General features: G+C 39.0%; 1 protein-coding gene across 8 annotated transcripts; it reads right to left on the reverse strand.

The window, feature by feature from the left end:
* Window positions 1–24,190: 24,190 nt before the first annotated feature.
* On the reverse strand, window positions 24,191–237,491 carry LDB2 (LIM domain binding 2). 8 transcript variants are annotated; one of them, XM_058024607.1, is made up of 9 exons: window positions 237,199–237,491; window positions 165,847–165,949; window positions 77,497–77,669; window positions 72,287–72,409; window positions 70,649–70,732; window positions 36,113–36,236; window positions 34,884–35,032; window positions 28,532–28,674; window positions 25,389–25,470 (listed from the first exon to the last, which is right to left on the reverse strand). In XM_058024607.1, the coding sequence occupies exons 1-8, from the start codon at window positions 237,328–237,330 to the stop codon at window positions 28,570–28,572; spliced, it is 993 nt and encodes a 330-aa protein (XP_057880590.1). In that variant the 5' UTR covers window positions 237,331–237,491; the 3' UTR covers window positions 25,389–25,470; window positions 28,532–28,569. The 8 variants fall into 8 exon arrangements, with proteins under 8 accessions (XP_057880588.1, XP_057880586.1, XP_057880587.1 ...); XM_058024608.1 differs by having other exon boundaries at window positions 34,890–35,035; XM_058024606.1 differs by having other exon boundaries at window positions 34,884–35,035.
* Between the last annotated feature and the right edge of the window lie 50,867 nt (window positions 237,492–288,358).

Below are 288,358 nucleotides of genomic sequence, written 5' to 3' on the forward strand. Positions count from 1 at the left end.
CACTGGAGATGGGGGTGGTTCAATGGGAGGGAGCAAGAGAAATGTGTTATCAAGTGTTTGAAGGTGACATGGGGCAAATTAAAGTTTGGTTTTCTGACTGCTCAGTGCTTGGCTTGGCACCCGTGAGCTCTCCAGGCCTCTCTCTGTCCTCATCAGTGATTTGCTTGGCCCCTCCTATTGTGAGTTTTTATGGTTTTGTCAAGTCTACAGCAGCTGCTCTGAAATGTTCTGTGCCATGTGATACTTTTTGGAGAGCTTGGGAATCAGTATTCAGATGGCTTTTCCAGAATTAGGACAGATTTCCAGCTTTTCCAGAGGTAGAACTCCCTTTCTAGAGTTGAAACACTACTTTTTAAGGAAGTCTCTAACATGCTCATAATTATTGCGGAGTTTGAAATCTGGCCAAGGGTGTTGGTTTGGTGTTAGTGGCACCCCTTTTTTTCAAGCTCATGAAAAATTCATGTGTTTGCTTCTTGCCCTGTTGTGACACATCAGAGTTTTGACCAGTTGTCAGTAGATTTCACCTACATTGTGCAGACTCTGTTCTTGAAGCTCCTGTTTGCCAGTTTAAACTGTCCTGTCCCTGAGCCATCCCCCAGCCTGACCAAAATATGGGCTATGGGCTGCTCAGACTTCCCAGCAAGGCTGCAGCTCTGTGGAAAGCATTTGCCAAGTGATCATTCTGGCACTGTCCGTACCAGCAAGGGGCTGCCTCTCAAAGACCCTTTTACAGCAATTGTGCATCTTCCTGTAGATGGATGAGTACTGTCAACTCTGAATCTCTTGAATTTATGGTTACTTTGGGGTTTGTTTACCTGCTGCTTCAGCTCTGGACAGACACTTTTAAGATACCCAAGCTCTTCATATTAATGTCTGCCCTTCTCCAAACAACACAGTCCATCTGGAAAGATGTCACAGGCCCCATAAGCATAGTGGAGGATATTTTTCCTTTTTCCATCACTTATGTAGTATTTAGTGATGGCTAAACACCATTAGTTGAATGTCAATCTTGTAGAAGCAGAAGCATATTTAAATATGGAATTTGAGCATTTTAATAAATTGCACACATCTCAAAATAGGACATTCCTATTTTACTGTAAAAATAAAAAAAGGCTTTGTGAGTTAAGGTGAGAATTCATGGAAACGAACTGTGCTTTGTAAGCATCTTATCAGTGAATAATCTCTTATTTCAGGAGTCTTGTAAGAACATAAAGAGTTAAACCTGTTTGGAAATGTATTCTTTACTAAGTGCATGCTGCAAACACATCCATCTGTAAAGCTGAACTTTAGCATTCAGGTAGTAACTGTGCTGTCAGTTTGGCATCTATCTTATGGTCAATACCTTGGCAGTAAAATAATTAAGAAATATTAAGTGTCTTAAGATCCTCCATTTGAAATACTACATTAGAAACTGTTTTCCTAAATTTTTTTTCAGTGTTGGCAGATAAGTTTCTTTTCCTTTAAGGCTCCTGGAGTTTGGTGAAGTCCCTAAATTCTGTGCATTCCTGTGGGTTTTGAATTCCATTTAATGGGTGAACATATGAATACGCAAAAATGCTTTACCCCCTGCCATAAATTATTCATACCAATAGGCCACTCCTGCTGCTTCTGCACAGCCTGTGGAAGTTGGACACATGGACAGACAGATATTTCTAAGAGCTTTAGCATTAATCATGTTGGAGAGGTGTTAAGACAGCCAGCAATTCCCTAAAGATGGAGTGTATGTGCTTTCTTCTTGGAGCATGTGCTCATAAGAAACTGTTGACTTATTCCCCAAGTAGAATGCATAAAAAAAAAAAAATCCTTCTGTGTACATTAAGTAAAACACTTCAGCCTTCATTACCAGGTCTAAAAGATAGCAAGAGCATTAAAGGTAATACTCACAAACAAGTTGGATATGATCCTGAGCCTGCAACAAGCAGCTTTCAGGAGACATTAAAGCAGGATGGAGACTACAGCCTGTGAAACACAAAATTCATCTGACAAAGAAAAAGAGGGAGAGGGTAAATGAAAATGTGGAGCAAAGGCAGGAAGGTTCATTGGTGGGAGGATACTGCATGCCCATAGCAGCTAAAGCAGGCTGGCTGGGACAGTATCCTGGAAAATGCAAGCTGAGGTCTACATGCACAGCTGGTAGGTTTCTGGCTATATATGAAAGCCTTGACCATAGGGTTTTTTCCACATTTAATTTGTGATGTCAGCAGATCCCCATTTAGCAGAGAGCAACCCTCTCTGGGTGGGATTTGTACATATACACAAGTACTTTTCTGAATTAGGGCCAATGGCACTGATGATATCAGAATGTGAAACCAGAGAGTAGGAGTGTAATTGAGTCATGAAACAAAACTCAGAAATCTGGTATTAAAAACTGCACAATTATTTAGCATTTTGTCTTGGCCCCACAAGCAGTGAAAGGCAGATATGAGATTTTAAGCAAGAACTCAAAAGAGGTTTTTAATTGCTTTATTTTTTTAAACTTTTATATTTTATGTCCTTGATTCTTTTCTACTAATGTTTTATACTAATAATTGTGTTATTTAAAATAATTTTCACTTACACCAGAAGATATGAAATACTATGACATAAACCCAAAATAATTATTTCTCCCATTAGGAATTACTCCTTGATGAAAAAACACAATATGTTAAAAGAAAAAAGATAGAGTTCTTCAAATCTTCAGTCAGAATCAGAGGAAAAAGCCTCAGAAGTGAATATCCATTACACAGACAAAGTATAACTCATTGTATTTGTGCAGAATTTAAGGATTACTGTAGGATTCAGGATGTTTCCTTTTCTTAGTTTCATGATTGCTCATCTTAAAATAAAACAGATTATAATTGATTGAATTTCTTTACATTTATGTAATTAATATATCCTCATTAGAAATCACTTAGCTCTGATAATTCCCGTTGGTGCCATGGCTGATAAACTAAATGCCAATCAGTGTAATAAAAACAGTGAAATATAATTTCTTGTTGTTCCAAGTGATGATCAACTAATCAGCAGTAAATTTAATCAGAACACATTAACATCAATCAGTCATATTAGTGCTTGCACACTGTTATAACCAGCTATGTCTGACAAGTTATGGAAGTTTTTCTATGAACAATTGTAGGCCATGTGCACATTTAAGTATCTGGGATTTTATATATATATGTGCAAGCAGTTTAAATATATAAGAATATAAAACTTCCATGAATTAAGTACTTGGCTCTGTTGTAAATGCCTGTTACTTGAACAGCCTACAGTTTTAAAATCTATACTGAACTTTACTGTTAATGGATCCAAGACACTCTTATAATCAATGCCAGCGTTTCTGCATGTTCTGTAAATGTGTCCATACTGCTTGTTCAGACAGAAGCTTTAGTCTGTCCCCCCTTGCTGGTGAGCAGTAGGCAGGGAGAAAAATGGACCTACCTGATGCATTTCCCTGGACTTCCTTTCCTTAATTAAACAGTGAGGAGGAGATAAAGTGTGGATCCCCAGCTTTATGGGACCTGCCCATCAGTGGGGACTCAAGCTACAACTGAAATGGCTTTTAGGGCCTTCCTACATTTTTATTGGGTTGTTTCCATCCCAGCCACCAAAATTCAATGCATTTAATGAAGAACTTGATGTCAGGCATGTAGATATGTGGGAATTTATTAATTTCTACATTGTAAATACAGACACCACCATTCAAATCCTGACCATCAAGCTGCACATATTTGCAGTGTTTGATTCTGCACCACACATGGTCATGGTAATGACTGAAGATCTGAAGAAGCATTTTGAAGGGGATTTATTTGATATTAAGAGAAGCATTTTGATTTGTGTTTAAATAGACCACAAGTGTACATCAAAGGAGTGTGCATCTGTTTGGGGTTAGTTTCCATGGCTGAATGATTATTTTGTAGTAAATAACCTAATTAATTGTTTTAACCTTTCTCTGTTTGCATATGTTCTGAGGATGATTTATAATTTTCTTAAATTAGTGGAAATTACTCTTTCAATAGGTTCTCTTAATATCACCTGTAGATTGTTTATGTTTGAAAGATTTACTATTCAAAATTTGAAACGCAAGATAATTTTGAACTTCACTTGCTGCACATCATTATTTCTATTTGCAAATTAGGAGAGATTTCTGATGAAACTGCTCTGAACTACAAGTTTAAATTCACTTGGTGAATAGTGTCATTATTCTCAAATATTCTTCAACACTCCTGCCTGGGAACTCATCTGCAGGAATAGTCACAGAAAGTAAATGGAAAGAAGACAAACAGCCAAGACACATTCACTGTTTTCCTTGAGTGAATGTTCTTAGAAAATATTTAGAAATATTGGCTCTGTTATTAGTTATATAAATATTCATACAAATCTGTCTATCAGATTGCCTCCCTGAAATTACTCAGGCCTTTTTAGGAACTTGGAGAGAAAAGTTGCTTAAAAATATATTTCTGCACATTTTCCAGACATATAATGGTCTGGATATGGCCTTATAAATTACAGGCTTTCCCATACTCATCCAGTCATGGGGCCAAATCTCAAAGTTAACTTTAATGGGATTTTGGCTTAGCAAGGTTGGAGGAAGGGCAGGAAAATTTAGCCTATGATTTATACTGCTTTCAAAAATTGCTCAGTGAAAAAAAAATACAGCAGTGGTACTTAGGTAGTACAGTTGCATGTAATTTATTTTCTACATAACCCACATGAAATTTAATAAGATATAAAAAAAGTCACATTTTTGACTGAAGTCTTAAAAATTCTAGCTTCAGTGAAAATAGCTGGCTTCTCAAATGAGTTGATCAAGTAAGGCAAAAAGTGAAAAACATCTATTCATTCAAAAGTGTTTGATTATTTTTATTAAAAAAAAAAAGGAACTGCACTTCACAAAATGCAGTAACATATGATAGAAATTAGGAAATGTGCTGTAGCTGTGTTCTCAGCAGGGATGAAAAATGAGAATGCTCTGGCAGTGTAGGGAGATATGGTTCAAACTCCAGGGCCAGGAGCTTTATTAGCCTCTGGGATAAAAAGACTGATTTTCATTAAAGACAGTGGTACCCACTGCCTTAAAAAATAAAATAATAATAATAATAAAATGTTTTGTATATGTAGGAGCTTCCTTTGTAGACTATCATGGATTGGAACAATTACCATTAAGAAACTTCAATAAGCTGTCATCTTTGGTAACTTTTCCATGGATTTTTTTATTCACCTGGGTGTGTCTGATGACCAGATACCAAGGTACGATGGCAGTGATCCTTCATGTAGTCAATTTAAACAGATTTGTGGCAAATAAATGGAATTTGGTGAATAATATTGTTTATTGACTTCCAGAGGGAGACCTTAAAGGAAAGGAAACAAGAAAGCAAAGCAGAGAGCTGCCTGCAGCCAGCCTGGCACCCAAAGAGCAGCTGCAGCCACAGAGGCTTTGCTGTGCACCTAAGCAACTGAGCATCCTCTGCAGAAGAAAATGCTACAAAATGTGCCATTATTTATATACTTAGGCACAGTATTAATACTTTTTATGGAACAGAAATATTGATTACAGACCCAGGGACTATAAAAGAGGCCAAATCACACCCAACACAAAAATGCCCCAGATTTTAATTGCTAGCAGTTCAGTAAAACTTGTGCCCTGTAGTCACAGGGCTGATATGTGCCTGTTGTTCTCTGCATCTGAGAGACCCTGGGCTTACCTTTGGAGCAAGGAGGACTCAGATTAGACACTGAAACAGGTTTCTGGGGCATCTTCAGTGCAGGAGATCTCTAAGAAGCAATTAGATTAATACTTGTCAGAAAGGTGATGGATATGGCTAATCCTGCCTTGGTGCAGGGGGCTACCCCCGTTGGCTTCCCAGACTTTGGGTTTAAAAGACAATGTTATGTATATAAAGCTGCACTTTAGGTGAAAGCTATATCTTCAATGAACAATAATTAGAATGTGCTCATTGTTATATTTTTTTGACATGTAAAATTAGTCTTAAATTTGACCTAAAAATTTATTTCTCTAGAGGTCAATACAAGAATAATCACAGATCCTTTTGTTGTTGCTGTAACAGGAATGCTGTTGCTTTATGCTCAGAGGTCTACACTAAACATTTAGAATTCCACTAAGGGCAAAATCTCTCCCTCTCATGCAGTGTTCTCAGGAATGAGGTCAGGCATTTCTCAATCCCTGGCAAGAAAACTTTCTGACTCATTACTCTACCACAATGCATCCATAATTTCCCCTTGGGTCCCAGTCAAATTGTTCAAATGCTTTGGAAAAATTTATCTTTGACATCCCAAGAAAGGGAATATAGAAAAGATGTCCTCCTAGCATGAAAGGATTAGAGTCCTCTTAGATTTGAGGCAGAATTTCTTGCAGTTTCCAAGATACTATTATTTATTAATTCATGCAATGGGCTTCACAAGCACTGAGGTACTTTACAGAATTAGAAATTCTGTTGCAAACACACAGATGTGAAAGTCCTGTTGTTACAGACACTCCTGAACCGTGACCAGATCTCTTGTAGGACCCACATACCATCAGAAATCCCCAATAATCTGGCAATGAAATAGCTGAGCTTCTCAGTCTGCTGCTGAGGAATTCCAAATTCCCCAGAGCTGCCTGCCCTGAGTTTAAGACATCAGGTGCTCACTCCAAGCACTTTGAAGGCCTCCTGTATTTCCCTTAAAGATTGAGCCTTTGCGCTTATGTCCTGAAACGAAAGCAACTCATCCAAGCCTACCCAGCAGTACACAGATTTCTGGGAGGTCTGGGATCCATTTTGAGTCATGAAGCCTCACGTTCCTTTTCTTATGACTGTCCAAGATCTGAACTGGGCACATCCATTGCAAAAACCTGTTGATGTATTTCCACTCCACCCCTCCATCCACACCCAGACTCCAGCAGCTTTGAAGGGAGCTCTGAAGGTCTTCTGGTCCAGTTCCTGCTCAGGGTAGATCCAACTGTAACTCCTGTCTTCTGTTTTTCCAGGGAGCCTGGCTTCAATACTAGCTTGGTTCCTTTTGCCTATTTCCATTTTTTGTTACCAATAAATTGTTTGCATAAAACTCCTGAAAGAATTCTTGTGGGCTGAGATGGACTTGTGTCTGCCATGGTCACAACCACGCAAGTAGCTCAGGTACCTGGCACTGCTACCCAGCTTTGTCTTTAGAGAGCCTAAATACCCTGAGAATGGTTGCACAGGAGGTGTCACTGTGAGGGCTCAGGGTTACCAGGGAGGAAAACACTGAGCTGATGAGGAATTCATATTCCTGCATGTATCCCTTTTAAGGAGAGGGGGAAAATGGAGTAAGCAAGAGCCACTCTCACTGTGTTAGATTTGAGAAAAATTAAAAACCCACCTCTCAATAAAATGGCAATACTGAACAACATCAATAAATGTGCAACGTTGCAGTTTGTGAGAAAGCAGGTGAGATGTCCTGCCCTGTTAGGGGCTACAAAGCAGCTGCAAGTCAAGTAGCAAGAAGCAGCTTTCCTGGGAAGGGAAGCCCTTGTATGTGCTCAGGGCTGACTACCACTTCTCTTCTTCTGTCTCTTCTGAACTGCTCCTATAAACTGTAACACTGCCTTTGGTACTGGAAGAACAAGGATAAAATGTTTGTAGGATGCCCAGGTGGTCCCAGACACCACACAAGCCTCTTCAAACACATTTGTACACCTACATGGTGGAGGTTTCTCTTTAAGCTTGAAGTAAGCAAACATATATAAAAAATGAGTTAGAATCAGATCAGTTTGTGCTGTCAGAAATGCAGAATTATCCTTCCACAATTAGCTGTTTCTGAATTTAACAAGGCATAAAGCAGAAGAAAGCAGCACTGCTTCACTGCTTGCATAGGACTTGTCCCGGGGCTGGAACCCGAGGGCTGGAGGGCTTCAGGCTGCCTTAACACCATTTCACAGCCTGTCCTCATCCACTGCAAAGGCCAAGTGTCACACGTGGACCCCACTGCTGCCACTTCCAGTAGCCACACCGTGCAGTCCTGTCTGGAAATTCCTCTCTGACAAAACAATACCTTTTCCACCCCACTGATTTCTCACTGGAAAGCAGTAACAGAAAATCACTCATTTAGCACATGATTTTGCACCAAGGGCAAGTGGCAACACACAGCTTTAGAGAGGGTGAAGTGTCATGCTAACATTTTATATTCTAATATTAATAATTTGATTTAATATTTAATATGGCTTTTTGGTGTTTAAATAAGAATTCAGCAAGCTTTCTCAGCCATCTCCCACGCTCCAGTTTCTGGAATATGGATGTCCTGTATGCCCTGTCCCTCAAGCACTTATTCACACATTAGGAAAATTCTGTCATGGTGTTATCTTATTTGTGCAAAGGTCTCGTCTGCTGCTGGTGCTTTGTTCCTTCAATCAGCCATGAGAGCACCCATGTGTCACACAATCTCTGTCAGACATTTGCAAACTCAGTCCAGTTGCTCTTCAGCATGCACAGATCCCATTGACTGAAGTGGGACTTTTATATGTGTAAGGGCAGTAGGATTGGAGCAGCTCCAGCAAATGATCCCTGCCTGCATTCACGAGGACAAAAATGAAAACTCTTGACTTTCAAACATTATCACTGGGGCTCCCTACACCACATTTTTCATCCCTTTTTGGTTTTATGTAGCCAATAATTATCCCCATCAAGAAGGGCTCAACTTTTTTTCACTCAAGGTGTCACAAAACTTTTTTTTTTTCCCTTCAGTCTACTACACAGGGATTACTGGGGATTCAGCTCCCCCAAGGTTTCCAGGATGAAGCCCCAGTTGATATTATTTCAGGAACCCTCAAGAGAAGAAAAACTGGCTTTCTACCAGAAAAAATTGTATGCATAGATTTTGTGCTTATACCAAAAAGATTCGGCCTACTGTCCAGAGCTTCCTGGTTAGTTAAAGATGTGCCTCTTCAAGGCACCTTTATCCCAAGGTTTAATATTAATATTTCCCCCCTTTTTTACTGCTCTGGTTTTGTCATTAAAAAACCTGGCACGTATTTGCTTTCTCTTTGTGAAAGAGCTTTTTTCCTTGTTTAAAAAGTTTAAAAGTGTGTCCATTATCCCTCCCTGACAGAGCTGCAGCCCAGCAGTGTAACCCAGCCAGGAGCTCCTCACAGACAGGCTGGATAAAGCTCTCCCTGTGAGCTGCACTGCTGATGCTTCCAGGAGCCAGGCTTGTGGGGAAAGCCACAAAACCAGCAGCACTGAGCTCTTACACATCCCAGCTGCTTCCCTGCTCTTGTTGTAATCCTGGACACTGCAGAGGACACTAGTGATAGTTTGCTGGGCTCACAGCGGTTTTATAGCTATTGAGACTTTTCAGAAATTTGTATGGAAATGAAATTTCACTAATTACTATTCTGGTTTTGCTGCCTCATGATAAATTCATGAGCCATATCACAAGACAGGCATGTTACATGTTGTGTTAAAATGGCAGGGCTATTCCTCCCACCTTAGGCAATAAAGTCAGGTGCTGAAGTTAAAAGCCTCATTTTGTATTTCTTACCTGAGCAATGGATTCAGGGAGATGTCTCTGGGGCACTCAATGGATTTTTGGGTGGGCTGAATCAGCTAATAGAAAAACTTATTTTCCCTATCAAAGACATTATCACCTCCTAACTTATTTTTGATGAAAGACTGAATACTAAAAGCTCTTTCCTCATATCCAGACTGAGTTCAGAAGTTTTGAAAGACTGAAGAAAACTAAGGGAAAAGACAGGGCAGATAACAATGCAGGAGTGGCAAATAACAGCCTTGTGTATACCATTCTGAACAAGGATTTTCTGGAGGCTGTATTTTGTTTTTATGGCGGGTGTGTGTGTGCAATTTAGACTTGGTTTAGCTTTTAAACTGCCAGCGAAAGAACAAAACAGGGAGAAACTTAAAAGACACATTAACTTGGGCTCATCTTTCCTTCAGCACTCTTTTGGTGCTGTGCTGCCACATTTTAAGAAGAAAAACTACCATAAGGGCATAAAGCTTTGATGTGGAATTGAAATTTCTCAAAGTGTTCTTCCAAGCCGGTCAAATGTAGACATCAGTTCTCCTCACATCCTGGCATAGCCAGGGATCTGGGTTTGCATTTAACCCTCTACACATCTCTTCAGCTTCTCTCTTCTCTCCTGGGGATGCAAGGAATGGAAGGGTCGAGGGGGAGAGGAGCTTATTTCATTAACAACCAGAGAGATTTCATTACATCTTTCTGAAGCGTCACAAAATTAGGAAATGAATGGAAGGAGCAGCCGCTCTGACATCTTGTCATTCCAGCTCTGCCCTCTCTGCAGCTCCCACAGGCTGCCCTGAGCCTGCTGCTATCTGCAGATCTGTAGGGGATGAATCATCTCACACATCGGAGGTGAAACCTGGCAACTCTTTAACAGCACCGCTGCAACGCTGTGGAACATTTCAAGGCAGGAAATTAAGAATACCTGAGCCAACTAAAACCACAGGGGGAAGTTTAGATGGACAGAATTTAATTGCACGTTTTGGAATTTGGCCAGGACACCTAAACTCACACCCCAACCCTCCTGTAAAATGCCATCGGATCTTTCATACTAACAACTGTTCAAAACATCAGCTTTTGATCTGCTCCAAATGAGAACAGCACTAGAAGCCATCCCAGACCTGTTAAGGTGTTCATTTACTGCTGACTGACAGGAAGGCTCCAACATACTGATGCACACAAACAAGCTAAATAGAGCACAGCAAGCAAAATATCTCTCATCCAGCACTGGAGGCTTAATGCTTTTAGAAGAATTTTCAGTGTATTTTCAGAAATGCATCCAGTAAAAAAACAAACATATTTTATTATCTCAGCAGTCAAAACATCCTTGTGCCCCTCTTGCACAAGCCCCAGATACACCTCAGTGCTCAGCCTCTTGTTTGTTGCCATTTGTAGCATGGAAAAGGGACTCACTGTAGTGAATAACAGCAGTGTTGACTTTAAAGGGAAGATTAAAGCCTGAAAGTCCATACATTTTCACTTCTCACATTATTTTTCTAAAGCAAGCTGTATACTATTTAATGTTTATTTGTGGCAAAGATGAAAAATCGTCTCTGTGGGTTATCTTTTCAAGACGAGTAGGATTTCTACAAATCATGGTTCTTGAAATTCCTTAGGCTGAGGAATTATGTCAGCCCTGAAAAGCATGGGTTCATTATTCACATCGTGTTACTCTGTTGACATAATTCCCTAACAGACTGGGACATGAGGTGTCCCATTTTGATACTTCAACCTACAGCCACTGCTTTTGCCTCCTCTAAATAATAAACACTTCTGTCACTGAGTTCCTGTTTTAAAAAAATCTTTTGAGCAGCACATCTATATAAAAAAAAGAAAATCTGGGTTAGTTGTGGTCCACCAGCAATTTATCAAGCAGTATTAGTTATGTCTGTGGGATATTTTTCATTATCTGAGGATTATTAATAGAGACACTATATACATAGTGATTATTCCTGGACTAATAATTGAGATAATATCAATATGAAGCCTAGTTTCATTAACACCTTAGTAAAGAGACTATGATGTGAGGTTGTTTTTTTTTTTTTTTTCTTTGCTTTTTGGGTTTTTTATTCCCCCCAATTTGTAATCAAAAGTTATTTAATAGTAGAATCAGTCTTTACTTATAAGTGAGGTTGTGGACTTTGGGAGTTGGCAGAGCCAGCTACTGGGCTGCTGGGAGCCAGACTCTTTTTGATCTTCATATTGAATGGTTTCCTTTGATCACCTAGACAATAGATCATAAAAGAACAGAGCTTTTACCCATATCTCCCTAAATTTGCAGGTAAATAATGAGATGGTCTGAACTCAGGCTGGAGTGTAAGATTTTTAACAAACAATTCTCCCCTTTGAAGTAGACTTAGCAAAATTAGCATATAAATGAGCAATGCTGCTACATAAGGACGTGTGGCTGGAGAAGAGGGATAATTGGGCTGAGGGGGGAGGTTTCTAAATGAGGGGGTTCGCTGAATGGCCGGCAGTCAGGCTGCAGATGTGCTGGCTCGTGAGTCGGGGGTGAGGCCGAAGGTGGGCTCTGCTCGAGGTGGGCGCCGTGGCTGGTGTTGGAGAGGGCTGGAGCTTTGCAGCTGGGCTGCAGTGCCAGGTGAGGTGAGGCAGGGCAGAGACAGAGCTGCCTGTGCAGGAGAGGCATTCTGCTCAGTGCTGTGGAGTTCTGGCTGTGGTCCATCACACTGACATTCACCTCTGTCACCTTCAGCTCTCTGTGATGGCATCCTCCATAAATCCCTTCAGCTTTGCTGTGCCCATGAAGAAGGAACATTGTGCTGAAATAGCTGCACCGGTTGTGGCTGACAAGAGCTGCATGAGCTGAATTCACCGACCTCAAAAAGCCGGAATAAGGATTTAGTGTGGTGGTAGCAGGTTAACATCAGGAGTTTGAGCTTCTGAGCTTTTTATTTTACCAAAATCAGTGGAAGTGCCTGCCCCTGTGGGAAACTGCCACCTTGTTACATGGTACCTTGGACTCCCTCCTCTGCATGAACAAGGCAGCTCCCCTGGGACCAAAACACCCTTGTCCTTCCATGGCAGGGACACATGGCTGGAGATCTCTCAGTAGCAGTGCTAAATGAAAAAAAAGTTAAATTCAGTATGGATGTTTTGAATCAGCTTTCAACAAAAATTTCTCTGTGTGCTTGAAAGAATCATGCTCACTTCCCTTGGTCCTTTATGTTATGAGTAGAAAAGTTGTCCATTTTTTTAAAGGTTGCAGAGTTCACAAGTTAAACCAATTGCTGCCAAGTTGGAGTTCTAACTATTTGTTGTAAATAATTTCATGTTGAAATCCCCTGTTGTTAATAGTTTTCCTTTAATTACCTGTTCTTGATGGTTGGAAATCCCCCTTTGTTGAGCATCACCCTGCTGCTTCCTGGAAGATGGCACCCAGGACTGTGAGGAGGAGGTGACATCGGGGTTGGCATGCAAATGAGGAAGCCCCTCACCAAATCTAGCAGGAAAAACCCCTAAAACAATGAGCCACCATGAAATTTAGAGATTGAAGTGATGTCTAGAGGCGAGGAACAGAACCCAGTATCCGCTAAGACCCTTTTTACCTCTCACCCTAACCAAAGATGTCAGCTAGAAAGAAGATCTCAAATGTCAAACTGAAAAACTGGGAATCTCCTGGTTCTCTTATGAGGGTGGAAGCCCCTGCTCTGCCCACAGACCAGTGGACAAAGCTGCACTTTTCTTCCTCCTCCTCCAAGCCAATCCTGGGAGCAGTGGCGGCGTGAGCGCAACCCATCAGTTCTCCCCACCCAAGCGGATTTTTAATAAAGGCATTAAAAAAGAGAAAGATCTCCTGCCCTATTTATTTCACTTTATGCAATTAAAGAAAAATGAAACTTGAGATTTATAGATGACAATAAGGTTATGATCACAGTGGCACCTGAATAGCAAACAGGATAGTGTATTCTGTGAGGTACAAAAGCCAAGCTCACATTCCCTGGAACTTGCTTTGGGGATAGATATAGATACAGACTGAGTTTCTGCAGAAAGCATTGGCACATTCTGGAGGCACTCACTGTCCTCTGGCCCAGATACCACTGAGATCCCCTTCACCCTTCCGCAGGAGATGAGATTGGCCCCTCTTCAGTGTAACCCTCAGGTAACATGGGAGGCTGAATCCAGCTCTTCTACATCTTAAGGGAGTGTTAAGGGCAATATTTTTAAATATATAGGTGACATTTCACTCTGTTGTGAACATATCCTGAAAAAAGAATTTCTGTACATCTGATATTCCCTCATCACAATTCTCTTTTCCAATACTCCTGGGAGACCTGTTAGGATTGGACTTTGTGTTGCTAGTGAGCACAGCACCCCTCTGGAATCCTTGGCTTGCTGCTGGAGCTCTGGCTGAGGCTTTTTCAGGAGGCAAGGGGGGCACAGGGAGCTGCAGCAGCCAGTGGTGCTGGGGAGAGCCAAGTGCCTGCTCTGACACCGAGCAGTGAACCAGGAAGGGGCATTGGGGAGGGTTTCTGGAGGTGCTTCATTGTGGGGAACTCTTGGTGGGTTTGGACAAGGGGAATTTAATGCAGAGCTTTGGAAATATATGGGGATGGATGGCAGGGGCTGGGGGCTCTCCAGCTGGCACCAGGGCATGTCCATGGAAAGGACCAAGGGATGTGGAAGGTCGAAATGGATAGGTTCAGAAACAGGAGATTTGTCACTGGAGAGGGGGAGACCTGGGGCAAGGGTTGGGGAGGGAGGGTGATGGGCGCCAAAGGAAATGGCTTCGTTAAAAACCCCTGACTTAGATGTTGTGTCTGGGGCAATCTCCTGCCCTGTTTTCCTTCTCCTCCCTCCCTGTTTTTGTTTTGTTTTGTTTTTTGGTGGGAGTTTTTTGTGTTTTGTTTTTGTTTGTTTGGTTGGTTTTTTCCTGCTGGCAACAGGAGTAGCCTAGCCCAACTAAACAGAGCTGATTGGTTCCAGCAAAATTGATATGAGCTTTTCTTGCACTTCTGAAATCTTTCTGTCCTCACCTCTGATATTTATTAGCTCTAAGTTATTCACCAAAAGTTGACCTGAATTTTCAAACTAGTTTTCTTCTGGCAAATAAACTCTTCACTAAAAACATATGTGCCCGTCACCCCCCTAAATGCAGGCAGTCTATTTACTTGCTGTTTGGCTGATAGCTGGCCCCTTCCCAGCAGCACAGAGGAGATGGAAGGCATTAAGAAAAGCTCTGAATATTGCTGGCTGAATAGTTTGCAAAAAAAGGATAAGGATGACAGGAATGAAATCCTAGCACTGTTAAGAGGCACTTGAAAGATTTTGCTGCAGTTTCTATTAAAAAAAAAATTAAAAAATCAATGGAAGTTACACAAATAAAAACCATGCACAGCAGTTGAAACCACACCAGTGTGACACCATAAATGCATGGGAATTAAACAAAAATAATATAAAAGGACCTTAGTTGTAGGCAATGCACTTTAATGGCTCTGCTCAGTATGGAATAACCTCAAAAATACATTCCAGAGCTGGTTTCTCCATCACTTGGAAGAAAGGGGCATGTGGAACTGCAGATAGAGAGGCACAGCATCTGCTAAGACTTCACTGCCTGGCCACTGCTCTAGCACACTTGCCATCCCTGCTGAGCATTTTCATGGTGGGGCAGAGCCCAGCCTCGGGCTGATGGGTTGCTCTGGAAGCTGCAGGCAGAAAAGCTGGGAAATTTGGTCACCTTTGTGAAAGCAGGGGGTGGCAGAGAAGCTGAATGTGGAGCTGGTGTTCAGCAGCCCTGTTGGTACAAGATGCCCTCAGTGATGTTACTGTGTCAGTCAAAATATTTTCAGTAGTAAACAAGGGATGAAGAGAGAGAGCTACAACAGCCTCCAACAGGAACTGAACCATTGTCCTGGTTTTGCTGGGACAGAGTTAATTTTTTTCATATGGTACAGTGCTGTGGTTTGGATTCAGTGTGGGAATCATGTTGATAACATGCTGATGTTCTGGCTTCTGCTCAGTGGTGCTTACTCTAAATCCAGGATGTTTCAGTGACCTGTGCTCTGCCAGCCAGCAGGTGCACAGGAATCCAGGGGGGACCATGGCCAGGAGAGCTGACCCAGCTGACCAAAGGGCTGCTCCTTTCCACGGGACAGGCTGATTATATAAACTGGGGGAGTGGCTGTGGGGCACCAATTGCTGCTCAGGGATGGACAGGGTAGGGGGCAGTGAGTGCTGAGCAATTGTAGTGGGCATCACTTGCTTATCTTGGATTTTATTCCTTTCCCCCTCTCATTTCCATTACAATTGTTATCATTGTTATTATTATCATTAATATGAAAAAATTTTACTTTTAATTATTAAACCGTTCTTATCTCAGTCCAGGAGTTTTATATTTCTTTTCCTTGATTCCCCTCCCCATCTCGCCAGAGAGGAAGGGTGAGTGGAAGGGTAGGTGAGGTGTGAGCAGGGAGATTGGTGGCACTCAGTTTCCTGCTGGGGTTAAGCCACAACAGCTGTGCTGTGCCAACAGCTGGATTTGGAGACACCAGCAAGAATTGTGTAAAGGTCTCCTTGTCTTTAGGGCAATGGAGTAGCATTTAAAAAATGCTCCTCTATATCCTCTAAATAGATTTCCCAGGAGAGAGACCACACTCAGGCAGGTGACACAGAAGAGGGAGTTTCCATTCAGGAGGACATGAGGCAGCTGACACCTGCTCTTTGGGCCTCCACAGAATTGAAAACACATCTTGAGTGTTGATGAAGAGTGGAACAGAAAAAGAGCTTTTTTTCCCATACAGGGGGATCCATTTGATGGCATTGGGAGGGAAATACTTCACTAGGAAATAGGAATAGTCATCAAGGAAACATATAGGAAACAGAAAAATCACAGGATGAAGTAGGCTTAGTAGCAAAAGAACTAGGGGAGTTGACAAATTACCAGAAAAGTGATACTCTCAAAAGTACAAGCAATAGCACAGGCTCCACTGAAAATAAGGTTAGTTTTGGAAATTAACATCACATCTGTCTAGTTCCAATAATCCTTGTCCATTTTAAAATAGAGCTCATGACACAAGATATCTACTATAAATAATCAAATCCATTATAACCTGCACATATCCTCTACATCAAATAATCCTGCTATAAAAACTGAGAATAAAGGAATTTGCTGGATGACTAGCACTCAAGAAATTGTTCCCTGGTGGGTTATTTGCAGCCTTTTCTCTACTTCAGTAGTTTATGTTGAATAACACAGCTGTGGAAATACCTGCACAATGGAATTTAATACTGCTAATAAAGGGATCCAAACTGGCCCAGCTCCACTCAAGACTCACAAATGTTAAGACACACAAATATCTTGGGTTGTGTAAAAGGCTGAGTGGCCTCAGTGCAGGACTGTGGATGCTCAGGCAGAGGGACTGTGCCTGCTGCCAGGGCTGGGATGGGGTTGGGAATGAACTGGGCACTGTGCTCCTCATCAGGGACCAAGGATGTGCCACAGGGCCAGGTAAGCTCTGAAGCCTTTTGTTTTTGTACAGAAAGTGCAGATTTTTTGTGGTAATTATAGGAAATTGTGTTTTTTAGGAGCTGCTTGCTGTGCTGTATGCACAGAAAGGGCCCCAAAGCCACACGTGTACACGGTGACCACAGTCCAGTCAGGGTTGTCCAGTTCTGGTGATGTAAAGCACCAGCTGACACAACAGCATCCTGAGACCAGCCCTTGTAACTGGAAAGCCAGAGCTGACAAGTCTTTACCATTTTTTAAAAATTTTTTTTAATTGCAAGTCTTCTGGATTAATCTATTTTCAAATACTGAAGGGGACTGGGGAAGGAAGAGGAGCAGAAAGATGGAATAACTGATACTCTGGGTGATCTCCATCATTCTACATCATTCATATGTCCTTCAAGCTATCTCTCTGCAACATTTACAAGCATATTTCTGCAGAGAGCTGGGCAGGACACAATCTGTCACTTAACATTGTTAAATGTTGTGGCTTAGTCAGGAGCCTTGAGAAGGGAACCTCATCAGCTCACCCCTGGCTAGTTCAGAGCTATTTGTATTTGATATTTTACTTCCAGCCCCAGAAAATTTTAACTGTTTGTTTTAAACTGAAAACAATTTTTTGGTGCTTGTAATTTCATGACAATGACATCTGGAAAGAAAATTATCAAAGTACAACTTAAAATTTCAATACTCAGAAGGAACCAAAAGGAAAAACGCATTCCAAACAGATGAAAAGGTTTTGGTTGAACAAAAACCCAACCAACCAAGCAAACAAACAAAAAAACCCAAAACAACAAAACAAAATATTAAAGAATCATGATTTTGAGAAATCATTATTTCTGTTCATCTACTCTGAATGTTTCACTACAGCCTGCAGCAATTTAGGCAGACATTTTTAAGTGATAGCCAAATTGCCACAAACCTTCTCCGAAGTAAGGCACTGGTGTGGAGGAGATTGTAGGGTACTTGGCTGAAAGATTAGGTGCAGGTAAATGAGTATAACAGTCCCATAAAAGCTGTGTCTGCAGCCAGGCTTTTAGTGTGACACAATGATCCTACTGGTTTTAAGGTAGACTGTCCCTGTGTTTGCTTTCTTCTACCCCAAAGGATATTTCAAATTAATCTGCCTGGTAATCAGTTAAAGGAGGTTGTTGTGGCTAAGAAATCAGAAGTTTTGGCACTGAACAGCATGGTCACAGATTATTAAAAAATAAAACAAATGAATAAAATTAGAAACATATTAAATAAGATCAGTTTTCCATTTTCCCCTTTGAGTCCTGACCTTGCAGCTGTGTGCCCATCCTGGTACGTGGCAGTGCCTGCATGAGGCCCACTGCTGGAAGGTTTCCTTGCTTACTGATTGCAGTTTTCTCCCCCTGTATATGGCCTTTCCTTGGAAACTGCTGTCTGGTAGATTGCCATTTTCAGAAGCCTCAGACTGTTTGAAGGCAATTATTATCCAGACCACTCCTTCCTCCCCCAGCAGTTCCCTTCCCCACTTGAGGACTGGCCATGCTGTGGGCCTCACAGAAAAATCATAGGACTCGACAACTCTCTTTCCATTTTAAAAGCCCATATCCTACTATTACATGGTCTTGAGCTCAAAAATGTTGCCTCCCTGTGGAGTGCCAATGTTCAGCCCCTCATTATAACCTGGCCATTAGTATTTTTTCCTCCCTCTCAGGAATGCAACCGGCATCTACAGTAAAGCCAAATCCTGCTGCGTGAAATTTGAGTTAGGCCCTTCACAAGGAAGTCCTGACTTCTTTGATAAAAGGGTTATATTTAAAAATAATACATGTTCTGGAAGAAAGAAGGCTGATACAGGTTATATTTTTTTAGCTTTTAGGCTGAAATAGCAGCAAAACAAAGCCAACTTGAAGCTCCCCATCCCTGTTGAACAAAGGGCAGCAGAGGAGATTTCTGCGATATGCAAAAATGAAATTGCATTGCTGCTGCAGAGCTCAGGAACCACAATAAAGGTTCCTGATTGCTGTCCAGGGACACCTTAGCAATAAGCCCAGCTCCTGCAGCACTTCCCACCTGATTCACGTTGGAGGAGCTGATGGTCTAAGCACAGACACAGACGCAGAGCTGCTGACAAACTCACATGAAAAGAAAGCTGTCTCAGTAGCTCACCCTTTGTTATCACCCTTTGGAACATGAGTTCAACCTGGAGGGGAGATTTCAAAGAAAACTGCTGAAAATTCCCTTTCAGAATGGAGTTTGCAGTCAAAGACAGACACAAGCCCCAGTATCGATCACAGTTCCTAAATTTCACACCTTCTGTCTGCTGAATTTGATCTCTCTTGGCAAGGCAGGAGCAACCCACCTTGGTTTTGATGGGTTTGTCTGTGTGGAGCACATGCGAGTCCTCAGTTCTGTTTTGCACATGGCCAGAAGAAGATGGAAAGTTAAAAAACTTTGTGCAAAATGACAAACAAATATTCATAAGCTATCAAAGAGAGATGGAAAAAAATAGAATGGGAAAAAAAATCCCCAGCATCTGAAAGCACCAAACACCAGCTCTTAAAAGCTTTTTCAGTACTTAGACCCCACAAGAGATTACTCAGGGAGGATGAAACTTCATGTGATGAAATGAGAGTCGCAGTTGAATGCGATAAGGAAGTGTTAAATGCCTGCTTTATATCAAGCATTTGCTAAAATGTCTCCTAATGCATTACAAAGGAGATGCTAACCTTATACATTACAGCTGTTCAATAGAAAATTATGCATAGCAACTTAGATGAATTCAGAGTTGTTGAGACAGAGCTATTAATTAAACTGGGGTGATACACAACTTGAGGATCTCCAGAGATCATACAGAGTTTCTTTTAACATAATATAAAATACTGCTACACACACACTAACAAGTGCTGTGCTTGTCACCTTCCAACTGATATGGTCTTGGACATCGGAGAAGTACTTACAGGGCACTGAACAGATAAAAGAAAAAAAAAAGACCCCAAATATTCCCAAATTAAAAATGCCACGCTCATAAAATCCCCACAACCATACACAGAAAAAAAAAAAAAAGAAGGAACCTGAAGAAATTTGGACTCCAGTCATGAGCACTGACCTAAAGGATCCTAAATTTGGTTGTCCAACCAAATTGGACATTGCATAGAGGTACACTTGGCATTTATCTGGTTTGGCAGAAGCACATTCCCTTGCTAATGTGCAGTAACCTGTAATATTAATTATCAGGGATGGATTCAGGATTTTATTCAAACTAAAGCTGATCAATCTCACCTTGGTCCCTGTAAAATTGCTGGAAGCAGAATTGGGAATTTCTTGGGCAGCTGGAGTGTTTGTGTTCTGTTGTAGATGGATGCTTTTTATAAAGTTTTTGATTCTGTATGCATAAGTGAATTATTTCCTGATGTCATCTTTAGTGCATAATGGTGTTTTAAAATGTGCTTATGAATTAAGACTGCCCACAGACCCATTAAAAATTATTTCTTGATGTGAAGGATAAAGTTCTTTTATTTCAGAAGTGATTCCCAGGGTCATGGAAGAAATGCTTTTACAGTTAGATTGCTCCATCACTGTTCCCAATAAAACCTCTCCCCTTTAAAGAATTGATACTAGTTGCTGTCAAAATAACATGGTAAATTAGAACAGATTTTAATACAGAGAGCATTCAGTGGAAATACATATTTTCTCAAGAAATGTATGAGTATGGTCCATAAATTTAGAGACTTGCATAAGTGACTCTCTATCTAAAGGTGCCATCTGCCATTCTGCAGTGGGGCACCACCAGGCTTCCTAATAGAGCATAATGACATGCTGGAGTAACATCAGTTCTATGGGATGTTAAATATTCAGTAGCTCCTCTTACATAGTAGAAGATTCAGGCCTTAGCCTTGTATAAAAATACGCTGTCAAAAAGCTAGAAAAAACATACAAATCACCTAGTCCTGCACAGTAAAACCAGCTGCTGGGGTTCTGTGTGCCCCAGGGCAGCTTTAATTTGGACATGCAATATATCACCATAGGGCTACTTGATCAGAGTTGCAGTCTCAGGAAATATTTTCAGGACTATTCAATTTCCATTAGCAGTTTCTCCAGGATATATTAGACACAAACTGGGTTTCCTTCAATATCAATCATTCATGTTTTCTCTTTCATCCTGTCTTTGCTAAAATGGGATTTTCATGGAGGCTGTGAAATTGCAAAATTTAGTCTGTTCTATCATTTAGACTCCTTTAATGGTGTTTTGCAGCCATGGCTGGGTAGGGAGCCTCTCTCCACCCCAGTGTTAGAGAACACCCAGTGGTGTTCAGTATTTTGCCTTTTCCTTTGGAAGTTTCCTCCCCCTCTAACCCCTCTGTCTTCCTGCACACTCTGACTGACCACCCTTGGCTCTCTGGCACGGGGTGCTATTGCTCTGTTCCCCAAGGACACAAGTTGGTTACTTCCCAAATCTCTGAGAGCAGTAACCCCTCCAGGACCAAGGCTAAAAATTAGTCATGATTTTCACAGTGCTGTGATGCTGAGAGAAGGCAAATGTTAGTTATACCCTATAACAAGTTATAGTTATACCCTATAATAAGTTATACCCTATATACAAGGTTCCTTCCAAATTCAATTATCCTACCACATCATTAGACCCATACATATCAATGCAATGATGATGAAACCTGAGAAAGGCTGCTTTCTGAAGAGATTGCAAATTTGCAAATACTGCTTCTTTTTGCTTGTTGTGGAAAGAGAGAAAGAAGGAGCTTTAGGAACTGAAATGTTCTCACAAGGGGCAGCTGGTGAGACCAGCTGGTGATTCACAGAGTTGAAAGTTCTCTAAAAAATGGGCTTTGCTCAACAAAGACCCCCCAAAAACTAAAACAATTCCCAAAAAAAGCAATTCAAAGAACCATCAAAACCCACCAGTGTTTGTGACTCTTCCATGATTTAAGTTCTTTATAACAGCAACCAGCTTTGTTATTAGTGTTTGTATTTGGTCACTTTACTAATTATGTGATTCAGCTTTTCCAAGTAAACTCCTGGAATTTCCTCCCTCTGATTTGTGCAGGCACTTCTCAGGGCCAGTATTTCCCTCCATTTAGCTAAAACAAACAAGAGCTTTCTTTTTGAAAGTAGTTCAACATCATGAGATAAGTTTCCTTCCTCCTTTTAATAGCTTCAGAGTTCCCCAGGGGGAAGTACCAAAAACATTATTTCCTTCCAAATTCTGAGAGATACAATGTTCTGGTAGGTGGTGAGATTAGATTACAGTAAAATTAACTATTGGTTTCCAGCTTTCATTCTTCAGGCTGCAACCTCAGCCCTTACAAGTCTGTTGCTTCAACTCACCTGTGGTGTTTATTCACCTTTCCCACTGCTCTGTGCCAGACAGTCATGGAGCACATGGAATCCCCAGTGTCATTTATTGACAACCCACAAACAAAAGCCATAAAACCCATAAGTTCATGTGGTCACTGCTCTTTAATCCTCAGCCTGTGGGGAGCATTCCTGAGGACAGGGCATAAGCTCTTAGGACCAGAAATGGGATCACAGGCTCTACCCTGTCATTTCAAACATGAAATGAAAAGCCCATGCAGCAGCCCAGGCACAGGGCTGGAGGAGGTAGCAGTGAGGAGACTGAGTCCAGCTGCTGGCCATCTCAACCACTTCCTCCAGCTGGTCTGTTTTGGACATTTCTTTTATGAATAAATAAGTGAATAAATAAAATCAGCTAGCTGTATCTGTTGCTCACCCTAACCACAATAGGGTGGATTGATAGCTTGTAGATGAGGGTTTTGAAGAGATATGGAGAAAGTGTCCTTGGAGATTAATTCAAGGACAGCACTCTAAGGACTCGGTTGCCCATTTTTCAAGTGTTCCTGTGTTTATTTACTGAAACAACAGGAGTAATATGACATCATAAATCTTTTAAAAATGGAAATACTAGTGCCAGTCTTGAAAGATTAATAATAAGGAGCGCCTTTTAGAGTGTGCTCATGGAGATGTAATATGAATGATTAGTGTTCTTGAACATTAGAATTACATTGTATAATTGTAATGTTATAGTGGTTATATAGAAGCCAGAGATCCCCTAACGGAACACATTGTGAATTTAATTATTTACATGGAGAAATCAGGGCTGATGTAAACACTGAATGATAAAACTACAGTTTCCTACAATCTGAAAGTGTTACGAAGGAGCAGCATGGCTATCCATGTTTATTATTTAGCTAGTTTTAAATTCTATAGTTGATATGCTTTGTGCTCTAGCGTTGGAATGTCTTTTAGGCTATCTTCCTGCAAGGAGCACCATAGGTACCAAAATTCATTGAACAAGGATTTTGCTTGCAGGAGCGTGACCCCACGCTCATGGGCCAAGGCTGGTTCCTGGGGCTGGGAGGGAGCTGTGTCTCACCAAGAACCAAGTGGCCACACAGGGTGCTTTGCCTTGTACTCCTTCTGCAGCGGTGGCTTCAAACCTGTTTGGTGGAATCACATCCAGCAAAAGCATGAATAAAAAAATATGTATATATGCTAAGGAGACACATTTGCCTAGGCTGGCTGCTGGGTATACATACAGCCACTCTGAAAAACCCAGGAGTTCTTCAGCTGCTCTTACAGTGTCAGCAATATTGAAAGTAGAGTTTCAGGGAAGAACAAAACACCACTCCCCTGCACAAAAGGTAGGATTGTGTGGATTCAGCATCTCTGTGCTGACAGTTCTTCCTGTGTTTGCCACTCTCAGGGCACCTTGCAGGGTGCCTGGCTATGTGTGTCTCAGTCCTGCAGCTCAGCCCAGGGCTTTGCAGGCTGGGCTGTGCTCGGGGCACCTGCACAACTCCAGGGGTTTCACTGGTGCCTGTGAACAATTGATATGATAGCAAAGCAAAGAAAGGAGGATTTTTAAAATCCTCTCATCATAAAACTATCAGACAGTATCCAGCAGAGTGGAAATCCCTGCTCTGATAAGCACTGGCCCTGGAAGGCAAGGGATGCAAAGTTGAGGATGGAGCTTCTCTGGCTGGATGCCCTGCAGTCCCTCACACTTGGCTCTCAGTGCTGTAACTCACCTGTGGTGCTGCACATCCTTGTTAGGAAAAGAGCATCAAACCAAATTGAGCTGCAAGTGATTCACATCTACCCATAGGCTTTCCCTTTAGCTGGAAAATGACTGCAGTTCAGTGAAACACTAATTCCAGAAACCCCTGGTGCATGATCCTGAACACGGGTGTGTTGTTGTGCATACAAGAACAGTAAATGCTGTATAAGAGCACATTTGTTAACACAGTTTATTGGCACACTTATTGGCAAAGCATACATAAAATACAGTTGTATTATATAACACACTGACTCACTGTGTCTTTACATGATGAGTTGAACATATTAATATGTAAATGAAAAAAAATTAGTTTCTTTTATAAAGTTTCACATAAATACACCAGAATAAAAAACAAAACAAAATGAAAAAGTAAAACAAAAAAATGAGGGCTTTACAAAAATATTATACAAGAAATATACTATGAAAAGAAATAACAACAAAGCCAACTCAGATACAATAATAAAAACAAAAAAGTTTTAGATTTATTAAGCTGCCCACAAAGTTAATGGATTACATGGCTTTAAAATATCTGGATCGACAGCAATTTTACAAAGCATAAACTCTCATAGGACTGGGTGTCTTTTTCCACATAAAAATATTTTTCATGTCTTTGATGAAAAAAAGACATTTCTTGTTTCAGTATTTTTTATTAAATGATGGATAGAATATCTACTGGCATCAGCTAAATGTAAATTAAAAATGCTGGATCCTTTAAATGATTAACTGATGAAAGAAAATTTAAAGAATGAACAAAAGTTACTTTACTTTTCCTTAAAAGCTGATCTTTTTCTGAAACAAGAAATTTCAGGTACAAGTTGAAAAGCAGAAAATATATTACAATTGTAAAAAGTTTTACATAGTTATGTTAATGAGATCCTGAGCACTGATGACTTGTTAAAATATGGCCATTGTTTGATGAGGAAAAAAACAACCCCTTCCAATAAAATGCACTGTCAGAAATTTGCCATGAGATGCTGTTTAATTTTCAATTATTTTAATTGAGGTCAGTGCCAGTATCTAGTTGTATGACAATACTTCCAAGGAATGTATATGGAAGCTTATACAAGAGTTTTCCCTAACGAAAAAAGTTGGATAGCTTTAGTTTAGAAATAGATACTGTATCATTTGAAAGGTGTTTCTTTTAAATTTTATTTTGAAGAATGCTGTGAAACAGTAATTAATAACCCACTGAGGTACATTGCAGTGGGCACTGCTGCAGAATGACCTATTGGGAAGCTTGTGGTGTGGGGTTTTCAGATTTAGTCTCCTGGTTAGCAGCAGGTTTGCTGTTCCATGGGCTGTTATTTCCCAGTGCAGGTGAATTGTTGAAATCTTCTTCATCATCCATGCCATTTGCTGCATCATACTGTGTATTCTCTAATCTAGTGATAAGCCTTTCGTCTTCATCCCCGAATTCGCCTCCCATCAGAGTTGGTTCTCCTACCACCATCACATCCTGTGAACAGCACCCAATATTTGTTATATGGAAACCTTGAGAGAGAAAAAATCAACTTAAAAAAGTTATGTTAGAGAATTCGCATCTCTTTTACTTTGTGACATTTGAACAACAGAGTTAAAAGTTCCCATTCAGTAGGAACAAGGAGAGAGGCTTACACTTTATTTCTAATTTAATTAAAAATTATAACACATCTCTATAGCCGCATGCTCATGGCTCTGGATCTCAGATACCCCAGAACTGAAAAGCAGGTAGGCTGAAAAGTATGCCTGATTTTAGCAAACAAACAGGCTGTGAAACTGCCTTTAAACTTCTCCTTAAAATATTTAGCCTTTATCCAGTAAATCCTTCCTGAGCCATTTTCTTTGGAGAGGCACCAGGGTGTATCTCAGTAGGAACTTGGTGATATGCGTATTTTAAAAGTAGTTTAAAAGAAACCACATTTCTTATCCTCAGACTTCTCAAACGTGGAGCACAGCACTCTAATAAAGATGGTAACTCTCTTATCCATAGCCAGCCAAGCCCTTTTACGCATCCAATATACTTGACATTCTGCTACTTAATTATGGTAATTAATTTAGGTAAAGTTTTCGATAAAAACAATGTTCACACTGATTTGACAATTTGCATAGCTAATTAAGTCATTAGCAAAAACCTGCTGATTGCCAACAAGCCCTGAATTTACCATCTGTTATTTCATGGTGCCTGTCACCTAACTCCATGTAGGCAACCCTGCCGCCAATCTGTGCAGTAAGAGGACCAATCTGTCCAGCTGGTACCGTAAAAGCAAGATGAAGAGTGCTAATTATAATTACACTGATGAAGCTAGTACTCATCAAAAACTAAAGCATGCAAGAAAGAAAGAATTCATCTAATCACTGCTTTAAGTACAAATTGTCCTTCCATGAAAACAAGTAAACCGCCTACTGTACTCCAGTGCATCACAGATTTGTTGCAAAAAAACCTAAGCAGCATGGGATAGAAAGGTGCAAACTTGAGATTGGAAAGCAAAGGTGCAAAGCCAGAGAGCTCTCTTGTTCTCTCTGTTCAAGGGAGAATCAGGCTGCTGTGCTAACAGCTAAAGAAATATGTGGGATGCATCTTTTCATGCAGCTCAGGTGTCAGGGCATCAGGTAGTGCTTGGTAGAAGTGCAGTAATTCCAGATGTATAGCTTTGTTCCTGCTGATTTAACAAGCCCTTCCAAGAATTCTGGTGAACAATGGATTCACTTTTTAAAGGATCTGTTCCTCCTTATGAATGTTAATAGCAAACAGAAGACAAATGTTTGCATTTAATAAGGTTTTTTTTTAATCAGATATCTACTTCCTTCACCACAAAACAATACAAATTATTGCCTGCAAGTGTTTACACTATTTCTTGATATCCCTCAGCAAAGGCTGGCATGTTACAAAAGAATGTTTGTATCACATTTTCAGCCTGTGCTATGTAAAAAAAAAAGTGAATATATGAAAATTGTTACATTATTTCCTGTCCACTTTGTCTGTTTTGTTACTCCATATATCCATAAAATATTTGGTTAAAAATACCTCACCCACAGCTTTGTGACATAGAAGTTTAAAAGACGAAGGCGTTCATAAGCAAAAGTTTATTCTAATTCATCCCATCCCTCTAAACAACAGGCAATGTGCAGTGTGCCCTGCTGGACCAGACCTAATGCGTGGCGAGAGCATTAATGACCAAGGAGCCCTGGCAGAGGACAGCGAGCTGGGTGTGAGTGTGCAGGGTCACAGGGCAGGCAAAAAGGACCACAGGGGCTGGAACACAGGGTCACACACCGAGGTGGCAACAGCTCCTTTGACTTTGGCATTCTCAAGGACAGGTGTAGCCATGATATTTTCTGAAAAATCCTTTCCTTGGGATTTTTTCTCCTGAGAAGCCTCAGGAACAAAATATAAACAATAATAATCTGCTGCTGTGGAATGCAACAGGTGCATCTGTGATTGGCCCATGTTGGTTGTTTCTAATTAATGGCCAATCACAGTCAGCTGGCTCAGACTCTCTGTCTGAGACACAAGCTTTTATTATCATTCTTTCTTTTCTATTCTTAGCTAGCCTTCTGATGAAATCCTTTCTTCTATTCTTTTAGTATAGTAATAATATAATATATATCACAAAATAATAAATCAAGACTTCTGAAACATGGAGTCAGATCCTCATCTCTTCCCTCATCCTCAGACCCCTGTGAACACGGTCACAGACAGGCCTGAAGCTCTCTCTGTTGCCAGACCAGCAAGAGGTCAGCACCTGGGATGGGACTCAGACAAGCACGTCCAGAGTCACTGTGGGGCTGCAGCAGCTGGCTGGGGAGGCAGTGAGAGAGTTAAATATGTGTTACATCCACCAAATGATGGCAGGGGGAAATGTGCTCAACAGCTGCAAATGCTGAAAGGAAGACAATCACTCCAGGCCAATCTGAGGAGATGTAGACTAGGGTACTAAGATGGCATTAAGTAAACAAAAGTGTAATCCCCACTCCTAAAACAATATTCCTGTTCCTGATAATGGCAGGCTGAGGATTCACCATCCCATGGGAACAGTGCTAGTTTTAGTGCTCAGGTCCCCAAACACTAGGCTGGGAAAAAATCTCAGTCTGTGGAAGGTAACATTTGTGCATCAGTGGGGAGATGTTCAATGACCTTGTGAGTATTTCCACCTCTGATTCCTCAGGTTCATTTCAAATATTATTCCTTTCATATAATGACTCCCACTGAGAGAACAGTTTGCACTTGTATTTCCCTCTATGCTATTGAGTCCCTCTCTCTCTCTCTGGGAATTGAACTACAATTATATTGAGGTTAGTGGGGCTTTCCCTCACTCTATTTAAAAGATAGATATTACAGCATTCGTTACAGGACATCTGGAAAAAAATTCTTGACAATCTTGCCACTTACAGTTACATCAGGCAAAAATAGTGTCTCAGGAAGCGCACATGCTCTTTCCTCCCCAGAGGATTCTGCTCCTCAGACTGAAAGCTGAAGACCCCACCAAGTGCACCCCATTGAACCTCCACTCACTAGATCCCGTGCAATGACCACCAACCTCTGAGGAGGACTGGAAGTGACTCCTTTTAGAGCCCCTCAATGCTTCTCCTTAAATTGGCCAGTGGGGGTCACTGCTGTTGAATGACACAAGGCTCCATCCCTCCCAGGGTTGAGGCTGCAGCTCTGGAGTGCTCCTAGCTCCTGCTCATGGAGTGAGAAGCAGAATCCAAGAATTAAACCCTAGTCTCTTGCATGGCAGCACACACTGCTATGGCCTAGTTATGGTAGCACATATTTGACTAAATTAGTTTAAAAAAGATTTAGACTGAAGTCACTCAATCTTAATGATTTACTCTGTGATTAGAAACAACATTTTTGGTCAAGGAATGTCTCATGATAGTAAAATATGGCTGTAGTGAAGCACTGTAAATAAAGCAGTGGTTGTTTTACATTATGTGATAGAAATGTAGTATTTTATAATATAACCACAAAAGCAGCTTTCATGTATATCATACCTTTCATCCTGTAATAACCCTAGTTGCCATCCAAGCTTAAATTGATGCATATAAGCTATATAAACAGAGATCACTTCACACAACACTCAAATGCAAGCACTTCTATTTAACAGACTGGTCGTTTCTAGGTTTTATCTTTTTTTTTTTTTTTTTATACCAAGCCTCAAAATTTTAGCTCTGCCCTGCCCAGTTAAGTGACTAAACTTTTTAACTTGGGGTCATCCTATGTCTAAACAATGTCCTGGTGAAGTTTGGAGGTAAAAATATCTGTTGTAAATGTAAAATTCCCCATGTAAAATTCCCCATCCCCTTGCCTTCCCTCTTTGCTGCTGTTAATACATAGCCTCACTCAGTGTGTTACAGGGGTCAGTTTGTAGTTCTGTTGCAGAGGTCAGATTGTAGCTCTGTTACAGGGGTCAGTTTGTAGCTCTGTTACAGTGGTCAGTTTGTAGCTCTGCTGTCACAGCCCCCAGAAGAAGACAAACAGCGCTTCACAAGCCCAAGGTAATTAAAAATGCCTGGCACTCTAAAGTGTATCATTCAAGCACATCTCATCCTCCAAGGACTGAAAGTTGCACTAGTTTTAGCAGCTGGAGCACCTCTAAGTGCTAAGTCAAAGGAAGAAGGGTTCCTCCTCCTGCTTTCCTTCTTATGGAATTGTGTTGTGGTAACTATTTTAATAATTGACTTTTTAGCTTCCTGGCACAAAAATTATTAATGACTGCTGCCCACAGCCTAATGGTCACTGCTTCCATGAGAAAAACATCAGACTGACTGGTATTGAAATGATCTTTAGAAACAGAACTGACTTTTTAATTAGGTTTCAGAGTAAACACTTTCTAGAGAAAAATCTTTCACATCTCATCATAATTCTCACTGTTAACTTGACATTCTGTTCTTGTTTGGAATGTTTTTCCTAAAGCACAAAAACTGAAAACAAAGTTATTCTCTCTCATCTCTTTACCACTAAATCTTAGACTGATTTGCATGGTTTTGAGACATGAGATAATTTCTGACACTAATCTCTGGCCCTGGCACTGTAGCTCTGGTTCTACAACATCCATTACAAACCTCCTAAACCTACCCTGTTTCTCAAACACGTAAGAGACTGCATTGCTCCCTTCCACACTAGCAGGTTTATTTATGGGTTTGGTTTCTGAGCTTACAGAAGCTACAAAGAGAAAGAGAGTTTACTGAAGTATGTAACTTGCTTAAAGAGTGCAAGGAGGTTCTACTTTAGACTCTGGATGTAACAAAGAATGTTTCATTTACTCAGTGGCATGTAGTGATGCTTTATTCTTTCCAACACATGATATTTCACTGGGTTTATGGTTACAGCGCTGCACTCAATGTGATCTTCATTAGTAAATGAAAGCAAAATCCACCTATTAATTTCTGTGGTCATGACTGGGAGGAGCATAGAGCAATGGTTCTTAGAGTTTGTGAGAGTTGTGGATTGCTATCAAGTTTCAAATATATGAAAATGGATCAATGTGCCCTTTTAAAATTAAACTTAACAGAGAGTGATATTTAAGTGAAAATAGCTGGATGGACCCCTTCTGATGACCTTGCTCATAACTGTAATCCACAGATCACAGTATACTGCTCTACAATACAAGGGTTTGGGCTTTCAGGAAAGTTGTATTTGAAACAGAAGAATATGAAAAATTCTAAGGAATACAATTTTAGTCAGTGAGAAGGCTTGAAAACTGAGCAAAGATTTGGGAAAATATTGCAGCCAGCTTCAAATACTAGAGGAAATTATTAGTACTGTGTAAATGGTAAGGCAATGACATACCCAAATTAAGTAACTAATTTCTTTAAAATGATAGGAAGGCCAACATCAGAAAGACAGGTTTACCATGAACCTTGCAGAATCTTGCCCATCTTTGCTCTTTGTCTAGAGGAAATTGGTAACTCCATTTTCTGCCCAATGAGCCTTCCAAAGATCACATATGACTGAGAATATGAACAGATCCAAGTTTAAGTTACTGGCATCTGCTGAGACTAAGGCAGCTTAGCAGACTACAGATTCTGGGTCCCTGTCCTGTCTGTCCCCTTTATGCCCTAAAATCAGGCAATGCACCTGTGGGGAGCACTGGCAGTACTGGGCCTGCACCCAGGAGAGCCTGAGAACAGGAAGCTTCTGGTGAGAGAAACGTTTTTGTATTTGTGCTGACTTTAGCAGCACTCAGCTCTACTTCCACCACACTACACTGTGTTTCCTCAGCACCTACAGGATTTGGGTCAAAAGCATCACTGGACAAGCAGTGGGCCAAGCTAAGAATGAGTTGTGTGGTGCAGTCATGTGGCACACTGGCTAACTGCGTTTGTATTGAGAATGTAGGAAATATGTAGGAAATATCTAGTACATAGAAAAGGTATTAAACAAGGGACTTGGGCCAGAAGAGTCATGTTGACAAGAGATCCTGAAGGGATCCTGAAGGTCTGCAATCAGTAGCCTGAGAATGAACAGAATCACAGAAACCACTGTTCATCCCACCATCATAAGAGAAATTTGATACAATAGAGTGCAAGTGACTGTCAAAAGGACAAAAATTTGTATTTTATTTACCACAGTTGAGAAAGTATAAACATAGTTAGAAATAAGAGGATGGACTGAGAATGAACATTTTCAAATACCTGATGAAAGGGAAGATGCCCACCCACTAGCAGACACCCTTCAGATGCTACTATGGATTGTCATTGGAGATGTACCAGAATGTGTCAGCACTGTGGAAATGCTAATAAATTTAGGGCAATGCAAGAAGCACAAATGATACTGATTGATTAGGCTTCAATAACTTCAGGATGCAGTGCCAACCTGACCCATGCATGGAAACACAATCACATCATTTCACTTTCTGAGCTTGGCTCTGTATTGTCTGCACTGTCCTTGCCTGGACAACTGATCAGAAAATAATGCAGGTGGAGGAAATGGCACAACCTTCTCCTTCTACTAGTAGAAGAACATCTATCTGGCAAGTAACATTCCCTCATTAATCAAGGTTTTCCCAATGTGTTGATCTGAAGAGCTGAAAGGGGCTGTGGAGAAAATGACAAAACTCTGGAGCTTCAAGATTTTCCATAGCTGATGGTGCTTCTGTTATCTGGACACTATCCTGAACATGGGACATTTGCCTCTCTAGGCATGAAGACCTCATTAAAGAAACAGAAGTTAATGGTGTGAGTGAGAAATGGGGATGAGGTGTGTGGTAAGTTCACATCTTTGCCAGACTCCATGCAGCGTTAATGTAGGAGCAAAATGGAATAATTACTAATGTCCTAAACCAAGAACATCACATAGAATAGAGGCCAAGAAAATATTCTTTAATCAGTTAAACAACACAGAAAAGTTAAAACAACACAGAAGCATAAAAGAGACAGGAAATTAGATGTGATTATGATGGAGAGACTGACTTTGCTGGCAGGAGAGAAATCATTGGAGAAAAAGAGAAATTTGGAATACAGGACTTCATATTAATCCAGGGTTGATATAGATTTGAGCTCATTGTGGGGCTCTCCAGAGAGGAGGATGAGAAAAATGGAACTGAAACTAGCTCTGGTTATTTGAGTCATCTGGATAGAAGATGCAGTGATTTCATTCCTCTTCTCTAATAAAGAGAGGGGAAATGCTTTTTACACAGCAAGTGAATGATTTCAGTAGGGTGGGTTTTTTTTCTACTGAGCAGGAAAGTCCCATTCACAGAAAGCTGTACAGCCAAATGAATATTTCAGTGAATTGAAAATTGCCAAATTGTGTTCAAGGATCTCTTTTCTTCTATTGCATGTAAGGGAAACCAAATGATACACTTTAAGGTACAGTTATGGGGGAGAAACAGAAAGCAAGTTGCTGCTACCTGCAGCTATCTTCAGAAAGCAATGGCAACAAGGTCCACTTCAAAGAATGCATAATTTTGAAGAAGCGTGGGATAACATCTCTTTATTAAACTGAAAAGCGTTGAATAGTTTTACACCAAAATATCCTCCTGCTAAAATTATTTTGAGTTGTCTACTCTACAGGGTGGCCAAACCATCAATTCCATCTGGTTTGCTATCTTTGCTGTGGGGAAGATGGGAAGAGCTGTTAGTATGTCAAATTGAACAGCTAAGCATTTTCCCCTTTGCAGATGGAAAGGAAAAGTGTCCTAAAAATGGAACCTGATCCTCCATACAAAAGAGTTTGGACCATTTTGTTACTCTGGTACAGAAAGCAAAGAATGTTGAAAACTATTGAGTATGCAACATCCTGAAAGCAAAAGAAGGGTAAAAATCCGTTCCTCATACCATAATAAACTTCACCAATAGTTCTCAGATGCTCAACTATCATCTCCATCACAAGAGCAGCCTTGACTGCTTCATGTGTCAGGAGCAGCCTTCAGCACCTGAAGTCACTTTCACTATCAGTGGGAGTGTCAGGTAAAACTATCAGAGGGCTCAACCACATTCAAACAGTCAAGTACACACAGCTACCACTGAATGCCACAAAATCCTCTCTCCAGGGAGGAGCAGGCTGAAGAGAGCCAGGGGGTCAGATTCTGGTCCTGCTGAACTCTGAGCAGGGTGCAGCTGACAGAAAATGACTACTGTCTTTAAAGTTGGAGACAGCAGGGAACTAGCTGGTTGCTTGGTTTTGCACTTCCTTGCAGTTTTTCCTTAAATATGGTTGAATATTGATCCAAAGGTTTTCCTGGCAGATACCATCAGTGGGGCAGAGTGGTGCCTGCCACCAGGAGATCAGGTACTCAGCCTTCTGACTGCTCTGTGCTGCCAGAAAAACACAGAGATGCCTATATTAGGGAAAGAATCTGACTCTGGGGATGCAAGCCAATTTTAATATGACAAGGAGGAAATATGAGTTTAATGTACTGAAGCCCAAAGCTGTAAACTAGTGGGTTGCTAAATCAGTTGCTAAACAAAAATCTTCATTTCATTTCACTGGTGTTAGTCTACTCCTCTTTTTTAAATCTGGATATTCAAGCTTCCTAGGAAGTGTCTGCTTTGTGCTAGCAAAATGCCTATATTCTTTGTTAAGTTTCAGAGGAGACATACCCCTTCCTATCTGGTGATCAAAAATCCAGTAAAAAATACCTGCATGTTATTTCCAGGATATGACTTTATGGTTCCTACAATATAAAATTAATATCCCAAGCCTTTAAATGCATAAGCTATCTCCTTATTGACTAAGGCAAACTTTGTCACAATTTGGGGTCTGAATACCCCTGTACAGTGACTAAGGCAGTAAATGTGACATTATTGAAGAGCTGATACAGGTGTTACTCTGGAAATGACTTGGTGTGTCCCTATACAATTAGGATGTCAAGAGTTACAGCTAGTAGGGTGGATAAGCTGAGTACCACATTCCAGGGTATCTACTCTGCAAGTGGAGTGATTGGACAAAGAGATAAAATTTGCAGAGAAGTTAAATCATAACCTGTTCCTGTTCAGCATCTGAACCTGGCACCAATTAGAGGTAAGGTACTAACACAGACAGACCAGCAGCTTCCTCAGGTGCAGCTCTCCTGCACCACTGGGACACATCCTTGCTTGGCACCTGGCAGGTGAAGTCTGCAAAGTTCATGCTATGTCTAAAAACACCAGCCCTAATCTGAGTCCCACCACTACTGAAGGGACTCCCCCTGACAAAAAGGGGAACTGGCCCAGGCCTTTAAAAAATCACATCTGATCCTCAGGACACTTCTGTTTGAGTGCATTAAAGCTGCACTGCAGAACAGCTTCTTCCCACCTCTCCACTAATTCCCACTTCCACAGCACTCTGTGCAAGATTGCCTTTTGCATGTGATAGTTTGGCTCAAGAATGCACCTTCTTTACAATGTATGGAAAGAATTAAAGCACCATAAGTGATTCAGGCCTAAAAGGAAAGTGAGACTTACAGGTACCTGACTTGATAGACTCAGGTTTGCAGCAGCCGACTTTTTCTTGCTGTTGGTACTGTTTGCGTTGTTCCCAGCACTGCTGTTGGAAGTGCTGCTGGTAGAGTTTTTCCTTTTCCTCCGTTTGGTTGTTGGTTGTCTTGTGGGTTCTGCTGCAATAAAATGATAAGAAGGAAAGCAAATAGCAGATACTGTTAAGCAAGAACTAAAATGATCCATAAGAAGTGGTGCTGAAATACTTTTTCAATTAGTTTTGAATTGCTAAGTTTAATAGCAGCAGTTGTGTTAGATTTAACACAAAAACCATAGAATGATATTTGTACTCAAACCAATGGAATCTGCTTTCAATTTTTTCTGATGGATTAGCAAAGTTTATTTTCCCTGCATTGTCAATACAGGTATTCAAAAGCCTTTTACTGATGGGAGTATCATGACAATGATCATGATGGTCAGAGTTACTGTGGGACTTGCTGAAGGTCACACAGCAAGAAACTGCTAAATGAAAAGGCAGGTCCTGCTGTGATGGAGGGTGCAGCCTCAAGCTCTACCCTACTGCTGCCATCCGTGCAGCAAGCAACAAGCAACCACCCACCCTCTGAGCTCCTTCTACATCTGTGTGGGCTTCACATTAAAACTGCTGCTCCCAGGAGAACCCATGAATGTGCCAAATGGCACTGCCCTGCAAGCCTGCAAGCCTCAGACTGAATCAGGACAATCACACAGCTTTGCTTAAACTGGCAAAGCACAGAGGGACAATTGTTCTTCTCAAAATTTGGCCTGGGCACCCATGTGAACACTCTAAGATATAAAAATCTTTATAATCTGAAAAAAGAGAGAATTATTATTTGGAAGTGTAAGAGGAATGAGATTAGGTCTAGGCCTGTAAATAACTTAATATAAGTCTCAAAGATAATTAATTATGAATTGTAGCTGTAATTTCAGAGTCACAGCAGGAAGCAGGATTACACAAACAATGAATTCTAATGGAGCCAGTAGGCATTTTGCATTCCATCTACACATATTTTTGTACTAAATTATATCCTAGTCATAGTGAAGCCATCTCAGTGTGCACATCTATAAATCAGTTGTGCCAGACTGAAATCATAAAATATCAGGCTTGCTTTGGGAACATTGTTAATTTTTATTACTTTCCTTTATAAGTAAGCTTTCCCATTGCTTCTGTATTAATTTTACTATAAAATAAGTAGAATTTTGGAAGGGAAACATACCTGGTGGGGCCACCATTCTCTGCCATTTTTGAAATAAGCAAGTCTTCAAGCAGTCTCGAGGACTTAGATTGTAAGTTTTATGTCTTGACATCAGTTCCTGCATTGGCTCCAGTATAACACACAACTAGAAGAAAAAAACAGAATAGAACAATTTCATCCAAGCAAAGCCTCCATTGATCAGTATTTACATAGCTGGAAATTATATTTTTGGATTTTTTTTACTCTTGCTAATGGAGCATGCCTTATACAGTTCAGTTTAATCTGCACTTGGATTGCAAAATAAAAACTCTGAATTGGGAAAACTTCTTGCTATTTATTATCCTAGGTAATTTATGGATATATCTGATAAACTTCAACTCTAATCTTCCAGGCTACAGAGATTTCAGAAGAGTAGAAAATGTTCATGCTTCATTGCCAAAGCTGCAAAGATTGATAAATAATAAAATGCCCATCATTGTTTAGCATTCACATACAGCAAAACATGTTCTTCTGACCTACTGCACATCACAATGAGAACTTATAAATGATCTTTTATTTTGATGTTTCATGCAAAATAATCCAGGTAATTTTGGGCTTTTTTTGTTATATTGAGGACTATACACTCTCTTCTTATCATATGCATGACCCATATGAGAAAAAAAGAGAAGCACTTTATTTTTCTTGTCTGCTTGAATGCTGAATATATAGGATACAGATTTCTGAAAGTATGGAATTTCAAACCTCTTTTTTAAAACAGAGTCATATATTTTCTACCTCTTCACTTCATAATTAAATATTGTTCACTGCTTTCTACTCCTGTTAGCACAGCAGATCCAGCAGAAAGAGCACCACGCTGCTTTCTAGTCTCTCCTGTTTATACCCACAGAATCATTTCCAGTCATTTAAACCTCACTCAAAGCCATAGAAGGCTACAAAATTGCACACCTGTGACTGAGGGTTTACTCTTGTTTGCCAGAGCCTTGGTTTTTAGGCATCCTATACGAGGAGAAAAACTCCAGGCTGACCTACAGGTGCTGCCTGAAATTTGCAGGGCCGGCACATGGGAGGAAATGGTTCCTTACTTGCAAATGCTTCCTTACTGAGCACATATGATAAGGAAGTAGCTGGCACAGAATAAGCATGGAGCCTGCATGCCATTTTTAGTCACTTTTCAAAGCAGAACTGCATTTAGAAGCAGGGGCAGGTTTGGCTTTTTTTTCCAACAGAAGTAGGGCAACAAGTTGATCAAATTATTGGAAGTTGGAATGGCAACTGAAGAAAGGTGTAACTTAAACCAAATCTTGTTTTGAATTATTTACTTAATTTTAGGAAGTTTTGCTGAAGGAGTGTCCTGGATTTCTTCAGCAGGAGATGTTTTCCCTTTGTTCTTTGACAAATATATAAGACAGGAGACAAATTCCTCTCTCTGGGCCGCAGAGCTGAGCAACGCTTGCTCCATTCTCTCTAAGTGCACCCTTCTCTCATTCCTATCAATGGAGATCCAAAGTATGCAGGGAAAATAGTTGAAAGGGTGAGGACTGCCATGAGAACTGAGTCTAATTCAGCGTTTAAATATTACTGTGTATTGGCACTGCTGTTTGATGAGCCTTCCATTAATAGCAGTTAAAACAGAGATAACATAAAGCAGCAGGGAGAATGAAGAGCTTGACTATGAGAAATTATTTTTTTCCAACTGCAGAAATCGAATCTGCAGTTGCCTCATTGATGTTTTTCTTACATAGTTTTTACATATTTTTGTAAATAAATATTTGCAAGAAAATCTAATAGACAGAAAGCTACTATCACATAGTGCACTCTGGGTTTGAATTTTCATCTAGTTCAGTATTCAACAAAAATTAAGATCATCAGGTCCTAAAGTATATGCAGGATCCAGTTTATACTGTGAAAAAGGTGTTGTATTTTGAGTTGATATTCAATTTATTCTGAAACCCGCAGGTGCTTGCTCAGGTTTTGTGTGTGTGTCTATGTGAGTGAGAAAGAGATTTGTGATCATAATGGACACCATTGTTTTGACTCTCTAAATCTGGGTTTCTGGCATGGCTGGCTAAATTTTTCTCACTATGAACTTACAGCAGCAAGCAAGAAAAAATACTTGTGATATATCTGAGCAAACTAGTTACCCTGAGCAGAGCACTAGACTCACACAGCTCTACAGCTGCTGGGACTAAAAATACAGAAATATATATGTAGGTTCTTCCAACATTTCCTTAAGGACACTTTATTCATTATATACTTACTCTTCCCTAGATATTTATTATTGGCAACAAAGAGAAAGTTTCTTCTTTATCATCTTGGCAAAGATGTTTGCTATTGCGCTCTAACCGTAATCTGCACTGAGAACTGTGCTGTCCCTGCTGCCTGTGGATATCTTGACTGCTAATCCTGTGTATAACCTCTTTCACTTCACACACAAGATTAAAATGGAATACAGACCCAATGTGTAGAAATGCTTGACTGATCTCACTTGCATAGAGAAAAATATATGGGCATTGAGGGCCCTACTCCAGGGCATGGGAAAATCTCATCTTCTGAGTACTTGGGAGCTGTACCCACTCACATGAATTCTTCTTCTGGTTTTTGGGGAATTCACAACCATTTATTTCCTCTAAAATGATAATTCAGTTTTGGGTACTTGAGTAATAGTGGGGCCTTGAACTCTATAGTTTTGGCATAAGTGTTAAATGAACTGGATTATAAATGATTGATGTCAAATCTCACAGTCTTTTTTGGTGACCTTTGAGACCTACTTGAAATCTAAAGTAACTCAAACTCAAATCCTTGAAAGAGGAAATGATTGTGCTCCAATTATCTTAAGTCCAAAGAACTTGTCATTGACAATCAGTAACTTGTTTTTTTTTTTTTTTTGTTTTTTTTTTTTTTTTTCCAAAAGAGCCAGTTTAAAAATGTGGGGACAAGATGCCTTTAAAAGCTTGATTGGCCAAAACCACCTGCTGTCTTTAAACAATGGTGAGCAGGTAACTGGCAGGCTGGGTTGACAGAGTGAGTTCTTAAAACAAAGCTAATGGAATGTTTTATTCTCCTGCATTCATTGGCTTATAGAAGCCTGAGGCCTAAACTGTCTATTCCTCACAGATCATCTAGTCTCCCTCTGTGAGATTTTTTCACAACATCCATTTTAACGTTTTTTCAAGCACTGGATAATACCAAAATGTACAAGTTTTTACTTCAGTACTATATTAATAATATTTGGGACGCCAACAAAACCAATCTCTTCTACAAGCAGTTTCTTCACAGCTTGAAATCAGTCACCCAAGAAAATAGCCTAAAGACTTCAAGAATTTAGTGCAGTGACAATGTACGATTGCAGAAATAATTTCTACATTCCTAGGAATACAGAACCTTTAATGGCAATGCTTGACAAGAGAGATATTTCTGAGTTCCACACTTAGGCAGCACGAGAGGTGGGATCCATATGCCTGTGCACAGGTGTCTAGTGCCAGCTGAAATGCCCAAGATGATGCTGGATCCGATCCACCAGATCGCTCTTGCTGTCCCAGAAGGACACAAAACTCCTTGTGGATGTCACAGGCACTAGAATGTGTCTTAATTGTGTGTGCAGTTGAACAAAGCCTAAAGTTCAAAGAAAAAACTTATATTTGTTTTAGCTTTTAAAATGTATTTGGAAAAATGTGTATCATAATAGATTATGTACTTTCCCTCTGCAGTACTAAAACCCACTGAAAGAACTCCACATCATGCCTAGTAACCCAATATTATTAAAATTAGTTTCGAGTTATCTGAGCTTGTTGTGTTGATGTCTGACCATTGCTCAGAGCCATTGCTGTTTCACTGTCAGAGCTGTGAGGTGGAGGCAGCTCTAGGGATGAGCACAGTGCTTCACTCTGAGGGATCACTGGCATGAGCAGCCTGCATTTGTGGGTGTCCAGGGCACACCCATGCACATGGTTTGGTACTATATACACTGGCAGGGACTTTCCTGGACTTCCATATGGATCCTATGGACAATTCATCAGCTAGAGGGCTTGGGTCCAACTTGACAAAGTGGTAATGCTATACCCTTGGGGCTGAGGGAAATGAAAATAGGGAACATAATAATGTTTGCTTTTTTTTTTTTTTTTTTTTTTTTGGTTTGTTTTTGGTTGGTTTTTTTTTTTTTTTGTGTTAGTAAAACACATCTGAAAGATTTGGATTTATTTTTAATGATTTTTTTTTTGGAGGAGAAAACTAGCATTTACAGGTTTCAAAACCCAGTGTTTTTCAAGAAGGGAGTTATATGAGGAGATAGTGGTGGCACTGCAGACAGAGTTAAAGGGTTCTGAGAATATGGATCCACACATAATTTCCTGTAATACCTCAGATATCAGCAGAGCCCAAACTGGCCTTCATCAGTAAGGGGTCACATTCAGCTCTGAGATCAGTCCAGTCACACCAAGAATAGTTTTAGCCTTGTGATCCTTATGATTTTTGTTCTAATGCCGGGTTTTTATACCATTCGGAGAACAGATGCTCTTTCTGGAAGCAGCGAATATAGCAAGAAGCACCGATGTGAAAGCTCTCTTTTACCTTTCGCATACCATGGGCTCAGGCATTCTATTCCCAGTGTCAGCAGCGATTCCCTGCTCCTGCAGCCCTTGCTCGGGAGCGTTTTGGGCCGGGGCTGCGGCGCTGCCGGCGCTGAGCTGCAGGTGGCAGAGCCGCCCCAGCCAACGCGCTCCGCCGCACAAGGGAGCGGCAGCCCCTCGCTTCCCAGCGCTTTTTGCGTTTTAAAGAGAAATCGGTGAGCCTCCAGCCTTGCCGTATTTAGCTGGTGACACTACACAATCACCCAGGCAGCTTCTTTAAATCAGGAAACATATCTGGTCAGTAAGCCAGGTGGCCAACAAGTCCCACGGTCTACCAAAACAAGCAAGTTTTAACTCTCTTCCTATGGCTGCCTATTTTGTCTGAATACATAAAAGTTTCACTAACTACAATTTAAAAAATGGAAATAGCTAAAATTTTTCATGTAGATGACACTTAAGAATGTAAATGTATAATGTAACATTAGTTTTTCTGAATGAGCCAGCAAGGAACCAGGCAGCAATGAGAGTGTTCCCTGAACTTCTACTGAAATGTAGTTTTAACTCTTTGATGCTTGAAACTTCTCCTGGTCAAATGCCTGTATTAATCACTTGAAAATTATAGGAACTGTTGCATATTCAGAGCTCATGTTGATTTACAGCCCCTCCTAAAAGTGAGAAAACCCCCATTTGAATGGGAGTATTAATCATTGGCTAATATTCAGGTAGGATGTTGACAGTGAAGGTATACCTGGAATACAATGTGCAGCCTTGAAGAGGTTCAGTGTTCTTTTAGAGCTCATTTTTTTATCCTCCACAAAGGCTCTGAGTTATCAACCAACAAATCTAAACAAAACAACATTTTATTTGTACACTGAAATGCAGTTTTCCCTCTGCACACCCTCTCTGTGCTCTAGAGAAAACAACTCCCGTTCATGCTGCTAGAGAAATTCTGGCCCCAGGGCATTTCCCTGGGAAAGGTCCCATTTCTTCAGAGGGGCAGGATTTCTGAAAAGAACGGAAATGTCTCCGCACATCCACATCCACTGTTTTATGTCCATCCACACGTACACATGTCCACAATATGTTACTGACACACCTGCAGTGAGGAAGGCGACACACTAGGGATGCTTTTTCTTGTAAAAGAGCTATACCTGGAAGTTTGTCTTCCTTGAATGGTTTCAAAACCCTCTATGAGTTCCCTGTACCCCTAGCAGCATGGCACTGAAACAGGAAAGCATCGCTGCAGTCCTCAATACAGTTCATTTCTGGAGTTAGAAACAGAGAAAGCTGATGGCTGATTTTAAATTTCTCTGCTCATGCTTGTTTTTCAGAATTAATGTAAGTTTCATTCCCCTGCAGAACAGAGGGAGGAATGAAAATTTCCTAGGAACATATTGCTGCTTCTTTCACTGGCCGGCTTGCAATTCACTGCTCAAAATAGCATGTGTTTTTTAAGGATCACATGTGAATACAGAACATTTTCATCTTAAAAACCATCTTTGTTTTCCACTAAAAACATGAAGATATAAATGAGAAATGTTTTGGGGTTTTTATGAACTGAAAGAAATTAGGTGGTTTTTTACATACTTGTATTCTAAGGGGGGGGAATGCTTTGGCTTTGTTTTAACCTCTTGCCCCAGTAAAATACAAGTCTCTTCCATCAATGCATTTCAGTGGATCAGCTATATCCATGGTCCTTCCCTGCAAGGTAAACTTTAAGCCAAAAGAAGAAGTTTTGAGATTGCCATCACTCAACCTTACTATTCTTGCTGCCTGCTTTCCCTTTTTGAAGAGCCACTGTGCACTCCTGCTGAGATGTGGAACTAATAAATGTTCATTGTACACCCCATGTAATGACATACATGGAATAAATAAATGTTCAATTTTGACAGTAGTTAGTGTAGCAAGCAGCAAATACATTAAATGCTTCAACTTAAATTATAAACCCAGTCATTTTAACCTGTATATTCAAAATCCAGTCTGCACGGGGTCATTTATTTTAGTGAAACCTTAGATGATCTTTGGGACAGAATGAAAAGCCAGCTCTTAACCTCAATAGCTTAAGTAGTCCAATACCACAGAGTAATCCCTAGCTTGTTTACTGTGACTACTGTTCTCTCTATATTTCCAATTCCTTCTGTGCCAAAGATTTTTTAAATTGGCTGTGTATAAACAGACTGAAGTCCTTGGGTTTGCTACATAGGTAGGAAACAATAGGAGTTTTGAAATCTACAAGGAGGTGGGAAACTGCTTGGAATTATGGTGTAGGCATGTTTACTGTATTTACTCCTAAATTAAAGACATTTTATTTAAACAGATAGTAATGAAAAGGTTTCAAAGCTGTTACTAAAAATACTTTCTTTAGGCTTTGAATTAAAATCTCATTGACATGAATGGGATCACACCTCTGAAAGAAATTGCTTTAGACTAGCTCAGGGCTCAGCAAGACAGCACTGCATCAGGTTGAACTTGGCTCATATTTTAAGTACATCTCCAAAACCATATGGAATGGATATTTTGTGTTAGCTTTAAAAAATACAGGATGAATTTCTGCAGCACAATACCATTGCAAAAGCAGATTCTGGGACGAATTCCATAACCTGAGATTTACAGGGTCTAGGATATACTTAATAACCCCCACTCAGCATGGGAGAAGGTTCCATGTTTTGTGACACCATGCTGAGTCAAGAAACTTGCAATCACCTAAGAAGCTAGGGATTAGAATTCCTAGCTCACAATATTAGTGATCATTTGCATCTACAGCTTATTATTTGTACAATGACAGATATATATATATATTTTACAAAATACTGAGCACCTTGTTCTAAAGAGATTCCTATCTTAACTAGATAGGAGGTAAAATACTATGCCAGGAATAATTTGGCAATATACAGGTATGCACATAAAAATAACAGTTTCATGCACCTATCTACAAGTCCCTTGAGGACTACTGATATATATTTAAATGGTTCTCACACACTGACACTTGAAAATATGGCTGTTTTGCCTGCTGCACACGATATAAAATGTTTCATTAATTTCATTGATAACTTGGTTTTTTAGGAAACAATCCTGCCACAAGGCTCCTGGCATTCACTGTTCCTTTTGTGTGTGTTGCCAGCCCTGGAGGAAGCAGTGGGATGACACACACAACTGCTGAAGCTCCATGCTGGATTCACTAGCAAATACTCAGCACTCAGCAATGTTTATTCATCCTATGCTATGCCCTGAATGCCAGTCTAGGACTCTCCAGTTTCTCACTAACACCCAGAGGTAGCGAATGATTTCTCAATAATGCAGTATTCAGCTGCTCAATTGCTCCCAAGCTACATAGCTCATCATGTTTTTACACTGTTCTGTATCTGCAGCCATTTCAATTCCCAGCAACAGTGATAATGGAAAGAAGCAGCATTCATTTCAGGTAAGACTAAGCTTGAAAAACATGCTTTTTTTCAGGCAAATAACTATGAGTGGATATGAAACAGATCTTAACACAGCACAGCCATCACCAGCACTGCAGCTAATTCCAGTTAGAGTGTTGCACCCCAATTTAATCTCTTCCTCCCCTCCATTTTCTTTTCTTTTCTTTTCTTTTCTTTTCTTTTCTTTTCTTTTCTTTTCTTTTCTTTTCTTTTCTTTTCTTTTCTTTTCTTTTCTTTTCTTTTCTTTTCTTTTCTTTTCTTTTCTTTTCTTTTCTTTTCTTTTCTTTTCTTTTCTTTTCTTTTCTTTTCTTTTCTTTTCTTTTCTTTTCTTTTCTTTTCTCTTTTCTTTTCTTTTCCTCTCCTCTCCTCTCCTCTCCTCTCCTCTCCTCTCCTCTCCTCTCCTCTCCTCTCCTCTCCTCTCCTCTCCTCTCCTCTCCTCTCCTCTCCTCTCCTCTCCTCTCCTCTCCTCTCCTCTCCTCTCCTCTCCTCTCCTCTCCTCTCCTCTCCTCTCCTCTCCTCTCCTCTCCTCTCCTCTCCTCTCCTCTCCTCTCCTCTCCTCTCCTCTCCTCTCCTCTCCTCTCCTCTCCTCTCCTCTCCTCTCCTCTCCTCTCCTCTCCTCTCCTCTCCTCTCCTCTCCTCTCCTCTCCTCTCCTCTCCTCTCCTCTCCTCTCCTCTCCTCTCCTCTCCTCTCCTCTCCTCTCCTCTCCTCTCCATATCAGCTAGATAACAACTTCCACCACTGTCCTCTCCTCCATGCACTCTGGAGCAATTCAGGTGGCGATGGAAACTTTGTTAGATCTTTCAGGATATTAATTCTGCCTTTCCTTGTGGTGGCACCATCAGAACTGTGCACCTGGTCAGCAGGGAACCCATCCTCCTTTACAGCAGAGAAAGTTCCTGCCTCCCTCCTTGCATCCCCGCAAGGACTGCAGGTTCCTCACTCCCTGCAGCGTGCCCAGGCTGGCAGAAGGGCTCTGCCTTCAGCAGTCCCAGAACCATTCCTGTCCACGTCCCTGCTCCTGCAGAGCTGCTGCTGAGCTGCAGGTAGCTGAGCCCATTCTTCCCTGAAAAGAACCAAATTTGAGGGCCTACTTAGCATCACATCATATTGAACGAAGCATTTCTTACAGTGGAGATGATCAGTTTTAGTGACATCTTCAGTTTGTAAGTAATGAGCGGTGTGAATCACCTTCAAGATGCCACATAATGAATGTTGAACTGGACAGATGTGCTCTCCTTTCCTTGTCCAAGGGGAAGCTGAGTGCATTTGTGGAGATGACTTTGACATACACCTGATTTAGTTATCCCTTTAGTCAGTATGCTCATCATTACAGCATGTGCTGGAAGGAATTCTGCTTCAGAATACTCTTAAGCATTAAAAAATTATTTTAGGGATCTCAGTCATTACTGCAACTATTTGATAACCCTCTTCTCTCAAACTCTGAAAGGTTTTTCCTTGTGATTTTACTAAATCTTTGTATTTAAGATCCATTGTTTAGAAAGGGCTTAGAAAGGAGGTCCACTGTTTGTAGTTTTGCTTCTCTTTGAAGTTTTTAAAAATTATTTCTATTATTTCTATTTTTTTTGATTCTGTGCAAGAACTTTGCAATTTTAAACTCTTCCTGTTGTTACCCAGACATTAAAAGAATGTCCTCTCAGCAAATGCTCTTTTCCCTATTCACCTCCTGTACAATGGGGAGGTGTTTTGAAAATCCCTTCCTTCAACAGCATCACACAAGTCTTATGGACATTTAATTTTGTTTCCACCAGCTGGGCTCACAGTTCTTCCTACACCAAAGTGAATAGTGAAGGTTATCTGCCTCCTTTCCCTTCCCTTGATGACAAATGAAAGTAAGGGCACTTGGTTTTAATAACATAAGTAGATATTCCTGGAATCCCAGCGGCAGGGGCAAACTGCATCCAGTTGCTGTATGTATTTTCAGCTAATGAAAATTAGGATGAGTCTCATCTTCCTCCTGATGGGCTTAGTTCTGAGGACTGTGAAAATCTACAATCTGAATCTTCCAAATCTAGTTTAACATTGTCTAAATCTTCTTTATTATGCAATTTGGCCTCATCCAAACTGTACAGATCAGTGTTTTCTTCAATGAGGACAACCTGGTTGAGCCTTTTCCTTCAGCAGAGGTCCTAGTTGCAATAAAGGACTAACACATCAAATAACAAGTCTGTATCATAAAGAAAAGCCTTGGACAGCCCATCATATTTTGTGATTATTCTCTCACAATTATCTGTATAGTCAGTGATCAATAGGAAAGATTTGTGCCTTACACATCTCAGATAAGAATTAAGCTCTTAAATGATTTTAAGAGAGACCATAAAATTTATCTTTGTAATTTAATTTAACATTAGTGTTAAATTACATTGCAAAGTGCATCATGTTGACTGCATGATATGATCTTTTATACTGCACTCTATTGCAGTGAGTATCAATTTCAGAGAGCTTGTCAGGACAAAATTAAATTTTAATGTAAATTGGAGCAGATTCATTAATTTCAGTCTATACTAGATTTGGATGGAGTTCCACTGTTAGGTAAGGTTTAAGGCTGGTCTGTAGTAATTAAGAGGAGGAACTAAGCACTTTGCTTAGTTTTTTTACTTAAGCCTTGTCCTGTGAACTAATATGTCCTTTTTTAAGTCCAATTATAGGTTATGAATTGACAGAGAAACGCAGTAGCTATTGCTTTATCTCACTATGTTTCAGTGGCCTGGTGAAAAGCACATGGCATTTGAAAACTTTCTTAATTTCATTTTCTCTAGATAGTTCAAAAATCACACAGCTTACAATTTGTTCTCATTTCAATATTATTGCCTCTGCTTCTAACACGATCACCAATTTTATTTCTTACACAGAACCAAGAAAAGAACAAAACAAGGGTGACTTTGGAGACTGTCATGCACTTAAGAGAGGTTTATTGCTCTCTTATTCTTTGCCAAGCACAGATATTTAATAATCAGAATTCCTTAATGATGCACCATCCCAGCCAGCCCAAGCAGTATCTGTCGGAAGCAGCATGGGAAAGGTCTATTTCCTTGTTTGCCATCTCCCACCACTACCACGTGTCAGGTTGCTGCATGACATTTCCTTCCTTTCTATTTCTCCAAAGGCAAACAAGCTCCTATTCAGCAGTTCTGAGTCAAATCCTAACACCTGATATTTCTGATATGCAAACTGTTAGCTTTTTCTGTTTGTGCAACAATGAGACCTTATCAGTTTTGCCACTTTTCATTTTGACTATGAAATGCATCCACTATCACTCTTCACCTGTGTCCCTGGCAGCTGCCTTAGGTTCAGATGGAATCTGGGATGTTGTTTGTCTTGTTCAAACTACTGTTGATTCAAAACAAATCACAGCATTATAAAAAAGATCAAGAGTGTAAGGACTGCATTTGAATGCTGACAATTTTTAGTGTGCAGCTGTATTACAGCTTGGAAATAAGTTTGGAAATGTTTTTGTGTAGACAGCAAATGCTGACTAAAAGTTACTGAAAGCAGAACAATAGGAGAAGCTATGCCTGGCCAAAATGCAAGTCCAAACATTTAGTGGCGAGGTTGAAGTTTTTCATTTGCATATAATTTTTTTGGCTACTTCAAAACACGTGCCACAGACGAAGACAGTCTCTATACTGAAAAACAAAACATCACATTCACCTTTGATTTTACAAATTCTCTTCCATACATTTCTCTATTTTCAGGTTTCCATGTACAAGAAATCATCTCCCTTTCATACAAAAGATACACATAAAGATTCATACGGACTGAGGCAATACAACAACTGTGATTCATCCCTCAGACTAACGTGTACATAGCAACTCTAATTTTATTTACAACCATGAAAAAAGAAAGCTTTTTCCAGAATATAACCAGCTAGCTCTTCTGTGTCATGAATCTCTTCCCCCATCCATATAAAATCCTCTTGTTTCTATACTGCAGCTCAAGCACAAATGCAGTGTTTTTCACATAACCAGTTCTATTTTTAGCATGAATTGTAGGAAGTCTGCAGCATTAATAAATGGAAGAGAAGTACAGAAGTACACTGCATGGTAATGTGCCACTGCAAAAGCTACCTTGGCCTTTAGCCAGTGAACTGTGGTTAGATGTTAGAGCAATGAAAGTAAAAACACCACTTGTAATGGAATGTTTAATAAGCTGACAAACTTCCATGCATTTATTTCATACTTTTTGAATGCCAACCTTATTAATGCCAACATATTTTCTTTTTATTAGTGATATCTCTCAGTCTGAAGCATAGAGAAGATAGATATATCTCTATATGTATCTATAGATAGATAGATATAGATATAGATATAGATATAGATATAGATATAGATATAGATATAGATATAGATATAGATATAGATATAGATATAGATATAGATATAGATATACATATACATATACATATATATGTGTATTTTTATGCATGCAATTGAGGTTTGCTTAATTCTGCCTTCAACTGGAAAGGAGGACACTTTGCAGTGCAAACCTTGACAGAGAAAAGAAAAAGGAATAAGGAAGGAGCTTTTTTATAAACTAATATTGCAACTCCAGTAGGCATAAACCCATTGTTTCATGATTTTCTCTGCTATTGAGTCTGCAGTTCCTTGTTTGGCACCAAAATTCTGAAAGCAAAAATGCTCCAAAGCTGTTACACAGAGGACAAAAGTTCACAGTTCTTACAGGGACACAGAGTCTTCTGTAATCTCTTCACTTCTCACCCAATCCACAAAACTTGTCCCAGCACTGCTATGCTGTGGACAGATGGATGTTTATATAAAAGACCTTGTGCCTAAATAAAATTCCATTTTGGGGTTATATAAAAACAGCAATTACTGGGAAATGGAACTTTTTAATTAAATGTATTCGAAGAAAGTAGGGATTAATGACTTTAAAGTAGGGAGTATTTAATGCTTGCAGTCATAGATCATCCACTAGTGAAGCTGTATTATCACCATCAGGCAATGATGCTTTTAAGTATTGATGGTGTGTGCATTAATAAGGCTTCAAATGTTTTCATGACAATATAATTAGCAACACAACTAATGTATACTATACCTACTATTAAAATAATGCCTTAATAACCTTGATTCACAGCAACATCTTCAAAACAAATAAGGATACACTTCAGATCAGGCTAGTTGTCCTTTGACTCAGTGAAGTGCAAATAAACTACACATTTTAAGTTTTAGGCAATGCTGGTGTGGAAGGGTATGGTTCTTCATAATTACACCAGAAAAATGTAATAGCTGTCTATCTGATTCGCTGATTTGTCGGTGAGAAGGAAATTATTGCTTTGCACTTCAGTTAAATACAGGCAATAAAACATAGGCAAAATTATTTACTGGCTCTGAAATTGTGCCTGCACAGATCAGAGCCTGGGTCGTGCACATCTTAAAAATCAGGGTCTGACTGTGCACCTTGCATGGATCAAATGCTATATGGTGAGGACAGAAACCCACGCACAGAAGTCAAAAGAGAGGAACACTGAAACACCAACATTAGCTTTGTTTTTCTGTTAAGAATTTTATTCAGGTACAGCAAAATCAATACTTGTCCTCTGACTGTACACAGTGTACTTGATCTGTTCTGTCAGGATCTATATAGAAAACAGAGATGGAATTTTAGGTGGGTGGATGTGATGATCAGGTGGAGGTAAAACACAATGGCACGTGTGGCCTCTGCTTGCCAGAAGGGCTGCTTCTTGCAGTGCTGTGGGGACATTGTGGGGGACATTGTGGGGGACATTGTGTGGGGATGCTGGCACTGCCTTACACCACCTGCTCAGGGTGCTTGTGGTCTGAGTGTCTGTGCTGGGAAAATCAGCCCCAGGGAAACACATCCCCAGGGAAAGTGGCAGGACATGGCAGCTGAATCTAATGGGGAGAGTCCAGCCTCTTCCCACCCACCCCACCCTGCAGCACAGCATAAACAGAAAGTACTAACAGTAGCAACAAACTGAGTTCCTACACATATAGAAAAATCAGGATGTCCAATCTGCTGGTCACTTAATAAATTAGATACCAGATCCTTCTGCTGTGTTATAATACATGATGCTGTACCTCAATCTGACCTCCCTGCACTAATCTTCCCCGACATGAAATAACTAAAATCTGTGCTCCCTCTTTGTCTGTGTCCAGAGAGATTTATGCCAAGAACTGAGCTAATAAGCAAATAGGAAAAAACAACATTCTTAACCCTTTCCCTGTTTCTGGTTTTCCCTCCCTGATTTGTGAACCCATTTATGGGCTCTGTACTGGCTACCAGAACCATCACAGATGACTTGGGGTGGCTGCTGGCTGGTCCTGGCGTGTGCCTGAAATATCTGTGTTGAATTTCTGGTTTAGTTGTACACGTGAGATGGAAAAAGGAGAGAGCAATAACACACAATTGTTTCACAAAAGAAATGTGTCAAATTACTTAATCCACAGACTACTTAGATGAATAACTGAGCTGCCAGCTGAAAAGGAAATGTATTTTCTGGGAAGCCTTTCAAATGCATCCATTCATTTGAAGTTCTCAGTAACAGCAATATTGAGAAAGGTCTTCTGTGTGTGTATCAGTGCTACCAATTGCACTGCAGCACTGCTCTCAAAGCTGTTAAAGTGTGTGACTAAGGTTGTGCTTCAGCAGCACAGCAGCCCTGGTGTTAAACTCCTGGGTATCAGTGATGCAGAGGGATGTGCTTGCAGAAATTAATTTGACCAGTTCAATATTTTTCAAGAAAATTTGACAATTACTTTTGTATCAGCATGTTTCATGGCATACAAGGGATCATCTGCCAGCTCCATTCCAGCATGAGATCAGGTATTGCCCAACACAGACAACAAAGTCAGCCTCAGTTCCACAATGGATGCTTTGTTAATATAACAGAAATATAATTTTGCTCTACTCTGAGCCATTCTAAATTTATATGGCTTGATGATCCAATGCACAAGGATACATTGCTAATGGCTATGAAACCTTATGGATACATTACAAAGTGCAATATTCCCAAATGGAGCAGGTGAGGCCCATTCTCCAGCCCCAGGGAGGGTGCCAGTGCAGCACTTGTGGGCACACAGCTCAGCCCTGACTCTCCCAGCTGAGGGTGGCCCCAGTCACACTTACCAAAAACCACCCTCACCAGATTGCTCTGCCAAGACAGTTTGGGAGACAGTGAGGTGGGATGGGATGAATTGGGAAAATGTGCCGACTGGTCATTTATGGGCAGACACTTACATGCCAGCTCTCAGTGCCATAGATCCATCTCATTTGTCAGTGGAAATGCAGGGAGGGCACATCATCTACCCAGTGACAGCCACAGCTCTGGTGACTGGAATGTCCTGCTTGTTTTCCATAATGAAGAGGAACTGGACTAATTGGACAGACTGGATGAGGAAGCCAATATCTGTGGTCTCTTGCAAATAGCACTGTCCATGTATTACTGATGCATGTAGAGAGTGTGCAGTGGTCCCACTGCTGCTGGGGTCAGTGCAACTCATTTCAGAGTGGTCACACTGTCTTCAGAATCTCACAAGACATGGTGCCTGTCACTGGAAACTCTGACCACAAAAACAACTACAATTTGGCTTTTTAAACTTTATTAATATGAAAAAATACAATTTACACTTTCTTACGTGAGCAAGGCAATGTGAATTTCAATTCTGGCACTAGGTTTGGATAATTTTGCCTGTGCTAACACATCTATTTTCTTCAGGCAGTTCAGTGCTTTTAGAGACCAAGGAGAGATTTTGAACATTTTTTGCTAGTGTGATCACAGTAATGTATCCTCTGTCTTCAAAACAGCTTTTTAATGTGTTCAGCCAGGAACAAAAATATCTCACAAGTCACAGAACAATCGTCAAATTCTCATTATCACCCTTAGCGTCAGGAGAAGTCAGTTTTATGGAGAAGGAGTTAGTGAGACCTCAAGATTCCTGTGGTGTTTTGGTTTTTTTTTCCATGAGAAAATAGCCTCTTGGTAGAGCATATAGCATCCAGAAAGACCTTTCAATGGTTCCCCAAACTACTCTGTGTCCCATCTATATAATAAGGAAACTAATAATTCCATAATTTGAAATGGGTACTGTGAGGATACTTTCTGCTCTTGCCAAACACCAGTTATGTCTCAGTGAAATTGAAGCCACTAGGCTCAGTTTGGCCGTAATTCAGTGAGGTATAACGGCCTGTGATATACATAAAGTCAGACTGAACTCTATTCTGATGCCTTATGACCTTTAACATCATCTCTATGAATCAATGATGCTTTCATGAGTATTTTTGGGGTGTTCTGACACTATAAGAGCTGAAATTTAAAATAAACAATTACTTTTTACTGCATTTTAAAGGAACCTTTCTAATTTTTACAATCATCTTCCAGAACACTGTCCTATTCAACACCAAAAGAAGAGACACAGAATTTTTTTTTTCTTGCAGTTAAACTAGAATTTTTCAAGTCTTTAAAGATTGGACTGTATTTGCAGCTCTTATGTGTCATCGCACAAAAGGAAGCCATTCATTACCAAGTTAAAGTTCCGTGCAAATGCCTTTTGACTTTTATAGCCATTACCTTTTGCAGCACAGATTATTAAGTGTAATTATTATCAATTAAATAAGTAACAATTAATTTACATTTCTTGTAGCAATTTATATTACAAGGCAAAAACTGTAACTTCCAATATTTAAGCAGTCTTGATGAAGAGAAATAAACACATATTTTCAGGGTTTGCAATGGGTTGGTTTATGCTAATACACCATATGACACTTCAGAGAGATCCACCAGCACTTCCCAGACTTCTGGAATAATGGGATCTTTTTCCCTTTTTTAGTGTTCCTGTGTTTGGCAATGCCGAAATCCAATATCATCTTTTGACTAATACACATATTTTACAACAGTAACTGAACAAAGTAATTTCTCAGCTTTTGATCACATTTTCTAGGACAGCATTCTCAGTAATATTATTGATCTGAGGATCAGCTAAAAGGTTCCAAATGTCTCTCACATGCTCTGGTGAACACAGAAGATTCTTAGCAAGGGGCTGCAATGTCCAAACCATCTAAACACAGTCTGGGGCTGTATCCTGGGGGCTCTGTCCAAGCCCCAGCTTTGCACGTACTCACTCATAGCATCCATGTACATTTGCAAAAGTTGTGCTTCATGTTCTCTGCATAATAGGAATGATGCTTGTGATTCCTACAGTTCCTACAGTTAAATAGCAATTCCTGTCTGAACTGGGCTCCAGAGTAGATTATATCAAGCTCCACAACCTTCCTCACTTCTAAAAATGGTAAGCAACAAAAAGCAAATCTCTGAGGTCTGCAAAGTGACATCATTCTTTCTTCCCTCTCCTGGCCGCAGATTTGTAAGCGCCCAGATTTTTGTTTTCATAGCTTTCTGAAACAATTTTCTTTTTCCAAATCTATTTCAACCACAGCCCCATGTGTCTATTATCCTTTCACCTTCTGATATGTGGTTCAGCAGATGGTGCAAATGAACTGTCATATAGAGTATTTGGTTAATCCTATGCTCCTCTGAATTGCTGCTTTGAGACTAATGCAGATACTTTGTTATTGTGAATTTTCTGCATTATGTCCTTGCCTATATTCCTTGATTTGTCTTGTTCTTCCTGAGCGAGTTCACTCTGGGAGGTGCTGCTGAAGAATCATACAACTTGAAGTGCCCCTTAGTTAGCTCCAATGAAAGGTGGAAACTCTTGCTAAGAAATTTCCTGAAATCTATAAAATGGCACAGGGTATAAAGCACAGCCGGAGACAGAGATTTCCAATCATAAAAACATTCTGAGTTTGAATGGGAAAAGGAGGAGATCATTATGGTATGAGTGAATTGATCAAGAAGTGAGGATAAATTACTCTGCAGACATCACTGACCAGTAAAGGTTTAGCAGGAATATGCTCTTTCAGACCACTTGTTTTTAAGCTTTTAATTGGTTTTGCAGACTGCAAAAGAACCCTAGACTGGGTATTCTGGAAAGCAATATGGATTGTGCACCATGAAGTGAACATTTATGGTGTGGAGAACATAAAAAATTATGGCAATATTTTTATGTTCTCTAAGTATGCCCCAGTGTCCCCAGCCCTTCATTAATCTGGGGCTTAGTGGAGAAATGAGTTAAACTTTTATTCTAAAAAGAGTGCAAGTACTTGCATCCAGCCTGTGATTGAATGGTCCATCATATGTTGAATAAACTGCTACTTAGAAAAAACCTTAATTCAGAGATGTTAGTACTCATAGACTGTTTTCTCCTCCTTCTCTCTCTCTCCTGGAAAGCAAGGCCAGAAAATATCCTGTGGAAGGTTTGGGAAGGGACAGGATCCAAAGCACACTGCACTAAGGCTGGTGTTTCTTAGGTGGCAATGCCAGCTAAAGCAGCACCATGCTGTCCCACTGCTGTGCAAACACTGCTATTTGTGTGGCTGTACAGCAAAACAGCTGGGGCAAGAGATCTGTCCAAGAAATAACTAAGGAGATAGGCAGCATGTGGGCAGAAATGTGTGGCTGAAACCGGGACCAATGCTGCTTGAGAAACGGTACAGACGGACAATCCGTATGTGGTTTCTGAGAGCAACTGGAGACAGTTTTCTGCTTGCTGATAGACAAAGGCATCTTCAGGATTGTGTTCTGAGCCAGATTCTTGCTGGCTTCTCTAAGGAAAGCTATCTTGTTTTAGCTGTTATTACTGCTGATTGTCACAGCTCTCCAGAAAGGGTCATCCTGGCACAGAGGATGATGTTGCTGTGGAGGCTTGTGGCTCTCAGGTCCAGACGTGGATGAGCTCTTGGGGATCACCCTTACACATCCATGAGCAAGATGACATAACAGCTGGGTACCACATCTCTTTGGCCAGTAGTCAAGAGAGATGACAATAGAAAGAACTACATTTAGTTCTATATTACATTTAAATTACTTTTGATCTGTGTATGACTCTTCTGGTTTTCCCAGCAGCCAAGTATGGTGAAGAGAAGAAAGTGTATTTTGGAAGAACCCTTTTCCTGATGGAAATACAAAGAATGGTCATTTAACTGCCAGGCTGAGCCAAAGCAGTTTTTCTGCCTACTGTTATAGAAGTTGTGCTCTGATCCTGGCAGAGTAGCAACACTGGGTATTCACCATCTAGGGCTGGGTACTAGAGTACCATGTAAAGTATGGGGGACATGCAAAAATGCCATGGTTGTTCAGCCATTTAAGATTCAAGAGAGTCTATCAGACTATTCCCTGAGCTTTGATACTCTACAAGCTCATATTTTGTATTCAGAATTTAACACACCACTGGGTTCATGCTAGGCTAAAAAGAGGCTGCACCTGGGCACAGATGAAGTTAAATACTTACTTTTCATGGCTTTACTTTTTGTGCTGAAAGTTTTTAACCTCAGGTTTCACCCGTACTTCTTTAGTACCAAGAAGGCAAATTAAAACAGGCTGGCCATGTGTGCAGCATGGGCATATCTGAGGACACACAGGCTTCTCTCCCAGTCACTGGATTTTACTGCGAGCACAACTCTGCATCCAGTGCAGAGAGGATCAATCCCTGTGCCAATACCACTGACCAGTGGAGTAACAGGTTTGCATAGACCCTTATGTCTGGTAAAGTCCATCTCCTGGGAATGACCATGCCCAAAGATCCCTGGGGGAATTCCTGGAACCCTTCCCAAGGAAAAAAGGTCAGGTTGTGTCCCAGGCAGCAACATCCAGTTGATTTCCAGTCCTACTGAGCATTGGGTCAGCAGGCAGGGTCACAGTGCTGCCTCTCTCCCCTGCACAGCAGGGCCCTTAAACTGGAAGGCCACTGTGTGCTTGTTACAAGATGTGTAAGAGGTCTAATTCAAACATTCAGAGAAGAACCTAAATTACAAATTTTATTTGGGAAGATCAAGAACACTCTCTGCTGCTCACAAAAAAAAAAAAAAAATATATATAGAAACATTGCACAGTCTCTAGGCAAGAGTTTGAGCCATCTAACAGCCTAGCTGTAATGAGAAGCCCTATTTTTCCCCCTCTTATTGACTACAAAATAGCCCAAGGTCACCAATAAGCAAAATGAAGGCTCAAAATACCAACTCCATGTGCAGGTTTGCAACAAAAGTTAAAATTATATCAAATCAACAATTACTCATTCTCATGGTGTTCCACCTGCCCTCATTAGGTTATAAAGAACAAATGTCAGAGATAACATTCAGGAAAAAGGTGTTCTTCTGATAAGGAAAATAGCTTTGTAGCAGTTCCTCTGGGGGGAAATAAATAGTCTTCCTTCCCTCCTTTTAAAAACAGACTAGCTGATCTGTTACCAGATTTGTACAAAGTTTCACACAACAGTGTCCTTACACTGCTGTGTCTTGGTAAAGGAAACGTCACAAGGTCCCAAGATTATTAACTCAGTGATTTCCAGATAAGACTTGCAGTTTACATGTACAAATATCTTTTTCCTAAGTGCTAGTACTGCAAGCTCTTGCTTGGAGTTTGAAAGTCAAGCTGTGTTCCTTCTGTTTCATGCATCAACCCTGCACTTGGCCCTTACCTGTTCTGCTGTAAAATGTGACTCAGAAAGGAAGAGCCCCTCTAATCTGTGCCAGCTGCCTGACTTTGCAGCACGAACTGAAGACATCAAAAGGTAAATTCTTACGCCACTCAGACAGAAATGCAAAGACCAGAGGTATTCAAGAAAGAGCTGCTATTTTTTTTTCTTTCAATTTTTAGCCCCATTTTGTGTACCAGATACACATTTCCAAGGGTTGTAGGTTCTCCATGGCATTCAGGACTTGTCCTCACATCCTGGACTGTGTTCTGTTGAACACATTCTCACCAGCTGGCCGCTCTGCTTGGCTGCTACATGCCTGCCTTCAGTCTAGGCAGCAGGCCTCTTCCAGTGAGACAAGTTTCTTTCACTTCTAGAAGTGTATATGGGAATGGAGTAAAAAGAGAATGCCATTTCTCCTGCTAGCTGACAGGGAAAATTGTTATTACCTACTGTGATCCCAGTACACAGGAGAACAATAGTAGCATTTTCCAGTGGCAGAAATAAAAGATACACACAGGCATGTGTTTCTGTTAATACAGAAGAAATAGCTGAATGAAATGGTGATGAAGATATCAGAAAAAAAATTAGGAGAGCTGATCTTAAAACTCATTCTTGGTCTGTGACCTCAGTTGTAGCACTAAATCAAATATCAGAAAAAAGGGATCCCAAAGTACCTACATTTAAGCATTTGACTCCAAGAGTATGAGCCACAAAACTCCTGTGTTTCACCTGCTTTGGTGGAGGTGAGCCTGGTACATCCTCAAACAATTCAGAATTCAAAAACCATCATATTTAAGACTGTTAAGACAGCAACTCTAGTAAATGAAATGTGCCAGCACTGTTCTCTGGCAGTGAGGCCAACTGGCAGAGACTGTCCTACCTTCACAAAGTTAAGCCTTCTTATGACCAAGACAGGAGCCTACATACAAATTCCCCTCCAGCAGGGGACTGACTGTCATGCCAACTCCTGAACTGTGCCCAGGAACTCTTTGGGAGCGAGCAAAGTAGGCAGCTCTAAAAGGTATAGACAGTGCAGTCAGGTACTCAAGAACACCACTAGATGCTGTTTAATATACAAAGACGGACAAAACCTGAGGGTCTTGAAAAGTCAAATGAGCTTTAAGTCTGACAGACGTGGAAGGCCTAAGCACACAGAAGTACAAGTCGTGCACATGTAGAGAAGAGCAACCACTAGCACATTCACTCCTACCCGTTGTTCAATTTCAATTGTACCTTTCAATTAAAAAAAATGAATCCTCAGAGCAGACTGGAGAAGATAACTCCTTATTTTTAGTCAGCTATACTCTCCAGCAGCTGAATCAGCCTGGCTCCTTTTTTGACCCATGGAGTCCTGCCCTCCTGGTTGCATCATGGCCCTGCTTTAATAAGTTGCTCACAGCACCCAATATATTTTTTTAGTTCCTGGTGTGTATGCACATGAGGCTTTTGTCTCCCTCGGGTTAAGCAAAATGTTGACCCATATGTCAAGACTTTGGGGCAAGGGCTCTGGAATACCAGAAAAAGCCAGGCATCTCCTCCCACCACTCATGTTTTGCTGTAAAAATAAACACAGTGAATGGCTGAAACTAGGGTGGCACAGATGTCTGTAGTGTCCCAAGTAATGAAATCCAAAAAGATAAGCCTCTAGCTGAAGGCTGCAGTGAAGCCACTATGTCAGAGTGTGGCTTTATGTCCTTTTAAGCATCCTCAGCTCCTCAGCTGTGCAATGGATATAATAGCTTTTACAACAATATTGATAAAATAAAATAAAAATGCAAACCCATGAGATACTATGATGATGGGAGTCCAGGTAGATCTAGATTTTCAGAGTCCACAGAAAATGAGAAGGCATAACAAAATTCATTATATGAAATGGCTTTACTATGCTAGAACTTTCAGGCACATTTTAAATGATGACACGGACATATGCTTTAGTAAATGTACACGGCTGAACTTTTTCCCCCTCTCCATAATTATTTCTATTTTATAATAGTTGCAAGAGGCTGCAGGCGATGCATTTTCTTGTATTTTTGGATGGCTGAAGTCATCTGGTTTTCCTGATGCTATGCTATTTATTCAAGGTGTTTAAGACTGATAACCAAGCAGAGATGCACTCTCTAGACTTTCCCATTGCTGCAGTAACACACTGCCTAAAATGGCCAACAAATATAGGGGTGGTTTTTTTCAACTAAATTGAGGGAAACACAATATTTTATATTCATATAAAAATATCTATGTGATAAGCAAAAACCCAAAAATGTCATGACAGATTAACCCCTTCGGGGTTTTGTTTAAGTTTTTGAGCACTCCCAAGTGGGAAGTTGAATTGTTCATCACCAAAAGTGTTTTCTGCATAATCACAATTCCTATGTTATTCTAGATTCATAACACACTATTTATTAAAGTGCAGAAAGTTGAATGTCATTAAATGGATGATTCTAACAGCCCTTGCAGATAGGAATAAAGTGGCTAATGACATCTGTCCATATTGCCTTATTCCTAAGGCACAGACCATCTTTATGCTAGATGCAATGCAAAATGGTTGTTTCCACCTTTCTATACCTCACCTTCCATGATCACACATATAGATGAATAAATCACCTTTTGGACTGCATCTATAACTAACCTCAGACGCTGTTTCAAGAACTGGATTCCAGCCTTACCAGTATGAAGCTGAGCAAAGATGAACTGTACTAATTGTTTGGAAAAGCATCCATTTACGAACCTAAAAGAAATGAGGGTGAGCAAAATGCAAGCAGATCACCTTTCAAAAGCTTTGTCAAAGCAAGCTTGAAGAATATTAAATGCATATACTTCTGTAAGTTTTTTCCCTGTTTTGACCTGATTTTTTTATAACCTGGTATAATTCCACTGAAATCAACAAGCCTCTTGCAGCTGATATCCTTTGAAGTTCTTTCTAATCTAATTTTTGTTCAGAAAGAAACTAAGAAAAAAAAGAATAAAACTTTGAACAATGAAATCAAACACTGGAAGTTAAAAATGTAAGCTCCCTTTAGGTTTGCTTGAGAATATAAATTAAGAATAAAAGCAGTATGATACATCCATTTTGAGAAGTACTAAGCAATCACAACTTCTACTTACACAAAGGCATTATCAATGGCCAGTAACAGCCTTCGTAGCAGGTATCAAAAAAGCTGTTTTCGTCTTTAATTTCACTTAAAGGAAAAGGCAAGAAAAAAGCCTAAAATATCTTCCCAAACCACTCAGCATTTGAGGAGTATGCTTTATATTATGACCCTTTCAATGATTTCTCTGGTATCCTTTGCTCTTTAAGGAAGTGGTCTTCAGCAGAATTTGATGCAAGAAATGATGGAGGACAGTGAAAGCAGAAAGTGAGAGCACCTCCATAGACAGCATCCTTCTCAGTTCCCCTGGGGGGCTGCAGAGCTTTGGTTTATGTGGGTAGATTTTGTTTCTGCTGTTTCCCCTTGCTTCATATATTTCTAATCTCTGCTCTAGCAGTCAATGAAAAAGACAGTTCTTGAAGCCTCTGTGGTGGGTTTTTTGGTCTATATGGAAGGCAGCCTTTTCCCTTTAAACAGGGTTTGTACTCAGAAGAGCCTTGAGCAATGCTCAGCTGGGCCCTGTGTCCTCAGCAGAAGTGGGCTGATAGCAAAGACTTTGGAGCAAGCCTTGGAGGTCAGACCATGACAGTGTCCATGTGTCCTTCACTGCTGTGATTAATCTAACGGTCTTCATACCTTGTATTTCTACAGGTAATTAAACATGTAACTATGACAGGAGATGCTTTGCACCCACTGATGTCACTCTGGAGAAAGGTCACTGCTTTCCAAGATGTTGTTCCAGTTTGTATATGTGTGTGATCAAAAGTAGAAGCTTTCCTTATCATTTACTACAGCAACAGAAAGGTTACTTAGGTAGTAAAGTGGCCCATAGTAGGAATCTAAATATTAGAATAAGACTATAGGAATCAACCTATCCTTATACTAAACTAGAAAAAACTCAAAGAAACTGAGAAAGAAAGATACCAGATTAGCCTTCAAAATAGAATTAGACTCTAAGAAGGTGCGTAAAAGAAACAAAAAGTATCATGAATATGGTATTTGGTGATACTATTGAAAGACTTCAAGAATATAAGTTTTGTTCTGAATAATTTGTCATTCTTACACAGTTAACTATCATCAAGAGCAAGCTATATTTCATGTTCTGGTTTTTACTGCAATAATTTTAGTAAAATTAACTCATTTTTTAAATTACATTGTTCAAGAGCACTTAGCAATAGAATATATGATATACTGTCCTTTGTATGGCTGAAAATCTCATCTCACACACTGCTAAAGAAAATCAGTAAGGTACCCAAAATACACTAGAATACCACCATGATGTTGGGATAGTTATAAAATACAGACTTGCTATTAAATAGACCAAAATACTTCAAATGATACCATAGCTCTAATATACCACATCAAAAGTTAATCAGTGAAAAGGTCTGGTGTAGTGTTTAGAAGATGGAAATTTACTTCCTTCCTTTGCATATCACTATTAAAAAATTATTTCCTTTTCTATTTCCTTACTTGGATTGGAAAGTCTCTAGAAAGAAACCTCTGCCATCTTGTAGATATTCCATTGTGGAATGCAGCAGTATTACTGAACAGCTGGACTAGCAAAGTACCAGAATGAGACAAGGTCTGCTCCAGAGTACTGTGATCTCTGCCTAATCACCTTTTGTTTAGACAAAATGGTACTGCTTGTGTTTTCTTTGAAGGTTTTGATCCAGCATGACTGAGTCCAATTCTGCTCTATAAAAGAAATGCTGTGAAATCTTAGCTAGGGAATACAGCTGTGGAGTTTTTTTTCATGTGACTCATACTCACTTTATGGAAAACTATCTTATCATGGATAGAAATGGTGCACAGGCCTTTAATTAAATCAGGTCTAAGTTTTGCCTGAATGATTAATAAAATGAGAAGATTCTCTGTCTTGCTATGAAAGCTCTAATTTTCTGTATTCCTCCATTCTTTTCTATGCTTAAAATCTTTCTTCAAATCAGATCCCCAAGCTGATGTTTGTTCCTTTGGGCTCACCTCAGAACTATAATCTGTGGTTAATAAAGATAATTTTTTTTGTCACAAAATTTGAAAAGAAAAGAAAAACAAAAAAGCAATAAAAATAACCATTTGTTGTGGCTGTTCACAAAGCATGACATTTTCATGGCTAAAACCGCCTAAAGGAATAGAGAAATTAATTTCAATAAATTGGATTTTATGTGCATAAAATACCTCCAAACAAATGAAAAACCATGAGATGACATTTGGATCAAAGGAGATATACCCATTGACTCTAATAGATGTTGAACTGGATCCTTGATTAACAAACTTCCTTATGAGAAATCGTGAGGCAGCAACACCAAGCAGAAAAGGTAACAAGGCACAAGGCTGGGGAAGCAACTCAGAGTAGGAGGAATATTTACCACAGCACAGCTTTCTGGCCATGCAGAACACAGCACTAGAAATGACACAGCTCTTGTGTCAAGTCTCAATGTCCTCTGGCCCCTGTGCTCACAAGCCTTATGTGGGCATCAGTACAGGTGTGGTTCAGCACTTTTTCTCATTAGTGCTGCCTGTAAATCCTCCATATTACATCCCATGGATCTGCCTGAAGCAGGGTAAACACAAAATCATGGACTTCCATTTATGAATTTGATACACCTGTTGATATTTCCTTTAATATCACGAAAAGGTATGCTTAGAGATCAAAAGGAATGCACAGATCTACACATTCATGGTGGACACTAATAATCATGCATGTGTGCATACAGGAAGGAAAAATTTAACTGAAGGTTTCCAGTAGGAGAATAGTGACAATTAATTGCAAAGATAGTGAACAGTATGGTTCACAGCATAACTACAGAAATGGGTGTTCCATTTATATAGATACATGTGTGTATACAGATAGAATTTTGCTTTTCATTCAGAAGTAGTGCAAAAAAATCAACCTTTTCTCTTTATGCTTATTTTGTTTTCAATTCAAATTTTGTAAATTATGGTAATCTGTTCTGAGCAAGTGCCTGCTCTAAAATCTATGGCTGAAAGTCAGTGGTCACTCTAATGAAATGAACATATTTAAAACAGTTATACATGAGACACCAGCAGTATAATGTTCCAGATCCAGAAGAATAAAAGAGAAATTTACACCTCTATGGAATCCTTCTTAATCTGTAGAATTCCCTGGCTCTTTCTTGTAATCTTCTATCAGTGTTGGCACATTTGGAGATGAGGTCCAGCTTTGTCAGGAGCCAGCTGATATGAATCCATCCTGCTTCTCTGTTCTCTGCCCAGCCCAAGTAGCACTTGGGGAGCTATTAAGGGTGGTCATAATTTAGGTGAAAAGGATTCAATTAGCTCTTTCATCAGATCAGTCACCTGACCTGACTCCAACAGTGCTTGCACCAGCACAAGGGTGCACAAGACAAATTTACCTTTCTGTGTGCCAGCATCTAACCCAGACTAATAGTCCCTAAAGTACTTAACTGCTTAGAGTCAGATTTTGGTATTTAGGGGTTCTGTTGTGAATATAAAATGGAGAGATTACAGAGAGAGATTTAAATAGATTATAAAATGGAAGTATACAGACAGAATCAAGTGACAAAGTGGGTAGGTATCCTCCATAAGCACAAGGATCAGGACATCACACAAGAAAGGCAAAGGCTTTTCAGAAATTTCCTAGAAGTAGGATCAAACTCAATAGGCCAAGGAAAACCTTCTATTGAACAGTCAAATTTTAGCTTGAGCTGCATGAAAGATCTCTCCAGCAGAGATGAGTAAACAGTAATGCTGTTTTTCCCATCCAAAGAGTGGCAGGGGAAGGGAAGGGGCTAAGCAGCCTAACCAGTAACTATGTATAGAAAACTACTTTACAAGGTTATATGAGCTAGTTGCTTGTCATATCACAATGGACAGACAAGAAATTATCTTCATGAAGATAAAACATAACTGGGTAGGCTACAGGATTCCCTTTCCAGATGAATATCAGACCTTAGGGTGGCCATAAGCTTTCCATAATAAATATTTTAAGTTCTAAAACAACTCCTTCCAAGAACAAAGGTTTAAACCACCAGCTTTGCATTAAAGCCCATTTCTTGACCGCTTTGGAGCATTCACTCCTCCCTGCATACCAATTCATACCAAATACTGATGGATATTCAATATTAAAGAACTAATTAAATTTTTTTGCTGTTTTCATTGCTTTGAACAAGAAGCTGGTTTGGGCATTTTCAGGTCTTCATACAAATTGTACCTCTGCAGGTCTCATTCCTAAACTTAATTAATAGTTATTATTATTTATGACTGTACTGCATACTAGTCCAAATTGGTCTTCTAAAAAGAGAGCCTGTGGCTGTGTTCTTGGATTTTTTTTCATCGTTTTTCTTTTGTGAAATAACATTATTAGTTCAAATCTTGTAGCTTGTTTTTATATGACTAGTGCTTTGTCTTTCTTTTTCTCCCTTTTACCCTTCTGACATTTTTAATTTTAAACTGCTCCAACCTGACTTCATTCTGATTTCTTACTCATGGATGCTTCAAGGACTCACATTGCTGATTATCATCCTTCCATTAGCCCAGACCTTAATTTTATTTCAAAGGTCATATGGTCTGTATGTCCAGGGAGCACAATAACTGGCTTGTGCTCATACACACACATCTTTCTCCTTAACTGATACTCATGAGCCTGTTAGTGCTCTTTGTGTGAAAACTTGCCATTACCATCTCCAGAACACTGATAAAATCTGCCATTTCTGCTGAAATCCCAATTTGTATTCTGCTGTCTGTTGTCTCTTGTTCTTTGTTCCCATTGCCCACTTTTCACTGAATTCTGAAATTTCTGATACTCAGACACTAAAATCTGTTTCTAAGTCATAAGGAGCAGAAGAGGACACTACTACACCAGCTCACTGTACTCTCCAGTCTGGTTTAAAACTGTCATCTGACTTTTTTAAATGCTATTGGGCTTGCTCCATCATTTTTTGTTTCTCATATGCTGCAATTTTCCCATTTGTTTTAGCAAAATACTTAGAAATCAAGGGATGAAAAGCACACCAGTATTATTTCTAACAATATGAATATTATCTTTCCAATCCATGTCCTATCCAGTGATTGCTTCAGATTCCATTTTTGCTTTAGAAAATTCTAAGTTGGTGCTTAATTCTCTACCTGCCCCATCTTCTGCAACTATCCCATCCATGTTCTCTCTGATATTCCATGCTTATGATGAATTAACTCCTGATATACAGATTCTGTGGTGTTCTGTCTTTATTAAAAGTGAAAAGCTAACATTTGACTGTATGAGCAAATACATTCCTTCTCAATTATTATTCTGAAAGTAACATATAACACTATCCCTAAAGCATTAGATGCATGAAAGAGAGGAACAGAAACCACTGTGATCATTACTAAAATAAATGCTAAGAAATTACATTACCAGAAAACCTTGGCAGAATCAGCTAATTATAGTTGGCACAGATAGATTATGGATAGCCAGCTACAGTAATCTGAATCCTTCTGTGAGAATCCTCTGGGTTTGCCTGTATTTTACTGCGGAGAGCTACCCCAAGATCAATTGGTTTAGATTGGAAAATTCCATTTTTTACAGGAATTAAGACTACAAAATATTGTAGTCTGCTTTCACCATCTACAGCACATATTATTCTTTAAAATTTTGGCAGCTTTCATATGAAAGTCACCAAGAGGATTAAATGATCTAAAACCCCTCCTTTGCGTGCTTGAGAGCCCTTAATAGAAGTTGTCATTCACATTCAGTAGGGTACAGCACCTGAACCCATCCTCTGTTTTCCTAGCACACCCCATTCAGTGCACAGCACAAACAAATGAAGTTCCTTTGTGTAGAGCTTCACTTGTATTTCCATGAAGACATGGAAATATGGCAGAAACAGGGACTGCACAGCACAAACAAATGAAGTTCCTTTGTGTAGGGCCTCACTTGTAGCTTCACTTGTATTTCCATGAAGACATGGAAATATGGCAGAAGCAGGGACTGCAGAACAAGAAAGGGTAGGCTTTAGAGTAGCCCAGAGCTTCTTTAACAAACTGCCCTTGTTCCCAAGTTTCACTGTGATACTCAGTTATGGAAAAAGAATTTACACTAGTGTGTTTCCAGAAATGTCATCTACTTTTTCAAATACATAGCCAGCCTTAGACAATAGACTGCATCCAACAGCAATGGTTTTATTGTTAGTATATGGGGCAAGATGAAATCCCAAGTGTTGTGCAAAATCAAGCCCTTGCTTTCTCAGAAAGGGCACTTCCCTTCAGTTGTCCCCTCAGACTGCCCCAGTGCCCATCCATGTGCCCCAATGCCACATGTGCACACTGGAATGCAGACAATGCCTGCTTAGCTGGCAGAAGCCATGCAGCCATTAAGGTTTGCAGCTCAGATGAAATCAGAGAGTTGTTTAGGTTGGGAAACACTTCTAAGACCATTGAGTCCAGCCACTAACCCAGCACTGCAAGGCCACCACTAAGCCATGTCCCTAAGTGCCACCTCCACAAGTCTTTTAAATACCTCCAGGAATTGTGACCCCACACTTCCCTGGGCAGCAGAATGATACTGGGGCAGACCCTACAAGAAAATGAGTAGCACAGGAGCACTTGCTATTGAGTGAGGGCTGGTTAGCCCATGCACTGCCTGCACTGCCTGATGATGCCATTTGATGATGACACAACATAACTCACAAAGGGAAATGAGTTCATATTGCACATATGACTATACTTACAGCATTTATTCTCCCCCAAGCACCTGACTTTGCATCCTGAACATATATACATGTAAACTTTCTTCTTCTTCATGAAGATACACCAACAGCCATAAAATATTGGCCAGATAGCTGCCACAGACTGTTATGGATTAGGAGCAAAACAGCTCCAAAATGATTTCAGCTCTTATCTTTCCCGTGCTTGAAACCATATTTAGAAAATAAAATTTCACTGCCCATTAAAGGAAAGTGTTGCATGTGTGTCTGTTTTGCATGTGGAAAAGAAAATTTTGTGTACACACTGGGTATACATACAAATGGCTTTTGATTACAGTGTAAGTAGTGCCTTTAGAAAATTGTGTCCCATTAAAGAATTTACATTATCCTCCCAGCAGCAGAAATCCAAAAATGTCTAGCGAGGAACTAAATTAGTGAAAGAGAGGACTTAGAAAATATTGTCCTCTGTGTAGCAATAGTAACACCTCGTTATTGTCTTTTATGGAGAACAAGCAAATTGGATAATTTGTAGCTCAGATAAGCAAGCCCTGGTGAATGGAGCCGTACAGGATGTGAGGGGCAATGGGAGTGCGCATTCCCCTGCCCGGGCTCCTCTCCTGACGCAGAGCGGGAGCGCTCTGCCACGCTGACTCTGGCTTTGCAAGGGGCACGTGCAGATTTGGCTCCATCAACATCAATAAACAGGCCACCAGAGCAGGCCACAGTGTGGGCAGCATGCAACATCCACGTCTGGGGAAGAGCTCTAAGAAATCACTCCAGCCAGCCAGTGCAAGAAAGCAGAGGCAAATTTTGAAAACCAGCTGGGCAAGGCACAATTATCTTTCAAGGCTCAGGCCAGGTAGTCCTGCTTAACTGACAGTAGGGAATGACTTTTTAATAATGTCAGAAATTTAAGAGAATGAATCATTTCATAGATGGCAACAAGACATAGCCGAGTTCCAAATTTTCAATAATGCTGCTAGTATAGAGCTATTGTTTTTAGAGTACATTCAAATCCATTATGCATTGAAGATATAGATAAAATAGCTCAGCAACTAAAAAATTAGGAAAAAAAATAAGGTACTGTGGGGACTAAATTATTGTAGCTTGGTGGAAACTGTTCTGAATGTTATCTTTACCTCCAAATTCTGTACAGGATTCCTGTTTGTTCCTGGACTCATACTGACTGAGACTAGGTCTTGGCCTTATTATCTGATAGTTCGTAATATCTACTTCTTGATGACTTGATAAGAAATTACATTTTAAAAAGCTTGATATTAATTTAAAACCCACAAGGTTTTGCTTATTATTTCTGAGACAGCCCATTCAACTTCTAGTCAGCAGCTACAGCAAAGTACGCTGACCCCATTGATGAGGTAATCAATTATGCTGGAACAAAACAAACTCGTAACTAGAAAGAAAGTAACCCTATGGTTTTATACAGAGCCAGAGAAAACAGAGAGAAAACCCATTTGGCACTTGACATAGGACAAAACATTTCATTTCCAGGTTCCAAGAAGATACATTTTAAATTTGTATTATATATGATTTAAAAAATCAATGTTCTTCTATGCTGGACAGCTTTACTTGCAGTGAATGAAGACAAACCAGGGCACACATCCAAAGCTGTGGCTCTGCAAGCATGTGGCACTCAGGAATGGAGGTTTACATGCCAGCAACTGCAATTATCCCAACTAGCAATGATTTAGCATTCTGTGATATCTAGAGCCCAAAAAACACAGGCTATGCCTTTATATCACAACCATCTGAAATCCAGGTTTAAATTCTGCCTTTAAAGAAACTGCAGCACAGCTTGCTGCTGTGTGCACGCTGGAGAATAAAAATGATTAATTCCGCCCATCACTGAAGTTTTTGCTTATGAGTATCACAAGCCTTTGCTGTGTGCAGCAGAAAAAAAAAGAAAATAATTTTTTTGCTTAGTTTCTGATCCTTATTCAAAATCATGCAACAGTGCTAATTACTAAACACTGGGAAGACAATAAAATATCATAAAATGCTGACTTAAAAACAGACAAAAGAGAACACCTTAAATCTAAGTACATTTACCACATTATTTTAGTACATGATTTTTAGTGCATGACCTCAGAAAACATTTTCAAGTTAAAATTAACAGAGGAAAGTAACTGGAAAAGAAGCAAATCAAAATGGAAATACACTATGTAATACACGCTGCCATGATGAGCCAAACATCTGGAAAAAAGAGCAGAATGATCAATCCCTCACCACAAGAAAAATAGACATGTAAAGATTGGCTTGAGAAAAAAAGATTTCCTCTTGGAATCACCACAGCAGGAGCCAGAGGAAGCTTTGCACCCAGAGACCTAATGTCGTCTGTTAAGCTAACAAAACTAGTCTGGAAGAAGAAAAAAAGTAAGACTTTATCTTTTCATCCCCTCCCACTTCACTGCTCATCTCCCTAGTGCTTATCTTGATCCCACTTTTCTTTTTCTGAGTTTTTTTTCCCTCCCTCTCCCTCTTCCTTTCTTACTTTTTTTTTTTTTGATGCTAACAGAGGGAGCGGCATGGGTACCTGATGGCAGCTGCCTGCTAACCAGAGCCCTGCCTTTGTCATTGGCATTGTCACATCGAGCAGTCACACAGAGGAACAGAAGGGGTCAGTGACAGAGGTGATGCTGCAGATCCCACCTGGCCCTCGTGGAGGCTGCTGGGGCCAGCCCAGGCGTGTGACACCACATCCCATCACACCCAGGGGAGCAAACACCCCAGATGTGGCCAATGCCCGGTGCCACTGCACAGTTTGCAAAGAAACCACGGAAATTCCTGTGAAAAGTCAGCCACTTTCTGCCCAGTTTGCCACAAGCATGTAATGCAAAACTTGCCATGACTGAGGAGGAATCCCCAGTGGGATTTCCTCGAGGACATGCTCTAGGATGCCCCACCACAAAACACTGACAGCATGGCTGCAGGGTTGCCAGAGCCCAAGAGCTTCTCTCTGTACCAAATCACAAACTAAAGTAACCATGAGAATACAACGTGCATTACATGGACATGTTAATCTTACATTTACACATGGAAAAATCCCAATGCAATGCATTATTCCTCTGAGGTTTTACGCCGTATTCTTCTTTCATTTACAAACAACCAGACCTGCCCTGCACAACTCAGGCTGTAATTTGAACAGTATTCTTTACATTAACACCACATAAGCAACAATCAGCAATGGCTTATGCTGTTGGGAAGGTAAGTAAAACTACAGGCTATCAATAACCTGTAAGGACACAGTGAGAGATCACAACAGCATTTTGGTTCTGCACACTTTCCCTGGGGTTCAAAGCACTCTGGGGACAGGACTCCATCTATCCATAGGGAAGGCATTACAAGGTTCATAGAACTGAATGAAGTACAGCTAAATTGCACACTTAGGTACAGCTCTACATTAGGCTGAAAATAGCTGCATTTTCTAGTGTTTATGTTATCTTAAAAAAGTACCTTGAATAATTACTCATAAAATTAAAAAGAATAAAACCAGATAGTCCTGGCCAAGTAAGCTTGATGTATCATTGTGAAATTTGCCTCATTTTATCCACTAATGGCACATCTAGAAATAGGAAAAATCTGAATTTTAAGCTTGAAATGCGAACTCTACAAATCTGTATTTCTGTGTATGTATTGTAAGCCCACACCAGGGAACACTTTCAAAAATAAAAATAAACATCTAAACTTTGAATGCACTTTGAGGGTCAAAAAGCAATGGGAACAAATGCATTATTTAATCGCAAAAACCACACTCGATTCAGGGCAAGGCTAAGGAGGAAGCTCAGGCTCCCAGAGGCATGTGAAGTGAGGACTGCTTTGAGGGGCTGCTGCAAACAGAGCTGGAGCTGAACCTTCCCTCAGCCCTGCCTCTGCCCAGGAGAGGTGGCAAGGTTGAAAATCTGGAGGAGATAGGCAGCTTTTAATAAGAATTAGCTGCCATTTTCTCAGGCACAGTGAAACAGAGAGGAAAAATACTGGGAATTCCTTGCTTACAATAAAATAAAGGCATTGCTCAAAACTAAAAAGAAAGTCTGTTAAAAAGAGGGGCTATTCACAAGAGGCTTGGAGTGAATTATAAAATTCCTGGCTTTTTTAACAGCCCATTGTTATCAGCTACATCTCCACTGCAGTGTCTTTGTTTTTCCTCCACCCTCATTAAGGGTTAGGTCAATTTCTTACCTGATCAACACAGGCTCTGCTGTCATTATCTTGACTCAAAGGCAGCGGTACCTTTTAAAAAATGCTCACAAAAATGCAGCTATGGTATGCTTACCCTGAGGTAGTTGAGGGTGAAGTTTGTCAGACCCATTCGAGTGATGTTTTTGGACAGCTGCTCCAGCACCTGAGGGTCTTGTGCCTAAACAACAAAGGAAAAAAGAATTTTCACTTTGCTTTTCACTGGGGTATTTTTTCTATGTGCTTTGTGAAATGCAGGGAGGGTTCCCTGAAAAGCAGTGCCACTGCTATGGAGAAATTACACATTGAGGCTAAATTTATGTAATAAGTGGAGTTCCATATGCAAGGGAAAATGTAAAGCATGATGATATTGGAGCAGACTAAAGACTGTTTTCCAATATGTTCCTTTGATCCCTGACCACTCATTCAAAAGATAGACCTCAGAGAGCAAGTGACCAAAGAGCTTCCTGAGGGATTGCAGAACACTTTCAGCTTCTATTTGTTGGCCGTGAGTCCCAGGGGACTAGACAGAAAAAGACAGGAATAAAGAACATATCACTTTCTTTTTGTGGGTAAGAAACTACAGCAGAAAGACCTCATCAAATATGTGACATTCAGCACAGTCTAGAGAACCCTTCTGATCCAAGTTATTTTCCCAGAATTAAACGGGGAAAAATGCAAGTATAGCCCTTCCCTGACCCTAGCCAGGAGCTTTACCTGTGAGACCAGCCTTCTCTTTAAAATGAGATCAATCTCATTACTAAATTAATACCTGCTGGTTGCTGTCTAACCTGCTTCCACTCTGAATTTAGCAGCCCCCTCCCTAAATGCATAAGGTCAATCATGGCCATCCTCATTGTCCCTTAATGGGATACTGTTGAAGAGCTCAGTTGATCAGTTCCCTAAAAGAGCAGATAATCCTGGGACAGAAATGGTGGGGTGGGTTTTTGAAGGTGTTTTCTTCAGGCTTGTAATAGCACTTTGGAAAAGGTCCAGTTTAAGTTATATAAAATTCCTCACTATTAATATATTTTTATCTGAGGATGTCTAAGTAACTTGATGTCAAAATATAGGAAAATCTGTGTGTCTGTGTTCTTACCCTTTATAAAACCACAGTCCTGCAATTGATTTTGTATATCCGGGCTCTACTAGCAGGAGGGGATCTATGCTGAAGAAATGAAAGTGTCAATAAAAGTATGTTCTTTGTTTCTCTACAATTTACCTTATTATATTTTGACTTTAACTTGGAGAATATTTAATACTTTAATGTTTCATTGTGTGTATTTTCATTCAATAACAAAAGAAAGTTGTGAAATGTGAAACAAAAAGGTCTGCATTGAAATTCTAAAGGTTTCTAAGTAAATATATGGCAATTTCTTCTGTCTGTGCAAGGGTAGCATCAGTTTGCTTCATTTCAGACTTATAATTGGTACAACAACGAAAATTCACAGACTTTGATGTAGTTCAGGTCAATAAGAAGAGATTTCGGACCCAAATCATACAGAGCACCAAGTGGGATTAAAAAGAAAATTACGTGCTAAAATACAATGAAAACATAGCAACAGTGGCAATAATAGAGCATGAAAAACAAGGCAGAAAGAACTTGTGAATAGATGTAGTTGCAGGCAAACCAAAATATTTACAGTTAATTGCCTGGGTGTGAAATTTGCCAGAGTTCTTCATAAACCTAATCTCTTCTCTTTGCATTAGGTCAAATGAATAAAGGATTACTTACATGCATGGCTAGAATGCTGCGTGGGACTAATTCTCTGTATTGTCTAATAGTAAAGTGCCATGTTTTTATTCTCATAAGGTCATCAAAAGTAAACTCCAAGATAAGACGTCCTTCTGTGCATACCTAGAATACATAAAATGCATGAAATAAATTCCCAGGAATTTTGTTTTCATTGGTATTGTATCATCGATTAAACAACATTCAAAAATATCAGAGCAGTATTCTATTGTTCATCTCTGCTAGATTAATTGTTTTTCATCCTCTTGGGGAGAGAAAAAACGAATGTGGGAAAATTACTTCATAGGCCTTACCTCAGAGACAGTAACTTATAATGCTATAGATTTTATAGCATTTTACAAACATAGAATATTGTGTACTAAATCTTATTTATTGCATCAATTCTCTTTTCCTCATGGTTTGCTACTGCTAATTAATGACTGAACCTCACAGTGGAGGTGACTGTGGTGCAAATGACTGCACTTGATGGCAAGTTGCTGAACCAGTCATTCCCAACCTGTTTTAGACTTACTACAGCTTGGCATATAAACCTTTCTCTCAGGTCCAGTTGGAGTAGGCAGTGCCCTGAATGCCTGTGGCCAAACCCGGGTTTTTTTCATCATTTTTCATAACTTTTAAAATATTTTTTTTTATTTTCCAAGCATTTTCTTATATTTGGTTTGCTTTTTATGGTGAGGTTTTTTGTTGTTGTTGTTTTTTTGGGTTTTTTTGTTGTTTTGTTTTTGTGGGTTTTTATTGTGGTTTTTTTGTGTTTTTTTTTCCTCTTATCTAATTTTATTAACCCTCCCTTGCAAGGAAAACCAGGTGGGTGCCTGCCATGGGGGCCTATGAGCTGCATTTCTCACAGGTTTGAGAGTGAGGGGAGCAGAGGAGAGCCAGGCAATGGAGCTACTTCCACAGAAAGTGGCTCACACAGCTTTGTGAGAAATCTTGTCTAAGAAAAGACAGAAAATATAGGAGGAATAAATGCAGCAAGTGAAAAGTGCCCAGTAATTTAAATAAATAAATTACTGGGCACTTTTAAACAACTCTCCACAATTTTTTGTGGAAAAGTAACATGGTTGTGGTCTTCTTTAAGGCGAAAAATACAAGCCCAACATGGTATCTTGATTGAGAATACTGTGGAGTATCGAAAATTATGTCTGATTTGAAAATTAACTACCACTGTTGATTTTTTTTTTAAATGGTAGATTTAGACTTACAATCCCTGTTCCTAGCAAACTTGCAAGTGCAGGGTACAGAGATATTGTGGAAACAGGGTGTAATGGCTTTCAAAAGAGAGGGCTTCTGCAACCTTAATTTTAATACAGTATTCGATTGAAAAATAACCATCCCAGATTCAGCTGAGTCTGTTGAGCCTTTTTAACAGCTCCAACTCAGACTTGGCCAGCTCTCACTTGGTCAGTGTGTGGCTTTTCTGGCTAACAGTCTACTTAATGTCCTTACAATTTTTCCTCTTATTATTTCTGCTAAAACACACAGGTAATTTTAACAGGCATAGTATATGGACAAATTCCTGTAGATCTGGGAAAGAGAACCTTGCAACAGGTTCTCATCTGCCCTTTTCAGCACACCTTAGTGATGCCTTCAGATATTTAATGTGCCTTATGTTTCACCTTTGATTTTCACATCACCTGCACTATGATGAGAAATTACACAATACACATGCACACACATAAGGAGTCATAGTAGGAAAATATTTTGTATTAATGGTGCTGTGTTGAGGCCAAAGATCCTGGTTACTGATCGGTTAATGTGAAAATATTTCAGGTTTAAAGCAATTTTTTTTCATAATAATACCAGTGGCTTCTCAAATGTTTCTTTTGTTAAGCTCACACCACCAAAGCTCTTAGCAGATTTTTAGGCACTGGCATTAACAAATTTTAATAGAAAAACACATTCTTCATATTACAGTGGTAAAAATTTATGCATCTTATAAAGAAATTTAATTTCCTCATGTAAAGTAGAATTTTACACATTGTTTTTAATCAATAAAATTGGCACAGTTCTTATTTTAAAAGGGCTATTTTTCTCCTGAAAGCTGCCTTTTACATAGAATCCAAAAAATCAAAAGGGTCTCCAATTAAGAAAACATTTTCTGTTGTGCTGAATTCATGTTACCGTACTGTGAGCTCTGACATTTTGTTTCTGTGGTAACCAAAATCAGCTGATTAGTTGGCATGGCAACAGAAAAGATGTAATCCCAGCAGACACACTCTAATCAATGCCCCCAGCACAGATGGTCTCCGGAGGATCAACAAGAAAGAGGCTGGCAGGCATTCAGTGCATCACGTGGTTGCTCTAGACTAGGCCAGGAAAAAACTAAAAAAGAACATTTCTCAAACTAACCAATAGCTTTTTAACCCCTTAACTGCACTTATTAATTGTAGGAATTTCAACTGCTTGTGCCTATGAAAACCAACTTTGGTCCTGTGCCTCCTTGCTCACAGTCTCATTCTCCTAACACCTGGCATATTTAAAAGTGTTCCCCCTTTATTAACTACTGCTTCTCAAACATGAGTTGTTGCTTTAAAAGAAACCTAAAGCTATTACAAATCTGGGCAATGCCTGATATTATTAGTAGGGATTAGATTCACTGCCTTTAAGGGCTTCACCAATAAAATCCAGCTGATGGCTGCACTCCTGGGAGATGGACGTGAGTAGTGAGCACATGGGGCACTCACTGCCTTAGTGGTGAGGGCAAAGCCCACCCCTGCCACTCCACTGAGACACATAATCATTGATCACTGTAGAAAAACAATTTGCCTACACATAAAGTGGGAGTGCCAGAGCTGGAGTAAACACAGTGAAAACAGGGACTTAGGAGGACTCCTAAAACTTTCTTCTGCCTGAAGAAAAAAGTGGAGCATCTCCCAGGTAAAAAAACATAGTGGTCTTGGCTCCAGTATTTCACAACATTTTATTTATGCCACTGAACTATTATAAATTCTTCATACTATTTATTTACATCTTGATAAAACAATTTTTAAGTGTGTGACATTTTACAAGGACCTTTTAGCCTCAAAAGACAAGCTGGACTATTCATATTCTTACTGCTAGGCATGTTCTGGCCATTTTTGTTTCAAAAGAACTGGAAATGCCATTTTATATATTCATCCAATACTGCTGTATGTAGTGAGTTGCTCTAACTAGCAAAATGTTCAAATGAATAAAATGCATTTGATTCTTGATTCTGTGGATTCTTGATTCAATACACAATGAAAAGTGGTTTAGTCTGTTGTATTAGAAGTTAGTGAATTTGTAGCATAGAATTTGCTTGTGAAATTGAAACAGCTTGTATTTTTGCATTAACTCCTCCCCTCCAGATTAGTTCCAGAGGGTCAAATTCAGATATGATCCAAGGAGCTACACAGCCCATTGCAGTGGCGCTCATTATGGGATGTATGCTTTGTTCCATCACTGATGCTGTGAGAGTAGGAATTTACCTTTGGGTACAAGATCTGTGCCCTTGGTATCTCTGCTAGAAGTTAAATAAGCACAGCTGAGACAACATTCAGCTCTAACTTATTTCTGAGAGAGTATTATTTCTTCTCCCCTATTCCATCAACTACTGTGCTTTATTTCAGATTTGCTCTTACTAAAAAGTTGTATTTTCAACACGCAGGCATTAAACTTCCTAATTTTTCTCCCAGAATCCAAATTAATTCCCCTCCTGAATCGTTCTAGCAGTTCACAGGTTTCTACTGGAATCTGCCAGAGAAATGTGAAGGCTGAGGCAAACTGTGCACTGCAGACAGGGACTCACTGCACACAACAGGACAGGGCCATGGGAGGCCATCGTGGCCCCAGCCCAGCCCATACTGCTAACCTCCTTTCCAAAATAACAACACTGTCATGTGCTGCCATGGTAAGTAAAATAATCTAATTGAATTGAGAAAAGCATTATGTATTTAATGGTTAAAAAAACCCACACCAACTCCCTTTCATTTGCTATTGCATTAAAGCCAACACAAAGGGGAAGGACACAGAAATCGCTGTGGGGAGCTCAGCAATGAAGCAGCCACTGTGGAACTTTGGCACATCTCCTGCACCTGGCCAGGACTCACAGCTCCCCGTGAGCAGTGAGGGAGCAAAGAGGCGCCAATCTGGGCTCCTCTGTCCGCCTGTGTCTGTGTGGGCCTCAGGGGCTGGATGGGCTCTCTTGTCCTGGCTCCCCCGTGCACCACACACCAGCAGCTTCTCCTCCCTCTGAGCCCCACCCAGGGCAGATGGCAGAGCAGGACCTGCAGAGGGATGGGACTCCCACACATGCCAAAACAGCAAAAGCCATGTAAGCCTGGTCATGATGCTGTCAATAGCCACGGACTTAAAATTAAAACCTCTGTGGTCCTGCAATTCAAGGGCAACACAGATTAGCTACCTTCTCCTGCTGCCCCTTCTCCCTTTGTTCTTTTCTTTTTGAAAAAGTTAAAGATGAACAGTACAAGATGGAAAATCAGCATTTCCTGTTATCATTATTTACTGTTAATGTATTAAAATGTAACCACTTTAAAACAAGTTTACTGATTTTTTTTTAATAGAAGAAAAATTTTGTTTTAATTTTTATTTTTCACCCTTTTGGTACTGCTTTTTTATACATATATGTGGCACCCGTTTTAATTACAGGACTGGATGTGCCCTATGCATGAAGATAATTCACTATCAATTACAAATATTGAATATTCACTAACTGTTTTATCCAGAGTGTGTTTCAATTGATTCCTTCCATTGACTTCATAGACCTTTGGACTGGCATCCTACTGTATTAAATCAGTATTTTTCTAGAGATTTATAGTCCTTGTACTAGGTAAGTATCAAATGTAATGCATACCATCCCAAATGGTAGGTACCAGCAATGTGAAATCTCATTGTTGCTTTAAAATCAAACCCAGAGAAAAGGAAATGGTCAGACTGAATTTAATTCACATAAAACTGATAGTTCTGGCAACCTGGCATTATGTGCTTCTCTTGCAATCTTTCTGGGAGAATTACAGGAGATACCCACAGAATCTTCCAGTCACATAATGAATATAGAAAACAGTAATTAAATGGCTCCAAGGGTTTTCAGTATTAGAAATAATGTCAGTCTACCAGAAAAATTCAACAGCCAATATTCTTCACCCTTATACACACTGTAAAGGAAAAAGAAAACCAAAAACCAACAACATGCTTTATTGAGTCTTCCCTGTTACCTTGGTAAACATGGGTTTTCCATGCTGAGTGACCATGGTGCATTGATCACAGTCCACTGTGATGGATGAGTTGTGGTATGACTCTTTTGAGTGCTTGAGAATGTAATACAGGTCCGTTACACCTCCTTCAAAGACAGTGCTAAAATAACGAGGAATGAGGGTTCTTCCAATTGCTGTGAGGAAAATAGAAAGCAGAATTCAGCAAATGCTCTAGGTTATAAAATTTCAAACCATTTGCTAACAGCACATGGATAATTTTAAGTGCAATGAAATCAAACTTTTATTTTGAATACAATACGTGTTCTCTCCCTTTTGTATAGACAAAGTTGTGCCTGGTCCCACTAAAATCCATGAAAACGGCTGACTCCATTCAGAGGGAGTGGGCTCATCCTATATAATCTTTTTACACTGATGGCAAGTTAGAGTCACTCTTGAAACCATCTGCAAGGGTTTTTTGTCCCAAAGTAATTAGTACACAGAAACCCACATGATGTCAATTACTACTGAAAGCTGAATATTACCCATAAGTGTACAAATACAAGTGGTATTGACAGAAATATACTTCTACACCCAAAAAAGCAAAGCACTTTTATATAAGGGGGTTGTGTACACATATATGGTTTTTGTGTGTGGGCACGTGTATATTTATATATACCCACCCATACATGTGCATACACACACATGCACACGCACTCTGGATTCAACAGGAGGGCTGCTACTCAGAAATCAGAGTACTGGGGGTTGAAGGAGGACTGAGAATGGAAAACCAGAATGTTATACAATATAGGACTACTCACAGATCTCTCTGAGATCTCTCTTTAGACCAATAATAGGCTCGAAAGTCTGAGCAGACACCGGGACTCCCTTACAGGCACCACTTAAACCCCTAACTATGGACTGAAGGTATCCAATTCAGAATTATTTAGTCAGGCAAAACTCACTTCAGTAGTAGTTTTAGGTAAGTTTTCCAAGGTCTAATTACAAAAATGTAGTAGTGAGAGTGAGCTTCTGAGTGTGCACAAACCAGCAGCAGCACTGACATCAAAGGCAATTATCTCATATGCAACTGATGCTTTCCATCTCCTTCTTTACAGATAAATTTGAATGTAACCACAAGCCTGGTATAAGAGAACATCTCAGTTTATAATAGATGGATACTTCCATACCAAATGACTCATTGCTTTGCAAGCATTAATCAATCCACAGTAATTTTGAGTGGTGGATACATAAAAATTGCGTTCATTTTACAGGGAAAAACCAAGCAATCTAAATGGTCTCTTGGAAGAATGAGGTAGAAAAGTCACCATCCACAGGCAAGATTAGAGTTTATTAGTTCCTAATTCTAATTTTTCTATTAGGACTATGTGGTGACTCATGCCTCCCTCATTTGCTGTATACTTTTGAGAGTGATTTGTAAAAAAACTATTTTCATAGAAATTTTGCCAGCATATGAACAAAGGCTCCTGAACCTAAAAATGCATTTGCAAATGGTTGTTGCAAATTAAAAAATAGGGAATTTTCACAGTAGTTCTGTGAATACTGTTTTTGTTCTGTGCATTGCAATGTGAAATATTGAATAGGCAGTCATAATGCAAATTGTGTAATGAAAATATGCAAATAGAGAAAATTAGGACTTGTAAAAGCTTTTGCTGTAATATCACATATCAATGTAGTTTAATGTACAAAATATACCACACTCTCTGGAAGTAGCTGACAATTCGGTGGATATATTTAAAGTTGTACAACTAGATCCTAAAAAACCCCACCCAGTAACCATGCATAGAATGATTTTTACAGTCTTTTAATTTAATTTAGAAAAACTGAAGTCCAGTGTATTAGCATAGGATTTAATTCATGGTTCAACTCAAATTTCTTCATGTTAGTGTGGTATACAGTAAAAAGTGAAATTTACCCATCAAGTTAATTTCTTGCTCCCCTAAGGCTAATTAGTGCAAATTAAATTTCCTGCTAATCATCTTAAGCAGCAAATGGGTGATGTGAAAATCCAGCATTCCTACTGATTGTGATAAACCTCTATTCCTGTGACTTATGCACTGCATAAATATCTTGAAACTATTAAACTGCAGTTTATAGACTGTTCCCAAAGTAGCATGGTCATGTGGTGCTGCTTTTTGCCCTGTATTTACAGCTACAACACATTAAAAAAGGCTAGAAATACATTAAATAATTTATTCTTATTAATAGTAAGCATTTTTAATAAAGCTATTTCCTGGTAAGTGTTATCTATGCTTGCCACAGGGATATGCTGCTGTTGAGAACAAAGTGGGAGACCAAAGGGAGGAAGATGAATGGAGGTGCACACAAGGATGTGCTCCATGGAACCTCATTTTCCATGACAGATGCACATGCAAACCCTGTCAGTCTGCAGAACTGAAAATAACTGATGCAAATATCCAGTGTAAATGTTTATAGATAAATATTCAGCTCCAGAAGAAAGAGTAATGGAAACCTGTGTTAATGAGCAGGTTTTAATGAGCAGCTGAGGTATCTCCTCAGCTTTGCCACCAAGGACTGAAGCATGTTCAAGATTTTGGTTCTCTTCCCGAAGCACTCAGTGGCTTAAAATGATCATTTCATTTCTAGGATAAACATGACACTCTACAGCAGTAACAAGGGGTTTTGTGCAGGAAATGGAATTTCCAAGAACAACAAAGGACTGTGGAATAACTCTTATGAGGCCTAGAGGTCGTCCCAATCCTTGGGCACTTTTTAGTGCAAAGGACTATTCCTCGAATTTTTCTCTTCCAAGACATAATTGTGTAGATGAACATGCAAGCACATATGTGTGCACTCCCTGCTCTGCTGCATGCATACATACAATCCTTTCCCGAGAAAAAGAATAGGAACATGGCAATGGTGCTTTTCTCTCCCTGCTTGCAGTAGATGGATGCACTCACATGTGGAGGCACACACTCCACTTGTCCCTGCAACTGTACATATCAACAAGATTTCAGCAGCACCACATATCTTCTGCTGGAGACAGCAGAATTCTTTCTAGGAGGACCCCAAACAATGTGAAGGCAGAACTATGGAACAACTGGATGATTGTGGCCATTTCAGGATGTGGTCCAGCCATCCTTATGCCACTGAAATGAACTCACCCCTTGCAGAGCACAGAGCAAGCCTGGCCTTGGGTTTGCAATTCCCCAGTGCCACTCACAGCAATAATGGAAAGTATAGTCTCTAGCACATCCAATTGCTGAATGAAGTTTTATGTGCTTTATTGGAATTCCTTCATATTTTTTTTGGCTTTTACTCCACAGAATCCATGTTGAAGAATGTGCGCCTGTGCATGGTTTTGTAGGGCTCCTCCCTACCACACTCTTCCTTAAAGGAGCATGATATGGAGCCTTCAGAGCTAGCATATAGATCTTAGCCACAGGAGCTCTAAACTGAGCATTTGCAGAGCAGTTTGAATAGGGAGAAGTTATTTTAATTTCCTTTCTTAATAGCAAGGCTTTATTCTTTCTCCAGTCTTTGTCCCCACCCCATGGTGGGGGACATGGTCCAGTCCTCTGTTTTCTCAGCTTATGGTTGGTTGCTTATCTTCCAAGCTCACTGCTCAACTCCCAGTACCTCCTTGTCTTCTTCCTCTCCTCAAATGATGCCTCTTTGTCTCAAGGAAACTCAATAACCTACCCTTAATCTACATGATTTTTTCCATTCTTCTTAATTAAGAAGGCCCAGTTATTTAGTCTCAGTTTCCTCATTTTCCTCCCCATTGTCCAAAATACCAGCTTCACACACACTTTTTCAGTGCCCTTCCTACCCAGCCAGGCTTCCACAGCTGCTTTTCCCAGCCTCCCTGCCTTGGCAGCCTAAGCTCTCCTTCTGGATCTTGATTTTGTGGGTTACCCCCGCCACATTCTCTCTGCACGTTTTCCCACTCTGTCTCCTTGTAATAGCAGATTATTTCTCCAAATTAATGCCATCTTCCCTTGCTTCCTTCAGCTTCTCATCAGCCAGAGACCCGTCAAGAGGACCTCTTTCCTCTGTGTACCCTCACCCAGCCAAACATATCCCCATTCCCTGTATTTCTCTCATTGACTTCAAACTCTCCCTTACTCAATCATCCTCCATCTTCTCCTTTCATCTCCCAGTTACTACTTCTCTCTCCTCTATCATATCAATGGCATCTGCTCCTGATTTTTACCCTCCTTTTTCCCCCCCTCCTCTTCCCTTTCCTTTCCTCTACATTCAGGCCAAGTTCCTTCCTCCTTAAGGCCACCTGGATCCCAGGCACATCTGCCAGCAGTGTAGGAGAAAGTGTTTCCTGCTCTTGCATGCACCTGGCTGAGCCTGCAAAACCTGTGGGTTTTGTAATGGAAATGACCATGATTCCACATAGCCCTGACCTGCAAAATATCAAGTTACTCTGTGTAATTGGCATGTGGATGCCCCACTGAGCTATGTTCCTGGGCAGGGAGACCTTGCAAATTGTAGCTGCCAAATTTTAGTAAAGCTTGCACTGAATACCTGAGAATGGGTACCTTTCTTTTCCCAAAAAATATTTAGAAATCTGTTAAATTCAGTCAGATTTCCACAAAGAGGACAAAGGGATACCCCTACCACAAAGGTGAGCAACCCTACTCCAAAGCATACAGATTTTTAGACATTTTAAAACAAACTTGCAATACTTTCATAACATGGAAAAAACACCTTCATCTATACAAATAATAGCAGACATTTATGTCCCATTACTCAGAAAAGACCATTTAATGGTGTGAAATGTGACACCCCACGTTGCAAGGTACTGTATATACCAGAAGGAAAAATCACCTGCTCCTCAGCATTCAGGCATTAAGTCCAGATCACTGGAATGCTGCTTTAAATCATCATTTTGTCCTGGGCAGCATCCTTCCCTGGCTGAAGGAGGATTTCTTATGAGATGTGGGCACTGCCACTTAATCTTTTTTTGATTTTGCTAGCAGTTGCCCAGATAGCAAAGCAAAGTGACAAAGATCAGATGGATTTAGCAACAAGAAATATTTTTTTTTATATGAAAATGTCTCTAAGAAAGGCATATCAGAAATGAATATTTTGCACAAATAAAGAATTATGTCATCCACTGGCATTATGTAACATTAGCCTATGTTGCAGTATGACAGCTTGGCTAAATGTGATTCCATGTAATTTTCCATGAATAAGAGACAAAAAAGCAATTTTAGAATTGAAGTAAACCAGATTTTTGACCTTCCCCCCCCCCCCCCCCCAAAATATGAATGGTCCAGAAATCAATTAATTCAATCTATGAACGTAGGTGAAAAGCTTTATAGGTCAGTAACAGTTATATTCTATATATTTCCTCAAGTATCACCCATGGGGAATTCTGAAGAATAGAATGAAACCATCTGACACATTAAACAGCCCAAGGCCTGCCTCTCAAGGAGGGATGACTGAGTTCACACTCCTGCTTTTTGGCCTGGCCACGCAACAATGATGATTAGGATGTCCCTCTCTCACCCTGTTCCTTTAGTTTATTTTCCCTTCTAGATACGTTTGCCTGAGCATAAAACACATAGTTCTGTTAGGAATATGTTTAACTCTAGAATTATTATTCCATCCCAAACTGAGCCAAAAAGTCCAATGATCTCCAGATGGGATTATCCATAACTTGTGAAGTTCAGGGTTTTTCCAAGCCTCAGATGAGCTATCTTTTTTTCAGAAAGCCAGCTGAAAAAATAGTTTACAATATAATTTTGGTACCACCACAGAGTGTGGTGGTGATGGTACTGTTGAATGGTTGGGGTTTTTTTCCCCCAAGGAAGATTTGAGTAAATTAGAAAGTAAACATGTTTTTCTAGTTCACAGGAAACTGGTATTATTTGTGGGATAGGAATAGTAGAACATTTCCTCCCTTTGTGTGCCAAATATAGGCTGTCAAAATCTCAGTGCCCCCTCTACAGAATGAAGGGTCATGGCCTCTTTGCAGAAGCAGGGCCTGATAGCAAACCCCCCCCTGCTCACTGAACTGCTCATGTGTTGCATTTACAGTAGAAGCTCTCAGGATCAGACATTTGGATTTAGCATATATACCATGTAAAATAACTGCCAAGTTGGTGTAGCAAAGAACAATGGAAGTGTTAATCAGTGAAACAAAAATATTGGTTTTATTGCTTTCAGGCTGGTGTTTTGCAGCTTGAATCCTGTCAAGTCCTCTGTCTTTAATTAAAGCTGGGTTATAAAATAAGTAATAAAACAAATAAACCCCAAAAAATATAAAAGATAAAAAGCCCTTAAAAGTTCCACAGAATCAGCAACAGAATGAAGAAAACCCCTCTGCCTATAGCTCAAAGGAGCTCTGGTGCAGCCTGCAGCTGATTATCTCATCAACACACTATAGATGGGCTTGAGGAACTCTGCTGGTTGGGGCTGTGGAGTTTTTTTTGGCTCCCAACACAAAATGTTGAGCTGTCCCATAAAGCTCTAGGCAGACTATGAGAGTCTCTTGCTTGAGAGATTATCACAGTTGGATCTCAGTAATTAAATGGAAATGTAACTAACTCTCCTCAGCCAGATGCAGGGACTAGGGAAGCCAGGAGACAACAGCCCACTGATGGCAAATAAACCTTTCTAGGCACTGCAAAAGAGAGCATGAGCTTTCTGTTAATTGTTAATTGACATCTGTGGGCGCAGCCAATTAACATCTGCATGGGCCAGGGCTTGCCATGTTCATTTACACATGTTTCTGAACATATGTAACTGAAGTAAACACACCAGTACACACAGAGCAAAACTCCATGGAGTTACATAGTGGTGTCACTGTTGGTGCTCTGCCTACACTTCTGTTTGCCCAAAATTGTCCCAGTGAAAGAGCCCATCAGCTGTGTTCTCTTCCAGACACAGTCCATCTGGCTGGGATGTGCAGGGAGGAATCCCTCTCTGAAGCTGGACAACAGCAAATCTGCAGCTCTGGAGGAGCTGCAAGGCAGGATGCTCATGGGACTGCTCCTCCACCTCTGTAACACCTTATCTGCTGAGTGGATTCAGACCCAAACAGACCAAATCTGTGAATTCCTAGGAAAAGCTACAGTCAGATTTGATAGTGTGGCACAGAAGGCAGTGAAAAGGCAGTCTAATAAGTCCAAATTCTGTCTCAGAGACATGTGGGCCATGTTGATTAAACCACCCACATGTATCCAAGGCAGAATCTGGCACACACAGACCTGTCCTTTTTAAATCCCTGTCTAGAGTGTGAGATTGGGCTTCTATCATGTAGATTACTTTTAGAATAAAATTAGAAGGTATGATTAATTTCCACTAATAGAAATTTCAGGTTATTTACACTAATTAAATATTAAGTGAAAGTATGATGTAAAATCTATACAATAGTAATAAGGATAATACTATATTAGAGTACACTAGTGTGCTTTTAAAAGTATTATACTAGTAATATGCTACATTGTATTTGCACGTTCCAAAAACATCTGCATAATCTACACACATTATCAATTTTAAACACCATGAAATTTGGAAGAGAGTCGAAATAGTACCTCCATATTGCAGAAGCACATCTATTGAGGAGTAAAATTAGCATATTACATACATATTTTCCCATGCACTTAAAATTACATTTTTATTTTTAATTATCTAAACAGCACTTTCTGGATATTGTGGAAATCCAACGTTTCTAACCAATTTGCCTTTGTTCTCAATTTTGTGTCAAAATTACAAAGTGGGAAGTGTAACATGGATTCAGTATTGTTACTGAGTGAATTGAATCCTTCCCACAGCCAGAACCCAAAATGGTTTTGTTTAGATCCATTTCACTTTCATGGGATCTGTCTGCAGTATCTTATTTATTTTATATCAACAACATTGCCTACAGTTAAAGGCTATAAACTAAAATATTAAAGCTTATAAAGTTGCAAATGTATAGATTTTTGCTTTCCAATTCCTTCTAGCCTGTGTAATTCAATCATTATGTTAGATCTGACTGTGCCTCTTCTGCAGTATTTTCTAACAACATTTTACCCTGGTGAGGATTTGTGTGTAAATTTTGATTCACTTGACAGTGTATTTCCTTTTCTCGAAAGAGTGTAACCAGCACTTCAATCCTCTAAAACATACTTGAGTCAAGAGCAAGTAACAGAAACTATGACAATGAGACCTCAGCTTTACTCCCTGCACCTTATGACCCTTATTCTCAATAGACACATAATCTGCAACTCAGTATTAAATCCTTCATTCCTCTGGAGAAAATATTTCACTATAATTCATTTTGGTAAAAACATTGAGAAAAGAACTATAAAATCCCCTATATGTCTCAGCACAAAGCTAAACTGCACGAAAGTAATTTTTAATTAAGGTTTGTTGTAGGCCACCCTACAATAAAATCTCCTCCCAACCTTTTTCCTATTACACTGGTAGCTGACCACCAGTCTTTAAAGACCTGCTCAGTACAAAATTCATTTAGCACATCTCGAGTATTTCAGCCTCAGGCTAAGAGAATCTAGACCAGGGAATGTAGAGAGCAAGCAGCAGAGTCCAAGATCCCTTTCACAGGACAGCATCTGGACTAGGAGAGCACCTCTGGAAATCATCCCACCCTCCACTCAGAGAAGGAGCATCTGCAGTGGCTTGTCTAGGGCTGTGTCCAGTTGGGTTTTGAGTGCCTCCAAAGATGAAGCCTTCACAACTTCTCTGGGTAACTTCTGCAAGTGTTTGACCACCTTTGAAAGAAAACAGTTTTTGTTGTGTTTAAATGGAATTTTCTGCGTTGCACTTTGTGCTCACTGCCTCTTGCACTACACTCCACAACACTGAAAAGTCTGATTCTATATTGTTTACTCTGTCCCCATCATATATTTACACACATTATGGGCTTCTCCAGGCTGCAGAGTCTCAACTCTCTCAGCCACTTCTCACATTGCAAATCCTCCAAGCCCTTACTCATGTTCACGTCTCGTTTCTGGACTCACTCCAGTATATCCATGTCTTGCTTCTAAATGGTGAGTCCAAACTGACTATCCTACACCAGACCTGTCTCTCCAGTGCTGAGGGAAAGATCACCTCCACCACCTCCCTCCAACTCTGCCTATGCAGCCCAGGAGGCTGTTGATTTCTCTGCTGCAGTGGCACATTGCTGGCTCACAGTCATCTTCAACTCTCGGCTCCTTTCCTGCAGGTCTCATAACCAGTGTCTCAAGCTGAAGCACAAGTAGCAGAGCACCAGCCCTGCACAGTCCTGTACCAGCTTCAAGCTTTAATTATTTTCCTCTGTATCCATTGACGACACTAATAACTGAGGGAGCCTGCTACTCAATCCTAAAATGAAAACTCAGAGCCCACACAATTTATTGCTTAAACAACTGAATTAGATTTCTAATAGTACAGAGCAGGCCAGACCCTTATACATCATTTAAAAATTCAGAATTTGTCATGGTAGGCAGCTTTATCAGGAAGCATACAGTCTAAGCTGATTTTTTTAGGCTGGAAGTGAGAAATGGGTGGGTTTCCCATATTCCTGTTCCACAGACAAAAAGATATACCTTAGATGAGGAAGCTCCAGTTTTAACTCTAAAACTTTCATGTCTTATAAATCAAAACCATCACTCCCATGATGAAAATTTAGAAAAGAGAGTATTTGTGTTTGCATAAAAATGCTACACTCGGAATGCAAATAAAGCCAGAACAAATGGTTTGCCTGCTTGCAGTACACAGCCACTCACACTTCTGTCTGTGCTAATCATTCAGCTTGAAGAAAGAGTAGTTCAGTTAACTTTGTTCAACAACTGCAAAGAAGAAAGTTTTAAAAGCAAACCAAAGAGGTTATTCACAGCTGTATGACAAACCACTGTCAAAACATAACAAACCACAACCAAACTCAAGCAGAAAATGACAAAATGCAAGACTGTAAAAATGATGGAAATTGTGCAGGACAGGCATTTTAGATGAACAAATGCAATCTGTACCAGCATAAAGGACCAACACAGCAGAGAAAATGATACCCAGAAAAGTTGTCTCAAGAAATAAAGACAAAACCATAAAATTCAAATGACAGGACACCAAAAGGAAGGGACAAAAACCAGGGAAACCATCCAGTTGTATTAAATCAAGCATATCCCTGACCCCTGACTTCATCTGACCTAGCAGAATGCTAAACATGGCATAAGAAAAAAAAAAAAAAGAATTATGTAAAAACTTAAGCAAAATGATGTTAAGATAAAGTGATATTGGCCATACCCTCACAATCTGCCACCAATCCTTTAAGGCAGGTACCTAAGCTGGTCTGAACCTAGACAGAAACCTCAAAACCAAAGATTGGGTGCTGCAGAACAAAGGTGTCTGCCTTTCTGTGGTGTGTGGTGCTGGTGGTGGGTTAAGTGACCAACCCACATATTTCACAGCCATTGACTTGATTCATCTTTTATTGGTCTAAACCAAACAGTTCAATGAAAATTAGGCAATTCACTAGAGCCACACCAATTACCACTTGCTAAGAACTTGGTTGTTATGCTGGGGATCTCCCTTCCTACCCCCAAGTTGTATAAATATTCCAATTATTGCTACGAAAGCACATGGGAAGATCTGTTGTGCTATATTTTCTGGAGTGAAATTTTCCAGGAGACAGATGTCTACAAATATAATTCTACCGGTTTCTCATGTCCAGTGTCTCCTCTGAGCCACATTGAGATGGGAAGCTGAGGCAGGAAAAAGAGCCTTACATGTATTTTAGAAATACTGTTAAACATGTGCAGTCTATATAAGGGAAGACTGAATAACTGAGAAAGTACTGATCTGAAAAATGCACTTCCACCCTTAGAAATGTTGGAAGAGAAGCTGTGAACCATGTGTAGTGGAGGACTTTTCCACTTCTAAAGTTCTTGATTTTCATCCAGGCAAAATCAGCAACATCAGGCACCTTCAATTAGCTGCAACTATGATAAATTATATTTTTGGTTTCAGTCCAGTTTGTATCTGCCACAATAGCACCTCATGTCATCACCACCATGCCCGATGAAAAGCCTGGGGACACCGCTCATGATGTGAAGTCTGAGGACAAGCACAGGCTGCTGGGACCTCAGAGGGTTTAGCTCAAACACAATTTACTTTTCTTCTTGGATGCTTTCTGCAGCTCTCCACAAGCTCCCTTCTACTGAGGGATAGCAATACCAGTACTTTTGGCAGCTAGACTAAGTACTCAAAGCTGTTCCTTCACTGTGGTTGGTGCAGTGCAAACATAGCCATGGATATTTCTGTAAGTATATTGTAGGCAGACACCAACACAGAGTAACCCCAAAGCTACATGTTTGTATAGCTCAGCATCATGTCTGAGGAAGCCATTCCCATGAAGAAGGAGCTCTGAGACATGGAAATGACCACACAGCATCTGGTCAGCTTGGTGTGTGGGCCCATACAGGCATTTGCCCCACAGGTGCAGCTGACCTCCTCAACACTGTAAGAATTATTTCCCTGGCAAGACTGAAACCCACAGGCTGGCCATGTGAAGGAAAAAGATATCCTTTCCCCTAACACAGGACTTAGTGCTCAACCACTGTCAGTCAAGCATCACAGCATGGTCCACATTCAGGTGAAAAATATCAGAGGTGAAATGGGTTGATATGTGCATCAAAGAGGAGATAACGTGGTGGGGAGTGTGTCTGGAGAACTGGTGGGAGGTGAGGGGTTACAGTAACACGATAAAAGATATACATGGCATTCTCAAAATCCTCAAACTGCATTGAGCACATGTGGATTGATAACCAGCATGATTTTTCTGGTAATGTTATGCTGTAGATGTATGAACAATATCTCACCAGTGGATAATATCAGCTGTCGGTTATATACATGTTTTATAACAACCAGAGCACTCTTTTTCAAAAAGCTGTTGGAGGTTGGCTTTGATTTTTTTTTTTTCAGCAGCAAAGCTTGCTTTCCCACTCTCTTTCTCTTTCAAGCTCATGGAAGCTAACTGCAGAGAAAGTAAAAATGGGATTGAACACAGTGGACAAGATAATTAGAAAAATATTCTACTATTTAAAAATGTTTTGTTGGTTTTAAAAGTGTGTCTTGTTTATTACCCTTAAAATGAAGGTAAGTGCCCTATGTTCACTTATACAAATCAGATGTCAGGCAAAATAACATGAAATAATAAAGCAGCAGTTTCAGAGAAGGACAAGCAATGTAGCAGGTTTATAAGCTTCAGTCAGAACACACATTATATGTAGTTTTTAATAAAATTTTATGCAAGCAATGCAAAATCCTCTTAACTTGAAAAAGGTAACATCAGTAATAAGTACTACAAAAAATCTGTGCTGAAGTTGAAACAACCACCTTTTAGCTGTATGATACATTTTTTCACATTTCTTAGAAAGTCATTATATTATCTTCTTGGAACAGTTTTTCTGCAATGACTCACTGTGCTTTCTGGAACTACCATAGGTAAGATACAGTTCCCATGACAGTCTTGAACTGCCACTGTTCGGACAATTTCAGGGACTGCCTGACCACAACTCCTGCACAGGATGAACCCAAATGTCCACCCAGAACATCATCATTGCTTAACAGCAGACAAATTAGAAACCTAAGAAAAAAATGTTAAAAAAAAATAATTGTGGCACAACCCTTGCCCTGGTCCATCACACCTACTTCCAGAAATAAATAACTGGAAAGTCACAGAAGTGATGGCTGCCTACAGTTAGACATGGAAGTCAGAGCTACTAAGAGCTACTGACATCCAAGCACGTGACAGAGCAGGGAACCCCACTCTCCAGGTGCCACCCTAAAACCTCTTAATTTACTTATGGGAAAATATATACAGACTTTATTATCCTAGGCTGAAAGCATAAAAAAATTCTCTTGGAACATGCTTTCCTGCAGAACTCTGAGAGAAATTCAAAGTGGGAAGCTCTTTTCTAAAGGTTTAGCAACAACTTTTATCTATCAGCAGTGCTTGACAGGGTTACACTAGAAGTCTCCCAATAAGAATCCCTGTTGAAATCCAAGAGAATGATCCCAGATAAATAACTTTATGTTCTGATATCCTAATATGTACATGACCATGCAATTCAAAGTTCTTCTTTGAAAAATTAAATGTATTTTTCAAAATCTACCAAATTTTATACATGTTCAGAAACACCTAATGTGAGAAAACTAATTTAATTTGGTACACTTCAGACTCATTAAGTCAAAGACTCTGCATAAAAAAGTAAGATACCTCACCTTGCAGTGTGAACATGCAAATATATTACTGTATTCATATGTATTTGAAATATCTCCCTGACTTTTAAATAATTTGAACATATCTCACAGCCAAGAATATTTTTTTTTTTTAACTTCAGCAATGCAAACTCAACTCAGGATCTGGAAACAGAGTTGTGTGCCAGTTACTGCAGTGAATAGAGAGCTGACTTATTTGTTTACAAAACCTAACACCATGTAAGACTAAGCTTGGTGGAAACCAATTCATACTTTTATTATATGACAAATATAAAAGGTGCTGGAAAAAAATGCAGAAAACACCAGTCCAAAATTGTTCTGTTGTGATCATCCATTACAGAGAAGAGTAATAGAAAAGAACAATCCTACAAAGTTGGTTATTCACAAACATTGGCCTCTCATGGATGTCCACTTAAAGAGCAGAAATTTTGTTTGCATAATGATGAGGAGAATTAAAGAAAAGAATTTTCATTTATGTGAAGTTAGTCAGCTAAGAGGTGAGGGCAGAGGAGCAGTGCTGTACTCTGATGCAGGCCAGGTGGCTGCACTGTTTCTGCTCCCCATGCTTCTGGATTATGCCAATAAAGCACGCTGAGCACAACCTGAAAACATAGGCTCTACTCTGCAGCTTTCTTTCTAATACAAAGTGAAGATTGCATATTTTTTTCAGCAAAATTGTGGATTAATTCAAAACTAAAATGTCATTTTGCTATAGAAAAAAGAAAAAAAAAAAGAGAGAAATGGAGGAAAATTTGCCCACAGTGAAGCATAAAGCAATTTAGATAAATAGGAGTTGTTCCCAGACCTCTGCACAAGCCTTGGACTGAACATGACATTTAAAATTTTTTTGGATCAGCAGTCTTGTATTTCATACAGTACTTTAACCACATCACTCTCTATCCTCCTGCTCCTAGAATCAGCACAACTACAATTATAAATTAAAAGGCTGTTCTTGCATACCTCACATCTGGTTAGAGTTAGGAAGTGCTAAAAATCATGTGAGGAAGTTTATTCTTTCAGGCTGTTGAGCCTGAAATTCTTGTTGTTTCCTGCTTTTGCAAGAACCTCAGAGGCAAGACGGCCTTAAAAAGGGATGGCAATTTTCCTTGCCACTGCAAGAGACTGAAATTACTTTGATGGGCTGAGCTGTGGCTTTGAACTTAGAAATAACCCATTAAATATTTGAATGCATGCAAGATAACATAGAAAACAATTCACAGCAACTGGTGTGATATAAAACATCTCCTGCCCAGGCTTTGTACCCAGAAGTGCCCACCCTGCACAATGTTCCACAGAGCATGTCACACAGCTGCAAACAAGACTCAGGGGTGGTTTGGTTTTGCCACACCACACAGCTGAGTCTGCCCTGGCACTGCCCTGACACTGGCACAGGGCATAGGGCCCCACATTTCTGAAAGAAGAAAATACCAACCCTCTCTTACAGCAGTGCTTTGTGTCCACAATGTGCCCACTTCAGGAGCACTACACATTTAGCAAAGTAATGTGAATTTCTCCAAGAAAATCATCTATGCCTACACACTCATGCAGTATCCTGCTGGGGTGGAACAGGAGCTCCCAACCACACACGCATTTTGTCAGCGAAGCAGCAGGAGTCTGATTTCCCAGAGCTATTCCCATGAGGTGGTGTGCAGCATAGTCACAAACAGTGGCTCTGAATGACTTTTGTCACCTTTAATGTCTCCTAAAAATCCACCACTTCCAAGGCAGATGGCAGGCTACACCCCCAAAGAGCAACTTCACAGGAAGCCTTTGCTCTGCGTGGGGATGCTGCCTAGGGAAGCTGAACTTTTGCTCCTCCTCTTCTATTTCCACCTGCTTTTTTCCCCTTGAGTTTCATCACTTGTATGTCATCCCATTCACATTTTACTCTCCCATGTTGTAAGCTGTCTGCTCCATTCAATGTCCTTCAAAGGGGTACTCACGTGGAAGTCACTCACAGGGCCACCCAAAGCATTTCATTGAAGAATTTGTGTTTGCTGCTTGTTTGTTATTGTGCTCTCTGTGTTCTGAGTAGTGATAAATGCACCCAAACCTTCAGAATCATAAGAAAGGTGATGAGAATGATGGAATTTCAAAACACAGGTTTTCATGCAAGTGTGAGAAGATTTAAGAGCAAATGGTAGTATTAACAAAACAACATTTTTGTTTACTGCATCAGTTACAAGTTACACTTGAGGAATGACACTCTTAACAGTGTCAAGAAGAAATGGCATTTACTTTATAAGGAGTAAATTTTAACCCAAATAGGATCAGAAACCAAGAAAAATTCTTGCTTTTTTCTTTTTCTTCAGAGAAATATCTATGTTTACGCTCCAGTGTCATTGAAAAATTTATAGTATCTATGCTGTAGGTGTCTTTGTCTCCCCAGTGATTCTGGATATTAAGAATATTTTGATATATTGTACAGTAATCTATTTTAAATAAAAACTTCTTTATATAACCAGCCAACTGATGTTGAATAATCATCTCCTTTCTGTTCACCATGCTGCCTGTACTGACTGTGGTACATTGGGGTGACACATCCTAGGCCAAATGCAGCATTCCCCCTGCTGCATTTGCAAACTAGTTCCAAGACTGTGGGTACCAATAGATGTTCCTTAAAGGGCACAGTGAGATGATAATTATAGGGGATTCTTCCAACTACCTGCCCATCTATGAATCATTTCTTAGATTTACCAGGAATTTCTACTTTGCCTTTATTAAATGTGATTCTAAGCTGAAGTCTCACTGAAATATGAAATAAAAACTGTACTCCCGGTGACATTAGATATGCTGAAGGGAAGAGCCATTGGCCACTTGTCCGCTAACCACAGGAAAACACTACTGCAAGATGGATGAGCCATATTATTGATATCACAATGGTGTCACTGTGATGGAAAATTGTACAGGTTTTCTTTTTGTCTTTTTCACTATTTTTTCAGAATGCATCACTGACAGTAGTAATATGAAACTGCCTTTATTTGAAATGTAGTGGCCTAGAAAATACATAAACTGATGCCAGTGTGTCTGCTACAGAGCAGAAGAATCCCAGGGGACCCCTGTTACAAGATTATTCCAATACAGGTCAACTGTTGCAATATTCAGCAACCCAAATATCATTAAAGTAGTTATTTCCTACTATGTCATTTCCTATCTAACACCTTTTTGAGCAAAAACTTTGATGTCTCCTCCAATGGATGTTTTTCAATATGCTGATCTGTCTTGTTCTTGCAAAACACATGGGTGATCTGCAGAAATGAATCTCGTGTTTTCAGTGCTACAAAGTGGTGGGTTCATGTGGTTCACTCTGCACCACAGCTCTGCTTCCTGACTCCTCTGCATGGGTACAAGAGATAGCTAGTTCATGTATTATCTAACTGGTAAAATTAGGATCTTCTTTCCCCCCAAAAGTTCTAGAAATGGAGGCTCACTTTAAGAGCAGTTTTCTATATGAACTGGCTCGAAGTTTACTGACAGCAGGGAATAATTCTCTTCCAAAGTTGCAAGATGTGTTTTAAAACCAGGAGATCAACCATTGTGTTTATTCATTTCCACTTTTGAAGTGTGCAGTACAGAGCCCTCCCCATCCTCAGCACCACTGGGGACAATCAGTGGTAGCTCAGTCTTTCCTGAGCCTTTGAGCAAACTTTCCTGTAACTCTTACAACTCAGGCTGACTACATGCAATAGCACTTGCTGCTGCAATGACTGTCAATTAACATATGCAAATGACAAATTAAAATATGCAAACCATATGTAGATTACACTTATTTTTAAAAGGCTCACCTAAAGAGGGGGATGTAGCTGTCACTTTTAACAATAGCAAACACCTAATAGCAAACGCCTACATGTAAAACTGCTCAAAAGGCACATCCATGGTGCAGCACTGGAGCACATCTGAACTTACATCCTTTTTCACGACACAAAATAAGTTTTTATGGGATTTTTTTGGCATTTGTTCATGAAGTATTCCATACATATGGCTACCAGCACATGCTTTAAAACAGGATATCTAGAAATATTACAACAGATAAGCCTGCACAGAACAACCTTTTCATCCAATATGTAAGTGAGCATATAATGCTCTGTGAGACACATAGCAAGTACTAAAACCCCTTGTACCATGAATAAAAAGGAATTACTTGGCTTGGATTATTAAGTCACTGCTTTTCTCTGGAATGGAATCACAAAATCATGAGGAGGTCCAAATTCTTAATTTATCATCATTTTCCCTTGGAAACCTTGAAAGCAAATTTCAAAGCCTCTCTCATGTCCTCTGTAATGTCCTATGGCACACAGTAAACTGGGGGGCAATTATTTAATCAAGAAGCAATTAATTATTTTCACTCATTTCATGAAGATGGGTACTGAACGTGGGGAATTGAAACAGAAAGCCTCAAATATTTTCCCTGAAAATACTGCTCCTACAGCCTAGTTCCTAAGCTAGGCACAGTTGGACAGAAGTGCAATTGTAGGACAATAAATATTACTGTAGTACTTAGAATGTTCCAGGAGCAATCACAGTGGCACTGGGCAAACACATATTATTGGGGTAATCCCTCTTTGCAAGCAGGCATGGAAGATGCCATTACAAATGTCTAATCCTGAACGGGGTTAAGGACAAATTCTTCACGTGAGCAATCCCCAGGCTCACAGGCAAACCCCCTGGAGGCAGAGTGGGAGCAGGGCAGGAGGTGACCAGCCTTGGTGATTGCTGTCACCCTGCTGGGAGCTACAAACCCAGCAGGAGACACCACAGGGGCTCGGGAAGGCTCCTGCCCAAACCAGGGACTGGTGGTGGCTGAAGCTGCCTGAGCAGGCAGGGCATGATAGAAGCCCCTTCTGATGTCTGTGACCTCCAGAGGAAGAGCAGTAAAAAACAGCAGGGATGGTCATTTCTAAAATAACTACAGCTGTTTCCATGTGTGACTGTGCTCTAACAGTGTGGTTTGCAACCATTATTTAATTGTAATTTCAGCTAACCATTTTGCAGTAATTGATGGCTGAATAAGAAATCCAACAACTGCCTATATGTCTGAACAAATTATACTCTGCTTATAGTACCTTCTTAATTCAGCCACCCACTATGGCTGAAATATTTGATTGCTAAATTGATTTTTCATTAATTAAATCTTCAAGGATGATTATTATTCTGAAGCTGGACCACACACAATAAAAATAGGCATTTTATTAGTCATATAGTCACAGGGCACATAGGGAAAAAGGCATGAGCCCTGGCTGATGTATAATTTGTTGTTCCGATGCCAACTTGCAGAACACCATTACCTCATCACAGTTGGTCTGATAGAAGCAAAAAGAAATTTGGGCCCCATAAGTCCTTTTAAAAATTCTTGACCTTGAAAATATGAAAGGACTTGGAAGAGATTATTAAATAGCTGTAATAATGAAAAATAATCTCAACACTGAAATTTTAAATTAAGGAAAGCTCTTTTTCATTTTGGAAGAGATTTGTTATCAGGAAGACACTGTGTCCTGAAAGTACTCAGTAATAGTTTCACAGTAAATAAATGTTTTTAAAACCATGGAATGTCACCACCATAAAATACATCCTTGCAAAAATTGTAAGCAATTATCAAAGATCTTTAATGCTCTCTACAAATACATGTCACTGAAATTACTCACACAAATGTTTCAGGAAGAGCAAGAAGGAGACTGTAACTCTTTACCCATGAAAACTTGCTAGGAAGAAGCTACCCCTACTCCAGTGAATAAAAGATATGGCAAACAACATAAAGTAGGGGTCAGTGCAAACCATCTCAAAATTCCTACTTGCTAATGTTTTCTAATTACCTCTTTATTTCTGGCAGTCAACATTTTGTAGATCTTAACTATTCCAGCAGAATACTGCTGACCTCCTCATGGTCTAGAGAGGCCAGTTTTATTTCTAAGGTTAATATTCTCCCTTTTGGCAAGATTTTCACTTTATTTCTGGAAGTATCCCAGACCCAAAAGGCTTCACTACAGGATGCCCATCAACTAATGAATTAATCATCCACCAAAAATGCCTAAAGCCTTGAACTGACCTGAAACTAGTAATGTCTCAACCAGATTAGACCACCAAGGACTTCTTTTTAATACAGGATCTTTATAAAAGGGAAATAGAGAAGAAATGAGGAAAAACTAGCTTCTATGTAATTTCTCTCCATATTATAGGAACATAAGAACCATAACAGCTTGTGTGATGAAGGTGTGAGGAAGGGAAGTGTACTAATACAAAAGATATGGATGGTTCTTGACATATGCTGCTTAGCAACATGTCAGTGTAATGCATTCTTTTTCTGTTTCAACTTTCTGCAAAGAGGATGTTTATACTGGAGGAATTGATTCTTTGCAGAACATATGCACAATCTCCTGCAGACTCCGCAATGGTAAAGCAGGGGATACTGTACTCTGCAAAGAGCCCAGAGGGTTCTGTAATTGAAATACTAAAATATTTTTCAAACAAGACAAGTACTCTGCAGCAGTGTGAGCCAGGCAAATCCAAGATGCTCACCTCCCTAAGAATTTTCCTCTCCTTCCTCTTAATAGCAACTCTTGTCATTTAAAGTGCTCTATTAAGACATACTGTTTCCCCTCCCCACCCTCAATACATGACTATAAAGGAGTAAAGTGAAGAAACACTTCATGGTTGAAATTAGGTAACCTTTGCTTGACAGAGCCCTTGTCTTTTCTTGTATATATTTTAAAAATTATTATTATTTCCTAAGGTTGGAATAGCCAACTACAAGTACTTTGAATGGGAATACTTTCCTAATTTTTTAATTGTTACTGACAAGACTGTTGATCTGAGGATCAACATTTTTATCTAACCAGAATCTTTGCATCCTGATAGAAATTATTATCCTGATAGAATTTCTACTCGTGGAATTCACATTACAAGGATCTTAACATCTAAGAGGTTCCTTTCATATTCTATGCCAAATTTAATCTCTTACTTTAGTAAAACTTACTACTACACTTTTCCAGTGAAGTAGCTGAAGAATGTATGCAATAGGGAGAAGAGACACTACTGGCTTTTGCTTTTTTTTTTTTAAGATTTGCATTTGTGTCAGAAGAGAAGTAAGTAATATCACTAATCACTAATTTTTACTGATATTAAAGGTGTTTTACTTTCTCTTAGAAGCCCAGAACTTTTGTTTGCACCCACATTCTGTTTCCTTTGCCAAAATTATGAAATGTGGGTTTCAGATAAATAATTACATATTTTTTTAGACTGTAATGTGGCCTTTTTAAAGTCTATAGTAAGTATAAAGACATAACTGTTCTGAGTACTTTTGAGCACTGCTGCAGGTATGAATGAGTACTTTTGAGTAATGTAGTTATGAATAAGGAGCCTCTTTCCATACCTCTCATAGAGAATTTGTCTTGCTGTTGAATATCAGTTTGAGGATGAGTAAGTTGACACAGTCTAAGCAAGCTGCATGCATCACATATGATGCACACACAGGTGATTAAGCAATGAAGAATGCAAGACTTCTAAATCTACAGATTTAGTTCCCAACTGACTCAGCAAATCACATCTAATGAAATCACATCATACCATATAAACCTTTCCACGACGCTACTGAGCTCTGGCTTAAAACCAGTCCATTCCCCTCTTCACTGCTGCTGCTGATTCTGACCCTATTGATCTGATCACTAGAAATGTTCTTTTAATTTCCAGCCTGTATTCACTCATGTCCACTTGTTTTTAGTCTCAAGTGCCACTTTTCTCCAACCCTGCTGTTTCCCCGCCAAAGACCACGTGCACAGCAAACTAGTCTCCTCTCACTCACATATTACTACCCTAAACAAGCCACAGACTTTTATTTTGTTTGCTTCTGTATCATTCTAATCATCCCTGTAACCCTTCCTATCACTTGCATCACTTGGATTTAACCTTCCTTAAAAGCAGGTGTATACAGTTTTCAAAAAGCAAGCTCCCCAGGGCTGCTGCAACATTAAGATTTCCCCATCTCCACAGGAAATATCTCATTTGATATTTTCTAGAATCACATTGCTTTCCTCACAGCTGTATCATATTGGTGACTCATAGCTGTTCTATGACTGATTGTTACACACAGGTCTTTTGCCTCCTCTCTTTTCAACTGATAAGTCTCTAGCAGAAATTCTTTCCAGCAGCTCTTAAGTGCCATCAGTATTCTTAAATTTAATCTTAGTTCTATTACTTTAGTCCTCAAGGTCAGAAAATTTCTTCTGCATAATATTCTGGCCATCTTTTAATCCTTTACATCAATGATACCTTACAATATATTTGCCACACCAAATTCCATTCCTCCAGTTCTACATTTAGTGCCAAAACCATTAATTAAAATGCTAAGTAAGTCAAGTAGTCTAGTTTGTTCCTTGAAAAATTCTACTGAAATGCTCCTTCTAGTGTGACAGGTCTCCATTTAACATAACCTGTTGTGATGGCTTTTTTACTCATTCTGCAATGCTGCTACTTACATTCACCTTGTTCAGCTGGACTAATAATTTCCCATGTATGATCCTGTATCAGATGTTGAACTTTGACTATATCAGGCATACCACATTTTCTGAATATCTAGTTCCTCAATGTAGACTGGGATAATAACTGATAAATCTATGTTGCATTTGCTTGAATGTTCTAATACTGTGGTTGTATAAAACTAATTTAAAGGTCAGACAAAATGATACTGTAGTAAATCACCTCTTAGGAAAATTGTCATTAAAGAAATTTTATTTCACAGCAACCTATGAAATAAAGACAACTTATACGCAAAAAATTAACTAAAGCACTTTAACATTGGCTATTAACCAGCAGTGATCTAAAACAATTGTAAGAAAAAGTATAATTTATGCTGCAGATTTTATAGACAGCCTTACAATACAATGTTTGGCAAGAAATAAACATTCTTTTACGAACCTTTGTTTAAAACATAACTGTCCTCCTATAGCTATTAACAAACTAAGCATTCAGCATATTCACATTACAGGAAAAGAATTGGAAAGCACAGATTTGTGACAATCTATCCAGCCTCTTTCTCATTGACTATGGAGCATAGCAAGCTAGGCAGAAAAATTAAAAATTACAAATACATGAATTTTTGCTCTTCAAACAGTACATTTCCCAGGCTGGTTAGAGACTTCAGTAGCGACTGATTAGCATTGGGCTCTAGCAAGGGTTTTGAGTTTGCTATTGCTAGAAAGTGAACATAGCTGTTAGCCTAAATTCAGTAGTTATTATGTGGCTGTGGAAAGAGTTTTTGGAAAATGTGCACCACTAGACCCATTTTTTCCTGGAGCTTTTCAGATCTTTACTGGGGAGCTGTACTTGCCCAGAAGGCAACCACTAAGCACTGATAACAAGGATGTTTCTGAGAGCATGTAACTAAATTGACACGCCTATCCACAGCTGAAAGGAAGGTCTGACCGGGCTCTAACACGGCAGCTCGCCTGAGCTTTAAGCACCACATTGAAAGGTACCACAAATAGTGAATATGGCAGTATTCTATCTCATTTGAAAGGATATTCTGAATGAAAGACTGCTCAGGCCCAGACCAGAGGCCAGCTGTTCCTCCTGGGATTGCCTCAGTGCCTTCTCCTGCTTTCTGGAATTCCACAATGTCCCATCTGGCACATGCTGGGGGTGCTCCTGCCCTTCCTGATGTGATGGAGGCTGCTGAAATGACCCAGCATGACCCACGAGGTGAATGTGACAGCTGTGTGGCTGCCATGTGGTTCAGTCCTGATTTACCTGGATCACAGGACAATCCCCTCTGTAGTCAGACAATAAAATGGGGGTTACCAAACACTTCCCAAAGGAAAGCCTGTAGGTACTTCAGCCATAAGTTTGGAAATACTGCCAAGAATATGTCAAATCACCAGTTCCCTCCAGAATATTACATTAAGATCAGTTCTGCAGCCTTAAATCCAAGCGACCTAAAGTCTGGGTGTGGGATGTTTAAAATCCTGTTTAAAGCTCAGGAGTGATGACCCTTTTTCTCTGGTGCAGTGTCTGTCATATGAATAAAGTTAGTTTCTGTAAGAGCCTTCTTCTCTCACTTACATGCTTTGAAGAACAGGTTTTGAATTTATTTTCTTCACCCTGGAATTTATGAATATAAACCTGTAATGTAAAACGTTTCTTCAATTTAAATATGATCTATCCATGATAGTGAATGGGTTCCTGTCATCATTGCACCAAATTTAATCCTGTTTCCCAAAATTGTTACAGAGCACTAAGAAATGCCGCTGCCACCTTGGAGATTGTTTGGCTATTGAAATGAGTAAGACCTTTTGGTACATGCTGTAGCATACATGAAGGCAAAGTTAGAGCTAAGAGGAGGAATGATGGGAAGAAGCAATCTAGCCACACATTCTTCCAAGAAGGAAAAATAAAAAAATTGATTGCACACAGAAAGAGAAGTATGACAAAAAAAAGTGGTCTCAAGGCTGAATCGATGATGTTAATGAAAAGATGAAACTTATTGTTTCCTGAACGAAGTTATTAGTGAGGAGTATCAGCCAGAATCCATTTTCCTCTACACTTTCAATACCAGAAATGAAAGTTTAAAGGTATAGTACCAAGTACCTTGGTAAGGAACAGCTGAAAAAACTGAGGAAGATTAGCCATTTCCTATATTACCACAGTACCTTCTCTACTTTATGTTAAAATGTTATATATGTATTACCACAGATACAGCTGAATATAATAATAACTTATGTTTTTCTATGTGATGAGCTGGCCTGTGCATCATTTTCTAGAGCAGCAACTTCCATGATGTGGTATTGAATTTCTCCACCAGCATGGAGAAATGGAACTACAGCAGTCTGAGCAGGAAAGTCAGCCAGGATGGGCCCCAATATTTCACATTATGGAAAGCAGCAACAAAACATATTAAAAAAACAGAGTTCACTACTGCATGAGCTGCTTCTATTACTACAAGAACTGCAGGTGCCAGAATAATTTCTCATCTGCTGTACACATATCACTGGAACTTGCACCATGTCTAATGACAAAGCTGTCTTTGTAACCCATCATGTGAGCACACATATTTTACTGACCTCTCTCATGGACAGTAGTACATGTTTGCTCACTCCTATTTAAAATTCCTTTCCTAAAGAAAACTCAATCAAACAGAGGGAGTTTATTTGCCTGAGTTTTCTTTAGGAAAGAAAACTCAATCAAATCTGCTCTAGCATCTTAAGAAAGGCTCCAAACAAAAAAAGGAATCTGTTCTGTAACACGTTGCCTTCATTTCTGTGACTTCATGAATGAGAGAGTCTTTCCCCTGGCCGCTCCTCAGTGACTGCAGGGTTTCTGTTCCCAGCACTGCACATCCCCACACCAGAGCAAGGCAAGGTGGCACAAGGTAGTGCTGACCTGGGTCCTCATGAAGCACCTCAGTTGGCCTCAACTTACGCATCTCACATCTGCCAGAGCAGATTCTCTATCTCTACCAACAAACAAGGGGTGCCCTTGGTGGTATGGGGTCTCCTGTGCAGCTTCTAAAGGCTGCCTTGGTATGTTCAAGCATGCACAGATGCAACACAATACACTGGAAAAAATCCTGTGTTTAGATTAGTTGAAAGCCATAACAACTGCTTGCTTGCAGGTATAGTGTAGGAAAAGGTCTGCATGAAATTCCTCCACGTTTCTGCGCAGTGGAGAGGATATTAAGTAAATAAAATTTAACTCATCAGAGTGAGCTTCTGGATAACTACTACTTTAACTTTTAATTGTTTTAATTATTTTAGTAAAACAGGCTTAGTTTTCTTTGGAAGAAGAATAATTAATGGTTTATTCATACAGATATAATGATGTCAAAGAGCATAATGAATCTGTAACCAAAGTTTAAGCTTAAATAACTCACTATTGTATGAATGGTTACCTCACTATTTTATACTTATGTCTAAGGGTGTATGTCTGTGCACATCTACACAAACATATTCCAAATATAATAACAAATCTTGATTACAATATAAAGGGAAAGCTTAAAAAATCTAACAAGTATTATCATGTAAATTTTAGAAAAATTACATAAAACAGGCCAACATACCAAATAGCTGTCTTAACAGTTTATATTTGGCACTCAGATGAGTTCTTTGTACTTAATAGTCAAAGATGTCACCTAAACAGAATGCTCTTCAGACATTTCAAACTCTGTAAAACTTGACATGCCTTTCTAACTTAGAGCTTATTTCCAAGCTATGTGACAAATGTCTACACACTTTAAATAAAATAAATCTCTGCATCTAATTTGCTGACTCACCATACACAAAGCTCTTATGAAAATTCTTACACACTGCTTTTGCCTAGATACCTAATATGTGAACATACATATTGTAACTGCCACCAAAAATATTTCTACAGCATTTCTATCCCTCCCAAAGGACTTTTCAAATTCAGGATCAGAGTTTTACATCCTCACTTTGAAAAATCTAAAGTTCCTTGCTATTTATGAGCTTATAACTTAAATAATCAAGAAATACATTAATCAATAATCATATGTAGAAGAATAGCAAACATGTACCTAGACATGACCTACAGGACAAATTAAAGTAAAAGCTGAAGTATAATCAACACTCTGCACATTTTGGTAAGTCAGTGTTAGATTTCTCTCTCTGAGAGAAGAGGTTCCTACAGGGATGTTATTTAATATGGTAGAACAGATTCTAACCAGCTGCTCCTTTTATATCCAGGGAAACAGAAAAAACAGACTGGAGATGTCTTACTATTACTTTTGCAAGCTGTTACTTTGAACAAGCTACTTACAATACAGAAAACAGCTATTGATTCCTTAATGAGTGGAGTACATAGCACAGTATTTGATCTTGCACACAAGGCATTTCTTCTAATGGAAAGTTATTCAACAAGAGAGTACAAAATTAATAAACTATTAACAGGAAAAATCAACAGTACACAGATGCAAAGGTAAATACCAAAAGATAAATAAAGGAATAATACCATTGCTGGTATATTTGTGAAGAACCTTACCTGTGTTATTACATTAACTGCATTAATCATGTAAATCATAGCTAGGTCAAAGAACAAGTTTGGATTTTTTTCATAGAGTGATAGTCTTTGTATTAAACCATCTAAAATTCAAACTCCTTTAAATGGAACAGTAAACAACATGCTGATCCATAACAGCAAAACTTGATTTCCAAGGCTAATAAAGTTTCAATTGTAAATATTCAAAATGTACTTGGATATCATAATTTTCCAAGCATCAAAGATTATTAATTTTATTATTACATTACCTCTTACAGCCTTACATTCTCAATTTTATCAACCCAATACAGAATTTGACTCTGAGAGTTAGAAGCTGAATATTGTCATAAGTATCCAGTGTCTCTGCTGACCACTCACTTGGCAGTTGACCAAAAAGTTTCCAAGGAAACCCAAACCCTTCCAGTTTTAATTAGCAGACTGTATTTAGCATTCTTCCTGACCAAGGGTGTAAAGAATCATGTTAAATAGCTACAGCAATCAGATAAAAAAATTGATGCATTGACACTGTTTTCTCTCTTAAAATATCTCTGCTGACAGCAAAATGCTCTCACCTGGAGAAGAGCTAGAAAACCACATGATAGAGTAGTAATTCCCAATACTTTTATGCACTTACAAGATATCAAATGGTATTAAAAATGGCCAACTACTACACTAATGTACCTCCTCCTGGAAAGACTAAGGCATTTATTTCCACTTTTCTATCACAGTGGATCTCATGGAGAGTGCTACATGCTTCAGTGCTGGATACACATTAGCCCTGTGGCAATTTTCCTGCAACTGGATGTTTGAGAGACTCATATAGCCTAGAGACAGACTTGTGATTAACTGATATTTCTTATAAAATCCTAGGCTGCACTGCTTAAATGTTGACACCAAACAGATTTCTACCTAATGCAATGGAGGAGATATTATTTAAATATTTAAACTGTAGTTTGCACTGTGCTTTTCATCTGCAAACCATTTAGTAATTTAGGTTTCCTTTAGGAGATGATGAGATGTTCATTGGCATATCAGGTACAAACCAGAAAGGCCAAATTGCTGAATGACATATTTGTCTTGTTTCTCAGAAACAGCTCTTACTGTCAGAGGGTTTTGTGCAAAAAGCTAAGTTTAGCATGGTTTTGGGGCACATTGCTCCATTTCAGTGTGTGCAAATATACCATCTCCCTTCTTCTCTGGTTCCACAGAAAAGTGACATGAGGTTAGTGTGTGTTTACAGATGTTATCACAGTAAAAGTTGTTTGGAAGAAAATATTCAGCTTTTCAAGAAGGTTACATGTAAGTGTGTACTACCTGGTATTAAGTACAAACCCCAACAATAGCAGCACACAATTCCTGTTCAATTATATGAGGTATCAGATGTCATTCAAAGGACAAGATCCAGGGTAGAACATGACAAGTTGAATGTGTTGGGATATTCTAGTGAAAAGCTGGGTATATCAATTTGATTTCAGCTCAGGGATGATGAAGGTACTTTCTAATGCTTTTGTGCAGGGGTGAAAAATGAGTTAGTAAATGATGGCAAGAAACCCTTCTCCAAGCACAAAAACATGGTGTTAGGTACTAAGGATCTTGTTCTCTTAGTAATAAGATTTTATGACCACTTCAGTGGTTTGTGACTGCTTTACCTTTCATGAGACTTTAAAATTAAATGTAATTTCAAAAAGTTAAATACTCTACTGTGAGTTTCCATTCTGTGTACATCCAAAACAGCTGTCCTGTACATTCCCTCATTAAGCACCTAGGGAATGCTAATATTAAATACAAAACAGACACGTTTTCTTTCTCTTTCAACAGTGAGAAGTTCAAAAGAATAAACATTTTCCATTATTAAACAATATATACAGATATTATTCAAAACCATTTTCAAAACACATTGGCTAACTAGAGAACTGCATAGCTGAGTCACACACATCAAGACAGAAGTCAGTAAAAATTACAGCTGTCCCTTGCAGCTGTGGTATCCATTATGCTGGGATTTAACAAAAAATAGAAATCCCACTGGAGGCCAGAAAGCTAGAGAGGAGACTGGACTATAAATGAAGCAAATACATCACTGTTGCACTTTTAAATTACATTCATCCATTTGAGATACCTAAGTAATGGATAGGAAAATTATCAATATTATCACAAAATTCTTAAAACACACCACTGAAAGTCATTGCCGTTTTTAAGGATATGATTAACAAGAATATCACATTCATGTGACTTTTTGTGCATGTCTAATTTTAACACAGAGATGCTGGGCTGGATTTTCATTCTGATACTTATCATGTTTGAGATGCACAGTGCCAATAGGTGTCTTAACAAGGGCTGGAACTGTGTCTTGTTACATGAAACTGAAGAGGCTGGTGGGTGTATATGGCCCATGTGTCACCCATCAGGCAGAGAAGGGTGGAACAAGAATATGTCCCTTAAGGATATAGTAAGAGAAGGTTTTTCAGTTTTGTTGGATGGGATATGCATGTTCCCAGGGATAAACCTACAAATAGAAGCACCCCTAAAAGAAAGGTGATGCATAGATGAAAAGTTTTATGCCTGCAGTTTAACTGAATCTTAGTTGGCTATTTTTGTGAATCGGTATATGCTAAAACTAAAAACATCTAATGTATTGGCAGAATTTTTCCCAGTAGGAAATTAGAGTGTAACCTAAGTGCTGTCTTCAGTTTTAAGCTCCCTAAGAGACAGCAGTTCACTTGACCCAGCCAGAGAGGTACTTGTAATTTTAGGGGCCTAATCGGACCCTTTTGATCCCCATAATCTGTTGGATTCCCAGTTCACCAACAAAACTGACCTTTAAGTTAAAAAAAAAAGCCACAAGTCTCCCAAAATTCTCCTTCAACCATTACAAAATACAACTTGAAGACTGGAGGACTGGAAGACTGGAGGAATTCAGAAAGAGCACTGGGTTTCCTGTGTTGTCGCAGTCTTTGGGCTCTGGCTGAACTCCCAGCGAGACCCATTGGATTAGCAAGCCCTGGCTGTCAGCTGTACATCACACACCTTCACAGCTGGGACTTCACAGCAGCTCCTCTGTGGGCTGATCAGCACAGGGAGTGCAGACACCAGGAAAAAGAAAACTACAAATGGCTAACAGTTGAATGGAAGTCAGTTTTCCCTACCAGATCTCTGGGTCTGTGTCAGGTCTTTAAGGTTACATTCATGTATATGGCTGATTCCACAAGCTCTCAGTCTGTCCTCTGACTAATCCCAGCTGTGTCTGAAACATCCAGTGATGACTCGAGCACTATGGAGTGGCCAAACAAGCCACAGCTTTCCTTTCAGCTGCCAGCTGCCTGGGCAAGGGCTCAGCCCTGAAGGACTATGCCCTAGGGGAAACTGGATCCCCAAACAAACAGTCCTTAGCAGGTGTGAAAAGTGAGGTGGTATTTCTTGGTATTTACTTCAAGTGCATCTTCCAGCACCATCTCTGGCGAATAATTCTGCCTGCAGGCTGCAATTTCTCCTCGGCAAATTCCGCTATTTACCTCCTAAGGTCCTAGCCAAAGGTTGTTTTGTATTATTTTATTGTGGGTAGTGGCTCTGCTTCACATGACTCAACACAGCCACATGAGACAGGACCTGCCAGGATGCTTTCCCACCTTTCTAAGAGTGGCCTAGTCGGTGTAATAGATTCAATTGCTATCAGAGTCAGCTAGCAACTGCCTGGCTGAGTGAGAGATCATAACTACTTTCTATTTAAAAAAAAAAAAAAATTTAAAATACCTCGAGTTATTCTAGTTGTTTTTTGTTGTCAAAATATCTAGGAAATACCTAAATGTCAAGAAAACTACTTCCATTGAGGAACAGATGTATAAATATTTCCATCTCAAAAAAAAACTTCACAGCCTAAAGACCTGCAGTTTGTCCCTATTTTTATGTAATTTCTCATTTCTCTTTTCAAAAACCATAGTATGATTTCAGCATAACTGCAAAACCTCAAAGATTGTATTTTTGTTTCTATGGAACAAAAACTTTTCCCAGTACTCACCTTTTTCCATTTATCTGAAAATGCATTGTACAGAGAATTCAGTCACTACGAACTGCAGCATAATACAGCTCTTCTAAGTTTCTTTTGAAAAGTGCCTGAAACTTGTAACTTTCTGAAAAGAAGTTTGCTGTTGTATTCTGTACAATTTCAGCACCAAATCCCAGTCCAGGTGGCACATCCATGCCCAGAGTTGAGTTTTCCTTTAACTTAACAGCTGAGAGAGTTCAAACAGATCAGAATCTTGGTCACAAAACAGATTCTCAGAGCATCTGCTCATGGAAGGCTCTTTATGCAAGTAGAGCTAGGTCAACACACGCCCCAAACCAGCCTCTTCAACATCTGCACCTCCTCACAGTGGCAACTGGGACTTCCCCCCACCCTTGCCAGTAGAGAACCCAATGCACCCAAATACTCCCTAAACAAGCAAAATGTTCCATCTGTGTTTGCATGTATATTCCCTTCTCCTTCCAGGGAAAGAAAAAACAATGACAAAAAAACCTATGAACCACAATAAATTTACAAGAAAAAAACCAATCCAGGAGTTACATGTTGACTTCTTTTTTCAATATACGCAACTGTTTTACACACCAAAAAACCATGAAAATGTAGAATGCTAGGACTTCTAATTTTATTGTCAGTGTGTGTGCAGCCGTATTTTTAAAAAGTCTGGATTTTCAGGCAGGCAAATTCATAATGTGAATAGCACATTAATATTGTAGGATATGATTCTGCAAAAGAGTTATGCATGTATTAAACTTTACATATACAATAAGCTCCATTGAATTCAGGAGCTGGTTTGAAAGAGTACTGCAAATGATACAGTTCCAAAAATAATGAACTGCATTATTCATTACATGTATAAGAAAATAGCACGGTATATACATATGTATGCTTGCGTACATTTTTATTATAGACAAGAGCTCTGGCTAAGTTTGCCTAATATTTTTTATTACAATACATTGGTTTCAGTTGCTTACATCTTTGCCAAGCTGTAATTTTTTCATTGAAATGTTCCAGGCTAGATGTTTGCCTCAGATGAAATTTTATCTTTTAACTTTCAACAAAAGCAGCTTCTGTCTCTCCAAAAGAAGAAAATATGTTAGAAAAACATGTTGTTTGCTTGTGTTAAAAAAAAAAAATTGAAAAGTCATACTCTTTTTCTTTACTGGGAAGCTTACATATCTTGATCTGCGAAGCAAGAATGGGAAGTATGGAAGGATAAAGAGAAAGGGTGAAATACAAAAGTTTCCCTAATATCTACAATATGATTGTATTGTGATTGAAAAAAATCACTTCTCAAAATTCTAATTACTAAAGTAATTCACAGATATGCTATGCCTGTCCTTTTTTATCTCTGTCTATATTTCTCTCTGTGCCTGTATATTACGAACACATGGTCCCTTCCTCTGCTTTGCACCAACTCTACTTCATGTGCAGTCAGGTGGTGAGTTTAGGGAGCTGCTATGGCAGGACAATGACCAGCATTTAAAGTAATTAAGCTTTTATGGATGTGAACTTTGAAAGATGTGATGCAAATGAAGCTGGAAGAGGAAATGTGGGAGAAGCAAAAGAGCTACTTAATGTAAAAGAGAATGTTGGTATGACCAAAAAGAATACCTGTAAGCAATCATGAAGAAATGTAAGCTAGAAATTATAAAAAGAGTTTTTAAGCATTACCACCTTGTATTCTAAAATAATTTTCTGACAGCCACACAGAGAAAACAATTCTAAATAATTGAGCTTGACCGATTTAATAAAGTGATTATATGGCCTGTGGTACCACACTACTGGACTTACTGCACTTCTCTGTTATAACCCTTTAGTAAAGGCATTCAGAACCAAACTCCCTGGTCACCACAGCAGAGGCCCTTGATGAGCACCAGTGTGATCTGTGGATGCCCTCTAGAGCACAGGAGAACCTGTGTGGGCTCAGCACAACGTGCACCTGAGTCTGCTGCCAGCTGCCGTGGGAGCGGGTGACTGCAGACACTGTCACCCACCACACGAGGCTCTCCTGATGAAAATGTCACAGGTTACCGAGCAGGTGATATTTCTGCCCTTCTTGCACTTACCACTCAAGTGCCTGCAATTGCTGCTAGTGATGCAGGAGGAGTGTCTCAGCATCACATCAGAAACTTAAAAGTTAGAAAACAACTGTGTTACTGTTGGTTTTTCAACTCTAAATTGGGATCTTGTCCTTGTGTGCAACTTTTAATTGCAAGAGCTCTGGTTATTTTTGCTACTGGCATGGGAAAGGGTCATTTAAAAACCTTCTGCTGATATAATAAATATGTCCTGACTTACATGTGAAAGTGGTTACAACCTATGAAATTCATTTCAACACACTTCTTAGGCCGCCACCAAGGTAACTCTCTACTTCAGTTCCTCATTTTACTGCATGCTATAGTTCATGCATTCCCTTAGGACACAATTTTTATTTTTAGAGAAGCCTCTATTTGCTGACTGTTGTGAAAGGAACACTCAGGAGATGCGATTAGCAGTCACTTGTTTCAGTAAACATTGAATGTAACATATGCCTCTCAAGTAATGTGTATCCAAACATACAATTTACAAATAATTAACATCATGTTAATTAGTCACATTAATTTATGCCACTTTGTGGAATTATTTCCTCAGAGTCTTTAGGAATGCTGCCAGCAGTTTGAGCCAAAGAGTGTGAAAATTTGCTTGAAGTAACTGTTGTGACTGGCTGTGACACACAGCTTGAACAACAAGCGACGAGGGGCCACAAAGCCTGACTGAAGAGCGGGGAGGCGCCGAGGTGGATTGGTGCTGACAGCGCCGGGCAGCGCTCTCCGGGCAGGGCTGGTGCTTCCCCTGTGCCTCCTGCCCCACGCCCCTCTCCAAAAATACACACAGGAGTGTGTGCTGAGCAACATCCTGACTGATTCTTGTAATTACTGAGGGTTATTTCAAACGATGCATCATAGAAAAAAAAAAAGGCTGTTGAAACCGAACATAACTTCATAAGTGATAAATGCCAAAATTCAGCTTTAACTTCTCCAAAACAAAAGAGAAGCCATTTGGAATACTGGCACAATCTCAAAAAAATCAGGCATGGCTATTCTTAAATGTGTGAGAATGGAGCTACTAAACACAGCTGTACATTTCAGTAATACAATATGAAATGTGCCTTTCATAGAAGAAGGAAAAGAGTTGCTGTCTGAGAATTGAGATGGTGAGGCCAAACACAGTAAGAAACAAAAGAAGCTATCTGCCATCACTTATGTTTTGTAATCAATAGTTCTGCTTGCATAAGTAATGATACATTAAAACCATCTAACATTTGTATTAAGATTGTAACTGTTCAATTTTTAGGAAAAACAAAATGACTCCAGATCAGTAATTGACTGGGCAAAGAATAGCATCACCAGTTTCTCCTAATGCACCTGAATTCCAGATTATGGGGATATTAGAAACATCCCAGCTCGCACTATGAATTCATTACTTTTCTACAAGAAAAAGAGCAGACTGAAAAAACACCTCCAATGATAAATATGTGCAGCATTCTAGGAAGGCCATGCTATGACTGATAATTAGATACCCAGAGAGTCAGGGAGACATGGGCCCTGAGAAATGTATTAAGAATCTTTTTTTATTAATCCTTCTTCCTGTGCCAAGGACCATGAGCTATGATGGTAATACAAACTGACTTATGCAGAGTTTAAAAAAACTACAGTGTTGTCCCAGTCTTGGGGTTTCAGTGCAGGCAAAATCCCCAATGGTGCCTATCTTGCCTTACTGCAGCACAAGCACTTTTGCTCTCCCTCAGACAGACACAATACTTCAGTGAATGACTTTAACTAGTTGCTGAGAAATAAAGATTTTCTGCTGCTGCTGTTTGCACACCTCTTCAGAAGGAGCTGCTGGGACTTTAAACAGAAATGATGATGAATGGTATGGGCCTGATCTGTTGCCCACTGAAATCACTGGACAAAATCCTCTTTTCAAATGATCCACATTTCAGTTTGCACTGTGTACTCCTGCACAGTACTTGTATATATGAGCATATTAGCAAACCTCTGCTTCTGCTTCTTAACAAGCTGTATGGAGAGCGACAGATAAGAGCACCATACACATTAAATGCCAGCTGAGATGACACATTAAGTTTTGAAGCTTTCTATCACCTTTTACACACTTGTCCCACATTCAGCTATAGACAAAAGTATCCATATACATACCATTGCATGTATTACAAGTAAAGAATTAGTTTCCCCAGTCCATCATGTGTACTATCCCAGAAATACAGGAATCATTTTAAGTTATCTAGCACAACTAATTCTGCTAGCTACAGAAATAAACAAATAAGTAAATAAATACTATATAATACACATTATAAATAATTCTATATGTATGTATATATGCACGAAACCCACTATGTTCCAAGTGCTACAAGTTGTTTTGAGGGATGTTTATCTTTTTTCTTATTTTTTCTTTTGTTTCTTTATACTTTAAAGATAATTAACCAGACTCTTACAGAACAGTATCTGAACAAGTGAAATATACCTGTAAAGCACAGAATGCCACTGAGAGTTTAAAAGCAGGCTATCTTTCACACGGTTTACCAGGTTCACTCTGCCTTTCCAAGTGATCAGGAAGAAAGCAGTACAACACTTCTTAATCTAAAAGTTCACTCAGTGCATGCAGTCTTACTGCAGCTCCATTCCAAATTTATTTTAAATGCTAGGAGACGCATACTGTCTTTTATTTGAGCCAATGATAAAACATTCTTCACTGCTCAGATACTTTTGGAAGAAGATGTCACAGAGCAGAAGTATATGTTTCAAAGATTTCAAGGAATAACTTTATTGACTCAACTCAGCTTCTCCAATGATGTCAACATCCTCTAAAACAAGGATATTGCAAATATTTATATAGGCCTAGATTCAGTGCAGCTGCTCTCTGTATTTGCAGGGTTGTGGTACCTTCCACTGTTGAGTTAGCTTTTTTTGACAATTCATCAAAATTTCCCCTTAGTAATTTTTAATGCTAATTGTGAGTCTTCTGCTAGAGCAGCCGGTCTTGCTGAAAAGCCCCAAGAACACATTCATGCATGTCTGACCATATGGCACCTTCTTGTACTTAATAGAAACCCTTCAGTTCCATCAAGTATTGTACCACCCCTCAGCCCCCTTCAATGGGACTATTTTGCCCACCTGTTGTCTCCAATGCTTTCTTTTGAGAATAAGTTCTTTTACAGTCCTTTTTTATATATAATTCAATATATGTGCATATACATCAGGCCCACAAAAGGAACCTAAGTGCAAGATGGCCACTAAACAGACCACATTAGAAACTTGTGCCATTAATTCATAAAAAAATCAATGGAAGTTATGCTGGAGACATTATAAGAGAGAAGTGTCTAATGCAGGAGACAGTAAATTAGTTTCTAGTTTGGGTTGAAACATAATTTTTTTAATTAGTTTGAATTTAATTTATAATTTATATATGCTGTGAATGAAAAGAACTGCACTAATAATGTAGTCTGACCTGGTTTATACACAGAATAGAATTTTCCTGAGATACAACTCTTCTAAGAGTTATCTCATTTCATTTTAGTCTCCAAGCGATGAGTCTGCCACCTTCCTTGGTGAGCTGTTCCCATGCTAAATTACCTTAATACAAGGAAAAGTCTCTCTCCTTTGAGGCCAAATTTGTTCAAGTCCAATGTTTACCCAGCGGACCCTCATGTGCTTTTGTTTGTGATATCTAAGCTTCCAACAAGCCTGTCTTACACAGGTTATTATCCATGTCCAGTGCTAGAGTTATGTCTCAATCACACACTGACTCAGCTCTTTCTGCTCTTTGGATAATTCCTCTAAGATTTTAATTGCACTTCTCTGTGCCTCTTGATTCTATGGCATTTAATTATAACAGATACTGTTTCACATTCACTTTCACTGCCGATGGTAAACTTCTCATTTCATCCACCATTTCATCTCTTACTTCTCTTCAAACATTGAACAGAATTATTAACTGAATGTTTCTGTATTTTTTAATTTTTTGTATTATTTGATTTCATATCCTTTATCTTGGATAAAGGTGATTTTTATTCCTCCTTTCTTACTATCTTTAATTCTATTTCTGCTTATATCTCATTGATTTCTTTAGCTCCTCTTCTTTGCTGCCTGCATTTTAAACCTGTAATTTAAATTCAGTGCTTCTACTTCCACTTTTCCCCATTATTTCTATATTTATTTGTATTGCTTTTTAAAGATGATTCTATATATCATCTGTGAGGGATTTTTCAGAATGCTTTTCATGTTTGTAAAGCCATGGCTTTTGGATCCACCAGAACTATCTCTTTCAACAATATCAAAGACTTCCAATTCCAAATTTAAATATAATATTGCCATCATTTATGCCAGGAGACACTTCAGCTGTGGTTGATATATGGGGTTTTTTAAAGTATGAAGTGTAGACATTACTGTCCAGTGCAACAATTTTTATTCATATATATAATTATCATGAGTTGCATATGCAACAAATGCTTTTCAGATATTCGGTGTTAACTCCTGGTCCATCTCTAGAAATCCCTGTCCTGAGCAGTATTTCCTGTGCTAATGAACAAGGACCTCTGCTTCAGGAATTCAAAGGCACCTCTGATTCTGCTCACATCGAAATTCTCCATCATGCTGCAACTTGGGAATCCTTATGTTCACTAGGATTTATGTGCCTGATGGGGAAGGCCTTTTCTTAAGAGTGGATCAGGTTTAACAATGAGTGCCTTAGTTAGAGAGAAAAAGAGAATCTGGGATTTCATTTCTGCTATCTATATACACTGAAAAATGATGAGCCATGTGCCTCTTCAGAGACCTGGAGAGCTTTTGGCTCATATTAAGATGAATAACTGAGATAAGAATGAAGGTATTATTTGGTCATTTCCTGAAACCATGTAAAATCATTCCCTGAGGTACACTTCTCTGCCTTTTCTCAACTTCTTATTTACCTAAATTTTAATCCAGCTCAACTGTTTTATTTAACCATTCCACAGTGGAGAGCACTGTTGGGCCCATATGACATTTTCCCATTGCATTCAGCCTAAACCTGCTCTTTTTCATTTATCTCCCTTTCAAACAAATGGACTTGAGCTTTCTTTTCAAGCAATGCTGGTCAGTCCATAGCCACTCAATCACAATGCTCTTGAAAAGTCTCCCAGAAGCAGATTCCTTCTTTGTTAAGCAGCTTTATGGTTATGCTGCGGCAAAGAGGAGTTGGGGTAATGAATATGGGGGCAAAGACACAATGTTTCTCAATACTTTGATAATCTAACATTTAATGATCTGAACAGCTAAGAGCAAAAAATATGCTCTTGGAGAGAAAAGCATGCTTCCTTTGGGGTGTGTAGAGCTAAATGTGTTTCTCAATGTTTACATACAGATGCAGAAAAGGTAGCCTTTAAATTCTTATGTAAGCAGAAACATAAATAAAGCCAGGCACATGCAAGGAATTCTTAAGAGAAAGGATTCAAAACAGAGATGTGAAATTTCTCATGGGTGTGGGTTTTCATTGTTGATGTGGTAATCTTTCCATCTGATTATCACAGAAACAGGCAGATGCATGCACAATCACAGTTACAAAAGAAATTTAATTTACACAGTCAATCCTTAGAGCTGTATGTTTGCAAGTGCAACATGCACTATTTGCCTGGTAGTCAATCACAACTAAACCACCTGTAAGTCCCTATTAAATATATTAAAAATACAATATTTAAAAGCTTCTTCAATGCCTTGGTGCAGATGCTCTACAGTCTATGCTGATGAGTCACTAACTATATTAAAGTCCATACTGAATTGAGAGCACAAATTTGTTGTAGACATCATATATTTATTCTTTTCCAAGAAAAAATTTAGTCTAAAAACAAAATATATTTTTGTGTTCCTAGAATCCTTATGTGTATCCTCATGCAAGTTTTTATGAAATTTTTGTTTTGTTCCATTTCAGAGAGTTGTTATAAAAATGAAAATTGGATCCAGTTTATTTTAAACACTAACAGACTCAAAAAATCTATATAGCAGGGTGAGACTGGATTCCATGCAGGGGGGTACTAACCAAAAGGATTCATTCATTTAACAAGGAACCGTGTGTCTCTGTGGACAACATGCATCTAGAATTTGAAACAGCCTAAACTTACTTTAGATCTTAGGGTATCAAGCTATCTTTGTACCAACTTACAGTCAAGCATAAATTGTAGAAAATAATTTATAAGAAAGCCACAGGCAGTGGCTGAAAGCATAACCAAAGTGGGCAAGGGTGATCAGCGGTGAACAAAGCAAGCAAAAACATACAGCCAGATTCTGCCCTACTGATGTGGAACCATACAACTTGGAATCCAAGGTTACTTTTTAATAAATGCCAATATAGAATTAAAGAGGTACTTTAAAAGGCATTTATGCTGTATTTTCATCTCTTCATACTGTTTTATCTGTACATGAAAAATATATAGTCAATGGTGTGAAGACAAGGGTCTAAAGGAAACTTGGGTTTTTTCAGCTTTTTCATCTGCTTTGAAATTCTCCTTAGACATATGTTTTTGCTTAAAACAAACAGAGGTGAATAAATCAGTTGATCAGCATTCCCCCAGAGCTGCCTGCATTAACTTTCTTGGCATGAGTTCATCACTTTAGTCAATATGACTTAAGAGTTTCTCTAACAGTTTATTTGCCTCTAATTCTATACTGTTCCTGAATCTAAATTTCAGTCTACTAAATAGAAAAAATGGATAGGCCAGAGATTTACTATCACAAGAAGCAGAAGTTTCCCTTGCAGACCTGAAATAGGGAGTTGCTTTTTTGTCATACACAGAAAGTTCTCCATATGGTCAACTTTGTGTTTAGGAGTAAATCAGAAGTATTCCAGAAGGAACGTAATCTTTGTACCTGCACCTCAGTATTCCATATTGCTAAATCAAATACATCCATCTTCCTTCTCTCCAGACTTCACTACATATCATTTGGCTGAAAAAGCCAGACAGTCTATTTGAAAAACTGTATTGTGGGTAAATGCCACGTGGACTTGTTTGGAGACACTGGCTCTTTTTCTCACCACTTGTGAACACATTCAGGGAACAAGGAGATGCAAATCACCAATTTGTTCACTCAGATGTTTACTTATTGACTTATTTTCCTAAGCGACTACATACTTACAGCCAATAATGAGGCCTCCTTTTTCACCTAACAAAGGCGCATTTGGAAAAGAACAGATGTAGGATGCAATTTGGCAGCCGCTGCCTTGTCCTCAGTAGCGAGTTTTACAAGCAGGCAGAGAGAAAAGAAGAAGAAATGCGCTCCTACTTTAATCCTTGCATTGCCCAAGTGGGGGGCTGGGGGCACCCACACGAGTGGATCAGCTTTTGTGGAGACACAGGAGTGCCGTGCCTGTAAAGCGGCGGGGTCGCGCTGTGCAGCGCTGCCAAGGGTGGGCATTGCGGTGGTGCCAGCAGCAGGGCCGGCAGCCAGGGCCGTGCTGAGCCCCAGCACAGCCCTATGGATGGAGGCTGTGCGTCGCGGGCAATGCTGAGCCCCAGCACAGCCCCATGGATGGAGGCTGTGTCCCCCGTTCCATGCTGAGTCCCAGCACAGCCCCACGGATGGAGGATGTGTGCCCCGGGCAATGCTGAGCCCCAGCACAGCCCCACGGATGGAGGCCGTGTCCCCCGGTCCATGCTGAGCCCCAGCACAGCCCCACGGACGGAGGCCGTGTCCCTCGGTCCATGCTGAGCCCCAGCACAGCCCCACGGATGGAGGCCGTGTCCCCCAGTCCATGCTGAGCCCCAGCACAGCCCCACGGATGGAGGCTGTGTGCCCCAGGCCATGCCCGCGGCCAGCAGACCCACGGACAGAGGCCGTGTCCCCCGGGCCATGCCCGCAGCCAGCAGAGCCCCATGGATGGAGGCTGTGTCCCCCGGGACATGCCCGCAGCCAGCAGAGCTCACGGACAGAGGCCGTGTCCCTCGGGCCATGCCTGCAGCCAGCAGAGCCCACGGACAGAGGCCGTGTCCCCCGGGCCATGCCCGCAGCCAGCAGACCCCACAGACAGAGGCCGTGTCCCCCGGGCCATGCCCGCAGCCAGCAGAGCCCACGGACAGAGGCCGTGTCCCTCGGGCCATGCCTGCAGGCAGGCACGGCGCACCGGGAGCCGCAGCCGGGCGACGCGGGGACACACAGCAGGCTCCTGGTGGTGCCCCAGCTGCCGCAGAAGAGCCTACAGCCACTCTGGGAAACAAAACTGAACGAGCCGGGGGCACTTCGCACAAGAAAAGACTTTCTGCATCAGTGAACAGATTCTTTTCCCCAGAACACTCCTGGCAAAGGCTAAGCTTTCTCCCAGGCCTCCCTCAGCCTGCTGCTAACTAAGCATGAGCAGGTAGCAGCACAGCCTGGCGTACAGTCTCCAAGGGGCCCTTCCTTCCCACAAAAACTGGCCATCAGCGAAACAGACAGCAACAAATATTTTTGCTCTAAATCAGAAGTGTTTGATGAGATGCCTGGTGAAAAGCATTTGCACCGAAGTGGCGCAGCAGTGGGAGCTCACCGGGGCCCCTCAGCCCCAGCAGCAGCACATGGTCCTGCACCCACCTCCCCTCCCGGGAGCCCCAGCAAGCTCAGCCAGCAGGGATGGCATTCACACATCTGAAAAGTACCTGAAGCCGTAGTAAAACACATTTTAGCATTCATTCAAAGAAGCTAATAGCTTGATTCTCTCCCTTTGATCAACACTGAATTTTATAAACCAGCAACATTTCCGATCTACACACAGAAATTTAGCTTTCTAGGCACACACCATTATCCTCTTCTCATATAAATAGAAGTACTTCTAATTTTTTTTATCTTGGGTTACGGGTTTTGTTGTTTTGTTTGGGTTTTTTTTTTTTTGCTGTTTGACTTACTTTCCTCCTGTTCTCTTCTAATTCACATGTGTTACTCCTGAACACTCCAGTTTTCTTACAAGAAATAAATCTAAGGTCCTAACCACTGGAGACATTGGAAATCTTATTAAAAAAATTGAGGGTAAAGTGTTAGTTTTGCCCAGTTTGCCAAAATCTAATTTGGGTTGTCACATTATGTCTTTGAAACCTTTCCTTGTAATTTCAGCTGGATAGAGCTGCTCACTATTACCATCCTTTGTGTAAAAGCTGCCTTCTGTGCCAGCATTTCTGGTGCAAGCAATTTCAACCTTTTATAGATTGTGTCAGACCTTCAAATTTCCTTTTTGTTCTAGTGAATTCTTTCTGAGACAGAATATCCACTGACATCAACAACAGTGTTATCAAAATAGTGAACAAAATCTGAAAAGAACAGTAAGAACACACTTGAGCAAAGTAAGCATGAACAGGCTTAAATTTAAGCATCTCTGTGTTGAATTGCTGTACTGAGCAGAACTGATAAAATGTGAATATACAGAAAAGTATTATTGTCTTAGTTTGTCTCATCAACTTCTAACTCATATATAAGAAATAAACCTATTAAGACATAAACAATAGTAAGAAAATGTATCAGACTACTAGCTAAACAAAATAGAAGCACAGTCTCTTGATAGTCTATCTAGCACAAAAAGCAACCTGTCTAGAGCAGAGTATTTGATCTCTTGGGGAAGAATTAAGAACAGCTTTGAGTTTTGTACAAACATTTGTAAAGAAGGATTACATATAGTTGATTATTTTAACTTTAATATTTCTGAGCAAATTCCCCATTTTCCACCAAGAAAAAGAAAAAAAGCCCACAGCATTTATCTACTTCAGTGGTTCTTTACTCCAGATTTAACAGAACCAAGATACATATTCCAGACCAATACTCCTTTTGATATTTAGTCTACTTAGCTACAAATACAGGAGTGTTTGGTGAAAGACTGTTACCAGTTGTTCTGTGGTGCATTTTTGGGGAAAGAGCTGCACTTTGGAGGAGCCTTTCATGAGCTACCTGCCGTAATTAAGCTTTAATCTACAAATCCCATTATGTAGATCAGTATGTATAGCTACAGTTGCATTTAAAATTATTCTTCACTCTGTATTGGAATAAGTATAGGACAGGAAAATATATTTTCAGATTGGTTTGCAAAGTTTTAAGACTTGCATTTTCCAGACTAAATTGCACAAGAGTCACATAGTTACAGTTGTTACCACACAGAGATTTACCAACACTCTGCTTAGAATCAAGTTGATCTCACATCTTTCAGTGGAAATTTTTTACATTTTTTTTAATCGCTACTTTGTTAATAGACTTCATATAGCCAGCAAGACACATTCCTTCAATTTTAAGTGGTTAGAATACATTGCACCTGAAACATTATTTTTTTTAGGTCAGAAGAGACTGCAGGAGTGGATGGGTCAGCAATGAATCAGTACAACAGTAAAACAAAAATAAAAATGGACACTGCTTCCCAACAGTTTGTTTGACTAAATCTATTGCCGAAACTGAAACCACACAGTTCCTCTGCCCATCTTCTAAATATTTCCAAACACTTCACAGTAACAGTTTACAGTGTGTATGTTATACAATTCTTACAAACTGTTGAAAGCACTGATGAAAACTACCTCCATTTAATATTGTACAGTGGTAATTGCACAGGAATGCAGGCCCAGGACAGAAGCATGAATTGCATGAGGTGTCAGCACACTTCCTCTTGATTGGTATGGAATTAGTAGCCAAGCAGTAGAAGTCATTGGAACCACTTTTCACCTACATGTGCTTTCAGTCTAGGCAAAAAAAGATTTATAGTCAGATGAGTGACTGAAATACATTTGCGCTGGAGAGAGTGGTGCTGTAACTTCACCTGTAACAGAGGCATGGGAGATAACACTTTGCATCATGGAAGTCAGGCAAAAGAGCTGCACTTTTTACAGCAGTTTCCTCTATCTGCCTTCTTCTAGCTGAGCCAACCCAGACCACTTCTTCAATCACACTCAAAGGTATAATGAGTGACAAAAACAATGATAGCTCCTATAGGTGTCAGATACACCTATATGGACTTCTCATACATTATATCCTCAGTTTATTTTCCTATAAATCACATTTAAACATCACAGGCAGCACCAGCATCTGGGCAGGAAACCTGCAAGGGAGCCTAAAGCTGGCAGGAGAAAGACTGCAAATTCAGCAGAGGCCGCTTCTCCCCAGGAACCTGGACTGCAAGCCTGTTTTCCTCCTGCAGTGCTTTGGGACATCAAGTTGTTGGACAGACTTTTTCAGGAAATGCAGAAGTCACAACTTCTTGAAAAGTCACTCCAGAGAGATCAGGACCCCTTATGCACAGATTTTTTCCATGGGATTCTAATGCTACTGCTTTTACTGAATCACTCCAAAAGTTTCTGTGTAAAGAGGGACCTTCCCCAGACGTGCTGGATCCTGCATTGTGCTGCTTTTCCAAGCACATTTTAACAGCTGTTGTAGCTCATTCATGAGCTGGCCACTATGATTCAGTTTTTATTCTACAAAAACAAAGAATTCTACCTATTCTCCAATAACAGCCCAAATCACTTTGGTAGCACTAACGCAATCTGTAGCGTTTCAGACCATTACTCTGAAAACAGCAATTGTGTTCTGTTTTATAAGTGCTATCTATGTAACAATTTAAGTTTTTAAATCACCTCTGAATCCTTTGTGATGGAAGGCGCTATATAAACTCAAGCTATTATCATTCCTACATTTCACTGCTCCATAAATGAGATGCTACAGCTCCTTCCAGCAATATGTCTGTGATCACATAACCCTCCATCCCCAATATTTCATTTTTACTGGAATTAGTGATTAACATGAACATCACACCCTTTCCTATATCCCACTTCTCTTTGGGGTTTGGATGTTATGCCTGGCAACAGTGCACTGTCTTTCTGTAAGTGGTTTCATTGGAATCAGAGAAGAGCAATTAAATTGGCTATTAGGATGCAAAGTGTGCAGGTCAGTGCAGCTTCTGGCAGGCAAACACACCTTAAAAACACAGCCCTTAGACTCCCACCTGTTTCTGAAAGATTCAGGAGACTATGGCAAAGCACTTCCTGAACAAATTGCAGAAAATAGCTCCTTTTAACATGATAGGATTATTTCCATTATAATTGCTTTAAATGGCCAAAATTTAAGGAAAACAACTGGTGATTTCTATAAAAAATTTAAAATAGAAGGCAGTCACTGTCCTGGTCTTCATTCTCCTCTGCTTTCCCCATGAGGTTTGTTTTTTTTTTTTTTTTGTTTCTACAGGTTTTCTCTCACCGGGCCCCTGCTGAACAGACCCCATTTGAACAGTTTGTTATTTCTCCTCCTCCTTTTTGACGTGCCACAGCAACCTGAGGGAGCCAATACTCAGAAGAGATAACAAGCTATGACAAGTAATGCAAGAAAAAATGGCAAGTAAAAGTCATTTGACAGCATCCAATTGATATTTCTCGGCAGTGAGGGAGAATGAGGTGCACCAGACACACTGCCAAAATCTCTGTCACCAGTGTAAATTAAGCAATGTGGCAAAAGCAATCAGAGAGTTAAAAGAATCTTCTCTTTGCCCTTGTTTGCCTCATTTCTTGTTTTTCTCTTAAACTGCACCACTGGGATGAACCACAAGACTTCCCCTCTCCTTATTAAAAAGGCAAAAACTGCTTATGCAGCAACTGCAGCAGGGCTCTGTTGTTAGCAGATAGAAGGGATGCATGGAGATGAGCTACAAACAGTATCCATATCAGCCAAGACACTTATGGGGAAAAATTGTTCTGTGAACATTACAAATTCTGGCTCTAATTAAACATTCATCTCTCACTCTTCTGGGGGTGGAGAAGGAAATCATTGTCCTTTTATACTGCAGTTAAAAGTGGAAAACATTGCATCCAGAAATACAAAGAAGAAATATTTTTCTATTCTGTGACAGCAATGAACATTGAGGGTTATGCTGACTGAAGGTAATTGCTACAGCTCTTTGCTTGTTCTTTAAAAAAATAGAAAGAACTGTTCATGCCTTAAAATACTGCTTTTTAGAAAAATCTGAATATCATTCTGTGATATAATTTCTTTAAACAGTTGCTACAAGTGCAGACATGATTCTCCCATTGTTGAGCTTCCTGGCCTTAAAAAATACATTTCAAGATACTTCATATATATGAAGTTGAAAAAAGAGAAAAACAGATAGAGAAGGAGAGGTATTCCCAGCTGAGATCAGATTCACTGAGGGAATTAGACACTCCTCCTTCCCAGGTCTCTGATGAGGTAAATGAAATTCATTACATGTTTCTTAAGCGTGGAAAGAAAAATAATCCAAACATTAGATAGGGAATGACCAAGGAATCAAAAATTACCAGTTTCACTTGAGACTCCTTCTTGCTTTCTCTCACAAAAACATTGGATGAAGAGTGCCAAAACAGAGAGCTAAGCTGCTTTATGAGAATAACTTAGCGACATTTTGGAAAGGCTTATACACTGATTTGGGAACTTCTCCAGTTTTTTTTTTTTTGTTTGTTTGTTTTTTTTTTGGGGTTTTTTTGTTGTTGTTGTTTTGTTTTTTTTTTCCTCTTGCCTGTTTAAATTATTTTTCTATTATCTGTGCTTTCTTCCTTTTTTCAGATGGTGAATCCTCTAGGGATGCACTGAAGCCTGAAGTTCTTTCTTGTGGAGGAAAGGGGGATGAGGGGGAGTGGATTTGTATCTATCTATAGTAATAAAACATTCCACATGATTGATATCAAGGTTTCTGTTTTTTCACATGCACTTGGGAAAGGCCTCAACTGCCCAAGCCCATTGTCCACGTTATGCTCCCATTTGGCTTCAAGATACAGGGAAGGGGAAGCCTTGCTCCAGTGTTTTCGAAGATCTGATGGCAATGCACTGGAGATCACTTCTACAGAAACATGTGGCACCATCCAAAGCAGAAGAGAAGGAGGAGAAGCAGTCAGTGCAGAAGCAAAGAATCATAGAAGATCCTGAGTTGGCAGGAACTCACAAGGATCATAGAAGTCCAGCTCCTGACTCTGAACATGGCAGGTCCAAGAACACCATGTACCTGAGAGTGCCAAACACTTCTTGAACTATGTCAGGTTGGTGCTGGCACCACTGCCATGGGCTCCTGTTGTCGGGGAGTGCATTCAGTGCAGTGGCTCAGTGTGCTGCTGCAGTCTGACTCTGGGGTTGGAGTCCTGGGCAAGAAGCCATGAACTGCCAACCCTCTGCGTGACAAAGGGCACAGGGGTCTGTGGAACAGACACTCAGAGACACAGCAGGAGCTGACTACCCAAGTTTTTCACCTGATTGAACTCCAAGAGTATAAAAGCACTAATTTTTTAAAGGCCCCTCCTTGGAGGCACTCAGCTTGAACTATTTTCTTTTTGCATCCAACTGTTGTAAGGATCAAGACATCTGAGACTCTGCTGTGGGAAACCTGGGGTTGAGCTGGTAGCAAAACTTGTGGGAGTATGGGGTGTGTAGCAAAGGGGCTTCACTCCTGGCTCAGGTGGGGTGAGAGACTGCCAGAGTGGCTTTTGGATTGTTAGACAGAGAAGTTTCCTGAACACTGTTTCAGTGCCCAACCACACTCTAGGTGAAGAATCTTTTTCTAGTATCCAACTTAAACCTCCCCTGACTCTGTTTCATGCCATTCCTTCAGGTCCTGTCACTGGTCACCAGAGAGAAGAGATCAGTGCCTGCCGCCCCTCTTGCCCTCATGGGAATGTTGAAGACCACAATGAGGTCTCCCCTCTGTCTCCTCCAGTCTGAACAAGCCAAGTGACGGCCCCTGGTATGGCTTCCCCTCAAGGCCCCTTCACCATCTTTGTTGCCCTCCTTTGGATGATCACTAACAGCTTCATGTTTTTGTATATTGTGGCACCCAAAACTGCCCCCAGCACTCGAGGTGAGGCTGTCCCAGCCCAGAGCAGAGCAGGACAATCCCCTCCCTTGCCCAGCTGGCCAGGCTGTGCCTGATGGCCCTCCTGGCTGCCAGGGCACTGCTGACTTAACCTGCCATCAACCAGGACCCCAAGGTCCCTTTCCACAGCACTGTTTTCCAGCATCTCATTGCCCAGCCTGAACCTACATCCAGAATTAACCCATCCAAGGTGCAGAATCTGGCATTTGTCTGTGTTAAATTTCATATGGTTGGTATGAAGTGTGCAGTAAGGAAAACTGGTGTCCAGGTCCCTGAGAACCAAAATTTCTGTGGTTTCAAATCAGCAGCATGGACTCTATCTCCCTTGGTATTTTTGGATGGCTCTGCAAAAGTTAGTCAATATAAAACAGTACAAAATGACCATTGAGTCCTTAAGATAGGAGTAACTGCTTTCACAGCTTCTCACATCTACAGTAACACTGAGGAGAAACACAGAAATCTAGGTCTGAGAAATCAAAGTCTGAGAAATACGTCTACTGAATTGTATAATTTCAGATGAAAGACTGAGAAAAAACTTTACTGCAAAACATTGGTGCTCATTGCAGATGATTTGTTCATGGTGCCAAATCACTACATTCCATTTGATTTCTTTTTCAGATGTTTTGTCCAGTCAAAAACTTGGTCATCTTGTTTCTTACATGCACTCTAAATTTCTGACCATGGAATTGTAATGCCCAACAACTCATATAACTTCTGTATGGACTAAGACCTAGATGGAAAAATCACCAATTTTCTGCTGTTACAGTTACTAGATGGTATCGAAGCCATCTAGTTTGGAGGAACTAGAAGGAAACAGAAACCTACATTTTATTTCTAGCTATGTGAGAATTATGTATTTTAGTGCATATGGGGAGGACAGCTGAACAGAAAGAACACGGGTTTTCCAAACAAGTGGATAAAAGTTGGGTGTCTCGTCTCGATTCATATCTCTGACTGCTCTGCCTGGAGAAATCTCCTGCAGCCTTTCAGATTATTTATCTATAAAATGAAAAGGAACAGTTTGTTTTCCTTCTAGTTCTTTTAGCATTTGTAACAAGCTGAAGTGTTAATCATAGCACTAGTCTAGCAAATTATGCATAAAAAATGATGGGATTTCACTGAGCTAAAACTGCTGTAATCCAGATTGTGTTATAAAATACAGAAATCTGTGCTTTAAAGACCCACTATTTAATTTCTGGAAGAACTGCAGTTATTTTCCTTTTTAAAGGAAAATGAAAGTAAAAACATTAAAAAATAATATTAATAATGAATAGGTTATTTTGTCACTGAGCAGATCCTAGATATGCATCTTTCAGAATACCTTTGAACTTTTTGCCCTGCTTTGAGAAAAAGCACTGAGCAGATGGCCTTCAAACACCTCCAGCAACCTAAATATTTCTGTGATTCACTTGACTGACTAATTTTGGTTTGAAAGGGTAGAAAGCCTATGCCATTTTTCCTTACCTAAAGATGACAATCCTCAGAGTTTGTAAACTGAGCTATTAATTGAAGCACGGGAATTATAAACCAATCATTCTTAAAGTTCACACCATACTAGGAGGTTAAATTAGCTCCCCAAAATTGACAGAAGTGAATTTTGTATGTTAATGAATCAGAAAAATGCTCAAAAAATATTTCTATAAATAACCAAATTCCATTTAAACATGAAATCAAAGATGAAAAAAATCTGGTTTTAGTTTAAGGTACAGGATAAAATTATATGAGCTCAAACATTTATTGGTATTGCTAAATTGTAACGAAACTGCATGTGAGGTGGTGGAGTTCACCATAAGCAAATAAAAAACAAATTCCGTTTGTTTTCACCTAAGAAAAATAAAAGAGAGTAAGATTTACTAAATAAAATGTCGTTCCGTAACACAGAATTCTGTGTGGCTCTTTACCACATTAGTAATTTTTCCTGTTAGATAACCAACATCACTTGAGTATGAAACACCAAGAGATAGCTATAATCTTCTTCACTTTCTAACTCAGGTCAAATATTTGTGGAAGGAACGCGTCTTCAAATTATAAAAATACATTTGCATTATAGTTTTCTGTCAGTTTGACAGTAGAATGAAGAAAATGCTAACCTGATCACTAAAATTATGCTTTTATTCAAAATGTTACCAGAAAAGTTAATTTATCTATCTGTATCTTCTGACATGATAAGTAATTAAGTAAAAAAATATAACTTATAATTTGAATTATTATTTAATTTCAGGGCTAAATATTCAGATAAAGCTTTTCATTATGTAATTTCTACTACTATTTCAATTGTTTTGATGGAGAGGAATTTGCAAATACAATCCTAACTTTGTGAAAATCTTCAAGGAGAACTACCACCATGAATAAAGATGTAAATGTGGAGACTCTCATAGAATAAGACTAGGAATTTCTGAAAAACCTAAAAATTAATCATGACAGAAGAAGATTCTCCAGGTATTATCTTTAATGATAGTCTCAAAGTTACAAAAGCTTAAATCTAGGTCTTAGCTCAAATCTAAAATTCAGTTACAATAAAGTAAGAGTTTAGTTCCTGATCAATGTTTTAATTTGTAAATTACTCCGCCTAACTTTGATATGTATGCAGTAAGTACAGTGTTGCTCAGATTTCTAGTAAAATTCATCCTCTGCATGACTGCATCTGGAAAAGAAAGTTCATTAAATTGATTCTTTTTTGGAGCTCAAAACCCCAGTGTTTTGTATTCTCTATATATTGGCTGAGATCTGTGGTATTGCTTTCACTCTCAAAAATAATCCCACTCTGACAGATTGCCTTAATCTCAAAAAACAATGCAGTAATAAAATCACTGTTGGTATAACATTCACATATATTCCCTTCCACCTTTTTTCATCAATAATGCCCAGATTCTTAGATCTTGGGGTTTTATGTTTCATAATTTTGTTGTTGCTGCTGTTTGGGGGTTTTGTTTGTTTCTTTGTTTGTTTCTTTGTGTTAGTCTTTCACCAGTAATCTGACAGGTCTGCATCAACAGCCCTCAGAACCTCATTACAGCTTTCTTGTTTCACTGGCAAAAATGTCTGATGGACACTGACCATGCTGCTGCCTTCTGTGTGGAGCAGCTCAGGCAAAGATATGAAAATACAGACATTGCTACTTGTAGGCTACACAAATACTTTTAAGGCAACCAAGAGCCATGTATTAGGGTGACCACTTCTCCCTGCAGGGCATTGCACCAGTAATTACTTGCCAACAGTTTAGTTGTGACTAAGCCCTGTCACCTGCCTGAGCTACATCAGGAACTAAAATTTCTTTAGCCAGAGGACTAACACAGAAATATCAGAAGAGTTCTAATTAAGCTGTGATATAAACAAAGCACATAACCATACAGGCAATGCCATTTGCCCTAAACATGACAAAATGATTGATGAAATGTGGCATTGAGATCTGTTCCACAAGAAACCTGAATTGCAATGTCTGCTCTTTCTGAGGTGACTTTGCAATAGTCTCACTGACTTCTATCCAAGAACAATGCATGTATACTGACCAGAGAGGGTTGCCACAGTCTGCATGTCAAGAAGCCACCCAGAGATGTGAAAATCAAATTGAAGTTTGGTTGAACAACTTAATAATTTTTCAACACTCCTTGCTGTCCCAAATTTATCATGTAGGAGGAATATACTTCTCACACCTGGACTGTATTGTATGTGTGAGCAGTCCATTTCTATTAATGCCTTTCTGTAGTCCCTTATTCTCTAAGAGTCCTTTATGAGACAAACATAATTGTCATTATTATATATACTGTACTGTTTCATTGAACATACTGTTATTGCTATATTATTGTTATATTGACAAAATGATTGCTAAACCACATTAGAGCAGTATTTATGGCTTAGCATTCTAACCATTTCTTTCTCCTGAAATCTGCTGGAAAAAATAATGGCAGGGAAGCTCCATTGAAGACTCAAATCCCTTTCAGACCATCAGGATCTTTACTGGAGGACTGAAAATAAGATTACTGTCATAAGTATATTTAGCACCTGTGAATTTCTCATCAGATAGTGGTCAGAGGGAAAATCAGCTTTGAACAAGTCAATACTTTAAAGAGACAGACATGTTGGAGAATGTTTAAGAAATGCCACATAAATGAAATTCAAAGCTTAATATATTTTCATATTGTTGGCCTGCCTGTGATACAATTATTAAAGATGTATAAGTTTATCCATAATGGTAGACTTTTCTCAAATATCACTGATTTCTTCTGCAGGAGAGAGAGAGAAGTCAGTTTAAGACTCAAAATATGAAATTCTCAATACAAAAATGATTCACTCCTGAAACACTAATGCACAAAAGAATAATTACATTAGGGATATCCCGTCTATGTTAATACCTGACAATCTAATTAATATGTTTATTTATTTCAGTAGGGTAACATTTCTCAAAGTTATGGGAACATCAACCAGCCCAAAGACAGCTAAAGATTATGAAGAAAATGAAACAACATCATTATTACTGGCTATAAGCAGCTTGCAAAATGAAGACTGGAGGCAGGCACAAAGGTGCTAGTGTGGCTGAGGTATTATGCTGAAAAGGAAAAACAGAGTTTGATCCAATGAGTAAATTGACTGGAGTAAATGAAGAAGCAGAAGTGAAGCAGCTTTAAAAAATTATTCAGAGTATCACAGGAAAAAAAATACAAGAAATTGAATGGTATTCTTTTTGACTTTGGCTTAAGGTGGAAGTTCTTCTTAATCATTGTCATCTGGACAGTATAGGTTAAATTACAGACAGATTTTATGTAGGAAGATGTTGCAAATGGAATAATTAAGGACATAGAGAGCCTGTCTGTTGCTTCTACAAGACCCAGCAGAAAGCTACAAGTGTGCTTCACCCACAGAGGAAGGATATCTGGGATTATCTCATCCCCTGCAAGAGCAGTACATAGCTAAAGTGAAGGTCATGACCGAGTGAATTCCAGGCAACCTCCAAGCCTGAGTGCCAGTGCCCTGCACAGCGCGCGTCTCTTGGCCGGATCAGCGGGAGACTCTGCTTTCCTGCACCTCCATTCCTGCTTGTGTGGGTCCTTCAGACTGAGGACATCTCAGCCAAGAAATCTGGCTGCTCCGATTTCCTTCCATCTTATATTACTCCTCCCAAAAGACCCGTCAGAAGTTCTTCTTAAACGTGTCAGTGAAACAAGACAGCATATTTGTCGCTGTTTTTGAGAAATTTGGTAAAAGTTCACCATCTTCTAAATCCTGAATTCTGCTGCTGCTGGATGTATTTAATATAGAACCAACATTTATGTTGACTAATCTCTAATATATAGTAAAACTGAAAGAATTAAAAAACGTGAGAGAATCTGGAATGAAGATATTGGATTCCATTTCTTTCTTCATCTCTGGCTTGTCAGGGAAATTTGGACAAGTCATTACTTCTCTCAATGCCCTACAGTCCACTTCTACAAAAGAGATGTGCAAACAACATATATACAAATACCACAAACCTTTAGGATAGGATACTTTCTCCTTAACAGTGTAACATTTGCCTAAGAATGAATCCTTTCCTCCCAACAGCCAGTATCTATAAAAGGGTTAATTCAAAAACACCCTCAGAAACCAGAGAACTACAGGTACTCTTGATACCCTGAACATGTAATATTTATAACAGTCATACAACTTTAATTTTACTTCTTTGCCTTAGAAAAAAAAAAAAGAGTGCAATTTTTCTGAGCACAGCACTGCAGAAAAAAAAAATGAAGCGCTCGTTAGTTTGGAATTTTCCATTCCTTTTTGCTTCTGCCTGAAAGACAGAGGACTGTGGGGGTTTCATAGTGGAAAGAATTTAGGCCTGTCTCACTTTGACTTGCAAATTTTAGAAACAGTGCTCTATCCATCTAACTGGTTGGCAAGGATTTAATATCCCTAAAGCCAGTCATGAAGTATTGTCCTCCCTCCCTCACCCTTCAACTTGTGTATAAAAGCTCAATGCATGCAGAATTTACACTCATAACAGTGGTGGTCATTAGTGTCACTATGAAGTGTCAGGGTAACAGCAGTTAGAGGTCTGGCAGTGATATTGCCATAAACTCTGCATTCCCTTGGGCAAAATGATGTCTCACCTGTTAAAACTCACACTGGTTGAAAATATGGTGCTTATGCATAAATACCACAATTAAAAAATTATATTTTCACAATATGAACTACCAAGTGGTAAGATATTTTCCCATCACATACTCAGCACTGTATCAGTATGCATTTATATGTCCTTTTTTTATATTTTAGTTTAGAGTAGGTAGTAAAATAAGAGACCTAAAATACTAAATAAAAAATATGATCAAAAGTGTACTATCATTGAATTCACTTAAAAAGCTCTTTAGAAAAAAAAAATCAGAAGCAATTCCATCTGTTGTCCTCAAACCATACAGGAGTTCTTCTATTGTGCTCATCACAGCAATTATATATAAAAAAACCACTTGTCCAGTTTATGCTTGTGGAGTTTTTTTGCTCTTTTGACTGACTTGTGCCTTGAAAAGCAGACTTTTCTGGTGAAGGATCTAATTAAAGAGACAAGAATGTCTAAGCTAAATTGTGTACATTTTTAAAATAGCTTGATTAGTCAGAGGAACAGGTAGGACTGAAGGAAAACCTGCATATTTATTGTGTCACAACCCCCCTGTACTTTCAGGGGCAAAAGGTAATGTGTACCTAAAATCCCATTTGTACATGTTGCTCTCTCAACTGGACATGACCTCTGAATGTAAAAAGGCAGGTTGGTGCAGACATTCTCTCCCACAGGAGGAAACGTGGGCTGCTTATCATCCCATCAACCTCAAAGCCCAAGTCACATTTGACATCAAACCAATGTCTCTGAAATGAATGACATTCACCTATTAGATAGTACTCAGAACCAGATAAACTGGGAAACTAAGGAAGGAAGATGGAGACATAGAGGAAATATTGACACTTTCTTTAATGGCTACTGTGCTCACTTCAGTCCATGTAACTGAAGGAAAATAATATTAATACTGCAAAATTAATGCATCATTTCATCAAAATCCATATAAAGGCAACAGGATAGTTAAAGACTTGGTCTTTTTCTATTTCATCACTTGTGCTTATGCATTGCTAGGGTTTTGTATACACCCAGTTGTTCCAAAATAAAACAAGATTTTTAGCACACTGATTAGAAGACCATCTGAAATGCACAGCATGTTTTGTGCAAAAACACACTGTGGCTTCATATTAAGTGTCACAAGTTCTCTCTTACAAAGTATCAGATATGCTGCTTTCAGTTTTTTTCAGAGGATGAAATAAAGTCCTTTAGCAGAATCAAACCACCCTCACAGTCCCATTTTGCAGCCATGTTAATGGACAAGGTATAGCAAATCAGCAACAAACGGATCAGCAGAGAAACCTTATCAGTAAATCACTTGCTACACTCTAAAGAGCTGCCTTTCAAAATGTTGCTTGCATTACTTGAAGAGCTATATTGATTTTATATCTATCTCCAAACTTGTCTGTGTTTAAGTTTAGAGTCTGGAAATAACAGTTAGCTTTTAATAAAGTGCTATTTATACAATCATACTGCAAACAAGGCTGAATTTCACACATACACAAGCGATAACCTGCCTTCCTCCCTTCCAAAGCAAGGAGAGTACTGACAGCTATGAAAGGATATGTATTTTTTGTTTTCCATTTTGGTGATATTGCCTATGTTTTTATTTCCTGCTATGGATCAAAGAAGGAACGCCTCATGGCTGTGTTTCTTCTCTTCTATTAGCAGAAAAGAGTAATCTTTACATAACAATTAATTTATTTACTGACATTTTCAAGCTCTGGGGCTAAAATGAGGTGGGCAATTTAATTATGCTTTATTTCTTTGCAGCACATTTCTGGAGATGTTTTGCTTTTGTAAATTTTTCCAGTTTTCTTTTCTCTTTCTATTTTTTTATGCTTGCAGTGGCATCCTGTCCTTTTACTAGAACAGGACTCAAGGCAATGGTAAGATAGCCAGTTAAGCATAAAAAAGTGAAGAGATAGCAGAACTACTTACACTCAGTCCTAAAGTGTCTGTGATTTGATTCTAGAGAATGCTGTATATTCAAATAATATTAGCAACACTTTACAACATTTCACTGTATATCATCTTCCAACATTTGACTCTGAAAACATCTCATTGTCATAATCTGTGCATCTCCATTGCCCAGCTCCATCCGTTCTTGCCAACAAACACATATTAAGCATTTTTTCCATATATTCTGCCCTAGGTTAATCAATTAACAACATAATTAATTTAGTAGTGAATAAAATGGCTTTGATATTGTGTTGCTCTGTACTGGGGAAGCCTGCTAGCTGAAGGCCTAAGGAAAAAATGTATCCCTTCTCTGAAATCTCCAGGGATCAAGTCCAGTGGGGTCAGGAGCGTTACTGCTCTGACAGAGCGGGACACGCCAACAGGCAGCAACAGCCTGGGCAAGCGTGAATGATGTGTCTATTTGGCAGCTATTCTGGAGAAAAGAGCTTTGTAATAAAGACAGTGGAAATATGAAAATCACTGCATCCTTCTACAACAGGTAGATCTTTGATGGATTTGCCCTTGCTCTATCTCTCTGGTCTCCACCAACATCCTTTGGTGAGGAAGCTCCGGTGAAGGAAGGTTCTTCAGGGAGGTTTTGTACACCTCTTTGCACACCAGAGAGAAGTTGCCTTGCTCCCCAAGCACTGACCTGAGTTCAGAACCCAGGCCTGTGGGCAGGGAGTCAAGCCAGAGCTGCTGGAGGGAAGTTTTAGGGAGACTGGATCTGACCCTGTTGGAGGGGGTGTGTCTATCTCTGTCTGTCAGAGGACTTACATTGGGTAGGGCTTTAGACAGTAAAATTGCACAGTGTGAAGTGCTTGGACCTGCCACAGAGCTGGCCTTTTAAGTACATCTTGGGTTCAACAAGATATGGATTCATGGATGACGGGATTGAAGATCTACTTCTGAAGTGACAGCCAGGTGACACAGCTGCACATGAAAGGAAGACCAGGGCCCAGTCAGGGAGAAAGGCAGGAGGTGCTCAGGAGCTGGAGCCATAGTAGAACCTTTCACAGCTCAGCAGAGCTGCTTTCTGTCCAAGAAATAAAAGCTGTTCTTGAAGGAACATGCCACAGATTCCTTCTTCTGTCCTATGTCATCTTATCCTGAGGACCAGTTTGAACATTATAGAAGAGAAGAATGTAGAGACCCTATTGGAAAGCTAGCTAAATTAATAAAAAAATAAGCTTAAGCTTTGGTAAAGAACTGGGTGTACTATATCAACCTTGGAAAGATGGCTGGGAAAAACCCTACTAATCTTTAATGTGAGGAAAATTAAAAATATGGAACATACCCAAAGATGGATTTCAAATACTTAAATGGAGGATTGATGTTATCTAGAAGTGAAGAAACAGAGGCAGAAGATGTGGCAAATGGTAGATTAGATACAGACCCTGCTACCTGGGTCATGGTGTATATGGCAGGATAGATCTGCTGGATTTTCTGTAGTGAACCATAATGTCATTTTAATTCCAAAGGAGTCTAAAAAAACTTCTTTGAAGTCTCTTCCTTCTTTTGCTTTTCTGGGACAGAGTAATATGACTGTGTGTAGGAGAGCCTTCTTGCTTGTGCTAGGAGCATCAGTAAGATCTCTGAGAGCAGAGGAGCAGTAGGTGCCTTTGCCTTAGCTCCTATAAATTGAAAGTTCTTTCGACATGTCCCTTGTACCTTATAAAGTTCCAGCCTCAGGTGCCTCCTCCCATTTTCAGAAGCATGTTGCACTATACTCTGCCCTTTCACTAAATTAACCATATGCACAGAGTCTTTCCTCCACTACACATCCTGTAAGCTCAGAGAATAAAATTTTGTTCTCTTTCCCAAAGGCTTACAGCTCAGTCAAATCAAAAGCAATTTTCTCTAGAAAAACTAATAGCATTCTCCTTCATGAGAGCTATTTCCATGCCAATTTCAAGTTTTTACCTACAGCTGAACAAGCTGTCAGAGTCTACAAATATTCTCTGTAAAAGTGGAAAAGTATGTTTTTTCTTGGCCCATACCAGGAAATGGTTCAGCCCATGCTCAGGCACAGGGGATTCCCAGGTAGGTGTGCAGCAGGAGTATTTTTAGCCTCCAAGTGAACACTTTGGCAAGTTTTAATTGACTGAAACCAAGTTCATATGAAAACTACTATGTCAGTTCAACATGCAGTGCAATCCATAAGAGCATCTGAAAATTTGGTAGTGTCTCTTGCTTCAAATAAAGCAAACAAAAGGCATTTGAGAAAATGAGCTTTGTTTTCATGTTTGTTTTGCATGCACGGCAGAAGTTGCAAATCCTCAGTTTTACTCTGCCCTGTGCACAGGCATTCACTTGCTCAGCTCCTATTTGTTCAGGCATTGCAGGCAGTAACCAGGAGGAAAGATCACTTTAAACGTTCAGGACAAAACAATTTAGAGCCACAAAATGCAGCAGTAAAATGGGTGAGTTTTAAAAATCCTGCAGTCCTCGTGGGCCTTGGATTGCCATTGCTTGCTCTGCAGTATTGAAATCAGGCCACCTACTTATGTCCTAAAGAGAATTATAACCTAATTGAGGCATCTTCTTTGCAAAATCCTTGCCATCACCTTTAAGCCTATGATTCTACTCCTTAAAAAGTGAATCAAATCAACAAAAATGCCTAACCTAGTACATCTTGCCTTTTCAGAGACTGCTTGCACTGAAGTCCTGTCTGACATTTACCTCATGTGATGTGGTCTAAGGTGAAGAAAGGAACTTTATTCCCTCCCGCACCATTTCAATTTTTCATTTTGTGTGGAAAAAAAAGTTATAACTACATTTCTGTTTCCATTGAGTGTTATATAAGGCTTTGAGTGAGAAACTAAAGGAGTTAATTTACATCTAAAACCAAATCATCAAACACAGGAACTAAAGCATGTGAGAAGTCCTAAGATACTTGTTTGTTTATGATAATAATTTTATTTATTTACGTAGTCTGTATGCTTCCTCTGGTAGACAGAGCCAAGACACCATTTATAAATGATGCACCATGATAGAGTCCATCTATCCTTCTCTGATAAAACACTAGTAAAGCTACATACAACCTTTTCTGCTTTCATTTTCATTATTTCTGAGGATACTGAAAGCCTGAACTAATATTACCTACTGTATTATGTACAGTTATTCCTAACAAAGTATATTATGCAACCTTATAAAAACCTCTGAGAACTATAAGCCAAAAATAATTTAAAAACAATGTAAAATAACCTGAGCATTGTTCTGGATTAAGCTGTTTTCTTATATTCAAATATTTAAAATTCGAATATCGAACAGGAACATGCACAACTTTAAGAAAATGCATGTGTACATATGTGTATATATAATTAAAAATTAAATTTACATTTCCAAAATTTATAAATCAATTGTATTAGTGGCAGTTTACAGAATTTGCTGGACTTGTTCCTTTCAATGGCAAAGCTGAACACACTTTCAGAGTGATAATTTCTAGGGTTAATTGTCATAGTTTCCTTGACGCAATCTTCTCCACCAGCTTTATTTTATCTGCCAGAGTACCAATATGCCGTGATTAGCATAAATTAAACTAAATAAATTCAGTGGGTTACTATATTATTTTATGCTAATCCATTTATTTATTTATTTATTTTTAAACATTTCAAGGTTAGGGATGGGTGAGCACTGCGATGGTGAATTCCTAAGCCAGCTCGTTCAAATTCAGCTCAGAAGTGCTTAAAAACTGCATGATTTTTTTTCAGAAATGTTAAGGAGAAAAAATTCAGTGTGAAAAATGTCGCCAAGTACAAACTGCTCTATCATTATATACTGACCTTTTAGGGCTGCACTGATGGCACACTACTGGGAGGCAAGGAACTCAATACATGCAACTCAACAGCACCGAGCAAAGGAAAAAGAAATTCCAAGTAAATTTGCTTGCATGACTCAAATGAGAGGCTTTCCTGCTGGTAATAGGTATATCCTGACCTCCTCTTACCCCAGGTAATGGTCTTTCAGATTTTGGAAAGGAGTTCACGCATCTTGAACAACTGGCTCACACCAGCTGCCCGCAGCATTACTCAGAAAGGTGCTCCTTGTGAATGTGCTGACAGCAGGCAAACTGCAGACCGCTGGGGAATGGGCCAGTGGGGCACATGATCAATGAGCTGAACACTCAGCTGCCTTGGTGCCTCTGGGGCCGGACAGGGAATTCTCTCAGAACACGTGTGAAGAGCCCATGCAGCATATTTATCACAGAGTGACTCTCTTCAGGGGAAGATATAACTCAAAACCACAGTCAACCAATGTTTGAAAAGACCAATTGTTCAAGGTCAGTATACAATATTCCATCCTATCTGCCAGCACAACTTGCGCAAACACACTGTAGAACCACATCGTGTAGAAATGAAACCAGCAGTGAGATTCACAAAACACTTCTTGGATGTGACAGCACAGTAAAGACATACCCTATTCTGGTTTGTCAAGTGTGCCTCAATGTAAGAGGGGATGGGTACAGAAGCAGACCTTAAAGGAAATGGAAAGACAGGATGAGATTTTCACCAGAGAGTTTTAATGAGGTTGGTGGGTAGAATAGCTGAAGTAGAAAAAATATGGTGAAATTGTAATTGCTCCAATTGCTCTTGCACAAGCAATTCAGCTTGTCATTTATTGAAGATGTTAAAATTATCTTTGTTCTCTATTTTCAAATTTAAAAGTATCTTCTTGTTTGTCCAGTTATATGTAAGACAAATTTTGACTCTTACTTCTGTTGCAAAGAAAATGAAGAAAGGGTATGACAGGACAGATAAAGAAGAGACACACTCCCTGTGTAAGCAGGGACAGAATTAAATACAGGGGTTCATCCACTGCAGAAAAAATGAAGGTCATGTCCAGAATGCACATTTAAGATAGGAAAATGCAAATTTTAAGTTCGTGGGATAGAGAATGGACAAATTGATCACTTAAAGTATGTCTTTATAGTCTCTGCCAAATTAACTGATAGCCATAGGCATCTTTGCTTAAATTAAGTGCCAAAGTGGCAAATGATCTGTATGTGCTCTGAGCATTTCACAGTAACAGAAAACAGACAAAGAAAACATCAAATAAGAACCACGTCCCACTAATAACTTAAAAATTCTACTAACCATTCAAAAACCAGGGTTGCGAACTAACTAGTCCTGCTGGTGGACTGGCTAGTCTTACCATATGTTTCCTTTTTATATATCACAAGAGCTTATGGGGCAGGAAAAATACATGACAGCACCTTCTGCCATCCAGAAGTGTATGTCAGCAAGAATGTGAACTGAAAGCCTTCAGTTTGGAAGTCAGAATGGACAGCAAGGAAGGGTTAGAGCCTTTACTGGAACCTTCTTCATTTTTAGGGCTCACATGCTGTGGATGCCAATTCTCAGACAGGTCTCTTGTATTGCTGTCCACGAGGCCGCTCCTTCCCCAAATCCAGCAGCCAGGTCTGAGCCCTCCCTACTGCCAAGGCAGTGGGCAAATGAGATGAAAGCTCTGGTTAAAGCTGAGGGAACCCTTGTGAGACCAGCACTACAGCACTCAACACCTTGTAGGACCCAGACCTCCATGAATTATAGGAAAACTCTTGTCAGTAGTAACTGTTGACTACAGAAAGCAATTTAGAAATATGTATGAGTTTAAAGCACTTGAAAAAAGGGCAGCTAAAAAAAAAGCACGAAAGCAGATACTGGATGCATTGTATCACATAAATCATAGTAGCTTTCCTTCACAATGATTTTTAAGATGATATCTGAAAGGATCAAAACCTATAAGCATTAAGAAGGGTGTTAGATGCTGAAAGCCATCAGAATCCCTTGTTCTATCACTCTGAATACATTATTGCATCTCCCTTTCTAATGCTGAAAATGGTTAGATTTTCAGATAAAAATTAGGAGAAGCTCAATTGAACTCCCTGTCTGGATTCTTGTAATGTATGAATTTTCATAATGTTTTGTGTAAAGCATTCGGGGAAAAAAATTGCATATATTTATGGTCAAATTACTGGCAGCTTAGCTTTGCAAATGCTGTAATTTAACTGTTTAACAGTAAATTAAATTTACAGTTTGTAATGTAAATAAATTCTTTTTAATTCAAATAATAGTAAACAATATGTGTATAATAGAAATTCTGTTTAACAATGACAGACTATTTTCTCAACAGATAAAATTTACTTATTTCAGCTTGTATTTATTACTAAACAGTCTCACGATAACAGAGATTGTTTCCAACTATAAGTGTGTGTTAAAAAATTTAAGTTTAATAGCGGAATCTTGTCATATTTGTACACAGTAATAGAATGTCATAAATCCTATTCCAAATCACAAACTCAAGCATAAAAATTAACTTTATATACTAAGGAAGACAGGTTGAAATTACTGCTATGTGGTCAGAAAGTAACATACTGGTTAAAATTCTGATTCTGCTTAACATATTTTAAAAAAGAAAACCTAAATTTTTTTGATATTTCTAGAAGAATCAGAAAGAATTTAGGCTTCAGTTCTGCCAGGATGATCTCTGCTAACAAATGTTGCTGCTCTATCAAGCTGTTCTGACTTTAGTCCTCTAGGGTGTGCAGATGCAGACAAGTTTGTAAGATAGGGGCCCTTATGTTAAAAATTCATTGGAAAGGTCATGTTTCTACCATTTCTGAAGTGCTGAGCAGATCAATGGAATGCACAAAACAAGACAGGAAGACACAGAAATTATTTCCTGCAGACTGGCACTCCTGGAAGCAGCACTTGGGAAACACAGAGGGTTAAGTATTGCCACCACTACTCAATTTTGAGGCATTCTTTGCTTCTAGCTTGCTGATGATTTGGAAGTGACATCTGGAGACAGAGAGTCCCTATTCCACTTGCAGGAGAAGCACATGGATACCTTCAAAGGCCCCTATTGAAGTCAACATGCCCAACTGAGATAACCCACTTCTTAAAAAACAGGACCCAGTTTTGTGGGAGCCTTCTAGTGAGCAAGCAAGGGTAAATCTCTGGTAATTAATTCCCTCTGGTGCTGGCCAAAAGCCTTTATGCCACAGGGAGGGCATGCCCGGAGCAAGGGGCTCCTCACCAGGCATGGTGGGCACAGTTCAAAAACCCTCGGTGGCCAACACAAAAGGAAACACTGGGCTGTGCAACACTGCTCTGCTTCAGGTCCCACGGCATGAATGTGGCCATACTAACCCTGCTTAGTCTTGGGCTGCAGCCAGTCCCACTGGAAGATTTTCCCTTTGGATTAAGTCCTCAGTGCATACCTTTTTGTATCCAGCACAACCTGACTCTGAAATCCAACAGCCAGCAGTAAGAAAGTCACTGCAACACAGGGTTTATCTCACACAATCACAATTACTCTTTTGATACTCTTCTTTCATTTATACAGGAGACTCTTAGCTTGCTTTCTATTTCATCTGCTTCCCAGAGACCAAATTTACTTCCCTTAGCAATGTTTTGCCCCATAAATGAACACTTCATGATAGATGCACTGCTATACCTTACACGTGACATTTCCTGTAGAGCAAAAAAGGCTCTTAAAGGGACTTTGTGACTTTACCCTACTGAAGCTGAAGAGGCCCAGATATAATTAAGGATGGCAGTTGGCTGGCAGTCCCTCAACAGCAGCCGCACCACGTCAGTCCTTTTAAAATCAGCAAAATAAAAAGAAGGTCACTCAGAACTCTGTTTGGGGGCCAGGCACTTGCAAGAGAACTGAAAATGATCTAAACTATCAGCCTGGTACCATGCAGAAGTACACTACAAAATAAAGCATGAGTATTGATGATTTGGAAGTAGAGGTCACAATAGTTGTATTTCTGAAAGCTCTGAATATTATTTTCTGAGATTCTCCTCTTCCCATATAGGCAATGGTTTTATAAAGGCATTTTGTTTAAATCATATCTATTATATACCCATATATATTCTTTGGAGGATTATGTGATCTACCTTAACTCATGTTGAATAATACTGCATTCAACACACATCCCCACTGAAGCTGATACAGGCTTAGGTACTAACTAACATGAGGACTAGAACCCAAAATGCTTTACAGACTGAATATGCAGCAATTGATCACTCAGGCTGAGGTGTCCTCAGGAATCTCTCATCAATTGTACATGAGGTGTGCTAAGAGTACATCTAAGATGACACATTTTCAAACATAAGCTGACAATATGTAGAAGTCTTCTAAAACGAGGGACAGTCTAGCTATTAAGAGCAAAATCAGCTCTCATCTTTTAGCTGTTTAAAGCCACTGACAGCTGGTTCAGTCTTCCCACAAGTAGCTCTAGCTTATTTAAGACTGCTTCATTTTTCCTGTACCACCACTTTCCATTTGCTATTTCCTGCTTTTAAAAGAAAAAGAAAAAAAGGCAGCTCATTGAAAATGTAAATTATATAAATCATATATCTGAAAAAATTAAAACATGAAAGTCAAAAGCATTGCTTTACTTGTTTTACAAATTACAGGAGTTGAGACCTATGTCTCCACATGCTGCCCCAGAGCTGTGCCAGAGCTCTGCCCACTATATCACAATGCCAGCAAGAATGCTGCCGAGTTACTCCTTGGAGTTTTCTCTGCAATGGAAATATTCCTTGCAGATTCTCTTTCGTTTAGTCAATTTTTAGTCAATTGAATTTCCAAGTGGTCATGTTCTGGTGGATGAAAAAGCTGTTTTCCAAGTGCTGCAGGGAAACATGATTTTATTTCTATATTTGTTTCCCTTGGAATCTAAAAATAAATGTGACCAGCATCTCTATCACAGGTTCTGAAAGAAGCTAAGTTTTAGACCAAGCTAAAAATGAATTTTAAAAACATCCATTTCTTCCAACAGTGAAAACAACAACTTTGACAAAATAAGAAAGTGAGCAGTACCACTAAAGTGATGTGTTGTCCTGCCACTCCGCCTTGCGCTCGCCTGGCTTTCTTCTATGCATTTAAAAATAACGCAGATGCTTTCACACAGAGCATCTCTGTGATGCTTTTCATTTATCTGCTCCTTTGCACTTCCAGCTAACATCTAATGCAGGAGGCCCCAGCTCTGTTGTGAAGGCATCTGGTTCAGCTTCACAAGAGAGCAAGCTGTGAACTGCAGTTTGTGCAGGAGCCACACTGCTGGACTTTAACAGCAATTTTCACTTAGCTCTCAGCCTCCAGAAGCCACTTTGCATTCAAGTGATCTTAACTTAAGCAAAAGGTATACATTGCACAAAAGAAATAAAATGAAAAAAAGGAAATGCTATTTTCCCCCAGACAAAATGTAAACTTTGCCTGTTGTTCACATTTTTTAGATATAGTGTTCCCATAAACAAAGGGGAAAAAAAGGAAAAAAGGGAAAAAAAGGGAAATTCTGCCTGGACTGAAAAATCTGTTGGCAGGGTTGTGCCTTCCAGTCCTGTACAAGAGACAATGTATTATGATTTTCATTAAGCTTTCTAACTGTGTCACAGCAAAACTGGAGCCATGCCACTGACTTATATTCTCCTTCCAGTAAAGACGGCAGCTTGCTCCACATCTCGTTTGACTTCAAAGATTTTATCCAGAACAGTGGCAACTTTGCAGTGAGAACTGTGCCTGCTAATGTCATTGTGGTCTAAGTTCAAGCCCTGTTTATGACAAAAGCGAGAGTGTCTAATTATGACACATTCCTAAATACAGTGAATCAGCCACAATCAAGGAGCGGGATTTGATAAAGTTCTGACACAAATTCTGTTTCAAAACTCCACGTTTTCATGTGGAGTGGACACATGAAAATCAGGCTCTGTGAGGGAAAAATTAACAAATCTTTGAAAAAAACCAAAGCTGCATAATCTGTGGTATTTCAGTTGGTCTTTATCCGCAAAATCCCAGATCTTTGTTTAAGCTACAAACAGACTATAAAAATCAGCTTGCTGGCCTCTCTCCCTATTATCCACATCCCTGCACAAATCAAATGAAGCTTTTGCTGTAAAGCTGATAAAAAACACCACACACATGAGCAAGCTGATGCATTTAAAAAGTGGTTATCATTTCTAATCCTTTCCTCTCTCTCCAGGGAATATCATATTTCCAAGGAACACACAAAACTCCACCACTGAGCACACATCAGCACTTATACTTGTTTTGATTAGGGATTTTCTAAAATAACAATGAATGAAGTAGTCTGGCATTATCGTTGATTTTTAGCACCTAGGGAAGCAGTATGACAGTCATCCAGTTGTTTAAAATCAGTGAATAGCCAGGACCAGTTCTGACAAATATTTGTACTCACATAATCCATTTCAAAACCTCACAAAATGAACTACAGTGCCTGGTTTGATATCAGGCTGATGCCTTTGCCATTTCTTTGTAGATAACCTTTGTAGAACCCCACATGTAACCCAGAACAAGAGAAGTGGTCACAGATGCTAAACTTATGCCTGTACTCTCCTAGAAGGCACTGGGATTTTTTGAGATTCAGGTTATTGACTGAGATGCTCTGCAGTTCCACTTCCTTGCCAAACAGAGCAAATTTTATTATCCAATGTAGACATATCCAAATGATATATCTAGATCCACTCTAGACAAAGAAGTTTACATTCATTAAAGGTCTAATGCTCATTTCACACAGATGTAAGTCTTGCAACTTGCTGCAAGCCGAGGAGTGACAACACTGGGAAACCAAGGTGGTGTAAGATTGAAGTGCCACCTCCTAGAATTCAGTTTTTCAAACTGATTTGTTACAGACTCAAGCCAAGTCTGACTTACAACTTGTGCAGAGAGGTTTAAATGTCTCTCTTCATGTTGTGCACTGTAGAACTTCGTCCGCACAAAGACTGTCTTGCAAATAAAACTAGCCATGAGTTATGACTTTTAGACTCTTGAAAATATAGACAAATACACACACACACACACACACACACACACATACACACACACACACACACACACAAAGAATATAGAACAGAAACAAGCACTTAATTTGACACATTTCTGATGGCTTCAGAATGGAGGAGTTTCTTCAATGTGGGCTTGACAGTGAGTCTTACATTCACGACAGAGGTTTCTGTGTCAAACACCATTAACATTTCATGTTGTATGTGATTTTTAACTTGTGTAACACACCACATGCATTATGCTACTTAGATTCTATCAATTTAGCCATGTCCTAAGAGCCTCACCTTTTACATGAAGGCAGTAGGCCATTTACATTTACAAGCATCATAGGGAGCAGGGTGAGGTAACAGCCTGCTCCCTGCCAGGCAGTGGGTGACCTTGAAAACAGAAAAGGACAAGGAAATGGAGATGAATCTACTAATGTAATAAGTCTCTGCTCTTAAATTTTTAAGTGTTGGTAAACAGCAGGAACGGCGCTTCAGAAGTAGCCAGAGAAATTTGGGAATTATGAAATATCAAAATAAAATTTACTTACTGGATTTAAGCCAGTAACATCTGTAGAATTTTCTCCTGTAAATAAGGTCCTTCTGTTTCCATTTTCTCTGATACTTCCTGTCTTTTTTTTTACATTAAAATATATAAAACAAAACCTCAAGCCTAATTTGCTTCAGAAGAAGCACAGACAAATAGCTGTTTGACAAACCTAAATTTAATTGAACATGGATATGTAATTTAAAGAAATGGAAACAAAACTGACATTAGAGAAGGAGTAAGCATGTATTCCAGCAAATTCTCTTCTCTTTAGCTAAAGGAAGTTGTCAGGGTTGTTTTGTTGTTTTTTTTGTTTTTTTTAATTTGGCAATTTCTGTTAAACGAATAATCAGATAAAACAAATAAAAACAGAAGTAACACCTGTGTAGTCTGACATGAGCACAGACTTAAATCGGATTCAACTTTTAACAGCCGCCCTCAGGTGCCTGTGGAATCATAGCAAGGTAATTCAAACACTGTTAGGCCAGTTTTCAATGGACTTCTGTCAGCTGAACAGCTGATAAAAGCCATCTGGACAATCAAGTACTGCATAGTTCAAGATACAGAAAGTGGTGAATATATGTAAGCCCAATCAGTCTGAATGACAGATCTGCCTCCTCACTGCCTTGTTTTTTGTTACTGTTTTTGACAGCTATATATATTCCATTTTCAAGAGAGTTCAGAAGTCCAGGCCCTATCTATATGGCATTTTTAATTCACATCTACACAAATGTCATGGTATTTCTCTAGGGGGGAAAAAGTGTAGAAGCTGATTTTTGTGTCAGCTAATAAAATTATTGTATAGTTCATTCAATTATATTTTTTTAGCCGTGTATCTATAGGAATACCTAACAGTTACAAGACAAATGACAAAGATAAGATGATGCAGTCTACACAAGCTGTCACTGCTGCCTGAAAAGATATAACTGAAGAAGTGGCATAGGAGAGGCTTGGTCTTTCCCAAGGACATAGCAGGTTACTTCTCCTACCCCAAATGAGAAAGCTATGAATCACTAACAGTTTAGCCACACAAATCCAATGTACAGCTGCCATGTGATTTCAATAAGTATTGCCCTTTTCTATCAGATATTTAATAACAGAGAGAGAACAGAATTTATCTTCTGCCTCTAAGATGCTTTCTCACCTATGAGAAACGTGGAATTACAGACTGACAAAAAACTTAAGAGATGAAAATGCTGGCTATTTGCAGGACCAGCTTTTTCCATGGCGCAGATTTGCTCTTTAAATGTGCTTTGATATGCAGGTCTGCATTTTCAACTGCACTAGTAATATCAGCCACCTAATCTTACAGTGGCTTGCCACACACAGGAGGCATTTATGTCCTCTGCATGCCTTGACAATCCTCCCCTCAACCATGCAAGTAACTTCCACTGATTTTGTGGAAAATTAGATGTGTTGGAATTTTAAAATTGAGGCAAATTTTTATAGCCTTAGACACATGTTTTAGAACATATTCAGGAGCCTGTTGTGGACATTAATTGTCCATGTTCACCATCCTCACAATTGTCAAATGCTGTCTTGGTAATAAGGAATGGAGGTACAAGGACACATCTACGTAGAACTGGTGTGTGTTGCAAGCAAAGACAAACACTTTATTGCAAGCATCATGTCCAAAAATCACACCATCTAATTCCATCTAAGACTTCTGGACTTCTATTTGCAAGAAGGTCAACTGGAAAGTCTTTGCAGTTATTTGTGCAGAAGGTAACTCTGATGAGCCTGGAGGCTCCCAGAACCTGTGCATGTGGATAGTTTGAGCTGCCTGATGTCCATCTCCCATGTGTGGAAGTGTTTAGGATAGGCAATCAAAAAAGCATCTCGACTTTTCCAACAAAAAAAAATCTTTCCTGAATTAACTGTCACAATCTGAATAGACAAGATTTTGACCCTGTTAGCTGCATGGCTTAGACCTACGCTTGTTGAGGGGTAACTTCAGTCACAAATCACAGCAGAAGGCAGCAGCTTTATTTAACACATACAATATATGTGCTAATACATTGTTTGCACAGTGTTGTCTACAGGTTTTGGTTCTGAATTAAAGAAGAAAAAAGTTTGCAAAAGCACAAATTTTCAGGACAGCTACTGGACAGGAATCACTGTGTATAGAATTTTTTAACCTCCAGGACAATAAAAATGTCAGAGACAAAATAAATGAAAGCATGGTAATTTTCCTCATAAAAAATACAAGTTATAAGAAAAAAAAAAAAAAAACTAAAGCAGAAAAAGACTGTGCTCAAATGAAAACTGTCTCTTCTCCATGGATAATATGATGCAGCCAGACATACCACAGATTAGAAGTAACCTGCAAGGCTTTATTACCTTTGATTTTTAGCTCTATGCTACATAAAATTAATTTGTACTTTGCCCTAGAAAATGCATGGCATAGGATTAATGATGGCAGTGTGGAAGAGAGAATTTTTGTTCCTCCTGTGGAAGATCTGTGAATTCTTCTCAGACCTCAAACAGTACTTACAGCAAGAGAAAAATATTTGCTTTGCAATTTATGGTGCTATCCAACTCACAAGAGGCCCACTTTAGATCATGTATGCTTTCAAACTTCTGGTTACATAGCTAGAACTCACTGAGCCTGATTTCAGAACCAGATTTGATCTCTTGGAATAATAAACAACTTAGCACAGGATTTGGCAATTTTCCAGATCCTGAGAAAACAGCAGTTCCCATGCTATTTCAGCACCTTCTATCTAAAATGAGGCCAAATGTGCCAAAGGTGACAATACCAGAAAAATAAGAGCAATAAGTAATAGTAAAAGAAGAGGTTAACTAAAGAAATAATTTTCTAACTACACAGCATCTTGTTTAAAACTTCAAAAAGGGTGATCTAAAGAAAAAATCTGATTTTTTAGTGAAATTTCAGGAATTACAACTCAGAGGATTTGTGTTCTCTTCCTATCATCTATATGTAACTAGAGTAAGACAATTCATATTGCACTCATTATTTCCAGAACTTTTAGAATACTACTTATCCTGGTCATGTGTTGTCTTCCAGAAGAGATAAAACCTCAGAACACTGAAAAATGAGAGGGGAAAAAAACCCCAAAAACAAACGCATCTTGATGTCTGCTTTAAACAATGTTAAACAACACTATGTTGTTCAGGTGCTGGGTTTCCCTGCATGGCTTTTACCTGCTGTAAGCCAAATTCTGACCCTCAATTACATTTTAGCAATAAACTCACTAAAAAGAGTATTTGTGGTCTTTTTCCTACCTCCTTCTGCTGGCTTTACCACCCCAGCAGCTACAATAAACTTTTACAAACCCTCATTTTCCCCTGTTCCAGACACCCATCAAGGTCCAGGTCCCATCTCAGCTGTGACCTTCTGTCTCCAGCTAGAAGACTTTGGTCCTGTGGCAGGGGCCCTGCTGTGTCTTTTCATGCACTGAAGAGGAGGGGATGAAGGAAGTGGCAGGTAATAGCAGCTTGGAGCAGCTCCCATGTCCAAATTCTACAGAAATAAGAATAATAAAACTGTTCCCAACTGTGTTAAATTTGTACACTGTGACACTTTCTGAGATTCTGAAGTGTGGTACTCTTTTAATTCCAAAAGACACTTGTCTGGCCACAGAGATGTAGTACTAATGAACACTTGTGTCCCAATAAACTTAATAGAAATAGCAGAATCTGATCAAACTTCAGATGAAAGGTAGGTGGTATTCAGTAGAATTCTGCATAGCAGTGTATTGCTGTGTGAACAGGAAAAGGGCTGGACTGAATCTTGCAGTTTCTTACTTTAACAAAAATTCAAAAAAGAAGAATCCTAAAACTCTAAACCAGACAAATCCAGATATCTTCTAACAGATGGCCCAGTGAGGTGGGATGAATCACTCAAGTCCTAGTTTCAAAGCATTTCAAGGAACATAGAATCATATAACAGCTACAGTTAGAAGGGACCTTAAAGATCATCTAGGGATCCTTGCAGCTATGAGCCTGAGTGCCTGGCGAGGGAAAGTAGGCTCAACACCTGGAATGTGAACATTCCCAAGAGGATAAACAGATGGTTCTTTCTACTAAGAGGCAGGGAGCAGCTCCTGGAGCCAATTCAGCTTCCAAGCATGTGGGAATTGGGGTCACTCTGGAGGCTGCGGGGAGGCACTCCTGGGTGTCACACAGCACAGTGCTGTGCCCTGGCACCTCAGGGGCTGGCCAGGGGAACGAGTCCTTCTCAGAGGGGATCCAACCAGCCAGAGCCCCCTCCTGCCCTCTCCCACTTTTATGTTCTCAGATTATGCGGAAGGTCAGGGTGTGAAAGTCTGTGGGGGAACTGGGCACTCAGCTGCTATCCAGAAAGAACTGTCAAAAAAGAAAAAAAAGAACTGACTACTTAAGACGTCATGGTAACTAAAAGCAAAGGAGGACTTTGAAACATCACTACCTGTCCTCCCTTATCTTTTTATTTTTATTAGACAGAAAATTGGACTATCCTACTCTGCAGCATGTCTAGAGCACTGGCTGGAGGACTCTGATATATATATATATATATATATATATATATATATATATATATATATATATATATATATATATATATATGACCTTTCCACCATCCTGAACTAATTTTCATTGCACTTTTAGAAATGGATAAAATTGGTTTAAATTCAAATAAAAGGATCTTCTCATGTGGTCTATAGGAAAACAAATAAGATCTTGAGTCACTTGTGACACATCCTGAGGAATTCAAGGCATCAGATTTAATTGTCTTTATGAAATATATTATCTCTGAAATAACTTCTTGCAGTTTTGAAACACCTGAGAAAATACTGTGGATTGGAAACTTGAGGAGGATCATCTTTAGTGCCACTGCAATTGTAAATAGCAATGACAGCAGACAGATGAAAGATTATCCGCTGTTTTGAAAGGTAAATACATTCCAGAAATCATAAAAGCATCTTTAGTGACAGCAAAGGAATCTTTACAAAAGCTCTGTAAGAATAAACAGGATATTAGCTGAGATTCATTAGTGCCACCTTTGTAGATGTCTGTATTTAAGACAGTTCAGCAACAGGAAAAACCTGATTGCTGCTATTCTCAGTGAGCACAAGGCATCTGAGATGTGAAACAGGAAGTTAGATTTCTTTTGGAAAAAAAAATGAAGAAAATGTAACTTTTAAGAAAGGTTTCCACTGATCTAAGTCTGTTAATGGTTCTCAGCAATCACACTTAAGAAGTCTGAACTACATTTGAAACAGGAAAAAAACTGAAAATTCCCTTTGAGGATTTGTAGACATTTTCACATCATCCAAGGAAACATTTGCATGTTTTGTTAAATGATTTTTGTGTTATCTGTCATCCCTGTAACATGATCCTTGTCTATCATTAGTCTGAAAAATAAGCAATGAGTTAAAAAGTTGCTACATGTTTTCCCATTTTTAAAATTGTACCAACCAGAGTTAGAGAGAAAAAAAAAAAAAAATCAGACTCTTTGGCTTGTACTGAGACAGGGAATTCTTGCCATTTGTGTAGGGCTGCTAGCACTGGGCAGAACTCAGCCAGACACAGACACTGTGATTTACAATGTTGGTGAGGAGAGAAGAGGGACTGATGCCACCTACCTGGACTTGTGCAAAGCATTTGACACTGTACAACACAACAACCTTGTCTCTAAACTGGAGAGACATGGATTAGGTGGATGAAGCACTCAGAGGACAAGGAGTTGTCAGGATGGTTGTACTCAAAGAGTTGTGGACAAGTGGCATTCCTCAGAGTCTGTACTGGGACCAGGGCTGTTGAACACCTTTATCAGGACAGTGGGATCAGGAGCACCCTCAGCACAGCTGCAGATGACACCAACCTGTGTGATGCAGCAAGGCTGGAGGGAAGGGATGCCATCCAGAGGGACCTGGGCAAACTCCAGAAGATGATCTGGGAGCTGGAGCAGTTCTGCTATAAAGACAGGCTGAGAGAGATGTGCTGTTTCAGCCTGAAGAAGAGAAGGCTCCAGAGAGACCTTATAGCACCTTCCAGTACTTAAAGGGCGCTACAAGAGAGCTGGGGAGGGACTTTTTAAAAGGTGATGTAGTGATAGAACAAGGGGTAATGGCTCTAAACTAAGAGGGTGGGTTTGGATGAGCTACTAGGAAGAAATTCTTTACAATGAAGGTGGTAAGATGCTGGAAAAGGTTGCCCAAAAGAAACCTGTGGATGTCCCATCCTGGAAGTGTTCAAGCCCCCACCCCAGGCTGGGTGGGGCTTTGAGCAACCTGGTCTAGTGAACGATGGTCCTGATCATGGCAGGGGGTTGGAACCAGATGAACTTTAAGGTCACTTTAAAAAAAAACTACACTGTGACTCTATAACTTAATACGGTGTAATTTGAAGTATAATAGTAGAAATAAATAATGGAAAAATAGAGTGGAAAATGATGAAGAGGAAATCTAAGAAGGAGCTGCTTAATTCAGTTCAGAAAATCAAAAACTAAGTCAAAATTTCAGACCAATATTTTGGTGAAGAGTGCTGGATCTCTGCCATGAATTAACAAGAAAATTATTTTTGTTTAAAATATACAGAGCTAGCCGGACACTAGCTTAAAAAGGTAATTATCAAATGAAAGAGAACTGTTGTATTGCATAAACACTTTTATAATTACTGATGTTTTGTCCTATCTTTGTTTCAGAAAACCATGCATTTTAATATTTTTGCATAAAATATGTTCAGCTACATTGTCTGGAATAGGAGGTTTACTCATAAGCAGTCAATCAAATGTTATCTTTCCTAGACTGCTTTTCAAATAGGAAGGCTATATATGCACAACATTTTACCAAGATTGTTGTGCCAGAAAACTGGGTACACTAATAATTATTTTACAAAAAAGCAAAAGTAAAAGTTTCATAACTGATGGTGAGATTCTAAACATATAAACCGATATTTTTAATAATGATTTTTCTTTTCATCAGATGGCTATATATAATGGCAAGCATGGATATATTAATAAGAGGTTTACATGAACATTTGTAAAAATGACTGTAAGAATTAGTGACCTCTGAAAATTTTGCTCTCTGTCCTTTTGCTTCATCATTGCATAGGTAAGGCACAAGAATATATATCAAAAGCTGGAGGTTTTTTTCCAAACACTGCTGACTGGAATATAATTAGTAGAGTAGGATGCTTTTAATTGTTGCTTCCTTCCTTAATAACTAAACTAGCTAGACATATCAAACATCATTTCATAAATTAAAAGTGACAAAAATAGTATAACTATGATGGTATAACGAAGGAGAAAACTAAGATGTAAGCAGTTGAAAATCTTCCAAAAAATTTTTTTTTTCAGTGAGAATGAAAATCATATAGTAATGTGCATTTGAAACACTATTTTGTGCTATTGTAACACAGCTGTCTGATGCAGGCTTCCAGCTCTTTTCCTCTCATATTAAAACTGTTCCAAAATTTCATGGTAAATGACTCATGGTTGTCCCTTTCAATCCTGCTGACTTTTGCTTTCAAATTGAAAGCACACAGAAGAAGTACAGTTTAGATCCTACCAACAGGTCTAGAGAAATGTGTCATGGTCTGGTGAGTAAATGTATCAGTTTCATAAAGACAAATTATATATATGCTGTGCAATTCCAATAAACCTTACTTTAAAACAGAAGTGACAGAAGGGGAATACTCAATTGGCAAGACATGCAAACCAGAAAATTCTCATGTGCCAATATTATCTCATTAAAGCATTGCTTAAAAATGGTTTTAACATGCTCCCTGTAAACAATATCTTTTGTTTGCTGTCTCTGCTATTAACTAACTCTTTCAGTAGATACTAAGATGTCTTTAAACAATCATTCAACTTAAACAGACTTGATTGACTATCTCATAATATCCTATACAAACAAGCAAAAATAAAATAATGACATTCTTCTCCTTTCTAGTAGGGCATCTAGAAGTTGGGTAAGGATGAGTGCTTGTCCTTGCTAACTCTAGCAGGCCACTTCATTACTTTCTTGTAACAAGATGCACTTGTGGTGGCCCAGTCCATGGAAAGCTCTGCTCTGTAGATTGTGACACAGTTCTCAGTGACTGCTTCTGCTGAGAAGCTACCCTGTGCCTTTTCTGTCCTAGCTAATGCTCCCCATGAACATTACCCTCATTTCTATTACTTCTTTTGTGTGCTGCTGATGAGCAGTGCACTGATCAGAATGACCAGGTAACCACACCTGTGCTCTGGATAGCAGAAACTTGCCAAAGAGAAGCAGGCATTGATCCTAATTCCAGCAGCTGCAGCAAAAGCCACACCAAAAGCTAACGTTCCACTGCAGTGTTCTCAGATGCCAGGGGTTATTCAAATTGAAGCTGACAGCACAATCTTAATCCTGCTTCCCTGTGCATCTGTATCACAATAATGCAGAGTGTAATTACATGATCACGTATATTTGCACAAATGAATTTGATGGTATACAAATTTACTGCAATGTAAATATATATGTTGCACCTTCCTACAATCCACAGACATATCAAGGTATATTAATACTTATTTGAAATCATGCAGTTCACAATATATCTACTGACATATTGGTTACATTCTGTTGAAAGTTATTGCTAGGAGCAGCCAAAGTTATATTTATTGTATCTGAGCCCTCTACTGCAGAATCACATCATCAGATCCTAAATAGGTCTTTTGTCTTTGTTATTATTAAAGAGAACTGATGGGGGGAAAGAAGCTTTAGAAGAAAGCATTTTGGGATTTAAGACTGGCTTTCAAAGTTTGCCAAGAGCATGCATGATGACCTTATCCATGGGATGTGGTTCCTACACAGCACTCTAGGGCTGTCAGATGGGGCTGATTCCTCAACCCCCACATGGGGGAAGGAGATCCAAGCAGCAAAACAAGCTGCTGCCAAGCACTGGAGGGGCTGAGACACAGCTGTAGAGCAAGGCTGCAGAACTCACAAAGACTAAAATAAGCAAAAAAAGGGTGGGAGATTGTGTGCTGAACAGTCTACCTTTTCCACAGCTCTATAGCAAAGAAAAACAAAACAAAAGAACCAGGTGTTTTAGGAAGAGGAATTGTCATCAGACCAGAGAAGAGCATTGTCACAGGAACATGACTGGTAATGAGTATATAGAAGAGATTCCTCCAGGACTTGGATGCTTTTCACAGAAATAATGGAGAACAGCAGAGGGTTATTAGGTCTATGGTATAAATGATATCAAAAGTAAAATTAAATAAACTTTTTATCCCAGGATGGCACAGATGGCATCTGGCAGGGTGCCTAATGAAGGCATTATCACAAAGGAATTCCTACTCCATACCTAATTCACACTCACTTTTTTGCTCAGTTCAGGAACACTTTTCTGAAGTCAGTGGCTGAATCCCCTTGCTTTAGTCCATGATGTGGAGAGGTCTCCAAGCTCACAGACTCTAAAGCCTTCATAAGAAAGGAGTCAGATGGACTCCAGGAATCACTTAATGCATGCCAGCCAACAGGAAGATAGTTCACTAGACTGGGCTGGACCTAGTGTGAAATAAACCTCTGCCAAACATGAGCTGTGTGTAAATCCAAGCCCTCAATACTGCAATTCTGACTGCACTGCGCTGCCTGCTGATGTCAGTGTAGCATCCAGCTGCCAGCACAACAGATTATAAATTCAATCAACAAGCTGGCCTTGAGAGTACTAACAGTACAAACTCTACCTTTCTGAAGGTGGCTGGAATGTATTGTCCAGACTTTTTCTTTCTCTTTAGTCAAGAACCTTCTCCCTACCATAATACAACTCCCAAGTTGTACAGAAATTCACACTACAGGCTGTGCATGTTTCACTAAGCTAAATCTAACCCTTCTCAGTATAAGATACCCTCTGTTTCATTTGCATTTTAAAACTATTAACTAATTCCATTAATTGTGCATGCATAATGTAGAAAAGAAGAATACTGAACAGAAAGTCTGGAAAGGAAAGACATTCCTTTGTTTTCCAGCTTGATATATCTTTTCTTGCTGCAAGTCCATGTTGTGGTTCAAAATCTCTTTGCCTGGACATTTTTTTCTTTTTTTTTTTTTTTTTTTTAAGACCATGACCTGGAGCATCCCTTTGGTTTACAGAATTTGATGCACAGCCAGCCATGCATGTGCAACTGTCCCTAAGAGCCAAGCCTCAGTAAAGCTGGTGTGCCTACAATCTTGAAACAAAAATAGCTGTCAAATCAAAGCTAATTTGCCACAAAAGAAAGCACAGATCCACAGTTAGAGAATACCAAACTAGTTTGAGTTCAAAATTGCTTAAAAAATAGGGACTTGCATTTATAAAAGAGAAGTATATTTTTTAATCTCTCTAATATAATTTAATAATTAATGAATTGATTTTCCTTAATGCTGAAGATGGGGATAGGGCTGGGGGGAAGAACAAATAGAGGTAATATCAATTCATGAGAGGGAAAAAAGTTTTAAAGTCTGTCAGCAACTAAAAGAGGGGAAGGAAACACAACCATTTATACAGCAGACTGCTGCTATCACACGTGACACAAAAATATGTTAGTTTAATGTTCCCTGGACCTGGGTTTCATTTTACCTTATTTTAGTGAATTAAATAATGTACTACAAAGGAATTTGGATCTGAATGAAAGGAACAAAATTGATATCAGGATGAAAAGTAATGCTGTATTAATTCAAGTTCAGACATTAAAGACAAAAATAAAACTGAATTACATAGTGTTCTAATATTTCTGGACTAGATAAAATTGTATATATAAACCTTTATCACAGTCCAATGGAGTTGGAAGTAATGGATTTTCAAGAGATACAACAAAATGGTCAACATCTACTTTCAGGTAGTGGTGAAATGCATCAATGGATTTGACTCAGAAGTAGCCATTCCTGTGCACTGGTTCTTCTCTGCACATGTACCTGTACTATATTCAAAATGGGAAGCTAAGATTAGCCCAAGTCACAGATAAAAAGCAGATGTTTGAAGCTGAATGGTGTGCAAAAGGTAACACTGATAAGGAAGGAATAGCACTTTCCTGACCCTGGAGTCAAGGCACAAGCCTCTTTGGCTGAAGGAACACTTACATGTGCAGTTTGTTCTGGAGCAGAGCTATGGAAGAGAACACCCAGACTCTGCATGTGATAGTGCTCTTCAGCAACAAAATTTTCTCAACCAGTGACTGTTGATTCATGTCTTGGCTGGGTGGCAGCAAGGGAACAGCCCTACACAGTGTCACCACAAGGGTAACGCCATGTGCTGTGGCAGCATCTCCTCAGCAGCACAGAGCTTGCTTGCAATCCTTCTCTTGGCTTTCTCATACAATATAAAACCAAGACACCAACACTTTCAATGACCTGAAACAAGATCCTTCAAAGAAGAGCATATCTGGAGCAATGGACCTGCACTAGCACTTTTTCCTGCACAGGCAGGGCTGGACACCAGTGTCCTTCAGGGGCCAGGATATTCCCAGCAGTTCAGTAGAAAAGTAGTTCAAACTCTACAAAAACAAAGGAATATTATAAATCTTAATCATTCTGTTCCAAATCCTATACATACACCTATAAACTGTCCTCTCTGATGTAAACTTTTAATAGTATCTATGTATTGAGTTCATTTGTCTTGAAAAATCCCAAGCAAATATTTCACAGAGACCACTTTGTGTGAGAATAAGGGGAGAAGAAACAAGAAATGCAAGGTACTGCTTACACTGCTATATGCACCAGAATGAACTTAAAATCTTATAGTATAAAACCTATATGGATCAGAAGAGTGGAACAGCAAAATGTCAGCAACATTTTAAAGGTAATATAATTTGGAGTGCAGAATTCAATATGATAAAGAATGATAGTCACTGTATAATATCTGAGCCTTCCCATACACAGCAGACTTATAAAAAAAAATCATGACTGCATTAATTCAAGGAAACTTTCAATATGGAATTGGGAATAGTATCTCAGTGTCCAGAATCAGCTTTTGGGTCTATTTCTACTAATCATGGAGCTGCAGCTGACCCAGTTTAAATGTATTTCTATAAAGATTCTATAATTTTTGGTGATGCTGCATGTTGTGTTCTCCTAAGCCATTTAAAATATTGCACTACAGTAAATACCTGGTGCCTAAAAATAAGGTACATCATGTGGAACAGCTCTACTGCATCATAGAAATACAATGTAAAAGTCTTAATAAAGTTTTATTGGTACATTAAACACAAGCATGCACATTTTGTGTAATAGAACCTACACTATATTAGGATGTGTGTTTGTGTAGTTGACTATGTTCTATTTGGGCGTGCATACAGGTCTGCAAGATTAAATTTGAGGGTAGAGGAGCAAATATTTTATTATCTGAACTTACAAAAGATCATCTGCACCTACAAGTCCTGTCCTGACAGTGTGCTAAAGCCATGAAGTATTCAACACCACTAACTGCACTGGTAAGAGTAAATTCACAATACAGAATTTATAAATAATTATAAAGTCATCCCAATATTCATAACTTCCCAGAATAATTAGGAATTTTGTGCTGGATCACCTATACCTGAAGATTCAAAAAGGGAAGAAAAAATCTGGCCCATAGTTTAGTTATTCCTATGCTCTATAAAAGGAAATTTATTTCTAATACCTTCAGGCAATGCATGTGCTCAGAAGTGTTATAGTTTATACCAATTGTGGATAAAACTACTATACTAATTAAATGCCTTTCTGTTTTAGAAATGAGACAACAATATGAAAATATCCTCTGCCACAAAACTTCTGTATTTTTAATGGTGTTGCTTAGGTAATTCATAAAGTGAGGTGTTTCACTTCTGAAAAAGAAAGAACATGAATGTAACAAAACAAAAGGAAAATAATGAAAATGCGGGAAAAAAATTCTCAACTACTAAGGGAAACATGAATATTCTCATTCAGTCTTGTTTCTTACAGGAACTCTGTAACTATATTAGGACATTTTCTGAAAGAACATAACATATATTAACTCAGCATTTTAAAAATCACTTGATAACATTAAAAGTTGAAGCACTAACCACTGGATATTTTCAACTTCATGGAAAAAGAAATCTAAAATACCTCTAGTACAGCAAAACCTTTCTTAATAAAAGAAAATTAATTTAATGTACTGACAACATTTGAAGCCAAACACAGTTATTCAGCAAAACAGAAAAAGTACTGACCAATTCCTCACAATTGCCATTACACCAGGCACACAAAACAGTTAAGAAATTATTTAACATGAATTTTAAAATAGTGTAAAATTAGTTAATATTTTGATGTAAAAAGCTATATTTCTATTATTTGGCATGAGATTCCATCATTTTATTAACATCACCTCCTGCAGAAAGAACTGAATGCTACATAATTTGGACCAATTGGGTAAACAAAAGCCAACCACAACAAAGGCATTATTTGTATTTAGCAGGGGAAAAGCCCATAAATCACTGTGATTCTCTCATGTTAATTTTGCCTTTACTCTTTCTCCTTCTGAACGGACCCAAGAAACCTCTAATGTGTCATGTCCTGTGATATTAAGATTTCTCCCAAAGAGGGCTTATCACTTAAATTGTTTATACAACAGCAGAACCAATCTGATTGACTGGAGTTCAGAAATGCAATTAGAGGCTCCATATAATTGCACAGTATGCACATTTGGAGTTAGTAGCCCCCATTACACGAGCAGCCCTTTTCCATGTACCACTTCACAGACATAGGGTCTCCCATGTTGATTTGTACAACATGCTCAGTAACAAGAAGAAGAAATCTGAGCTCTCCCTTTGCAAGGTATCTGAAATCTTACATGATTTGTTAGGATAGTTGAGAAAGAGGCCGATGAAACAGTTTTCATGGTAAACTTTTCCACCTAACTGATGTTGTGTGTGTGCACACAGGCAACACCCACACACGTTGCACGTGGCTGGCACTTTGCGGTGAAGCCTTCTTCTGTATTTTGGAGGTATTGATAACTCAGAGGTGCAGGAACACTAAGCTAGCTAACAAGACTGCAGCTGGCAGAGGCAAAAGTCTAATTCATACCTGCTAATTGCAAATCAGGAGCTAGCAGGAACTGTTCCTTTAACACCTGTCAAGAATATGGAGAAAAAGAAAAATGCTCTTTCGAAGGAAATTGGTGGAAGATGCATGTGCTAAGTATTGCTTAGCCAGCAGTATTAGAAAAACATTATTTCTCCTGCTCAAAATTAGAAACAGTAAGGTGTTTTTAATCACAAAATGTTTAGCATCCAAGATGTGTAAGTTGTTCCAGAACTTGTCACGATGGCTGAGGCTGAACTGACCAGGGGACTGAAACTGGCACCAGCTCTGGGATTGGTGACTTCAGGGAAACAGAGGTGAAGGTCAGACAGCCCCCTGAGTACAGGAGGCTCCACAGCCCCCCCAGGCAATCTCTCCAAGCACTCCCTTTTTTTTCACTTGTAAGAGTGAACCCCTCTTTTTTATTTTTCATCTATATATATATATTTTTTTTTAATGCAATTTAAGGCCTGCATCTCTTCTTCTGCTCATCGTGGCTATGGAAACAGACCACATGCCTTTTTTTTGCTATGTCCTGTTATTATGTCCCATTCTCCTCTTTCCTTTTTTCCATGTCTTCTCTTCTGCAGACTGACTGACTCAAATTCTTCAATTTTTCTTAGAAAGTTTATTTCAAGACTTTTGCTTTGCCCTATACACTCTCCAATCAGATCACATGTTTCTGTACAAATGGCATCCAAAACATGCACTCAGTAGAGACAAAGAAAAGGCAATCCCAGTCAGTAGGAGAGATACAGCTGGTGCTTCAGAATACTGGATTCACCACAGCTCCATTGATGGGGAGAAAATACAGAACAGAACTATGCATGAAAATTAAGAATCTGTTAAAGAGACTTCCTAAGATGTCTAAAAGATGAAGCTATAAGGTGAAAAAGAAAACAATTTTGGCAAAAAAAGTAAGTAGGAAAACAAAGGCAATAATTAGAAGAGACAAAATCCTGATAATTATGATGACTGTAAAAAACAAAAACAAAGATAAAAAAGGGGGAAATGTTCTGTAAAAACATACGATGAAATATAAAATATTAGAATGGGATTCTGAAGTTGGCAGTGAAAAATTCATACCCATAAAAACTAGCGAAAATAAGATCTTGAAATTTATCAAAACTTTATTTTAGGAACAGAAAAGCTTTCAAACATATAAGAAGCTTTTTTGTTCTACTTTTGGAAAGAATGTTGCTCTTGAGTGAAAAGTGCTTTCTAGTCCATTGGCAACTAAGATGGATCTTAAACAGTAACTATGAGAAGTAAATATTTTGAAATTAGCAGTTCTAAGGGGTTTTTTTTCCCATTTCTATCTGGTATTATAAAATATTAATTAAAGAAATAAAAGAACTACTGAGGGAATTTTAAAAATCCGCTACTGCTGAGCTGATATTTAAGGGATACTATAGAGTCAGGGAACAGCATAACATAATACACTTGCTTGATATCAATCCAGACAAAATAGTGAAAAAAATTATACAGGATTTAACTGACAAAGATTGAAGTGAAAGGGTTGTAATTAATGCCAGTCAACATGGGTTTATGCAAAATAGCTCTTGTCAAACAAATCTCATTTTATTCTTTGATGAGCTTACAAAAGTTTGGGTGATAAAGATAAGTGCAGGGCTGTAATACACTTAGACACCTGTAAAGCATTCAACTTTCTAATGCATTACTTATATTCCTACTAAAGTTTATTACTATACAATTTTCACAGAGCATATGTAAAATTGATTGAGAACTCTTTAAAACATCAATTTTAGAAAGTAATTGTTAATTAGAAATCATTAGCTGGAGGATGGAGGGGCTAATGTGATTCAGGCAATTGTGGACCTTTTACATCTGATTTTAATGAAATTTTTACCTATGTTTTGAAATTAAATTCAAAACTATTGCAAAGAAACTTTGAAAAAACCCAGAATTGGAATAGTGGTATATAAGGGTGAATACCAGGGAGTCACACAGAATAAGCTGTCTCACAAAGCTAGGCCAATTTACTGTGTTGTACCTGAGTGCTCAAATGATATTTAATGACTGTGATTTCTTGTGAAAAAAAAAAAAAAAGGGAAAAATAAAGATGTTCCTGGAAATAAAACAATCTCTTTCTCAGGGCAAATTTAATTTTCTCTCTAAGACTTATAGGAGAGAAGCTAGATGAGAGTTTTAGAGAAACCTGGGGTGATAATGTAGCATGCTGGCCCCTCAAACCATCTTTTTGAAAATAGTTATTCACGTGGGTAATGTGTAATGAACTTTCCCTGTTTGTTCCCAAAATATGCTTATAAGAAATACCCACTAGATGTAGCTTCTCACCATTAACCCCTGCAAGTTTTTTTTTCAGTAAAGGGCTTTAAAGTTACCTGCATTGCACTGGTTATAAAAACAGGAACCAATTCACAATGAATCTGTTGCAGCTTCCTTGCTGTGTATTAATTGAATAATTTGTAGTAAAATCTGAAATACACTTATGCAATATATTCTAAAGGCACACATAAAAACTTAGATAAGCACTTTGAAATTGATGATTTTGCAGCTTGGTCCAAAGTTCACTCTGAAACTATTGCCCAGTAAACCAACCCACCGTCCTTCCCTTCCCTTCCCTTCCCTTCCCTTCCCTTCCCTTCCCTTCCCTTCCCTTCCCTTCCCTTCCCTTCCCTTCCCTTCCCTTCCCTTCCCTTCCCTTCCCTTCCCTTCCCTTCCCTTCCCTTCCCTTCCCTTCCCTTCCCTTCCCTTCCCTTCCCTTCCCTTCCCTTCCCTTCCCTTCCCTTCCCTTCCCTTCCCTTCCCTTCCCTTCCCTTCCCTTCCCTTCCCTTCCCTTCCCTTCCCTTCCCTTCCCTTCCCTTTCTCTTTCCTTTCTCTTTCCTTTCCTTTCTCTTTCCTTTCTCTTTCTTTCTTTCTTGAAATGAAAAGAAAAAAATCAAACTCGGTTCATGAGCCAAGTAGAGAGAATGAAAAAAAAAAAGGCATAAAATGCAAAGCCTGGTATAGTTACCTTGTACATTCCAAACACAAACTGCAGTAGAAATTATAACAGAAAATACATATTCAATTATCAGCTACAGATTCAGAGCAACAATAAAACTGAAATCACTATATTTTCCTAAGGATAGGGAGAGCAAAGAGATCAAATTGTTCCTTTTGAAATTTCTACTGTGTAACATTATGCAATGCCATATAAAATTGGGCGATGAAAGCCTATAAAAAGTGCCTGAAATTCTCAATATATTCTACATCTATAAGCTTAAATAAATCCATTCTGAGGACTCCATCATATCTACCACACATGAAATTTTTTTACAGCTACAAATGTAATAGCTCATGCTTTTGCTTCCTCACAGCTTTATACTTCCTCCATGGACAGAAATCATTTAGTGAACAGAAGAGAAACGCAGAGAAGCTCTAATTTTCTGTACAGTGGCAACTGCATTCATTATGTGTTAGAAAATCACTTTCCCTGAAAGAGTTAACTTTCTAGCTCCTATTCTCTGCAGTGCTGCATAAACACTGCACATTATTCTTACTGAGCATGCTTCATCTTTCCTGTCTCCCCAGTCTTGGGCTGTCAATCACCTGTCAGTCCCCACCACATCAGCACAGTGCGCATCACCAGGCTGTCAGCACAGCAGCTGATGAGACTCTGCTAAGAGCTGTCAATCAAACTTGTTTCTCTTATCTGTTCGGGAAATATTTTGTCTCTGAGAAACAAAGAACCTGGGCAACAATGGATCAGAGTCTAGTATTTACTCTTTTACAGGGATAGAAGCCTCTTAACAGGAAATGAATGCTTTATCCACAACAAGGAAACAAAAATTCTGCTTCATTAGGCATATTTTCTTTCTTCGATTTTGTTTAAATCCTATTTATTTCTTGAACAATCAAATCAGGGCATAATATATTACAGCAAATTTCTTTTTGCTCTCACTGTAGAATGAACTTCATGTGTTTACATCCTAGTTTCTGTTGACTATAATTCAGTGCAGTGTAAGACAGGTAGCATCTCTACTTTTGGGAATCTTTCCTTGTTTTTAATCATTGGAATGTGTGAGGTTTCTCTCCATCTCAGGATAGCCATGCTACCCTGAAAAGCCAGACAAGAGAAATGCATAACTTACACCTTTGTTAACTTAAAATATATCTGCAGCATTTTCATTAAAATCTCAACATAGAATTCAGTAACATAAGTAGAGTTCATAGATAATAGCAGACCAAAAGAATAGCTGAGGGGTATAAGCAAGTAGGAGAAAAACATATTTTCAGTGTCTCTTTGAAAGAAGATAGTATCTTCTTTCTGGAACACTGTGCCAGGGAGAAAGGATTGCAGAAGGTAAAGTTCTTGCATGTACAGAAATCAAATACTGAAGAAAGACAAAAGGAGCTGCAAAGATGAGCACAGCAGCTATTTCTGGTCTGACACAGAATCTCTGCATGCAAAAGTTAAGCTGGGCTTTCAAGTCACATCTATCCAAGGCAGAATATTGTTCTGCACAGATAACTAGGTCCAGGTCTAACAAACCTGGCAATCAAATTAATTAACACAGGTGGATCACTGAAGTAACAAACCTCTGCTCTTCCCAGGGCATAAGTAAGTACCTTTACATGCTGTGCCATGCAGATACAGGGACATTTAGAGCTGGCTCAAGTATCAGTACATAGTGTTGCCAGACGTGAATCAAAGTAAACATAACCCAGTGACTTAAAACCGCCATTTTAACCACATCTTTTTTTTTTTCCGTACAAATGAAAGAATCTCAGAGCTGACAGTTGAAGAGAAACATTGAGAACAGCAAAGGGAAGAAAACTGCTTTTCTCAGTATAGAGAGGAGTGCTGTAAAACATGGTAACATGAGTGAAACACCTAAAAATATTTTGTTTTCTTCAGAAAGCTTCAGTTTTGGGCCACGAAAGTAAATAACCAACTTTGTTTTCTGAGACAACAAAAAAAAAGGTGAGTTCACAACCCTTATAATTTCTTGGACAAAACTGTATATTAAAGTTTAACCAAAGAGGGAGGCAAATAAAAGTAATTAAAAAAAAAAAAAATCTTCTACCATTTACGCAAACACTGATTCACAGGCCTGCTCTGAACATTTGCATTGGCTGCGGAATTGGACTGTTCAGGTAAGAGCAGAGGGCAGAGAGAGCCAGATGGGAAACAGGCTATGATACCAAACTCACAGAAAGGAAAAGTCTACAGCAACCAAGAGAAAAAAGCCCCAAATAAATTTGGGAACTGCACTCAAGATTAGTTCCCAGCAGCCTCCCACAACATTCTCGAGGGGCTTTGAAGAAGGAACCTGGGGAAAAACTGAGTGCTTCTTCATGTCTCTGATGGCTTAACATGAATGTTAAATAGCCCCTGAGAAGGAGGAGGGAAATGGGCAGGGAATTGCCATAACCCAGAGAAAAACAAGGCCCTGGACAGCAAAAAAGTTTTTGTCCTTTCCACACACGCACACGTGCAATGGGTTTCTTTGAATTTGTTTGCTCCAAAAAAGAATATTTTAGTTCTCAGAAGTGGGAAAACATTGCCCAAAGGAAAAAAAAAATTGGTGATGGCCACAACCAATGTCAGAGATGTAAGCAGAGCTTTCACAGGCTGAAGCAAGAAAAAGGCAGGCAATTTTGACCTGAATCCTAGAGCAAAGGCAAGAGTTGGCATCTTTCATCACTTTCAACTTTATAAACTGCTTCTCAAAGGATGCCTTTTTCTCCTTTCCTGGGCCTTATCTTGGTTCCCTCCATTACTGTCTGTGCCGACAAGAATGAGAACAAACAATTTGTCTTTTCTCTTTCCTCTCTGCCAGTTCCAATGTTTTTAATGCCCTCTCCACCCTAAAGAGCACACTCTGTAGGCAAGGAGGCAGGCGTCCTGCTGGAGACAGCACAGATGAAGAAGAGGACAATTTTGTTTCACCCCTTTCAGAACCTCATGTTTGGTGCTGCAACCACAAGCTGTACTCACCTAACAGGAGCCACAGCCCCTGGTCAGCAATTCCAGCATCTTGGAATAGAAGTTCTGGGTGCCATTGTGGTTCTTGGGCAATGCCAAGAGCACCCATAAGAGAACAGCAGAGCATGGGCATGGCTTGGGCAAGTAAAACAGAGAGCTGTAAGGGGAGCAGACTTCTCTGTTCTCAACTCCTGGATGTGGTTTTGGACACAAAGTTCCCAGCTAGGAAGAGAAAGCTACTCTGAGCATGCAGCCTCCACCCTGCAGCCACCACAAGCAATGCCAAAGGTGTCCCCAGGCAGGGACTTGGTCAGCACAGAGGCCTCTAGACTGCTCCCAAAGCCTTCTCAGAAAGCAATGGAAGTCTCAAAGTGGAACAGCCACGAGCATGCTCTTCAGAGTTTCCCTGAGTTGGAATACTGCTCATGTCAAAAAGCATCACTAATACTGTAGTCAGTAACTATTGATTTACTATTAATTATTCACTAGTTAGTAAAAATTAACTAACAAAGGAAAGGAAATATTAATTACCAGCAAAGAGCCTTAAGTGCTGAGCTTCAATTCCAGATGTTGAGAATAAACCAATCAGTTTGTTCAGAGGCCAGAAATTAAAACCAGAGGAAAAATTCTGTGTACTAGTCACTTTTAAAACCATGACTACAGTAAATTGATCTTTCATTCATTCTTATCAGCAACAATGCTAAGAATCCCAGTATTATCTCATGCCAAAGTGTCCCAGTACAGACAATACAACCATTATCAAGCATTTGTGACAACAGGAGTATTTTACACGTTGACAAATTCTTTCATATGCAGCACCGTTTTCCAGAATCACAACTCCCTCTGATCTAACTGGACATTAATTGCTTTTTTGCTGATGTATCTGTGCCTTCTGGACTGATAACACAACTAGCAAATCTGATATCTGACAAGTTGACTCAACCTAATCAGGACAGATCAGCTGTTCCCAACGTTGCTATAGGCTGTAATTTGAGGACCTTTAGAGAGTTATCACTTGCTTTGAAAGGCAAGAAACTGTAATTCTGTCAACACTAATCCCAGAAACGTGCATTCAAAGTGGTTGTTATTTTTTCTTCAGAAGAAGGTAACACTTGTCAAATAAATACCTGAGATAACTGATAATAGGAATTAGAAGTATGTGAGTGATAGGCTGACAGTCACTCTCATGAAAAAGAAGAACCTCAAAAGATTCAGAACATTAAGTAGAGAGCACAATCTGTCACCATTAAGCAGGGGTCACTCTGAATGGAGTCAAACAATCGGTAATGCAGTTTTTCAATGTTTACTTCTCTCTGTTGCTTGGTGCTAAAGCTGAGTGAATTATTCACTTCAAACAATTTGTTCAATGAATTTTATCCCTTTTTGCCGCTCAGTGTGTGCAGGCAATGGATTCCAATGCCATCAGATTTATTCACTGCTTCACTTTTATTCAAGCTTTCACTTAGTGTTCAATTGAGAGTATTCTACACTTCCACTGCTGCTTAGACAGCATCCAAGGCTGGTCCTTGATGTGGGCAAGCAGCACAGATCCACACTGTTGATGGAATAACACTTATCTTCATCAGCAAAGATATAGATTTTAATTTGTTGTTTTTCTGATCCCTCTAATTTTGGAGGCCCTTCCAGCAATAATGCTGAAATTTGCTATAAAGTTCCCTTTCTGTGAACAATTTTGCCCACAAGACTCAACACTTGAATTTTTGCAGAAGACAAATTCCCAAAGAGTGCAAGAACAGCCACATTAATTAAAAAAAAAAATCCAAAAATTATTTCCACTAGGAAATAATTTATTTTCATGTAATAAAACTCAGAGGAATTCAATAAAAAATGGATTCCCAATTCATGGAATTCTTTAATGTAACTTAATAGTCATTGACCATACACAAGTGACTTTGTCATTGCCAGGGTTGCATCTGTCTTGTACAGATAAACTGTTTTTCAAAACTCATACTTAACATTAGAACAAAAAATATACATTTCTTACTGTATCGCTTTGGTCCATCTTCCAAACAAAATGAAAGTGTTAAGGTTGCATCATCTTCAAAAAATTCAGTTGCAAAGGCATCCCACCAGAGGTTGTCACTATCCTAGGAAGCAACAGATCATTCACTTAACAGGAGGTAAAATGAAAATATGTTCATCTGTTGTAAAAGAAATTCAGCAGGATCACACCTACTTTGGCTTCTTCACCTATGGTTTTGGGGTACAGATGTCTATATGACATTTCAAACTAATTTTTCCTAGATAAAGTTCTAATTTAGGAAAAAAACTGAAGTGTTTAACTTACTGTATAATAAATTTTAATTTTTATCCAGCATACTAAATATGTAAAAACTTTCTTTTCCATAACATTTTTTCTCCAAATGTTAGATATAGTTTTATACATCGGTTGCAAATAAAGCAATTATGAGTTTTCCCTCCTTTTCTGGGCAGTGTGTCTCAAATGCTTGGTCCTGGTAATGAAAAATCCCTTCATACTTAATTCTATAATGTTACATAACCTCATCATCAGTACAAAATGACAAGAAAGTTATTTAGAAACTAAATATAATGGCCATTCTACTCCAATGCATTTAATATAAATACAGTACTTCAGGTTAATTAAATACCAGCTAGTTACTTAAATGTAATTGTTGTGAGAAATCTTTACTTTTAAGTGTGATACAAAAAGTGAAAAAAAGAAGTTAAGATGACTTGTGCATACTTAGACTCACAGTAATACACATAGCTGGGACAGGGCAATTATTAAAATAGTGAACAATGTAAAACCCATACTAACACAGCATTACAGGAGATTTCTTGACTTTATCAACTGAACCAGGCATTTTCAGACCGGGATGATCAACAACAGGCACCCAAACTTCAATGTCTAGCACCTGAGTAAGTTGTCCAGCTTGCAAGGGTTTTACACAAGTTGAGCAACACAAAACCCATCAATTGTTTCATTTGAAAGCTATGGATATATTTAATAGCTGGATTCAAAATTTTTGTTTCAGTCTCTTCTGCTCCTTTGAGGCCCCAAGACTTGCAGCACACAAGGTCAGTGCTGCACTCCTCAGAGCCACTCGATCCCACTCACAGCACCTTCCTTTCCAGAGAGCAAGGCCAGGTTCACTGAGCAGTGAGGTCTGAGCACCTCTTAATGCCTGAGCCATTTAGATTTAAGCCAGATATGAAGCAAACAAATGTTTGCTTCACAAGAAAAGATCCTGAGATGAAATGCCAATTTAAAAGAAAATATGCACCTATCATATTCATTATGTACACATGCAGAGCAATCTGGGGATTTTAGTTCTTCTGCTGTATTTCCTGATGATGTTACTTTTGGATTTCACTCCAAAATGTTAAGCAAGGTATATATTCCTCTCAATTTCACTTTGATTTTTTGTCAAGCATCCAATGGAGAAATGGTAAGGACAGGTTTTAACAATCTGGTTCTTTCCAGAGACCCTAGAGAGACTTCTTGTCTGAGTCAGAGCCTGTAATACACTTTCCCTGCCAAGGCTCATCCAACCTGGCAGTGACAGGATCATACAGCCCTGCCATTCAGTCACACAAAGAGGTATCAAAGCTGTCCCCACATCTCAGAAATCTGCTGTCACAGAGAGATGTTGTTCTTTCCCGCTGTAAACCTGGTGAGTGTTCCCACGTGCAAACGCTGCTGTGTTGAGTAGCCAAGCAGCCACAACAGTGAGCATGAAACACACAGTGGTCAGCATGAAACACTCACAGGTGTCCAACACACCCTGCACAGGGCCCTGCACTCAGCACAGCCTGGGGGCTGCATTACAAGCCCATACAAGGGTGTATTGTCCAACAAGTAGCTGTGAGCTCCCACTCTGCCATTTGGCTAAAGAGAGGCTGCAGTACCATTGAACCTTTTGGACATACTTGTCGTAGGGAAGGAAGAGTGGAGGGAAGGATTTCAGCAATGCCACACACCACATTTGCAGCTCTTGTTAATGCAGTAGTTGGGTATCACTGGAGCTACTCCTGTAGCATCCAATGACAGGGGAACAAAAAGGACAGCATGGCATAGCCAGGACTTAACTGCATGTGGGAAAGATAGAGAAGAGCAGGGAAAGTGCAGGGCCTCACCTTAAAACCACACAGATCTGCTCTCATGCGGGTTCCCAAGAAGTCTTGAAAGCAAGAAAAATGTGGATTCCCTCCCTGGTTAGATGAAATATCCAGACTTTCTCATAGTTTGAACATGGTCCGAAGTCTTTATATCAAGCTTTTGCATATTAGGTGAGGGAGAAAGAAGAATATAAAATGCAACACCCTACCCCCAGACAGAAAACCCAACCTTAAAAAAATAGTATATAAATCCTGTCAACCTTTGAAATGCTCTGCTGATTAATTTTCTGTCCCACCCTTGTCACAGGTGAGCCCACCTACTCTCAAAGACAAATGTGAACAAAACCCAATGAGGTGTCCCCAGCCAAACCAAAATAGGATCCAGTTATTAAAAAAAACCCCTTTTTTTTCTTTTTTTCTCTTTTCTTTTTTTCTCTTTTTTTGTAAAAAAGGGGATGGTGAAGGCAAGGCTGCCCTCAGGCATCTTTAACTTATGCTTTGACAGGTTATGGGGGATTTCGCCAGAGTAATTATTTTTCTATTCAACAATAATGAGAAATTACCATGGCAACCTCCCTTTCACGTAGTGCACTCACATGCTCAAACACTGAAATAATGGCCTAAACATAACCAAAAAAAATTAATTCTCTAAAAATATTTTGGATTAAAATAAACTTAAGGAATAGGTCACAGGAGAGAAGAGGGCAGACACAGCCAGGAAGTTGGGTCAAAGTGAAGATGCTGTGCTGCTGTGGCCAGGTACCCAAGCAGCAAAACGACTTCTTCCACAACTGTCATTGTTCCCTCTGATCCCTTCCACCCCTGGTATTATTTGTAATTTGAAGCATGGCACAAGTCTGAATAGGGTCTCCAAGTAAATGGAATCCTACTGTTTCAATATTTTTTCCCTACTCTGATTTTCTTTGGCAAGGGTAATCAGATTTTAAGTACAATGATGTTCTTTTTCCCCCTCCATCTAAAAGTCCCGTATGCTCACTGTGTGATCTGAGAGTCAAGCTGGGTTCTTCTTTACACCTTACACACTTACATGATTAAGAGTCTGCAAGCTAAATGAGGCTTTTCCACTTGCCTGTGATAGATCTTGCAACTGGAATAGGAGGCCAACTGAGACTATGGCATTTTCTTCAAATTCCTTTATTTTTAATAACTTGGAAGGCAGAATGGACTGATGTAAAAAGTCAGTACATGAAATCACACTTTAAAGGATGCATATATCTTGCAGGACAGAAGTGGAATTCAAAATTATTTTGATAGCTTGGAGAAATTATCTGAAATGAAGATGAAATTCAATAAAGCCAAGTGAAAAAAGTACAAAACCAAAATGAGGAAAACTGACTAAACAGTATTGTAGAAAATGGTCCAGATCACAAAGCAAATATGTCAGCAATCAATTGCTCTTGGGAATAAAGGAAATGTCTTAGATACAATACCCTTCCACTCCAGCAAACACATCTCTAGAAAGCCTTCAACTGGAATAGCTTGTCCACTTCTGAAGTACTACGGCCAAGTCTGGGCCACCCACTCTTAAAGGAATTAGCTGAGAACCACAGCAATCAATGAGTTTAAAGACACATGCAACCAACCCCAAAAGACTCAAAGGAAGAAAGGTAGAAGGTAGTAGGATCTAGCTGTATTTTGTATAAAATAGAAGAAACTCATGGGAACATGATAACAGTCCTCAACTATATGAAAAGATTGCTATAGAGAAGAGTGAACACTTGTCCTTGGTGGCTAACACAGACATAAGAAGCAGTAATTGGTTCAGTTTGCTGCCAGTGCAGGTTAAGTGGATTAATGCCCTGTTACGGATTCCTAGGCTAGTGTTTTGCGGAGGGGAAAGAGCTGCAGAGCACAAGTGCTGTGTTCCCAAGGGGAGTGGGTACAGAGATCCTGCTCCCCACCAGCCTGGGGCAGAGCTGCCCCTGTGCAGCAGCTCCACAGCTCATGCCCAGTGAGAACCTGGATTTGGTTTCTCCCTCACACTGCTTTTGGCTGCACATATCATATTCAATACAGATATCATATTCAAACAGAGTTACAGAAACAAATAAATACAATTCTGAACACATACAGGAAACACATCTGTTCTGAAGTCAGACTTTTTTTTAATAATCACTTTTTAGAGAAAACCTGAATTTTTAATGTCAGTCTTGGCATTGGACAAGGAAAAAATAAAAAGAGAGTGTGCACTTGGGAGCTTACATTTTTCTTCTGGCATCTGCAACCCTTCCCTATTGACACTTACTATTTTCAGAACTCTATACATCTACATTCCTGTTGGCAACATATATGTGTCTCATATTCTTTTAAGTTAATGTTGCACAAGGTACTGCTGTCTCCCTAAGGAAAGAATTGCATTCCTTCCCTCCTCCTGTTGCCAGCAAATTAAACTACACTCGAGCTTTCAAAATGCAGTTCAAGATAAGATTATGCCATTAAATACACCTGGAAAGACTCCACAGCCATTACAGATTACAAAACTCACAGGTTAAAAAAAATCTGACATTGATGTTTATACTCAAAGCAAATGGAAAAACCATGATAAATAAAATGTCCAAATACAAGAAACCAATGATTTTCCCCATTAGTTTTAAATTAGACCAATATTGTCTCTACCCAATATATTTAAGATTCTGATACAAATTGCAAATGAGTAACAAATTAATAGGGATCTATATATCTTAATTGTGTAGATTTGGAAATTTGAGTACTCATCTGTAGGTCTGGCCCTGCAAAGCACAATGGTTTTAAAATCTGGCATAGGGCTTTCTGCTATTTGTATACATTCAGTATGGACCACAGATAGAGTCCTAGGTTGGTTTTCCTGGAAACAGTATGAACAGAGGGAAAGAGTGGAATGCTCATATGTATGTAGGTGGGAAACCCATATATGGCTGTCTGTTATACAAGAACATGCACACCTTCCCTATTTTTCTGGTATCCTTGCTAAGAATATTGGTACCCTATAGTTAGTAAGAGTACTTGAGAAAGAGGACCAATCTGGTTACTCAGGGCTAGTTTTTAAGAACCTCTTCGATTGCTTTTCCATTTGTTATTCTATCTCATTTATTTTATTTCAAACATAGAGCATATTTTACACAGAATTAAATATACCTTTAATCTTGCACCTAGTGATATCTTACAGAATCTCCATCTTCCTTTCCCTGCCAGGAATGCCCCACTCTATTCCTTCCATTTGTTATTTCACACATATTCACAGTTTTAATGGCATTGCTTTCTTTTATTTCACTTACTACTGTGGCTGGAGTCCATCTCTCAAACAATGTGTAGTAAAACTGGCTAAAAGATTTTAAGACTTGGCTTTGGTCATAAGTAGTTTTCTGTTCCATTATACACTTGCAACTTCTTGCCAAAACTCTGCTCAATGCCCAAAACATATCAGCCTCTTCAGCTCACTTAATAATTAATTGAACTATTGTTTACATTCCACTTAGGAACTTATCTTCAATTGTACAGTAAGGAAAAAACACCAAGTTTCTGTTTTATTGAAAAGGCAAAATATAATCATGCAACAGATCCCCACAGCAATACCTCCTCAGAGAGACTGTCTGGGGTGCAAAATGGGGGCAACATCTCTGCTTCTCATGTAAATCTGGAGTAGGTTCAAAAATCCAAAGGAATTCCAGGGAAAGGCCCATAATAGGGAGTTACTCTTACACATTCACTAGAAATGCCTAATATATCAAGGATCCTATTTTTATTGCCTATAAATCACTGCACTATCAGACAACAGAAAATCAAACATGAATTATTTGATTTCAGAAACAAATGAGAGGGAAAAAATAATAGAAAAAGAGAGAGGCTTTGCAAAATACACAAACTGATTCATGCCATTTTCTTGTTGTACTCTGAACCCAGGCAGGTGAGAATCAGCATCATTTTAGCAAAAACACTGTGCTGTAATGACACTGCCATACAACTCAGCTTTGCAGATACAGTGCTTTGAGATAATGTCAATTCTATGTCACAAATAGCAAGTCCTCACTGGGAAATTTTACCAGGGGTTTAGATTAACTGAAGCATGCTGACACTGAAATAAGGACAACTAATATTTTTCTTGTGTTCAGAAGGACGGTTGACCCTTTCCACTAACATATGCCCAAATTAGATACCTTTTGTTAGAGTATTTGTGGGAAATACTCACTAGCCTGGCAAATAGCAAGACCAGTCTACACACAGCTATAAAAGAACAGTAATTCCACTACATCTCAGCCACCTGATTTTTTCCATCTACACAGGTGCCACATGTATAACAATTTGGATATCCTTTTAAAATTGTAGTGCTTAAAATTACAGAGATTTTTAACTTAAGTTGGCAGGAAAGGATAATACAGAGACATACCTGATTCAGTCTAATAACAGAATCAGAGAAGAATGCCTGGTCTAAAACCTATTATTTGTCAGTCTTTAAATTTTACTGAAGCTTGTGGACAAAAGAGAAATGAATTCTTAAATATCCACTCCCTCATGTTTGACTATTCCCCTGCAGCAGACAGGAGACTGCAGTTTAATACTTGTCTGTAAGCACTACAGAGCAGAAGGAGTTAACTTGTGAAATGTGTCATTTCACTGGCTTCTTTAATTTGAATTCATTATTTCCATTCCTGAAACTTGTGCACAAGAATGGATAGGAGAAAGAAAGGGGGGAAAAGAGCAGTGAAGCTGGGCTCAAAACACACTCCACTGCCAATTCCTTACTGCCAATGTGGCATCATCCTTGAGATTTCACAGCAATATCAGCACTGACCAGCAGAAGATGCTCTTTTGTCCTTTTAAAATATAAGGGATAGATTGCACTTGGTCTCTAGGGAGAAGACCTATATTCTGGCTGTGAGAACAAAAAGACTGGGCATTAACAACCAAATTGTGCAGTTTTTACAGAGCTATACACTTCCACCCACAGCAGATTATCTGTTAATACTTGGAATATATACGGTGCATACTAAATCCATACTCAAAATTGTTTTAAATTTGAGCCCTTTTTTCAACAGGCATGAAAATATCTCTGGCTGGCTGGAAACAGTAATAGATTTTCTTAGTAGTATTCTCAATCCATGATCACTCCAGACAAATCACAGACCTGAGTTTTGTGTTTATCAAAAATGAACCACAGTTACATTTCTCTATTCTGCCAGAGAATATCCCACAGCCTCTGCCTTTGAGAATAGTTTATAGAGATGGAATATTAAGTGTGTCTATTATCTAATGTACTACTGTCAGCCATACAAATGTTCTTATTTTATTCTGACATTTTGACCTGGTTTCTTTTTTACCTTGTTTACTTCCATCTCTATGAGCAAATGGAAGCTGCTATGCCATCTATCCCAATGAAAAGGCAATAACTAGTATTGCCATGAGTGAATATAGAGCATCAAATATTATGTGTCACTAGGGCACAGAAAAAAACCTCATATTCCCAGCAAGATTACTAAATGAGTCTCTCTAGGTCTATCTATCCAACTGCACCAACTCCCAAGGCTCTAAAATTTAGTGAACACAAACCCCTTTATCATTTATTACAGTGAAAAAAAATTATTACTGACAGCTTCTAAATACTACATTGGAACATGGTGGAGAGTCCTTGAGACCTGCATTCCACACTGGACTCTCCCCACCCCTTTGATTACGGCAGTCTCACAGAAGCACCACGTGCGTTGGAGACCCATACAAAGCTGGGACCTTCAGAGGCCCCTGATTCTGAAAAACTGCAGTCTAAACTATGGTCCAGCAGACTGTTCTTTGAGAGGTCATAAATGCCTCTTCAGCTGAGTTAAAAGACTTACTCTGCTATGCATTTTTCCTTATTCTTGTGTGAATCTGGCGATCTAGGTAGGAAAGGGAAACACAGGTAAGACAATCCATCCTCCTAGTTACAATGTGGAGTCTTGCAAAAGTATCAAATAGTGAAAGGGCTGGGTAATGCAGCTACAAATAGTTGATTTCATCATAAGGAAAGATTATATGGATTGAAAAGACATATAGATGAGGAGATACATATCTCTACATACAGAAAGAAAGCCTGAGAGGGATTATTGGCAAGGGCATGTAGTGATAGGACAAGGGGAAATGGCTCTAAAGTGAAAGCCAGCAGGTTTTAACCAGCACTGTGAGGGTGGTGAGGCACTGGCACAGGCTGGCCAGAGCAGCTGTGGATGCCCCATCCCTGGCAGTGTCCAAGGCTGGGCTGGCTGGATCTCTGTGCAATGTGGTCTAGTAAAAGGTGCAGAGAATCTGGAAGCAATGATCTTTAGGGTCCCCTCCAGCCCAGCCCATTACACACAACTCTAGCACAACTTTACCCTACAGGACTTAGAGAAAACTCTTGCTAAGACACATCAAGAGACTTTTAAAATTAAGGATATGCTTAAATGTTTTGCTGAGCTGAGATCCATCTATGCTTTTGCTAGTCTGCAAGTCTAATTAACTCAAAATTATGACTTCTGTTAAGCTTTGCAACCAGGTAAGATCATATCAAAATAATGGACAGCTCTAGCCAAAGAGCTCTTATATCTTGGGATGGTAAGGAAGTGGAAAAGATCAAGTGTATTTTATGTTCCATCTCTTATGAAGGACAGGTAATGCACAAAAATTTAATTTAGCAACTAGTCAGAAAAAGAGAAAACAAGAAAGAAGTATTGAAGAAACCACTCATTTTAAAATTTACAACCATATCTACACTTTAAATTATATATTGCTGCATTTAATTGTTTAATAATATGACTGTGGTTTTGGGTGTCCAGATATCACCCAAAGAAATTGTAAAAGCACTGTATAATTCCAGACAGTACAGAGAAGTAAACATTATGGCACCTTACAGAAATTTTGGCAAGAAGCAATGGTAAGGCACAAATATGAGTTCTTTGTTATGTATAGGTAATAGAAAAATCCCTCTATATCTTTGCTTCATAAACAGTGCATATTCTTTAAGCAAAAAACTCCACTGTGGTAATAAAAAAATAATTTCACAAAAGAGTTACAGTGACCTGCAAATTATGTCCCTTAAAAGCTCATTCACATCTTTTATTTAACCCATATCAGAAGCCCCACTCTTGTAAAAATTTTTAACGGATTATTTCTTTTTTATAGCAAAACTACACTCCAAGTTAATTCCTGTGTGCATTCTGTACTTATTAGGACTGGTAATCACAGTCATTTTTGTCAGCTGTTGATGTCACTCTATCCACAAATATTATCTATGTTAAATGTGTTTCAGAATCTAAATTCTACTTAAGAGAGAGATAAGAAAAAAGATAGTGTTGAGGTATTAAGTTATTAAGTCTATATTTTAGACTCTATTTACTTGTTCCAGTTTTCAACAATGCAGCATAGCTTCATCTGCAGTGGCCATTTGAAGCACTGGTCAGCTGCAGTGATCAGATGCTCAGGTATTTGAAAATAATACAGCTACATTTATTGCTTGCAATTTTTAAATATACAAACACATGTGCATTCAAACTTAATCAAACATTAAGGCAGAGATTTTCAAAGCTAATTAAGAGACTTATGCATTCATTTTCCACTAAATTAAGTGGAAATCAGATGTTGGAATATTCTATACAAGGCTCCAAATCCCAGCATGGAAATGGAACTTGTTACATTTGCTGAATCAAAGCTAGAGGGTGACAACAGGGCTGGGATTCATCTCACCCCAAGACAGTTGTCTAAATTCATGTGAGATAAAAAGCCTCCTGCAGATCTCTGTCTCTTCACTGTCTGTAGAGGGAGCCTAGAGAATGGTTCAGTCTAGCCATGTAACTTTTTTAGGGATAAAGGTAGGTAAGATAAATCCTATTCTATATATCTACTAAGAATTTAAAAGTCAGAAAGAAAACTGGTTGAGGCTTTGAGAGCTTAGTGAAGGACAAAAATACGTGAAAAGCTGGATGAAACAACTGTATCTACTTTGTCTAGATTTTTACAGTCTTGGCAGGAAAACCTATAAATGATGTTCAAGTTTTCTGCTCACAATTCTCAAAGATCTCCAGGCTGCCAGGTTCCTGCTGTTTCATATAAAAAGCTCCAAGTGGCAGACAGAAGTTGGAGAACTGGTTAAAGACTTGTGCCAGTATGAAATACTTTAAATAAAGAAGATGTGATTATTTGTCTGGCTTCCTAACTTTACTCCCCAGCTAGCCACAGTTGCAAATAATGGCACTTAAGCCCTTTTTTTTTAGTCTCATACTGTATTTGGATACAAAATTCCTGCCCAAAACACAATTAAGCTAGAGACAGAATTGCTTATGTATATCTTCCTATGTCCTAAGGAAATCCCAGGTCAAGACAACACAAATCAAATAGTGACATTTCTCATGAGTTATCCTGTGACCCTCAGACCACTCATGCACTTTGTTTCTGTGGGGTAGCACTACCCTTCCTAGCTCATAACACTCACTGCTGGGCAGGTACAGCCACAACTGACTAACAAAGGAACAAATCAGGAGTTCAGGTGGCTTTGACAAAGTGAGGATGAGCTGGGCTCCAGACACTTGCATATTCTCAGTGTACACAACAGTTTTCAAGTTTTGGTGGTGAGAAGCACAAGGAAGTGCACTTTTTAAACTGACATTTGCATTTACAAATTAAAATTCCGATTCAAATGGAGATGTCTGAATTGCCTGCTCGCCATGAAAAATCTACTTAGAACCAAAACTTTTACTGTTATTGCTGCTATAATATTGTAGAACAGTGTAACAGATCACTGACAAGGCTGTTACGGTTGCTAAATCAAAGGGTACACTGCACTGAAAGGCACTGAAAGAAATATAGAGAGAATGAAGCACAGAGGTTGTGATAACAGAGTGGGTTTGTGTGTTTGTTTTAATTATTAACTTTAAATTTTCACTTCAAAAGAAATGGGAGAATTTATGCATACCAAGAAGTGCTCCCTTTCAAAACTCAGTCTTCACTGAGGAAAGTAAGTAAAGCTTTCTTCTAAATGGCATCTCTTATCTTGTCAACCTCATTTAAAGTAAAAAGGCATCAATAGTAATAATAAAATTGCAGCTTGGTGAACAATTCCTTTACAGAAGCCAGCTACTACATCCTGTAACAAATTAAAAACTCCAAAAGTCTATGCAGGTCCCCAGAGAAATGCTATTTAATAAAGCAAACACTGATATTGAATGTGACAGAATTCCATTTGCTTCAGAATCCCATCCAACTGAGTTTGGCTGCAGCTGAAGCAATTAGAGAAAGCTGTGATTTAATGATTATGCTAAAACCCTAGACAAACAAAGCTTTCACCTACCAAGTGGCCACTTAGCTGTATCACTACCACTAGTATGTATAAAAATCCTTGTAGGATTTCGTTTGCTGTCAGTCAACTACTAACAACATGAGCAATTACTTACAAAAAATGTCTATTTACTAGCTACCCTACTGCTTAAACATGAAAAATGTATAAATCTAAATTTAAACAAAGTAAGCAAAATCAAGTGTGAGCTACATATGTCAAGGAAATCATCCACTAAGGTCATCCTTGAAGCTGAGTCCTGATACAATCCAGTTCAAAGCTCATAACAGGTAGTAGGTTTTTTTTAATATGCCTTTATGTTGTATATGTTAATCTACTGGGGCCTCACCTCTGGGTCTGTAATCATTTAATGAAATTTTAAACATCTTTTCATTACAACAGTGGCCTCCTATGAACTACAACCAATCACTTCAGACTCTGTGGACCTGTTAAATCAGTAAAACTGATTCAGTTAAGATTTCTTAGATTGCCAGAAGTGGTATTTGGCCTTTCCTGTTTTCTAATGCTGTCAAAATTTCTCTGTGTAAGGTTGCAGTACATAAAGAAGTGCAAAAAAGTGACAATTCAGAAAACTTGCTTACAGAAAACGTGAATTTGCTTTGAAACTCGGGTCTTTCTTGGTGTGTTCCTGCCAGCCAGCAAACTACAATGTGAAAAAAGGACTAATGTGTCTTTCTGATTTTCATTTTCACATTAGTCAAAGAGCCAAGTGACACCTTGGACTTCTGATGTAGATTTTTACCCTCAGTGCCTGCCAGGTGAAGGCAACTCTTGACAAAGAGCAAGCAAAGCTTTTGAAAAAGCAGTTTCCTTCCTCCCCAGCTAAGGAATAGGATCTAGAGACATATGTGTACATACAGCCTAAAAAAACCTACCAGTGTTGATACAAAATGTTTAAAACCAGAAAGAATATAAATCTGTGAGAAAGCTCAAACACACAGAAAACTATTTTAAGAAAGAAAACAGTTTTGCATAACATGGATAAGTATGGACAAAGTTGCTGCAGAGGAGACTGAAATAACTTCAAGAGCTCACAGAAGTGTCCCTATCGAGCAGCTCAGACCTATTTTCAAAAATCTAAATCCTCATATATTAACAATAAAATATTCTTTGGGCACACCATTGTTTGTCTGTTTCATTACAGTTGCATATTTCTAACTAAAATATACAATGGTCATGTTCAGAACCCTATTTTTTTTTTCCTAATTACAGTGTGTTTCCCTAGAGTGCCATAAACCCAGAGCATCCACAGTTTCAGACCTTTCCTAAAAGATTTGTGTTCATAGTACCAAGAAGCCTGAGACAGCAGCAATAGCATTGACAAAGCCAAGAAACTACACAGTCCCATTTCTGGGAATGTGTTAACTGCCAGAGGAGCTGTCATCTGAAAGTGAGACAGAAAATCAGAAAAGATTCAGTGCTAATGCCTTCTTAGACTAGGAGAACCTTATGTCAAGCTCAGCCCAGAATATATAGATCCACATCAAGCAGCTTGTTTTCTACTCGTGCAATGACAACCACTGTGAGATGTTATCATATTTCTTTGCCCTATGTTTTGTCAGAACCTACAAAATTGTAGCTGGATCACTCTATAGGTCCTCAATGAAATATTATATCAAAATAGCACAGATGGTCTTTGGAGGGTGCTGGTTTCAGGTGCTGAATGTTCTTAGGATTCTCCTCCTCTAAATGAGCTCTTCCCCAGTCACTTGAATTTTACACTTGATTTCTATCTGGTACACTGAAGGATCACCTCTCAGCTCTAGAAACAAAATTACTAACTCTTTTTTTCTCACCTCTTCCTCTCTTAGTTCTACTTTCTGATTTGTAAAGTTTTTTTCTAAAATCAGATGCACAGACACACATTTTTGTTGATGCTCTCAGCTTCAGTAGTAGTATATCCTGGATTAGGCAATCTGTTTCTTAAAATCACATATCAAGTTATCCCTGGCCTGAGGCATTCTAGAATGAATGTGAACTTTTTATAACCTCCACATGTGAGATTTGAAAGCTGCAAGAAGCCCATCAGTAGCTGCCAGGTCAGCAGAGAGCCCACCATGTATCTCGTGGCATACCAGCAAGGGCAAAGGAGTGTACTGAGGATCAAATATACTTTGAATTAAGCAAGCAGTTCCTTGTTCAGACTCCTGTAAATGTACTTGTTCAGAAAGGCTCAGCATCTGGCAGGAGTCAGGACTGGACTGAGCTCCTTCTGACTTGATTCAACCCTCTCCAGTACAGCTGACAATCACAGGCCTTCACGTCCTGAAGTCTCAATAGACTTGCAGAACAAGGACAGAATCAAAGCAGCTTCCCTGTCTCTCCCTGCAAACACTCGTGCACCTTGATCTGAAGGGACCACAAGCAGCATTACACTGCCAGGACTCTCCTCATTCCTCTGCCAATATTCCAAGCACTCATTAGAATCAGTCAAAGAGGTGACACCAAACTGCCCAGGGCACATGGCCTAGAAACTGCAGAGATACTGAATATCTTCAGCTGTATTATGTAGTATGCAGCAGATAAAAGATACTATGGTTTGTGAGCTGATACACATTTATATACATATAGATGATAAAGATGATAAAGATATAGATATAAATGATATAGATGATATAGATAGAGATATAGAGATAGAGATATAGAGATAGAGATATAGATAGATAGATAGATAGATAGATAGATAGATAGATAGATAGATAGATAGATAGATAGATAGACAGATAGATATTAACTGAATGCAGTGGTCAAGATGGGATGTAAATACAGAAGTGTATGTTGTACATGATGAGTCTCACAATAAAGAATGTCCTAGGGAAATATCTAACCTATCAGACCATCAGCAGCAGTGCCTTGGAAACATAAAAGGAACCATGGTGTTCCACAGTGTTCCTATGATAATAGGCACAGCAGTCAGGGATAATAAATGTCTCCTTAGGAGATGTAGGGTGAAAAGGTGATACAGTATGAAGTAACCATTGCTCTAAGAACTTATGTTTCCTACTTGAAAAAACCTTTTTTCATTACTAGAAAATGTTCACTTGCCAGGTATACTTCATAGATTTAATCAAGTAATTCTTTTTGTACTTCCAAGGTGTCCATGTTTTAGATTTTAAAAGGGAAAAAAACACAAAAGAAACTTAAACTCATGATAAAATAAAGAGAAACAAACTACAGTTTTTTCCACATTGACTACTACTATCGTAAACAGCTCTAAGGAATATGCATTATATAGACATATATGCATTTTCATTATAAAAATGAAAATATGTTTTTCCATCCAGATAATGATCAAAATAATCCTGGATGTCTTCCTGATCTACAGGGTCTACCTGAGGTGAGATGCAGCAGTGCCTGTTCTGCATGGTGTGGTGCTTGGAGCACACAGATAGAATTGCAGATCTCTGAAATTGTAAGTCTTTAGTATTTGGTTTCTTGCTACAAGCTCAGAATATCTCAGTCCTCTATTCTTCTGCTGTAGACTTTGCGAGCTGTAGCTCATCCTGTCAAAAAAAAAAACTTGAAATCAAAGCTGTCAGGCCCTCTAGATAGGCAATAAAGTTTGTTTTCTTATAAGAACAGGAGTCTGACCTAATTGTAGCCATGGCTGCAGAGAGAAGTTAGAGTGTCATTAAATGCATTTAAAAATGAGCAATGGAAGAAAGGGAATTCCAAACTCTTTTCTTCTTCAATAGGACTAATTTCAGCCAATGGCACAATCTTCAGAGCCTGGCTATGCTCTGGGTAGAAGCACAGAATGGTTTACATATTTTAATTGTGCATGTTCATTCTCATGGCCATCAATGTCAAATAACTGGAAGCTCACTTGGAGGCAGGGTGTTGAACAGAGTATAAATTTCTCATATGGAGAAAAAGCCATTATCATCACTGATATTCTCTTATCTCATTCAGCTTCTTTGATTTGAGTGTTACGATCAAAAGGAAGTCACCTGAACATATTAAAGGTGATGCAAGTTTCACAATTCCCTGTTGTGTGTAACTTAAAAAATTAACAGTTCATTAAAATCCAAAGAGATGTGCTTTGGGGAGACCTGACCAGAATTCAAGACTAGATTCCCAAGCATCTGAAAGTACTGCCCATGTGTTTTTGAAAAGGCCCAGAAGCAGCATGCATTCTACACTTCCATTGCCTTCACCTGCGAAAGTGGTTTCTCTGCTTCAATAACTGAGTAGCTAGACAGAAATTTAATTGTTTTTTCCTCTAATTCTCAAAGGGACCATGTTTTGCACCAATATAAGAAAAAATCAGGTTATTTTATCTAATTCATGACACACTACCCAGTGGTAGGAAGAGAAAGATGGCAGTTCCCATTTCCTTCATGCTTTGATAGAGAATCAACAGAGAAGTAATACAAACTGACAGGTTTTTATGACTGACCTCCTGATACCTACTGGTGCATAAACATGTAGTTGTTAGAACTTATCACTAGGGCCAGGGTTATCCCCTCCTGACTAGGAGTCTGCCAAGTCGTAAATAAAGAAGCTAAAAATAGAGTTCCAAAATAATGTGTTCTATTTAGTGGATTCTGCCCCTGAAATATCATGTCCCAGAAAACCTCTAAACAGGAAAGCTGAGATTTCAGCATTTCTTGTCTTCAGTTTCCAGACGTTGCACAAAGCTTGGTAGGTAGGAAGGGCACCTAAGTGTGTCTCCAGTGCTGAGCAGTGTCCCTGAGGGACAGACAGCACTGGGACCAGGGCTGGCCAATCTCCATCAGTGACACAGACAACGTGAAGCTGAGTGGGGCAGCTGACACACCTGAGGGGTGAGACAGAATTCAGAGGGACCTGGACAAACTCTAGAAGTGTGCCATGAGCTTCCACACAACCAAATCACATGAAGTTCCATACAGCCAAATGCAAGGTCCTGCACCTGATCCAATGTTCACAATATATGGGTTTTGTAGGGCAAAGGAGGAGGAAGAAATGGTTACATTTCAATGAGTTTGAGACCAATCTCATGGGCTGAATGGCAAAGAGTGGTCAGAGACTTCAAAGCCTAATTCACACACACCAAGACTGCTTTGCAACATGCTCTGACATCCAGTAAGTTGGGACATTCACATGATTTACCTCTAAAGTGGCAATCCAAGTACAAATTAAAACATTGGCAGGGGTGAAGAAGCATCCCCTCTTACCTTCCCCAGACAAAATTAAGAGGAAAAATAGAGCTCATTTCTGTGCCTGCTTTTAGAGAAGAAAATTTTAGGTCCCTACCCTCAGGGATTTAGATAGACAGCTTTCTCTGGGTGAATCCCAGCTTTGATAGGATGCTGAACTTCTGCAAAAAACCCCAGAAAATAATCCCCTTTTCTAAAGACCACACCATCAAGAGTTTAGTGCTCACCTTAGCAAAGGGCTAGTTCGAAACTCTGCTCTGAGGTGCCTGGCTCTCACACTACACTTCACATGGAAGCAGCCTGTGGTTTCATTCCATTCTGGGGGCCATGCACCTTGCTGTGAGATTACCAAACTTTACCTTTTTTTCAAACTTAACTGGTTTTAGCTAACATCTAATCCTCTCTGCGCATGAGAAATAATCACCAAAAATCAGCAAGAGCTTTTAACTTTGAGTTTATGAGAGAGGAGTATACCAAATGTACAATACACCCATTCCCAAGAGAGATTTATGGACGATCTGAGGACAATTAAACCAAAGAAAACCCCACTGACTTTGGAGGATCCCTTCCCTTCCTGCGACAGAATCTCTGTGACAGAAATCAGAATTTGGCACTTTGGGCAAATTTGGAGCTGACATGGCTCAGGAGTGCTTGACAGGTGCTGTCTGTGAGGGGGAGACTTTCTATTAGTCCCTTCCAGGAGAGAGCAAGAAAATCTCTCTGCTGCCTTAGCTCTAGAATCTCCTTTCCAGGCACCTGCCATACGCCTAAAGGCATTAGAGAAACATGGTTACATTTATTACCATGAGACTAGCTGGCTTTGTTAGAATATCTGACACAAAACCCACATTTTTTAATGGCCTGATTTGTTTTTGCAGAAAGCTGAATCTTGGTATATGAGCTGTCATATCAGATTCTATTTTATTCTTTTATGTTTACAAAGTATTGCATAAACAGGAACAGCTGGTGTTGATTTATAAACACAAGAGTTGTCTTAAGAATTTAGGTAATATTTTGCCAACATACAAGTCTAATCATTTGCAAGCAATTGTTTTTTACCATAGTGGACAATGGTTCTTCTGCTGCCTAAAGACAAGGATATTTTCTTACAATACTAATAATGAAATTCTGAATTAGACTTAGAAAAAGGATCTTATGTACATAAGTCCATCTATTTATATAACTGAGTATGTGTCTTTGTTCATCCAGAATTTCTTAGAGAATGCCACAACATTTGAGGTTTTTTTATTTTTGTGAAATGCAGACAGTTTTTATCTTATTCTAAGTTTCAATAAAGGGAAGGCTAAGATTTGGTTAATAAATCATTAAAAGATAGCAAACAAAGGGTAGAAATAACTGGCAAGATTTTGCAGCAGAGGAAAGCTGCCTACCCAACTCCCAAGGACCTGAGATGTTAGGTAGAGTCTTGTAGGACTTTGAAAGAAGACGGATAACAGCAGGAAAAAAATTACCAGGCATGGAGAGTCACTCTGGCTAGCTGATCTGAATGCAAAGAGTTGTGGGGAGCTTAAAATACTAAACAACAATAAAACAGCAGAGGGTATTGATGAATGCAAAGTAATGCATATGAGGGAAAAAAATCCTAATTAGATCTAAACCACAATGGACCTTAGCTATTATCATGCGGCACAAAAATCTCTGAACCATTATGGATAATTCCATGGAAATGTTGGTTTAATGATATGTAGTAATAAAAGAGGCCAACCACATGCTTTCAGATCAGGAAAAAAAGGTAACTGGGGATGGGTACAATGGAGGTTTGCAAGTCATGAAAGTTCTGGACTTTCTGTGTGTAGAGAATGATTATTCAGTCTAAAAATCATCATTGTAATAAATAAATTACAAAAAAAATCTGAGGACACAATAAAATTAGCTCACAGTTTTAAACCCAGTAAGAGGAAACAATTTTTCATGCAATGCACAAGCTGTAGAATTCATTGCTGCTGGGCTTCAAGTTACAAGCATAAACAAATTTTAAAACATATTAGGTGTATTAGCAGAGGCAAAATACACTGGCAATTCCAGAATGTAGTGCTCCAGGCACAATCTCCCATTTGGGATGAGCTGATATATCAGTAAAAAATGTTTGATCATTTCCCAGTTTTGCTCACTTATCCTTTCCCAATCCATCTGCTACTGGTGGCAGGATAGTTGACATCTGACCCTCCTTCCCCACAAATCTTCCCTTCTGAAAAGCCTGATTCCAAGGCCTGATCTTCTGTGTAGTAAATATTAAATCCTGTAACTCCCTTTGACTTCTAGGTTCATATCACTGTCTCATCCTCAATTAACTGTTTCTCTGCTCATATCCCTTTCCCCCTTGCTTTCCACCAATACTTCCAAAGATAGAGCAATTTATTTTCTCAGCTGATTCCACTTTCCCACCTGCCTTCATTACACTTTCTCAAAGATTTTTAAGTTCACGCAATGTGATGCTTTTCATAAGAATTTTGTAAGACAAAGAGCATCCTCCTGCCAAATTTCAAATCTGTATTCCCAAACAATGGGATGGGCAGCAGAGGGAGGGAGGGAGGGGAAGCTACAGTTATTCAGAGCAAGGTTTGCCAGGACTTTTCAGTGTGGTCCAAAAATATATATATTCCCATTGCCTAATGCCTGGAAATGTTTGAACAATTTTTTCTGAAATTTTCCAAAACAGATTCAATTAAGAAGAAAAGCAGTGTGAAAAGCTTCACCTCACAGAGAAGCCAAACAGTTAAAGTCTGGCAAAGCTATCAGCAACTGCAAACTGGGTGCTATCATGGATAACATTATGCAACCTTAGTAAAACCTTATCTGTTGTAGCACCAAAGAGAAAAAAATGTAGCACAAAATATGTGATTACTGATGCTTTTGATATAATGAAAGCATAGATTTCAGTGATAGATTTTGGTAGCAATTTCATTGCACATTATTTTAAGAGTGCATTATTTTATTTTGCAAGTTGTCATCAAATTTAAAAAATCCTTTTTGTCATGCGTCAAGGGGACTTTTAAAATTCAAAGTAATTGTAACACCAGCCCTGGCAACGACTGCAACAAATAATCCCCTGCAATTTTCTTTGTTTGCAAGTATCCACAATTTTTTTAAATGATGATTGATTTTCAAAAATGGGAAACTAGCCGTATTTAAAATGAGCTATACTAACTGAAGAAAATCCAGTTTTAAATGCAGATAAATAAGGGGATTCACAGCTAGGGCTGAGGCTGGAGGCAGTAACTTACAGAGGCAGTAACAAACACTGAGGCACCCAGAGCCAGCAGCTCCTCTAACCCAGGACATGACACCAGCTCAGAGGGGAACCAGCTGCAAGGACCTGTACACAGTCCCTCCCTTTTCTCTGGCCTCTCATATGTGAATATCAAGAGGTGCTGTATAGATATAACTCTAATTGAAAGACACATTTGCATATGTGCCTTCTGGTTTCCTGGCTTTTCCATGCTTTTTTTACAATAACAGTCCATTAGGACTGATCTTTATTAATTATATCTAAGGTGATAATTACACTCCTAAACTAACTAACAATGGCCAAGTCCGTAGCTCCTTGGAAAGTGGTTAAAGGGTCTTGTTTATGGCTCTGTAGATCAGAAGAACTTTATTTTTTATTGATCAAGAAGCTTTGATTGAACGTACTTATTTGTTTTTTTTAATATGAATAGAAACAGTTTCCAGCTGAGAAAAAAGCTACTACCAGTTTACAAGATCTGACCATTAACAAATCTGCTGTTTTCAATCCAGAATTCTTACAGGTCATGTTCACATCAGGGCCTGTGATGGGCCTCCCTTTATTATGACACAATTTCAGAACTTCTCTGTCACCAGCCTAAAGGTAAAAGCAAGCTATGTAGCATGTGCATCTTTTCCCAACAAAAGCTTCCAAAGGAAATTCCACAGTAAACTTCACTGAATTTTACAGAGATAAAATATTTAAATCTTCATGGGTTCACTCCGACTGGACTAATACAGGGGTGATTTGGGTTATTGTAAGAAGATGCAGTGGAAAACAGGTCTGTGCCTTGCATTTGAAACATAAGAATTTGTTCTGCAGGAAGAATAAATGACATTGGAAAGCAGGTGACAAAAATATTTCTCAGAGGAAACCCCAGGTCCTGTCCCACTATTTACAGTCCTGCCTTCCCTATGAACCAGCCAATATACTAGCATTTAAAAATAACCTTGCACTGTGAATTTGCTGTCAAGTTGCTTCATTTTTTTCATCTAAAAGAATTTTAAGTTCAAACACAGCAGAGCCATTCTCTGCTGGGTCTGATTCATTTCACCAGAAGAGATTCTGATTCTCAGATTGAGGAGAGAGAATTCAGGTTGTCTGCTCAAAGAAGGCATCTGATGGACAGGTAATCAGAAATTTCATTTCTTCTTTTGTTGCTTTTTTTCTTCCCCTTTTGAAACAGATCAAATTTCATACGGAGAATCATGGAGAAACAATAAACATGGAAGCCTAGAATAGCATTTTTGCAGAAACAAGTTTCAGGATAGAATAACACTTTAATTTTTTCCAGGCTTCCCACAGTATTGCTGGCAAGCCTTGAAAGCTGTAGAAGAGCAAGCAAACAGATTCTAAATATCTACCACGGGCCAGATTGTATTCAGCCCTGCATGGGACTGCAAGAAGCGAGCCCAAGGGGAGAGAAAACAAAGAACCTCCTCCCGTGCTGAGGCATAAAACAGCAGGGAAACATGAGCACTGTCTCATGCAAAGATGAATCATGACATCAGTTTCTCCCAAAATGGGCTGGGAAGAGTTCAGGAGTGACTGGCAGTTGTCCCTCCTTGGCAGTGGCCACCAGAGCTGTTCAAACATGAGAAAACATCTTTTCAAAGGACTGCTGCATTTCACCTGCCAAATTTCTTTACAACTCCTGAAAAGACCTCAGCCAAAATGCACAGAGATATCTTTAAAAGTAAGCCCTTCCTCTTTTAGCTGGGTCCAGCACAGGCCCAAGTATCAGTCAGTTTATGGAAGGGACGTCGGAATCCCAGGAAACAAGAAATTCCCAGGAACAAGTATATAATGTGAGGACTGACTACACACACTAGGCTTCCAAGAGATTTTTGGTGGGTTTTTTTTTTGTTTTGGTTTTTTATTCAAAGTATTTTACATCAGTGATCCTAGAAGCTGAGGAAATATTATTTCTAGGAGAAAAAAAAATCTTTTGAGTTTTTTAGAACACTAGGATCATATACTTGGAAATAAGTAAAATATTCTGTCATCTCTGTGCAAGGCACAAAATGAAGAATGGGTGTTTGGTTTTCTCAGACAGCAGTTGAAGGTGAAACCAAAATATGCTTGTTGCTCCCCCATCTAGAAGCCTGGTGTGTATTTACACCTCATCCTTATTTCAGGTAAACATTTATGCAGCATTTTCAGGACTTCTGAATTCAGCATCTCTACAAGCAGATTTACAAACTAACTAAAGCAATTGATACAGACTTTCTACTGAAATAGAACCTCTTTTTGACAAAACACTGCTAGGCATTTAGCACACGTGCTTTATCACTGTTCACATAAAACTACAAAATAATTAAAGCAAAGAAAATGGGTCAGATTGGAGGGTGGAAAAAAAGCCATTTTGCTGACCACCAAACAAATCCTTGCCTCTGAAATTCCACGATTCTCTTGTTTCTTCCCATTTGTTTGTTTGATCATTCAAACTTCTAAATTCACTCCTAACCCAAATTGTCAACTACAGAGGATAGCTGACATGATAAGGTAATAAGGAATAATAAGGAAAAATAATTTCTTGAAGGGACCTCACGGTCATGCAGCAATACCATATTTTTTTTCACAGATTTCTTCCCCTGCACCTCCTCTGCACGAAAATCTGATGAAGATGGGTGTATTCAGAAGACCTGCAAAATTTTTCCCTACTTTTGAAAACAGCAAACCATGTTCCATGTAATAACTTATCAATATACTCTAATGATAGAAGTTTCCTTTTTAATTATAGGATCACAAGACCCCTTTATTTTTTTCAACACAATTAAAAATTAACAGTATTTTTACTAGTGTGCTTTTAAATTATAGGACTCTTTCTTTTAAAAATAAACACATTGGAAATTAGTTCATCAGCATCAAATGAAGATATGCACAACATTATTCAAACAATAGAAATGTTCCTTCTGCCATGATCAACTGAAATTTGCAATTCACTCTCTTAAATTATATTAATATTTAAAATGGCTAAAACATCAAAACACCATGGTAACACATTTTTATCCTGTACAGCTTAGTTCACAAGTGTTTGACTCTTGTTCATATGTTGCGATTTTAAAGCACAGGTGCATAGGGCACATGGTAGCCTGTAACAGAAACACCACGAAGCAATCGTCCTCTCTCAGCTGAATATATGTAGTTTCATTCATATACACCAGCTGTGGATGCAGTGGCATGATCATTTGTTATAGCCAAAGAAATGCCAAAATTCTTATTTGATATAAAACCATGCAGCCCTTACAATTTTAAAGCAGGATGCATTGATGCATCCTTCACAAACAAACAAACAAATTCTTGGCAACACAGAACTCTTGACAGTTTTTAGCTTACATCTCTCAGTGAATACTCCTTTCTTTCCCTTACACTGGCCCCTGGCACATTTTATATGAGGATATTTAATAGACCCCATCAGCTCATAGCATACAAGGCTCAGAATTGGTTGCCTGTACTGAATAGGCTGGGAAAGCTGCCTCAACAAATCTGTTCATGCTTAAGGTCTGGTCACTGCCAAGTGACGTGCTCAAGACAGCTGCCTTTCCATCCTCTGCTGTTAGTTTAACTCCACACTCACAGCAGAAAGGACAAAAGATACCCTCTACAACTATGCCAAAATGAGAAGCAAGACTGCTCTTGGGCCCAAAATTCAACCCTGCTGGTGCAGAGCTAGTGTCTGATTTTCTCCGGCTCAAGAGATTTGAAACAAAGAAAAGAGTCCTGAATTTCATCAGTCCTCAGGAGTCTGAGAGACTTGAGAAAGCTCAAGCTCACTTAGGGATCTTCCTTCTATTAGTCATAGCAAATATATTTAAGCAATAAATACCTGTGAGCACAGAAAAAAAAGAAAATATGTAAAATAACGCAAGTGTGACAGTGGGGCCAAACTGATGAAATTGCTGGAGGATTCTGTCCTTATGTAGAGACCCAGTCATGCTGCCAAGGTCAGCTGGAGCTTGGGTTATCTGTTGCCCGAGGCTATTCTACCTTGTTTTTCATTCTGGGATCATTGTTCTTCACTTGTTTACGTGGATTTTATTCCACCCTTTTCTTCATACTGTCTTCCCTTTTCAGCTTGCAGTCCCTGAGGGACACACCAGAACCCCATCCTGGTTGTGCACCAAGAAATCCAGACTACTCTAATGGGAAAGAGCAGCATTAGGTGAGAACAGTTTTCTCTTTAAAGAAGATAAAGAGACAGAGAGAAGGTATTTAACAAATCCTTTGTGAGAAGTGACAAATTCACTAATTATTTTTAAGGGTGGTTCATGTATCTAACTGAAGAGGGGATATTAATTAAATATCTTTATTACCATAAACAAGGTAGTTAAACAAAACAAGTTTTTCATGTATTTTAATGCCATTTAATACATTACATTTATCCATACTTAAGAGATTCATCAGAGGGAACATGATAAAGGAGAAATGATGGAGGGGAGGAAAATAAAGGGAAAAGAGAAAGAAAGATAACAAGGTGCACATTATATCACAGACATAGCAGCATAACTGAGATTTTAGAGTGGAGGTTTTAGGTAAGATTTTTACAGTGAAATGTTGTATAGAGTTGGGCAGGGAAAGACCAAGAGACCTGAATCTCCATCATGAGTGTTACACTTAGCTTTTGCATCCCTAAAAACAACATAAGCCAAAGCTTTCTTATTCCTTCCTTTAGGGTCAGTATCTGTAGAAAACTTTACAGGAAACACATTCAGTACTCTGAACTTTCACAGGAAAAATTGTACCAAGGAGCAGAACCAAATCCTGCCATTAGCAGTGCCAGATCCCATTGACTGAAGAGGGAATTGGATTTTCTTCTATCAAAACTGACTTTGGCAGAGGTAGCCCCATAAAGCCATGTATTAAGCTTCCTTATCTTTTCCTCTCTGTGGAATTTGGGATCTTTTTTAAGCTGCTGCATGACTTACATGAATGCAAGATACAGAACTAATTTAATATTTTGCCTACCTTGGAATTAAAATTTTTAATTTTTTGTGCAAGAACAGGGTAAAATATTTAAATTAAAAAGAATAACAATTAGAGTCATTAATGCAGCCATTATTTTCTGTTTAAGTTTTGTTTCAACTATATTTCTGTATTTTAGGGGCATTTCTTTTTATTCTTTACTTTGGCTCTGAAAGTTTTTACATCCTCCAGGCCAATTAGAACTTCCTGATGAAATCAGCAATGTATAAAACTTCAGGATAAAACCACTGCATCCATTTGGAGGACAGTATGCATAGAAGGAATCCCTACAGGAATCTAAATAATCTGTTACTTACACATGAAAGGTAACCACCACTGGAAGCCTAAGGTGCCTAGATTTTTAAAAGATTTCTTGACACTTGAAGTCAGATAGGATCAGTTCAAAGTTCCTCAAACACTTCAGAAGAACCAACTAAAAAAATGGTTCTGCTCTGCCTAAACTGTATACTTTCCATTATAAATATATGCATTGAACCTATTTTTATAATGCAATAAAGTTTGTATAGCAGAATAAGTACATAGCACAGCCTTTGGCAATGTGTTGTAGAAAATAATTTAGTGAAACAGAAACATCTGGCAATTTTTTATCAACAGAAAAAACCTTCTCTTTGAGAAAAAAAAAACACCCATCATGGTCTGTGTGCATACAAAGTTAATTCACTTTCCAAAAAAAACAGAAAAAAATCATTACAAGATTTGAAAAGCATTTTCCAAACAGTTACCCTCATCAGAAATGGTTGTATGTCCTTTATATGGGATTTAAAAGTTTTTTTGTGTGAACAGCATTAATCAAGGTCATTATTTGATTCAAGATCCGTCCCTACACCGTGTCAGTTGTACAGCTTTGGGAAAAGATCTTTAAACCCCTGTAGAAAAGACTACATGGAAATTGCTGATAAACTGGTATTGATTTTCACATATCGCCCTTGTCAAAAGGATTTATTGATGTGTCAATGCATGTTGTGGCAAGGATCATAGCAGGATAGCTTTAAAGGATTTATGGTGAATCTACAGGCTTTAATACACTCTGTGGTAAATAACTAACAAGTACTGTGTGTATTGATTCCTGTCGCGTGATCAATGGAATCTTTAGCCCACTAATTGTTCGTATTGACAAAGGTTCATGATCTAAATGAGCAACAGAACATCACTCCAAACCAACACTGCTCCAAAGATGCTTCTCTTCACCATGCACCCACCAGGAACAATGCTGAAACACAGAAGTCTTTATCAGGACTCTGCCTCACTTGCTTAACTGGAGCCTGGGTAGTGTTTAGATCCCTGCTCTCCCCCCTGCAGTGGTTCCATGCACCTTTAAGCATTTGTAACTCAATTTAAAATTTGCAGGACAGTTAACTGTAGTTACAACTTTATTCCTCATTAAGACTTCTAAGTGGACATCCTACTCTAACTTCAGACACTTGGATTCAGAACTATTAGTGGTTTATTATTTTCAACATTTAGAAAAATTAATATTTAAATATATGTGGGTACAAAGATCAGAAAACAGTTTGACAGCTGCAAAGAATTTTCTGAGAAAAATATTATTTTTGTGTTTCTATAGGTGTCTGTTTATTCTTGTCACTGCAGTGTCTCAGCTGGGACTTCTAATTTTATTATCTACAAACAAAGAAATAATAAATAGTTGTAAAAAGATCTATCAAATTTAATGCTAGTGTAAAATCAATACTCAGAACTAATATAGCTGGTAAAATAATTGTTAGTTAAACAATAAGTAAAATTTCCATTCAGACTTAAGCAGAACTAGGTAAATACAGCATGTGGATATAGAGCACTCTCAATTTGTTCCATTAGCCTTCTGTCTTCCACTGAGTAATAAATACAGATTACAAGGTTTTTGAATGTCTGTCAGATCAGCTTGTCTCTCACAGAAAAATAAAAATAAAACCACCATAAAAACCCCAACACTCCGAGACAAAACAAAACAAAAAAAGTAAGCAAGCACTAAAGCTTGCTCTCTAAGACCTGAAAACTGGTTTGTACTCCTCTTCCTCTTCAACCACTTGAAAAAAACATAACATTAAGTTTATCAGAGTTGGATTCATTTGTGCCAAAGACAAGAATAAATGAAAACTTAAGATTCTGAAGAGCAAAAGTAGGATTTTTTTCTTCTAGAAACCAATCTGTAGGATTTAAGATAGAGATGGGATTTCAAACTTAAGTTTAAATACTGATAGACCATTCTGAAATTTAACATTACCTTCTTTGTCCTTTTTTTAAAATTATTATTTATTTGAAGTTTTAATTGCTTTTGTGTCTTTCTACAGCAATGTTTGCAAGCCCATCTAAAAAGTGCTTTTGCCTGAGCAGTGCAGATTATTATTGCCTTAAGGTTGCTTTGCTTTCCTAAAAGGGCAATTTGTGGTTTGTGGGGAGCAAGTTTGTGGTAAAATAGATGGAGTCAGTGTCTGGCCTACTTTGAGGAGGGCTGACTTGAGATGGAACTTCTCTTCACATCAGATCTATACCAGCCACTCCTCAGCTTGATAGCTACAGAAAAACCAGCAACTTCCTATGTAAATATTTACCAGTTCAAAGCGTGCAGCCAACCTGATATTCATACATACATCAAACGTATGGGCAGAGAAACTGTTTCTAGCACATTGCAACAAATGCTAAATCAAGTAATTCTTAGTAAAATGCCTAAAAGTTAAATCTATAAATGTATTTAGTATTTGTGCTGTCTTGAGAACTTGAGCCAGTCTATGTTACTGAACACCCTTGGACGCTCTTTTTCCCAATAAATTTTAGATAAAATTATGTGATTGAAAACACAGCTTACTGAGTCCACAAGAAGTCAGGAAAAAGGTGCTCATATGTTTTATCTTGACTGAATTAAAAAATTTTCTGATCCTGATTAATAACACTGGGGTGTGTGTTTATGTATATGCCTAAATGCCATTTACTTTAGCAGATATTAACAGCTCTGCTGTACAGGGATCCTTTCCTCAAACAGAACCTTCATTATGGGGTAGCTACTGGCCTCATTTCCTTTTCTTATAATTTCTTACCATTATATTATAAAATTATCTTTTTGCCACATTCAGGTCACATGTCTTAGAAGCAGTGGATATGAATATAACATACAGCCTGAAAACCTTATATCTAGGGTAACAACATCAGCAAAAGGACAGTAAAGGAAGTTCTTAAATCTTTACAGCATTCATTAATCCAAGGTCTCATTTCAAAAAAACCCTATCTATTCAATCATACACACTAAGATGCTGAGCAATGATTTAGTTATGAATAAATAAATTTTAACCTGTTCATTCAAATTGTGTTCTTTAATTCACATACTACATTCATTAAGATCCAGCAATCCTTCTTACATCATAATACATCAGTAAAATAGGAAGTAATTAATAAAGTATACTATGAAGGGTAATATAACCAATATGTCCTGGTTTACAGGGTGAGAAGGTATGACTAATTACTGGTATTGTTCTTTACAATCTCGTGATGAGATTAATAATAAAATACCACATGGGACTTCACCATCTACTGCTCAATTCAATATTTATCTGGCAATTTAGCTTCATCTGAATAGAATCTTCAGCAGCTCCTTAGACAGCCAAATGTTAAAACTAAGCAATACAAGCATCCATTGCAGGCAGTGTTGTGCATGCTTTGCAAGAAGCAGGGAAGGGTCTAGTTAAAAGTGCTGAAAAGACAGCACAGACCAAGGAGATAAGTATCCTGCATCTAAGATGTGGCACTCAAGCATGTAAAAAAACCTCAGTTCTTATAAGTCATTTGACAGGCAGAAGTGTAGTCAGGATGATAGACGACCTTTTGCTGGGATTTCTGCAATTATATCATAGCTGTGTACAGTGCCCCAACCCCCCCCCCCCCCCCATAATTTCTCAAAAGCACAACCTAAATAACAAGGAAGTTGCAATAAATTATATTTAAAAGCAATGCAAAAGAAAAGGTTCTAATTAAGGAACTTTGGGGGACTTTTTGACACCCAGATTCTCAGTTAAGTGTGATAATTCACTCTTCGAATGAGTAATTTTCTTCTTCATCTTGTTCCACTCCATCAGAGCAACATTGAGTCCTGTGGCACAGGACAGCAACAGGGCAGCTAAAAGGGGAAGATTAGCAATATAATGCTGATCAAGGGGAGCAAGGTTCAGAAAACAGGTTTATACCTGGTAGACAACTAATGTGCCTGGCTTCCAGGCCAGAGCCATCACAGCCAAAAGCAACACTGGAAGGATGGGTTTATCCATGCCCCTTACACTTCTCCAATTTCATTAATATTCTGTAAATTGTAATATGTAGAGTTGTAGAATATTTAAAGACCAAGAAAGGGATTGAAGTGAGAGTATTTTGATAAAATGCAGTTGGCAATGATGCATATGGTGTTTGCTGGGGACATTGCCTGGGCTAATGACAGAGAAGACACTGAAGCTCCACCATGAGATATTTTATGTTTTCAGTAGCTATCAGCACTGTCACTAAAGGCTGATCTGCAAGTGTCTCCTGTGTCCAATTATCACTACCCATTTTGGTAAATGACAAGCTATCAGGACAAATCTGTCTTCCAGACTCCTTCTGGGTATTTAAACATAGCACATTTCCCTGTTACAAGCTAAATCTGTGGGCATAAGCACTATAAAAGCAGTTTACCAAATTTATGGCAAGACTGCCTTTCTTCTTTTGAAGAAACCAAAAACCTTTCTATGGTTTGAGTACAGTTTCTCTCTTTTCTTTTTTTTAAAATATAGAGATGGTTTGATTCTTTCTATACCACATCAAGTCAGAGAATGAAAGGAGGACTTCAGAGGAACCAGGTAAATCAATCCACTTTCAAAGTGACTGTAATTTGGAGCAATAAATAGGATTCTACTAAATATGCATTTCTACCTAAATATTCATTTTCCCTGCAAATCAGCCCAACATGATAACCCAGTCTATTCAAACTACACTGTGTGCCACTCTTTGCTGGCACAATTTGGGCTCAGCTTCAGATTAGTTTCTTTGGGCAGGACTGTGAGTTATTTCTTAGGTCTAATAGAAGAAAAACAACAGATTTCCCAAAGAATCCCCAAACCTGGATGCTGTAATGCTGTCTCCACTGGAAAGAGAGGTTTTTCCTCTACCATACCCTAGATTTTCCCTCTTCACCCACTACTATTCCTACATGGGAGAAGAGGGAAATAGCAATGTAAGATTTACCTTCTTAAAGGCTTCCCTACTGATGACAAATGTCTGTTTTTAAACATTCCCAATGTTACAATCTTAACTGCAATCTGTAATGCATTCATAATTAGAGGTGCCCTTAAAGATGTGAGTGAAATTCAAGTGTGCAATTAATCTTACTCCAGCCAGTGGAACACACCGCCCTGAGGTGCCTGCCAAGAGCTGTAGGGCTGGTTCCAGGAGCTCTCTCACTGCTGCTTTCTGCAGTGGCCATGCTGGGGAGAGATGGGGCAAAGGAAGGCATTTCTGTACAAGCCTGACTGTTCTCAGTTACATGCTCCTGTGTCATCCAACCAACAGCGCACAGAAGACAAGCAGCATCCTAGAAAGAGTCCCCATCTGTGTCCTCAGGCAAGCCTTCTCTGTAAACAGCAAGGCAGGCATCTCAGCTACCTTCTCAGGCTCCTCAAAACCAGCAAGGATCATTTCACACTCAGACTTCAGTCACATGTTTGCTGTGTAACTACAGTCAAGAGACTCCAGTCAAAGGCACAGCTCTAGGCAGCATTATCACAAGTAAAGCTGCAAATTTAGGTACCAAAAAATACTCAAGAGGCCACAGAATATCCCCAAAAGGTCATAAAAGTAGTTGAGAGCCTTTAATCCCCAGAACCTCTGGGATACCAAGTTCTGTGCCATTCTTGCTTAACTACCCAAGCAGATTGCAATGTTTATTTTTCTTGAAGTACATTTCCAACTGTTTTCAACTTGAAAATATTTTCCAGAACCCTCTGGCCCTGCCAGGAGCAAACGTTTTGGTGCCTGTCAGGATTGGGGCTCAGTGCTCAGCTCCTCTCACTTGCTGGTACTTCCCCTGTGAAATGGGGAGTTACTGCTTCTTCCCAGCCCTGTTAACCTTGTTTATTTAGATGGAAAACTTGTTGGGAGAGAAACTGTCTCTCACCATATGTATGTAGACTACTCCAAACAATAAGGCCTTTGCCTCTCCAGGCACTATCAGTATTTAAGTAAGTAAGCCAAGTGATGATAATTCTTAGAGAAAAATGCAGGAAAAATAACCTAAAAATCACCAGAATTGACATAAAACTCTCCAGCAGATGGGGGCCTAGCACTCCCTGAGGGCCCTGCTTATGTGAAGACCAGTTACTTGTAAACATTTATAAATTCTGGCAAATATGTACAGACTTCCACAGAAGCAATTGCATTCCCCTTCTCTTCCATCAGAGGCAGCTGGTGCTGCCTGGAATACACCCCATCTTTAGCTACATACACATATATGTCTATAAAATGAGTTCTTGTATGTGCTGAAGTGTTGAGGGCAAGGAAAAACTACCATGAAAAGATGGTTCTAAGAATCATTATTCTTGATCAAAGTATCACCCATGCAAGACACACAAAGGAATGTTGTTGTCTTACTCAAGTTACATCAGATCTCCCAGCCAAGTTAAGTTACACTGTTCATTTACAGGTAGGGGAGTTTTATCTGAAAATTTATTTGCTTGACAAAATAATGAAAATTTGTTTTCCAAAATACAAAATGACAAGTTATAATGTCCTCTCAAGTGTTTCAAGTAATAAGTCATTTATATTTATAAAATATAGTGGCTATTGAATGTAATAGCCACTATATGTAATGTAATAAAGTAAGAAAAATCAGACTCAAATTAACAGACTGCAATAAAATCGAATAGCAAATATAACCCAGTCAGGATGCAAAATTAAGATGTTATAGGAAGATAATTGCTAAAATTATCTTTATTCATAACAATAATCACTAAACAAAATCAGTACTTTAACTTGCATATAACAACTTTACTAGCAAAAAGGACACCCAACAGGATCACAGTTGCAATACCACAAAAGCCAAAGAAATCCAACTGGAATGAGACACCTGGCTCCCATCTGCTGCTCTGAATGGCTCCTGACCTGAGAGAAACCTGTGGCAATGAGGGTTTCATTAGGGAACAAGCACTTGAATAAATATGACTTACCTGTAATGACATATTTCTAGAGAATACAGATAGAATACAGTGAATAGAGATGGTGCACAAAAGTCACCACACAGTCTGAGGACAAAAACTCTGCCTTCATACATTTGGGAATACACGTAATTAGGACAGTGGATAAAAGCAGTCAAGTATTTCCCTTACACTGCCTAGTGGTGTCTGTCTGTCCGCAGGATTGGAATCCCTGTCCCATGGCTCCCAGAAAAGCCCTCAGCAGTCTGCAGGGCTGCTCCATTGAAGCTGCAGAGCTGCTCTCAGGATCGAGCCCCTCCCGAGCAAGCACACCAGCAGCTCAGCCCTCTCTGGCACAGCTAAAAACAAACCTTCCAGCATCCCTCTGATTTTCATTCACCAGCCCCTGCACAACTCACAACAATCCATCAGAACAACAGGTTGTTATTTCCATGTTTGCATTCCCAGTCCTTGCAGTGCACTGAAGGCTGATGAAGATTTCCCAAAGCATCAACTGTGATCTGAAGAGAAGTACCTTGATTAGAGAGGCACTGAAGAGCAGCTACAGAGTCATACAACTCTGTCACTCTAAAGAGTGAGGCTTGATGGCTGTTACCTCTTTTCCCACCAAGATGAAGAGGAAACTCACTTGGTATTTCTAAAGTACAGTTTTGCTTAATTATGCTGTCTGATCACTTTAAAGCCCTATTTGCACACAAACACTGTACAAATTAACTGTAGGAGAACAAGCTAACTGATAAGGGTGACTATGCAGATAGGTTTGAATCCCTTGCAAGACAGAAGTTATTTATATCTGTTTTGAAACACTGGAAGCACCTGAAGCTGTGCTGTATCCTTGCCTCCTGTCTGGATCTAACCTGGACAGTCCCGAATTCAGGCTTTGCATGGAACTCCACTCATCTCAGACTGCTCAGAGAACAGCCACGCTGTTCGGAGAAAACAGCCCCCTCAGAGCCAGGAGAGCCCCTAGTGCTGTCCTGCTTTGTGCCCAGATCAGTGCAGTGGGACCTCCCCAGGGAAAAGCAGCCAATGCAGCTGTAAATGCAGTGTGCTAAAATGTGCAGGTAACTCTTGGGTGTTACTTAACCTGCCGAGGTAATGAGCTGACTGAGAGCAAAGGCAGCAGGGGAGGGTGAGGAAGAGGAGGCGAACAACCATGGCCCTCCAGGTACTGCTGGTACCAGAGGCTGCTGCTTTCCTGAAAAAGATGAAGCCCGTGAAAACTTGAGGTGAGAGTGGGAAGGGCTGGGGGAGAGCACAGGTAGGAAGGACGGTGTGAGAAGCAAGGGAACAGCTATGATGGCAGTACTAGCCAGAGCAGGGAACACTGCCAGCAATCATGCTAATTACTTATTTTTAAGCAAGTCTATGGTTCACAGTTACAAGCTGTGCTTCTACAGACAAGCAGTGATGGCTATTGGAAAGTTTGTACTTCAGATATACAAAAAGCAGAATCCTTGAATGGATTCATGTATAACATACAGAATTTGTTTTCTGTGTGATAGTTCTCTCCTGCATGCTAGAATGTATTTCTTCTAATGCAGGTTATTCCTAGTTTGCTTTCTGGGCTACAAATATGGTCTGCCCAGGGTCCAGAGAAGCTCACTCTCTCCCTTCCCCCCACCTTCACTCTTATTCCAAGTCAAGCCAGTGTAAGGGATTTTACAAAAACAAGCAGTTATAATGGAGTCAATATCACATTATGTTTACATTTTAAGGAGTTTTAGGAGAGATATACAAAAGTATTGTTCATCTCAGCTTGTTCTGTTTAGGGAGGCTTAGAACAACATTGCAAATGACATGTCTACTCCGATAAAACACTAGAGGGCTTGGATGCCATCTCGTACTTCGGCAGAACAGTAAATACAAAGAGCCTTACTATGGGAATATGAATATTCACTAGCAACAGAGAGAGGTGAATTGTTATGCAAGTGGCAATATCTACTGCATACACTGAAATTCCTCTTGCTTCACTCTACTGCACAATGTTCCTCTGCTTTTAGATGGATGTATCTGAATATATTTTGTGCCGTTAGCATTTTTATAAAATCTGACATGAACTGATTTAGTTTAAAAAAACCCCAAACAACTGAGTACCACATTATTTGTAACACATTACAATAATCAGCTCGTTATAAACAGCTCAGAGAAGACATGTTCCTCAACAAGCTTAAATACTTTTCTCTGCAGAAAGTAATAGATGAGTTAAATACAAATAGAAAAGCTTAGTGAGGTGTAAAATCTCACATTAGAACTTCAAGTGATGTAATTTTAAACTGACCTAATACTATCTTAAGTCTGATTATTTGAAAATCTAAATCATAATATTTGTTGAAGTATCTTATAATATTAAAGATCAGAAAATGGCGTTAGAAATTCTCTGAAATGTGTAAGGGAGGGCCAAGGTCCATATTCGCCTTCAGCTTTGATACTCAGCACAGCCATTACCAAGCCTCCAGGAAGAATTTCAGTAAAATATCAGTAAAACTCTCTTGTAGATCTGCTGGATAAGTGTCCACAAAAGACATTACTTCATCACTTGGACATAGTAGGAAAGCCAAGTTTGAAGTCAGCCTATAACCATTGGATGGACTTTACAAACAAATAAACCACTGAGAATGGGCTAATGGAAGAGAATAGTCTGGACAGAGGAAGTAACACAGGAAAAAACCCCAATCCATTACTAAAACACATTATATTATTAACTGTTACCACATAGTATGACAAGGCAAATAAGGAATAATTTAACTGAAGCATTTAGCCATTTCTCCTGCTTGCAACTGTCTGCAAATAGGCTTCTATTATTATTATTATTACTCTTACTGTTCAGAGTTGCTCAGTGAACAGTGTATTGAACACATCTCAGCATATAATGTTTGCAACTGTTCACAGGGCATATTCCTTATATAATTTGTTAGATGCAGTTCAACATTTGCACTATAGAACAGTCTGTGTAAAGCACAAAGTAAAGTTTATGTTCCCTGACTAGCTAATATAAGCTTATAAACAATTTTTACCTGCAACCCATAGCAAAAAGAATTTTTAAAATTTTAATCTTGGCTCTAACTTAAACAATAGAATTTTGCAAACCTTCACTTCAGCAATTCCTTGGCAAGAGAATTTTCCATTGAAAATCATCACAATGTCTAGAGTTGAAAGAAAAAAAAGCCTGCAGGTGCATTGTGATGGACTTTGGTCTCTTTACATTTAAATTTGGAATAAAGAAAAGCCCCAAGTAAAGGCTTCAAGTGTCTTTTTGTTGTGTTAAGAGACGGCAAGGAAAAACACTTGCATAAGTGCATTGAGCCCCAAAAGCCACTTATGTGCCATGTTCTGCACATGGCAGCAAAGCATTCAGGAGTGAGGCAGATAATATTCTACAGAGATGCATTAGAATACTTCTCAATTTAAATTTCTCAAGACCTCCATTACAGCAATAAAGCTCACTCCAGTAATTTTACCCTTCTGAATAGGCTGAACATTAACTAAATCAGAATCAAACCACTGTGTGAAGCTTAGAAAATAAAAAAATAAAAAAGCTAAACCAAAGCTTCTATGAAGGAACAACTTCTAATAACGAACACAACTTTTCTGTTATTCTTTCCCAAAACTATGGCTCAAATACAGGGAAAATGAATGTTTGAAGTTTAATTTATTGAATTACTATGGTTTTTACCTGTTGCTTCATTAAGATTGCTACCACAGTCACTATAAAGCAACTGTCATTTGATTTAAAGGTACTGCAATACTCTTAGTTATATAAATACAGAATACTTAAATTTGATTAGTTTTCACTAATTCACTTTATCTGATGATTTAAATAATGGATAATTTCTTTCTTAAAACTTCCAGCCCATTTTTGCTGAAATACTACTGTTTCGATGAAAAATGCAAATGTTGATTTTAAACCTAAATTCTGACTTGGAGAATGATATTGACAGGAAAATATCACAGTAAGGCCACTGTTTGTCACAGCCCATGGACAGGCAGTGGAGGATAGGGAAGTCTTTATTTGCCATTGGTATTTGGTCCTGTGTAGGCTTTATTCCTATGCCACAGTCCCTGACACCAACCTGTCTGGATCACATATCCTGTTATATGGATATGTATATGTTTTTAAGACATTTGGATGTGAAAATCATTATATTCTGGGACAGAAAGGGTCTATCCTGTAAGGTATCATGACCTAGTTCCACTAAATTGCTTAGAAGCTGGTAGGAAAAATCAGACAATAGAATTTGAAAGTGTTCTCAAAATACTCCTGAATTCCTCAGTTACCTTTTGCAACATTTATGTCAACCAGGCTCCTTTGGTGCAGTCATCTACACGTGGGCTGATTTTCTAAATTCCTTGTAGTTTGAGAGAAGGAGATGCTCTGAAGCTGCAATTCATCATGTCTGTTTCAAACCTCCACACTGGAAGGAGATCTGTTTTCTATGCAAACACGTTTCTCTCCAGTACCTGGAGTCTAGAAAAGGTACTCAGAGGTCACCATCCACATTTGGTCAGGTGAATCCCCCTCCTCCTATTTGCAGAAGTCTCCTCTTTGCACACAATCAGGGCTGTAGTCAGCATGCTGGGAACAGGGCTGAATCCCAGATTTCCCCATTTCAGGTGAGTGCCCTGCTCCCTAACCTGTGGTCTAGAGTCTCTTCTCCAGCCCCACCCTGCTCAGTAAGCACAGATGCAGCTCTCTGGGACCATTAGCTCAGCATGAGCAAGACAGCTGAGGAACCTCTTCACCAGCACCTTCAGCAAAGAAATAAATCTGGGCCAGAAAGGGATCAATGGCTGCTTCAGGAAGCATTTGAGCCAACAGCCCTAATGAAGTGTTTCCCTGAAGACCAAAGCAAAGACAACATTTACAGCTCCTGGATTTCCTCCTGTCTTTCTTGGTGGCTAGGGTGGCAGGTTCCCTGCAGTGTCCTGGATGCCATAAATCTGTTTTGAGAGTGTGGATAAGCAGCACAGAGGAGCCTGTCCAACAGCACCTTGTGTCAAAATGTGCAGTCTTTCAGCCTCCCTCTCTTTCTCTAATGGCTCTGCAGGCCCTCCACCTCCTGCTTTGGGTTCATCTAGCTCCTCTGTGGGCCAGGCAAGCCATTCACCTGGCAAAACACACCAAGGATTCCACTGTTGGTTTGCTGTGCTAGCTTTCTGTTTCTTCAGCAAGACAAATCAATCCATGGAGGGGTTCAAGATGTGCCATTGCAACTAAAAGAAAGGGCATGGCTGGAGGGAGAGCACTGTGATAAGAACCAGGAGCTTAAGAGGTCATTGATGGAACAGCCCAGCCAGGAACAGGGCTCAGTGAGCTCCATCATTCACCCCTCCCTCATTCCTTCACATTCCCCCCAGCCTGCACTCAGCCCCTCTCTCTTTCCCTTCCTGTGCTGCAGAAGCACCACACAACCATTGCAGCTGGCTGGTATTTGTTCACTCCAACCCATTTCTGTGAATTGATTCCAGTTAAAACTAAAAGCCATCCTTTTTATAAGAGGAAATGGATTCTCAGAAAGGAGTTGCAGAACAAACACAGAGTTAAATGGATATAATCTCCATCTGGGGCAAAGGAGTGCTCCATTTGCTCTGGATCTACAATTGCAGTCCCAACTAGGACAAAAAGAAAATGAGCATCACTGGCTCTCCCTCCTGGCTGTCTTTCTTCCACAAGGAAGCAGGAATGATGGAGATACTCAGTGCTATCTATGTAGGACTGAGCTCAAAATAGTATTACCTAGCCTGACCAATTTTGGCATATTTTTCCATTTTTACCACTAGAAACTACAAGATATCCTCCAACAATTAAATACAGTTAGCATGGGAAATTACATATTTCTTGGCAGAGCAAGTACCCTGGAAAGTTACACTGAATTTTATTTCACAGAAACATGCCATCCATACACTTGTTAAAATTCAACTGAACTATAACTAGCTCTTGCATTAGCATTTAGGAGCTGACTTAAATTTACAGGAAAGCACCCCTAAACAGAGGAGAATATTATGTGCTGTTTCAAATGTTTTAAGATCTGTTGAATTACAAAAACTGTGATGACAGCTATAAATATCTATTATGTCAGAATTCTGAAATGGGCAGTTATGCAGCTTTGAACAAAACATGGTCACCTCAGCTTTTTTGGATTATTTATTTTAGCTTATTACACTACTGACACCCTGCTCTACTGGGTGTTTTTTCATCTAGCAGAAAAACATATTGTTAGCTATATTTATGAAACAGTGTGTACATATGCATAAATGCATATATATATACACACATGCATGCATGTGAGTATATATATTGGTCAATCAAAATCTGAAATAATAACTTTTTGGACCCTTAAATATTTTTATCTGTACCAACTGTAAGTTTTCTGCATAACAATTAAACACTGAATACATGAAACTATATCAGATACACAATTATTAAAACACAATTTAGAAATTTATGTCAAATAAGGAGACTAGTTTGGATTTAGATGGAAACAAACATGACAATTTTAATCCTGTGTTCTAAATTATTCTTAAAACTACATTGTTAGCTACAGTTGCTGATATAATGCTCTGAACACACCAAGTTTCTCATCTTCCACTTACAACTGAAATACTTTGCAAACAGAACCTTCTGCATGATAGTAACTTTTGTTTCTTAAATGGTGTGGTAAAAGAAAAAAAAGAAAATTATTATTTTCTTTTTTATATAAATTTGTAGCTGATGTGAGATTTCATTGGAGACCTGGGAAATTCCCTATGAATCCACAGTTTTGGCAGGTCTCTGGCTACAAACAGGAAAACCTGAACAGATGTATAATGTAAAATTTTGGACATTTTCTCTGGCAGTGCACACAGCATTTAAGTAGTCTTTATCATCACAGAATCCATGAAAACAAACACTGGGGACCATTAATCAAAATTCCTTAAAAAGAAGGAAAAAAAATCAAGCCAAAAATACTTTCATTTGACGCACACAATCAAATTAGTCTTTCATTTTCCCCAGTTGCTCTAACTGAAATCTTGTCCTGATCTGGGTGATTTACACAAATGCTTTTTCTGGCATAAGGAAAAAAGGCAGGGCAGGCAACAGGGATAAGCCCAGAGAAGAAGTCACCATGTTCAGTGAGAGCAGTAGCTGATGCCTGCTAACAGGGTTTCCTGGGAGCTGCAGCTTCTCCCTGCTCCTCGAGCTTTGCAGGCACTAATTTTGTACGCTGTGAGTCACAGAGATGGAAAGTGTGGGCACTGCTCTGTAGCAAAGAGCATGCAGCGGAGCCAGGATTTTATTCTTCCCAGGAATTAAACTGGGATGGGGGAAGAGAAAGGCATCCCAAAATTGGACTTTGGAAAGACACAGGCTGTTCATACAGAGGGGGAAAAAAGGTGAGAACTGGCAGACAAATTACAGTCAGAAGCTTGAAGATTTAAATCTCTGTGTGAGTGTAGGTGCAAACTACTGCAATTTTTTTGGCTTGGCTTAGAAAAGCAGTGAGTTGATGGATGAAAAATCATAACTGAAAAGACAACAAAAAGATATAAACAGGCAACAAGAACAAAAAAACATCAAAGGAAACCAGAGTGCAAGCAGTCAAGAAGATGAAAAGCAGAGAAAGGAGGTGACTTGGAGTGGTGCTACAAATAACTTAGGGCAAGCTAATATGGTAGTAACAATTGCTCTCATGGATCCTTTCTCAGGAATCATTTGCCAAAACAAACAACTGAAGATCATTTCTGGGGATTAAAAAAAAAGGGAAATGAGGATACTAGCTGTTTCTCACATATTTGAAGAAAAATAGAATGACCAGCAGAGGAGGCCACTTCCCTCAAGAAAGATGTGCAGGTACAAAGGAAGAACACAATCCCTAGGTCAAGGAAAGCAACCCACCCAAATCAGCTGAAAGCAGCTCCTTCCTCAAAATCCACATTGGTGAGCTCAAACACTTATGGTCAGAAAAAGAAACCAGTCAATACAGCCCAGGACACAGCTGCCACAAACATACAAGCCATTTTCAAAGAACCTGGGCCACAGCATTAAAAATTTTTCCACTTAGTCAAAATAGCTTGCATTATTGCCTTGCAGGACAAAATTTATCAGCATACACTTATTTTCAGTAATTCTCCAGCATCTCCTTAATGGTATAAATAGCCTCCTCCAAACTTGCTTAATCCAATGTTAATGCTGCAGGCAATGCTTGTTGTGTCCAGTATGCTGATACCTGTGATTCCCTGAACAGCCATCCTTACATGAGGGAATTGTGTCATGGAATTGCCTGTACCACAAACAGTTGCTCTGAAATAATGTAGTATTTCAGACAGAACTGAATTACTGTTTAGCCACTCTGAAACTAAATGGTGAAATAACAAAAAAACTTCTGTTTTGAAGTAAAGTTGACCAAACATTCTGCAATTTTGTAGCAAACAAAGACTTTTAAAAAGGGTATTTCCTTAGTAGGATTGCTTTATAATACTGATGAGTTGATGTTTGCTAGACAAAAATAGCATCAGTGTCTGAGAGAATGAGCAAAAAAGCAACAAACTTCCCTCCCCCGCCCCTTTGTTATCAATTTCTAGATCTACAGCCACTGCAAGCACAGCATCTCCTGTACCCTCCTATACCTTCCTGACTCCACACAGGATATCCACTCCAAGGCAGTCTGCTTTCCTAAAACAAAATGTTTCAAGATTCTTGTATTTATTTTATCTCTCCATAAAATGCCTTTCTGCAAAACAATGTGCTCTCCCAAAGCTGGGACAATGGCCAGGGCATATATTTGGAACCAGAAAAACACATGTACAGAAACCTACCTTTAAGCAAATACCAGACTATGTAAGTGAGGTTGAAAAGAGTATATATATATATATATATATATTCTAAAATTTAGTTTTCTTCTTGATCTGCTTCATATACATGAGAAGTTCTCTGTTCCCTAATGAAAAAACAGGAAATTATAGTCCTAAATCTGGTGCCTAAAATTAGTCAGTACAACCACCCCTGTAGCCATCAAGAAACTACACTATTACTCTTTCAACCAGTTTAAACTGCTCACCTCTTGCAGACTTTTCTGTTTGCCCAGGGCCACCCTGCCAGCTCTCTAGAGAAGTTTTCCAGCCATGCTGAGCATGGGCATTGCCATCTCCAGCAGGACATTCCAGGGCAGGATTATGCAAGGAGCAACACCAGCATCCATACTGGGATAAACTGCAACTAATCACTTAGTGCTCACAGATGGATTATGAGAATTAAATAGTTAAGGCTTTCATAGCATTTCCAACATATCTATGGCACTACAGCACTGCACTGAACATCACAGAAATGCCTTTTCCAATAAAAAGCAATCATGCTGCATGTTTACAAGAAGTCCCCACAAGGCATTCCTCTCATCTTCCTACTTTAATGTATTCAGCATCTCCAGTAACACTGCAAGGCAACACCTTCTTTCTGGATTAAAAAAAAAAAAAAAAAAAAAAAAAAAAAGCCAAGAGGAAAAAGCCATTTTAGACATCTGCGGTTATACCTACTGCCTCAAACAGTTCTTTCTGTCTAAGGTGAGTGTGCTGGATTATGCGTGATGAAAAGCCTTTTGCAAAAAGGCTAAAATATGTAACAGAATCAACTGCATTTTGCTCTGTCTCTATATAATTCAGTAGTATTAAATGCAAGGAAACAATATCACTCAAAGTACAGAATCACAGAATCACAGAAGGGGTAAGACTGGGAGGGACCACAGTGGGTGATCTGATCCAACTTCCCTGCTCAAGCAGGGCCATCCCAGAGCACATGGCACAGGGCTGCCTCCAGACACTTCTTGAATATCTCCAGTGTGGGAGACTCCAAAACCTCCGGCCAAACTTTTCCATGTGTGGTTACCTGCACAGTAAAGTTCTTTCTCATTTTCAAGTGGAACTTCCTGGGCATCAATTTCTGCCCATTGCCTCTTTGCCTGTTGCTTGTCACTACTGAGCAGAGCCTGGCTCCATCCTCTTAACACCCTCCCTTCAGATGCTGACGTGATTACTGTATTCTGTTCATCTACTTGAAAAGAGGTTTTGATAGATTACCTAAGCTCTATGAGTCTATCAAAAATACAAAGTCTTAAAATCACTATCCATTAACCTCGAGGACAGAACAATTAAGAGTGCTGGAAGGAGCGGGAATACAGAGTCTGCATTTCTAGTTTGCTTAACTTGTAAATATATCTTCTTAAAGTCATGACATTTTGTACAAGTAGATACAAAAACATTTGTAAAAATAATCCTTTGTATTAAGATATTAAAAACATATCATCCAGACAATAGAAATCGTGGCTAGGAAACAACCTTCTGTCAAAAGAAAAAAAACAATCAGTTTATTCTGACAGTTTCTGCAGATCTTTGATATCAAAGTCTTTTTATAAGACACTGACAGTCATCAAGTGGATGTTTGTCAAAGTACATTTTCCAGATGTCTAAATAAAACTGGTTTACTTTGATGAGTTTTATACTGATAGCTAAAGGTAGAACACAGCCATTGCTTCTATTTGCAGCTCCTTACTTCAATGGCTTGCAAATTTGCTTTAATGCTCCATCTATTTTTGTTGTGTTTTTTGACAATTAATTATTAAAAACATTGTAAGATGCTGAAATCCCTCACTTTACACTTCAGAAAAAACCCCAAAACTCTCCTCTGGCTTGCACACCTACAACAGCAGAAGTAGCAATTGTGAGGATGAGATGGCACAAGGTGGTCACAGCAGAGGAAAACCCCAGGGCACGTAATGAAGAGTTTAACCCTGTTCATGTGAAATACAGGGAGGCCCTGCATTGATTTCAACAGGAGCAGGATCAGCCCCTCTGAGAGAGGCTTTGGTGGAGACAATGAGGAGCCTCATTGCCCACAGCCCCACGTGCTGAGGGGCAGGGAGCTGACCTGCACACCTGCACTGACACTCTTTGCTTCCTGCACATGTTTTGGGTGCACAGAACATCTCCACTCATTCCATGAAGTTCCTCCTGTCTGTCTCCTTCAATTCCGTTTGGTATGAGGACAAGGTTTGGCCTGATAGTAAGACATTTTCTATTTTAAAATCCCAATATACACAATAAAAATTAACCATCTTCTGAAAGCTTTTCTTTTTTTGGTGGTTCACACATTCTTTTCTTACACAGCTCAAATAAAACACAACATTTATTTTAAAACTTAATGGAAGACATTGCTGTACAAAGTAAATCTACTTACAAAGGTACCAAACTGTGTTATCAATAGTTACATCTCACAAGCTAATCCAAATAGTTTTAAAAAGAGGGTTACTGTGCCCAGCATTTTTTATAAATATTTATCTCAGTTTACATAAACCAGGATTTAGGGAATGGAAAAAAGCAAAGCCATCTCCATGTGGTGACATTTTTACTCTGTTTTCTCTGTATTTATAATTTAACTGATGAGGATAAATTGACTTATTCTTCATTAGTAGCCAGTCAGAAAAAAAAAAATAACTTGGCTGCTAAGTACAGGCTGAAGCATAAATAACCCTGAAAAACGCCTGTGGAAATTAACTGAGTGAGCTGAGCTGAAAACAAGGGACTAGAAAGAATTCCCTGTCTGTAAGGAGAGCATGAAGTAACTCTGTGTGTGTGCTGATGGGAAGCACAGCGAGGCCCTGTGGATCCCATCATCACTCACACACACCAGAGAGGCTCCTTCCTGCCCAGCAAGAGTTCATTTGTACCATGATGGCACAGCCAGCTCCTAATCCATGCTGCACCTCCCATAGACATGCTTGCAGGGCGCTGCAGTGATGGGGTGTTTTATCTAGATACCATTCCTAAGGAGATAAAAGGGGCCTCATTCTAGGCAAGACCCCAAGGACCTCTGAAGCCACAGCTCCTGCACTGCTGCAGCCTTGGCTGCAGAGCTGCTCCAGCTCCTCCCTACCCAGACGACAGAGGGGACAGTAAAACACACCCAGGGATGCACAGAGAATGGGAGGATGGCCATAAAAGTACACAACCCAAAAGGTTCACATGCTGGGGACTACATCTGCATTTCAAACATTGTGAAAGGTTTCCCTGAGTCATGTCCACCTTAATAAGCATTATTGACAAATTGAGCTCTTTCATGAATATTCAAGTCCTAGAGAATGATAAAAACTAACTTCAAGTAGTTTTTTCTTAAGCAGAAACAGAGATGAACAACCTTCTTATTTAATCACAGTTAGTTTATTAAATATGAATTTACAAAATGAAGTAATTTTTCATCCTTATCCTGCTGGAGTAACACTCACACTAAGAAATTAGGCAATTTTAAAGTTACAAAGGCATATTTTAGGTGAAGAGCTGTAAAACTGAATGCCAAAAAAAAAGGTGTTGTTAAGATTCATTTTTAATCAGATATAAATTTAACAAAAAAATTACTTTATTTTCATTTGGCACAGGATCCAGTCTGCAGCAGTCAGTTATCTCTGTCGCCTGGAAGGAACTCTGGGTAGGCCACAGGAAAAAGGTGGGAGCATTGTAGTGGTTTCCTGATGGCCAGAACACTGCAGTATTGTTTTGCTTTGCTTTTTTCCTTGGTTTTTTTTTTTTTTTTTTTTTTTTTTTTTTTTTTTTTTTTTTTTAGGAAGGGGTTATCACATCATGTCATAATTATTTCTGCAACATCCTCTTCCCATACAGGAGCTGAAGCACTATTTATGGGCTTTGAAAACTGCATCAATATATATGTGCAATTCAGTACCGTTAACTCTAAAAACAAAGTCTAATCACCCAGTAATGTTGCTTTTTAAAGGTACTTCTTGCACGGTTTTGTCTGCCGTTTCACTAAAAATTCTATTTTAGAAGGTTTTATTTTTTTTTTAAGTAGTATCCTAAAGTTCCAGCTATTTCACTTTTTGTTAAGATGTGTTATTACCTCAGTTTTACTGAAGCACAGAATTCAATCATTTACCTATAAAAGAGCTGAGGTATTTCTCAGTAAATTAAATGTCTCCTGAAGAGGTCCAGGAGACCATATAAACAGAGTTTACAGAAAGCTAACAGGCATATTGGTTTCACACAAGCTCAGAGCAGAGACACAGACAGTGCCATGCACGAAACCTGAAAAGATGCAGGGAAGGAACAGGCAGTACATGTTATACACAATTGCTGTGGGTCGTGCTGGCTGCTTCTCTCTCCTAATATTTGCAGAGGACATATAAAGCTAAAAGTTAATATAGTACTTTAAGGGCCTTTTTCTTTTAACAGTGTCAATGAAATTTTGTCTCAGGCTCTAGGGGTTAATTGAGCTTTGTTTTTTTGGTTTTTCTTTTAAGAACTGAAGCATGGGGAGAATCCATGTGATTCAATAGAATTTCAATATTTTACTGTTGAATTACAATCTGTGATGAGGACTGCTGTTCTGGGTAGGGGAGAGATCCAACACTTGAGGAGTACAACAGATTCAACATTCGACATATTCCTTTAATGTGTGAAAAACTGCCTTGTTAGCGAGAACAGATTCAATATTTCAGTGCAGTATGAACATTATGGCCAAGATATTTAAATCTCACTGCTGAAACTTACAACTAAGTCTGAATTAGGCACTTCAAATTAAAGTAGCCAGATTTAAGAAAAAAATAAATCAACTAAACAAAAACTCAAACATAAACACAACAGAACACTAACAAAACCAATTAACATGATCCAGAGGTGGCCTAGGGAAGGAGGGTAAAGGCCCAGAGGCGTGTAGTGTAACAGACCTTCAAACATGACCAACAGGCTGAAGGTCTAAGAAGGGATGCCTAAGAGGGATAAGACTTCTAAAAAGTTTCCTCTTACTTTTTCTTTATCACTTTGGATTGTTTAATGAAGGATCATAGCAGGATTACATGGGTGATGCTATCTTCCCCCTTCATCATCAGTCATCCAGCCCTAAAGGAGGAAGCTGAATTTAAAATGCTCCTGTATGGCAGGTGCCTTTCTTGTTTCTGTTGGTCAGATATGTATTCCCCAATTAATCTGGTCACTGTAGCTTCAGCATTTATCAACTCTTATCAATATAAAAAGACAAGCATGTTTAATAGAATTATACACCCAGAATTTTCCTCAGTTCTTTGTATGTTTTAGAAGACTAATTTCAAAGCTAACAAAACATTATTTATTGTAACAGGAGTGGTTTCACTGTATATTCCCCATGTCCAAATGAACAGGTGTTGTTCCACCTGGGGAATGCTGAGTGCTGATTAGTGATCAGGCTTGTTTATCATGATATTTATGGGTTTACCCTAATACTTATGGCATTACAACCAATCTCAGGAGAGGACAAACTCCTGTGGGAATGGGGTGTAGGAATAGTCCACCACAGGGAGAAGGGTTCACCTGAATCATGCACAAGAAAAAAAGCATGGACTAGCACTTCTACCTAGTGTTATTTTAAACACACACACACACATAAATTCTAATAGACTGTAGAAAACATGTGGCATGTGAGGGAATTATATTTATTATTTGAAAGAATTTCAGACTGCATGCAGTTTAAATGAACATAAATAAATGCTTGCTGAAATGACTAAGGAAGGAGAGCTATTTTCTGGATCACCCTCCTGAACTATTAAGCCAAAGCTAACATGTAGATAGGGTGAAAATATCTAGATTGTGTTATTCAGTGTAGCAAATAACTGCCTGTAACGCAGTCATGTTAAGCCTTTGGTACTTTTTTTCTTAGTTTATGAGGCCAAAAGGATCAAGGCAGCATCTCAGTCAACAAGTAATGGCCAACATTTTTTTCAACCCCATGAAAATAGAAGTGGTCAGGAAACACTTCTTTTTCCCACCATCAGCAGTTTTGCCCCAAATACTGCACAGGTTACTTCACACTCCCATAAGAATTCTCTGCTATCACAGCACACAGAGATGTCTGTACAAAGAGAAATTGTTCTTGGGCTGTATAAATCAGCTTTCCATTTCTTTCATGCTATCACTTAAAAATACGGAGTTGGAAGATGGGCTGGCTTAAAACTTTCTATTCCAAGTCTCATCCTGCACCAGGGAGTTTCAAGTTTGAACGGTGCAGAGTTCAACAGAAAATAGAGACAGGATAATATACCCACAGTGTAGAGGATATAACCAAAGTTTGGGTGTGTGGAAATTGTTTAGAGAGTTGCAGTAACATTAAACAAATACATACAATTATCAGATGAGGGGCTTTGCCAGCCAGTCAGGCTGTTCTAGTCATGGAGGGGACACTAACACAGGGAGTGATGTGCAAAGAATTGCCTCTGATACCATGTTCCACTTTATGGAAGAACAAATATATGAACCAAATCCAAATTCAAAAGGAAAATGGGAGAAAAAAGACAAGTCTTGGTTGCAAAAACCTCAGCAAAGGCAAGAGATGACACCACTGAAAACCAGGAAGGCTTTTAATTTTCTGACAGAGGAAGTGTAGTAAGAGGTGGACACCTGCTATTTTCTGTTTTTTCTTTTTTTTTTAATTGGATGAACTTTTTTTTGCAGTCTGAATCCCAAGATGAAGATTATAGGAGATATTCTGACTGTTGCATTCATAGTACAGGTGAATAGTTGTGCAAGTTCCCAGGGTCTAAGTTCAAGACAGCCTGGCAAAGCTGTTCCTTGTGAAAGTTGCTCTTTCCCATGGGAAATTGTCTTGGGAATTCAAGGAAATTCAAACTCCATCAGAAAATAAGAGGAAGACAAAAGCCCTCTACCATTCTTTCTCCCTTTCCAGAGCTCCCAAAATATCTAAATTTGAAGTATTTTTAAAGCCACAGCAGAGCCAAAGACATTCAGTTTGGAAACCACTGTGTTGTCAAGGGGAAAAGGAAATGAAACAAAGGGAGGGAAGGGGATGAAGAAAGACAACAAGGTTCAGTACAGGACCTATCAATCACCAGCTAGCACTGGAATATCCTGTGCATTGATGGCTTCTCGAGACACCAGCTTTTCTGAACCAAAGGTGAGCAAAACCAAGGAAGAGTTAAAAAAATAGAGGAAGAAAAATATAAAAAGAAAAGTAAATAGAGAGGGAAAGAGAATTCTCAAATGCCAGGCACTTTGCTTCCAAAAAGACATTAAGCAGATATGGACAAATCCTGTACTACAAAAACTGAGAAAGCAAAGAGCTTGTATGGCCAGATATCAAGCAACATATGTGGCAAATCGGTCATGCATGAGGAAGTCCCTCAAAACTAAAACAGTTCTCAGATTTATTCCAACAGTAAATTTTGACCCCTGGTATTTTTAGCTCTCTGCTGTTTGCTGTTCTAGCAACAATGTGCCTGTAGTTCTGGCAGCAATTCATACTGCAAATACTCCCTGCATTAAGAATCCTGTCAGAATTACTGAGCACAGTGGAAATATCATGTGAAATGCTGCATTGTTACACGTAGTTGTGTCACTCCTGCTGTTTGTACAGAGGGTTGGAGTGGACATACAGTGCACAGACATTTTATCTTCTCAAAGAAGAAATGCAAACCCTCTGCATTTCACACACTCTGGAATGCCCAGCAAGCCCCAGTGTGTGAGGATGCAGCATTTCTTTGATCTGACCAAGCAGCCAGCAGATCTGACATGTTTGAGCCAGTGCTGTCTCCTGCCCTAATGAGGCAGAATGGTCCTACACTCCACAGTCCCCTGGCTCTGAGCTTCTCAGCACCACCCTGTCTTTTCTGTTCTACTTCCCTTCTTCCATCCAAATTGTCTCAGAAGATTAAAGGATGAAATCTCTCACAGCTGTCATGCAGAGGTTACATGGACACTGCTAAAATATTTTTGAGATAAAAAAATATTTATTGTCAGCAATGGATTTTTAATTTTTTATTTCCCTCAAAAATACTTTCAGTCACTTTCTGGTACACAAGTATTCTACTAGAAGGATCCTGTAATGTCATTGCCTTTGGGAGAAGGAGGTGCTAAACAGCACCCAACTACAGCAAAGCGGAGGCCTGCCCCCAGCTATCCAACTTCCAGCTTGCATATTTACCCATACAATTCAGTATGGTTTGTGAGAGAAAACTAACTCATCTTCCTTTACTATTAGGTGTGTCACATCGTTCTCTGCACTCTAGTCCATTCCTGTGGGGTTTCACAAGAGAAAAATACATGACCTCTTTCTACTGCAATAAATCTTCCTCAGCAGGCCTGACTTTAGCCTTCTAAAGCTCCTCTATCTGATCATGTCATCAAGCCTCTTATCAGTCTGTTTCATACAACATCTCACCTCTTCCCAGCCTCAGTTCTGCACCCAGCCACTTAGAGCCTTCCTTTCCTCCTTTGAGTTGTGCCAATGACCAGGAAGGGAAGCTGGCAAGTGAGCATGCAACCACCACAAAGCAGGAAGAAAGCAACAATGGGGATGAAATCCACCCAGGCTGCTAAGTTACAAAACCATATTGTTAACCATCCTGCCTCCCTGACCCCTTCTGAGCTCCCTGATGACGAAAGAACAAACCAACTGTTTCCATCCCTGCTGGGGAAGGAAGAGAGAGATATCATTGTTGTCCTGACACTTGGGAAGTGCTCGCACACAATGCAATGAGTATTAATACAAGATTCTAGGCAGGCAGATTAGGACAAAAATTCAAAAATTGTTTCACTGTAAGAGAGTGATATGCCAGCCCAGCTCTTATCAGGTGTACAAGAGTAGTTAGATGGGCTGAAGGATGAAGCATGTAATTCATATGTTAAACTTTCACTGCGAGCATTGAGAGCTTCATTCCTTCCATTCATTCAGTGATCCAACTTATTTCTTAAAATTTCATGCAATGAAGAAGGCTTGCATGCTTGTGCTAGCTTGTGACACCCTAAAAAACAAAACTGCAAAGCCTTTTCTGACATGCCAGCCTGTGAGAGCACTGACATGTGAGAAAGTGTTCAGTCTATAGATGCTCTTTCTGAGTTTCTATGCAGATTTCACTCACTCTCTTTGAGAATTTAAACAGATAATGTCTGGCAGTTCAAGCCAAGCATCCAGCCCTTTTTTGCCTTTTTTTTTTTTTGTTGTTGTTATGTGCGTGGGTAAGGATGATCATTTTAAGTCTTTGTTTACTATTTTTATCAATTAGCAGACAAACTTGGGAGCTATAGTCAGAACTAAAGAAGTTCAATGTATCTGTGTTGAGATCTCTAAGCCTGCAAATCAGGTCAGAAGTAGAAGAAAATGAACTGGTTTATTTGTAATCCAGATACTGCACAATGGAGGCAGTATTTAAAATATGACAATGAAACCACAAAATGCATCAGTTTTCATTTTTGTATATGCAGACACCTACAAATTTTAAGCAGAAGATTTGCTAGCATCTGTAAGGTAAATAAAGGCTTCCAACAAGGAGTTTTTCTTCTTGGTTACCTTCTATGAAATCCTTATCAGTAGTCCTGCCAACCAGTCAACTAGTTCCAGAAAATCCCTCCAAAAAATCTACCACAACCAGGAATTTAAAAAAAAGAAAAAATTATATATTTTCACTACCAGGTAGAAAACACTATGCAAATTTGAAGAATACGCAATAAATGGTGCGAGGTACAGCAGACCTTTTCAAAAAATGTTCTGTTTATGGCACTCTGGCAAGGGATTCTGGTGTCTTGTTTTTTAGATAAAGCTGACAGTATTATTTTTAACTAAAATTTCAGATATGAATCTTAAACAAAGTCAAATGGGGACTTTGGATGAAAAAGCAACAACAGAATTTTCTAGGGGTTTGACTCGTGTGTTTTCAAGGGCTCTACATTTTCCTAAGTGATATTAGACTCAACTGTGAGAAATTCACAGGACCTGAACCCATGCATTTTATAGAGAATTTATTCATTTGTTCCTTTTGACAATGTTCTTCTCTTGAGAACACAAAACCTATATTATTTTGGTAAGCAGAACTGCCACTTTTTGGCTGAAGATAATGCTAGGAGTTCACATTGTTTTGCTTTATTTCGGGCACACGCATTCTTTTCTTACATACAGGGGGGTAGAAGAGGATCCTGCAGTATAATCTACTTTTACAGCTCCTTACATCTATATCAGATATATTTGTAGACTCTGTCCTTCACCTTCTCTTCTCTGTATTAAATCTCACAGAAAATTGTCAAGTAATATATTTCAAGCTATTTACCAGTTTTGTCCTTTGCATAAACATGATGGTTACAGGCGAATTGTGCACACTCATCTCACTGATGAAAAACAAGTTACTCTATTGATCACCACTAGGTGACCCTTCTTAACACTTCTGTTAAGTCCAGAGGAATATTCTTACATGAATAAGAAGAAATGAGATTTATTTAAAGCAATCCTTAGTAATAGAAAGAGAGCATCAAAGCTGACTAATCTAAATAGCATCTATCAACTATCTTTCCTCTTACTGACTCACAAAAAATAAGAGCCTCCAGGCTGTTCTAAACCCTGTTCTAAAGCTGTTACTTTGCCAATATTTTCCTTACTCTGCTAGCCAGCCCCCAGTACTATTGAGTTTGAATCTGTTTTATCATGGTGTTCACAGGAACTGAGCAAGAGGGCTTATGCCAATCTGTCTTTTCCTGATCTCTCTTTCCAGGCAGTCTGGCCAAGCAACACAGAAGAGATGGCACCATATCTTCGTGTTTGTGCCCACACAGCCAGGACAATCAGTTAGCTTTAGCATCTACTTTAGTTTTCAGAGCTTTGCTGGCATTCCTGTAAGTGCATTGCTCTAGCTAGTTTATACACCTATCATGTGTGATGCCTGAAGTTTAAAAATGTGCTCATTTACTAAACTGACAGTCATGTAAATGGCTTCCAAAGAGACAAAAAAAAAAGGAGAAAAAATTTAGGAAACTGCACAGTTATTTTGATGTTCCATTTTTGTTCACAGTTTGCAAATAAAAGCCTAGACTGGTTGCTACTATAAAAGCAAACAGACTGTTGAGTAAATATTTTGTGTTTTCCACTTCTTTTTTATCAGTGCATATTATTGATTGCTAAGTAGTATCAGTTCTGTGGGCACAAATATTACCTATTGGTGAAGCAGTTAGTCTGGATGGCATTATCTTTTTTTCCCCCCCTCTTTCCTATTTTTTTTCCTCTCCACTTAAGCAGCTTTTCTCTTCTGAAGATCACCAGATAGCAATCCACTCATAAGCAGTCAAAAGATGCCCTAGATAAAAGATTTGGGTTATGATTCACAACGTGTGCAAGGACTATGCTATTCAGGACATTCTTCACTGAGACCACTGGATTGCATATTCATTTTGCAGTGCAGGTATATGATGAATATGACAATTATCAGAAACACAGTGAATGAGATTTCTTATTTGCCCATCATGCAAAAAAAAAAAATCTACAAAAAAACTAACATCAAAGTTGGAAAATTTAGAATTGGTTGGTTTATTGGTTTGGTTTATTTGGTTTATTGGTTGGTTGGGTGCTGCTCCAGAAAGGCTTAAAAAATGATGCAGGGAAGTTCAATATTCATTACTGAAATTCAGTAGCAAAACCATGGCACGGTATTATTAACAATCTTCCCAAGGCAAGAGAAGAGAGTTAGACCAGAACATGGCACTGAGGTGGTCCAAGTCTGTGTCTGAAAGCAAGTTGGGGAAGAAACAGTCCTGCTTAATAAAGGAAAGACAACCAGCATGGCTTACACAAAAACAGCAACAACCAAGAGAGACTCACATGAGTCAGACATATTTTTAATAGCTGAATAGTAAAATAGGCAAGAAGTGAACAAATGAATCTTCTGGTCATGGCCACATTGGCTGCAGTGGCTCCAAGGTCCACTCAACTCTAATATGGTCTGTGGTGGAGCACAGCACGTTACAGGTACTGCTTCAATCTCCGTGAGTCAAAATACTGCCAGCAGTAGTAAGCAGGTAATTATCTATTATTGTTTCATTCACATGTGCAAATGGATTGCCAGTTCAAAGCAAGAGAAGAAATGCAATGGTGACCTTTCAAGAAGGCACTCTGAGTAAGGGGTAATTAAGTTTGCCTCTATCACATAACTTACTAAAATATAGTAATAATCATGAAGACTCATGATTATTAAAGTGTTTATTGAGTCTGCATTAGAACTACAGGAATTACTTATGTAAGTAATAGAAGTCTTGTAGATACAGACTATAAACTAACAACTGGATAAGAGAATATATGTATCTTTAAATTAAGACTATGTATCTTTAAATAAAGATTGCAACTATAACTTTGGACTTTCTTTTTCATTACAGATGCAAAATAACACCTCTGCTCTGCAAATAAATTCTTATAAATTGAGAATCAGTCAAAGTGATTCCATAAATCACTTTGGGATGAAATGCTGTAGCAATAATCAGAAACAAAGGGAATGTCACAGAGCATGAAAAGTCACTACAGTCTTTTTCTTAACTCACAAGCAGAATTTTAACAAGGAGATTGTACAATTCATCAGTACCTCTTTCCTAGACTATAGACAGCTGATCAGGTCTGTGGTACCATTTTTCAGGGCTTTTGTTTTTATTATTATTACTACTACTACTACTATAATACAATTACACTGTGATATGAAAGTACAATGTTTTCGAAGCATAATAAGAATCTAAAACATATGTTGATGAAGATGTACTAGTGTGCCTTCAACATTTAATTTAAAAATGTCAACCATCCAAAATGGGGTTAGTTAATGGCACAGATTGATGGCTAAAAGTACAACCTCAAACCCAAGAATTTTTAAACCAGACTAATCATGGAAGGTAATGATTTCCCCAAAATTTCCTTGAAAAGTTGTGGGAATTCCATTTGAGAAAGAAGTCATGCCAAAAAACATCTATACACTAAAAATTTATGTATACCAAATGAAACATTACCAATTATTACACACAAGGTTATGTATAGTGGTGATAGTAACAACAATATTTAAGAAGAATGATTCTAAAATGGGAACTTAGAAAGGGACTATGACAGGTATAAAACTTTACATGAAATTTGATACTTGATTTTAGAAGAGAAGTCCTTCTAAACACAGATCAACCAAGGCCAAGTAATGAAAAGTGAAAATATTATGCTCTGAAAATATACCATTATTCAGATGTATTTTTATGTATTTTTTATGCTTTTATATCTATTTCATTAGCTGTATTCCAGTAGAATAAGATTTATATAAAAAAGCTTTGCCATGTTTTTTTTTTTTTATGTGAGTTCCTTCAGATCCCCTGCAGCAGCATTAAAATTTAACCATTTCTTGTTACTAATCGAAAGAGAAGTTGGCCTAATTAATATTGTTAATTGATTATAATTAACACAACATAGCATAGTTAATATGACACTGGCACTGATGCTTGCTCCTTACTCAAAAGACTTCTTAAAAAACTAAACACAATGCATGAATGATAGATGGGATTTTCTAAGACATTTGTTCTGTTTTATTGTTTTTCTGTTGTGAATCACTTCCCTTAAAATATGCAAGATGTCTAATGGAAGAACAACTTTACAGACAAAATATGACAGGACTGGGGAGAGAGATGTAATGTACTCTATAAGATGTGGTGCATGTTCCTCTCAGTACCTGGAACAACTTGGGGAGGCAACATGATGGAGGAGAGAGGAGGGCACCAAAGGAGAGATGAAGCCAGAGAACTTGCAAAAGCTGAACATTAACTGAAGGCACTATTTGGAGTTACTTCAAAGCAAGTCTATGAGACTCTGCAGACATCACCATCTGTCACACACTTCTAAAGATTTGAACTCTCAAGGGGCTACTTCCTGCAAGACACGAACATCTTCACAGAAGAGATTAGAGATACATCATGAACCATCTCATCCTGACTATTTATCATGATAAACCTGCCAAGTGCATTAAATTTGCATAAAAGGATGTGGTCACCTTTAATAAGCCACCTATTTCTTGATTTCTCAGTGACAAAAACTGAATTGAAACACATTTAGTAGGAGTGCTGCAACTAATCATTGAGCAGGCAATCTTTCACAGAGCTGCCACGCTATGATCTAGCTCCAAGATTTTCTAAGTGTGCTTTTTCATTCATAGCCTAAGTTTAAGCTGCTAGGTATTACAACATAGTGCATCTCTAAATGAATGAGAAATGCCAATTTAAACTTGTAAAACAATAAATCTCTCTTACAATGTCACTTATAGGGGAAAACCCACAGCACTGGTATTCTGAATAATAATCATCAGTGGAATCATCTGTATTCATTGCAGTTCTCTGTATCAGCAATGCAAGTTCTGGGTGAAACTTCAACAAATTTCATTTTTCTTTAAATTTTCTGCTGATATATCTAACATTTTTATGTGTACTTGTAAAAAGACCCAAAGGGAAGTCCTGAAGGGTATTCAAATCTGTGCAACCTAGTTAACATTTGTTGATAAATAATATATTAGCTTTCTATGAGTTACTGCTTCATTATAGTTTTTGACATACATCCTAAGCAAGTTTTAAATGTAGTTCATCAAGACAATACAACTAAACTATGTTCCCTTTGCTACAGGTTATTATCCAATCACGAAATTTCATGTCAGGTCGCAAGAAATTTCAAAATGTCTTTTTAAAGACACTGTATGCTACACCAGGAAACCCTTTTGCTTTTATTGTTCCCTTTAGGTTAGTAATGTCTATAAAAATGGTATTTAAACATTTGCCTGTTCATGGTCACTCAGAACAGGCTGAGTGACTAATATATATTTGGAAAAATATAAACTAATATATTTGTTGGAAAGTCACTTCTGAAATCCTATCTCTTCCTAAGGATAACACTATTCACTGCATCATTCTCCCATTTCCATGAATCCTAAAGTAAAGAATGGAAAATTCTGGTAAAACTCACTATGGGAAGCATACCTTGAATGCACCTGTTCTCTGAAAAAATGCATATTTTTTCCTTCCTCTTCCCCAAACTCACATGGTTTCCAGGTAATTCTTTCCAGATGCTATTTTCAGAGTCTTCAGTGAAATCAGCAAGCCACAGACAAAATCCCAAATATATTTTACAGGAGTGTTTCTGCAGGATGGGGGAGGCTTGGCCTCAGCTGAGGGATCACTACCTGGTACTGCACTTCTCTTTCCACCAGCCACTATAAATAGGATTTACAATCTTCCACCAAAATGCCTGTGATGTTCCAGGTTTGTTAACCCAGATTACAAGATCTCCTCCCTCTAGTGACTGGTCCAGGCGAGGATGGGACACAGTTTCTCACTGGTGCCTACCTGGAGCCCCAGTGCTGGCAGTGCAGAGCACTCCGGCTGCTGTACGTGCAGCCATGCTGCATTCTGTCCTCTGCCAGCTCCTCATCAACGGGAGCAGCCCAGGCCATTCTGCAGCTCAGCAATCACATGCACTGGCTGAAGGAGGAGCAAGGCACAAAGGTGTGTTTAGAAAGCATCAGGTGCCTGCAGGCCCAGCTGTTTTAGCCCCAACACAACACGTCTCATTCAGGCGGAGACGCTGCCTTTGAGGTGCAGGGCTGTCCTGGGGAAAACCTGAGTGCATTCCCACTCAGGCCTTTCCTTACCTGAGCTCTAAAACCCAGTAGCTGCACTGCCTCAGTCTTTAACTATATATTTACAATCTGCTAGGTATTATGGTGACAGAGTATCTCAGAGGTTGCAACCCCAACCCCTATCCTGCACCCCAGGACTCCAGAGGAACGCAGGAGAGCGGAGCAGATTTAGCAGAGTTTGTGGAAACAGCCTGAGCCCCTGGCCTAACAGCCTCCTTCCCAGGGCAAAGGCAAGCTAATAACATTGTCCTTTGGTGAGGGGGCAGACAGGGGCTTATTTGACAGCAACAAAACTTCATGCTATCACCTACAACCGCAGATGCAGCAAGGCTGCATCTCAAATGTACAGCATACAGAAGGGAGATAACTGCAAAGGTGAAGCATTTTCTGCAAGAAGCCTTGAGAAAATTGAAGAGTTATCTTTGGGAAGAACTTTTTTGTCACCACAATAAATAGACAAACATACGTTCACCACAGTCATCGCCTTCCTTGAGATTCCTCTGCAATTACATGGTGGGGTCCCAGCTTTCCAGCCCAAATCACTTCTCCTTGCAACTGTTTGTGCTGTGAGAGCTTTCTTTAATGGATTCATGCTCAAAGTGTAAAAGCCAAGCAGTCATGCACACTTCAATATTTAAAAGCATAAATAAAAATCTTAATAGATCCCAGATGTTTCATTTCCTCCAGCCCTTGTCAGTGATTGAGTTGGTGCTGATGTAGATGATTTTCTAAGATCAGTGGTCAGTTTGATGCTGAAAAAGCTTTAGATGTCTGGGAATTTCAAATGCAATTCCTAGAAATAAATAAATCATTAAGTACAACTGTGAATGCAAGCGGCTGTTGTTTTGTAAACTTATTTTATGGCCTGAAATGCACCCACAGGTTTTAAATACAACTGAGTGTGAAACAGACAGTAACATTTTGTCAAGATATATAAAACCTCGTAGATACATAATTATTTCAATCTCATTTTCTTAGCAAAAGAGCTCAAAAGTTCATACAAATAGCAACCTAAGGAATCCATTATATATATAATGGATATATCCACTTTATATAGTGCTGGTGATATTGAAGTTAATGAAGAACTTGCTATTTATTTGAGCAGAGCTCAGATTTGCTAGCTGCATCCATTTTTCACTTATTAAACCAGCAATTTACCCTTTACCATACCAAGCAAATAAAGCACTATACAGAAAGCATCTCTACAAAAACAGGCTGCTGAGCCCAGTAACTCAGGTCACGCTGCCACACACAAGTCTGAGAGTGCAGGGAGCAGCTCAGTTCTCTCTCTCTTACTTTTACTGAGAGAAGTCCTTAGCCTCCCAAATGAAAACAAATGGGGGTGGGGGACATAGAGGGGAGGCTGAAGCTCGTATTTAGCTTGTACAGACCCATGAAGAGTGCACTTGACGTCATAAAAATGCTGTAAGTCTGCCAGGTCAGCAGCCACAAACCCCAAACGCTGCCAGTTGCAGGCTGAACAGACACTAAAAGGCTGTGAATTTCATTTTATCATCCTTCCCCTTCCTGGTAAAGCAGCAGAAGCTAGCTGTTCCTGGAGAAAAACACTGGAAAATATTAACTATGTACGTCCAGGATTTGGTTTTGATCAGCATTAGAATAACCACAATGACAAGTCTTGCGAAATTTGTTTTTATTAATACAGCTAATAATGTGGGCTTTGTAGTCCACTTTCAAAGTGTTGATAAGCTCAGCTAAATTATGCACTTCATTCAGCCTGCCAGATCTATCTACTATTCTGCTAATTTATGAGCCATACATTTCTCTCCAGCTAAATTTCTGATTGAGAAAAACTTCACTCAGTTTCTGTTATTTGTTTTGCTACACAATACTCCTTAATAATGACTGCTGCTTGTTCTTAACCATGCTTTCTATTATACCTTTTGCATTTTGTGAAATTTTAAGTGCAAACAAAATCTAAGTCCCTGAACGTGCAATTTTATTGCAGAGTCAACTATGGACAACACTAAAAAGCAGAATATTTCCAGTCCTTTTGCTAAATCCATTAGAATAGGTAGGTTCCACAAAACCAAGTTTTTGCTGTTCCAGTTGCTGCACCTTGTTCTAATACCTTCATATACAGGACCAAATGTTCATTTCATTGACTTAAAGAAGAAATCTTTGCATGGGATGAGGAGCTGCAGTTACAAGACCAAACTGAAGCAAACCTAGGACGCTTCTGACAGAGAAACAGATTTTTTTTTCCTTTTTTCACCCTTTTTTTTTCCTTTTTTTTTTTATCACAACAGCACTGCTGGCCTACAAATTATGTTATTTGCAATTGTGCATCTGTGTGCCATCAATCTCCAAGGAAGGGAAAGACTGCTGGGCTGAGCTCTCAATTTATGTTTCTCAGTTGACTCTTATAATCACACACAGTGTTCTCAACCTTAGTGCAGTTATTCTGGTAACAAAATTTGCACACCAGGTGGGTTTATCCAAGTTCCCATGGTCCTAATAGTTTCATGTATTTCCTAATAATAATCTTGAAAATTATATAGGTAATTGTGTTTCTAAAAAGCCACCTTCAGCAAAATTGGGAGAATTGTTTCCTCTCAACAGGAAAAATATTTTAATAAAGTAGCTAGTGTATGCCTATAAAAACGGCAAGAAAAAATGCAATTTAAAAATTTCTCCCTTTTTAGATGCTTTTAAATGTTAAAAAACAAAGCTAAGGGAATTCACAATTCTGGTGATAAAAGGTGCCAAAATAGCATGGTCCCAGAGCAGGACCCACTGACAAGGATGCCTGGGCCCTGCAGCACTGCAGTCTGGGTAAGGCATTAATATTCACACTCCAGGCTGTGATTAGAAAGAAGGCTGGAGCTCTGTGCAAGGGTGGGTCTAACCCAGCAGAGGTGCAGCAAACTGCTTCACTGCCTTACTGAAATCCAGTCCATCTAATTGATACTGCAGAAGGCAGCAGCATAATGAAACAGAGCAGAGATCACTTCAGTAGTTTTATCAATCTATGCTCTCCTGCTCCTGACCAATATATAACCCCACACAGGACTTCACTCTTTCCAACTTCAAGCAGTCCTAGGAATTATTTAAGTTTCTATAATATGGTAACCATTAAGATATTTCTATTAGATCACCATTCAGAAATGTATCAAGACTGACTTCATTTGTATAACACTAAAAATGCATTGGTTTTGCTTAAGGTAGCCCAGTTCCTTTCAAAATGACATTTTAAGCACGTTTTCCTCAGACCCAGAATAAAATACTTATAACTACCTCATTTATTTGTGAGCAAATACAGGTAATGTCTGTTAAAAAGCAAAATCCATTAGACTCTTGGTAGTTCTGGTACTGTAAGTAGTCTCCAAAAGGCAACAGATGTGGGGACGGGGGAGGGGGAAGTTGATTTTGTCTTTTTAATATTCAAAGTGGGTCTGTTCTCACTGGCTAATTAAATCAGTAGAGTGCAAACAATAAAAGAAAAAATAAGTGTTGCCTTTCTTCCCTAGAACAACCTCCCTGCTTCATCTGTACTTATTACAAGAACTTAATTTATTACCAGACTTTACAATATTCCCTCCCCAAATCATCATGAAATAAGATACATATTCCACAGCGCCAGTTCCCATCAAAAATAATATGCTTGCCCTGTAGAATTTAAGATAAGGTGGTTTTTCCACTATTAAGAAAATGTGGAATTAGAATGGGCTACTTTGATTGACATGAATCTACTGAAGAATCACACTTAAAAAGCAAAAGATATTATTATTTAATAACAATATCAGATGTACAAATCAACCAGCAGAATACTGGCTTAAATATATTTGTGGTTCCTTGGCAAAACCAATAGATTTGCACGGGTGTGCTGAATTACTTGAGAAGTAACAAAAAGTGTTAATAACATTAAACAGTCATCTTCCAAGAACTTAGACTATTGTGGTACTTTCTATTGTGGACAATCCTTTTTAGTGCATAAATACATATAATGTTAATTAAAATGTTTTATTTATGACATCAAAATGACAATGGTATATATAGATTTGGATTTGAAAGTATTTCAAATACTACTACCAAATACTACTACTTTTAGCCTTTAGTTAGTTACAATACACAGCACAATAATAAAAACATGCTGCAGATACAGACCTGAACTCTATTGTTCTAGCACTGCACAAGAAGAGAGAAGGTGGTTCCAGCCCCAAGAACCTTATAGTAAAGCTGCACATTGTGAAGACAAGGTAGTGTGAGCATCAGTAACCACCTAATTTTACAAGCATAAAGCTCAGCAAAGGATCAATATATCTGTGCATGAAATAAGGCAGATTGCACACCCTGAGTTCTGGGCTGCTGTCTTTCCCACACCATCAAGTTAAATGAAAGTTTGGGGATGTTTGTCTATGTATGATGCTTAAGTGACAGCACCATGGACACACCTGAAGATAAAGGACAAAAGAGGGATGCAGACTCTTTGCATCATAAGGGTGTATTCAGGAATAAGGTGGTGTTTGGCAACAGAAGGCAACTATTTCAGCCCAGTTGATGCCTAGTTTTTGAAAACATCAGAGCCAAGGAAATTGTTACGGGACATAATGCATGCACTTACAGGCAACTCCCCTCAGATGCTCAGGATGATGGTGGAAGAAAACACAGACATGCTCCTATGAAGATGTAACAAGTGGCAATCAAGACACCATGCAGTCCTGAGCATTTATAGATGCAGGGTTCTTTCTAAGCTCTTGGCCAAATTTTAAGTTTAATGGTAATATCTCAGCAAAATACAACTTCATTGTAGTTAATGAACCATCCACAGCTAAAATTTCAATCTATTTAACCCCAGAGTCATGGTTGTATGGAGTTACTTGCTCATTGTCAAACGTTAACTATAACTTAGTTGAAGCTGCTGTTTAGCTACCATTTAAAACATACTCAGTGTCAAAAAGTACTCTTCACCCTTCAAGCATTGTTTTGGTTCACCAAATTAGTGGTCTCAAACAAATAAGATATTTACTCTGTACTGCATCCAAAACCAGTGTTTCTTTATGTAATCTGACTGACGAGCAAACACCAAAGCCATGGAGATAATAGCAGCAGGTCAGACTTAGCAAAATGATGCCTCAGCTTTTGCCACTTAGCAGTAAAATACATGCTATAAAAGACACAAACAGAAATGAGCCCACTAACACCTAATTTAACTGCATCTTGAAAACACAGTATAGCAACCCAGCAAAGAGATTTCTATTGGTATTTGTATGAAAGGACATTTGTCAATATCCATTAACCTCTGGATTTTTCCTGTTAGTTTTCTAAAAGATGCCTGTGTTGCTTCACAAGCCACAAGGTGTCACAGTGGCTCAAGTGGTAGGATTCTTGTCAGTCTGGACACGCAGGTTGTGGCTTCAGGTTGCAAACCAGTGCTAACACTGCTCCCTACGAGGAAGTCTGTGCCACACTGCATATTTAGAAGTGCAGCTCTTTGGATGCAACGATCAGCCAAGGTGCAACTCGGTTGCCTAAGGATGTTTTTTATATGGGCATTAGGTAATCTTACAGCACTGTTGGAGAAGAGAAGCACTTGGTGCACTGGCATCTTGGCCAGTCTTTTCACTTTGCATTATTAATCCTGCCAGTGTTAGGAAGTACTGAAAAGAGTTGAGCTAATCATTCATATCAAATAAAAAATTTTATGAAAACCACTTCGTTCTACCAAGAGTTTCTAGGAATTAGTAACAATTTATTTGAATGCACTAATTATTCAAATTTATGACATATTTCTGCTCGTTCTTCATAAGAAGCAATGTGCTCTAAGCATGTAATATTCTGTTAAGACTATATATTGTAGTTGGTCATATATCGTGTGTTACTGTTTTGCATCTTTGACTGGATGAGCACAGATGGAGCTAGAGCTTAAAATGCCAGGAAGCTTAGAAAATTTTTACCATTTTTCTAATGTAACTGCACACTGAGCAGCATTCCGTTCCATGAAAAGATTATGCACATACATCATATTTACTGACTTGTAATTTTCCCATTGCAACCAGCCATTGTTATTAATTTGCTTTACATTCATACACCAGTCAGTCCTCACTGCAAAGCAATCAGAGATTCTTCTCTGGTGTATTTAATTTCTAAGTATCATGGTTCTATCTGGGAGGTAAGCTCAAAACAGGAAACACTGCCTCTCAGCTTAGCCTGTATAAAATAAGCAAATTCTTTCAGTAATGGTTAATAAATTGAAATTTGCATTCTGCAATTATTTGTAAGAATAAACCTCCACTGATCAAACATTCACAGAAAAGCATAAAGAGCACGAACATAGCCAAAGCAAATTCACAGCTAAACTCAAGTGAATTGTCACGGAAATTTTTCATGTAGTATTTGTTGCACTCAGGTAATGAACATTTACCCAGTGTGTTGGCTTTTCATGTCCCATTATTCATGCCAACACATTCATTAAAATGGGCCTATGCTATTTAACATAATCAGCAGTGTGCATAGGTGTGGCCTTCAAAGAGTTATTACCACAGTTTACAGGCATGCTGTTCATAAATACAAGCAGAACCCCAGTCACTGCAAAATGCCAAGCTTCCCAAAAAACATATGGTAATTTTTGCTGTGTAAAATGGATAGATGCACTATATAATGCATAACTGCATCACATTATATCTGAACTTCTAATTGCTTGAAATGATACTTCAAATCACATCATCAACATTATTACCTAATTACCCTAAGGGTTAACTGATATTCCAGTGATTAAGTCTAGGTAGAAGCAATAGAGCTATTGTATTGTCTCCATCCACTACAGCAAAAGGTATGACTGCAACTGCACATCTCAAGTCCATCAGAGATTCTGTGAAATTGAGTTTCTGTGAAGATTCTGTGAATGTTTTCAACATCTTGGTATGGAGAAAAAAGGTGGAGAAATGAGTGCCAAAAGGAAGGAGGTCCTTCTTGCAACATACTGAACAACAAGAATTATTTTCATTTTCTCTAAAGGAATTATTATATAGTAGTTCTTTTCTTTTCACATCATTGTGATGCAAGATAGAGTAACATAGTAACATTTTTGGTACTTAAACCAGCTACAAGAACTATGGAAGATGGTGAGTGGCATTAATGTGAAAAGGCCTTCTCCAGTGTCAAAATGACCCATGCATGAGACTTTTGTAAACTGCAGAAGAAAAACAGAGCATTCTAGGTGTGAGGTATTTCATCTTCCCCTTTCCCACTAATTAAGGGCTGTCCTGCTTGCAAACCTAGAGGCAAAGCAGCTGCCACATGTGTTTTGCCCACCTCACCCTGGAGCATGTCTAGTCCACAGAAGATGGTTAGAAATGCTGGTGCTGCTGACTGCCTTCCTAAGGGATGATGTATGCTGAAGGTGCTTCAGTATAAGAAGAAATAAAATGAAAAAGTTTCACTCTATTTACTTTCCTGTTTTCTGAGCATTTTTCTCTGTTCACGTAACTATTGTATTTAAAGACTTAGAATATTTCTTTTTTTGCATAATGTAGTTATTAATATCTCGGAAATCTATTTGTAACCTGCTCTAGGACAGATGGCAGCTATTTGTCTGATAAAATTTTCTGCTAATGGCTGAGGCAAAACTACACAACTGGAAGAAAAATCACAATAAGGTACATAAAATACTTCAAATGCACATGTGCTCAAAGTCATCATTTTCTCAATTTACTACTTTAGAAAATCACCTAGTACAAATGTAGTTAGGAAAAAAACCAAATGTTTGAAAGTCCAAAAGGAAAGTCAAAATAGTCCACTGCACATGTAATGTAAGACTACACATATTAATACTCAAACATGGTCAATTGTTTTTTCCAGGTATTTAGTTTTTCAAGAATAAGCAAAGTGGATCTATGATTCAATCTACTCTTGAGTCTGCTTTAATCAGGGGGTTCCAAATATGATGACTTTTTTACACACATAATGTGTCTTTGCACTTTGAATGCAACAGATAAAGTCATTCAGCCAGGCAATTCTTTTTGGATGTTATAGTCTGCAGCTAGCAGTTGGGTAAAATGCATGGGATCTAGACAGATATTGAATCTGCTTTATGTGAGTAATCTGATGTCAAAACTATACTGAGATTGGATTTCTCCCTCCCCTTTTTAATACACATACAAATGATGCTCCTGCTCAGGTAACTAGGCTTGGCAAGCCTAGAACCAGGGAAGAAGGATATCTACAGGTACTGCAGATCATGTATGTCAGATTTGCAGTAACCTTCCAGTTCATTAACTGCTCCAAAGGATGCAAACTATTTGGTTTGCAGCTGACCCAGCAGTAGATTTAAGCACATTTAGAAACCTACATAAAGCTGTGGGCTTTAATACATCAGTTCTGAGTTTGCCATTCTGTTCTGAATAAGCACCTGAATGTGAATATTGACAAGAGAAAGACCTCAGGGAGAAGTTCCAGTGTGATACTTTTATTCTGGCTCTAATTCAACCCCACAAAACCACTACAACCCAAACCACTCTGTGAGTCTGTGATTCAAGTCTGTATGCTGAGGATGGGTACAGCCCCTGGCCAGAAGCTTCACCATGGGCATGCCTCCTTGACAATACTGCAGAAACACCAAGGTGATGCCAAGATGATCTAAGTCTCATGGAGAGGACAGCCTGTGGCTGTAACATTTATGGCCAAAGACTCCTCAGGACCAACACCTCTTGAATCCTGAAGAGGTGACAGGTTTAGAAACACACTGTGTTCTACTTCATGTCTAGTTATGAAAAGGTCTCATTTTTCCAGAGCAGTTGGTTTTTCACTAATCTTTTAAGGCATTCAAGTATTGGAGCTGTTTCCAGAGGTATCAGCTGTTCCCAAACTGAGGTTCAAGTTCTGCAGATGGTCTAGCTGATTCCCTGTTACCTCAGAAGTACCCAAGTGGACTACTCAACCTCGATTGATAATTTTCAGGTTTTAGTTGAGTAGGGCATGGCTGTCAACCACAATGTGATAGAAACAGTATTCTGACCATAAATTGCCTTCTCTCTGAAATTCTGACAGAAACCAAACACAGAAAGAATGTACCAGGGAAAAGAAAGGTGCAGGCTTAGGGGAGAAGATTTTTAGCCAGGGATTTGGTCATGTTTCTTTCACTACTAATTTTGTGTAATAAATAGGACCACTGAGAACTGGCCAACATGTCCTGCCCTACCACAGGCTTTTTGGGAGACTATTCAGCAGCCTCTTTGTGGCAACTTTGTTCATGCCACAATCACCCTTCTAAGGCATCAAGTGGCTCAGCAACAACTTCTGGAAAAGAGTACCTGGCAAAAGTGGGGCTCTATCCTGACCTGTTTACACAGCATAGTGCAGGGAAGAAGGCTCTTCTCATGGAGGAAACAACTGAACAAAGAACCAGCATGGCTGAAATGCGTGTTTATAGTAGATATGCAACTTCTGGCAAAGAGATGCAAAAAAATACCATTTGAAGTGAGAAGTCCAGCTAAAAAATACTGCAAAGAGTTTAGCAATCTTATCCCTTTTTAAACAAAGAAAATGCATATACAAAACCTAAATTATTTTCTTTTTTATCTGATCTTGCAATCTTACTGCAGGCGAAACTCCAGCTTAAATGATAGCACAGGACTGGCTCCTTGTTATGATCTCTATTTTGTTCTTTCTCACTAACCAACAGCTTCTATTTTTGAGACTGGATCTGCATAGTAAATCTTGTTTACATCAGGGAAAGACAAAGTTTAGGGGTTTTTCTAAGTGGATTTATGGCATAACGAGTAAAGAAAAAAAAAAAGAAGAGTTGAAAAGGTTTCTTTATAGAAAATTATCTAGTAAGCATCAGAATGATTGCAGACAAGACCCATTCTTACACTTTTGCAGTGACTCTTTCTCCACCCTCACCAGCCCCTACCCCCAAATGCAGCATGCTTGCAGTTTCCCTTCTATTATATGACTTTTTTGGGGGGAAGGGTGGGCAGGAGTAGCAAGATATCCCTGATCGTAAGCTAAGGATCAACATGTAAAGGAAGTGGAGTCTTTTTTTTCTCCCCTGGCCTCATAAGAATTGTTAGTTTGCAACAATTTTAATTGAAAGCAGCTGCAACTGAAATTTTTTTAGCGGATAGAAAACATGTATGAAATAAAAGAAAATCAGTAAAAAGAGCCTTGAATCCATTCTGAAGTCAGAGTCTGCCTAAAGGCATTCAAGGGTTTTCTTTTAACACTGACCTTTTAGTTTCAGCAAAGCATGGTTCATAAGTACTCTCAAAATACTTTACTCATGTTCCTAGAATTGCTAAGTATTAGTATATTTGTGGGTGAAAGAATATTTTCTCAAAATTACTTTAAACAGAAGTTTGTGTGTTTTCCCCTCAACAAAACAAAGTCATTGGACAAACTCAGACTTATGTACCCAATATGAGAGATCTGTTTGCCATACTAAGTTGCTAGGCGAACAAATGTGATGTCACAACATAGATTTTTATGACTAATCTATTAAAAATGCATCAGGAAGAAGAAGATTATTTCATCAGATAGCAATGTGAGAAAGAAAAATAAGAGACTTTCATTAAACTGCAGAAAATTTGTTTTGCTTTGATTTGCATTAAATATTTGGTTGCGTATGAATGTCTGTGTAAGCTTCCAGTTCATTTAGCAGCTTTTAAATAATCATAACACCCTCCTTTATTTTCCTTTTAATTTTCTTTATACATTTTTCCATCATGAAATCTTTGTTAAATTCACTATGCAGTTTAATAGAAGTTTAATATCATTTGATTAAGCTGATTGTCTTTAAAATAAATATGCTACTAATCAAGGTCTCTAGTCACCCTTGAAAACACTGCTCCCTCAGCCAGAGGGAAAGCTGCGTGTTGCATCCAATGGTGATGTAAAGCATAATCTCTTGTAGTGACAGAGAGAGATACAGGTGAATTTAATGTATTGTGATACACAAAACTTCTAACAATACAGGGGACTAAATAAACAAGTGAAAGGCTTGATACATTTCTTTGATTATTGACAATAAAGCAACGCCTCAAACTTTAAACTGTCAGCAACTTTAAGTAATCTATTCACAGCACTCTGTAATGTTACTGAATAATTATATACAAGATATAATCACCTTTTTTTCTTTTAAGTGTAAGCAGTTTCAAATGATTAAAAATTAGAACAGAAAAGGATTTACAACATCAAAGAGGTAAAGAGGTGCCTTTTTAAACATCAAGTTTTATGAAAAACAGAGACATTTACTTATGTTGTGTATTGCTACCTAGAACTTCAGAAAGTGCTGATTATGCCACAACAGGATTCCTTTCTTGAAATGTTAAACTAACACAGATATAAAAAAAATTAAGATAAACCATGTATGAGTGAATGGGAATGAAATCCTGAAAACCACACACAGAGCGAGGAAACAGCTGCATTTTGTTTAACCAGAAGTTAATCAACTATGAGAGAAGTAAGCAAGATTTATCTTTATATCTGCCAGAGATTATTAAACATTTAAATATTCATTTTACTTCTTTAAATAGGGATTGTTGGTGCATTAGAACATGGCACTGGATGCTCCCAAAGTATTATTAAGAAAGCATGTATTAATTTAGAAAAAAGTATTACCATATTAGATTTCTTTGAACAACTTTTAAGGAAGGTTCAGTTTTCCTGTAGACTGTTTAGTAACTCAGACTCCCTAATTTACTTTAGATCACATAAGAATTAGCTAGGTGGTGGACTTTTGCCAGTACTTACATCATAAAACCACCCCCTGCCTGGGTGTGATTGGAATTCCTCGCCTAAGACTGACCCCGAATTTAAAAAGGCAGTTGTAGGTTCTGTCTGAGGAGCCCATAAAGTTATAAGAAGTTTGGAGAGCAAAGGTTTGCATGTCTAGCACAGGCTAAAGCTGCTAATTCTTTACTTTCATGACTTCCATTTCTTCCTAAAGGAAACAGCAACAACAAAGATAGCTATGCTGCATCTAAATGACCTTTCTTTATCACTGTGTACTTTGTCTGCTTAATACACCGAGCACATCCCTCACACTGGCTGTTATTCCCTTCCACCAGTGCTGACAGAAACTGGAGTGGAAGCAGTGGATTTCTCAGGAAGGGTCCCCAAGCCCTGAGCCCTTTTGAGAACACTTCTACCTCCCCCAACCATCGACCCTGCTGCTGGGAGAGCAGGAGTGGGAATGCCTTGTGGTGGATTCCCCAATGGTGCTTCTACCAGCTCATTGCTTTTTTAATTTTTTTTTTTAAATAATTTCTCACCTACCTGCAAGCTTTGGAGCACTACAATGGGAAGGGAGAGAAGAAAACAGATAGACATGACATACAGATGCTCCTTCCATAGGCTCTCCATCCATCCCCTGTACAACTTTATTAAATAATATATGTTTTGCTCTGCCTTGGAACTTCCACCTCTGCAAGGGACAGTAGAGAATCTGGCTCTACAGGGTTATTAAGAACATTTTCATGTTTTATGCAACCAGTAAAATCCCAAAGGCTTTCCATGGATATATTTGGGATAAAGGCTGTAGTTTCCCATTTTTTAATGCATCCTCATTTGCCACTGTCCCTCTGCACAAGTTGGGTCCATGTGGAATCTGCCAGCTTGCTACCCCCAGTCTTTTGGAGAGTTGCTTTGTAATTCCTTTCGCCTTAAGCTGCTTTGCCTGTGCTCACCTACCCCCTGGGGCTCACAGAGCACAAGCAGCCTCCTTCAGAGACCAGTGCCTACATTATTCCAAAGACTGCCTCAAGAGAGACGTTCATGCAGCAATCCTGTATCACCCACAGCACAAGCACATTCCTTCCATGACATACCAGGCTCTGGATTCAAAAAATTACATGCTCCAGAAGCCTTCACCTACAGTCCCAAACATGCTTGGAAGTGTATAAAATTAATGTGAAACTTCCACTTTCTGACCTGCCCAAAAAGCCAGAATTATTCTTTACAGACTGTCTACATGTAGTCACTCTAGTGTCCCAGGAAATTAGTTTAATATTTTTGGTTTTTTATTATGGAGAAGTTTTCATAGGAAGATGAATGAGATGAAATGAAGTTAGCTAAAAAACACATTTCAATGAACAACAATGCTTACAGCACTGAGCTCATAAACTGAAAAAACAGAGAACCAGAATGTAAACACTGAACAATCACATAGCAAAAGAATTTTTATTCTGAGCAAATAAAAGAAATGCTGGAGCATAAGGCCTTCATTAACTAAATACTGACTGTCAAAGTAAAATGCAAGGCACTCCTAGCAAGAAAGAGTGGGCTATTGCTTTTTGCCCACAACAATCCATCTGAATTTGTTCAGCAAAAATTGCAATTTAAGGTGCTGAAGTTTAATTCAGCACACCTCAGCAACGAAGGAGGGGAAAGTTGTTTCACAAGCCCTTCAAAAACTTTTCTAGTGTAACATCCAAAAAGGAGCTACAATCAGGAACTGGTCAAGTATTAAAAGTACCACTAAAATAATATGAAAAAAGGCTAAGTTAGCACTGACAGCTTTTAGAGCAGGTCGTATATAAAACCCTGAAGAAATCACTCAGTGATACATATTTGCTCTTCTCACTTGAAAAAGTCTATAAATTATTACATGAATATGTACAGGAATGTAAGGAACAGAGTTGCAAGACAGTAACAAACAAGCAGCAGCAAACAAACCCTCATTATAAATGGCAGCAACCCTCTGCAGCCAACAACTTAGGGCAAAACTGACAAACACTTGCCGTGATTTTGGGAGCAAAGAGCTGCTTGGAGTTTTTAGGCAGCACAAAGTGAATCACCAATTGCTCCCCAGCAACGTTCCAAGGCTGGCGGTGGTAACAGTGATGGAAAAGCAGTTACCCCGTGGCGGTGCCCAATCAGAAAGCAGGTCACATCTCGTTAGCTGTATCATATACATTAAATGTCACAGATTCTCCATGGCTTAGCTGACAATTCAGGCATGTGTGTTTTATTTTATGATAACCTCATGTTATCTTAAAGAATCACAACACAACAAACAGACCAACATGAGATCCTTCACCATGCTGCGTGTCACAAACCTGGCAGATATTTGGCACTACATAAAGCCGTTTACTATAAAAGATTCATACTTTTAAAAAGTCTTTTCAGGGCACCACTATTAGACTACTATGAAAAATTGCAGCACCAAGAATGTTTGCTGCACAAACACAGACACATGGACAGAAATGCAGCCTGATTCACTTTCACTTCATTAGACTTGAAAAGTGTGCTTTCCTTAACCATGTAAATAACAAGATGCAGCCCCCAGTATTTCTTTCTTCTTTTATTTTTTTTAATGACAAAAGCATTTCTCCCTCCCATTCAGTACGTTCTTTGCAGTGGCTGATCTGGATTTCGAAGCCAGGGTATATAAACCACTAACACATTTTACAAAGCATAACCAACAGTAAATGTAGTTTACATTACTGGGTACTTTTGACAGCTATATGATAAAGTAGTGAACTGAGCATCTCTCTTGCTAAAAGCAACAGCATTCTAAATGTAAACACAAATTTCTCTTGTCGGTTGTCCCAAACATGTGTTCTTTAAGAGTAGCCTAGGAATAAGTTTTTAAAACTCTGCTCCCCTTTTAAGTTATCATCCATTTTTCATTTTAATGAGTTCACAGAACAGAACCAAAATGTTCGTCTCTCCCCCTAAACCTGCAACATTCCAGAATTAATTTTGTGCAAAAGCAGAAGCAATACTTCACAATATTATAGCTGCAAATGCCAGCAGGACGGATCCTGAACAAACAACACACTAAGGCAAAGAAATTTCCTTAGACCAGCATTATAATCAACGCTGAAGTGCTGTACTGTAATTTCATGATTTCAGCCTAAGCTGGTATCTCCTCAAAGAGTTGCTCTGCGTGGAAACATAACGAGGGATTACCCAATTAAACTACTAAATTAATTAGGGTTCATGCCTGCATATACTGTACTGTCTAGTGGGACGCTTCAGCTGGAATTCGGGCTGAAACCAACCACGGTCCATGCACAGGAAAACAAGGCTGGGGGACTTACCTCCGTCCGCGACTGCAGCCTCTTGTTCATTTCATATATTCGGTACTCTGGTTGCACCATGTATGGTGTGTGTCTCCTATAAAATGGGCCAAAAGGAGAAGAATAGAAAGGGTCATGTGGTGTGCTGGACATCTTGCCTGCTTGCAGAGATTCAAGCTACACAGAGTATCATCAACATCCATACAGAGCACATGGGCTGTGTGTTCTTCACAGTACAAAGTAGCGGCGCGCACACACACACACACATCCAGGCTGCACGCACTGGCTGGGGACTGCTGTGGGAGCCCGCTCCGGCGGAGACGGGCGGGGGGGTGGGGGGAGCGGGAGCGCTCAGGCTCCAGACGCGGAGAGGGAGGCTGGATAGCTTCAGGCACCGCCGCTCGGTTTTAAAGCAGCAGTTTCTGGAGGGGTCATTTCCTGTCCGCGCTGCCGACTAGTTCAGAAATGCCATCCCCCCGCCGTCCCTCCCCGCCTGGCAGAGGTGCGGGTTGGGGTTCGCTGTCCCCCCGCAGGCCCCCGCCGGAGCCGCGGCGGGCTCGTTAGCATATAGGTGGTTTAAAAGCTGCCTGAGCCAATCACCCCGCGGGTAATGTCAGAAATGTGATTACTACAAAATACATAAACACAGGCCACGGCCATCCCGCCGCGGGCAGCGCCGCTTCCCCCGCGCCCGACGGCGCCCGCAGCGCCCGCTGCCCGCCCGGGGCGGCCGCTCCGCTCCGCGCTGCCCGGGCCGGGGCCGCACCCGGGGCACGGCACAAAGAATAGCCCGCACGCCACACTTCACACAATGGAGAGCACTCGGATGCCAGCCGCAGAAAGCTCCCGGAAAATGGGAGAGCACAAAGGGGCGGGTGGCAGAGCGGGACCCCCGGACGAGCAGCGGCAGTGCCCTTCGGCGGGGGTCAGCCCAACACAAATGGGGCGTTCTGGACGCCGCTGTCCGGCGCGGAGGCGTCGGCAGCTAGGTGGGAGACTGCTCCCTGATTTTGGGATCATTGCTGGGCATCAATCCAGCAGCGGTTAGAGAGCGTTGCCAGTGAGTAGCTAACATTGGGGAGGGGGTCCCGAGGGAGGAGGGGAGGGCAAGGGGAGGAGATCACCCCTCGGAGGTGAGGGATGAACTTTATCTGTTGAATCATACTTGCAGGAAAGTGCTGGGAGCGGACACCACGTGAACGAAAAGTCCTAAAAATATAGAATAAACAAAATGGGCTCATGTGCTCCATGGGAAAGTGCCAGGTCTAGGAGGGGAGCCTTCAAATTACCTGTACGAAAAAGTCCTCGAAGCACAGACTGTGTCCTCATACACAGCTGTAAAGTATCAGGCATTATTTACAGTACTGAATAAATGTAAAAACAACAATAAACAGCGCTGAATTAATCTCTCATGTAAATTCATTCAAGCAAATGGAACCACTCTAGGAACAGATTTAGTTAACTAATATGATTAAGAGAATAACAATGAGCTGCAGCCACAACGGTTCTCAGTCGGAGTGCTCTGCATGAGCGCTGCGGGATCGCCCATTTCACAGATGGGGAAATCAAGGCACACGCCATTACTTTTTCTAAATTTTTGTAATAATCCCGAAAAATATTTGAGCATGGTATGGCTTTACCCACTGTCAAAAATTTAATTCAAATCTGACTGTAGGAATATTTTAAGAGATATTTGAAAAATTCTAGTTTTCATTGGCATCTGGCTAATTCTGGAAAGTCTGACCTCTTTTTTCAGGATAAAATATGAAATTTCATACTTCATATTCTACTGGCCACTGATCGGAATCATAATTTATCTTTCCCCTAACAGTAGTTGTTTAGCAAAACTATTTCTGAATGTTCTTATGGAATAACAGTTTCCATAAGAAGTGACGTATTGAGCTGTTTTTATAGACTTCCCACAGCTTCTGTCACTAAACACAGAGACAACAGATAATACATGAGGAATGTCACTTCTCTCTTCAAGAGCACCCCAGCTATGTAGCAATACTACACTGCCACTCCAGTACCATTACTGGAGGTACTGAGTTTAATAAATAGCATGTGCAATGTTTGGCTCAGCAGTGCTGCAGGGACTGTGGCAGTGTTCTGCCAGGGCTTGCTGACCCCATGAAAACCCTGTAGCATGGCTACACACCTACAAGGAAACTTCTCTGCATCTACCTTGTTCCCTAAAAAGATCCCAACAAGGCTACCTTAAAACAAACCCAAAATGACCAGAAAAAATAGAGTTACAGCACTAATAAACACAGTATTTATAGCCAAAGTACGACATACTTTTAAAAATGTCAAAAAAACCCAACCAGAAATCTGCCAAGTTATGGATTTTACCTTCTTTGCAAAGCAAATCCAAAATATAATGTGTTTGCCTAAGAAAGGACACACTGCTCTCTGTAATTAAAATGGTGGAATTTTGCATAGCTTGTAAGATATTTCTGTTTTAAGGGCTTTTTGATTAAGCTAAAATTCACTATTTCACTGAAGTTAAGCATGGCAATTATATTATTATTTTTATTTTCGTTGAGGAGGTGGAAAAGGAAGGAACAGTAGAATTTGCTTTCATGAGTAGAAACCCCAGATATTCCCCTCAACCCCCTTATAAGAGCTTCTGTGTATGGGTCTAGCAGAAAGCAAAAATATGCAGTGATATTTTAATAATTCCCATTGATTAACTGGCAAATTATCCCACACCTACAGCCCACCAGCAAGAACCAAGTCCCAGGGTAGGAGCCTGCTAATTACAGGCTCCGGCAGCTCTTCCAGTTGCCTGTTATCATCTAGACTAGTGTGATGTGCAGAACAGTAAAACAGAAGGCAGAATCAAAGGAACATAAAGTTACAGAGATCCTGACAGTGTCATCTCGATTCCCACTTGGATCTGCTGCCTTTTAAGTTTTGTGTGTGCTCTGAGGGCGTGGGTTAGGGGGCATGCAGCCAGCCCCACTGCCTGGGCTGCTGCAAACCCCCTGCACCACTGGCATCAAGCTGCTACCTAAAACGGCCCAGGAGTCAAAGGCAAATGTCTGGCCCAAGATTTAAATAAAATAAACTCAACAAACTCCTTAATCAAGAAAATAAGTTTAATGTGAGCAGAGAAAAAAAAAGAGGTGGAGGAAAAAAAGAGGAAGAGACTAGTCTTCCCAAATCTGAAAATGAGTCTATTCCTGTGCATAGGCATGGCTACCAACAGATAAGGAAACCATGTGCAGAGTTGTCTTTAGGTGGGCGTATGCACATGCAAATCCTGCTGCACCTCAGAGTGGTGAGACTTACACCAGCACCTGGAGGCCAGGAAGGAGGTACTGGGACACATCCTTGGTTTCCCAGTCCCCAAACCTGCACAGTGCATTGGTTTACCCTAACCCTGCCTGGATGCTACACATGAGCACAAAACAAGGCACCAGAGCAGAGAGGGACCAGGACACAGGCTTGTGATTCCCACCTGGCTGGAAGTGTGCCATTAGACCCCACCAGCCATCACAGCGCCGTGTTTTGTGTCCCTCTGGCAAGGCACTCACCACCACATCGTCCCTCGGCACCCCAGAGGAGGGCTGGGATAATCTGGCTGCTGCCTGGGTGCTGGATTGCCCTCTCCTGGGCAGAAACAGAAGGACCCATGTGAGTCAAGGACACCTGGCAGCTCAGGAGGATAATTTCCCTTCATTTCGGGGGAAAGCATGGGTCTGGTGGAGCAGAAGGGGGCATGCCCTCTGTCTCTGCATCCCCCTCGGTGATGCCTGTAGCACCTCTGAGTAGCCACGTTCACTATGGTAGAAGAACAAAAACCCAAGAGCAGAAACTTCCAGAACAAAAGCAGGGAGCAAGAAAGGATGAATGATGAAAGATGAGCAATCTGTCCATGCTGGAGCAGCTGGCACAGGGGGTCCTGCACTGGGAGGGCTCCTGTGCTGCCACTGCCCCAGCACACCAGGGCCAGCCCTGGAACACAGCCTTGCCACAGGCACAGCCCTGGAACACAGGCCTGGAACACAGCCCTGCCACCGGCACAGGCCTGGAGCACAGCCCTGCCACAGGCACAGCCCTGCCACAGGCACAGCCCTGCCACAGGCACAGGCCTGGAGCACAGCCCTGCGAAAGGCACAGCCCAGGAACACAGCCCTGCCCTGGAACACAGTCCTGCCATGGGCACAGCCCTGGAGCACAGCCCTGCCACGGGCACAGCCCTGCCACGGGCACAGCCCTGTCACGGGCACAGCCCTGTCACGGGCACAGCCCTGCCACGGGCACAGCCCTCGCCCTGCCACGGGCACAGCCCTCGCCTTGCCAGGCTGACAATGGAAGCAGCTCTCAAGGCAGCTCTATTTTTAATAACTGCTTAGTAATAATAATCATAATAATGTAGAAAAGCAATACAGCTGAAAATAGGTGTAATTGCTGTATTTATCCCTAGTATGTGTTGACTGTTCAGTCTCTGTCAGAAATCAGGTTTACAAGGATACATTTAAGGTGGTTTGAAGCTGTTGAAAGACAGTAAAGGAGAGACTGATCTTAGTTAAAGACACATAGCATATGAAAACGTAGAAACTACAAGTACTTGAATATTGAGAATGCTCAAGTAAACAAGATTGTTTTTTTAAAAACTAACAACGCTACATTTTCATATCCTTTGTTTATACAAAAGCCAAATAGTACTGAAGAGTTCTGATGGAGTGGCCTTAGGTAAAAGAACAAAACTGTTTTCCTGTGAATGCTCAAGAGTGACTACATGAAATATGCTTATCAAAAGCTGGGATGCACAATGAAGAACCACCAGCAATACCCAACCATCTGTAACATATACTCAACTGCACAGCTCAGACACAGATTTTGACAGGCTTCAGGTTACTTCCATTCATTTCTACAGCTATAGAATAGAGTGTACCAGATGCTTGCAATTTATAGCAAAAGTAGAACCTGTAATTTGTTTGCATTAAATATTAGTACATTGAAATAAAAACATATTCCAGAAAACATTGCCCTTTCACAGATAATTTGTGGACAGGAAACCAAATAAATCTGTTCAATCCATTGTTAGAAAAATTACTGAGCTCAGTGTACACTTCCAGAATTTTTCTATGTAGATTACCTTTTATTTTTGTTGTAATAATTTTCATTTTCTGTCATTAATGAATGACATGATTGTTTTTATCAGAAGGATTTTTAAAAAATCCGTAAGTAGGACCACCAAAACTATTGTATTTCGGAGTGTGGCAAGAAGGGTTCACATCTTTTAAATGCTTCAGGCTTTTTGCAGACTCAAGCCTACCTTGCATAAATTACATGTAATTATAATTCAATACAAATGAAAATTCTAAGAATTCTCTTTCCCTGTTTAATCCTCGTAAATTACAGTTACAGCTCCAGCACTCACTAGTGATGCTAGAAGTACTTCTAAATTGATGATAACACAGAAGGGATTTTGAATGTTTTTGAGTTCTTCAGTGTACACAACGTCTTTGTCCTCAATCAAAATGGATATTTAATTTTGTCTGGAAACTTTATGAATGCTCAGCTGAAAGCAGTCTTTGAGGAGCCTGTCCATGCCTGACTGAGCAGTCTGTCTGCTTTACTCATCCAGGTCCTGCACAGTACCTGAAGGAGACAGAGCAGGGGATGTAAAGGAACAAACTTGGTGTGGTGAAAATCTTACCTTGATGTCACATTGATTGGCCTTTTAAACCCACCAAGATAGAGCAGACAAACTGACTTTCCATCTCTCTGATTAAGCTGTGGTAAGCCAGAGCTGTGTGTTTAAGTGTCCTCCCTTTGTGGCATTGCAGAGGGATGCTGGTCTGTAGGAGCTCCCAGCTGCAGTCCAGTTCCTCGCCTCACAGGAGACTCTTGCATTAAGCCTAAGTGGCTTCATTTTGCTCCTCATCACGCTGTCAGTGCAGCTCCTGAGTGGACTTGGGCAGCCTCCACCCATCCTGCATCACACTTGGGTGCTGTAACTACAAAGTACTTTGTGACCATGTGAGGGGGACTACTGTTAGGAGAAATAGGTGCTGGGAGGAGAGTAAGCGGTCTAAAGTGTGATATTATTAAGCCCTTGACCTCTAGGGAAGCTTCTCTGGGCTGCAGCAGCTTCAGGAGACCAAGGAATATCTGTCCATTGACGGCATCTTCCAGACTAGTAAAACAGTAAAGAGATTTAATATACCTTGATTTTGTTGAATCTCTGAGGACACAATGAAGGCTGCTTTTGAGAATCCAGCAGCTTCAAGAGCACTTCTGTCTTGTTTTGTTCCATCTCCCCTTTTCCTTCATATTGCTCAGACCTGCCCATAGCTCCTTTTGGAGCAGAATTCCTTTCCCATGAGTCATACCTGCCTTGGTAGCGTCCCACTCTACAAACTGGGTTTCCCCTCCCCCACCCCCTGCATGGGGCTGCATGCTGCTGAAGTTTGGGGTGGATTTTCACTGGAGACTGATGCTGGGAAGGACTGTTGGAAACAACTGAGATTCTCCACTCAAAGTGCTCAGCAAGTTCGGCTGGGAGTGTTTCCCCTGAAGAAAGTATGAAGAAGTGGTGCTGAGGATGGTGAATCTAGAGCAGTCAAACAGGGGAAAGAAAGGATGAAATTCCTGTAATTTGCCTTTTGCAGCCATCTCCCAGCGGCTGAGGAAGAAAACAGCCTTCAGCAGCAGAGAAGACAGTGCTGCGGTTTATAGCATTGGCAGACAGCCAAAGAAAAATCTCCAAAGAAGTGGGGGAGGCTGCAGGAGCAGACTATGGTCTGGCAGACTGACCCTCCAGCAAAAAATCAGACAGGTCAGGAGAGAGGAAAGGGCCTGAAGCATCTGAGCCGCTTTCTGATATTCCAGTTTCCCTTACAGACAAGCTAAATAAGAATTAAATGCAGGTGGCACAGTCACTCAGCTTTAATGTATTAGGCAATGTTTTATTTCAAATTTCTTTAGTCTCAGTCCAAAGCAAGAATCATGATAACTGCCCTTTAATATGGTAAGAAATAAACAACACTAGGCTTCAACACACTCTCCAAGCAACCTTTCCTCCCTAACCTGGGTCTTAGAACAGATATGTTAAATATGAAAAAGATTCTTGCTTTGGCTGGTGATTACCAGAGATGTTCATTTTGGCTGGCTTTTCCTACCTAGAAAAGCTCAGTATTCCTTCTACATAACCAGCTCCACCATACCAATTTACCTGTTACACACCTCACCCGCTGCTCAACTTCCAGCATATTTCAATTAGTTGAAAGATTACTTTTTAAAGGACTCAACTGGGAGCACTCAGCTTTGGAGGCATTTCAGTTGAGTGCTAATTAGCAACTAGCTGACTGTCAACTTTTCTTCTTCGAAGAGAGAAGAAGTTGGTGATTCCCTTCTGAATTACCTGGCAATCAAATACATGTTGAAATTTATTCATTAACTTATAATAATCATCCCTAGCTTATTTGGCAATTTTCATCTTCAAAGCACTTTATAAACATTCATAGAGACACTGTGGTGATTAGCACTGTGAGAAAACTCCTGCATATAGGTCTGTGTCCCTATTTTACAGACATGGAAGGTATGGGAGGGCTGAATGACTGAGGAGGTCAATGGCAGAAATGTAGTTATACCTCAGGAAAGTATGACTCAAGGATTTGCATTTGGATCTTGCACAGCAGAGATATACATACTAAGCAGAACAAGCCAGGGACGGACAGGAGAACTGGTGTGAAAGGGAATGATGCAAGGAGAAATTCTGTGCCTGGTACCAAGGTGGGATTAATTTCAGACCAATCTGGAACTAGTTACTATGTCTTTACCATGTAACTGAAACAAGGTCCCACCAAAACCTGGGCTGCATCCACCATGTTGTTTTGAATCAACTGCTATAATTTACTACAAAATATGCAGTGCCACTCTTATTTATTTATTTAATTATTTTAACAGAAAGTCCCAACCAATTGCATAAAGAAATTTATATTGAAAAAATATTATTTACTACACAGATTTTTTTTTTGTCTTTTATTTCATGTTTATAATTCATACTCCATTTTTTTTGGTAAAGACTAATCATAAGCATTTTGATCTTAATTTGATCTTAGACCTTTGTGCTTGCAAAACACAAGCCCAAACTTGCCAGGAAATGAAAGCATGCAGGATACAATCCATTGAGATTCTGGATACCACTGTTTCAGGTACTCTTTCCACTGCTTTAGACTGCATACTTATTACCTGAAAAATGCAATCAGTTACCTGTATGCATATTTTGTAGACACAACATAATTTTTTTAAATTTGGTCTTTAAAATTTAAGTACATGTTATCATATTAAGTTTTATAATTTGAAATGTTACCATGCTCTGCAGTGCTTGAATTTTGCCAAGGCCTCGTAGGGCTGCATAAATGTGAGTGAAATAACCAGGAGTTTTGCTTGGAAAATCTGATTATGCTGCAAGAGCAAAATGTTCCAGCTCATGAGGACGAAAGACTGGCTGTGCCTCTCCTTTAAGTGAATAATGAGTTTGCAGAGAAAAATAGAGGCTAAGGAAAATATATACTAAATACATCTTTATCCACTCCATCTCATAGATTCTCTTCTTCTGACATCTCATACCTTCCTGGTGTGCTACTCAGTGACCTATATATATGCAAACAATGACCAAAAAAATGAACATGGATCTAATTCAGCATTTAAAACACAACAGATGCATTTTAAACAAGTCTGGCATGCACATATTGCAGGGAGCGTGGAAAGATATTGACATCTCTGGAGAAGCATTAGATCTGAGCTCCCTCTGACTTGAAACTTGGCCCCCATCAGGAGCCACTGTCTCTCCTGGAGACAGGGCACCACCAGCCAGCTGATCAATGGCAGCAGCTGCATCTCCCACCTTCAACCCTCATTGCTAGCTTTGATTTCTGATTCTAAGAGTGCATTCTGCTCTCTGCTCTCTGCTGTCTTCCCATCATCATCCCATTGCATGTACTCTCCAGCCACGCCATGGTGGATTTTATAGTGGTGCACTAAAATCCCACCATTTTAACAAAAACACAATGTTTTATGCATGCAGTACAACATCTTGTGGAATTCTGGTGCATTTTCCCATTTCTCTTTGCTTGTAGAAGTTTGAAGTTTGAAAGTTATTGATTAGAAAGTTTGGTTCTAATTAGACAAACAGAAAAAACCTTTGGAACACTTTATTTTTCTTGACACCCAGAGAACTGGCACAACTCTGTAGCATGCCTTCTTCAGTGCAAATATCTTAGTAAACATCGCCTTGATTTCAACATCTGGTTCACATTAAATAAAACTACAGATGTGAATCCAATAAAGATAGAAATTTTGGAGGGAAGATAAAAGCCTCTAAATTAACCAGCAAGACATTTGTGTTAATTTGCAAAAGCCAAAAAAGCAAGTACAATTTTCACAGGACCTGCATGTCTTAGCTAGAAAGGGAGGCCCAACAATGCCCATTATTTTAAAAATAACTTTGTAATTGTTTTAACAACATCCTTAACATGATATGAAATTCTGGACTGAATTCAGGCATTAAGACTCTAAGTCACAGTATTCTAGTTTTTTGCATTTTGAAACTGGTCATCTTAAGATTTGAGGAGAAGAATAAATGAAAGTGTGTGAGAAGGGTCATTTAGTCAGCTAAAGAATTATGAACATAACAAGGACAATTACAGGACATTTTTGCAATAGCAGCATGAGCACTGAAAATTTTCTAAGTCTTCATACAACTTTTGTATTTCATGTATATACATACATTATAATCACACCCTACTTAGTAATATGCATTGCATAGAGATCAAAACCAAGGAGGTGTTCGCAGAACAGGAGTTCGGTCTACACTGAAACATGCCATTGAAAAAACCCCAACATTTAAACCATTTCACATTTTGATGAACAGTTCAATGTTCTGAAGCTCTTTGCATTATGGGCGAGACCACAGTGTTTGCCAGACACAGCTAAGCTCACTGAGGGTGTTTTAGTGAAGTAATTAAAAGAACAGTGGGATGGGGGTGTCAGGATGAGCACATGACCAGTGTGTGTAGTCAAGTTCATGGAAGGATATACCCATCAGTTGAGTTCTTGCTGCTACTATTCCCTCTGCAAGGAAATGGCAGCTAGTTTGTATATGATCTTCAGTCACACTTCCATTTGGTGGCTCAGGATTCTCTATATAGTTTTAGGGAGCACATCTGATGGCAAATAAGTCAAAAGCAGTAATAGTTGTTTTAAGTATTCAATACTTAAGCTTCATTTTTATTAACTTGTACAGAGGAAATATTTGAAAATAAAGTCCTATTGTTGATAACTTGCCCAGACTAATTTCTGTATGTTTACTTCTTTTACCTCATTCTTTCTTCCCAGGTCTTAGTTGTAAATATATGTGCTTTGGCACAATTTTAAGCCTTTGACACTTTGGAAATCCTAAAATTCAAATTCAAATTAATGTCCTTGAATCAAAACAATCAAATTGAGTCACTGGGAAAATCTTTAGGGAAAAGCAGGCTTTTATGTAGGCAGAGATTACACTTGTCATAGCCTCAGTGAGGCAATGAAGCTGTAATATAAAAAGGAGAGACCCCTTTGCCTCATCTTCCAAAATTTTTGTTTACATGTATTTCGGGTTGTCATGCATCTCCCACGACCATTCTTCAAAGAAACTGCTCATTATGATAAAGAGTTAAGAGGTGAGACTGAGAGGGGAGAATGGAATAGTGAGCTGAGTGACTGTATTAGCGGTCTTGAATTTTTACAGGGTACGATGGTGCTAAATGAAGTTTAACAACCTAAAATTTAAGTTAATGGTGTTTCTTGTAAGAAACTGGGAGCATATATCATGCCTACAGCTTGACATAATTTATTGCTAATTTCAGAATGGCATTTCTGTAGGCATATTGTGTGCAAATCCTATTCCTACACACCATGAGAGCATGGGATCAGTGGAACCCAGTGGTGAGTATCAAGGCAGACACACTCTCCAGTGAGCTTGTGACACTGATTGCCCAGCTGTTCAGACTGATGTCTCTCCAGTTACATGTCCCTTCATGAAGCCAGGTCTTCTTCTGCTGGCAGTGAGGTAAAGGGGCAGGCAGCACATCCCATTGTTCTCCCAACACACGGTAAGAGCATCACTGCAAGGCTCACCCATGGGATCCTATCCTGCCATGTAGACATAATCCTCATCATGCATTGGTTCACACTCATTCAGTGATGGACCGCAGCAAGGGACAGGCTATTTCACAAAGGCTGGAAAGTAGAGTTCAGTTCAGCCAAAGGCATAGACACAAAAATGAAACTAGAGTTCAGTTCATCCAAAGGCATAGACACAAAAATGCTAAATCCTAATGAAGCTTCTTCATCATCATCATCATCCCATGCTATGTGGAGCATCATCATTCTCCCCATACAAGCTCAACTTTTTCATCTATTCTGTTTAACTCCCAATTTTTGTTTCCCTCTCAAAGTCCATTCCTTACAACTTATCCCGTACCAGAATACTTCTATTTCCCCTTCAATTTCAGATATTTCTGAAACACCTACTAACTCTTCCCCCTGCCACTGTTTTTAGACCTCTCCTCCTACCCAACATCTACTCTGTTTCAACACTATTCCTCCATCCCTCGTCAACATTTACTCATCTTTCTTCATCCCCTTGACAGGTCTCAGCACTTCTGGCAAAATGCTGGGGGAAGCTGCAGCACACAAACCTTGTTTGGTCACAGCAGCCCAGTGATGTATTGCACGTCATCAGTCCCACAGAAAACCCTGAAGGACATAAATATGGTAATGGCAGCCAGCCCAGAAGAAGCTATCAGATCTGCTGGTATTCTGCCAAGGTTTTGTGGAAGATCAGGAAAGGTAAGGGGGAGTACATGAGAAACCAGAGATGAGAAACTTGGAATTATATGGAAATCAGTGGAAAGGGGGGGGGAAAGTTGGCCTTTATGGTTTTGTTTAGGTTTCTGAAAAGGAAGTGATTTAAGATGGAATATTTTTATTTTATAGGAAAGCAAAGTGCTGCAGGTTAAAGTTTGATACCAGGTTCACTGTCAATGTGAAGATATACTGAAAGTTTACTCTACTGCTACTGTGATCAATCATCTGAATTTAGGTCACAGTTCCTTGAAATATGTATTAAAGACTTGGATATAGCCAGAGGAAAGAGAGGAGGCAGTGGTGTTCACAACAGGATGTATGTGGTTCGTGGGCATCCCCACTTAACCCAGAGTTATGCCCTTTCAGGTGTTCAACCAACTCCAGCTCTGCTCTTAAGCCAAGTGGGTTGCAGGCTTCTGTTTCTCCTGAATACAAAAGCTTAGTGGTATTGTGGGGGATCTGTCCTATCTTGTATATTGCTCCTTCATGAGAATTGATCTTAATTTTAGAACCCTTTAATAATTCACAAGTAACAATGACTTAATCTTACATCAATGACTGATGATCTTACATTCAAAAAGTTCATTTAACAATATTGCCCAAACTAAGGTAGAGACACACATGCAGACAGCTCAGATGAGTTTCAGACAAACACCAAATGTCTGGAATTGTGATTTGAGTTTAAAATCTTGCCTTTGCATATTTTCTATTCTTGGTGAAAACTGGACAAAGAAATACCAAAAAAAAATGGGAACAATTACGTCAAGTAATTAAAACCACATGAGATCACATAGTTAAGAAAAATACACGGCATAAGAAGGTTTTCTGTTGACTGTTGCAGGGCATCACTTACTTCTGATTCCAGGTACGTGTCTCACTGTCCTAAGCACACTTTAAGAGTGAGGTGTTTAAGGGATGTTTCTTATGGCCAGGCTACAAGGTCCTGCTTCATCTGCACGAGATCAAATGCCAGTTGATTGAAAGCAGGAGAGGACAGGCCCCAACACAGTTTCAGTTTGCTCTGATCCAGGCTAGTTGGTGCACAGGACAGGTTCTTCTGGTCAACTTAGACACACTGTATTTACAGCTGTCCTTTATTTACAGGTAATCATTAATTTTACACCATCAGTCACTAATTTTCACAATTCTGTGTCTTTTATTTTCCCTTTTTTTATATTTTCTGCAGCAAATGATGTGTGTATTTTACAGATGGTAGTTGGTATTTTAACTATTCATTATTCAATTTTGAGGGTTATGAACCTTTAATAAATCACATCTTTTTGAGCAATGTTCAAATTCAGACATTCAACCTCATGTTATTGAAAGTTACACTGGGCAGTATATTCCAGGCAAATGTACCATGTATTGCCTGATTGACTTTAGCAAGTCTGTATAAGATCATGTTTAAAAATCAGGCCAGGAATACCTTAGACTAGATCTGTCCTTCTACATTACTTGGGGGTGTTTTGGGGGTTTTTTTCAGTGGTGGTTGTTTAGGATTTTCTTTTTTTTTTTTTTTTTTCTTTCTTTAATTTGACCAGGAGAAACCTGGTGTCCTCATCTCAGCCAGCCATCATTGTCCCTTGGACATTGAATTCTGCTGCCTCTTCAATGTTCTATATTTGACTCTGCAACTTTTCCTGAGGGAAGGGCAGAGCAATGTCCTCTTAAATATTGAGCTATAACCTAGTGTTTATGGCATGCTCCTAGGAGCTGTGAACCCCCTAAACAGAAGAGGGGAAAAAAAGTTGGGTTTCCTGCTTTGTAACCCAGAGCAATTGAATAAACAACGGGTGGAGGCAGCACCACTCCATATTTATGTGGAGACAGTGGGACAGTGAAACACATACCAAGAGAGTGTTGAATGTAATAATCAAAACCAACAGTGGCATACAATAGACCACCCAAAACACAGCTGTAACAGTTTTTCAGCTCTGCCATGGAAACAGAATAAAAACAACAAGCAGAATAGTTTTGAAAATAACATTTCTATGTTTCAAAGGAGAATCTTAAACCTTGAACCAACCAGAATGGTAGTTAGAATCTTTTTGCAGATATAATTCTTGGTGCATGAGGTCAGCTGTTCTAACAGCGCTGCAGAGGCGCAGAGCCTAACAAAGTGATAGGTTAGAGTGCTGTGTAGGACGTAGTTATGTTGTTTTAGCTGGATATTTACTGGTGTTTAAAGAATTGCATTCACAGGTAAATGCTATCAATGCTTAATCAGAACAACCATTATTTTATATCATACAGACATTATTAAATAATATATATATATATATATATATATATATATATATATATATATTTAAATAGTTTTGAAGTCTTTCCCGTTTTCATTCTGCTCAAGAAATTATGATTTACCTGGTAGCAAAAACACTTTGTTCCAAATCTGTGAAATTATGACCAGAGTAATTTAGTAGAATTTCCCTAGCAGGCCTTTGGTGTGCCAGCCTTTAGTGCACCAACCTATAGATTCAGCAGATGTGCACTAAGAAAAGGTCCAGTTAATCTGCACCCTGGAGTGATCATAGTTGAGATTCCAGAGAACTTCTGCAAGACTGACCATGATCCTGTGGGTGACTTGTGGGGCCACCTCTTTTCTACTGGTGCTGAGTGCCAGTGCTCAGGATTTTCTTATCATAGAGGAAGGTTCTTCAGTCCATGTGGCAATTTGCCAGCCCTGTTATATAATATTCACTACACTTCACTCCACAAAGCTGCCCAAATAAGAAATTATCTATTTTCTCATGATCTCTTCTAGAAGCTTCACCATTATAATATACCTCCAAAATGGAGGCACCTCTTTCTATACTGACAAATTCCTCTGCTATATAATAGAGCGTAGCTGCTTCTGGTTTTGCATATAAACTCCAAAACATAGCAAGATTCAAGGCTAAAATTTGTAAATTCCTCAAGTTTGAAGTGCCTCAGTGATTAGTTGCCCAGCATTAAATACGTAGGCTTTGATTTTCCTGGGCTGTTGGTCATCTATCTACTGGTCCTTCAGATTTCATCTGCAGTGAGAATTGTCAGTTCTTCAGATGTCCATACCTGATTTTAAGAGGCATAGCCACAGAATTATATTAAATCTTAATAAAATAAAGTTTTTCCCTTGTCCAAGTTGGAGGAAATATTTGGAAGCATCAGGCAGAAAGACTATCACTATGGGAAATGACTGGGTGATGAAATCCTTCAACACAAAGTGTAAAGGCCTGAGGTGCAACTTTCTTCTCTGAAGCAAATGGTTTAAACCCAGATCTTCTCAGTATTGGTAGCATAGAGTAGTAGCATACCTTTCTCTTACTTAAAAAAAAAAACAAAAACAAAAAAAAAAAACAAAAACAAAAAATTCCCAGTTGAAGTGAGACTTTCAAAGCAAGGGTGAATCTAATTGTATTTTTAAAAGTTTTGGCATGGCAGCACTTTCCACTGACCCCTTTTTTCTCTCCTACTCTACCCAAAATATTTGAGAAAAATAATCAAAATCTAAACTAATTCTTACCCTAAGCTTGACAGATGAAAAAGTACTTTCAGAAGGCAGTTAGCACACAGGAAGAGAAACAAGTTCACTTAAGTTTTGGTGAGCCTTACAACCAGTAAAGACTATGAGCCATCTTCCTGCAGTCCTTTTGCTCTGCAAGAACAGACCACTCCATACCTATTGACTCTGGTAAGTCATAATGCTGGGAGAGGGGCTCCCAATGCCAGCTTTATTTATTAAAGTCAACATTCTTTCTTCAGAAATCTTCTAGCCTCAGCCCCACGTGAGGTAGACTTGAGGGAAAACTAGGCTGCAGAGAAGGATCTTGAATCCCAGCCTTATGGAGGTACTGTGGAAAAAGGCAGAGTTTAACAACTTAAGGGTGTTCAAGCTGTTTTCCACATTTGAAGACATTTAATGGTGTTCTAATGGAAAAAAAAGTAAAATTTTGGCATGTGATATATGGCCTATGTGTGGCACTATGACATTTAGGGACAACAGTGCTGAAGAAAAGAAAAAAGTATAGGGTAAGTTAGGCTTATTTCTATAGTAATAGAAATCTATAGCAACAGGGACACAAAGAAGCACATTTATCCACAAATTCCAGATTTGATAAAAACGGAAGGGTTGATTCCCCTGTAAGTAGAGGGGGGGGTGGGAAAAAAGGAAACTTTCTCCTAAACTTCTGTGCTCTCTCACCACCACCATCTCAATCTCCAGTGTGCACACATAGATCATGTCTGCCTCAGAACATAAATACACAGCAGTGCAACATAAGAATTAAAATTAACAGATGAATCTAAGGAGTGAAACCAGCTAACAAATGTAGCTTTTTAGACTTCTGTCAGGGAACAAGATTTTTATCAGAAATGCTGTTTTTCAGAGGACACCAGGATAATTTCCTCCTAATAAATTTCCATCTTACTGAGAGCAGCTAAAGTTCTGCCAGTCAGAGGGAATCTCCCAAGGGTGTGTCTTACGCAGCTCTCCTACCACTGGATTAGATGTATGGACACGTTTTAAAATACAGTGAGCCCAGAGAACCCCTGAAAGTGTGTTTAAGTATTAAAAACATACAACAGTGGTAGAAGTTGGCCTCATTTTAAAAAAGATTCACTACTTTGTTTATTGCAGTCTTTCCCCCAGAATTCAGAGGAAATGAATGTGCATAATTCCACATTCCCTGGAAGGCACAAGGCAAACATTGGTCTAAATAGTTTGTGGTGGTGTTTTTTAATTTTCATGAATCAAAGCTTATTTTTTTACCGCATCTTCTATAATTTTTTATAAATCTCTTTCCTTTCCCTTTAAAAATATTTAGAGAAAAAAGGACCGTGTGTCATAGGGTATTAGCTGATTAGTTCATTCAAACAGTGCTAATTATAGGTTTAATTGCTTAAATGTGAAAGTCATTTATTTAAATTAACTGCATCAAACATACAGTATGCTCAAAACCTGAAACATTTTGGTGGTGGGAACCAGGGTTATATTCTGTAAACAGAACATGCAAAATATAAGATGAGAAACAATGTGCCTCTATGTACTGATCGGCAAACTCATTTAAGCCCCAAACTCCCTCCTCCCCTGCCTCTGGGGTCAGAAAACAGCCTCATTTGAACAATGACTAATGGAATGCACTGAAATGTGTGAGGGTTGAAAGGAGAAATACTATTCAAGCCAACAAACTCATTTCATTTGTGATTTAGAGGGGCGCTGCACCTTTCCCCTGAACTCCTCCTGAGAAAGAATGAATAGGCATCTCAAGGTTATGTAAAAAATGGGTATTTCGGGTGGAAAACTGTATTGGTTTTTAAAATAATAAATGAAGAAATAAATAAAGGTTTGTTATGTCATAAACACACCGCAGGGAAAAGATGTTTACACCACAACAAAAAGGTAGTCAGAGTTATAGCAATGACAGAAAGAGTATGTTTGTGAATTAAAAAATATGCTGTGTTAAATACACAGCATGAGAACTATGATCAGAGTGCAAGAGAAGGGCTGAGCCTTTTAATTGGAGAAGAAATAAAGGAAGAAAAACAAGATAATTTTAAAGAACAGAAAACATTAGATAATTACCAAATTGAAGAATGCCTAGCTGCCAATCCCTCCATCTTCCTGTGTTGACAAAGGAATGCATGTAGACATACACATTTATTCTTTTAAGAAATAATTTTTTTAAAGGAACAAAGAGATTCAGAAGAGCTAGATTCCCGAGACATATCAGTTTTCGTGTTCTGTATCTCTGTTTGGTCTGTAATCAAGTTGTATCTGAATGTTATTGCATTTTTCTAAACCTTCAAGTTGATATTAAGCCCCAGTTTTCTCAACAACATTATGGAAGTACAAACAGCAGCAGCAGCAAAGGCTGGGGGATGCAGAAAGCTCCTCTTAATTTAATAAGGGTTTTTAAACCGAACGCTATGCACCATTGACTATGCAGGAAAGCTATTTTTTGCTGCAAAATTTCCCAGCTCATGAATATCCTTGTATGCTTCTCTGTGCACAGCCTCTCTCCGTGCCCCCTTTTCCTGCTGAGAGGGTCATATGGCCACAGGAGAGCCTGACCCCCTGTTTACATTTCACTGTGCAGATTACACAGTGAAGAATAATACTACAGCTGGTTACTGCTTACAATTATTTAATTTTAAAAAACCCCAACCAACCGCTACTTTAAAAGCTGAATTTATATAAATCCATCTGTCTCTGTGTCTCTTTCTCTTTCCCCACATGCGACTTGCTATTTATTTTTTACTTGTAAATTTGCTGTACTCATTCATTACAAGCTTCCTTTTGGGTGGGGACAATATTTGTACTTTTGCTCCATGCAATGCAGAGTCTTAGGTTAAAAAAATTAGGAAGTTAAAAACGTTTGGAAAACATTATTGTCATATTTTATATAAGAAAAGTAAGGCAGAAAGAATCCTAACATCATGTAGCAGTCAGTGACAGAGGAAGCAATATGCTCCCATGCATGAGGCTGAGCCAAGTTTCATCTCTAATTTTTAGAGACCCCCACCCTCCTGGCACACACTGGTAGCCCCACAGAGAAGCAGGCTTGAGGATGGCTAAGGGAAAATGCAGTTAAGCATAATAACCGAAGCAAAAAAAAAAAAAGCACCAAAAAGACAGTATTTCAAATTTAGAAAGCAAGTCCTGGGTAGATTTTGCTGAGATTAAATCTAAATTGAGTGGATTTCCAGTGTGATCAGGGAACAGCATGTTGAGAGAGTTGGAGACATATCCTCGGGGGATTTATGTGGTTATACCTCCAGATGATCCCAGGGCAGTTGGAAAATGAGATACAAAGGGCTCTATTCTGCCCTCATTTGCACAGCACTTAACTCTGATTTTCATGCCGTTTAAACAAGAATGTCATGTAAAGTGTCTTGATCATTGAAAATGGTGCCAAATACGTATTCTCCCCTCAAGATTACTGCATGCAATTCAGATCATGGGACATTTACATTAGTCGAGCTGGCCTTTAGAAAAGAGGTACAGACATTAAAGTAGAGGTTGTGAGGAAACTGATCTGAATTGGCCTGTTTCTCAATTACTTAGCCAATATAACCACGTAAATTAATTTCTTTAGCAGTTTTACATTTGTATTTGCAAGAGCAAACTGTGTTTATATACTAGTCTAGCAAACTAGTGTTTATATACTAGACATAGTTCATATAAATTTCAAGGACACAAAAGAAATGCTCATCATGCCACTGTTTAAGACTATCATCTACTTTGCTAACATATGTAGATCGTAGTATTGCCAGTGAGATGCAGGAAAAGGAAGTGTCACATCTTCCATACATTATATGATATCATGGAAATATGTCTCCTCATTTTTAGGTGTTTTAACAGCTTAGGATTTCCCAGTTACAGAGAGTTATGTTGCCCTCTGGATAAAAGATGGAGAAATACATGGCAATGCTGACTTTTAGAATGAAAATTATTACACAACGTAATAAACACATGGTATGTTAGTCCCAATTAGCTCTGCTGTTATGTGCTATGAACAGGCCTGTTTTATTTTATTGCCATTGCCATAATCCTCAGCCGCTGCAGAGATCATGGCACAGCCAGCTCAAAGGGGTTATGGTGTGGTGTTATACTCATGGGCACATTTCAGCCATTAGCTAATCTCCTCCTTGAACACCATGTGTAAATCAAGGTGTGGCACCAGCAGGTATGGTCCCATTCTGGACAGGGCTGTACTTTAAAATTAAAGCCCATTGGATTCTGTGAAGGCACATGCTGCAGGCATTCTTGAAAATCATAGGCAGCTATGGGTGCAAAAGGCAAGAGACAGACACAAGCCTCTTTTTCACCTTTTATTGACACTTCCTCAGACCCAGTTGTATTAAATTTAAGGTGCCAGGTAAAAGAGCCCAGCAAAACTATCCAGCCAGTTCCCTTGTCCAGCTTTGTACATTTGCATTACTGACCTTAGATACTGTAAACTAACCTGAGGGATGGGCATTGCTCTGAAGTTGGCTCAGGCAAAAGTGGAAACATAGCAAAAGCCCTCATTTACAAAGTATGAATAAGAAGCAGTTTCAAGGCTCGAACTCATGCTCAGAACACGAGGAAGAGCCTTTATTCAAGAACTTCTTCAACACATACTTTAGTGCATTTCAGTTTATGACTAGATTTTTAAGTATTTCATTGCATATTTGGTGACCAGAATCATGCTCTGTTTGGGAAATATAAGAGGATAATGCAACAGAACTCAAAACTATGTGTTACAGCATCAGAGAAGTATTTTTGTGCCCCTCCATTTTCAATCTCTATGAGTAATGCAGCAAATAGATTGTATGATGCATTATAAATTACATGATCCATCATAGTAATCACCATCACTAACCAAATGATATAGAACATAACAAGAAATACTGGTAGATATTCAGGGAAAGCCAACTTTGAAATTTTGAGTCAGCCTTTTCTAGGAGTTAGACCTAAAATAAAAGAAGAGAAAAAAGTATCATGTAGTCTACCTATAATCAAAACTAAACACAGCATTTCTATTACATAAGGACTAAAATTGAACTACAAAAGATCTATTTTATTACTAGATTTTGATCAGTGTTCATACCTAAGAAACTCAAAATATATTTGAAATAATTTATAGAGAGTGTGTAAAAAAGGAAAAATTACTACACTGTTTATTCTCTAGCCCATGGAATGAACTTTGTGGGAATGTTCAGTGAACACCCTTTGTTCCTAAGAATTCTCAATGCTCTTCAGACTATAAAAATGCAGTTATGTGTCAAAGTAAAAATGATGTCCACTGAGAAGGGATCAGACATTAGCTTTTCTTCACCAATCTCAATTAATTTTCAATTTGGATCTGCTGTGAGTTCTGTGGGAAGGATATGGGGGATTCCAGCTGGAGTAATTTTCCCTACAAGACACCCTGTGTGCTATGGAATGACTAAAAGATGGTGCAAGTTTGGAGTGAACAGTCTTTTCCAAATATTTTCTAAGAATTTTGTAAAGATAACATATGTCTCAATTTTTAAAAGCTTTATCTTTTATAGAAATAGAAAACTTGGTAAAAACCAAGGTTAGCAAGACAGTCTAGTACTACTTGCTTAGTCAGTGAGCACTGACTTGATTTTTATATCTCTAAACATTATTAACTTTACTGACATCAAAGAAGGCTCATACCCTTAACACAATATGAATAGAAAAGGTATCTGGTTGCACTGGCCTCCTGTTTCATTGTACATACATCACAGGCTGCTGCCCTGATAAAAGAAATCGCATATCCTCCACAAAAGAGAGAAGATAAATGTATATATAACAGTCTTTAGAAGATGTGTAAATGCATGTCAGGTGCTGACTGCATTTTGCTGGTGCACACATGCCACTCTGACAGCGCAGGCACAAAGTCATGTGTCTTTAGCAAAGACAATAGAGAGTACAGGATTTAAAGTTGCCATTAGGGAGCACAAGTGAATAAGGAGTAGTGCTTCTGATGGGATTCCTCTTTGAATTTTTAAAGCATGATAATGTAACCAGAGTAACAGCTGTTCTCTTCAGCCACACTGAGCACAGGTAGAGTGGTCATTCTTAAAAATATAGAATCCTAGAATCATTAATAGCATGCCTAACTCAATTCTTATTTCAAATACTGGCGAAAGGAAAAAAAAAACCCAAACAATTGAACATTAAAATAACTCTTGCCACTTAAACAGAATTGCACCGTGATAAGACTGTTGCTGTCACCAGAAAAACACAGTTTTTTGCTCCCATAGTATTGTTATAGAAGTCGATTTCTGCAGCTGTATAATCCTTTGGGCAGAGAGAAACACAAACCTTTCTGCTTCTGCCTGCAGCCAGATGCTGGGGCTCGGGGTGGGTTTCAAACAGCCAGCTTCAGAAAAGAAAAGGCTGCTCCATTCAGCTTTTTAGCAAGCTGCATGAGACCTTAGTATGCACATTTTCTCTCTCAAGATGGGACAGAAAACATGGACAGAAGATAATTATTTGCATCTAAAATGTGCCTGTAATGATAGGAAGTGGAAGGGTGTGGGACATGCACACACCCATGGTGAAAAGGGAGATGAGGCTTGGGTTTTTTCCCCTAAATGGGACACAGGTCACACATTAATTAAATAAAATCTTAGGTATTGTGATTGCTTTAGTTATGTATGTATATATATATATAATATATATATGATAACCAGTGGTCCCTCTAACCCTAACAGTTCTGTGATTTTGTAATATATTTTATTGAACAGGGGACATTAGAAGCCATATCATTACTTAAGGTCTCTGTTTTCCCATGAATACAACTAAAAAGCATGATCCCAGGGTTATGCAATATATTTCAAGTACCCTAGGTGCATATGTGCTATTTCAAAAATTCTATGAGCTTTATTGCTGGGTATAACCTTTCACAAACACTGGACAAACCTGTGTATGTAGGTAGAAGGACCTCAGTGGAATTGGTAGATTTCAGCTAATCTAATAGTGTAACTTGATAAGTCTTTTCTATTCAATGTGTTGTGAAAAAATCTAAACACAGTTAAGATTTTTATTTTATTACTTTCCTTTTGCCTTTCTTCCAGTGTTTTCAGTAGCATGAGCACTGAGAGCTGAACAAAACCCACAATGTGATGTTTAAAACAGTTTCCAGAGCTATTCTTTAGGAGGTGGTAGAGATTGAGAGATTTTTTTCCAAATTAAGAGTCCAAGATTTATGGGCAATTTGAGTGGTACCTGAAAAATCAAAAGGAGTGGGAAGGAGAGAAAGAAGTAATGGTGTTGTATTCCAAGGAAGAAATAAAAAGCTTTCGTTGTCAAATTCTTATTACCCAGATTTAGTACTTTTGATTATTTATTTGAGCAAATATCTTAACTTGTTCATCTCAGTCTTGAAATACAGTTGGAAAAAGACTAGGCCAGGCTATCAGCTTGACCATTAGTCCCTGATGAAGTTACAAGTGAAATAAATGCCATTTTCCTTGAGTGCTGCACTCGGATACCTGACATTTTGCCATTAGCAGGGAGTGGCATGGCATAATTGTTAAAACACAGGTCTTACAACCTCAGTAGAAAGGTGAAATAAATATCTTACAGAATCCAAGGGAATATGGACACAAGGTCCAGGCTGCCTGTACCTCCCATCTCCCTGAATCATCTCCAACTCCTCATCCAAATTGAAAGGAGTCTGGGCTAGCAGCTGACTGCAGGGCTAGACCTTTTTCTCCCAAAAGTAACCTAGAGCTGCTCTAATGTCTTACAGAGGTTTCTGTGGAACAGTCAGTGCTCCTTGCTGAGTATGGAGAAGCAAAGTCATACAGGAAGCACCATCAGTAATACGGTGTCCCCATGGGAAAAGCTTGTGCTTTGCTTGGTAGAGTTTCAGAGTTGTGGCCACTGTTGCTTTTGACATATGTATATTGTTAAATATTTACATTAGAGAGGAGAGGGTCAAAGAAGAGTGCCTTGCAACTGGAGCAGAAGGCAGTGAGGTCTGTGGGGATTTTTTAAATTTCCGGAGTTCATTCCAGTGTGAGATCAGCCCTGGAGAAAGTTATCCCTTCCACAGGGATGAGATTCCCTCTTAATATAGAGCACTCCATTTTTCATAGAAGTGTGGTGAGCAACAAATCCCTTCTACATCTCTGTATATATCTTGGGCAAGGCAATGAAGTATGCCTTTGTTGGTGTACCAGGCAATGAGGTACACAGCTGAATCTAAGCAACAGCTCCCTAATTCTGATTTAAAATCTAAGGGGAAGCCAGTGAAAGCATCTGAGGGTGTTTCTTACGTGCTCACAGTAAGTTGCCTTGTTGAAAATACAATTTTTTAAAAAGCCTCTGTTCTCCAAGGCTCATATGTGTTGAAGACAACATAATAGGTTTCCTACATGTTCAAAATTCATACAAGAATGTACAAGTATCTGCGTGTGGATCCTCAGTAGGAGACAACAATGAGAATTCAATGCATAAACTGCATTCTGGAAGTCCAGCATCTGCAAGGGATTCAATATTGGTGTCCACCTGCAGCCCAAGCTTACCAGGGCTGTGATGTACACATTGGTGCCCACAGGAAAGCAGAGAGGACACAGGAAAATAGAGAGTAGAGGGATGTGTGGATGATGGGTGTGGGCTTGGCATGACACAAGAACAACACCCTGCCTTATCCACCCTGTGGGTCTGGGCTGTTTTCTGCCCTCCTGGGAGGCAGGTGAAGCAGAGCACCTTGGGAACATATTGCATCATAAAAGCAAACCAACATTTACATTTCTTTCAAAAATGCATGCATAACATTCTTTTTCAAAATTACAGGTTTAGTAGTGTGGAATAGATGCCTTCAGGATGCTATTATTGCTTGGCCAAAGTTACTGATAATCACTCACTCAGCAGGACCCCACTCCTGCTACAAATGAATCCCTTCCAAAATTCTGCTTTCGTCCTTCTATCCCATGTAATTATTCCTGAAAATAATCTCTCATTAAATAAGTAAAGCATGAGCAGGGCCACTCAAATTCCATGAAAATTAATATAGCATTTTCTGAAATAAACTATTTCCTTATTTTTTTCATGCTTCAATTTTCAACTTTCCTTCATATTCAAATTCCATGCCCAGTGCATTTTAAATCAAAGACTTTATATTTAATAGATTATCTCTAGCAATCTTGTTATTTGTTCAGAAGTTGTCAAAAAATTACGTAGCTATTTCTTAAGGAAGAAAAACTAAAGTTTATTTCTTCTAAGACATAAAAACTCCAGGAATTTTAAACCATACTTCATATTTCATACTCATGCCACACAGCATACACCTTTTTTGTAGTGTTTTAAGTGTAAACATCTAATTTTAACCAAGTTTAAATAGTTTATTTTACTTCATAATCCATATATTTGAGAATTTAAATACAAAATATTAAATTTTTATTTATGCAGTGTCCGGAGGGAATAAACAGTGTATGAAATGTTTATAGTTGCATCCTAGTAAGAAATCTTCAAAAATCCCCTCATATTTTCAGATTTTTAAGAGAACATTTCTTATGAAGAGTTTAATCTGATATTTTACAAAGGATCCCAGAAACTAGCCCAGAGAAGAGAGTTCATCTGCAATATATAAAAGAATGCTAAAAACCAATTACATGAGACCAATTTATTACTTATCCCCATGTTTGGGCAAATAAACTCAGCTGCATTTGACTTGTGAAGTGCAGAGTGTAATTTGTATTTAGCACAGCTTCATGCCTAGTTGGTGTAGAGCAAATGCCTTGCAGTGGTGCCATTTGACAGTGTTACAGCACAAACAACACGGACAAACAAGCTCCAAGCAGTTGCTCTCTTTTCCTGTCAGTTTTAGAAATGCATTTCATGGCAGCAGCAACAACTGTCTATTTCTTTTGGCTGATTGAAGTAGTGTATTACTGGCTAATTACAGAAGAGATACTTGCTATCTTGAGATATAGTTTACTAAACAGTTTCATTTACTGTTCAGTATTGTTAAAATTTTAGTACTCCTGATACAGTACCAAATAGGCTTAAACAACTGTGACAGCTGGAAAGAGGCAGACTTTTTTGTTTGACTATTTTGCAAGCTTCAGTTAAATGTCTGCAGTTAAGGCACTCTCATAAAAAGTCATAAATTTCTTCTACAGTAGAAAATTGAGCCAAAACAATGTCATTTTTTCAAGAATAGGTTGCAGGAATGTTTAGACAAATTAAAAACAATCCAAAACACCCTCTCTTTTATAGCTACAGGTATTGTGGTAGGTGGTGTGGAGACTGGGTGATGGGAAATGGCCACTTATGTGCACACATGGACACACCACACACCTGCTGCTACAAATCCTAGCTGCAGAGAAACACACATACTGACATCAGGGCCACAGGTATATCTCAAAGCCTTTACTGAAACCCTATGAGCAGTCCACTGCGTTGGAACAAACAAGAAGATGGGTGCCAGTTCCTGTGGGGAAGTGGATTAAGCTGGAACATTTACAGGAATTCTTGCTCTGTACTCTGTGTCCCACATCTCTCAGTAGTTGGTGTCCCCAGAGCCAGGGCACACAGAGGATCCGTAAACTTCAACCAACTTTTTAATCTGAACCATAGTAGGAGAATTTTTTAAACAAGATATTTCCCCACAACTAGATTAAATCAGCCAACATGAAGGCTAATACTAGAATTAAAATAGGTTTAAACCTGTGAAAGATAGCTGGCTTTGCTTGTGCCAAAAGGAGTTTGCTTTTCTTGGAGCTTCATCTTCTAAAGAGAACTGTAAAATGTCTGTGCTTACATATCCAGTGAAAACTGGTTTGGAACACCTAGATTAAGAAGCTTGGATATCAGAAGAGATTGATAAATTATCCTTAGGCCCAGGCACAAAGTTGGTGGTCTGAGTTTGTCTTTGACAAGTCCAGAGAGCAGGAACTGTTACAAGGTGGAAACTGCCTACTTTTCTTCCTGTACCTAAACTGGTAAAGTTTTCTTACTTTATATAATGCATGAGAAATTTATTTGCAGAGCAGACATTTTAAATTTTAGCTCCATGTCATTGCTAATGCTTGTCTTTTCTGAAGTTTCTGCTGGTCAGGCAGAATGATGGAAAAGGGTGTTCTCAGTAAATAGTAAACTTGTTTCAGAATGCACTGCAGTAGGGAAACAAATAGCTCACAATCATCAGAGAAAAATGTTTGTGTCTAAAACTGTTGATTATTCATTTTCAAAATAGTTCTTTTGCTTTGACATGTCTTTTAAAAGGAGTCAATTCAAAAGTAAATGAAGTGTTTTATCTTAAGTTCATCTGTCAATTTTAATTATTTGTTTCCCCAAAAACAGACAAATTCTTTTTTGAATTCTGTAACAGACTTCAGTTTCTTTCCTAGAGCAGTTAAAATCTTACAGTCATTTGCATTGGGAAGAAATCTAGCAGCCTAAGAGTGCAAAGAAAATCTATAACTAGACTGCAAAAGAGCATGTAGACAAATAACTCTGTGTTTTCCCAACGCTGTTGTGTTGCTGCTAGAGGTATCAAGCACAAGACAAGAAATCAAAGAGCAGGGAGCATGGATCACAGTACCTTACTGAGGAAAGACACCCCTCATTCATCTCTGCCATAAAAGACCAACCAAAACTAAGCATTCAAAGATATGAATGGGGAGATTTGTAGGAAGGCAGCAAAATGCAAAATACTTCTGTTGTAAAAGAAGTGACACTCATCCACTAGTAAATTCCCAACATGTCATTCTTAATTTACTATATAGTGTTCTACTACATGTATGTCAGACCTCTTTCACTGATACGTGTTGAACCTAGGACAAAAGTACTATTAAATGCAGAAGATGTGAATTTGAAATTCAATTTCTGTTGCTGCAGTTTACCTGCTCAGCTGTGCTTGGGGAACTTTATGATTGATTGAAATATTATCTTCAAGCTCAAGGTTGCTGTAAAGTCTCCAAAATCTTAGAACTTATCAAAAACTCTAATGTGCATCTTTTTAGGATTCTCTTTGGCAAGCATCAACACAAAGTTAACTTAATTTCAATTTGTGCATGCATCTTCTGTAGAGCAAAATCAAACCTGCAGTGACCAAAGGGTTGTGAGTAACTTGAGAGAGTCAGCTCTAAAATACATGATGGAAATGCAAATGAAAGTATTAAAACTGTATAATGAAAGGATGTTGTTAAATGTCCATTAGATTTAGGAGTGTTTACTTTCATTATGTCTCTGATACCGGTTTAAAATGGGCCAAATCCAAATGTAGAGGTATATGCCTTCAAGAGAATTCTCTGTCTTCAGAGACTTTGCTAATGGATATGCTTTAAGAGCCATTGAGTTAGTCTTTGGATTTGGCATTGATGCATCTGCCCTTTGCATCTTTAAGATGCTGCACAAACTACCTTAATTACTAAATAAAACAGTTCAGATCTCAGAGGAGAAGTACTATGTATTTGGCGAGAAGAAAGGGAATCTTATGAAGCAATCCAAATGCCTCCAGGTATTGCAAGTACAATTGCCAGTGAGGTATGTGCATGCAATTCAGAGCATATTTGGGCCCATTTGATGCAATTAAGTATTAATTATTTCATTTTTATCCCTAATAGATCAGTACAGGGAAAAAATAAATAAGAAAAAAAGGCAGCACAAATATGCAGAATTATATAGAACCTCTCCATCTGCCCCAAAATGAATGGAACTATGGTTAGTCAAGCATAGTCTATTCTGCTTCCCTTAAATAGCATGAACTAGAAAATTATCATGGCCAGAATATTTCTCAACAAAATTTCGCAAAATACATTGTCATGAGCACTTCATATACACTGTTAAAACTGTCAGTGGGACAGAAAGCCCATAACTACTTTCAGAAAGAGCCCTGTAAATAAGGATGGCAATGAGCCATGATGGATTCTTTTGTAGCAAATACTTTCAGGCCTCCCCTGTGAAGACAGATGCCTTGAAAGAAGCAGACTGCAAAGTCCTCCTGCTCAGGAGTTCTGTAGATCAGCAAACAAGTGTCCATGAGAAATGCTGTGGCATCAGTGATGAAGGCAACAAATGTACCTAACAATAACAGACTCCAGTCAATCAGCAATACTGTTGTGTGTTTATGGAAAAACAATCAGAAATTGAAGCTTTGCCACCTCTTACTGGGGGTTATTTATCCCAATGTGAAGAATGTAAAACGGCACAAAGCTACAAGGCTTCCTTTCCACCTGCCTTTTCTACAGAAAGTGAATGGGAGACGAATGTCTGTTTAATCATAAAATGAGCTTCAGCAAAGCAAATGAAATTAGGTATTTCAAAAGCAAAAGAAGCCTAAATTAACTCCTAAACTCCTTATACTCAAACTTCCAGGACAGTTGCATGCTTTTCTTTCTTCCAGAAGAGCCTTTTTTATTCCTCAATGCTGTCAGTTTCCTTTTATTTCAGGAGTGAAGCTGTGACAGGGCGTGGGAGCCGTGCAGCAGGAGGATGTGCAGGCACAGCGATTGCTGCAGGCTCACCAAAATACCTGTGGCCACTGGAGCAGCCTCGTGGTCACCTGGCCACTGCAGGCACTGCTCACCCACATACCTTCCCTCTGGATGCTGGGCAGAAACACTCCAAAGCAGCCAAGTCTCACTTTCACCCCCAATCTCACTTTCCCCCTCTCCCCAGAATTGGTAAGGAACGTGCAGTATCTGTTTTTAAAATGCAGGTTTACCTGGGTTTTTTTTAGCCATGGGGATTTCTTAGAAAGATGAAGAAAAAAGAAATCATACATTACTAAAGACACCATTTAATGTCTAAAGTAAATCTTTTCTCTGTTCTTATTATGCCAGTTTGTTTGTTGGCCTGAAGAGTTGCCAAGCTGTGTGACAAAGGAAGATGAAGCACAGTGGGGTCTGCAGGGACAGTCAGCACAGGGCAGCATGATGCTGTCGAGGAGAGGGAGCAAGCAAGGGCAGGATTTTCCTTTTTTAGGTCAGTATCTGGAACCTCATTCATCCTAAGGTAGGCTGGCTTGTTTATTTATTGAATGCATCTTAGTCTAGTGAAAAACCACCATGATGCTCCCAAAGCTGCCCCTCTGGGTTCTGCAGGAATCCATCCTGGCAGACAGATCTGCAGACTTGGAGGAAGTTCAAGTATTTTCCAGTATATCAACAAATATGACAAGAAATCCCACTATATTCTGAGTGATGCCATAATAATAAGTGAGGAAGAAAGTAGTAACATTAGATAATCCCCATAGAAGACTAACTCTTTGATCTCCAGCATTTACATGCATGCCTTTACACTTGGTACATTGTAAGCATTTGATTTCTTACCAATAAAATACAGCTACAAACTCCTCTTGAATGTTCCAGAAATAAAATTCTCCTTGATCCACTTACATGCCTTCTAAGCAGTGAGGGAGAAAACTGAGGCCTCAGATGACCATGATGAGTAAATGAGCAAGTTATCATACAAATGCCAAGAACTAATAATGTCTATTTAGTTTAGCTTCTTCTAAATATTAAGTCAATTATGGTTCTGCTTTTTCTACAAGTCAGTTATCACAATTTTAATTCTTTATCTCCCAACACATAGGCAAGCCTGATACCAGGGCTTGTGTAGATAGGGAGCATTAATAAAAATGTTTTTATAGCCCCATTTTTGTCTCTGATGGTAACTAAACTTAATTTTGCAAACAAATTTTGCATCAATTCGTGTGAATAAAATCCATACACCCTTGTGTCCTTGACCTCCCTAGGCCTAGAACCTTTTGATTTTATTCTGTCCTGGAAACATTCACATACTTGAGCAAATGTGAAATAATGAGCTATGACCTCTCGCGATACTGCTTGTCTGGTTACATCAGTGAATTTTCAGCAAGGGAGCTGTTTCAATGGGTGTCAGTGTAAAGGAAATGACTCACTAGGCTGGCTTATAGCTGCTTGTGACTACAGAGACTGTTAACTAAATCCTAAATAAATAGCAATAAATAATGGAAAATAAATCATGTTTCATTGCTAGCATTAAAATCCAGTACACACTTTATTAAAATTAAATGGATGAAAATAGTCAAAAATCTCTGAGAAGCTTTTTTTTTTTAATGAAAGAAGTGAAATTTTTGATGACTATCAACAAGAGAGAGGAAGAAACAAAGAGAGAGGAAAATCTAAAAGGAAGACATTTTCCAGGCTGTAGTGCCAGAGTCATTCTTTCACAGGCTTTACATTACAGAAAGCTCAGATTCAGATGCTGAAAATGTATATCTCCAAAATACACCCATCACGTTTCAAGATTTCAAGCAGGGTTTATTCATGGCTGGGAGCAGCAGTGGTAAAAGGAAGCAGTTAAAACCAGGACACATTCCTGGGACATTATAATGCATATTATGCATTGTCTCAGCTTGACTGTGAACAACGCACTTGAAAATGAACATCAGCTAATTAGTTGCATACCATAGAGGAAGCTTGAGCCTATTTCATTTACTGCACAAACGATTTCAGACTTTGTTCTTCAGCTCAGAAGATGCATAGCCCTCCACTGCTTTCTTGGACATGGAATTTTACATGTGACATGGCAATGCAATCTGGAAGAAAACAGAAACCCTGGAAAGCCACAGTCATAAAAATAGAGATAGGAGAATTTTAGCTTCCTTTCTGCTTAAGCAAGTGTTTGAGAAACTGAAATCTGGATCTTGCTAAAGAAGTTTGCATCCACACCACAAATGGCACCGCAATGTAGATATACCCTAGGCAGCTGAAAGAAAAAAAAAAAAAGGCAGCTCACTCTAGTACCACATACTATTTAATTATAACATCATGCAGCTTAGCTGATCATCCATATGGATACTCCACACTGAATTCTGTGCTGCTGTGGGTAGTCACTCTGAGCAACCTCACTTAAAACCCATTTAGTACCTTTGCTTTCCAGTGAAGTCTGCAATAGATGTATCTTAAGCTTGTGCTTTTCTATGCTATATTCCTGTCAACCCCATGCAAATGATATCACCACTTTTGAAATATAAGTACTCCAGTTCCCCCTCTGACAGACTACAAAAAGTCCAAATTTGAAGTCTAAGATGGTGAGGGCAGCAGCAGTCTTCTGCTAGCTCTGTGCAATAGCTCACCTAAGAGGCAGTTGGCTACTGGGAACTCTGTGAGCATTATAATATAAATGTAATGAAATGACAAGGTTCTGCCATTTCTCATCCTTGTCACTAATTGCATACTTTCACAGCTCTCTCTGAGCCTAAAACTCTCTAAACAGCAGAAATGTGAAAGTTTTAGAAGATGACTAACAGCCTGAGAAAAGTTGGAGTTACAGGCTGGGAAGGCACAAAATGGAAATAACTTGTGACTGCAGAAGAGGCCTTTTTTAGTTACTCTTACCACTACCAACAACTTCAGCAAAGTGCACAGTGAGGTTAAGCTCAGTGGACACAAGCTAACCGGTTGTTAGCAAGGCTGAGCCAAAAGCCCCCACATTCTTTGGTCACCATCCTGTGGTGAACACCTAGACCACTCATCTCACTCCGAAACAAGAAACAAAAATATCTCTCCACATCCTAGAGTGTGAGGTGTGTACCAAAATTTGGCTACTGAAGCAGGTCACTTGATCTCATGTGCAGACTCAGAGCTTTTAAACAAACAGTGCTAACCATCACAGTAATTGTATCAAAAGACCCAGCATTTAAGTCCTTTCATTATTTCAGATGTTTAGGAAGTGATACAACTAACAAAAGCAGTTCAACAAGGCCACTGTGTAACTGTATGTCATATTAGAACTTCAAGCACATGACAGCATCAGCTTCATAGAGGATCTCGTGACTTTGCTCTTGAAATTTCTCTTTATTTTCCCCCATTTCATTCATGGAATAACAATACAAGACTTAAAGTCAGGGAAAAAAATTAACTATTGTTGAAATCTGACTACATGAACCAAATGCGACCACCACATTTATGTCACTGATCATCATCTATGAAAAGGCTGAATTAAGTCATAGATGTTACTGACAGCTGTGGAGGTGTATCTAGGGAAGAGGGCTTCCAAATAGAGGGAGATGCCTCCTTTGCTGAAGTGAGTTCCTATCCAATTCTTGGGTAAACTCCTTGGACAATTATGCTGCTTTTGCCTCAAAAGCAGCTTTCTGTCAAATCAGGATGGTGTTTCCTCACGAGTACTTGTACAACAAATACATTGTAAACTCTTTCTAGCTTTATTTGTCATTTATGTATTTGATGGGGAAAAAATGCTTATATTCAATGAATTTCAAAATTCTCTTCCTACTCCTAAAACTATGGCACAGTTTAACATCAGAGCTATGTCACTATTTTTTCCCCTCAGGAATAAAAATACATTGTAGTTTTCAATCCGAATTCTTTTGTAGTTCTCTAAAATAAATTCTTTCAAAGATAGAAAATAACCTTTGATTTCTCTCCCTTTACTAGTGTTCTCAGTTTTGTTGTCATGAGAGCATTTAAACAGTAAATCCTCTAGACTGAACCTTCCCTCTAACTTTTTTGATACATAGATTGGGTATTTCTTATTTTATCATTCAATTTTTGAAACAGTTTGTTAAATTTTCCTCCAAAGGAATGTTTATATTGATTGCTTACATGGCTGTGAAACATATTTTCTGCATTATAGAAATGTTTGCATTTTGTAAGTTCAGAGGTAGAACTCTAGTAACAGAATTTTATTTTTTCTTCCATCTAATATCTATATTAAGGCTCTCCTAACCTTTAAGGCAAGCAGTATCAAATCAGTTATGTTGTTTTTCAAGAGGGATGCTATGGGGGAATTGAGATTTCAAGTTAAATTCTATTTATCTTTCACAAACACTGACACATTTACAAGTGATCAGCTAGGAACGGGCTGAACAGAGAGACTGGGTATTGTAACTGAGTCTGAATCAGAAAAAAAAATAAATTAGAGACATTGTATAAGAATCATGATAACTTCTAATGGTGATTTTGCTGTTGTAGTAGTGTTGTAGTGTACATGGAAATAATGCATAAGTATCTAATAGAATTCAAAAGTGATAGAAATAGTACATCAACAATATTATCTGTTGCATACTAATGGAATGAGAGAACTAGAAAGTAAAATATTGAGTATTTTTCTGTATTGTTTATGTTGGATAGGAAGTTAGGAAAGGTCTCAAAAAGAATTTTTCCCATATAAAGAAGTCTCAAGGATTTCAGCATTTTATGGTTGCCTGTGGCTTTGTAATCACTAGGGATTAAATGTACTGATATTCATTAAGGAAAATTCAAATAAGTTTCCTGGGGGTAAGGAATGAAGGACTGGACTCATGATCAATCTTTTGAAAACGCCCCAACAGAAAAGCAGTTCATGTTGATAAGCTGTGATTTTTGCTTCCTCTGTAATTGTGTCCAGCAGAACATACCTTAATTGAGATTTGCACATGCATATATGTCATCAGAACTTGGCTTAATACTGTTACTAAATCTTTTCTAAGGACAAGACAAAAGAAAAGTGAAAAAGCAACACTTCTGCAATGTTTCTTTGTCAGTTATAAAGCGACTTAGATGAAATCAGTCCTTTTCAGAGTGAGAGCCAAAGTTAAGGATTTGGTGGGTGAGATCCAAAATGACAGTGGTCACTCCTCCACAACTGGGGAATAAGTCAGGTGAACCAGAGCAGTGAGAAATATTCCTCAGCTGGTCCCCAAGATGTAAACCAGAAGGCAAACCCTCTGTTGAATACCTGCTGAGAACTAAAAAGGCATTGCTGGGGTGTACAGAGATGCAGCTAGACAAGCAAAATCTCAGCTTGAATTGAAATTGCCCAGAGATGTCAAAAACCACAAGAAAGGGTTCTTCAGATACATTCAGAAACAACAGTCAGAAACAGAAGGAAAACACAATGTTGTAGAGATGAATTAATGTCACCAACCATGCTGAAATGGCAGAAGCTCTTAAAGCTTTCTTCACCTCGCTCTTTGCCAGTAGTCTTGAGCTCAGGGCTTGGGAATATAAATCCAGGTTGGTGCAAACATAAAGCCACAATCAGTGAAGGAAGGCTTGGTGTGAACTATTCCAAGGGCTTGGCCTCTAGGAATTGCTGGTCCCTGACAACACTCTCCTGAGGTGTTACAGATCTGGCTGGTGCTGTCCTGAGGCCCTTCTCAGGCAGTGGGAGCCACTTTGACAAGAATTACAAGAGCAATATGCATAATTCTGTGTATTCTGCTCATGAATGGAAGGGAAGGTTGATCCAGACCTGGGTATTAGACAACAGTTTCAGGTAATCTTAGATGAGCATACAGAAGTCTGTGGTATCCTCATGGGACAGAGAGATTTTCAGAAGAATTGTTTACTTCAGGCTTAGACTTTGATAGCACAATATTCTATAAAAGTAAAAATCCATAGCATGCACATCTGACCCACATAAAGTCAGAAAAAAAAACAACCCCAAAACCCAGAAGAAAGCAGAAATAGAGCAAGGATTTTAAAAATATTTTTTCCACCAAGGAAACTCAGAAAATCACTGGAGACATGAAGTGCATTTGAACCCCCTCCAAGTACAAGTTGCCTTTATAATAATTTCAAAAAAATAAAAACTTGTTTTGTGGTAGGAATGAGGGCTCCCTAGTGAGAGTTTTAAAGACATGAAGACATTAGAAACATTTGCAGCCACTTCATTGATTTTTAAAAGAAACCTAAACAATGCAATTCTGTCAGCTAATTAAAATGGTTCTCTCCAGTTGCACTGAATTTCTTTTGGAGGATCATTACTTTCCTTGCAGCAAATTTTGGTGGGTTTTTTTTAAGGCTTCAGATTAATGGAAGGAAAGTTGAGGGGAGACAATAAAGCCATAGAGCAGCACCAGGTACACAGGACCACAGACCTTTTGGCAGGGCTGGTTAAAGCAAATAGCACCGATTGAGCCAGGACCCAAATGCTTTCTGATTAAAAAGTCTTATAGTCTAGTATTTCCAGAAAAAATAATATCATAAACTATACAAATAAAGGAAGTGATATTTATCTTTCTTCTTATGTCACATATTAAAAAGAAATAGTTATGAAGGACAAAGTTTACTGTTCCTCTTACCCACTCGACAGGGGACAGCTTCTGACCCTGTCATCATGCAGTACTTGTTAGTGTTATTTCTTACTGGTATTCCCTGGGCACAGATGTGATTAAAAAGACTTCTCAAAGGTCACTGGGCAGAACGTCTATTATCTGTCCTAAGACATGAATTACAGAAAAATACAGCAGCAGAAAAGATGACTGACCCAGTGACTAAGCAGAAGTAAAGGACTTTGCAGACCTGACCTCCAGACCCTTCTCTCCTCTGGCAAGACAGGCAGATGGACATAAATGTCTTCAGTAAGTCTTCAACATACCTAAGAATTTCAGCTTTTTTTTCTAATCCCATTTGATATTCCTCTGCTTTCTCAAGTGTCTAGACATCTCTGAAAACCTGTTACCTGTTCTCCTGAAGGGATAGTGTTACTACCTTATTTAGATGCTTAGTCTTCTGAGCAGTCTTTGCAGAGACCAGGGTACAAGCCAGCCAGGCTGAGTTAACAGCCTGACCTTTTTTATAGCCTGTACTGGAATCAAAGGCAACAAAGTGAGGCCTAACTTAGACAATTAAAGCTGGATGGTATGAATTACATTCAGTTTTCAAAATGTAGCTAATGTACTCACTTATTCAGAGAGGCCTGGGGCAGATTCACACATTAAAGGATATGAAACTCGTATATTATGGTAATGGGAACCATGAAAATAGATGAAGATAAATAACCACATTTGAAGAGTGCACCCCATGAATCTCCTGAACATAAAGGCAATTATTATATTACAATATCTTTAAAATATATATTAAAAAGTTAACCTTATAAATAGCATCAAAAATTCTGGTATTTTAGGTTATTGAGATGAGACCCATAGATTGGAACTGAATTAATTAATACAATAAAAATCAGAAGAATCAAATTTCTGTTATTCCTAAGCACTGGGGCTGAACAAATAAACTCACTAATAGTTAACACCATTCCCCAGTGCTCCCTCATTTCATGCAGGGTTATTCATGGGTCTCTACCCGGCGCTCCTGGGTCAGGCTCTGCTAAGGTTGTGTAGTGGCAAGGAGTCTGTGCCCACACCTCTGCCAGTGCTCATCCACCAACCACATCATCTTCCTACTGGTAATGGACAGTTGGCTATAATTGCTCGGGTTTTTATAAGTGTATAAACCAGAGACAGCTCAAATGAGACAAAGGGAATGTCTCAGACGAAATCAGATGTGACCTTTTCAAAATGAGGAGCATTTCAGTGATTTTAATTAGAAGCCTAGGAACAAGAGTTAAGTAAACTTGAAGTTGTCTGCTCTTTCAACTGAGCCTGGTGGGCTGGTAGGAAACTTTGTCTGTCTGCTTTACAGCACATAGATTTTATAGCCTCTCACTCCATTAAAAAAAATAAATAAATTAGAAGCCCCAAGGCAGCCACATATTTAGAAGCTAAATGAAAACCCAACCTGTCTACCTCTAAAGCATTTAAATGGAAATGCATTTGTGCTTACAACCCAGGAATGAAAGCATAGCAGAATGAATTGAAACATTGTGACTTCTCTGTAATCCACAGTGCTGCTCATGGCACAAGTATGAAGATACCAAATTCATTCTGTTTCTTAATATTTTATAGAAATAAAGAAACTCAGTGCTAACAAAATTAGCATTGTGAACAAACATATCTCATTACAATGTCAAACCATGTAAAACCACAATGGACCATTCCAGGGGAGTCAAAACCAATTAGTTGTATCAGAAAATCTACCAGACTACAAAACAGAGGGGCCTGTGAACTTCTGCAACTGCTTCAGAGATTAAAGAAACTGCAACACAGCATGGGGACGAGAGATAAAGTGAGTGGGTTCAGAAAGACTCCAAGGGAACTGAGAAGTTCATGCCCAGTTTCAAAACATACCAAAGTTTAGAAATTACTTTCTGAGCAATTTTAGACTGTTTCTCTTTTTAGAACTAAAATCATTCTCCCAACCCATAACATATAGCTCATTTCCCTAAATGGACCACCAATACAGGACTCTGCCAAGAGAGTGATCTCTTCTTTCACCCCTTTATGTCCCTGTTCAGACTTTTATTCCCCTTGTGAATCCTGAAATCGAAAGATGATAATCTATTCTGAAAGCATAGCAATTTCTGGCCTTAATTGTAGCTTGAACCACTCATTAAAAAAAAAAAAAAAGAAAAGAAAAAAAGAAGGAAAAAAAAACTAAAAAAAAAAAAAAAAAAAAAAAAAAAACACTAAAAAGAACCAACCAAAAGGAAAATAAAAACCATAAAAACCCAACAACCAAGCCAAAACAAAAATACCTATAAGTATTTCTCTACCTCTTTGTTTCCATGACCATTCCCAGCTGAGCAGATAGGTCTCAAGCTGCGAGTCAGACAAGAGAAAGGTACTGTTTTTTAGTATGCTCATAATATAAAGCACAAGACATGGATGATCACAAAGTAAACTTGGCTATAGACATTTTTAATAAACACTAATTGGAGAAATGTGTCAACCCAGGACTGTATGCAGTCTTGAGCTCACGCAGTGCAACTTGAATCACTTTCATCATAGAAATACTACGTGAATGAAAGATTAAGCTAAAACAAGGTAGATCACTAATAAACTCAAAGTACAGAAGCTTTATGTACCTGTCTCCCCATGTGCATTTTTAAAGTGGATTTATGTATGTATTAGTTGCTGTCTTTCACTGCTGGCAAGCATCCAGCATTGGCTGGCTGTAGGAAATGTTAAGCAGCCCCCACCCCTGAATAACTACTTGGCACAGAAGGATTGCTTGTAACTTGTGCAACATGCTTCATATTAAGGAGTCCTCAGCTTCAAAGATACTCTTGAAACAGGGAATTAAGCACTTACATTGCATGCTTTGCAAGTTTAGCTCTGTGCCTCTTGATCATCATCAAAGTTGCCCTACAGAAATATTCCTCCCTCAATTTGATACCAGTATTTGAATTAAAAAAGATTCTGTACAGTATTTTAAACACATTAAAGGGAGCACTTCCTAGCGTAAAATCTGGCTCGCTATCATACTGGTTTTGTGGTCTGCAATTCTAATAATAATCATAAGCCTGTTTACTGAGGATGAGGAAAGAAAACATTGTGGGGCAATATAGCTTACCATGCCCTTTATGGGCAGTCTTTTGGATCCTCTTTGCTAACTTTTTTGAGATAAGCATCTCATCTAATCAAAATATTAAATCTGCTCCACTGCTTCGCAAATGAAATAGTTTCTTGTGTCTCGTGCTTGTCATTTTCATCCTTGTCCAATTTGTTATCAAATGAAACTTCCACATCAAAGAACAAATTTTGTGGAGGTTCAGTTTTGGATTTCTCCCTCTCTCTTCTTTCTACTGTCTCTTATATGAAAAGGAGAGGAGAGCAATGTGAGGAGGTGTCTAAACTACATTAGAAATACTGAAAAATTAAAAGACTTTTTAATCTCAATTAAAATATGAAGGAACTCAGCTTTCCAAGGTAGCCTTTTCCCACAATACTTGTGTTCTAAATGATGCATTTTCTATAGCTTAGTGCAGAAATTAGTGTTTCTATTAAATTTAAGAGAAAAAATCCCTGCTTTTTGGGGTCTTGACATAAGGAGGTATTTACTTGGATCATGTATGCCAAACATAATTGAAAGATAGCTACTGGTGTATAAAAAATAGATTTGCAAGGATGGCTAATTAAGAGAAAATAAAGACATATACTTTGTGGGATTTACCAGAAGAGATTGTGTCCAGTATCCAGTGGAGTCAGAGTTTGACATCAAGCCTGGTTTTATTAATCTCATCTTAGTACTCCTTGCTAGGTTTTATCAAAACACACATTGCCCTACATTTTTGAAAGAAAATCCTTGGGGTTTATTTTCCAAATTTAGGGTGAATTTTGCCTCAGTAGTTTGCAGGATTATGAATACCTACTAAATGACATTGTCTCTATTTTCAGCAATGGAATTCAATAAAATACATATTCTTCATTAGCTTCAAATTTATGCAAAGGGATATAGAAGAAAGCCAGAAATGTCACATTAAAACTCTTTTAAGCTAATATCTAATCTGTGCAACTTTCCAAAAAAATGCATCTGAAAAAAAAATGTCAGTGTTATTTAGCTTAAGATAGGAAACTGAACAGAAATTTAAATGACAGGGGTCTTTTTACAAAGAGATAGTGCCATTTTTGAGCAGAGACATTTCTCTTCACAGGTTTTTCAAATTATATGTTCTTGTGAAGGATGTTAAATGTCTGGGTTGTAAATTTCAAATTGTCACTGCATGATGAACTCCAAGATGAGAAAGAAAGGAAAAAATTACTTGTTTTTAATTCAAGCTGAACATAAGCTATTGAAAATTCATATTTCATTTGTGGATTTTGCCCAACATTCACAGGAGCTGGAAGTGCTACTTCAAGGCTAGCTAGCAGAAATGAATCAGAAAAAAATCTGAGTTGTGCTGCTGTTATTTCACCATATTGAGGTAAAAAATTAGAGCTAGATGGCACCAGAATTTTCACTTTTAAAGAAATTTTAAATAAATTTTTTATATCTTCTTATAATTAAAAATATTCTTTAGTGATAACTTCAGCTATTTAGTTTAGTTTGACTTTTGCACTGTGCATAGTATCCAAGCAAATTACTTGTGTTCTAACCCAAGGAGTTATACACATTCTGCTGTGATTCCATCAAAAACTTTTAAAATTAAACTTCATCAGAAATGGCTGATTTCCCATGCAATGTTTTATTCTGAGAAAACATTCATTTCCAAGAGAAACTCTCTTGGCCAGCTCTGGAAAGGATGCTATGCAGCCATACTGACAAAACACAGTAAGGCTCTGCCTGAAGTTTTATGTCTGCAAGGAACATAAAGAGCACATAACATTAGTATCTCAAGGATTGTCTTCAAAATTCTGAGTCTTGCTTGGTTCTGCAATAGTTTAAATTGCAGACATTTGAGTGGGAAATTAGGAGGACAGAATTTTCTCCAAGGATCATGAAGATCTACTTGGTTAAAATGGATGTTGGGATCTTGCATCAACAGGATCAAACTTGAAATTGTCCAGAGAGCTGTGATCCTCTGCACCACTAAGTCAACTCACACAGCTCTGGGCAGACACAATCTTTTGTATCTCAAGCTACTCACAGGCTGTTCCTTCTAGGGCTGCTGCAAAGCTCATTTAGCTCTTCTAAAAGACTGAATCTCCTGAAAAAAACCCCATGTAAGCTATTGCATGCTGTCCAAATCAGTGTTGGCTCAAGAGCTGTTTGTCTTGGAAACAGTGAAGTGTCCAGGCATGTTACTGCAAAAGCTCCATTTTTCGCAAGAGATTCAAAACAAAGTGCTGCAGTAATATGGAGAAAGCAGCTAGTTTAGCCCTTGATTGTCTTGATAAGAGGATTTGTAATTATTGTGCCAATAACAGGAGCGGATAGAATAGAGAAAAAAAATATTTGCCCTCAACAAGAGAAATAAATCCCAATTTACCACCATAGGAGAGGGTAGTGGAAAGGCTACTGATGGATTAACCAATGCCTCTTTCCTCTCACTCTTCTTAGACAAAACACACACACTGATGTGGGTTTATATATTTTTAAACTGAACTGTTATGGATCTTTTATATAGTGGAAGTGTTGTGTACTCTAATTCAAAAGGGATTTAAGGAAACCAAGTAAAACTGAACAACTGAGGTGGGGAGGGAGGGAAAATAAACTTGAACAAGTATTTCTGTGTACATCAGATTCCAAAGAGCATAGCAAGTAGTTTTCTGCTGAAGTGAAATACAATTTTTATTTGTAGATGTGTTCCCCGTGTGCTCACCTGTGGAATACATTCCAGTGTACCAGGAAAAAATATTGTAGTGGCTTCACAGCCACCATTTGCTGCACACTCCTGGCAGTTTCCAAAATGTCTCGAAAGAGAATGCATTCCAGCTGTCTCCTGCACTCATCCTCTGCCTGAAATGCAAGCATAACAATGCAAAGAGAACAAAGCTACTCCCCTAACAAAGGCAGCATTAAATACTGGCAAAGAAATAAGAAAGAAAATATTCTTTTCAAACATAGGGAAAGCACACACAAGTTCACATTTTTTTCTTCTGCTTGTTTCCTTAGTAAGGGTTTGTGTATCTCGGAGATTAAAAATGTAACACATACTTGCTTCAGTTGCTATGGTAATTCTGTGGGGTTTGGGGTTTTTTTTTATTATTATTATTATTTAACTGAATAGCACTGTAAATAGCTATATAAATGTCCAGAACACAAAACACAGCTTTGCCCCAGGCATCTCCTATTTACACACCCCTCTTTTTCGGCAAAACTTCATTATTGTTGCTTTTAATGAATATGCACACTCTATGCATTGAAGCAAATCTGAAGCAGAGAGGTGCAGGAAATTGAATCCCCACTAATGAACAGCATGGTATTTGAGACTGTTTCAGAACCCAAATGTCACAGGTGTTCAGGTGGAAATTATTTGTCATCTTACAAATTCAGAAAAGGAAGGTTATGAACAGGACTTTCGGAGCGATCATCTTTTTTATATCACCAATTCACCACTAGTGGAAAGGAACCTCTGTGGTGGATGTTCTGGAGAAAGTTGGGACAGACTGAAAGGTATGAAACCAGCATTTGCTGCTATGTCTCTCTGAGGGGAAGAAAGGGATATTCCCATGCATCAGAAAACTTTGCAAATTGAAACTATGCACAATCTTAAGCATGCTAGCAGTTTTATGACCCAAATTATCTAACTTAATAGGACACTGACAGTACCTGCCAAGCATCATTAATAGCAGCAGATGTGCTTTACTGAGGGATTGGAGAAATGCAATTGGAAAAAAAAAATAAAATAAGAGTCAGACAAGACATGTGTCTGATGAGGAAGGAACATCTCTCCAAAAGTGGTTTTGATAGCAAGACATGTTCAAGCACAGTCATAGAAATGCAGAAGCATCACTGCTGGTCCAGCTCCATGTTGTACCTGAGTGGGGAAGTGTCAGTGCTGTGTGCAGGCAGTGTTTGCAGAGAGCAGGGAGAGGTAACATGGAAACACCAATCCATCAAAGTGTGGGTGGAGCAGTGCTCTGGAGAGCAATTTTAGCATGCAGAAAGATGCAGAGTACTAAAGCCGCAGGTTATGGAAGAGCTGATTAAAATGAATTGTTGGGGCTATGCAAGGAGAAAAGTAAAACATGAGACAGAAAACAGCAGAAAAAAAGGAAAGGAAAGCAAAGAGGCAATAAAGACATATGACATCTTTCTTAAAGGACATGTAGGATTGGTTAGAGGGACACTGTACTTTTTCACCCTTTTCTGATAAGTGTTATCCTAGGCCTTGTACATCTGCCTTTTCTGAAGAAGCTTCAAATATATTTGCTCTTCTCAGAACAGTCCCTAGACCACAGTATTTTGACCATGTTCTGAGTCTTATGCAGACTGGTTCCCTGGTGCCATCCTCCACAACTCTGCACCAAGTGGGATAAATAACAGCCTCCTTAGCAAAAAAATAAAGTTATATTTAGGAGAAGGAATGATTCCCTTAAGGAAAATGGGGGGTGGGGGGGAGGGGGTTAAATATCAGTCTATATGTAGATGTATTTATGTGCCTTATCTAAAGGCATACCACTTCCTGAAAAAATTGGTATGTCAATTTTATTTATCCATCCACCTCATGGACTCTCAAAAAAATAATCCACCTCGCTCCTCAAAAAGTCAAATTGCCAGGTTATCCTTCTGCCTTTTTGAATTGTCCCACCTGTTTTCATTTCTGAAGTTGAGTGAAACAAAAGGAAAAGTTGACCAGCTTGTATAACCAGAACTGTCCCTGAAGGCTAAGGGTTTAAGAAGTGGTTAAGATGTGGCTCAGGCTTTTCATTCCTCTCTCTTTTCACTTTTGCTCTACTATGCTAAACACATAAATCTTTATTACAAATACTCTATAGCTAGTATTCCATTTAACACAAATATATCAATTCAGATTAGCAGTGTAGTGTGCTCTTTGAATAAAAGCAATGGGTAGATATTTTCAGAGCAGTTAAAAGATATAAACAAAAAACAGTTTACTTTCTCCCTTCTCATGAAGTAATGCAGAGTTTCTCCATCTCTCAAGCTCTATCAAACTGTAAAAGAATTAAAACACACTTCTTTATTGCTTCCTCTTCAAGTGTTAGTTATTCAGTTGCCAGGGTAACGTGGAAAGCAACTACATAGCTCCAAAGTACCAAGGTTCACACTGCCTGATAGGAGTGATATAGGAAACCAACATGCTGAACAATGGAAATGCATTCCAAGGCAAATAAAAAGTAAAAAAGTAACTATTCTATATATGAAGGAAACCCAAGACTTTAAAAGTTATTACAGACCCTCTTGAGCAGTGGTGCTGTTTCTATTAATTACTAATTTTCTGTATCCTTCCCTTTGCATCGCTTCTTCCTCTCCACTCAGGACCACTTTGGAAGACCTGTGCTGATCAGATGCAAGGAACTGACCCAGCTGTGCTCAGAACCTGCACACTCTGATCCCAGCTTCCCATGATTGCAGTTTTATTGATGACATGCTGCACCCTCAGGCATTAGCCCTGATCTGATCTCTGACACCTCCTCTCAGCCTGGCTGCTGTCATATCAGTAACTGCAGTTAGAGCTCCCCTAGCTGGGTGCAGTTTTACCCATCTCCAGCCCTGTGGAATGCAAAACAGAGTAGATGAACTTAGACTTACTAGCCAAACTCTAAATATGAACTACTGTTTGGTTTTGAAAATTAAATTTACTGTACTTCAAATATCAGTTAGTCTTCAGGCCAGGAATACTGCTGCTTGAAAGGCAGTGTGAGCAAGGATGAGTTTTTCAAGGCAGAATGGAAGAAAAATATGGAGGACTTGCATCTGTGTGCTCCAAACTTGATTTTAGTACAATACCTATTTGTTATTTGGCAATGTGGTCAGCTAAGTGGAAGACACAAAAAGACTGAAGTTAAAAAGGTCTCAGACAAATAGCCCATGCTTGTTCATGCCACTGCAATAAAATGATCCAGACTTTTGATTGTATGCACATTTGCTCATAGGAGGGATGCTGATGGCTTATTATTGATGTTTATTGCTTTGGGTCTCTTAAAAGCATGTAGACTTCAGGAGAAATTTAAAACTGTGTTCCTAACAAGTATCCCAAGAGCTAGAAATACCAATGGCAAGGGCAGGCTAGCTGAAGAACGATTACTGTCTTCAATATATTTATTTGTGGTTGAGATTAAATGAAAGGAACTTAATATATATACCTGTGTCTGTTCTTTCTTAATTGAGAACTGGGCAAACAAAGTAAATCTTATCTGTATAAATCTTATTAATTCTTCACCAAATTAATGTATTTTACATTTTTTGCTCCAATTGTTTTTTACTTTTATTTATCTGATGTTGAGAAACCTTCTTGAATATGGATATTTTTTTCAATGTACAAGAATTCAAACATTTGCTAAAAAATTTGTAGGTAGGTCAGTTAGAGCTCCTATGGCACTACCAGCCTCTCTTTGTCTTTCAGGATTTCAGCCTTTTTAAGAAGGATTACTATTGCTAAGTATAAACACATTCAGTTGTTAATTTGAAAATTAAACATAAAATTTCTTATTATATGCTTAGCAGGAATTTTGCTTTGATTTTTTTCTTCATAAAAAAGTTCATGTCCTCTCAATCAGAAAGAAAACAAGAGAAATATTCATGGCTGTACCTTAAGGAAGCAATAGTTTAACAGTCAATTAATCCATCCATAATATTTAGATGAAGTAAAACATATTAAGTGATGTTAAGGAAATACGTAATTCATAAAAATACTGTTATGAAATAATTTTTATAATTCTGTTTTACAATATTTATGCTCTTATGACATTAATTTCTAAATTAGTTTTGGTGTTAATTACAAAAGAGTAAATTTATACATGTGTGATAAGCAAAATTTTATATTGATCTTATCCATATAAAGGCACATTTTCCAATTAGCAGAATTTCTTAAAAAGCTTATGCACACCCACAGTCTTCCTAGTCTGTTGGTTTGGGGTGTTTTTGTTGAGGTTTCTTGTGTTTTACACTGGGATTTTTTTGGCTTTGAAATCATTACTGAGGTAAAGTTTCCAGTACAATAACCCGAGTTAATGTCTGACGCTTTCACATTCCTTTTACATCTCTGTTGTTCAAATGTCAGTGATTTTAGCATTGAATTTAACCTTTACACATTTTCCTCTTGCTCCTGAAACCTTTCTAGTTCTTTCCTCTGCTGGGTTTGGCTGACAGTAGACCAGAATGCATCATGCACATCCTCACATTGCTCTGCAGATTCCTCCAGGCATTTCATGGCCAGTCTATTGACTGACGCTGCTCTCTCAGAGCAGGCACGCAGAACCTCAGATCTGAGAGCCTCCTGGATCCCTCAGAGGAATGCTCCCAACAAGGCAGAAGCCCACCTTTGCAGACTGTGATGACCTGGAAGGTCCTCAAACATTTTGCTGTTTCTTCACATGAGTTTCACTCTTTCACAAGAGTGAAGTGAAGAACTTTTAACCCTTCTGGTGCAAAAAGCTGTATTCGTTACCAACCTAACATCAAAACCTGAAAGCACAGGTTTTTAGAAGCTAACTCTTGTGAATCATTCTTCCACTGGATAACCCCAAGCAAATTCTAAGACGAAATACATATCTATATTCCCTGTATTAAAAAAGAAAGTTTTCTTTACTTAATAAAAGACTATTCTGCGGTCTAGTATCTTATTTATTATGTCCATCTTACCCTGGGTAAAGCTGACCTTTTTTAGGGACAGCTTTAGGAAAGTAGGTACCAAACATAGATTGAAGTATTCTACAAAACATGAAACTGTTTTCAAGTTTTCAGTAGATTCATGTTTTCAGTAAATGTTAAGTAGAGATAACAAGAAGACATTTGTGATTAATTTCTAGTTAACCATGGAACAACTGTTCTTTTTCAACACCTTTTTCATCCTCATAGCCTAATGAATCTCACATGAATGTTCATTCTGTTTTGTGATAGAGAAAATGAGACAAAGATAAGGAAGTTAAATGGCCTCAAAAATTAGAGATGTACTGTAGTAATGCAGTGCAACTGTTCTTATCTGTTATTGTGACAGTGGTCACAGGGGTTCTTGGATGAGGGAAGACACAAGAATGTTGACTCCATGTTTCAGAAGGCTTGATTTATTATTTTATGATAGATAGATATATATTACATTATAACTATACTAAAGAACAGAAGGAAAAGCTTCATCTCAGAAGGCTAGCTAAGCTAAGAATAGAATAGAAAAGAATGATAACAAAAGGCAGCTCTCTCAGACTCTGTCCGAGATAGCTCGGCCTTGATTGGCCATTAATTATAAACATCCACAATGGGCCAATCAAAAACCCACCTGATGCATTCCACAGCAGCAGATAACCAGTGTTTACATTTTGCTTCTGAGGCCTCAGCTCCTCAGAAGGGAAAAAAATCCTAAGAAAGAATTTTCCCGAAAAGATGTCTACGACATGTTATTTTACCCATTGAGTCATGTTGTTTCCTTCAAGAGTTGAAATATTAATTATTGACCACGCATTGTAGGGTGAGTGCACTGTTCCTGATCTCTGCCTATATGGTTGAATTTGCTTTTCTTGAATACAATTACATATCACTGCCTCTCGCCAAAAGGGAGCACACAGCTGGTTTCTGAGTTTCTCTGTTCTCTCTGCTAGAGAATTCTGATTAAAACCTCAATAAAAATTGCAATTTATCAGCTGATGCGTCCCATAGTGTTAGCAAACATCATAATGCTTGGTGGTAAATAGTTAGCATGGATGTTTATTTAAACCTGGCCATGCCTCTCTGGTTCTGGAAGCTGTAAAACTCCTAAGGCTAGGCTTATGAAAAAATTGTGTGTTAAGAGGATGAGCATAAATTCCAGACAATAGAAAAGAACTTTGCTTAATGTAAAAGACACAGACAAGTTGCAAGCCTGGGTCCAGTCTAAAAATGAAATAGTTTGAAAGGGGATTTTCTTACAGTGCTGCCATCTATGAGTTTGGCTAGGTCCCAGAAAAACCAAAAATACTCTTATTCACATTTTGATTATTTCCACTGTTAGTTTTCTTCCACTCCTAGGAGGCAAGACCACAAAATCCCACTTTTGTCACTCATGGAACACAGTGTAAGCCACTAAAAATGAAAAAAGAAAAATGCAGGTGGTCAAGAGTATCCTCTTTTTTTTTCCCCCTGGCTTCTTACTCATTATAGCCACACATTTAAATGCTTTGGTACCTCATCCAACCAGGTGTCATCAGCAGGTATATGAGAATTTCTTGGAATGTGCATCACCAGGGAACACTTACTTTGGAGCTAGACTCTAAAAAAGACATGATGTTGGTAAAGTTTTAGTTCTCTCACACTTTCTCAAACAGTAGCTTTTCAGTGATATTGCTTAACTGACAGAACTGTATTAACATTATCTATTTATATATACATATATATATATGCACATATGTATGCATGGCACACATTTAGAATTCATCTAAACTTCCACTGAAATATATCAAGTCTCTTCTGAAGTTAATGCAAGGGGGCTCAGGCCTTTCATATACTTATTCTGCAGTTGGCATTTACATGCCTTCATCCTGTTCCTGATCCAAGCCTGGAGAAATCAATAGAAAATGACATCACTTGACTTCAGCATAAGAACAGTTGGTCATTTAGTCAAAACTGGTAGCTTGAGATCATTTCAACAAATCATCAAAAACCAGGGTGGGAGAAGTGAGAAGCCATCGAGTCTATTCTCTGCTTCAGCAGAGTATCAAATATAACTACCATATTCCTGACAGATGTTTACCCAATCTGCTCCTGAAATCCCCAGTGACAGTAATTCCATTATACTGTTAGGCAATTTCTTCCCAAACTAAAATATTCTGATAAGAATCCCTAATATCTAGCCTGAATCTTCCTCTCTGCAGTTTATGACCAATATTTTCTCTAACTACAGAAGGAAGAGCGTTTCTCCACTTGATACACATCTTTCTCAAAGTGTTTTGCTAGTAAATAGACTCATTTCTCCAGCTGAGGCAACATCTGTCCTGAGTAGATGAAAAAGATGGACCAGACAATAGTCATATCTCCATCCCAGTAAAACAGCTGACCTTTCCCCAGCAGTGTGCCACTGCTGATATGTACACTGATGAATGTTCAGCTTCCAATGTGCTGTGCCTCCCTCACCTCCAAGACCATATCTAAGTCCTTTGTCCCTTATCTTATCTTATCCTTGTACAGTTGTTCATGCCTATTCCTCTACTTCTCTTCCTTGAACTCCATGCATTTTTTCAGATGGTTTCTTAAGATTTTTGAATTGGATCTCTTCCTTCCCGGGACTTTTGGGGTTTTTTTCCCCAGCTAGGCACTGTGAATGTGGTACATGTTCTCTTTCTCCTGCAATCCCCTCCATTGCTGACACCATGCAATTCACCACACCCATGAGAGAGTCTTGCAGAGCCCTGCTCAGTATCTGCTCCTGGCTCAGCACATAACCTGCTAGAGCTCAAGAAACATTTGGACAATGTTCTCAGGCACATGGTGTGACTACTGCAGGGCTAAGGGTTGGACTAGATTATCCTTGTGGGTCCCTTCCGGTCAGCATACTCTATGATGCTACCATACACACTGCTTTCCAACCAGCATTTTATTCAGTTTATAGGGATTTGATTCAGACTGGGCCATCAGACAATGACAAAAGCCTGGGTACAAGCTAGATGTATGACATTTATTTACTTAATATTTATGCTGTTTTGTTACCTTATTAAGCAAAGAAATTAAACCAGTTTGACACATTCAGTTTATAAATCCATGTTAGCTCTTATTCTTTTCCTTGTTACACAGTTGTTAACAAATCTTCATTATCTGTTCCAGTGCTTTTCCAGTGACTGTTGCTAAGCTGGGGGGTGTGTAAGTCCCCAGCATTGCTGTTGCTGTGTTTCACTGGCAGACAGTGCTTTTTTCTGCCTCCTGTCACCACATCCATGAATGAACTGCTTGCTCAGGGCTTGACATTGCTGACACCTATTCTTGAAGTACTGCAAACTTCATCAGGTCCAACCCAATTAAAATGGACATACATTCCTTTCAAATTCATTCATTTATTATTGTTGTGTCTTCCCAGTGTTTGTATAGTTGGTTTTGTTGATTTTTTTTAAATTCTAAACTAATCTTCAAAACATTTTATCTTGTCTTACCAGGATACCAAATACAATATGAAATGCCTAATGCATGCTCTGATTATTCCCTGCAGCACTGTCAACATTACACTGACTGACACATCAGCAATAAAATGCTATGCAGTAAAATAAGTCACTAAAAATCTAACATGTTAATTACAGAGCCACTTCTTTGCAATAACCCTGAATAGAAGACAGATTGTGAAAGAAGCCACTAAAACGAATGTAAAATTTAGAGTATTTATTCTTTGTCTTTTTTTAAATTTTCTTTAATTGAAAAAGGGTTTTCTTCAGTAATTATCTGTTAAAAATTAAATATTCTAAGTCTACTTATTTTGGTATTTTTCTGTTTTGCTAATAGTCATCTAAATCTCTAAGACAATTATAAAAACATGAGTGGTAAAGAAACTCAAAAATATTTTTTGTGCCATGATATTAATTCTTTTAGTGGTTACTTGCTTAAAAAATTTGTATATAATTGTCTTTAGTTCCAGAGACTGCTCTTTATTATAGATTTGATTTCCTTTAATTATTCATGAGATATGCCCCGATGATGTAAAATACATTCCAAAACCTACCATTTTTTTTTTAAATACCATGGACTGCAAGTAAATTGGTAGCCCATAGTAACAACATATGTTTGTAATTATGATTACCATCAGGGAATTCAACCTTACTGAAGGATAGAAAAGAGGCCCAAGCAGGGAAACCTCAAAAAATCTATGGAAAAAAAAGAAGGGAAGGAGAAAGTTGAAATGGGAAAACCACTCTTGAATAATGGAAAAGACTCAGTTGTAAAAACAAGCACAACTTTCAACTGGCTCTGCTGCAGAAAGTCCAATGTTTTAGTGAGCAAAAAATATTTAGTAAGTAATTATTTTCACTATTCAACTGATCTGTGCAATGTTCTCCTTCTAAGCTCGAAGCATAAATCCTCTAAATTTGTCACAAAAAACCTGCTAACTGCTCAGCTACCTGACAGCAAGAATAAAATGCTGCAAAATGCTGCTTTATGTTATTAATATGTATGCATACATTTAAAAGTGCCATGGCTAATGCTGAATTGTTTCCATTACAAAACTCATTTTATGACTGTTCAATAACTCAGCTGTTTGAAATCACACTGAGCTGGAGTTGGCAAGCTTCACTTGTGTGTGCACAGAAGATATGACTTTTACAGCTCATAAGTGAAAATCTCTAAGTTGTGGATGAATCCTGGAAGATTCACATTTAGAGTTTAGGCTGACTGAGAAAAGCCCTCAAACCTCTTGGATCTAATGCAATAAAGGGAAAATATTCCAGAATTGTCACTGTTCTATTAAATTCAGCAGGTTCAAAATATAAAAGTTCCTCAGGGTTACTGGTCCACACTTATCAAGATACTTTTTAATCTAAAAAAAATCTAATTCAGTAAATGGATAAGATATATTACTTTTACTAAGAGGTGACAAATAATGAAAAATTAATTAAAGTTCTTTCAGATAAATCCCATTTTTATATTTTTTTTATTTTTGAGATTTTCTTTACTTTGTTCCTTAGATAAATGATTTTCTAAAGAAATTTCAGTCTAGGTAAATTTTACCATTTTAAAAATAGATAAAATTTAAATAACAAGTATC

The sequence above is a fragment of the Melospiza georgiana genome, chromosome 5, assembly GCF_028018845.1.
Source record: "Melospiza georgiana isolate bMelGeo1 chromosome 5, bMelGeo1.pri, whole genome shotgun sequence".
Lineage (NCBI taxonomy): Eukaryota > Metazoa > Chordata > Aves > Passeriformes > Passerellidae > Melospiza > Melospiza georgiana.

Excerpts from the sequence above, each read along its gene's own strand:
- LDB2 (XM_058024602.1), bottom strand. The coding sequence starts at position 237,330 with ATGTCCAGCACACCACATGACCCTTTCTATTCTTCTCCTTTTGGCCCA. Across the intron at positions 77,670-165,846 it reads AGATGGACCAAAGCGATACA|CAATTGGAAGAACCCTCATT; the intron begins GTAAGAAATGTA and ends TTTTCCTCACAG. Across the intron at positions 70,733-72,286 it reads GCAGCATTCTAGCCATGCAT|GCACAAGACCCTCAGGTGCT; the intron begins GTAAGTAATCCT and ends TTTGTTGTTTAG.